Below are 286,135 nucleotides of genomic sequence, written 5' to 3'. Positions count from 1 at the left end.
CATGATCTCACGGTTAATGAGTTCAAGTCCCACGTTGGGCTCTGGGCTGACAGCTCAGAGCCTGGAGCCTACCTCGGATTCTGTGTCTTCCTCTCTCTGCCCCTCCCCCCACTTATGTGCTCTCTCAAAAATAAACATTTAAAAAGTTAAAAAAATTTTTTAATCTGACATTTTCTAGATTATCTTGACCACAGGATAATGGTTACTTTTGAAGGCAATTCATACCATTTTGTATCTCATGTAGTTATGAGAAATCGTTTCTTTAAACTATTAATAAGTACAAATTCTTTTTCTGTAATTCTCTCCCACAGTTAAAAAAAAAAATACAGGTCTTTCCAAGACTAACAACAGACTTCTACATGGGTGCTCATTGAAGCTAAGTATCATGATCCTAGAGAGCTAGCATCTTTCTGTGTAGAGAAAAACCCACACAAAATTTAGAATGAGGACCTTTCTGGAAAAAGCAATCTACCATTTAAGTAAGTGGTGAGTTGCCAATTCCATGTATTGCCATAGAAAAAGCACAGTCAGTGAAAATGTTTCGAAATCAAAGGATTTATTCTGAAATAACAAAGGCCACGTGACACTGAAACCTACAATAAAAAATATATGCATAGTTTTATTCTATTGTAGCAGTCTAAAGTACAAAATCAAATGTTAATAGTAAAATAAATTATCAAATGTGTCACAGCACTCTAGAAGGGTTTCGTTATTCAATAATGGGACAGTGAGTTGCATCTTTTATCGAATGCACATGCAAATTTTTCCAGTGGCTTTCTGAGAAGAGGAAGTCATTAGTATATGGTCATGATCACAATGCCTTCCTTTGCCTCTTTATTTTGCATTAAATTTTAAATGTAAAGCAATTCCTTCAGCTAGAATGTGTTTAACAAAATGGTTGCCATGGTTTTATCATTACCTCAATTATTTGGGAAGCATTTTTAACTATGTCCATTATGTCGAATAAAGGTTGGTTTGCTTTATTCACTTACATTAGGTTTTGCATCCCCCACCAAAAGAATGCTCTCCCAAGGAGGAGTTAAGGTGACGGAGCAGCATGGAGACCCTGAGCTTGTCTGGTCCCTGAAACACAGCTAGATCAGTGCCAATTTTGAACCCTAGGAAACTGATCTGAGGATTAACACAACAATCTGCATAACTTAAGCCATAGAATTTGGTAGGTACATGGTACAGAGAGGTGAACTGGGGGAGAGGAAAGCTGCAGAGGGAAGGGAGGTGTTTTTGGCGGAGAGAGGACAGAGCAAGGGGGAGAGTGTAGTGTATCGTGATGGTGCGACAAAAGCATTCCCCAAAGCTACCTGGAGAGAGACACAGAGAGAGAGTGAAAACACAGCCTGAGACTGAACAAGAAATCTGTTCCCAAAACCATTGATGGGGAGAAAGAAGAGGGTTTCAACACCACCAGGATTCTATAAACAGGGGAGTGCAGAGCCTGAAGTTCCGGACCTCAGTGCTGGGCAGTGCTCTGGTGAGGAAGCATGGTGGATGCCCAGGAGCAGGCAGAGCAACCTGAGGGGGTATGTGTGCCACACAGAAGCAGTTCCCCTACTTGGAGTGCATTTGGTAGAGGCCATACAGCCTCCCCATAGGCAAAGGTCCCAGTGAACTCTGAAGAGCAGCCATGTTTGCTGGTTTTGGGATAAAAACACCAGAGTACAGTGAAACCCAGCAACAGCTGTATGTTGTAATTTGCCATTATCTCAACCCCTGCCGTTGCACAATCACCCAAATGTTTCTGGGGCAAGCCGGCACCTGGCCATTGCTTAGCAAGACCCCCCACCAGAGAGTCGGTGTAGATGGGTCTAAGCCACAGGGGTCTCCGAAGTGTAGGGTTTTGAAACACAACTCCGTCTGAGATAAAACATTGGAAGAAGGTGCTGCCTGGCAAGCGGACAGCTTGGACAGGGACAGGGTAGAGGCGGGGAGTGGACAGAGGCCTGAGACAAAGGAGGGGTGCTTGATCACAGGTCGGTGAGGGCAAAGAGTTCCTGTGCCAGAGACTAGGGAGCTGGGTGGAGCCATTTCCACCTCTCTCGTGCTCGCACACGTGCATACCAGCATGCGCACCACACTGATCCACCCCAGTAAGCTAAGCGGTGCCACTTAGTTGAGAATGGAGCCATTACACCAAGCCCAGCTGCGCCCTCCAACCACATCCCCCAGAAGACCAGCACAAGATACTCCACCTGTTTAGTGTACAGACTATAGAGTGCTCCACAGTTTCAGTTGTAGGGGAAACTGGATATAACTTCATTTGGTTTCATTCTGTTTGCTGGCTCATTTATTTGTTTTCTTTGCTTCTGGTTTTGCTTAAATTGTTTTTTTTTTTTCTTTTCTTTCTCTTTCTTGGATACAGAAAGAGAAAATACTTTTTTTATTTTTTATTTTTTCTAAATTTTTATTCTATTTCATTTTCTTATTTTATAATTCTATTAGTTTTTTTAATTCTTAAATTATTTTCTCACTTTTTTCTTCCCTTTCCCTTTTTTCCTCTATTCTATCAAGCTACTTTCAAAAGCAGACCAAAACACACCTAGGATCTAGCTTCCTTTATTTGATTTTTGTTTTGTTTTTAATTTTTTAATTTTAATTTTATATTTTATTAATTTTTTTCTTCCTCCAAATGACAAAGCAAAGGAATTCACCCCAAAAGAAAGAACAGGAAGAAATGACAGCCAGGGGCTTAATCAACACAGATATAAACAAGATGTCTGAACCAGAATTTAGAACCACGATAATAAGAATACTCACTGGGGTTTAAAAAAGCATAGAAGACACCAGAGAATCCCTTTCTGTGGAGATAAAATAAATAAAATCTAGTCAGGCTAGAATTAAAAATGCTATAACTGAGATGCAATCTTGAATGGATGCCACAATGGTAAGTTTGGACAAAGCAGAGCAGCGAATTGGGGGTATATATGATAAAATTATGGAGAATAATGAAGCAGAGAAAAAAGAAGGAAACAAAGGCAAAAGATCATAATACAAGACTTAGAGAACTCAGTGACTTATTAAAAAGGAATAACATCTGAATCACAGGAGTCCCAGAAGATGAAGAGAGAAAACAAGGGGCAGAAGGTTTATGTGAGCAAATTATAGCAGAAAACTTTCCTAATCTGGGGAAGGACACAGACATCAAAATCCAAGAAGCACAGAGAACTCCCATTAGATTCAACAAAACCCGACCATCACCAAGGCATATCACAGTCAAGTTCACAAAATATACAGACAAGGACAGAATCATGAAAGCAGCCAGGGAATAAAAGTCCTTAACCTATAAGGGAAGAGAGATCAGGTTCACAGCAGACCTATCCACAGAAACTTGGCAGGCCAGAAAGGAGTGGTAGGAAATATTCAACATGCTGAATTAAAAAAATATGCAGCCAAGAGTTCTTTATCCAGCAAGACTGTCATTCAAAATAAAAGGAGAGATAGAGTTTCTCAGACAAAAACTAAAGGAGTTCATAACCACTAAACCAGCCCTGCAAGAAATGTTAAGGGGAACTCTTTGAGTGGAGAAAAGACAAAATAAAACAAAAAAGACCAAAAGCAATAAAGACTAGAAAGGACCAGAGAACATCACCAGAAACCCCAACTCTACAGGAAACACAGTGGCACTAAAATCATGTCTTTCAGGACTCACTCTAAATGTCAATGGACTAAATGCTCCAATCAATATACATAGGTATCAGAATGGATAAGAAAACAAGACCCATCTATATGCTGCTTATAAGAGACTCATTTTAGACCTAAAGACATCTGCAAATTGAAAATAAGGGGATGAAGAACCATCCATCATGTTAATGGTCATCAAAGAAAAGCTGGAGTAGCCATTCTGATATCAGACAAACTAGATTTTAAAATAAACATATAACGAGATGAAAAAGGGCATTCTATCATTAAGGGGACAATCCACCAAGAAGATCTAACAATTGTAAATATTTATGCCCCCAACATGGAACACCCAAATATATAAATCAATTAATCATAAGCCTAAAGAAACACATTGATACTAATACTATAATAAAAGGGGACTTAAACACCCCACTTACAACAATGGACAAATCATGTAAGCAGAAAATCAACAAGGAAACAATGGCACACGGGACCAGATGGACTTAACAAATATATCCAGAACATTTCATCCTAAAGCAGAATACACATTCTTCTCAAGTGCACATGGAACATTCTCCAGAATAGATCACATACTAGGTCACAAATCAGACCTCAACAAATACAAAAAGATCAAGATCAGACCTTGCATATTTTCAGACCACAATGCTATGAAAGTCAAAATCAACCACAAGAAAAAATTTGGAAAGAACATGAATACTTGGAGATTAAAGAACATCCTAATAAAGAATGAGTGGGTTATCCAAGAAATTAAAGAGGAAATTAAAAAGTACATGGAAGCCTATGAAAATGAGAATACAACAGTCCAAAACCTCTGGGATGCAGCAAAGACAGTCATAAGAGGGAAGTATATAGCAATCCAGGCCTTCCTAAAGAAGGAAGGAAGTTCTCAAATACAAACCTAACCTTACACCTAAAAGACCCAGAAAAAAAAACAGCAAATAAAGCCCAAAACCCGGAGAAGAAGGGAAATAATATCAGAGCAGAAACCCATGATACTAAAAAATGAATCAATGAAATTTAAAGAACAACAACAACAACAACAACAACAACAACAAAACCAGTAGAACAGATAATGAAACCAGGAGCTGGTTCTTTGAAAGAATTAACAAAATTGATAAATTCCTAGCCAGATGGATCAAAAAGAAAAAGGAAAGGACCCAAATAAATAAAATCACAAATGAAAGATGAGATATCATAACCAATACAGCAGAAATACAAACAATAATAAGAGAATATAATGTGAAGTTATAGTCCAACATATTTGTCAATCTGGAAGAAATGGACAAATTCCCAGAAACATATAAACTACCAAAACTGAAACAGGAAGAAATAGAAAATTTGAACAGACCCATAACCAGTAAAAAAAAATTGAATCAGTAATCAAACATCTCCCAACAAACAAGAGTCTAGGGCCGGATGGCTTTCCAGGGGAATTCTACCAAACATTTAAAGAAGAGTTAACACCTATTCTTTTGAAGCTGTTCCAAAAAAATAGAAATGGAAGGAAAACTTCCAAACTCATTCTACGAGGCCAGCATTACCTTGATTTCTAAACCGGACAAAGACCCCACTAAAAAGGAGAACTACTGGCACTTTCCCTAATGAATATGGATGCAAAAATTCTCAGCAAGATACTAGTAAACTGGATCCAACAATACATTAAAAGAATTATTCACCACAATCAAGCGGGATTTATTCCTGGGATGCAGGGCTGGTTCAATATTCACAAAATCAATGTGATAGGTCACATCAATAAAAGAAAGGATAAGAACCCCATGATCCTCCCAATAAGACGCAGTAAAAGCATTTGACAGAATACAGCATCCTCTCTTGATAAAAACCCTCAAGAAAGTAGGAGCGGAAGGGTCATACCTCAAGATCATAAAGACCCTATATGAAAGACCCAGCTGATATCATCCTCAATGGGGAACAATTAAGAGCTTTACCCCTAAGGTCAGGAACACAACATGGATGTCCATTCTCACCACTGTTATTCAGCATAGTGTTGGGAGTCATAGCCTCAGCAATCAGACAGCATAAAGAAATAAAAGGCATCCAAATCAGCAAGGAGGAAGTCAAACTTTCACTCTTCGCAGAGAACATGATGCTCTGTGGAAAACCCAAAAGACTCCACCAAAACACCGCTAATACTGATACATGAATTCAGCAAAGTCGCAAGGATATAAAATCAATGTATAGAAATTGATTGCAATTGTATACATCAATAATGAAACAACAGAAACAGAAATCAAGGAATAAATCCCATTTACAACTACAGCAAAACCATAAAATACCTAGGAATAAATTTGACCAAAGAGATAAAAAATCTATACACTGAAAACTGTAGAAAGCTTATGAAAGACATTGAAGATGACACCAAAAAAATGGAAAACATTCCATGCTCATGGGTTAGAAGAACAAATATTGTTAAAATGTCAATACTACCCAAAGCAATCTACATTTTCAGTGCAATCCCTATCAAAGTAATACCAGCATTCTTCACTGAGGTAGAACAAACAATTCTAAAATTTGTATGGAATCATAAAAGACCCCGAATAGAAAAGCAATCCTGAAAAAGAAAAGTAAACCTGGAGGCATCACAATTCCGGACTGCAAGCTGTATTACAAAGCTATAATCATCAAGACAATATGGTACTGACAACAAAAAGAGACACAGATTAATGGAACAGAATGGAGAGCTCAGAAATGGACACACAAACGTATGGCCAACTAATGTGACAAAGCTGGAAAGAATATCCAATGGAAAAAAGACAGTCCCTTCAGTAAATTGTGTTGGGAAAACCAGACAGCAAAATGCAGAAGAATGAACCTGGACCACTTTCTTACACCATACACAAAAATAAACTCAGAATGGATGAAAGACCTAAATGTAAGACAGGAAGCCAGCAAAATCCTAGAGGAGAAAACAGGCAACAACCTCTTTGACCTTGGCCACAGTAATTCCTTACTTGACATGTGTCTAGAGGCAAGGAAAACAAAAGCAAAATGAACTATTGGGACCTCATTAAGATAAAAGGCTTTTTGCACAGCAAAGGAAACAATCAGCAAAACTAAAAGGAATGAGAGAAGGTATTTGCAAATGACATATCTGATAAAGAGTTAGTATCCAAAATCTATAAAGAACTTATCAAACTTAATACCCAGAAAACAAATAATCCAGTGAAGAAACGGGCAAAAGACATGAATAGACACTTCTCCAAAGAAGACATCCAGATAGCTGAAAGACACATGAAAAAAATGCTCAACATCAGTTATCATCAGGGAAATACAAATCAAAACCACAGTGAGATACCACCTCACACCTGCCAAAATTGCTAAAATTAACAACTCAGGAAACAACAGATTTTGGTGAGGATATGAAGAAAGAGGAACACTTTTGCACTCCTGGTGGGAATGAAAACTGGTGCGGCCACTCTGGAATACAGTATGGAGGTTCCTCAAAAAATTAAAAATAGAACTACCCTATGTATGACCCAGCAATTGTACTACTAGGTATTTGTCCAAAAGACGTAGGAGTGCTGATTCGAAGGGCCATGTGTACCCCAATGTTTACAGCAGCTCTATTGACAATAGCCAACGTATGGAAAGAGCCCAAATGTCCATCAACAGATGAATTGATAAAGATGTGGTATATATATACAGTGGAATATTAGTCAGCAATGACTAAATGGAATCTTGTCATTTGCAACAGCACAGATGGAACTTGAATGTATTATGCTGAGTGAAATAAGTCAGAGAAAGACAAATATCACATGATTTCACTCTTATGTGGAATTTAAGAAACAAAACAGATGAACATAGGGGAAGGGAAGGACAAAGAAGATAAAAACAGAGAGAGAGACAATAAGAGACTCTTAAATACAGGGAACAAACTGAGGGTTGCTGGAGGGGTGGTTGCGTGGGGGGATAGGCTAAAAGGGTGAGGGCCATTAAGAAGGACACTTGTTGAGATGAGTACTGGGTGTTGTTATATGTAAGTGATGAATCACTAAATTCTATTCCTGAAATCATTATTATACTGTAAGTTAACTTGGAATTAAATTTTAAATCAATTTAAAAAAAAAGGAAGGCTCTCTCAAAGGAGGACCTTTTAAAATTATTTTTGCTAATTTTCTAAAAGCATGTACATTAGGAAGAAATTCTGTTTTCTATAGCTTGACAAAAAAAATAAGCAACAATTATTTAATGGGGTTTACTTAGCAGAATGTGAGATGAGAGTGTTGTCTATTATAAGTTTCTCAGAATTGGGAACAAATGCATTAGGTTTACGAGGAAATAAAATTTGTTAATACATTATCTTCAAAAGTAAACCTTTTTGCATTATCTATTATTACTTCATTATTTATCTTGTTTGATTTTTTTCTACCAATAATTTTTTAATTTAAACACGTAGCTAAGTTTCTCCATCCAAAATTGTCCTAGGGTCTAGTTAAATAACATCAGTGAAAAATAAAATGAGATAATACAACTATTCTAGCATTAATTAATTTGGACATTCAAAAAACCACTCAGATTATTATTGACTTTCCCCAACTGCTAAATTTTTAGGAAAGTACTTCGTTTGCATCTTAGTTTATTCAGCTCAGCTAATAGTTTCTGAAGTGACTTCCGGCGCCATGAGGCCATCTGCAAAAGCATAAACAGCCTTGTCAATAGCTCAACGTATTGCAAGCAAAGCTCTTCAGACCTTTCCCATGATATTAAAGGCAAAATAAAGTTATTTTTTATGGACTAGGGTATATTTGTGACACGGTAACATTAGGTGACAATTTTGAAAATAAGATATCTTTCCACTATCATTTTCATTAATAAGTGTCCTACTTACCTGCAGATGCCGTAGGAGTACCTCAGTATAGACTGCTATATACTTAGGATGTTATATAGGAACCTCATGGCAATCACAAACCCAAAACTTATGATACACACACACACACACACACACACACACACACACACACATGGGGTAGGGGGAGAGAGAGAGAGAGAGAGAAAGTCAAATGTAAAACTGCAAAAAGTCATCAATCACAAATAAAGAGAGCAAGAAAAGAAAAAAACAGAACTACAAAAAGCAGCCAGAAAACAATCAACAAAATGACAGTAAGTACATATCTATTAATAATTAAATTGTAAATGGCCTAAATGCTCCAATCAAAAGGCATTGGATTTTTAACGCCCATTCAGGGGCACCTAGCTGGCTTAGTCAGAACATGCGACTCTTCATCGTGGCATCGTGAGTTTGAGCCCCATGGTGAGCGTATAGATTAAAAAAATCTTTAGGGGTGCCTGGGTGGTCGGTCAGCTGGGTGTCCAACTTTGGTTCAGGTCATGATCTTGTAGTTTGTGGGTTTGAGCCCCACATCCAGCTCTGTGCTGACAGCTCAGACCTTGGAGCCTGCTTCAAATTCTGTGTCTCCCCCTCTCTCTGCACCCCCATGCTCCTGATTTCTCTCTCTCTCAATAATAAACATTAAAAAATTAATTTAAAAATCTTTAAATAAAAATTTAAAAAATTAAAATTAAAAAAATTAAAAAGATCCATACATATACTGCCTTCAAGAGACTCATTTCAGACCTAAACACCCATACAGACTGAAAGTAAAAGGATGAAAAAAGATGTTCCATGCCAATGGAAGTGGGGGTGGTGGTGGAAGGAAGCCAGGTAGCAAGAACTATATCAGACAAAATAGACTTTAAAACGAAAGACTGGGAGAGGAACACGGAAGATGGTGGCATAGGAGGACGCTGGGCTCACCTCGTCCTGCTGATTACTTAGATTCCACCCACATCTGCCTAAATAACCCAGAAAACTGCCAGAAGACTAGCAGAACAGACTTTCCGGAGCCAAGCATAGACAAGAGGCCCATGGGAGAGGGTAGGAAGGGCAGAGAGGTGGTGCACGCTACACGGACTGGCGGGAGGGAGCCGGGGCGGTAGAGGGGCAGCCTGCCCGGCAAGGCAGAGCCCCGGACACCGTGAGTTCTGACAGCCAGCAGGACTTAACATTTGGAATGTTATAAGTCAACAGGTCTGCTTGGAGAGCAGAAGGGTGAAAGGACACTGGGAGAGAGAGGTGTTGAGCCCTGGAAGACAGAGCTCAGCTCAGTGGGGAACAAAGGCGCTGGCAAGCTCCATATCCCTCTCCCATCCCCCAGCTGAAATCCTAAAGGGAACCAATTCCCATCACTGAACTTGCTTGCACTGCACAAACACCCAACGCTGTGCTTCTGTGGATCCATCCCTCCAATGGGTCAGCCTCCCTCCTAGTGCTGCAGGGCCCCTCCCGCAGGACACCACCTGTGGCAAAGCAAGCTAAGCCTGCGCCTTCTGCCCCTGTGCACCTTGCGGATCCACCCTGGCTAATATGCCAGATCCCATCAAAGCAGCACCACAAGCCTGGCAGTGTGCGAGTAGCTCAGACAGGGGCCACACCACTCCACCGTGAGTCCTGCCCCTGGGAGAGGGGAAGATAAGGTACACACCAGTCTGAGTGGGGCCCCAGTGGTGGGCTGGAGACAGACATTGGGTCTGAATGTGGCCCGCCCACCAACACAACTTACTCCAGACAGCACAGGGGAAGTGCCCTGCAGTTTGGAGTCACCCCAGGGACTACCCAAAATGATGAAACAGAAGAACTCTCCTCAAAAGAGACTCCAGGAAGTAGCAACAGCTAACGAATTGATCAAAAACGATTTAAGCAATATAAGGGAACAAGAACTTAGAATAATAGTCATAAAATTAATCCCTGGGCTTGAAAAAAAGCTACAGAGATCAAGGGACAAAGAAATAGTCATGAAGAGCTAAAAATGCTATAAATGAGGTGCAAAATAAAACGGAGGTGGCCATAGTGCAGATTGAAGAGGCAGAGGAGAGAATAGGTGAATTAGAAGATAAAATTATAGAAAAAGAGGAAACTGTGAAAAAGAGAGATAAAAAAATCCAGAAGTATGAGGGGAGAATTAGAGAACTAAGTGATGCAATCAAATGGAACAATATCCGTATAATAGGAATTCCAGAAGAGGAAGAGAGAGAGAAAGGGGCTGAAGGTGTACTTGAACAAATCATAGCTGAGAACTTCCCTGATCTGGGGAAGGAAAAAGGCATGGAAATCCAAGAGGCACAGAGAACTCCCTTCAGACATAACTTGAATCCATCTTCTGCACGACATATCATAGTGAAACTGGCAAAATACTAGGATAAAGAGAAAATTCTGAAAGCAACCAGAGCTAAACAGACTCTAACTTATAAAGGAAGACCCATAAGACTAGTGGCAGACCTATCTACTGAAACTTAGCAGGCCAGAAAGGAATGGCAGGAAATCTTCAATGTGATGAACAGAAAAATATGCAGCCAAGAATCCTTTATCCAGCAAGTCTGTCATTCAGAATAGAAGGAGAGATAAAGGTCTTCCCAAAAAAACAAAAACTGAAGGAATTCATCACCACTAAACCAGCCCTACAAGAGATCCTAAGGGGGATTCTGTGAATGAAATGTTGCAAGGACCACAAAGTACCAGAGACATCACTACAAACATGAAACCTACAGACATCACAATGACTCTAAACCCATATCTTTCTATAATAACACTGAATGTAAATGGACTAAATGCTCCAACCAAAAGACATAGGGTATCAAAATGGATAAAAAAAAAAAAAAAACAACAAGACCGGTCTATTTGCTGTCTATAAGACACTCATTTTAGACCTGAGGACACTGTCAGATTGAAAGTGAGGGGATGGAGATCTATCATTCTACTGGAAGTTAGAAGAAAGCTGGAGTAGCCATACTTATATCAGACAAACTAGACTTTAAATTAAAGGCTATAACAAGAGATGAAGAAGGGCATTATATAATAATTACAGGGTCTATCCATCAGGAAGAGCTAACAATTATAAATGTCTATGCGCCGATTACGGGAGCCCCCAAATATATAAAACAATTAATCACAAACATAAGCAACCTTATTGATAAGAATGTGGTAATTGCAGGAGACTTTAATACTCCACTTACAACAACGGATAGATCATCTAGACACAGGATCAATAAAGAAACAAGGGCCCTGAATGATACATTGGATCAGATGGACTTGACAGATATATTTAGAACTCTGCATCCCAAAGCAATAGAATATACTTTCTTCTCGAGTGCACATGGAACATTCTCCAAGACAGATTACATACTGGGTCACAAAACAGCCCTTCATAGGTATAAAAGAATTGAGATCATACCATGCACACTTTCAGACCACAATGCTATGAAACTTGAAATCAGCCACAGGAAAAAGTCCTGAAAACCTCCAAAAGCATGGAGGTTAAAGAACACTCTACTAAAGAATGAATGGGTCAACCATGCAATTGGAGAAGAAATTAAAAAATATATGGAAACAAATGAAAATGAAAATACAACAATCCAAATGCTTTGGGGTGCAGCGAAGGCAGTCCTGAGAGGAAAATACATTGCAATCCAGGCCTATCTCAAGAAACAAGAAAAATCCCAAATACAAAATCTAAGAGCACACCTAAAGGAAATAGAAGAAGAACAGCAAAGACACCCCAAACCCAGCAGAAGAAGAGAAATAATAAAGATCAGAGCAGAAATAAACAATATAGAATCTAAAAAAAACTGTAGAGCAGATCAGTGAAACCAAGAGTTGGTTTTTTGAAAAAATAAACAAAATTGATAAACCAGGCTTCTAGCCAAGCTTCTCAAAAAGAAACGGGAGATGACCCAAATAGATAAAATCATGAATGAAAGTGGAATTATTACAACCAATCCCTCCGAGATACAAACAATTATCAGGGAATACTATGAAAAATTATATGCCAACAAACTGGACAACCTGGAAGAAATGGACAAATTCCTAAACACCCACACTCTTCCAAAACTCAAACAGGAAGAAATAGAAAACTTGAACAGACCCATAACCAGCGAAGAAATTGAATCAGTTATCAAAAATCTCCCAACAAATAAGAGTCCAGGACCAGATGGCTTCCCTAGGGAATTCTACCAGACATTTAAAGCAGAGATAATACTTATCCTTCTCAAGCTTTTCCAAAAAGTTGAAAGGGAAGGAAAACTTCCATACTCATTCTATGAAGCCAGAATTACTTTGATTCCTAAACCAGACAGAGACCCAGCAAAAAAAGAGAACTACAGGCCGATAGCCATGATGAATATGGATGCAAAAATTCTCAATAAGATACTAGCAAATCGAATTCAACAGCATATAAAAAGAATTATTCACCATGATCAAGTGGGATTCATTCCTGGGATGCAGGGCTGGTTCAACATTCGCAAATCAATCAACGTGATCCATCACATTAATAAAAGAAAAGAAAAGAACCATATGATCCTGTCAATTGATGCAGAAAAAGCATTTAACAAAATTCAGCATCCTTTCTTAATAAAAACCCTCAAGAAAGTCGGGATAGAAGGAACATACTTAAACATCATAAAAGCCATTTATGAAAAGCCCACAGCTAACATCATCCTCAATGGGGAAAAACCGAGAGCTTTCCCCGAGATCAGGAACACAACAGGGATGTCCACTCTCACCGCTGTTGTTTAACATAGTGTTGGAAGTGCTAGCATCAGCAATCAGACAACAAAAGGAAATCAAAGGCATCAAAATTGGCAAAGATGAAGTCAAGTTTTCACTTTCTGCAGATGACATGATATTATACATGGAAAACCCGATAGACTCCACCAAAAGTCTGCTAGAACTGATATATGAATTCAGCAAAGTCGCAGGATACAAAATCAATGTACAGAAATCAGTTGCATTCTTATACACTAATAATGAAGCAACAGAAAGACAAATAAAGAAACTGATCCCATTCACAACTGCACCAAGAATCATAAAATAGCTAGGAATAAAACTAACCAAAGATGTAAAAGATCTGTATGCTGAAAACTATAGAAAACTTATGAAGGAAATTGAAGAAGATACAAAGAAATGGAAAAACATTCTGTGCTCATGGATTGGAAGAAGAAATATTGTTAAAATGTCAATATTACCCAAAGCTATCTACACATTCAATGCAATCCCAATCACAATTGCACCAGCATTCTTCTCAAAGCTAGAACAAGCAATCCTAAAATTTGTATGGAACAACAAAAGGCCCTGAATAGCCAAAGTAATTTTGAAGAAGACCAAAGCAGGACGCATCACAATCCCAGACTTTAGCCTCTACTACAAAGCTGCAACCATCAAGACAGCATGGTATTTGCACAAAAACAGACACATAGACCAATGGAATAGAATAGAAACCCCAGAACTAGACCCACAAACGTATGGCCAACTAATCTTTGACAAAGCAGGAAAGAACATCCAATGGAAAAAAGACAGTCTCTTTAACAAATGGTGCTGGGAGAACTGGACAGAAACATGCAGAAGGATGAAACTAGACCACTTTCTTACACCATTCACAAAAACAAACTCAAAATGGATGAAGGACCTGAAAGTGAGACAGGAAACCATTAAAACCCTAGAGGAGAAAGCAGGAAAAAACCTCTCTGACCTCAGCCGCAGCAATTTCTTACTTGACACATCCCCAAAGGCAAGGAAATTAAAAGCAAAAATGGCCTATTGAGACCTCATGAAGATAAAAAGCTTCTGCACTGCAAAGGAATCAATCAACAAAACTAAAAGGCAACCCATGGAATGGGAAAAGATATTTGCAAATGACATATCAGACAAAGGGCTAGTATCCAAAATCTATAAAGATCTCACCAAACTCCACACCTGAAAAACAAATAATCCTGTGAAGAAATGGGCAGAAGACATGAATAGACACTTCTCTAAAGAAGACATCGAGATAGCCGACATGCACATGAAAAGATGCTCAACGTCACTCCTCATCAGGGAAATACAAATCAAAACCACACTCAGATACCACCTCACGCTGGTCAGAGTGGCTAAAATGAACAAATCAGGAGACTATAGATGCTAGAGAGGATGTGGAGAAATGGGAACCTTCTTGCACTGTTGGCGGGAATGCAAACTGGTGCAGCCACTCTGGAAAACAGTATGGAGGTTCCTCAAAAAATTAAAAATAGGTCTACCTTACGACCCAGCAATAGCACTGCTAGGAATTTATCCAAGGGATACAGGAGTGCTGATGCATAGGGGCACTTGTACCCCAATGTTTATAGCAGCACTTTCAACAATAGCCAAATTATGGAAAGAGCCTAAATGTCCATCAACTGATGAATGGATAAAGAAATTGTGGTTTATATACACAATGGAATACTACTTGGCAATGAGAAGGAATGAAATATCGCCTTTTGTAGCAACGTGGATGGAACTGGAGAGTGTTATGCTAAGTGGAATAAGTCATACAGAGAAAGAAAGATACCATATGTTTTCACTCCTATGTGCATCCTGAGAAATTTAACAGAAGACCATGGGGGAGGGGAAGGAAAAAAAAAAAGGTTAGAGAGGGAGGGAGCCAAAGCATAAGAGACTCTTAAAAACTGAGAACAAACTGAGGGTTGATGGGGGGTGGGAGGGAGAGGAGGGTGGGTAATGGGTAGTGAGGAGGGCACCTGTTGGGATGAGCACTGCATAATGTATGGAAACCAATTTGACAATAAATTTAAAAATAAATAAATAAATAAATAAATAAATAAGACAAAAGACTGTAATGAGAGTACCTGGGTGGCTCAGTTGATTAAGCATCCAACTCTTAATTTTGGCACAGGTCCTGATCTCACAGTTCGTGAGTTCAAGTCCCTCAACAGGCTCCATGCTGACATTGCAGAGCCTGCTTGGGGTTCTCTCTCTCTCCCTCCCTCTCTATATGTCCCTCCCCTGCTCATGCTCATATGCATGCGCTGTCTCTCAGAAATAAAATAAACTTGAAAAAATAAATAAAACAAAGACTGTAAGAAGACAAGAAGGGCATCACATAATGGTAAAAGGATCAATCCAACAAGAGGATATAACAATTGTAAACATCTATGCACCCAACATTGAAGCATTATTATACAGTAATACCAGGGGACTTTAATACCCCACTTATACCAATGAATAGCTCATTCAGGAAAAAATTAATAAGGAAACAGTATCTTTGCACAACACAAAAGATCAGATGGACTTACCAAATATATACAGAACATTACATCCCAAAACAATAGACTACACATTTTTTTAAGATCATATTTTTTAAGTCACTTCTATACTCAACATGGAGCTTGAACTCACAACCGTAAGATCAAGAGTCACATGTTCTTCCAACTGAGCCAGCCAGGCACCCCTAGGATACACATTCTTTAAGTGCATACATGGAATACTCTCCAGGATAGATCATGTTACGCCACAAAACAAGTTTCAATAAATGTAAGAAGATTTAAATTATATCATGCATCTTTTCCAACCATGATGGTATGAAAGTAGAAATCAATCAAGAAGAAAATTGGAAAACACACAAATACATGGAGGCTATACAACATGCTACTACGGGGAAATGGGTCAATAAAGAAATAAAAAAATACATAGAGACAAATTAAAGTGAAAGCACAATGGTCCAAAATCTGTGGAACAAAGTAAAAGCAGTTCTACGAAGGAAATTTATAGCAATACAAGTCTACCTCAAGAAGAAAAATAAAAAATAACCTAAGCTTACATCTAAAGGAACTAAAAAAGGAAGAATAAACAAAGCCCCAGGTTAGGAGAAGGAAGGAAATAATAAATATCAGAGCAGATATAAATGGAGACTAAAAAAACAGTAAAGCTGAAACCAAAAGTTAGTTCTTTGAAATGATAAACAAAATTGATAAGCCTTTAGCCAGACTCATCAAGAATAAAAGTGAGAAGCCCAAATAAAATCAGAAATGAAGAGCAGTGCCTGGGTGGCTCAGTTGGTTGAAAATCTGACTTTGGCTCAGGTCATGATCTCACGGTTCGTGAGTTTGAGCCCCACGTTGGGCTCACTGCTGTTAGTGCAGAGCCTGCTTCAGATCTTCTGTCCCTCTCTCTCTCTCCTCCCTTTCCTCTGCACCTCCCCTGGTCATGCCTCTGTCTCAAAAATAAATAAACATTACAAAAACTTTTTTAAAGAAATGAAGAAGCAACAACCAACACCATAGAAATACAAAGGATTATAAAAGAATTGCAAAAAAAAATTTTATGTCAAAAATTGGACAACTTACAAGAAATAAATTCCTACAAACATATAATCTTCCCAAACTGAATCAAGAAGAAATAGAAAAATCTGAACAGACCAACTACTAGTAACAAAACTGAATCAGTAATCAAAAAACTCCCCACAAACTAATGTCCAGGATCAGATGGATTCACAGGTAAGTTTTACCAAACATTTAAAGAAAATTTGATGCCTCTTCTTCTGAAACTATACTAAAAAATAGATGATAAAAGCTTCCAAATACACTCTGCAAAGCCAGTATTACCATCACACCAAAACCAAAGATATTACAAAAATAAATAAATAAATAAAACTATAGGCCCATATCCCTGATGATCACAGACAAAAGAATCCTCAACAAAATAGAAGCCAACTGCATTCAACAATACATTAAAAGATCATTCACCACAATCAAGTGGGATTTATTCTGAGGATGCAAGGACAGTTCAGTATTTACAAATCAACCAATGTGATCCACCACATCAACAAAATGAAGGATAAAAATCATATGATCATCTGAATAGTTGCAGCAAAAGCATATGATAAATTTCAACATCCGTTTATGATAAAAACTCTTAAGGTGGACACAGAGGGAACATACCTGACCATAATAAAGGCTATATATGAAAAATCCATAGTTAACATCTCTCTCAATGGTGAAAAACTGACAGATTTTCCTCTAAGATCATGAACAAGCCACAGCCATCCACCCTCACCACTTTTATTCAGCATGGTACTGGAAGTCCTATCCACAGAAATCAGATAAGAAAAATAAATAAAAGGCATCCAAATTGGTAAGGAAGAAGTTCAACTGTCACTATTTGCAGAAGACATGATACTATACATAGAAAACCTTAAATACTAACAACAACGACAACAACAACAACAAAAAAACATTAGAAGTAGTAAATGAATTCAGTAAAGTTGCAGGAGACAAAATTAATTTACAGAAATTGGTTGTGTTTCTATACACTTACAATAAAGTAGTAGAAAGAGAAAGTAAGGAAACAATTGCATTTATAATTTATAATTGCATTTATAATTGCACCAAAAATAAAATACCTAGAAATAAACTTAACCAAGGAGGTGAAAGACCTATACTTTGAAAACTATGAAACATCAATAAAAGCAATTGAAAGTGACACAAACAAATGGAAAGATAGTCCTTGCTCATGCACTGGAAGAACAAATATTGTTAAAATGGACATACTACCCAAAGCAATCTACAGATTTAATGCAATTCCTATCAAAATACCAACAGTATTGTTCACAGAACTAGAAAACATACTACTAAAATCTGTATGGAACCACAAATGATCTGCAATATCCAAAGCAATCTTGAGGGGAAAAAACAAAGCTGGAGGTATCACAATCTCAGATTTCAAGATATACTACAAAGCTAGATAGCAGTCAGTAGAGCATGTGACTCTTGATCTTGGGGTTGTAAGTTTGAGCCCCACCTTGGGTGTAGAAATCACTTAAAATCTTAGGGCGACTGGGTGGCTCAGTTGGTTAAGCATCCAACTCTTAATTTTGGTTCAGGTCATGAGTCAGGTCATGGTTCACGAGTTCGAGCCTCCCTTTGGCTTCTGTGCTGACAGTGTGGAACCTGCTTGGGATTCTCTCTCTCCCTCTCTCTCTGCCCCTCCTGTTTGCTCACTCACACTCCCTCTCTCTCTCTCTCTCTCAACATAAATAAGTAAAAATAAACATTTTTGAAAAAGAAAATAAGATAAAATATTTTTTAAAACGTTATACTACAAAGCTACAGTACCATACTGTTTTTGTTACTGGCACAAAAATAGACACATCAATCAATGAAAAAGAATAGAGAGCCCAGAAATAAACCCACAACTACGTGGTCAGTTAATCTACAACAAAGGAGGTAAGAATATACAGTGGAGAAAAGACAGTTCCTTCAATAAATGGTGTCGGGAAAACCAGACAGCTCCATGCAAAAGAATGAAACTGGACCACTTTTCTACACCATACTCATAAGTAAACTCAAAATGTATTAAAGAACTAAATATGAGACCTGAAACCATAAACTCCTAGAAGAAGACACAGGCAGTAATTTCTCTGACACCAGCCTTAACATTTTTCTAGATATGTCTCTGTAGGCAAGGGAAACAAAAGCAAAAATTAACTATTGTGATGACACCAAAATAAAAAGCTTTTGCACAGCAAAGGAAACCAGAAACAAAACAAAAAGGCCTCCTGAACAGGAGAAGGTATTTTCATTTTGTTTTTGTTTTTGTTTTTTTTTTCAATATCTGAAGTTTATTGTCAAATTGGTTTCCATACAACACCCAGTGCTCATCCCAAAAGGTGCCCTCCTCAATACCCATCACCCACCCTCCTCTCCCTCCCACCCCCCATCAACCCTCAGTTTGTTCTCAGTTTTTAAGAGTCTCTTATGCTTTGGCTCGGGAGAAGGTATTCTCAAATGATATATGTGGTAAGGGAATAATATTCAAAATACATCAAGAACTTATGCAACTCGCACACGCAAAACAAATAATCCAATTAAAAATATGGGCAGAAGACCTGAATAGACATCTTTTTAAAAAGGACAGAAAAGATGTTCAGAATCACTAATCGGAAAAGTGCAAATCAAAACCACAATGAGATATTACCTTCACCTTTCAGGTTGGTGGTAGCAAAAAGACAAGAAACAAGTGTTGGCAAGGATGTGGAGGAAAAAAGAATACCCATGCTCTGTTGGTGAAAATGTCAATCGGTGCAGCCACTGTGGAAAACAGTATGCATTTCTTCAAAAAATTAAAAATATAATTGCTATATGATCCAGTAATTCCACTGGTCATATTTGCCCAAAGAAAATAAAAACACTAATTCGAACAGATACATGCACCCTTATGTTTACTTCAGCATTATTTACAATCGCCAAGATATGGAAGCAGCCCGAGTGTCCATTCAATAACAGATGGATGGATAAAGGAGTGGCATAAATATTTACTCAGCCATAAAAAAGAATGAGATCTTGCCATTTTGGAACAACCCAGATAAACCTAGAGGTATTGTGCCAAATTAAGTAAGTCAGAGAAAGAAAAAAAAGCCATATGATTTCACTTAAATGTGGAATCTAAAAAACATATGAACAAACAAGCAAAAAAAAACAAAACAAAAAAACACCAGACTCCTGGATACATAGAACATTCTGGTAGTTGCCAGGTGGGTGAAATAAAAAAAAGAAAAGAAAAGAAAGAAAATGTTCAGCAACACTAGATAAAATCGTGTTTTTACTAAAACTGCAATGAATTCTTTTTAGTAGCTCATCGCCAGTTTTTCTCATAATAACCTAATTTTTGAAACACCATGACCAAATTCCTGTCTCTTTATGTTACTTCTATGAGGCTATTTGCAATCTTAAATATTTGCTGATCTTTACAGCAAGAGTGGATTTAGGTGACTAGTTTTTGAAATAAGTGGCCAGCAATTTGGTCCTGCAAAATACCATTATGGACCAGTTTTTCTCATATTCAGCATGTGCTTCTAAGGTCCATTCTTTCATTTGAGTGAAATATAAATGCTCCTTTGGACAGAGGAAAGATGTTGATCTAGGACCACATACTCCTTCAAGACAAACCAAAATAGACCCAATTTAAGCAACTCATCTCAAAATATAGAACTTCTTCCTAAAACTTGGAAGAATAAATGTTGTATCTACCCAAATGGAAAGTTTATTAGAAAAATTATATTTAGAAGGAATGCCATAGTTAGGAACTTTAAAAAATAATTTTAAGTCCTTAAGATCTATCTAACTATAAATTAGATTATATTTATGTTCTACTTGTTGAGTAACAAGCAGAAGCCACTAAGAAATTCACTACAAAGCATTTCATGGGAACCCAATGAATATTTTTTTAATTGTTTTAATGTTTTTTTTTAATTTTTTAAATTTTTTTTAATGTTTATTCTATTTTTGAGACAGAGAGAGACAGAGCATGAACGGGGGAGGGTCAGAGAGAGGGAGACATAGAATCTGAAACAGGCTCCAGGCTCTGAGCCGTCAGCACAGAGCCCGACACGGGGCTCAAACTCACGGACCGTGAGATCATGACCTGAGCCGAAGTCAGACGCTTAACCGACTGAGCCACCCAGGCTCCCCTTTTTATTTATTTTTGAGACAGAGAGAGACAGAGCATGAGCAGGGGAGTGGCAGAGAGAGAGGGAGACACAGAATCCAAAGCAGGCTCTACGCTCTGAGCTGTCAGCACAGAGCCCGACGCGGGGCTCGAACTCATGAACCGTGAGATCATGACCTGAGCCGAAGTCAGACGCTTAACCGACTGAGCCACCCAGACGCCCCAAGGGAACCCAATGAATATTAAATAAGCATTAAAATCATGATTTAAGCTCTAATTATAATCATGTAAAAAGATGCATAGGATAAGATGCAATAAATATATTTTAATAAAACAAAAGCTTCCGTTTTCGCAATAATTTAACTTTTGTAAGTAGTTTTTTGGAATTTTGGAATTCTCATTTTGGATGTTTGCTCTTGTTGGGGAGAACTTCAGGATGGCAGATAGGGCTAATGTGGAATGCTACCCTATCTCTTCCCCATACATAAAAATAGATTATATAATATTTGAAATATTTCAACACATAGCTGAGCTATAAAGCAAGAAGAGTGCCATAAATAAAAACAATTCTCACAGCAGACAGCTGGATTCAGTTAGATGTCCTTTGGAGCTCACCTGAGCTCACTTATACAGCACAATTTTAATATACCTTACAGTCAGATGGGCAGAGGAGTCATGGCTGCAAGTGAAAGGCTGTTACTGGGCTCCCATCATTTTTTTTTTAATTTTTTTTTTACATTTATTTATTTTTGAGAGACAGAGAGAGCATAAGCAGGGAAGGGGCAGAGAGAGAGGGAGACACAGAATCTGAAACAAGCTCCAGGCTCCGAGCTGTCAGCACAGAGCCCGATGCGGGGCTCAAACTCACAAACTGCAAGATCATGACCTAAGCCGAAGTCGGATTCTTAACCAACTGAGCCACCCAGGAGCCTACTGGGTTCCCATTATAAAGCCAGAGCCAGGAAAGTGTGATCCCAGTAAAACTCCACTCACTGGCAGGGGAACTGACTGTGCATCTTTCCAGCAGTATCTCTACACTATATAGAGCACAATTTTCAGTGGAAGGTGGCCATCTCTGCAACAGTCCACCCCTTTGGCCACCAACCATTGGACACACTCCTCTTCCCACACCGAACGTCTCACTTCCTAAAAGAAGAAAACCCAAAGTCCCATCCAGTTATTGCATCCAGTACAAAGTCCATGGCTGATGGGGGAAATCCAAGCACAGACCTCCCTATCAGATAATAATGTAGCTTTTTGTGACCTAGCAATACTTGAACTAATGGACATGTTCTTTTCTGTCAAACCCCCAACACTTGCACTATTCCACTGCAAATCAAGGACGAAATAATTACAATAGAAACTTCTCACCAGAAAAAGGACTGGTGAAGGGCACACAGCAATCATTAGCCTATAGCAATTTTCAAATCTGATGGGAGAGGCATTCTGAGGGCTCCCTTTTCTGACATTTGGGGAACTTCCTTTTTAGACCTGATCCCACCCATTCGTGGAATTCTTCTATCCTTTGTGGCCCCTAGGTCACCTTTCTGGAGGTATCTTCCACCTTCATTATCCTCTTTGGCCACATCTTTGGTGGGTGTAGGAGATTATGTTCTCCTTGGGAGACTCAAGATTTCACAGCCTACCTCCTGCCTATATAAGTTTGGCAGCCAGGGACTGTTTCACCTCTTAAAGCCTTTTTAGTCTAGGCTCATGGATTCTTCTGCAATGTAACTTTCTCAAAATCTCAACTGACTTATGATCTATTTGCTTCAAGTCAGTCTCATGAGCCAGCGGACACACCCAACATTTGTTCCTAGACATCTTTCCAAACATCTCAATGTCTCTCTCCTGGGCCCCTTTGTCTCTCTAATGATTTCAACTGGCAAGTTGAAATCATCAGACTTAAGTGAGAAGACACATTTCTTTGTTGCTGGGTTCAGTCTTGACTGGCTTTTCACATTCCAACTTTTTTTTTTTCCTTTGGAGTTTAAGAGCAGGTGGCTTCTTCAACTGTGCCACTCTAGTCCCCTCACACCTGGATGAAAGGGGGTCCAGGCAGCAGCCCACACTTTCGAGATCCAATACTCAGTCCTAGCACAGCATGACCCATAACCTTAAAACCGCTGCTCTCATAACTTATACTATTCAGCCTCCAGAAACACACTTCTCTGCATCTCTTTCATATGTCATTAAAACAAAAGTAACTGTCATGAAGTTTTGTGGACTGTGTCACTGCTGGTGTCAGGGATGAACACTAGCTTGTAATTCAAGGGAGATTTGAGTATTAAAAGCATTTAGCTACGAAAAAGACATTAATTTGTCAAATCCTTTCTCTCCACATGAATGCAATAGATTCGTGTTGTGCAAAAGGTATTATTTCCCACTGATGTCAAATGCCCATTTTCTTGTTCCAATCTGTAGTATTGTCAGAAGATGTACATGGTGTCTGAGAAACATTTTGCAATGTTAATAATGTATGTTACTTTTAAATTTACAAATATCAGGTCCAGCTGCATGCATGAGGTGATACCATTTCCCTTTACATTGGCAACCAGTGAACATTCAACACCAGAATTGCAATAAAAAATATAAAATACCCATAAAACTTAACTAAAATTTCAATTTTGATTAATTTTGCTTAACTAATTTTGATTAATTTTGATTTATGTTTGATATTTACTAATTATGACTTTATTTGACCTTTCCAAAGATAATTTTACTCTTTGGGGAGAAAATAATGTTTTTTGAAAACAATTTTTAAATTTTATTTATTGAAAATAATTAAATAATATCAAATGCATTTACATATTTTCCATTTTGATAAAATTATATCTAAATTGGGTACACTTCGAATTACCTTCTTTAAAAAAGGTTTTTTTAATGTTTATTTATTTTTGAGACACAGAGCATGAGCAGGGGAGGGGCAGGGAGAGGGAGACACAGAATCTGAAGCAGGCTCCAGGCTCTGAGCTGTCAGCACAGAGCCCTATGTGGGGTTCAAACCCACAATCCATGAGATCATGACCTGAGCCGAAGTCGGATGGTTAACTGACTGAGGCCACCCAGGCACCGCTGAATTACTTTTCTTTTAACCCTACTGTCAAAAAGAATAGAAATTATATGAAAATCTTATAGCAACCTATTAGTGATTTTATTAAAATTAAGGCAAGAATAAATACAATAAATGTTATAGGGGTGCCTGAGTGGTTCAGTCGGTTAAGCATCCGACTTCGGCTTGGGTCATGATCTCCCGGCTGGTGAGTTCAAGCCCTGCAACTGGCTCTGTGCTGACAGCTCGGAGCCTGGAGCCTGCTTCAGATCCTGTCTCCCTCTCTCTCTGCCCCTCCCCCACTCACACTCTGTCTCTCTCAAAAATAAAATAAAAACGTTTAAAAAATAAATGTCATAAATTTTGTGTCTTAATTTTCTTACTCGTGTAATTATAATTGGCCCAAAGAACATGCAAGATATGTGCAATCATTATTATATTCAGAGATCTTTCATATTTTGCTGACTCTCAGTCATAAAAAGTAGCATTAGCTGCTTTTTTTCATTATGGAAATAGATTTATCAAGGTGGATGGACCAAGGAAGGTAGAAGAGCATATTTTATGATATGTAGTAGTCTGTGATCTTGGCTTGTAACCTGCAAATATCTAAACAACGGGTCTATATACTTCCTTTTGTACTTGGGTCTTAGACCTGGCCAATTCTTAGCATCTTGAACATCGCCTGTTGCTGTGCCAAAGTGGGAGGAAACAGGGAGAAAAATCTTGAGGGTCTCAAACCAGCAGTACTAATCAATCACAAACATCATTTCTATTCACAACCAACAACTAGTCTCATAGCTTGACCTAAATACAAGGGAACCAGTAGAGAACAGAAAAGATACGGCAACCCAGTTGCTATATTACTTTCCTAGTTTACAGATAAGCCAATAGAAGCTTAAGGAACCAAGTTCACATGGTTACACAAGCAACAGAGTCGGAATTAGAACACGAGCAGTTTGGCTCTTGAGCCCGCGCCCTTAACCACTATGCTACACAAATCCCCTGGGAATTTGAAGAGCTCTTGAAGCACTCTGGACACATACAGGATGGGACACCAAAGTTCAAGTTGATCTCGTACAGTTCTCAAAGACACAAGAAATTCCGGCTAACATCTAAGAGTAATCTTTACAGTGTTCTGACCCTAGAACCCCACGTCCAAATTACCTTTTATATGGTCGCACAAACGTTACTGAGGAGATAAACATCCTTCTCCTACCTTCCACTTTCCTTCTACTGTCTCTTCTTGGCAGAACTTATCACGAAGTCAGCTGAGAAACGTAGTTTGCAGAGTTTGAATCCCAGCATCGAAAACCAGAGTTTGAAAGGGTAGAGATGGGTCTGAGAGACAAGCGAGTCACTACCACAACTGCTCTTCCCAGGCTCCCTTGCTACCGGTGTGGCAGGTGATAAAGTTCCGGCCCGTTGAATGAATGGAAATCACGTGTGCAATTTCCTGAGTCACGCCCTTCCTCTTTTCCCTGTCCTCAGCTGCAGTGTCCACGTGGAGGTGAACTGTGGCCACCGGGTAGATGAGCTTAACATCTTACAGATGGTGAAGCAGTGGGATTATCAGAAGGGCCTGGGCCCGTGAAATCACAGAGTCATTACACATTGATGAAGAAACAGAGACTTAAATCAGCTTGTTGGAACGCTTAGGCAATTTCGATGGTGTGGGAAAAGGAAAAAACATTTATACAGGGGAAATCATGAAATTGGGTGAAAGGGGAGGAAAATAACAATAGAACATAATAAATACGTAGTCGGGTGAAAAACCAAACTTCCAATTCTATTATCTATACAAGAGATAAATACAAACAGAAAGAAAGGTTTAAAATAAAAAGATACAGGGGCGCCTGGGTGGCTCAGTCGGTTGAGCAGCCAACTTCGGCTCAGGTCATGATCTCGCGGTCCGTGAGTTCGAGCCCTGCGTCAGGCTCTGTGCTGACAGCTCAGAGCCTGGAGCCTGTTTCGGATTCTGTGTCTCCCTCTCTCTCTGACCCTCCCCCGTTCATGCTCTGTCTCTCTCTGTCTCAAAAATAAATAAAACGTTAAAAAAAAATTTTTTTTAAATAAATAAATAAATAAATAAAAAGATACAAAGGGATATGGCAGGGAAATGCAAACTAATAAAATGGGAGGTTGAGCGGCACCTGGGTGGCTCAGTTGGTTGAGCGTCCAACTTTGGCTCAGGTCGTGATCTCCCGGTTCATGAGTTCGAGCCCCACATCAGGCTCTCTGCTGTCAGCACGGAACCCACTTCAGATCCTCTGTCCCCCTCTCTCTCTGCACCTCTTCCACTCACGCGCTCTCTCTCTCAAAAATAAATTTCAAAACATGAAAAAAATCAAATTGGAGGTTGAGAAATATTAACATCAGGAAAACTAGCATTCGAAGTCTAAAGTACTACTCGAAATGAAAATATTCCATTAAAAATGGTAAAAAAGGGCTATCAAAAATGTTAACAAGCCCTCTCATTCTGAAGAACACGTCACCGAAATATGTAGTAACAAAGCAAAGCCTGGATAAGCTAGATCACAAGAATGTTTAGTTTTTGAAGAGAAACTGAAAATAAATTGGACTTAGCTTTACACAACTCAGTTTCAGTTTGGTGTTCTAAGCATACTCGTATACAGGAGACTAGCCCAGAATTTGAGAAATGCATTCGTAATCATTGGGTGATTATCCATTCCCATTTGAGTCTCTGAAGCGTTTGTGAGGAGACTGGGTTTTCCCTGAAAGGATGAATATCCCCCCCATCCGTCATCCCGGGAACAGCTCAGCCCGGGGCAGAGACAAGGCTTTGGGCTAGAGGGTGAAGTGTCCCAGGAAACCAGAGGCTGGGATCCGGGCGTGTAGTTGCCCGGGTGGGCTATTCCTGGCTCAGGTGAGCTGAGAGTGGGGAAGGGGACTCAGATCTGGGGCCCTGGGAAGGTCTGGGCCTGCGTAGAAGGAAGGTTTTTGCTGTTGCTGCAGGGTCGCTTTGTGCGTTTTGGGTTCTTCCGAATAGTGCTTTTTCTATTATCGCCGGACCTTCAAGAAAGTTTCCTTAAGTCTTTTAAAATGTTCCCGCCTGGTCTCAGCCTTCACTATGGGCGACTGGGGCAAAGCTAGTATAGGGGGAGGGCAGCAGCCAGAGAGCACAGCCCGGCATTAGCAGGCTGAGGTGGCCAGTGACCATCAGAGTCCTTGTGGCTTCTTAGCTTTCCTGTCATCTTGAGTCCTCTTTGGACTCTGTTACCAGATTCCATTGCCATAGGCGGTTGGCTGGGCCTGGTGCTCTGGGTCTGTGGTCACCTGCCATCACCCTGGGCCAAAGAGGCTCTGGGCCCAGGACCTCGTCACCAGCCCACGTCCTGCTCCAAGACGAAAAGGTCCCCAGGCAGAGTGCCCACAGCTCTGGGCCGGGGCTTCTCCTATAGCCAGATTGTGTTCTTTGCTCACTTGGGGAGGGGGCTGAAGAGGTATTTAATCATGGATTTAGAAGAGCTCTTTAAACAGTGTAAAAGTGGCGTTTGGGTACATAGGTGGGAAAGCCCCGAGTCCACCACGCTGGCATTTGGGGTAAAGTCCTGGGGTAAACGTATGGGTCTCAAAGCCCTTTGGTTTCTTGCCAACTGCTCCCAAACTGTGCACCCCTCCAGCGTCTGCTGTGGAATAGGATGGGCATCACTGTCAACGAGATGAGGTAAGAAGTTAGCATAAATGTGGAGTACGTTGTATGATTTCAGGACTTTGCTAAGCCTGTTTTCCCCAAGGGTAAAGAGATCAGATGATTTTGTTTCCTGGAATTCCAGACGGGACTGAGGAAAACAGACTGAGCTGTCATGGGTATTCCAATCTGAGAAAGAGTGGGAGCTGGGGAGCGAGTGAGTTGGATGACATGAGATGATAGATACCGGGGGCTCCTTGGGGGAGGGAAACAGGCTTTGGGAGGCAGTAAAGATGGCTGGAGTTGGTGGGAAGCTATGGCTTCCCCGCCCATGTCACCCCCACTCCTCAGCAAAGTCACAGAGCATCACAGGATGTGGAAGGTGTTGGCAGTTCTTAGGACGATGGAGAAGGGAGGGAGCCTCGCCTGTGGGTCTGATCCACACCTGAACCAAACGGAAGGGGGAACGCAAACAAGGTATCCTACGAAGCTCCTGTATGTAATGTAATTTTCGAGCAGAACTCAGTTAATCTAAAATTGATACTTAATATCTGCTATTTACCAAGCATTCTGCTACATACCAAAAACTTCACAATATTAAAAAAAAAAATCTGCCCACCATACTAATCCTGGGAGATAGATATTGGTATCACGGGCTGGAGAGCCTCGCTTTAGAGAGGAAGAGGCTTGTCCAAGGTCATGGAGCGGGTAAGTAGCAGAATTAGGGTTCCATCCCAGGTTGGACACAGAGGGAAAGGAAGTCTTTGGGTTGATACATAAAATCCTATTTTACCACTTCTAATGAGAGAAAAAGGCATGTATTTTACTTAAATAGTTATTCTAGCTGGCAGCACTTTCATAAGAGAGCCATAATTTCAGTTTCTAACAAAGTTGTTTTTAATGAAGTAATGAATTTGCAGAAGACTTAGCTAAGTATGTCTAGCACTAGGGGTGGTAGGCACTATTAAATAAGGGGATGGGGGCGCCTGGGTGGCTCAGTCGGTTAAGCGTCCGACTTCGGCTCAGGTCACAATCTCGCAGTCCGTGAGTTCGAGCTCCGCGTCGGGCTCTGGGCTGATGGCTCAGAGCCTGGAGCCTGCTTCCGATTCTGTGTCTCCCTCTCTCTCTGCCCCTCCCCCGTTCATGCTCTGTCTCTCTCTGTCTCAAAAATAAATAAACATTAAAAAAAAAATTAAAAAAAAAATAAGGGGATGAAAAAGCTAGTCAATATTTTTCATTTAAAAGGGACTTTGAGTTTTTAATACACAAGTTTTATTTTATTTTATTTTTAAGTTTATTTGAGAGAGAGAAAGTACCCGTGCGTGTGTATGCGCCAGCCGGGGAGAGGCAGAGAGAGAGAATCCCAAGTGGGCTCTGTACCCACCGATGAGGTGCTCGACCTCGCCAACCGTGAGATCGTGACCTGAGCCGAAACCCAGAGTACCCAGGCGCCCTACAAAACTTTTATTTTAAAAGAAAGCACAAGAACTATAAACACAAAGTGATCCCTCAGGCGCTATTCACATCGGGCTTCTCTTCCACACAGGGCTTGCCTCCTGCATCATCTCATTCCGGGGTCCTTTCAAGGGAATGGGATGAAATTTCCATTTCATCGAGAGACAAATACAACAGTGTGTGACACTTGAGGAAAGCACAGTTTGCATTTATACCACAGCTAGTCTAGAAAACTGGAGCTAGTTGGAAAGTAAATATTAGGACTGGAATCCAGCTGGTAGCATGTTTGCTTTTCAGTACACTTTCCTTCTGAAATAGGAATCCAATGAAAACTTTACTTTTCAACGAATTGAACAAAGCGCCACCTAGTGGTAAGTGAACAGATTTTGAAAGTGAAGAGAGCAGAAGTTTCTTGTAGAAAATTTGGAATCCATTCACTATCAGTTTATTTTACCAGGTAACCTTCGTTTAATATTAGAATATTAACGAGCTTATGGGGCGCCTGGGTGGCTGAGTGAGTTCAGTGTCTGACTTCAGCTCAGGTCATGATCTCACGGTTTGTGGGTTTGAGTCCTGCGTTGGGCTCCGTGCTGACAGTGTGGAGCCTGCTTGGGATTCTCTGTCCCCCCCCCCCGCCCCCGCCTCGCTGCACCTCCCCCACTCGCACTCTGTCTCCCTCTCAAAGATGCATAAACGTTTAAAAAACTAAAATATTCATTTGCAGCAACGTGGATGGAACCGGAGGGCATTATGCTAAGTGAAACAAGTCAGTCAGAGAAAGAAGATTTCATGTGTTTTCACTCATATGTGGAACTTGAGAAACTTAACAGGAGACCATGGGGGAAGGGAAGGGGGAAAAATAGCTACAAACAGAGAGGGAGGGAGGCAAACCACAAGAGACTCTTAAAAACAGAGAACAAACTGAGGGTTGATGAGGGGGGCAGGGGAGAGGGGAAAATGGGTGATGGGCATTGAGGAGGGCACTTGCTGGAATGAGCACTGAGTGTTGTATGTAAGTGATGAATCACAGGAATCTACACCCCAAACCAAGAGCACCCTGTATGCACTGTATGTTAGCCAACTTGAGAATAAATTATATTAAAAAAAAAAACCCTAAAATATTAAAGAGCTTACGTAGTTGGGGTTTGGGGAGGGGTTACAACCATAAAAAAACTGGGCAGATAAAAACCCGTCTCACTAAATATCATTCCTTCATGCACGTGTTCCAAAATAGTGTTTAGAGCCGATGGCATAAATATACCCTCTACTTTGAAGCCCTCCAAAAATATCCTTCCCACATCTCAATTTTTTCATTTTCAGAGCTCCGTGTGATGATACTTTGTGTTACTGGATAGATCAGTGAGCCCTGCGGTGTACCTTCTCTGTATGGTCCCCCAATGTCCCCTCCACCCTTCTCCAGCCCTTTATTCATCGCGCCCTCTCTCTGAATGAGATGGCTCTGCCTATGACTTCACAGAGAAAAGAGAAGCCAACAGCTAGGAACATACCCAACTTCCCGCCACTGACTCTGCACGCTGACAACTGGACCCAGCTAGTCTCCTTCCCTCTCCAGTTAGAGCTCGAACCTTCTTCTCCCATCAGAATCTGGGTATCTCTCCTCAGGCTGCCTCAGTATGGTCCTCTCTCTGCCCCCTCTAGCTCAGAATGGTCCTCTCTCTGCCCTCTCCAGATCCCTCCCCACTGGCTCATCCAGGGCACCGTTAGGATGGGATGTCTCTCCCATCCTAAAAGCAGACAAATCTCAGACTGACTCAGTGACCACCTCTCTTTAGCCCTATTTTCCTTCTTTATACGTTGTCAGCACTTTCTGTCCCCAATTCTTCATCTGCCTTCATTCCTTAGCCAGGTGGAATAGGAGCTCCTAAGGCCCCTCTCCAGCATTTACTCACTTGGCCACTCCTTCCTTACTGAAAGGATTTCGTGCCTTGACCTTTTTTTTTTTTTTAAGTTTATTTATTTTGAGAGAGAGCGTGTGTGTGTGTGCAAGCAGGGAAGGGGCAGTGAGAGAGGGAGAGGGAGAATCCCAAGCAAGCTCTGCACTGTCCGGGCAGAGCCCAATGCGGGGTTCAATCCCACGACCCTGGGATCATGACCTGAGCCAAAATCAAGAGTCGGATGCTTAACCCATTGAGCCATCCAGGCTCCCCTTGTGCCTTGCCTTCTATGATGTCACCCTCCCCTGCTTTCCCCCACCCCTCTCATCTGGAAGTTTACTGTTTGTCTGCTCACCCTTTGAACACTGCTGTGCCTTGGATAAGGGCTTCAACTCTTCCATACATGTCCCTGGGTGTTTAATCCACTCACGTGGCCTAATTTACTGGAGGGCTGAAGGAGTCTGCAACCTGTTAGTACCTGTCACATATATAACCACCTCATCGTTGTTCCAAATATCTAGTACATGCTTTTAATTGTTCATTTATATGCTGTAAAATATTGTCACAAAATAGAATTTAGGGGTAACTGTGTGTGCAAAAAGCAAGCACTCTGTACTGCATAGTACACTGGGAACTTTATTTTTTCTTCACTACACTGAGCACTTGAAATGAATTATTTAATTCTTGCAACAAACTCATGGATAAAGTTCTATTTATTTTCTCTATTTTACAAATCATCACTGGGGCTTTAGGCAGATAAATAGTTTTCCCAAGGTCACACAGTTAGAAAGTAAGAGAGCTAGGTTCTGTAATGGGGTAATGTTTAATGTTAAATTATATGCTTTTCATTTCTTTACCCTGACCCTCTTCCCCCAACCATCAAGCAAAATAGTTTTTGGGTTGTTTTTTTTTATTTGAGGGGGAGGAGGGGCAGAGAGAGAGAGAATCTTAAGCAGGCTCTGCACTGTCAGAGCTCGATCCCACGACCCTGAGATCATGACCTGAGCTGAAATCAAGAGTCGGACGCTCAGTCAACTGAGCCACCCAGGCGGCCCTTTTTTCTTTCTTCTTTTTCTTCAGAATGGTTTTCTTTTCTTTTCTTTTTAATGTTTATTTATTTTTGAGAGAGACAGAGACAGAATGCGAGTGGGTTAGGGGCAGAGAGAGAGGGAGACACAGAATCTGAAGCAGGCTCCAGGCTCTGAGCCATCAGCACAGAGCCCGACGCGGGGCTCGAACTCATGACCTGAGCCGAAGTCGGTCGCTTAACCGACTGAGCCACCCGCGCGCCCCTCAGAACAGTTTTCTAAGTGCATGACCTGCAGAGTAATGATGGAACCAGTTTAGAACAAAGAAATTACACTTCAATTTTGACTTTCAAAACAGATATTTTAAAGCCTAATGCAGAAAAAATAGTGATGAGAGGCCTGACTTTCTACTGGAAGAATGAAGCACCTGAATGAGACAGGATTCTCTCGATGCCTCCAAATGCCGAGAATTAAACTTAGAAGATTAATCATAGAGCTTATGAAGAGCCGTTGAGGACAGCAACTGCAGAATGGGACATACAGGTCATGTTTCTGGGTTGGGAAGGTTCTTGGAGAGATTTGAGGGAGGTGAGTACTCAACACATGTGAGGGTCTGTTCCTTGGTCCCCACTTTGGGGTGAACATTCTGATGTAAGGGAGTGATGATGACCGGCAAAGAAGTTCAGAGAAACTCAAAGCAGATGGGTTCGTTTCCTGCTTGCCAGGACATGGCAAAGTTGTAAGCCTCCTAGAGATGCCCGTGATTGGGATGGTGCCGGAACAACTCGATCGTAGGAAGTGGATTAGCAGTGGGTGAGAGGACTGTTTGCATGGATGTGCTGATGCCCCTCTACTTCCCCTGCCCCAGGGAAGCTTCACAGAGGCCCAGACCCTCCAGAACAGGACAAGGAATGCAGCTAGGGGGTCTGGGACTGCAAAGGAGGGACACAGAAGTGCTGAGAGGCTTGAAAGCCTAGAAAAGTGGTAGGGTCGGGACAATGGGAGGCAAGACTCACTAATGTCAGCAGCAGAAGTCCGTGTACAGTGGCCAAAGGCCAGGTGACCCCCACCCAAAAGAGAGACAAGACCTCAGGGGACAGCAACAAAGACAGGATGATAGCTTAGGGACCGGGCCATCCTTCATCATCATCACCATTATGAAATTTAAGGTTCCTCCTGAGCCAAAAAGTCACTTGGGAATAGCAAGATGGAGGAGGGAAAATCCCCTGCAAGTTGGAACACTCCAGCTTTTGGAACATGACAAGGAAAGCTAGAAACTTAGCAGAGACTGGTGCTCAGGAGAGAGGAATTTAGGCAAGAGTGAGATAAAAATTCTAGGCATGGACCTGTGGGATCAAGGAAAAGTCATATCACCTGTCCTCTGGAGCTGTCTTTGTTTTCCTGCTTTGTCCCTTGCAGTGACCATCACAGGAAGGCTGGTGGACACCTGACCTGGACATAGGCGGAGTGAGACTTTCACCACTGCGGTTCATATTAAATTTGGTTTTTACTCACTTTATGCTTTGTTTGGAAGATTGGGTGTCAAAACGCTTTTTGGGTATTACGAAATAAAGTTTAAAAGCTATTTTGAAACGTGGGTTGTGAAAGTTTGTTGACTATTTCTGGATGTAATCAAACAGCTCAGGTTAAAGTACAAGGAACTGGCTTCACCTCTCAGTGTCCATTGAGTTCTTCCCTAACACCCTGAGTCTCTCTTCTAGCTTATGTTCAGGAGTATCCTTACTCAAGGTTTCATCGGCGTAAAGAAGCTGTGTGTGTTTATTCCTCGAGACCCAAAGGTACATGGATGCTTAACACAATGCCAAAACCAGCATGCTGAGCAAGTCATAAGGCATAGACCCTCAGGTAACGCAGCGGACACCATGGCTGTCTACCCACTAGCCTTCCCACCCCTCTTCTTTGTCCATTGAGTCCTGACTTTGTTCAGGAATCAGGCATATGTGTGCTTCAGGGAACTCTGCCCCCTAGCCAGAGCAATCACTGTAATCCCAGGCCCTTGGGCAGTGGTTACTTCAGTGATGGCCTAACTTCTGTTCGATAATACATAAAGCAATGGCCGTTGGGGAGGTCCTGAGAGAGTTTGGGGGTGGCATCAGTATTCGCCTGGTAGGGCTGCTGTAGCAAATGACCACAAACTGGATGACTTAACCAACAAAATTTGTCGTCCCATCGTTCTGGAGGCTAACGGTCCAAAATCAAGATGTTGGGCAGGCCTAGTGCCTTCTGAAGGATATGAGGAAGGATCTGTTCCAGGCTTCTCTCCTTGGCCCATAGATGGCTATCTTCATGTTCATATGGCATTCTCCCCATGTCTTCACATTATCTTCCCTCTGTGTGTTTCTCCCTGTCCAATTTTTCCCCTTTCTATAAGGACACGAGTCATATTGAATTAGGTCCCATCCTCATGACCTCATTGTAATCCAGTTACTTCTGTTGAGACAAAACTTGCAAATAAGGTCATTTTCTGAGGTACTGGGAGTGACTTCAACATGTGAACTTGGGAGGGACACAATTCAACCCATAACGATATCTCTTCCAGTCTTTGGAAATTATTAAGTCTCTATACACCAAGCTGCCTTATCTTATTACTATGTTTCTTGGCAGGACATGAAGATTCTGTCTTTCTAACCCAAAAGTGTAGGCTGGTAACTGGGGGACTTACCTTCATCCTGAGATCTCAGCTTACCCTTCCATGGCTCCATTGTGGGCCATCCTCAACCCACATTGCCCCACTTTGGAACTCTTCTGCTCAAACACCCTTCTCTCTGGCCTTAACCTCCTATTCCCTCCGCACTTCACTTTAATTCCTCCAACCACACTTGGTCCCCTTACGTATTTCTGATCAGCCCCTCCTCCTGTTCCTACACCGTCTCTTCTAAGATGCTGTGCCTGTCATTTCAACCACACTCTTTCCAAGATTCTAAACTCATGTTCTTAAATTCCATTGCCCGGCCTGGCAGAACTCCAAGCCTGCATTCCAATGGCCGCCCATCTCCACATGCTGACATCCGGCCTAGGGAGCACGACCAGAAGCTCCACACACAGAGAAGGCTGGTTCCTGTGACTTCATGAACACAGCGTTAGCTGACCACCATTATTATTTAAATAATTCCACTTCTCTCTTTTTGTGAACAAAAGCCTTCTCTTAGTGTTCTGATCTACTATCACCCTGTTACTTCTCCCCTTCTTAATCAGACAATTTTAACGTGATCTGCTTTTACTATCTTCCATTGTTCTTCCTTTATATCCATGAGCCCGCTCCAGTCTGGCCTTTACTGATGCCCTTCCACTGATCCTATTATCGCCAAGATTTCCATCTGCTTTCATGTTGCCAAATCTAATGAATAGTTCCCACTCTTAATACACTTGGCATATTGGAAGTGTGCCATATCACTGGCCATCCCTTCTTTTTAAGATCATTTCTTCTGACTTCTAGATCACTGTATTCTCCTTGTTTTTCCTCTACCTCTCTCAGTATCCTCGATAGACTTTTCTCCTTATATTCCCAAAGTCTCTTTGTTTTTCTTCTGCTCTCAACGTTTCTCCTACTCTTCCTGGAGGATCATTTCCACTTCTAACGGGTCCAATTACTTCTATACACTGATGATTCCTATGTCTGTATCTGTATCTCAATCTCTCTCCTAAGCTCTAGACCCAGATTTGCAACCCCACTTGGGCATGACCCAGGCACCTTAAACTTACACGCTTATCAACTGAACCCACTGTCATCCTTCATAAAATCAGTTCTTCTCATTTCCCCTATCTCAATAAATGGCACCCATTTGTCACAATGGCTCTGAAAGCAGATTCATCAGGTTTGTAGCACCTCTCCACTACCTTCTGGCTGATAACCTCGGGCAAGTTACTTAACTTCTTTGTGTCTTGGTTCTCTAATCCCTAAAATGTGAATGATTATACTTCCTATATGTGAAGATTGTGGTGAGTTTAAATGGTAGAATACACATAAAACACCAGGAATAGTTCCTGGCACGTATTGCATTCTCAGGAAGTTTTAGCTATTGATATAATTGCCTGAGTAAGAGTCCTGGGACTCAATCTTGATTTGCACATCTAATGAATCATAAAATTACTTTGATTTTATCTCCTTAATACCTCTTGAATGTATTCATGAGAAGTGACAGGAAAGGAGTGAGTTATCAATAAAAGTAAAAATGAATGTATTTCCACCTCCCCTGCCTTCATTCAAGCAGGAATCACCAGGAAATCTAGCCCCTACACAACCGGGCTCGGCAACCCACCAGGGTTGCACTACTGGGTTACAGAGCCTGCAATGGCAACGCTATTTGGTGTCCATGGGATCTGGGGATTCCGAGCCCAAGTCTCACAGAAGCAGGGAGTGAACGGCAAACACTAAAGTGGCCCAAAGAGACCAAGGACAGAAACTAGCCTTGACTAGTTACCTGACAAGGTCACACGTCAGCACAATGCTCTGTTGTCCCAGTGAATAATTTCTCAGCGGTCCCTTCCTCTTCGCATTATTGCTCAAGAGTTAAAGTCGCCGGTGGCAGCATCTGATTGGCTGAGCTCAGGTCCCCAGCTGCCCAGGCTAAATCCCAGGGGATGGAGACAGGGGTGACCTGTCCACCTCAGGTTCTGTAGTGGGAGGGAAGCCTTTCCCCCCCCAACACTTAAGACAATGAATGAGTCACCCAACACAGAAGTAAAGTTTGGAAGCTGGGTGGCCAAAGGAACAAATGAGCATTCGCCACAGTGAAAGTAGTGCAAAGTATCAGAAACAAAACTGAAAAGGAGCTGGAAAGTGACCTGCCTAAGCTACCTGCTTCCCAGCCTGAAATGGTCTGGGAAATGGAAACTTCGTTGATTTAGATAGGAATGGCTTTAAATTTGTTTCTATTTCAACTGGGTAAGGCTGGACTAAATATATATATATATATATATATATATATATATATATATATATATCATAGATAGTACTTGAATGAAAAACGTCACATTTGACACCATTCAAGAGGCTCAGAGACAGATCAGGGATGTAGAAGCAACTGGGAGGACCCGGGCTAGCTGGGAGAGCCGCAGGTGCCCGCGCATGAGCACAACATAGTCTGGACTCTGGGTCCACCTGCTGGTGCAGTTTTCCTTCTGCTTTTCTTTTTAGTGAGCATTCGCTGCCGCCAGGCTCACTCGCATTTCCCAGCAGTGTGGGGATCAGCAGGAGTGGGTCCAGATGCAAAGTGTAGCAAGGATTCCCCAAATAAGAATGGAGGAAGGGTGGTTAATCAAGAAGGCAGTTCCTGATGGGTCAGGGAGACTGGAAGCTGTTTTTGTTTTTGTTTTTGTTTTTGTTTTTGTTTTTGTTTTTGCTTTTGTTTTTGTTTCCATTTCAGGACACAAAAGGAACCCAGGGCTGGGGCAGAGGATTTCTGTGGTTCTGAGACTCGGTGCAGAATTGACATCATGGCTCTCCAGGGTCCGTGCCTCACTTTTACAAGCAGAAAAGAGGACAGTCGCCTGCTAGAAGCTGTGGCCTTGCAGGACACTTCTTGGCCAGTGCTTCCCTCCGCCCCCTATCTCAGCTTCTTGAGGATTCTGCCAGCAGGAGAGGACTGAGGACTGTGCCTCAGCAGGTCTGTTCTTCTTGCTTATGTGACTCATGGCCATGGCTTCTCTGTTGCCCAAGACTTGTATGTACAGCCCCGATCAGCTGGGTTTTATCACTGCTTCCTGGATTCCTCTTATTTTTCTTGTGCTGCTTGAAGGACCAGTGCTTCCGCCTATCTGCTGCCAGGATCACATTAGGGCTTCCTGTGTCTGTGCCTCACGTCTTGTCTCGGGGACATACCTGCGATGATACTGAACAAGTTGAGGCCATCGCCTGGGGGCTAACTCACTGCTAAATGACGTCAATAAACCCCTTTGAGGTTGCTGCAGACAGGCCTCCTTGGCTGTCAGCACCAAGGAATGGCTCACCATGGCAAGTTAGAGAACAGTGCTACTCTAGCCAAGGTCCCTGGGTCTGATGACCTTCATTTACAGGGACAAGCCCAGCCCCAACCAGCTTTCTAGAAGTACAGTTTGACTGTGTTTTTTGTTTTTGTTTTTTTTTTTAAATCGAGGTTTGCTTAAATCAAGGAAAATTTATAGATCTTAAGTGTAGAGCTTGGGGAGTTTTTATGGAGTTATGTGCCTGTGTAACCACCACCCGGATCCAGATACACATGTGACTGGAGTTGAGTGTGTGAGTCAATTAGAGCAAATTCCTCATGATTTGGTGGGGAGGAAGGTACCTAAGGCAGTGGTTCTCAAACGTTATCTGTACGTCACAATCACCCGGAAGGTTTGTTAAAACACAGATTGCTGGGCTTCACCCCAGAGTTTCTGACTCGGTAGGTCTGGGGTGGGTTGAGAATTTGCACTTCTTTTTTTTTTTTTTTTTTTTTTAATTTTTTATTTATTTTTGAGAGAGAGAGAGAGAGAGAGAGAGCACAAGCATGAGTGGAAAAGGGGCAGAGAGAGAGAGAGGAGGAGACAGAATATGAAGCAGGCTCCAGGCTCTGAGCTATCAGCACAGAGCCCAACGCAGGGCTTGAACTCAGGAACAACGAGATCATGACCTAGGTTGAAGTCAGAAACTCAACCAACTGAGCCACCCAGGTGCCACGAAAATTTGCATTGCTTTTTTTTTTTAATAATTTTTTTAATGTTTATTTATTTTTGAGAGAGACAGAGACAGAATGCGAGTAGGTTGGGACAGAGAGAGGGAGGCACACAATCCGAAGCAGGCTCCAGGCTCCGAGCTGTCAGCACAGAGCCTGATGCGGGGCTGGAACTCACGAGCTGTGAGATCATGACCTGAGCCGAGAGCCACCCAGGCGTCCTGAGAATTTGCATTTCTAACAAGTTCTCAGGTAATGCTGATGCTGCCTTTCAGGGCCACACTTAGTGAACCCCTGGGGTCCGGAATTGCCAATAAATGTTAGTTAAGCTGTCTGGTATTTATCACCATACAAAGGAGGAAAGCCCATTAACAGAACAATTTTAATTAAAAGGTGTCAACGATGTATTTGGCTGATGGTCTTTAGATTCCGGCCTTGGTTGTCTGACCCAGAACTCTTTGATGATCCAGTCTGTTTCTAGCCAAGAGGCCAACAAAGTTATAAGCATAGATTAGATCAGAACAAACCCAAAGAGCTCAAAAGAATCAGTATGCTTTTAAAAGCTAGAAGACCCATTTAACCTTTTTATAGTCAGAGAAGTGGTATTTGTACATTGTTTTGAAATCCTCAGAAGACCAACCAGTCAGCACCTATTGTTGGGACATTTTAAACATTTTTATTTTTTTAAAGAAAGGTTTTTTAAAACATTTTATTTTTGAGAGAGACAGAGAGACAGAGAGCAAGCAGGGGAGGGGCAAAGAGAGAGGGAGGCACAGAATCTGAAACAGGCTCCAGGCTTTGAGCTGTCAGCACAGAGCCTGAGCTGGGACTCCAACTAAGAGACCGTGAGATTCCTCAGGGTCCTGAGCCGAAGTTGGACGCTGGACGCTTAACCGACTGAGCCTCCCAGGTACCCCTAAACATTTTTAAAAGAAGCACTGTGGGGCGCCTGGGTGGCGCAGTCGGTTAAGCGTCCGACTTCAGCCAGGTCACGATCTCGCGGTCCGTGAGTTCGAGCCCCGCGTCGGGCTCTGGGCTGACGGCTCGGAGCCTGGAGCCTGTTTCCGATTCTGTGTCTCCCTCTCTCTCTGCTCCTCCCCCGTTCATGCTCTGTCTCTCTCTGTCCCAAAAATAAATAAAAAATTTAAAAAAAAAAAAAATAAAAAAAAATAAAAAAATAAAAGAAGCACTGTGACTTAATTAAAAACATATATTTGGTTTTGTCTCCAGTTCCTGACACACAGCTCCTAAAACCATTGGAATCTCTGGAGTGTGCTCAGTGTCTTTTGTACGCTCATGAGATGACTGTTACCTAGGGTGGGGGGGCACCTCGATAGCTTCAGGATGGGTGCTGGGTTGGCCAAGACATAATTAGAGGGTTGGAATTTTTACCTCCACCAGTCCCACCCCCCACCTCTGACCTCTGAGAAGGGGGGAGTGGCTGGAGATTGAGTTCAATCACCAATGGCCAATGATTTCAACAATCATGCCTACATAATTAAACCTCCATAAAAACCCTAAAACCATGGGGTTCAGAGGGCCTCCAGGTTGGTGGACACATCAAGACACTGGGAGGGTGGCCCTCCCAGGGAGGGCATGGAAACCCCTTCCCACATATCTTTCCCTATGCATCTCTTCTCTTTAGCTACTCTTGAGTTGTATCCTTTATAATAAATCCTTAACAGTAAGTGAAGTGTTTTTCTGAGTTCTGTGAGCCACTCTATCAAATTATCGAACCTGAGGAAGGAATCATGGGACCCCCCAATTTGTAGCTGGTTGTTTGGTCAGAAGTACTGGTGACTATCTCAGACTTTTGACTGGGCAGTCCAATAAGTTCTGTGCTGACTCCTGGTAGTTAGCGTCAGAATTGAATTGTGGAACAAGCAAATGATGTCTAGAGAGTTGGAGGACCAATTGATGCGGAAAAAAAACCCAACACATTTGGTGTCAGAAGTGTTATGAGTAAAAACAGCTCAAGCACATCCAATAAATGTAAAACTAACAGCCTAAAGTGTGCATTTTTAACTTTTATATGTAATTTCTGAATCTAGAAAGGTTTTCATAACTTTTTTCCAAATATTCCAAAATGGTTTACAATCACTATATGTTACTTTAATCAGAAAAATCAGAAAAAAAGCAAGCGCCAAAACAAAAACAAAATTTCCAGAAAAAGCAACAATAGAGGTCCAATAAATTTAAATTGTTGCCTCTCTTTGGATACACAGCCGTACTTAATTAAGAATTTCTGTACTGTGGGGCCTCTGGGCAACTCTTGATCTCAGGGTTGTGAGTTCAAGCCCCACATTGGGCATGGAGCCTCCTTAAAAAAAAATTGTACAAAGTAAGAAATCTGAAAACGTTTAAGGTGCCTGAGTGGCCCAGTCGGTTGAGCGTCCGACTCTTTTTTTTTTTTTTTAATTTTTTTTAACATTTATTTATTTTTGAGACAGAGAGAGACAGAGCATGAACAGGGGAGGGGCAGAGAGAGAGGGAGACACAGAATCTGAAACAGGCTCCAGGCTCTGAGCTGTCAGCACAGAGCCCGACGCGGGGCTCGAACTCACGGACCGCGAGATCATGACCTGAGCCGAAGTTGGCCGCTTAACCAACTGAGCCACCCAGGCGCCCCGAACGTCCAACTCTTGATTTCAGCTCAGGTCATGATCCCAGGGTTATGAGATCGAGGCCCGTGTCGGGCTCTGCACAGAGCGTGGAGTCTGCTTAAGATTCTCTCTGTCTCTCTGTCTCTGTCTCTGTCTCTGTCTCTCTCTCTCTCTCTCTCTCTCTCCTCCACTGTCCCCTCCTCCGCTCAAGTACACACACTCTCTCTTCTCAAATAAATAAATAACAAAAACCTCAAAAAATAGACTCATGTCTATTTTTAGAGTGTGAAATGAAACAGACCAGTCCTGTATGATCCATCCCTCCCACAATGCTTTGCAAATGTGTCCCTAAACTCACGTTCACCCAGCTTGCATGCAACTTTGCAAGGCAGCCCTCTCCATCAGCAGACAGGCACTCCCGGGGAAAAGAGCACGTCCTCCCACTGAGCCGGAGTCTGTCCCCCGAGGCATTCCACCCTGGGCTTCTGGAGCATGTCAGATGAAGTCCTGCACAGGACACTTCAAGTATCCGAAGACTGTTATGTCCTCTTCTCAGAGTCTTCTGGTATTCAGAGCAAGCCGTTTGAGGGCTCTCAACTGTTCTTCAAATTACACGTTTGCCACCTCGCTCCTTTTCCTCTCCCTCTCTATCAGAGGCTCTCCAGCCTGACCAAGTGCTAAGTACGCACTCTTCATTGGATGAGAGCTGAGCGAAGGATCCAAGGGTTATAATCTTCTTTAATGGACACTGCTGCTAGGAACTCAGTCTAATCTCGGGGAGTTCATTTTATGATAGCCTTGCCATTCTCCTAGCTCCAAATGAACCTGTAGTCAGCTAACCCGTGCCACTCCCCAAATTCAAGGTCTTTATTACATGAACTGCTGCTAAACCACCTTACGGTCAGTTATTTGAGTCAGATTGTGGGTCTTTATATGTGCCTGGTTAAACAGTAAAAACGTGACTCTTAGGGAAAGTAGGCATTTCACCTAAGATCCCATCACTGGTAACTAATAGCACATCAAAGTCTTTTTCAATATTGACTCCTTCATCCAAAAGAGTATCAGCATCACAAAAAAAAAAAAAACAGACTTTAAAAAAAAAACCTTGTATGTATCAAGCATTATTTAAATGCTTTTTGTAAATCAACGAATTGAATCTTCATGACTTTATGAGGTAGGTCCTATTATCACCCACATCTCACGTTCAAGAAGCCGAGGCACAGAGAAATAATCAATTCCAAGGTCACAGAGTTGCTAAATGGCAGAGCTAGGATTCACTCCCAGGTAGTCTGGCTGCAGCGGTCTACTTAACCATTCAGCCTCTCAAAGCAACCTTTCCCGTTTCTTATTACAGCTTTATAAAAACGTCTCTGATTTTTAAATTTTTTTTTTTAACGTTTATTTATTTTTGAGACAGAGAGAGACAGAGCATGAACGGGGGAGGGGCAGAGAGAGAGGGAGACACAGAATCGGAAGCAGGCTCCAGACTCTGAGCCATCAGCCCAGAGCCCGACGCGGGGCTCGAACTCACGGACCGCGAGATCGTGACCTGAGCCGAAGTCAGACGCTTAACCGACTGAGCCACCCAGGCGCCCCAAACGTCTCTGATTTGTAAGAATGAGGTAGTTTACTGATTCGCTCAGCACTTGTTGACTTCCAGGCCTTATGCTTAGCTCCGCGTATACACGTACAGGACAGACAAGACGAAGGCTGGGCACGGGGTGATTTCCGTCAATTGTCAGTGACAGAAACCTGACTCAAACTAGATGAGGCTGAAAAGGGGAGATTTGTTGGCTCATAAATCCAGAAGTGTAAGAGGAATAGATCTTGGGTTAGAGGCAATAGGATCTAGAGGTGAAGATGCCAGGGGCGTCTGGGTGGCTCAGTCAGTTGGGCATCTGACTTCGGCTCAGGTCACGATCTCACGGTTTGTGAGTTCGAGCCCCGAGTCGGGCTCTGTGCTGACAGCTCAGAGCCTGGAACCTGTTTTGGATTCTCTGTCTCCCTCTCTCTCTCTGCCCCTCCCCCGCTCATGCACGCACATGTGCTCTCTCTCTCTCTCTCTCTCCCTCTCTCAAAAGTAAATAAACATTGGAGGTGAAGATGCTGTTGTTAGGGCATGGGTGGGGCTTGTTGTCAGAAAGTGGCGAGGGAAAGCCTGCCAGGGGGACGTAAACCAAAGCCACCGATGGCAGAGGGAGGTCTTTGGTTCCAAGCAACAGAGGCCTATTCTCGGACCTTGAAGATAAAAGAAATGTATTGGAAGGTATAGGGTGGCTTTTGGAATCATCAAATCAGCTGGAGAACCAGGATCAGCAGGAGCAATAACTGAGGCAGCTTGAGGGAATTCGAGGAGCATGGCATTAACCGACAGGCATCTTTCCTGAAATGCGTCAGCACCAGTCTTTTTTTCTCCCCCCTCGTGTCTCTTCGCTCAAGATTAGTAAGATACCTCTGCACACGTATGAGAATGGCTAAAATTAAAAAGACTGATCATGCCAAGCGTTGACGAGCATGTGGAGAAATGTGAGCTCTCGTACACGCTGGGTGGGAACTTGTGCAAAAGCACACAAATCCTGGCCAACACAGTCTCGTTATTTCTCAAAAAGTTAAACATGCATTTATCGTCTGACCCACCCATTCTACTTGTAGGTATTTACCAAAGAGAAATGGAAGCACGCGTGTGTACTAAGACGGGTACACGAATGTTCATGGCCCTTTGTTCACGATAGCCCCCAAGGGGAAACAACCCAACTATCCACCAAAAGGTGAACGGATAAGCAAACGGGTATCTGTCTGCCCAGCAATAAAAAGGAAGGAATTATTACTGCCCACCGCGACACGGATGAATCTAAAATAATTATGCTGAATGGCAGAAGCCAGTCAAAAAGGTTGCATAGCATTTGATTCAATGTATATACAATTCTTAAAAGATGAAACTGATTGCTGGATAGTGACAGAAAAGAGATCAGTAGTTTTCTAGGGAGAGCAGTTAGAAGAAGGAATTAGTAAGGAGAACAAGAAAACTTTTTGCGTTGATGGACATGTTTATTATCTTGACTGTGGTGATGGTTTCATGGGTATATACATATGTTTAATTGTATCAGGGCATATAAATATGTACAGTTTGTCATATGTCAATTATACTTCAAAAAAGCTGTTAAAAATGTTCTCTACAAAGTCTCCACTACAGATTTAAAGAAAGAGATGATAATTTTCCTTTCCCAATCACCACCATTGGAAAAAATCATTAAAAGCATACTAATTTCTTTTTTAAAAAACAGTGAATCTGATATTCAGTACCGTCATTTTTGTTTATTTATTTTGAGATAGAGCATGACTGGGGAAGGGGCAGAAAAAGAGGGAGAGAGAGAATCCCAAGCAGGCTCCATGCTGTCAGCACAGAGCCCGATGCGGGGCTTGAACTCACGAACCGTGAGATCATGACCTGAGCTGAAATCAAGAGTCAGATGTTTAACCAACTGAGTACCCAGACGCCCAAATGTATGCTGATTTTTTAATATGTCTTTGGTAAGTTGGTCTTTGGAGTGTTGGCACTAGTGAGTGTGAAATACCTTGGCGGAAGACATCATTTAGTTAATGGTTTCCTACGGCCCACACATTTCTACATAAGAAACTAGTAAATCAGTCAATTAGAATGTTTATGTTTGTAGAAACATTAGAAATCATCTAGTTCAACTGTGACATTTTGTAAGTGAAAAAAACTGAGAATCAAAGCAATAATTCGCCTACATTTATTTGGCTAGTGAAAAAATCATGGTATAATTACTTAATTAAAAAATTACCTTACTGGGCAAATGGCAAGCCCCTTCGAAATAATTGCTAACAACAGCCTTGACAGATTTCTATCTTGACAGATTTTTGGTGTTGTTGTTTGCCTGATTTCTGCCTCTTCAACGATCTCTGGTATATATCCCGTCTAGAGACACTCCTTTCCCACAGGAGGAATGGCTGGGAAGGACCCGGCAGTCACTCGACTGATAATGCCTTTCTGAATTCAGCTGTTTTTCCATGAAGGTGTGGTCAAGGATTCCTCAAACATGGTGGCCTAATGGTAGCTCCCATCTTCCTTGTGCCAATGAACCGTTAGGTAGAGTAATCATGTTTGTCTAATTCTATCCTTTGGCCTTAAAAAAATTTTTTTTTAATAAGATTATAGTTGGTACACAATGTTACATTAGTTTCAGGTGTGCAACACAGCGATTCAACTTCTCTGTATGTTATCCTATGCTCCCTAAAAGTGTAGCTACTCTCTGTCACCGTACAATGCTATTACAATATCATCGGCTATAATCCCTATGCTCTCCCTTTTACTCCCATGATGTATTTATTCCCGAACTAGAAGCCTGTATCTCCCACCGCCCTTCACTCATTTTGCCCATCCCCCGCCCCTTTCCCTTTGGCAATCATGAACTTGTTCTCTGTATTTCCAGGTCAGGTTCTGCTTTTTGTTTGCTTATTCGTCTGTCCTTTAGATTCCACATTTAGGTGGAATCATATGGTGTTTGTCTTTCTCAGTCTGGCTTACGTCACTGAGCACAATACCCTCTAGGTCCATCCAGATTGTCACAAATGGCAAGATCCCACCCTTTTTATGGCTGAGTAGTATTCCATTGTGTGTATGAATATATACATATATATCGCACATCTTCTTTATCTGTTCATCTGTTGATGGACACTAGTTTGCTTCCACATCTGGACCTTTGTAAATAACGCTGCAATAAACACAAGGATGCGTGTATCTTTTCAAAATAGTGTTTTCGTTTTCTTTGCTGCCTAGGAGTTTACATTTTCTTTGATAACCTAGGGGTTTGATAACTCCTAGGAGTAAACACCTACAAGTAAAATTACTGGGTCATATGATAACTCTATTTTTAATTTTCTTAAGAACCTCCATACCATTTTCCATAGTAGCTGCACCAGTTTGCATTCCCACCAATAGTGCACAAGAGTTCCTTTTTCTCCACCTCCTTGCCAACACCTAGTTCTTATCTTTTTTTAATTTTAGCCATTCTGATGGGTGGAAGGTAATATCTCAAGGTGCTTTTGATTTGCATTTCCCTAACGATCAGTGATAGTGAACATCTTTTCCTATGTCTGTTTGCCATCTGCGTGTCTTCTTTAGAAAAATGTCTACCTTGGGGCGCCTGGGTGGCGCAGTCGGTTAAGCGTCCGACTTCAGCCAGGTCACGATCTCGCGGTCCGTGAGTTTGAGCCCCGAGTCAGGCTCTGGGCTGATGGCTCGGAGCCTGGAGCCTGTTTCCGATTCTGTGTCTCCCTCTCTCTCTGCCCCTCCCCCGTTCATGCTCTGTCTCTCTCTGTCCCAAAAAAAAAAAAAAAAAAAAAAAAAAAAAAGTTGAAAAAAAGAAAAATGTCTACCCATTTAAAAAAAATTTTTTTTCATGTTTATTTATATTTGAGAGAGAGAGAGAGAGAGAGAGCATGTGCACATGAGCAGGGGAGGGGCAGAGAGACAGAGAGGGAGACACGGAATCCGAAGCAGACTCCAGGCTCTGAGCTGTCAGCACAGAACCTGGCTTGGGGCTCAAACCCACCAAGCATGAGATCATGACCTGAGTGTGAGCTTATGACCTGAGCAGAAGTCAGAGGCTTAACCGACTGAGCGACCCAGGCGCCCCCCTGCCCATTTTTAAATCAGGTTGTGTGTTTTTTTCATATGCTTTTAGCATGCTTTTTAATTGGTAAAGAACAACAATAACAACAAAACATATAACCAAGAGTTTGCAACGATTAGATAAACATTATTTAAATAGCAATAGTCATCAAAATACTTTAAGCATTATAAGACATCTGGTTCATTTCAATAGCAAATTTTTTTCTATTCAACTTTTTTTCTATTAAATTTTGGGGATACACTCATCCCCAAAATTTAATAGAAAAAAATTAACCCTTTGCAAAATAAAATAAAAAGGATTCTTCTTTAAAAAAAAATTTTTTTTAATGTTTGTTTATTTTTGAGACAGAGAGAGACAGAGCATGAACGGGGGAGGGTCAGAGAGAGAGGGAGACAGAATCCAAAGCAGGCTCCAGGCTCTGATCTGTCAGCACAGAGCCCAACATGGGGCTCGAACTCACGGACCTTGAGATCATGACCTGAGCCGAAGTCGGATGCTCAACTGACTGAGCCACCCAGGCACCCCAATAAAAGGATTCTTCTAAAGCATATCTTATACAAAAATTGATTTCAGAAGTAAGGAAAATTTAAAGCCATAAAGATAGTAGAATAAAATATAGATGAATATTGGTTACACCTCTTTTATGGTATATGCACAACGCACGTTCCCTATTCCCTTTGAGAACTGCCCTTTCTCCACATGATGCCCCTCAAGACGAGCTCTTTATAGTTTGTGACTCCAACACTCACTGGACATAGCTTGTATTTTTGGGTTGGAAAGAGGGAAGCAAAATGGGTCAATCTACTGGGTAGACTGTATGAATTAGCTTCTCTTTCCCATGAGTTAAAATTGAGGCACAGAGATGCTAGTGCATTCTTCCGTGGTGCCAAAACTAGGGTGGCCACAGTATGGATGAACAGCGTATCAGAGAAGAAGAGGGAAGAAGAAAGCAGCTGCTCACAGAGAAGCAGAGAAGTGAAGTGAGTGGAACGGGTAGCTCAGAAAAATGCAAAAGATGTTTTGGTTCCAGGTAAGGTGTTAATTCCTAGCTCCTGACTCTCATGTGGCCTGCTTAAATCTCCTACCCCCAGATTCCATTTTAGATCCCAAGTATTAAAATGAATTTCCCTTTAATTAAACCAGCTTCTATTGCTTGCAAATAAAAACAGACTAAACTAAAGCAATACTCTTGTCAACATTCCTTCTAAGTAAGACACCATAATCAGAATCCCTAACAGAAACCTCCTCTTAAAACATTTTCCCCTGTGGGGCGCCTGGGTGGCTGAGTCTGTGGAGCGTCCGACTTCGGCTCAGGTCATGATCTCACGGCTGGTGGGTTCGAGCCCCATGTCGGGCTCTGTGCTGACAGCTCAGAGCCTGGAGCCTGCTTCGGATTGTGTGTCTCCCTTTCTCTCTGCCCCTCCCCTGCTCATGCTCTGTCTCTCTCTCTCTGTCTCTCAAAAATAAATAAACATGCAAAAAAATTTTTTTTTTTAATTTTCCCTTGTGGGGTGCCTGGGTGGCTCAGTCGGCTGAGCGTCTGACTTTGGTTCAGGTCATGATCTTGCAGTTCGTGGTTTCCAGCCCCCAGTCGGGCTCTGTGCTGATGGCTTGGAGCCTAGAGCCTGCTTCGAATTCTGTGTCTCCCTCTCTCTCTCTGCCACTCCCCTGCTTGCACTCTGCCTCTCTCTCTCTCACTCTCTCTTGCTCTCTCTCAAAAATAAATAAGCATAAAAAATGTTTTCTAATTTGCCCTCGTGAAAATGAAAAACTTTTTGTATCAAAAAAAAATCAGAAACATGATTAAATTAGGAGAAAGCTGGGGTCAGAGAACTACATATATGACAGACTAAGAGTTACATTCTTAACATCGTTAGAAATCCGTAACAGAAGGCTAATATGTTAATAGCAACATCAGCAAAGATCTCAAAATAGGTCCATATTTCCTATAGAAGAAATACAAACTATCGACTTATATAAAAAATGTTCAAGTGCAAAAATCTACAGCAACAATGACACTATTTTTTCGTCCAGCAGGCCTCCCGCTTCCAATTTCCTCACTGTAGTTTTTCTAAACACGGCAGCCAGAGGGCGCCTCTTGAATCATGAGTCAGAACAAGTCACACTTCTATTCCAATCCCACGTCTGGTTCCTGTCTTTGTAAAATTATTATTCTAAAGTTTATTTCTTTCTTTTGAGAGGGGAGGGCAGACAGAGAGGGAGAACGAGAGTCCCAAGCAAGCTCCGCGCTGACGCGGGGCTCCATCCCACCAACTGTGGGATCGTGACCTTGAGCCCAGTCACATGCTCAACCAACTGAGCCACCCAGGCTCCCCTCGTTCCCCTTTTGTCTAGAGAAATCCATACCCCCCACGACCATGTAGCATCTCCCATTACCTCACTGACACATCTCCCACTCTCGCCCTCGCTCCCTCCACATCAGCCTCCTGCCAGGTTGTTGTTTGAACACATGAGGTGTGATTCAGCCTCTAGAACCTGCTGTCCCCTCTGCCCAAAATGCTCTTCCCCCAGACATCCTCATGCCATGAAAAGTCTCTGGCTCTGTGAGGGCTCCCTTGACCCCCATACTTACAGTGGACCCCCTTCACCCCTTGTAGCCCCTGCCTCCCTCCCGTGTTTCACATGTCCCTGTAACACCACCTTCTGGTACACAAGATTTTCATTAATTTCAATTAATTTCAATTAACTTCATTAATTTCAATTAATTTCATTAATTTCAATTAACTTCATTAATTTCAATTAATTTCATTAATTTCAATTAACTTCATTAATTTCAATTAATTTCATTAATTTCAATTAACTTCATTAATTTCAATTAATTTCATTAATTGCCTTTCTCTTCACACCTAGGCTACAAGCTCCAGGACGGCAGGGATTTACCCCTAGCCGTTAGCACACAGCCATGCACGTAGCAAGCACTCAATCCATATTTGCTGAATGAATCAACCAATTAAAAAAAAGGATAATATCAGTGTTGTGCCAAGTCTGGGAAGTGGTTACTTTCACACCCTATCGATGAGAATGTAAATTGGTGCAATGTTTCTAAGGATGGTGTGGCAACAGGGGTCAAAAGCCTTACAGATGTGTATCTCTTGTATAACATTAATTTTACTTCTAGAAATTTATCATAAGGAAATAACGTATTAGTTAGAACCTTTTTGGCGACAAAACACGAGAAGCCCTCAGGCTAGCTTGAGTAATAACGGTAGAGTGATTTATTACAAAAGTACATTATACGCCATGTTACAAAGGAAGAAAGGGAGAATGCATGATGTGGGGCATTTAGACATCTCTGTCACACCCACTGTCTTAAGTCAAGGCTCTCCAGGAAACCGTTGGAGGCAGAGCTTTTCACGCAGAAAGTTAATGGGCAGTGCTCTTTGTATCAATACCTGTGACAGCGTGAGGAAACGAGGACTGGGCAGAGGGCAAAGTTGAACTGTGATACAGTTGCGATCGATGCCACAGTCAATGGCATGGGGAGCTCTGGAGTTGTCCCAGATTGAGGCAAGGAACCCAGGCTTTTATACCCACAAACAATCATTGGATGGAGGCTGCCCCTATGGCGGAGGGGGGGTGTGACCTTCATCCAAGCAACCGCTTCAGTCCAAGGGCAAGGCCTGAGAAGTGACTCAGCTGTGAGCCATCAGCAACAGACATTCCTGGCATCTGGGAGAACCGATACCTCAGTCCTGGTAGGAGGATCTGGACAGTACACCACAGCATGGACTCTACCTATAGAACTTCAAGTTCGCATTTCTTCTTCCAAGCCTTAGAATAACTGGAACCAGACCCTGGGGTACCGTCCGGGCTCTCTCTCTCTCATCTTTACTCTTTTCAGTGCAGCTCTTCCACTCTGGGCTGTTTTCCGTTTCTTACTCTACATGGTCAAAGATTGTTTCCAGCAGCCCCTAATTTAAACTTCACAGCTTCATCCTCAGAAAGAGGGTAACTCAGAATAGCGCAGGTTGGGTCAGTGTCCATCCGCCGACCTGCCAAACGACGATGGTAGAGGGGAAAAGCACGTGGCATAAAAATGTCGTAATGGGGGGGCGCCTGCGTGGCTCAGCCGGTTGAGCGTCCAACTTCGGCTCAGGTCATGATCTCACGGTCCGTGAGCTCGAGCCCCGCGTTGGGCTCTGTGCTGCCAGCTCAGAGCCTGGAGCCTGCTTCTGATTCTGTGTCTCCCTCTCTCTCTGACCCTCCCCCACTCATGCTCTGTCTCTCTCTGCCTCAGAAATAAATAAACATTAAAAAAATTTAAAAAAAGAATGTCGTAACCGTACGGGTTCGAGGAGGCAGGAAAAGGGACCAATCCATGCCGGCATGTGTCACATCCATAAAGCCAGACAAAAATCTTAAAGAATATAAACTAAGATGTTAACCGGGGCTTCTTAATCCTCTAATGTGCGACCACACCATAAGCACACACTGTAACAAAACTTTCTATTTGCTTTTGCAAAAATATAGGCTGGAGCAGGGCAACGTGAACCTTTGATGGGAATATTATCAATATCCTGCATGCTGCCCCCTAGGAGGTCCAGCACCCAGAAAGCCTATTTGGAATCCCTATATCAGCTTTTATATTTAGTTAATGTATTCACCATCAGGTGAGTTTGCTATCTATGTGCTGCAAAAGATAAAGAAAAACACAACAGAACCTTACTCTTAATGAGCTAAGGACCCAGTAGGTAGAAAGGTAGAATGCATGCATGTGTATGTATCATTCATAAATATATATTGACAAATATGTGTTATATATTTGGGTGTATATATGTATTCAAATAATTAGTACAAAAATATAAAATGTATTTAGACCCATACCTGGACTTGAAACACAGTTCTCTGGGAATTAGAAGGATTGGTTACTTCTGGGTGGGTGGCTTCACGGAGAATTTCAATTTAAATGATTGTTTTGGGATCTCAGCTGAACAATATCATTATATATTTGTTTGTTTGGATGGTTTTGTTTGTTTTTTTTTTTAATTTTTTTTTTTTAACATTTATTTATTTTTGAGACAGAGAGAGACAGAGCATGAACGGGGGAGGGGCAGAGAGAGAGGGAGACACAGAATCCGAAAGGTTTTGTTTGTTTTAACCAAGCATCCGTACTAGCATATCACTATACCGCCACGGTCTCTGCACAGGCTTGGAAACTAAAAGGAGAGCCCTAAAGAAGAAGTGACATTAAATATTTTCAGTTGAATAAAACCCTAACGCCAGCTTTGGGGGAGGGAAAAGTAGGGTGGAGTTTTAAGGCCCCGTGGGTCTGGGAGAGTGGACAGGACTGTAGAATGTGGACGCTCTCCAGCTTGACTTTCTGACTCTGAGAGATGCCTGGATCTATCTGACCCTGATTACTGTAAGACAAGCAAACACCAGTTCTTCCCTGAAGGAGATCTTACTGGTAAAAAAAAAAAAAAAAAAGAAAAAAAAAAAAAGAAAAAGCTGGAGAAATGAATTAGCTGTTTCATTCCATTAAGTAATGGGATAAAAATGCATGTTGAATGGTAGAAAGCTTAATGTTTCCCATCATAGTTGGGGAAGGGGGGCGGGGGGAGGCTTTTAGGATTAAAGGGAGACTTTGCTTCAATTTGCAGGGACAAACTAAATGTGCTAATGCCTGAGGATGAAAGGGGTGGAGAGCACAGAGCTGATGAAGAGCAGAGAGGAGAGCTGTTTTGCATTCTGGATGTTTTCTTCTTTTTGTTGGGACCGGTGCTTTATTTCACCCTGTCTCTAGAGGTTATCTTTCTGCAGTGTGCATTGTTCTTCACAAGAAACACAGGAAACACAGGAAGACATACCCTAAGACGGCTGGTTTCCCTTCCCAGCTCCAGAGGCAACAGGCACTTACATTTTTAAAGCCTGGGAATCAGACTAACCCAGAAAATGAGGAGCAATTAATGAAGCCACTCATGAATGCAATAAACGCTCGACAGGAGATTGTTCGTTCCACCTCGGATTAAAATTGTAAAATCTTACTTGTGAGCGAAATAAATTTCATCCTGACCCTCATCTGCTAAAGAATCTTAACTTTCCTTTTAAAAACTGTTACGTTTTGGAGCGCCTGAGTGGCTCAGTCGGTTAAGCGTCCGACTTCGGCTCAGGTCACGATCTCTCGGTCCGCGAGTTCGAGCCCGGCGTCGGGCTCTGGGCTGATGGCTCAGAGCCTGGAGCCTGCTTCTGATTCTGTGTTTCCCTCTCTCTCTGCCCCTCCCCCGTTCATGCTGTGTCTCTCTCTGTCTCAAAAATAAATAAACGTTAAAAAAAAAAATTTTTTTTAAAAACAACAAAAAAAAACTGTTACGTTTTTAAGTTTTTAAAAGTGACCCTTGTAACCGGGCGAGCAATGTCTGGGTGTTCTAGTGGCACTGATAGTCCAACGCCAGGCAGGTTTTTTTTAATGTTTATTTATTTATTTTGAGAGAGAGAGAGAGAGGGAGAGAGAGTATCCCAAGCAGACTCTGTGCCGTGAGCACAGAGTGCGATTCGGGGCTCAAACTCGCGAACCAGGAGAGACCTGAGCGGGAAGCCAGAATTGGGTTTTTACAAGAGTCGGTTGCTTAACCGACTGAGCCACCCAGGCGCCCCACCAGGCAGGTTGTAAGGACCCCTTTTCCTTCTACCTCTTCTTTCTACTGCTTAGCCAGCTGCCCCCTACAGGTCACCATCCCCCAGAAAGATTTCAGGGCAGGCTAACCCTCTCCCGGCATTTAAAAAATGTAGCTCCCCTTCAATTATATAATGTCTCTTTCATTTGATCTGCCCAAAACATATAAAACTTCCTGTCAAAGCATCTTGCAAAATATTGAGTTCATAATAGGTGTTTGGGATATACACGTTGCTTGCTTTATTAATTGGACTCTGTCTCCTTGTGTATCTGAGCTCCTGGTACATTATCATCATGACTAAGTGTTTTGCCAAATGAAAACATATTTAAATTCTAAACTGGATTAAAATTGGAGCACCAATTCTAAACTCAATTTTTTAAAGAGCAAAATATTTGTTTAGGGTATCAGGCTAACTTTTATCATAAAGGGTCCTCAACATGCAAACTAAGCAAGTGTATGTGAGTATGCTAATGATAAAAATCTGTAGCTAGACCCTTCTATAGAGAATGGTGGTGTGCTTTAGTTAACCAAGCGTTGGAGCCCCGAGGAGGAATCCCGGACTCAAAGTTCCATCTTACCCCACAAGGTTGCTGGGGGTTTCAAATGAGAAAATGTTCACGAAGCAGTTCACACAGTTGCCTGCCATTGTAAGCCAGGGCAAAATTTATCAGAATTTTGTCTTGGCCAGTCTCACTTTGTAATGAGAAGTCTGGATTTCTCAACCTTTTTGTGTGTGGTTTAGAATCAAGGTTAGTGGCTAGAGAAAGACTAGAATTGAGAGGCAGGAGGACAGGGAGGGAGATTCTTGCTTGCTGGGCCAGTTCCTGGGTCTTCTGAATAGTGAAGAATTTAGATACCAGGTGAAGGTTAAGGAGAGTAAACAGAAACAGACCAGTCTGCTCAGTGGGAAATAGCGACGGAGGCAAGTGCAGGAAGCCCACATAGTAAGGGGTGGGAGAGAATTTCGGAGGTTCAAGAGTGCTCTGCTCCAAAGCGGTTGTGGGAGATGACAAAAAAAGGGGAAAAGGGATTTCAAGAAGTGTTCCTGGGAGGGATGTGGTGGCTACCCTATAAGATTTTTCATGAAATGCAAGTAAAGACTATCGTTCCTTTTTAATCACTTTGGCCAGACGGACTCTTGCTCAGAATGCCAGTCTATGCAGAGACTAGGTCATTGGGATCCTGGAAGAGATGCATCCTATGATTAGCCCTGCCATTTTAAGCCACTTATTAACATAAATGAATACTTACCCACCCCTGAATAGTGTTTATATAAATGTAAAGCCTACTGGTTCACCGCATAGGACCAGACTTGGAATCGCATTTGAGGCTCAGCTGGAGATCCTAAAACATCCAGAAAAGACTTTCCCTAATGTTGAATCAATTGTATATTTTGCAAGAGATTTAAATTATTTTGAAAGTGGAAACTATGATGACAAAACAAGGGTCCGATTTAATGAGAAAAAAAATCCGATAGTTTTGTTGGCCTTGCATAATAGACAAGCACATTTTGCACAATAATCAACTACAATTTTAGCTCCCTGCAGGTCGTGTCAGTGATGTAAATCATCTGGGAAGCAAATATATAGGAGGTTAAAGCGTTGGACATTGTTTTTATATGTGGGAAAAGATGGCTTAGTGAGGAGAGGACTTGTTAGCGCAAGACTTGGGTGCTTACTTTCAAAGAAAATTGGACTTTTACTGAATATTGAGTAATTCAATATTGGAGGATTGAGGATCCTCCTCAATATGGAGGATTGAGGAAGATAATCCACAGAGAGAGCAAGAAAAGCCATTATTTGTTACATGTCCAACCTGTGCTTTATTTAATCCCCAAAGTGACCCTAAAAGGCAGACATGTGTGAGTTGCTTGCCCAGCCCCTTCTCTGTCCTCCAAGCTATGTAGTGGGTTTTCTTTAAGGAATTCATCTCAGCCATGAAATTTGGAAGGGTTAATCCACTCCAGTAAGGGGTAACCTGTGATTGGCCTATACTCACCCCCTTCTCCCTGGCCACAGCAATGATTCATGGATGGGCACATATCCCAACTCACGCCAACGAGAGTGAGATGTTCCAGGACTCTCTCTTCCCTTAGATGGAGAGGTGGGACTATGTGATGTCTAGAACCTCGGAAGCCATTTTGCTACCACAAGGGGAGAGTCAGGGAGATACTGTGAAAGGGGAAGGATTCTGTGTTAAAGACAGCGACTGGAGAAAAGAGAAATGAGGTCCTTGGGGACATTTTTTGCACTGCTCGATCAGCCTTCCCAGAAACTCACCCTGACTCTGGGTTTGTCCATGAGTAAATTTCCTCTGGTCAAGCCAGGTTGAATTCCGTTTTCTGTCAATTGCAACCAAAAGGTTGCAAACCAAGTGATACAGACAGTACCTCAATTTTGCAGAAGAGGAAACTGAAATCCTACAAGATTTAAATCTGCCTCAAGTCACATAGATAGTGAGAGGTGAAGCCAACATTTGAAGCCACATCTTTCTCACCAGTGTTTTTCAGGACGTAGTGTGGCACTGGTGAAGGACTATGGGGCAGATAACAACTCCCCACTCTCAACCTCAGAGTCGTCGACATTCAGTGTTTTAGAAGCTGTTTTATAGGCTATGCTTCCACTCAGTATTAAGAGGACACAGAACATTCAGAGAACTTCTTTCATCATGCTTGGTTTCTAAGTTGTAGAATGGTCCACTCTGGTACGAGCCCTATCTTCTCTCTATGGCGAGTAGTTTTTATTCCTCACTCTCTAAACGTCAGCCTCATTTTCCAAGGATAGCAGAGGTGCTGGGTGACGTCCCCTGGAGCTCCTTAAAGGCTAGGCTCTCTCAAAGTTCACACCAGAATTCTTAGAACTCGAGAACAATTGCAGTAATAGGTAGGTAGGGCTTGAAGCAGGAGCCCCGTAATTCAGTTCCTCTCCCTTCAACCTATTCTACGCACAGATAACAGGTTCATCTTGCTGAGAGTCAGCCCTGACCACACCACTTCACAAATATTTGCCCTGGTTTCCTAATGTCCATACCAGCAACCTCCAAAGTAGAGTGTGCATACCCCAAGATTTCCATTGTCTTATGGAAAGAAAAAGAAGAACTTCCATGTATAGTTATTAGCTATTGTCACAAGGGAGGAGAAAATTCAGCTTTATTAGTATTTTATATATAGGTCAACACAGACTCCCTTACTCAATTTGTATGTTGGAAAGTCCCACATCATGTGCATGTTACTCTGGGGGCTGAGAGGGTGGCGCAGACAGCACAGGTGACCCATCTTTTCCCATTTGGCTCATTGCCAACTCACTGTCATTTACATGGCCAAGTTAATTGTTGGGGTTTTCTTTATTTACTTATTTTTGAGAAAGAGAGAGACAGAGACAGAGCGTGAGTGAGGGAGGGGGAGAGAGAGAGGGAGACACGGAATCCAAAGCAGCCTCCAGGCTCCGGGCTGTCAGCACAGAGCCTGACGTGGGGCTCGAATTCACGAACCGTGAGATCATGACCTGAGCCGAAGTCGGACGCTTAACCGACTGAGCCACCCAGGCGCCCCTCAAATTAATTGGTTTTATGGGTTATATTATAGGCTTCTGAACAAAACTAAAACCTACCAAATGAACAGATGTCTTTAAAAGGTCCTTTCAAAGAAATCAGGCATTGACAGGCATACTAATAATATAAACACAAGTAAATGTAAGAGAAATGACAGAACTGACATGCCTCCTACCCTTGCCTACTTGGTGCAGGCTCTTCATTAGCCAGGTTGTGAAGCAAAATAATGATCATATAAGAACAGGCTAGGAGTTGACTAAAAATTTAGAAATTATCAGGGAGACTTTAAAACATGGATTTATATCATTAATGACAGATGTCACCTTAAGGGTATATTGTACCTTGAGTTATTAGCTTATAACAATAGCACATTTGTGTGTGTGTGCGTACGGATCATTCATGTATTGGTGGTCAGTCAAAAACTTGTTACTGGAAAATAGGGCATAAAAAACTTTGAGACCAGACATTCACATAATGAATACAAATTCCCAGTTGCCTCAAGAATGTGTAGAAAGCCCACAGGGTTCAGATAATGTAGTAAGTATCAAGGCACCAGGTTAGCCTTCTACATACGTCCCTGACCTACATGTCTAGCCTCTCCTCCCACAAGTCCTTGTTACAGCCAAGTTGTCCTGCCTGCAATTCTCCTCTCATGATTTCCCACCTCTTTCCCCAAGATGTTCGCCATGTTCTTTTCTCTTACCTAAACCCTGCTTTTCCCTTTTCTCTGTTCCCTTTGCTCAATTTCGGTCCATACCTCGAAGCACAGCTTCATTCTTTATGAAGGCTTCATTCATTTTATCAGCTGGAAGTAATTTTTCTCTGCTCTGAACGTCCACAATATTTAATCGGTACCCCTCTTATGGCTCTTGTCATTGTCCATTTATAAGGATTATCCCAAAGGACTGCACATTTTTAAAGATCTGAATACACGTTTGGTTCATCTTTGACTCCTTTGCTAGGATCTAGCACAATGCCTGATACAGCACAGGTCCTCAGTAAATATTTGTAGACTGAATGAAGGATGATTGGATGAATTCCAATTGGTGCTTTGTCCTAAATGTCTGATATATGTTCTATTTTACAACAGTACACAAAGGAGCTTTATGAAAAATCCCTCACAGGAGTAGACACGATTTGAGCTCAAATTGTGATTTTAATCATGGAAATACACTTCTTTTTTAGCTCTGTTATTTAATTAGAGATTGTGTAATTCTCACCCAGAGTTCATAGCTATTTAGCTGATTTATAACTCACAATGTAATCAACTTGAATAAGTCATCTTATTTCGGACACCCACATTAACCAGAAGAACCATGGCCATATTAGGGAGATTTGATTTGCAGCCAAATCTCCTTCTACCCTCTTGAAAACAAAATCTGGCAGAACTCCAACTGCTCAAGTCAAATAGACATTTAGCTTACACTGTGCATTAGATATGCCCGGTGACCTCAGAAAAATACACACAAATGGAAATGCTGGCTTAAAGTACTATAATATGATTATAGTTCAGACAAAAACTTTTACTTGAGGGCAGCCATAATCGCTGTACTTCTAGCTAATGTGCGCTTGAAAATGTATTTGCTTTTAAGCCTATAAAAAATTCCAAAAGATCTGCTACAGTATTTACCAGGAAATAAGTATTCTCTTAAACAGGTATTAAAAACAGACCTCTTTTTACCCTTTCTTTTTCCTTGGCCACTCCAAACCAGTGGTCATTTTGACATTTCAAAATAAATTCTATAACAAAGTTAAAAAAAAAAAAAGGACCTGTGGCATTTAGAAGATTCTAACCCTGTAATACCTGTAGTCCTATCACCTACTAAACTAAAATTTCTTTAAAAAAATTATTTTTAAATGTTTGTATTTATTTTTGAGACAGAGAGAGACAGAGCATAAGTAGGGGAGGGGCAGAGAGAGAGGGAGACATAGAATTTGAAGCAGGCTCCAGGCTCTGAGCTGTCAGCACAGAGCCCGACACGGGGCTCGAACTCACGGACCGCGAAATCATGACCTGAGCTGAAGTCAGACGCCCAACCGACTGAGCCACCCAGGTGCCCCTAAACTAAAATTTCTTCTTCAGACTCAGCAATTAACAAGAAATCCATTATCTTGGGTCAGGGATAGAAGAACTTTTGAATTCCAATTTCCCTTCCCTTCTTACATGTGTGCACGCGCGCACACACACGCACACACACATACACCCACCCACACACACACACACACCTTCTACAAACACTTTCATCTCACTTTGGAAGCGATAAAATAAGGACTCAACAAACACTGCTCAGTAATATGCAATTTCAAATCTGTGCCTAACCTGTCACAAGGCACCTCCCCTTTTAGCATAATTTTGGTGGGATTATTTTCTGCGACTTCATAAGAAACGCTATGTAGGGGAGCTGAGAAAGTTTTCAATTCTTAAGGATTCTTATGTATTTTTCAAATTTTACTTCATTTCTAAGATCCAAGATTGCTCCTATGGATATAATTCAGGCACCCTCTGGTGGTCAGTAAAACACAACTAACTCTCCAAAACATTAATTTGAATTATTTAAGCTTAACGGCCAAATTTACAGTTTATGCAAATAAGCCTGCATACCTTTTTTTCATCAACAGTCTAAATCTGTCTAAATTTTTGCACTCAAAGCAAATACTGCTTCCATTACTTGTATGAATATGCCTTTGCCATATGAAAGTCATTTATAAGTCACGAAATTCCATGTAAATAGCAGGTATGATATTAATTCAGAAAGATAAAGATTAATTTATCTTCAGAAATATAAAAGCAGGGGACCCATCTGGATTAGGGGAAACATTACTAAAACATTAAAAACCTTAAGGAAAACATTACTAGGAAAACATTAAAAGCAGACCCAACCCACTCTAAACAAATTCACTGTGGAAACAAATACTCTAACTGGCAACATAAATACTGGATGGAGAGAATGTCACACATGGCGATTATTTTAAATAAATAATTTAAACCCTAATTAGTATAACTGAGGCATAAAAAATGTTTCTATCACATTAGCAGAAATATGCTATGTAAGTTTTTCTTCAACAGCAAACTTCTGCACTATTTTGGGAACAGTGCTAACAGCACTGGTATTCCTAGTGTTTAAAGCTGTGTTGACATGATAAAGTGCTATAATTTCAACTTGTTATCGCGAGGCAGAAACCGCCTCATTAATTTCTGCTTCATTCAAAACTAAGGAACAAATCAATGTTTTCCAGCGGGAACAAAGCTAAATGAGCAACAAAAAGAAAACCCCAAACACTTGCAATATGTCATTAGTTTAAAATGTAGAAAAAAATTTTAGACCGTTTCCTAAACTCTGTCTAATCCACAAAATCTACATAAAAATGAGAAACTCTTTGGGGCGCCCGGGTGGCTCAGTCAGTTGAGCATCCAGCTTTGGCTCAGGTCATGAACTGATGGTTTGTGAGTTTGAGCCCGGCATGGGCTCACTGCTGTCAGTGCGGAGCCTGCTTGAGATCTCCTGCCCCACCCCCCTGCCCTTCCCCTGCTTGCACTCTCTCTCTCAAAAATAAATATTAAAAAAAACCGAGAAACTGTTTTAGTAAATTTGGCCTGGATTGTTCAGTGCGTACTTTTAATTTTAATCCTATTAAACCTGAAAAGGGGTTTGCTCTGTGTACAATAAATACAATATTGGAGTACCATACTGAGGATGACATCACAGTATTGATATTTTAATAAAATATGACTTCTTTACTGTACTAGGTCTTTATGAAAATGTAACATATGACTCAGACTTACCAGATATATCAGGACTTTAAATGTATTGAATGCATAAATAAGTGACATACTGAATATTCAAATAAAAATACCTTCTGTTTTATCCATAATCCAGTTAATTTAAATATTTTAAAATATCACAGGATGACAGCTAACTAAAAAGGACATTAGAGATAATTTAGCCCCAGCCCTTCATTTTACAAATGAGGAAGAACCAGAAAGAATAAAACATGTGTTTGAAAATCTAACAACTAAGTAACAGCAAACAAATCTGGCCATTCTAGGTGCTTATGTGTTCAGCACAAAATTAAATCTTTCAATGAAAACATAAATGTTTTAAAAGTCATCTCATTCTTCACCCTTTTAAATAAACAATCCAAGGTACCACCCATAATAATCACCCCCAAGGGGTTAACGCCCTTCCTTACATTGAATCTGTGGCCAAAAGGCTATTGCTTTATTTCTCACCAAAAGGTGAGAAAAGCAACACTCCATTCCTCATTAGATAATACAATATTATAAAAATTAATATTATTTTTCAAGACCTGGCACTTTGATCAAATATAGGAAACATTTTGTTATTAGGAAGTCAATCAAAAGGAATCACTTGTGAAAAACTAGAAACATTAGTGACATTTAGCTGTATTCTTTCAAATAGTATCCTAAAAACCTCTCTTGGGAGGGTGTGTGTGTGTGTGTGTGTGTGTGTGTGTGTGTGTTTTGGATATGGGCCCAGACTTGTATAGACAGAGGAAGGGGAGGGTACAATGTCCCCACCTGAGCCTGAGCTCAGTCTATCACTAAGATTCAGCTGTGTTCAGCCACAACTTGTGGGTGCAAAGCTGATCCAGCAGCTCAAGCTTGGCTGTATATTGGGAGTGTGAGTCTGAACACAGGATTGCTAATTTCCCTGGGATGCATCCCCCCCAGGATAAACCCCCAGGGGACAGAGGGACTTACCAGAGAACACTGATGCTCTGGTACCTCCCTAAGAGAGTTTAACAAATAGAAAAGCACTTTTCCTCTCAACCTGATTGGACACATAGTTCTGAGTTGAAAAGCATGTGAATAAAGGCCCTTTGAGACAAAATTCAACTTCCCAAACTGTAAGAGACCCAACAATCAAAATGAGGACAAAATACCCCCTTGCCACTCTGCTTCTAATACTAAACAGATTTTTCTTTTTAAATTCAAACCATGTACCGTCTAAATTGGTGGGGGATGGAGAGTGGGGGAGGTGGTCAGGGAGAACACCAGATGCCTCATATTTTCCTATTAGTTCTGCCCCTAAAAGGTATATACACACTTGGGAAAATCTTTTGACCAGTGGGCCCTCAAGTTGCCCTCTCTCTAAACCAGGGGAGTTGGGTATCTTTGTTTAAAATTCCATGCTTCTATGTGAGAAGTAAAACATTTTAGTTACAACGTATAACTTTCTGAGATTACAAAGGGTATCTGGGGGTTAACCTAGAGTCCCGGAATAGGCCACAATCCCCCTGAAATTGTGTGAAACAATTTTGGTGAGTCTGTGTGCATACATAAGCATTTTCCAGGAAGAGGGATGTATTTTCATCAGAGCCTTAAAGGGAAATTAAGTCCCCCAGAAGGTTGAAGATCACTGGTTGAGGCAGCAAATGGTGTCTTTAGTTTCTGATTTATCTGATTGCAGAGCAGATCAGCAATCTTTACATGGTTATAAAATCTGTCCCACAAAGCCTTCTTGAGTAGCTCATTTATCTTCATGAGCTGCGTTTGTAATTTTTCATGAGCAGGAAGGCTGCTCAAAATCAAGTCCTTTTCATTAAAGATTTAAAATTGTGGGGATTTCAAGATTTATTTTGATATTCGTGGCTAGAGGAGAACGATTTTACTACCTCAGAAAATTTCAAGCATACAGCATCTTACACATTTGCCTCTTCATGTTGAATTATTTTACTATTTCTTTTTTCTTGAGTTAACTGACATGAAACAAAGGCTTGGCTCCTCCTCAACCGGCTTTTCTTTTTCTCCTGATGCTAGAATCTGCTGTGAAATGATGATGAATTAACTGTGGTTCTATTTGTAGTAGCAATTTTCATTTTTGTAAAGCTTTGATCCTCAAGATACATTAAATAGAAGGTATTTATATAATGTTCTTAAAAGAATTAGTTGAGATTTGAGAGAAGCAGAAAATGACATTAGGGAATCTGAGGAACCGAAAGAGGAAAGATGCACGTAGCAAGAAATGAGAGCCAAAGAGAAAATCTACATGATTAGATACTGAAACAGTATCAGATCCGTAACAGAAACAAGGAAAGGAGAGGCATTTTTCTACACAGGGAACAAACATAGCAACTAGAGAACGCTGAATTTTTGAATACATTAAATGAAAACGGCACCAAAACACCACTACCGAGCTTTTCAAGAACATCTTCTGGCTGATAATCTCAAGGCGTTACACGGCTTTTTGTTAATTAAGGCAAAGACAGAGGCGAGCAGAGAACATCACAGAAAGATGTTGCCAGTGATTATCAGATAAATGCAAAAAGCTCAGGGGAACACTCTTTTGTGGTAAAGAAGAGGTGCCAATCGGTGACAAATGTTGATTTTTCCCGAGGCAATATCAAAGAGGTGTAAAGTAAAAGGAAGAAAATTAGGTTTAAGCATTGGCCTTGTAACATTATTTTAGGCAATTCCAGATGCTTTTTAAACGACCCCTGTTTCCTCAGTTACGACAACCTGAGCAGTTGCCCCAGTGGCTCTAAATCCAAGGGGAAAGGAAGGCAACAGCCAGGGTCTCCACTGGACTCCAGGCTCCCTTCCCGAATCCTATAGCTTCAGGTCACGGGCTCCAGACTCTCCGTTAACCCCGAGGGCGCCGGGCGGGAGATTTATCCTCAAACGAACCCGATCCCCGGATGACCCTGGCTGGGGACGTGTATTCAGGGAGCATCCTCCTGCCACTCTTCCTCTTTCGAGTAACAGCTCAGGGTTTCTCCCCTCCGCGCCTCCGCAAATCCCATTCAAGAAAAATGCCTGGGATTTCGCCTAAAACGCCCCCGCCCCCGCCGGGCTCCGGGAGGCCGCCTCCCGCGCGACCCGGGCGGCTCCTCCGGGCCCGGGCCAGGAGGGGCGCGCGCCCCCGGCCCCCGCGCGCGCCCGTTGCCATGGGAACGCAGCGGGTTCGGCCGCCCGAGGGGCAGACACGAGGAGGCGCAGGGGCAGATCCGGTGGGAGACGCTATCGCAAGATGGCGTCTGCGAGGCCGCGGGATGCGGAGTGAGCGCGCCCCGCCGGGGGCCCCGCGAGGCTGCTCGTCTCCCCGCCGCCGCCGCCGCCGCCGCCGCCGCCGCCACTGCGGCGCCGCCTCTCCGCCTGCCATTGCGCCGCGGCCGAGCCTCCCGCCTCGCAGGTATCGCCGTCCGCGCGCGCGCTCCGCGCAGTGCACAGATGGCAGCGACAAGTGCCGGCTCGCCTGGGGCTGGCGGGTCTGCCCCTGTGCGGGTGCGCCTGACAATAACGCGTAAATAACTTTTTCTTGCAGCGGCCCCCAGCGCCCCGGCCTGCAGCCTCCCCGCGCGCCCGCGCCCCACCACGCCCCTCCGACTCCCCGCTCCCTCCGAGGTGTGAGCGCTTCGGGCCGATGCGGTGATCTCCGGCCGGCCTGGGCGGAGCGCGTGGACTGGCGGGCGGCGGCGAGCACTTGGCGAGCGCCTTTACAATGGCCCTGACCCTGTTTGGTAAGTGCAGCCCTCGGACCGCGCCCCTGCAGGTGGGCCGCGCCCGGGGTGGGGGGGCGGGGGCCCGGGGCGCCCGGGGAGGGGATGCCGCGCGCGGAGTCGGGCGCGGGCCGGGGCGGCGGAGTTGGGGCGCCTGGGGCGCCGGGCTTGCTCCCTCGCGCCTCTCCCATTGTTTCCTCTCCAGGCAGGGCCGATGGGCGTGTGCTCCCCTGGCCAATTCTGGGCTGGGAGTCTCTGAGGTCCTGGGTGTTTTGTCAACGGAGGATTCTTTAAGATGCCAACTTGGGAGAGAAGTTAGCTGGTTGTTTCCAAACCTACGTTTATCAAGTCAGTAAATAAAGATCCTGCAAAGTTTATTTATTTTGAACAAGATGTCTGTGCATCCCAACCTCCCCGGAATTGCCAAATGCACGTATTGAGTCTTATTGGATTTGGGGGGTGATTTTTGGAGTCGGCATATTTCGTTGGAAAGAAGAATAAGTGATGAACTGAATAGTTATTAAAATGGAAAATGTTTGTTCTAACAAATACGGGAGCAGACAGAAGAAAGTTGGTTTCTGGAAGATAAATGATCTCGGGAGAATAACTTTGAGTATTTTAGGAAAGATGTTATTTCTATGATGTAATTACTGCAACACTGTTGTTTCAGTGGTTAAGATTTCAAGGTTTTTTGTTGTTTTTATTTTGTTTTTGATTTTTGTTTTTTACCCTGGAGTGTGTAATGACAATGGGCTGGGAAGAAGGGCTGAAAAGATACATTGTTTCCTATTACAGAAACAGTCTATGGTACACATGTACCTCCCTTTAAGAAAACTCAATATGTGAAAATTTAGATATTCAAAGTAGTATGATATGTACTGATATATATTACTATGAAGCTGATAGCTACAAGGATGGTCTTAGTAAGTTACTCATAATATCAGGTTTCCAGTTACGTTTTAATTGCGTCATTTGATCAAGCACATTGTAGGCATAATATACCACAAATGCTTTTTCCTGTAGATAGACTGAACTAATCTGCTGGAATCAGAAAGTTACATTTATTTAATCATCTTATTTTATAAATTAAATTAGATGCAGGGAGATTATTTTCCAAGGTCACATGGCCCTTTTTTGGGGCAAAACTGAGCCCAGAACACAGTTTGCCAGTCTACACTATGTTTACTTTGCCAAAATACCCACAGTACTAGAAATGACTTTTCTTATTTGGTGTTAGTTCTCTTTAGATGCTTTAAAAAATGTTTCTTCTTTTTCTGAAGGAAAAATCTCACTATTGTTTTCCAGTACCTTGCGTCTAATCTGCATCGTTTAGAAGAAGCATTTTTTCTTAAGTATGGACTTTTTTTGTACAAAATTTAAAAATGGTGGAAGGCTTAAGTCATAATTGATATTATCTGTCGAAGAAGCATTTCTCTTACACTGTTGTAGCTAATACATAGCAGTAATATTTCCAGAAGTAAATATCCCCTTAAACTGTGTTTTGTTTTTTTTTTTTTTACTAAATTCATTTTCCTTCCTAAAGAGAGAGTCTGCATTTTCATGGTTTTCAAAGGTAAGGTTTACAAATCAACCACTTTTTGAATGCTTGACATTCTCAGTGAATAAAACTGATAAATTGGGGATAAGCACAGTGAGTGATAAGGTTCTTTTAAAAGGCTTCCTAAGTTATTAAATCTTTACTGAAGTAGAGATGAGGTAAAGAAGGGCACGGATTTGAGTTCTAGAAGCGGATAAACCATTCTCACCCCTCAGAATCAATAAAGTGTCTTTAAAATTTTAAAGTCAACTTGTGCAAAAATAGAACTTAATTTACAAAATCTAATTTGGTGACAATTTTTAAGAATATTTTCCTGTTACAAAGCAAAGTACACCTGTGTGCAGAGGCTGTTTTCCTGTAATGATAGAGCGGTAGATGTTCTCAAAGGTTCATTGCACACCACTCCTCAGTCATCTCCTCTCTGTTAAAAATGTAGATTCCTTTGGCCACAGAGCCACAGAATCTGCATTTCTAGAAGGGGATTTTAAAAGGATTCCCCTGCGGGGCACCTGGGTGACTCAGTTGGTTGAGCATCCGACTTTGGCTCAGGTCATGATCTCATGGCTGGTGGGCTGGTGAGTTCGAGCCCCGCGTCGGGCTCTGTGCTGACATCTCAGAGCCTGGAGCCTGCTTTGGATTCTGTGTCTCCCTCTCTCTCTGCCCCTCCCCCGCTCATGCTCTGTCTCTCTCTCTCTCTCTCTCTCTCTCTGTCAAAAATAAATGTTAAAAAAAAAAGGGATTCCCTTTTCTGCCGGTCTCAAGTTTGAGAGCTATTGTATTAAAGATAAATACGAGATTTTCTCAAATTTGCCCAATTCAAAATAGCCTTGGTATAAAGAGCAGTCCCCAACAGTTAGAAGAAATGGATTTTTATTAAAAAAAATTTTTTTTTTAAATTTTTAATGTTCATTTATTTTTGGGTGAGAGAGAGAGCGAGAGAGAGCATGAGAGGCGGAGGGGCAGAGAGAGAAGGAGACACAGAATCCAAAGCAGGCTTCAGGCTCCGAGCTGTCAGCACAGAGCCTGATGCAGGGCTCGAACCCACAGAGTGCAAAATCGTGACCTGAGCCGATGTCAGAGGCCCAACTGACTGAACCACCCAGGCGCCCCTAAAAAAATTTTTTTAATGTTTATTTATTTTTGAGAGAGAGAGAGAGAGAGAGTGCAAGCCAGGGAGGGGCAGAGAGAGAGGGAGACACAGAATCTGAAACTGGCTCCAGGCTTTGAGCTGTCAGCATGGAGCTGACACGCGTCTCAAACCCACAAACCTCGAGATCATGACCTGAGCCAAAGCTGGACACTTAACCAATTGAGCCACCCAGGTGCCCCAAAATGGATTTTATTTCGGAAGTTACAGTTGACCCTTGAACAACATGACCCTTGAACAACATTAGGGGTGCTGATTCCCCACATAGTCCAAGATCCACGTGTTAACCTTTCATTCCCCCAAAATGCAACTACTAATAGTCTGTTGTTGAACAGAAGCCTTACTGATAACAGAAGCAGTTGATTAACATGTATTTTCTATGTTATGTGTATTATATACACTATAGTCTTACAATAAAGTAAGCAAACGTTATTAAGAAAGTCACAAGGAAGAGAAAATACATTTATAAGTACGGTACTAGTTTTATTGAGAAAAATCCTTATATAAGTGAACCCATACAGTTCATATCTATTGTTCAAGAGTCACCTGTCCTACTTTTTAGCTAGTTTAGTCAGAAGTGCCTCCTGTCCCTTTGTATTTACTCTTAATAACCAACTTATAGCAGAGGAGCAATGAGGTATTAAAGTTCTGTGAGACAATAGTGAGGAGAAGATAGGAACAAGAGACTGGACGAACGTAACTAAACAGTCATCAAAGTCAGAGCTCAGTAGGTTTCTACGAAAGCCCTAACCACTGCCAGGATCCCATCTTGTGCATCTTGGGTGTGTTAGTTGGTAAGGTGAATGTCTTATGTCAGCTTGGGCTCCTGGAGAGAAATGTCATAAACTGTGTGGCTTACACCCCAGACATTTATTTCCTGAAGTTTTAGAGGCTGGGAATTCTAAGACCAGCATGTCTGTAGGAAAGGTCTCTGGTCTTTTCTGCGGGCACTAAACTCCTCTGGAGAACTGCATCCTCGTAGCATCATCTAACGTAATAACTCCCCAGAGGCCTCGTTTCCACAAATACTGTCACCTCAGGGGTTAGGGCTTCAACGTAGGAATTTATTGGAAGACACAGTTCAGTGCTTAGCAGCCAGCAATAGAGTCTAGTTTTTTTTTCTGTTTTGCTTTATGTTTTACATTTCCATTCAGGTTTTTTTTTTTAATCATTGTAAAGAATATTCTTTTTATGGGACATTAGTTAGCTTCATTTTAAAAAATGAGAGCCACTAAAATGACCCAATACAGTTTTCCATTTATATACGTTTAGCATATAGTATGTTGTAGCAACTCAGAATACCTGTCAAATTAAGCTGAAGTGTAAAAACTGTCGTATCTCTTATAGTCACTATTAATCACCTTTGCTGTTTGAAAGGATATTTTTGTGCAAATTTCTGTTTTATCTGTGACAAAAGAACCAGACCCCAATCCTTCCTGATTTTGTGGCTCATTTGGGAGTTGAAAATGTGCATTTTTGGGAGTTCAGGAATTTGTTAGCATTTTTCTCCCCTTGTAGATGACTAGACCTCTCAATCATCAGCATCAATACAAATAAGTTTTAAATCCTCAAATCCTAAAAATAATCCAAATATAATTCATGCTTTGCTCACTCACCTTGCTCATTTGTCCAACATACCTCTATAGCACGTTCAAGAGACATGACCCTGTCTCATTAGAGCTTATGTTCCAGAACTGTAGTGTAAGCTCCGGACTACTTATCTCCAGTAGGATTCGTTAGAACTTCCCTGACTGGGAAGCACATGTTCTCCAATTATTGCTGGGCCAAGAGGAAATTCTCAGATCATCTAATTTAGGACTTTCTAGCTGGTCTACCTCACAGAACTCCCTGACTGGCCACACCAGTAAAACCCTATTTGACAGAGCTGGGTGAAAAAGCATCCTGCCAGGTTATCCTTTGGCGGGAATGTCTGTCATTTATAGCTAAACGGGGCTGTGGTTTACAGCTCAAATGCTAGGAACTCAGTGACAGTCCAGCTGGGCTGGCTAAACCCTGAATAACTCTCTTCCCTGTCTGTGTAGAATTAGCTTTGGCATTGCTCCCCTCCCCTTTCTTTTTTCTTTCTTCTTTCATTACCTGTCACTGTCATCACTGCCGTAGATCACTCCTAATACTTAGGATTTCACTGTAATTTCTGACCTTTCCACAGACTTTTATACCATCATAGAAACCTTTTTATTATGCTGCCGGGCACACCTGCCTTTGGGCCTCTTTGTAGAGATCCTTTGAGCAGTTAAATGGTAATGGTGTATTCTTTGTGATGCGGTTAGGAAAATTTTGATTTTCTGTGACTGCCCTGACGTTAAAATTGGTTTTTAAAAAGACAAATCCACTCTGCATCTTCAGTATGATTTATTTGACCAAAAGCCAATTTTGTAGGCATCTCCACTTGAATACACTCTCTGCTAACATTTTTATTTTTCGGACATTGCTCATCAAAGAATATGAGAGGGAGTTACCTAAGCAGCAGTGGTGAGATCAGGTCATGATCTCACGGTCATGAGATCGAGACCCCTCTGGAGCTCCGTGCTGACCATGGAGACTGCTTAAGATTCTTTTTCTCTCACTCTCTCACTCCCATTCTCATTCTCCTTCCTCTTCTCCCTCTCCCTCTTCCTCTGCCACTCTCCCTGCTCATGCTCTCTCTCTCTCTCTAAAGAAAAACCACCATCCTTATTTAAATGCTTGTGCATGTTCTCTTGGTGGTATCAAAAACTTAATATTTCGCCTTTAAAGTTTTTCTCTTGATGTGTGGTGACTTGGTATAATGCGAGAGAGATAAAAGAATTATAGTTGCTGTAACTCTGATAGTTACCATCTGTGTACAATGTGAAAGGATTGTTAGTGATGCTGTCTTTTGAGTGACATTTGTCCCTTCAAGTAACAGTCCTATAAGCAGCCTGATCTTTGAAGATAGAGTGATACGTATAATTGTAAAACTTTGACGTATTTGTCAAGAAGAGCTGCAGTTTCTTTTAGATCAGTATTTGTCCACTTTTTTAAAAAAACATCACCCTTCACAAGAAGTTTTAGGCATTTTTTTCTTAATTGTTTTCTTCGTGAAACTTTAAAAGCAGAGGTACACTGTTTCTTTACACAGTGTATGTATATCTGCCTTACGCACAAAGAGTAAGGTTTTTGATCCCCCAAAGCTAATTTTTTCTCCCTTGAAAACAAAGGTTACCTTCAATGAGAATACATGTTTTAGACTAATCTAAAGCAATCATAAGAGAAATAAGCAGAAAAATACTGTTTGGTCATGCTTTGTGTGGCATATAATAATAGTTCTGAAGGGGGGCGCCTGGGAGGCTCAGTTGGTTAAGCGTCCGACTTCGGCTCAGGTCATGATCTCACGATCTGTGAGTTCGAGCCCCACGTCGGGCTCTGTGCTGACAGCTCAGAGCCTGGAGCCTGCTTCACATTCTGTGTCTCCCTCTCTCTCTGCCCCTCCCCTGTTCATACTTTGTCTCTCTCTGTCTCAAAAATAAATAAACGTTAAAAAAATTAAAAAATATATATAATAGTTCTGAAGGAATGATGTTAGTAAAAGAAGTTATACATTTTTCATTGGATTGGGTTCACCCTAAGAATTAAGTAAACTTAATTTACTATCATCTTAAGAGCAGCCATAAAAAAGGTTTAGGGAAATCTTTATTAGGGAAACCCCAGGCTGGGTTTTGTATAGCTTTTGTCCAAGTCTCTCTAGTAATAATATCCTTTGATAGAGATATTTGATGTTTTCTCAGTCTTATATAAAATATCAGTAACAGCACCTTTAAAAAACTTCATTTTTTGTCCACCATATATAAATGAAGTCACTGAACTTTCTTTGCAAACCCAACTCAAGACAGGTCCCTGAGCCTGGCCTTATGACCGAATTACCAGCCATAAATCATTCTTACATAGAAAATGATTCTTAAAAGCTTTGATTTTTATTTATTAATATAGTCTTACTATCCTTAAAAAAACAAAATAGGGAGAAATTCAGAAACAATGGTGTGACTGTGTTTTACACTGAAAAGTCATATAGAATTAAAAAAAACCTGTCTAATAAAATAGAGTTATAAATATACTTTCTTAATTTGGCTCCTTATTTCTAAAAACCATAATGAATGCTTTGTGAATATACTAAAAACCACTGCCTTGTGTATGTTAAAGGGTGAATTTTATGGTATGTGAATTCTATCTCAGTGAAGCTGTTATTAATTTAAAAATTACCTGCAGTAAGGAGGCCAGATTGAATAGAAGAAAGGTTTATTTAAACTAAAAAACAGAAATTACTATTTTTAAAATAATGGTTTTATATCCAGGAATGTTTTAGAAGTGTTCATGTTTTTAGAAAGTTTTTTTTTCTTTCATTCTCCAAGAATCAAAAAACAAATAAAAAATTGATAGCTTAAAAATGCCCTGCCTGTTTTGAATAGTTGTTTTAAATTTAGAAAAGTAAGCACTTCTTGGAAAGGATGCCAGCAGTTGGGGGATCTGGGAGAAGGGAAGGTCAGTCAGGCCCCTGTGTGGCTGGCTGCCCTGGCAGGGGGCCACCTCTTTGTGTTTCCTCTGGCCACACTAAAGGTTATCCTCTCCACTCTGATTTTTACCTTTGAATTTCTTTGGACCGTGTATATTTCATGGTGTAAAACAAGTAGAAGAGAAGATGTAGTCCAAGAAACATCTCCCTGCACGAATAGATTTTCATGACCACAAACATTTCAAAAACTGAGCAACCGTTCCTCTTCTTTAAACTGCTAATCACATCTAATTTCCCATTTGTGCCATTAGCACTTGTCTTCAGCCCTTACGGTATATTCTTTCTTTTAAATAGATCTATGTATGTATATATGTATTTACGTATGTACGTGAGTATGTATGTAGGCAGATTCCATGCCCGATGTGAGGCTTGAACTCACGACCCTGAGATTAAGAGTTGTATGTTCTACCGACTGAGCCAGCCAGGTGCCCCTCTATCTTTACCTTTTATATAGAACTTTGTTATCATTTTTTAGCTCCTTAATGCCGTGAAATGACTTCGTGAGAAGTGATTTCAGGATTTGAAGTAGCTTGTGCTAGGTAGGACAGACAGTGGGTAAGTGGTGTAGGCGTTCATTTAAGGGGTATGTAAATATCTGCCTGACTGAAATGTTTCCTCTGCAGTCCTTCCTTGATGAATGAATTTTACACCATTTGACTTCAGTTAAAGCATGGATTCTTAGCCTGTTAATTATGAGGAAGAACATGCTGGATATAGATACGTGTCTTCATATAGCATGAAAGAATGATTTTAATTTATGAACTAAAGATCTTAAAGTACTCAGGGCAAGCATTTTGACTGAGGGAGCTGTGCTGTCAGAGAAAAGAAAGTGGTGGCCTTTATGTAGAGGGTGAGGCATGACTAAGAAGGGGGGAGTGTAATAAACAGAACAGTGTAAAAGCCTAGGGCATTTGGGATTAGGGGCAAGAAAGGATAGGACCGTAGAGTGAGAGAAGGGAGTAGGAACAAGAGCTGTACTATTTCAGAATTTTTCTGAGGGTAGCTCTGAGGCTTGGGATGTGTTTTCTTATTTTGTGATTTGTTTACTCATCTGTTCAGTGAATTGAGGGCCTAAATGTGCCAGGTATGTATTCAGTTCCTAGTCTCAGGAAGCTTTGGCTCGCAGTGGAGGCGGACGGACAATAAAAAAATGGATGGTGTGCCCGGTGCCTAGTGCTGTGGAGAAGTACAGAGCCGAGTGAGGAGATGGGGCTGGCTGTCCAGCAACATGTCCGGGAAAGCCTCACGACCAAGGTGGATTTTGAGCAGAGATTCGAGGACCGCAAGGGGATGAGTCATGTGAAGTGGGGGCATCACCTCGTGAAACAGGCTTTGAGGCAGGGGTGTGCTCGCTTGACGATTTTGAGGAACAGAACGAAGGGCAATGTGGCTGGAGCGGAGTAAGCTAAGGGAAAGCAGTGGGAGATGAGACAGAGCTGTCCCTGGGGAGTGGAGGAGCGTTGGGCTCTCAGATTATGCAGGGCCTTACAAGCCGTGATAAAGATCAGGTTTTACTCTTGTGAGATGGGTACTTCCGTAGTGCGTGGAGTAGAGGAAAGTGCTCAGATTTGGGTGTAAAAGAGTTGTGGTTAATACAGTGTCAGCTGTACGTTCTGGTCTCATTTTCCTTATATATAAACAGGCGAGTAATTCCCTCCTTCTGTTTGTGCAGAAATAAATGAGATCGTGTGTGTGAGGTTCTTCACACGGTGGTGAAGATAGACAGTAGCTGATGTCAGTATCACTGTTATTGTTGATGTTAACAAAGATCCACAAGAGAAAGATCCACTTGAGAAAGTGGCTCTACAATATTTCCGTTTATGGGTGTTGCTAAATGTGCCATTTTGTACTTTGAGGATGCTCTGGTGGAGACCCAGTTCAGGGATATACGTTGAACAACCAGATGGACTTGTAATAGTGCTGGACGCTTGATACTTCCTATTGTACTCTGAAACTGTGAAAAGTACACTGACCAGTGCTGCTGCTTCGGGGAGTAATCCAGACTATAGTCAGATCTAGCCCCTGCCCTTTTAGCACTTAAAACATATCAGGGATTGTAAGCTCAATGTCTGCTATGTCATAGGTACTCAGTCCAGGTTTACTGAGTGAATAAATGAACGAATGAAGAATTCCTAGCGGGCCGTCACTCTCTATACTTATCCTGTGAGCAACCTTGAATCAGTTTAAACGTTTGCTTTCAGTTATCTTTTTTTCTAACTTTATTATTTTGGGTTATTCTTGTGTTAGAGTCCAGAATTGGAAATTTAAACCTGTCTCTTAGAATTTGGTTAGTCTAGGGGCGCCTGGGTGGCTTTCGCTGGTCAAGTGTCTGACTTCGGCTCAGGTCATGATCTCACAGTTCATGAGTTCGAGCCCCATATTGGGCTCTGCGCTGTCAGCTTGGATGCCTCTGTCTCCCCCTCTCTTTGCCCCTCCCTTGCTCATGTGCCTGCGCGCTCTCACTCTCTCAAAAATAAGTAAACATTAAACAAATTAAAAGGATTTGGTTAGTCTAACAATTTACTTCCCTACTTCTGCAGTGGGTCCCCATCACCGTTAAGATTAAGCCCAAATTCCCTAGTTTGCATATTGGGCTGTTAGGATAGGACCCTGGCTTACCTGTCTGGTCTCATCTCTTACTGTCTCCTCTGTAAGAGGATGTGCTTCAGCCATCTTGAACTTCTTGAAGTTTCCAGAAAGGATTATACTCGGTGTGCCTTTGGCACAGTCATTTCCCAGGCCCTTCTTTGCACTCACATATCTCTACACATCTTGCAAAACTCAGTTGGAATAGGCTTCTCTTCTAAGTAGTCTGCTGCTGTGAGTTAGTACACCTTTTCTGCATCCATTGTACCCTGTGCACATCTCTGTCCTACCACTTATTATGTGGTGACATAGTGGTTGGTAGACATATTCTCTTGTCTTTCCTTTTAGATGAAGTTCCATAATGGGAAAGTTGTAGCTTTCTTCTTTGTATCCTCAACAGCCGCCACAGTGTCTGATGCATCCCAGCTACTCAATAAATACTCGAATGAATGTTGGATATTACAGTAGGCTACTGTGTTTCTTAAATTTGGGAATTAAGTTCAGGGCCCAAATCAATATGATGCACACCCTCTCTTTATTTTTTTGTTCATTTGTTAATTTTTTTAATACAGCAAAGGTGCTATTATGTCATCTCTTGGTTCCATAGTCTAATATGGATTTCCCAACTGGAAGCTTACAAGGGCTTGAATAAAATGGAAATCTCCCTGGGAGCAGATTCTTTGAGGTTTAACTATAGTATTACTAACCATCAGCAGATGTTTCTAAATTATTTGGCATAATTAGATAACAGATTCCACTTCATTAAACTATTGTTCCTTTTCATTTCAGTGGTACAAAGGAATTGCACATAAATTAGCTTGGTTTGTTCACGTTTTACCCTCACGGAAGGGAACATAATCAAATTGAATAGGAATTCAGTATGAAAATGGCTAACTTAACCTTTTAGAGGTCTGAAAATAAAAACAATATAGTCTTTCTCCCATAATAGTAAATCTGTGTCCTACATGAGCTACAGATTTAAATGTGCTACAGATTTAAACATTCATATTTCTGAATGCATAAAAGAAAATTTCATTTGTTACTTATTAATACCTCTCATTGTTCCAGAAAGAAATGAGGTGATTTACAAATATATATATGTATGTATATATATAAAATGCGAGAGGGCTGAAAATAATCAGCATGGGAATTTGTTTTTCTCCGTCTTGTCTCATTAGTTTCCTCCTCTCCCCTGGCTCGTTCCCCTTACATTAGAGCCATGCTTTCCTGGTCAGGGTGAGAAAGCCTTTCCTCAGCTTTGGAACCCTGTTAGGTACCAGCCTGAGTTACTAGTGTTCCATTTCTTGGCAGAAGTTTATTGAAAGAGCATTCTGTATGTCCCACCTCCTCTTCTTGGGTGGCTGTTTACTCATTAACCCTGTCTACACCATCTCTTCCTAGACAGTGTTTGATTGTACTTAGGTGTTTGGGAATGTCATCCAGCCCTAGGGAAAAGGGCAAGACTGAAGAAAAAAAAATTCTGACACCTGTTTGGGGCGCCTGGGTGCAGTCGATTAAGGATCTGACTCTTGATTTCGTCTCAGGTCGTCATCTCACAGTTGTGAGATCGATCCCCATGTTGGGATCCATGCTGGGTGGCGGAGCCTGACAGAGATTCTGTCCCTCTCTCTCTGCCCTTCCTACCCCTCTCAAAAAAACCAAACAAATGAGGAAGACTTAATCAAGACTATTATGGTAGGAACACAGTAGGAAAGAGGGAATATGAGAACTTAACTCCGAATATGGGAACGAGAGAGGATTTATAGCCAAGGAGCAGGTTGCAGGGTATGTCAGGGGATGAAAAGTACTAAGAGGAGACAAGGTAGGGGGAACTCTTGCTAACCTGACCTAACAGGATTCTTGATGAGGGCAGGTTAGGGTGATCAGATATCAAGGGTGAGGGTGAGGAATTCGATCAGATGTCAAAGGTGGGAGGGTTCTTTCCAAACTGACATAGGAGAATTCATTCTCAAATGTTGTTGCAGGCCTGGTAAGACCTGGGGACAAGGCTGACGCTAGTCAAGAAGAGGGCCTGGCAGAGCCTGACTCAGGTTTGGTCAAGGGGAGCTTCCTGTCACGGCCACCACCTCATATTCGGCTTCTGTTGGGCCGGAAGTGCCTTATCACTTAGTAGCCAGTAATCAGTGGCTTCCCCTCAGTCCTCATATTTGATCGTTCTACACTCTTTGCTATTTTTGACTGCCTCTTTCTGGAATCTTCTTTCTCTTGTCTCTCAGGGCATTGTGTTCTCCCGCTACTCCTTCTCTTCCCTTTCACTGTTCTTCAGTCTCCTCTGTTTGCTGCCCAAAATGTCTGCTTTTCAAGACCAGGCCTCCCTTTCTCCGTTGGGAGTATGTCGGCTTCAATACTGCACACTCCGTGGGTGATTCCCGAGTCTCTGACACCAGCCCCGCCCTGGTCCCCCTTCTAAATCTCTGTCAGGATTTCCTGCGGACTCCAGACAGCACACGGTCCCAGCGCCAGATCCTTAACTTTCCTTCTTCAAGCAGCCTCCCTCCCCTTGCCTCTGCACCCAGTCAACTGCCAGCTCCTGCCAGTTCTTCCATATCTGTCCCCTGCTCTGTATTTCCTGCTCTTACTCTGCCCTTCTTTCCAGTACTTCATTCAGTCCATACCCCCGCCGCCTGCACCCGTTCAAAAGGAATCCCTTGTCTTCTGAATTCGTTATCATTTTATGTGCACATCTCCTGTGACATTGGCCAGTGTGTTCCTCTTACAGTAGTTATTTATCCTTATAATTTTCTAGGCTGATGGTGTCTGAAGGTAAGATTCATTCTCTTATTTTGTACTCACAGTGCTTAGCACAGTGCTTCGCTTGTCGTAGGTGCTCAAAAAATAATTAAGTGAATAAAATAGTTCTTAAACCATGATACTTCTGTAGTTTATTTTTTTTTAAAAGATTTTATATGTAAGTAATCTCTACACTCAGTGTGGGGCTCCAGATTACAACCCAGAGATCAGGAGTTGCACGCTCCACCAACTGAGCAAGCCAGGAGCCCCAGTGCTTCTGTAGTTTAGCAGTTTCCAGGGTAGAAACATAAAGCACTCATTAATTTTTCCTACAACTTTATAATGTGTTAATCAAGTTAGCAGTAGTAAACATATCTCATAATCTCTCATATTGTTTTTATTGTCTAATTATCTTGAGTCTTTAAAGGATGAAATATATATATTCCTGCAGTATTGTTGCATGTCAAGGGCAGACATACAATTTACTTAGAGATTGGTCACTTTTGTCGGCTTAACTTTTTTGAAAAGTTTCTGGTGAAATTCTGGTTGGCTTTATACCGCTTTATAGTGTGTGGAAAAAAAAAAAAAAAAGCCTTGTCATCTTTCTTCCAACTTTGCAGAAGGACAAGGAACACTAAACAGGCTCTGCAAACACAGGGCTTGTGAATCCAGGTTCATTTGTTGGCCCTTTTAATGTTGCTGGGTGTCCAGTATTTAACTGGAGACAGAAACCATCTTCTGGACAGACAGCACTAAATGTAAGGGGAATGATGGGTACTTCTGGTTTGATATCTGTTCTCTGTTTTTTTAGACCTTTTCAGGCTATTAGCAAGCAAGTGTGAAGGAATGCCTTTCCTCGTTTGAGCCTCCCTTTTAGACCTTGGTGGGTTAGCCAAGTTCACAGGACTTTTGTATATTAGTCTTCCATTAAAAAAATGACTCATTGGGGCACCTGGTTGGCTCAGTTGGTTAAGTGCCCTACTCTTGGTTTCAGCTCTGGTCACGATCTCACAGTTTCATGGAGTCAAGCCCCCGTGTTGGGCTCTGAACTGACAGTGCGGAGCCTGCTTGGGATTCTCTTGTCTGCCTCTCTCTGCGCCCCTCCCCCACTCACGCTATTTCTGTCTCTCTCAAAATAAATAATTTGAGAAATTAAAAAAAAATGGCTCATTACGTGTCTTTAAAGTTGCTGAATAGAAGGCACAAAGCAGTGGACCAAAAAGCTCATGTTAGTGATTGTTTTTCAGAATGTGCTGAACCCCCCCCCCAAAAGATGAAATCATTGGTTTATGGGACATTTCACAGATTGCTAATAGTATTTTATTTAACTGTGAAAAAATTTTTGATGAGATTGCTTTCTATATCTACTACTATAAGTTGTTTTGGGTGATAGTGCCTGTTTAAGTCTTCGGATGGCATTTGTTGATATTCTCAGGTTTGAATGTTTTAAAGATGTTCATTATATATGTGTGCAAAATATATAGTTACACATAAGAGGCACAAAAGCACAATTCATGTTTTTTTTAATCCATCATAATATTTAGAAGTTGACTGAACACTTTCAGTTATTTTCCTTGAATGAGAAAAGATTTTCAACTTGTCTGTTCACTCTCTTAGTTGAAATTAAAAAGATAAGTTATTTTGAAATAAGAAAAAGGAACAAGAAGGATTAATACAGTAATTAAAAAAAGGAAACAGACATTACTATACAGAAGGGAGACTTGGAGAATACTTAAGAGGCCTGTCATCCTGAATTTTTCAAACAGATGGCTCTGCAGTTTTCTGGAGAGACGGGAGCCTCTTTGTCGTGCTGCCCCCTCCCTTGCTGTTCTTGGTGTCTCCAGACAGAGGAGCTCTTGCTCTCTTTTAGTGTCCCTCAATCCGCCTCCCACCCCCACTCCTCCTCCTCCTCCTCCTCCTTCTCCTCCTTCGTCTTCTCCTCTCTCTCTCTCTCTCTCCTCTCTCTCTCTCTCTCTCTCTCTCTCTCTCTCTCTCTCTTTCTCTCTCTCAGGTACTAGAGGGAGGGAGCAGTGACTGCACACGGGTCTCAGGATGTAACTCCTTTGGGGTGAGACCTCATTCAGCTCAAGGTGCCTTCTGATTTCACTCTCCTAATCAAAACTTTTTCCTTTTATCTTGTTTTTGAAGTATAGTAATTGCCCTTAGGAAAACAGAGGCATTTGAAAATTTAGAAACAATTTTTGGAAATGATTTTCACTTAATCAAAAGCTGATGGAAAAAATAATTAGCAACATTAGCAAAATGATGTGTTCTGGGCTAATTTTATTAAAACAGATGTGGGAGGCTATAGAAATTAAGATGCTATCAAATCTTAAATCAGCCTAGCCTCTACTGAAGTGATGTTCTCCCCTCTTTCCCCCAAGTAATTGGACTTCTTCCCCCTCCCACAAAGAAAATGTCAAACCATAACACAAATCTCCACAGTCCTTCACACCAGCAGTAGGCTTGGGTTTCCCTTTGTGAAGCAGAAAGCTCTCTCAAACTTTTGCATCTCGGAACGGAACGTAGTTTAAAACAGATGAATATTCTGTAAACCTCCAGGCATTGCTGCTTCAGGAGCCATTAGCGGGACTGAGACGAAGCCCCTTCCGCGTAGAAAATTGGGGAAGAACCCTCAAGCAGACATAGCCCGAGCTTGAATGTCATTATGCACTCCCCCACCAAAAAGTGCCAGGAAAAAGAACCCTGAAGGAAAAGTTAAGTTAGAAAGACAAAAATGTAAGCCAGGGCCCACAGCTCAGAAGCCTTCAGTGGGCAGATGGGTAACAGACAATAGGGAATGCTGAGGAAGTTCCTGATTTTAAATGTTGGTGTTTAATTTGGGCCTTTAGAAAAAGCACTGTGTGGGGCAAAGAACACATATCCTTGGGCTGGTGGCAAGGCAACTCCAGGCCACTTGTAAATTTAGAATATTAATTAATGTCTTCCTTAATATGTAAACTGAGAGAATCACACTATTTCTAAAGTCTAAAGAGAATCATATAAACGTGACTTTGGGGGCATTTTCTTTCCTATTCTTTCATTTTTTTGTTTCTGTGTTTTTTCATCTTCATATACTATGTACCTTAACTCCTAACACAATTTGTAAACTTACTTACAGGACATAAGACACAAATACACACGCACACGTGCATGCACACACACACACACACACAGTGGATTTATTCCACTAAATTTTAGAATTCTTGATAACTTTCTCGATTTAGTTTTTATAAACAACAAAAGGCTTCTATTTTGTGAGGCACTGTTGTATGACTGCCACACTACAAAATTATAAGACTCAGAAGTTCTCCACTGCCTAGATGCTTTTTTAATTCCTTTGGTATGCAGATTCTCAAGCTTCATTATTGTGTAACATATCTCTCTCTCCAGCCTTAACTCCTGAGGATGTTGTAAAGATAAAATGTGATGGTTTGGCTATAAATATATCATCATCAAGTGCTTTAAAAGGAAGATCTTATCCCAAATCTACAAATGCCACTTTATTATAGTTGTTGGTATTTGGACCCTGGAAAATTAACCATTAGGGAATACTTTGATTTAAATTCAAGTAACATTTTGAATGTTAAAAATATTGTATTGAATAATTACAATAATTTGCTTCTAGAACTGTACTGATGATTAGAGTGAAAATATTTCCTAAGAAGCCCACAAGATGGCGCTTTCCAACCTGCTTCCTCAGTTTTTCCTTAGCATAAGGAAGGAAATTCAGCAACAAAATAAGAAGGAACATGTAAATAATTTATTCTCAAAGTTTAGGTTTCCAGAAGGCTTGACTCCTTAAAATTGATGAGTTTCAATTGAACATTTTGAAAAGTGTTCATTTCTATTATAGGAATTAAGAGTATTTGTTGAAGATTTTAAGGTTATTTTGAAAATGCTAGCAATCTGAGTAATACAAAGAGCTGCCTCCATTCCATTTGCCTTTAAACACTTATTTTAAAGAATATATATGACTTATGAGAGGTAGTTTACATTCATGGTTTCTAAACATTTAAAATATTGGCATTTATGAGGACCTGGCCATTAGTAATTGTTCTAAAATAATTGTTCTGTTGTCAGTTTAAAATCAGGAAGGTACACTTGGAATATAATTTCTAATTTCTAATTAAGAATGAAATTTAATAAGTGGAACAGTAATGAAGGGTAACAGGAATCCATCCTAACATGGTTTGCATTAGGCTCCTTTTTACCCCTGTATATTTAGCATTTAATTAGCACTATTTTACATGTTTACTGGTCACATTAACATCGTTGTCAGGGAAGGGAATTATACTGAAGTTGTGTTGAGGTTGCTAAGAGAAGTTTTATTTATTTTTGCCGAAGGAAGTTATATATTTTTTTTATTGTTTCCTGAAATCCTGATCATAGTTTCAACGAAAAGAGCTATATTCATAAAAGACTAAGACAGGAAAGTATGCCCAGTAGAATTTAGAGCAAGTTAGGTTTAGGTCTGTAGCATTCCATTGGTCTGATTTTTCTCAGCCTCATCAGACAAGTGGTCAAGCAATAGAATCAAAGGCATATTATGGAATAAGAACAATAAAAGGAACTTTCTGTTGAAAAGGAAGTCAGACTTGAAAAATTAAATTAAGGCTTAAACCAAATACTCTAGATGGTTGTGAAAGTAGTCATTTCTTTCACCATTCTTGTGAGGGTTTGGGAAGAAGGAATCAATTATATGTGAAGAAAGAATCACTAAAGGGTTCTTTTTTAAAACAATTATTGTATGTGCTGGCTGCTAAGCTTGCATAATAAATATGTTCTGTGGGTAGGCTGCACAGTGAACCCATTCCTTTGTTAGCTTGCCCTTTTCTGTATCAAGGGTTTAGTGTCGAGTTTCATGTTGCCGCCATTTACATCATACTGTTTTGCGCAAGATGTGCTTTGCATGGGCTTATAAAACACAGTCTCTTTAAAGTCAATAATTTTCGCTGAATTTATGTAAACATTGAATTTAAGCTAACTTAGTTTCTGAGCTAAGGAACTTCTTGAGAAACATCGGTCAGAGAAATGGAATAGGGGAGCAGATGGAGCGGATGTACACATAGCACACAGTGCTGATTCATCCACTGGCATCTTTGAATACTGAGATCCTAAGATTTTATTTTTAAAGTGCTTTGATTTTCCATTGATAAAATGAAGATTGCACTTTCAAATGTGCCTGTTTCCAGTGTTAAAAACACAAAATTCAACTGAGTAAATCTGAAGATCTAATTGGCTTTATTCAAAGATTCATGAATCAGGCAGCATACCATTTAGCAAATACAAAGGCTCCAGAGGGCTGCAGAAGAGGAAAGGTTTTTAAAGGCAGAAAGGGGTAGGGCCAGGAAGTCACAGATGGGTTAAAAGAAAGGATTATTTCCGGCAGGGTCACCTTTTTGGGAGGCGGGGCGGGGGAAATAGGGGCTATCAGATGGTTTATCTAACCAGTGCTGACTAGGAAAATTCCAGACCGATGGGTTAAGTTTTCATTCTTGGGGAAGGTTGAAACGGCAGTTAGTTTAGGTGTTAAGTCTGGGTTTGGTCACGTGGACTTAGCACATGTGACTCCATTTTAGGCCTGTTGGTTTTTTTAAACAACAGTTACTTTGTTTTTCTAGAATTAAATTCTAAAATATTTCTGAAAATGGAAAAAAAAAAAGGACTAGAATTCTTTCCTTCTGTCTTTAGGTTCATAGTACACATTTGAAAACAAGGGAAAATTAAATAGCTTAAACAGAAATGTGTTCGTGTTCTTTTTCATCCCATGTTTTGAAATTGTAGGTATGTATGTAATAGTCAAGGCAAGGATTTGCCTTTAAAGTTAGTTGACTGATTGACTTGTTTTTTCTGAATGCGGGAGTTTGGAAGCTTGATTCTAGGCTTAGATACATTTTTCTTATTTCTTCTTCTATTCTGTAACTGTGGAATGCTAAATTTACGTGTGGAGCCTCCCTGAGATTTTTTGGCCTGTGACGAGCACTATTCGAGGTAATTATGGCACCCTCCTCAGACTCGGTCAGTAGAACTACTGATGTTATACTAAGAACAATGGAACTGTAAGGAGCCATATTTATTTACTCCTCAAGGATTTTTTTTTCTTCATTTTTAAAGTGTATGTTACATGATACATTTTTAAAGTGTATGATACATTAAAAATACATGATACATGAGCATATTTAAATAAGATGCACAAATAAGTAAACAAGTAAAATACAGAAGTCAGAAGCTTGATGCTTTATTACAAAATGAACACACCTATGTAACTTGTACTCTGGTCAAGAAATGAATGTTACCAGCCTCATAGACAGACCCCCTTGGAATTCCTTCCCGGCTATCCCAGCATGTCTCCCCAAAGTTTGTCACCATCCTAACATCTAACAGTAGAGACTAGCTTTGCCCATTTCTTTAGACAGCTTTTTTTCTCTTTTTGGTGATGTTGAAATGCTTTTTTTTATACTGGAGTCTTTAGTAGAATGCAGTTCAACCAAGTAAAATACTTGTGAATATCATGGGAGGGGATATGTACATGTAAGAGAACATTGTGTTTTAAAATTTTTTAATGACAAATGAACATAGAATTTCTTGGTATATAACTATTTTAAACTACTGAAAGAGATTGGTACCAGGTGAAGGGATGTGCTGTTGCCTATGGGAAAAGTAACTTATAGCAAGCAACATAACCCTTATATTTGTTTTCACACTTGGCCACCAGAGGTAGAGGAGAATGAATGCATGGAGTTAGCGATTGCTGAGGGACATTTCTGTGTCATAAAATGATGTAACTATAAGCATGATATTTCTTTGAACTAAATGTTATCTTAAAAGTTGGAGAATTAGGGGGCGTCTGGGTGGCTCAGTCGGTTAAGCTTCCAACTCTTGATCTTGGCTCAGGTCACGATCTCAGCTCAGCTCATGATCTCATGGTTCATGGGATGGAGCCCTGTATCAGATTCTGCGCTGACAGCATGGAACCTGCTTGGGATTCTTTCTTCCTTTCTCTCTGCTCCTCTCCTGCTTGTAGCGGTGCGTGTGCATTCTCCCTCTCTCGAAATAAACATTTAAAAACATTAGGGAATTTTGATATTCTCCATAATTGTCTATTTTTAATATAATGTTCTTCCCTGTTGGAAAAAAAGTATTTACTATTGCTTTCCTTAGTTAATGGACAAAATGCTGATGAATTGTCACTTTTGGAAAACTGCATTGAATTAGAGTGTTCAGATTCATATACATCTGTTCAAATGGGATGAATTGTTTTATTGTTTTGTGAGATGTGTTCAGGCGGCCATCAGGAAGGATGCTGAGTAGCTTGGGTAGTGTTTTTGTGCTTCAATTAAGAGTTTCAATACTTGCGTTATCTGCTGAGAAGGTAAACTGCTTTGTTGTATGGAAAACTGAAAGTCACTTATGCGTAAGTTAACATTCTTTATTGTCTCAAAAATATTTGTTAAAGGAATACTCAGTGACTAAAGATGATGGTTCTGTGAACGATAAAGTGGTTTCTGGGGTGCTCAATGGCCCTGATGCTGACAACTTTTCCACAATTTAGCCTGTCTTCTTTTTAGCCCAATTTCTGGATATATGCCCATGAATTTTTTAGTAGGTCTCAAAATTCGTGCTCTGTCATCAAGCACTTCACAAAATGACATATCCGTGTAGATATTATTATAAGAAGATGAACAAATACCGGATTATTAAAATTCTTATCCAACGTGAAGTTGAAGAGCCAGGTTAGCTTCCTCAACCAGCTGCTTAAATAGATCTTTGAGCACATTGAAGGATGTCATTTGATGATGGCACCTTGCTCTAACTTGGTTTCCTCCTTTTGCCAAATGTGGATTCAACTATACACAAAGCACAGAGTTTGGCCAAATTTTACGTTTCACAATGATTCTTAAACTGACCTTTATGGCAGTTTTTAGTGGTTTAGTTGGAAAATATCTTTGAGGTTTTTCCTGCCAAATTTACGTGATTATAAACTCATTACAAGAGTGATATTTTTAAAAACATTTTTAGGGGCTCCTGGGTGGCTCAGTTGGTTAAGTGGCCGACTTCGGCTCAGGTCACGATCTCGCAGTCTGTGAGTTCAAGCCCCGCATCAGGCTCTGTGCTGACTGCTCAGAGCCTGGAGCCTGTTTCAGATTCTGTGTCTCCCTCTCTCTCTGACCCACCCCCGTTCATGCTCTGTCTCTCTCTGTCTCAAAAATAAACGTTAAAAAAAAAAAAACATTTTTAATGTTTTATTGATTAAAAAAAATTTTTTTAATGTTTAGTTTTGAGAGACAGGCAGCGAACGGGGGAGGGGCGGGGAGAGAGGGAGACACAGAATCCAAAGTAGGCTCCAGGCTCGGAGCTGTCAGCACAGAGCCTGATACAGGGCTCAAACTCACAAACCATGAGATCATGACCTGAGCCGAAGTTGAACGCTTAACCAACTGAGCCACCCAGGTGCTCCAAGAGTGATAGTTTCATTTGCAGGTATTTCTTATCCAGATATTCCTCCACTTAAATAGGATTTTGTTCCCAATAAACCCATTGTAAGTTGAAAATGCATTTAATTCACCTACCCTACTTAACGTCATAGCTTTGCCTCACCTACTTTAAAAGTGCTCGGAACACTTACATTAGCTTACAGTTGGGTGGAAATCTTTAACACACAACCTATTTTGTAAGAAAGCACTGAGTATCTCATGTATGTTATTGAGTACTGTACTGAAAGTGGAAAACAGAATGGCCGTAAGCTTACCGGTTGTTTGCCTTTGGTGCTCGCTGGCCAACTGGGAGCTGCGGCTGCCACTGCCCAGCATCACGAGAGAGGATCCTCCTGTACATGGCTGGCCCAGGAAAGATCCAAATTCAAAACTCAAAGTATGGTTCTACTGAATGCATGTTGCTTTCCCACCATCGTAAAGTTGAAAAATTGTAAGATGAACCATCTTAAGGAGGGTGTGCATATAGCAAATATAAGTAAATTATTCAGGTTCATTTGTTCACAACGATTTGTCCATTTTAAAGTAATTTTTTAAGTACATCTTATGCCTTTTGAGATGATGACTACAAATTATGACTGATTCATTAGTTGTGGTGATGAAAAACATAGCATCCTAATCACCATTAGAAAACCAGGTGTAGGGGCTCCTGGGTGACTCAGTCCATTAAGCATTTGACTTCAGTTCAGGTCATGATCTCACAGTTTGTGAGTTTGATCCCCGTGTCCAGCTCTGTGTGGACGGCTCAGAGCCTGGAGCCTGCTTTGGATTCTGTGTCTCTGTCTCTCTCTCTGCCCCTCCCCTGCTCTCTCTCTCTCTCTCTCTCTCTCTCTCTCTCTCTTGCTCTCTGTCTCTCTCTCAAAAACAAACACTAAAAAAAAAAAAAAAAGAAAACCAGCTATTTTCTGAATTTCTTTCTCTCTTTTTAAAAAATGTTTATTTATTTATTTATTAAAAAAAATTTTTTTTAACGTTTATTTATTTTTGAGACAGAGACAGAGCATGAACGGGGGAGGGTCAGAGAGAGAGAGGGAGACACAGAATCTGAAGCAGGTTCCAGGCTCCCAGCTGTCAGCACAGAGCCCCACGCAGGGCTCGAACTCATGGACCACGAGATCATGACCTGAGCTGAAGTCGCACACTCAACCAAGCTCACCCAGGAGCCCCAAAAATGTTTATTTATTTTTGAGAAAGACAGAGTGTGAGCCGAGGAGGGGCAGAGACAGAGAGAGGGAGACATAGAATCCGAAGCAGGCTCCAGGCTTTGAGCTGTCGGCACAGAGCCCAATGTGGGTCTTGAACTCACGAACTGTGAGATCATGACCTGAGCTGAAGTTGGATGCTTAACTGACTGAGCCACCCAGGCGCCCCTGAATTTTTTTTTTTTTTTTTTTTTGGTAATCATTTGTACTTCCACATGTGCTGTAAGCTTAATTTTGCACCCTTTTCCTTTTTAACCATGCTCTCGTTTGAAAACTGTTTTAAAATCATAATACTGTAAATTTTCACATGCAAAAACAGGACATCAGCTATTTTTATATCACAGGAACTCACAGTGTCAGAGAAGGAGTGTTTATAAACCTGACGAAATGTAGTTGCAGCAGGAAATTGAACTGATGTGTGGGACTTTGTGAGGGTTTTTGTTTCAAGTAAACAAGCAAACAAACAAAACATGGGTTCCTAGGGGAAAACTTTTTTTTCCCCCTTCTAAATCTTGCTGTTGGGTCCTTCTACTTTCTTGGTGAACTGAAGATAGCAGAGGTGATGTCGGTTAGTGTTACTAGCCTGTCTTTTTCCCAGAGCATTAGCTTTTATTGTTCACTTAGACTTGACAGCAAGAATAATACCCTAATAACATAAAAGTGCCAACGGTTCCAGTTATGTTTTTTGTTAGGAAGCATTTCTATTCTTAGGGCTTTTGTAACCTCCCCTTGCCCTAAGGAAGAGCAAGAGTCAGCTGGGAATACAAAAATTTAAGAATTATAAATCTTAGTGTCAAATTGCTTTAGAAAGATGTGCCATGTTAATCCTACGTACGGTCCAAATACTGCCTCGTACCCGCGGGTTACGGGTGGCCAGAACCTGCCTATCTGGGTTGACTGTAGAGAAAGAAGAACAGAGAGGACAGAGATTTTAGCTTGGGTGACATTATTAAGTTGATCTTGCTTTCTTTAAAAACCCATACCTAGCGTATCATCTGGGAAACCACCTATGACTCATGAGTATGTTATCAAATGAAATAATCACTTTGTGTATCAAGAACAAGTTATTATGCTTGATAATGATAATACCTGTCATTTTTCTATATCACTTAATAATTTTGTTTCCAGAGCTCTTCCTTTTTTATTGTGACTCCACTGAACCCTATGCCAAATGTGCTGGGTGTTCGTAAAATTTAGTAAATGGCCGAGTCTGGGCTTGAAATTGGCTCTCCTGGTATTAGTAACTCTATTGTAGCATTCCTCACACTGCATTGTGAATATTTCATGTCTTTTGTCAGCCCTAAACTATGGAACTCTCCAGGATGGGACTGTGTTCTACTCATATTCCTTTCTGTATAACTTAGTCCAAGATCTCATCCATAGTTGGCACTTGGTATGTGTTTGATGGGTGAGATTTTATCTGATTGACGATGATGCACATTTTCTTTTCTTGAGTCACTAAAAGTTTGGCTATCATTTTTATTTCCAGGATATTTTGAAAACATTTTATTTTATGTTATGAATTTATTCCAGTCAGCATGGAAGGGTAAGGATAGTATGCTGGGAGCAATTTAAAATTACTGTGTATCATTAACTACATCTCACATTAGCTACAGTTTATTAAGATGTTTTTTTTTTTAATTTTTTTGTAATGTTTTTTTATTTATTTTTGAGACAGAGAGAGACAGAGCATGAACAGGGGAGGGGCAGAGAGAGAGAGAGGGAGACACAGAATCTGAAACAGGCTCCAGGCTCTGAGCTGTCAGCACAGGGCCCGACGCGGGGCTCGAACTCACGGACCGTGAGATCATGACCTGAGCCGAAGTCGGACGCTTAACCGACTGAGCCACCCAGGCGCCCCTATTAAGATGTATTTTAAATCTAGAGTCTTTATTGCATTTTGACAAATGCTAGTTAAAAAAATGAACCAGAAGTCCTGATAAACTAGAACTGATTAGAGATGTATTTGAAGTCTGGAATTAATATTTACAAAATGGCTATGTCTCCTATGTGATACAGTGGGGAGTCTAAATCATCATCTGTGTGGTAGGCTTGCAGAAATGCTTATTCCGAATCCTGACTGGCTTGGTGGGTGTGTGGAGGTGAGCAGTCACACACGGCTCCACACTCCGAAGAACCTTGCTTTGGGTTTAATGCTGTGCCGTTGCCATCTTGCAATTCTTAATAATTTTTAAACAAGGGACTGGAAAAGTATGTAACAGGTCCTGATCTGAATCATGAGGAAGTAATCACAGAAATACAGAATGTGGACATCTACAAGACAAGTTACAGGTTTCTTACAAATGTCACTGTCATGAAAGATTTTTTAAAAAGGTAGAGAGCAAGATTGTTCTTGTTTAAAGAACACTAAGAAGACATAGCAACCAAATGTGATGCATGAACTTTGGATCCTGGATCAAAAAACAAAAGGACATTTTCACGTAGTTGGGTATATTTGATGATGTGTTTGAATCTTGACATGCCGTCAGGGTCCTTTTTATTCAGTATTAATTATTGAGTTTCTTTTGGGGGAAGTTCTAGCTATTTGTTAGGGATCTTCTAAAGAACAAAGGAAATTTTACCTTTTAAAAAATAGAACAATATTTTGCCATTACCATATGGGTTTCTTTATAAATCTAAGATACATTAAGGGATTTTTATGATCTTATTTTTCCTGTATCTTGAAACATTTTGCCACTTTCTCATCCTAGGATTATTTCATCATTACTTACCAGGTTTATTTTCAATTATGCTAAAAAATGCTAAAATTAACAAGAAAACAGAGGAACACTGTGGTTGTGGAATACATGCTTGCTGTTTTGTCATTGTCCAGTTTTCTCACTGTGCTGCCCAAAGTATTGCATCATCTTTTAAGAAGGTATAAGAGAAGCTTGGAGTCACTATCTTTGTAGTTGTGTTTTAAAATTTCACTGCACACACTTCACTGAACACAATTAGAAATTTAGAGTTTTTTATTTCCTGCGCATAATGGCAAAGGAAAGTATTTTGACAGAGGAAGACATTTCACAACTCTTAGATAAATGAGAAGATGAACATATCATAGTCCTCTAGACTTTATTGATGATCGTTAAATTTATCATACAGAAGAAATCCAAGAACGTAAATTATCAAGTGATGATATCCAAGGTCCAGGGTCAGAAAGCCAGCTTACCGCCTGTTTCCTAAAGTAAGATTTTACTGGGAAAAGCCATGCGTATTTGTTTAATGTTGTCTGTGGCTACTTTCCAACTGTACAGGCAGAGTTACGTAGTCGAGACAGGGGTGGTTTGGTTTGCAAAGCTGAAGATATTTGGCTCCTTATCTGGCCGCTTATAGGAAAAAAAAAAGTGCCAACTAATTGTTAGGCGAATTTTCTCAAACTCAAGAATTGACAATGAACAGTATGTGTCTAAGGAAAAAAGGAAATCAGGTATTAATATCCGGTTAGTCATTCAACAGGAAACATTTCATTGCATCATATTTTGCATCAAGAATCGGGACCATCCCATTTTGCTATTAGGACAGAGGGTGTTAGTGTTTTCATCTTTCCCGATGCCTGTGCACTTGAATACACCTGATACAGTTCTTAACTGGACAGGTGCTTAAGATGGGTGTGTGTACAGAAGTGACAGGAAGGAAAGAGATGGTGTGGAAATGACAAACTTATTGGATTGGTCATTTTAATTAGTTTTTACAAATCTAAAAAGTTTTGCAATTATGGAGCAAAGAAGATGACTCTCCTCTCTCCGACAAAACTGTGAGCCATCTGAGTTTTCAGAAGTGTTATGTTTTGAAGATGTAAGTGTAAGAGGAAGAACCAGAAATAGTTATAAGCTAGAACATTAAGAAGATATTTTTAAAATGTGAAATATTGCATTTTGACAATGTAAGTGCAAGAAAAAGAGCCAGCTCAATGAGAAGCTACATTCTATTACAGATGTAGTTGAGACCTGGAGTCAGTACTTACAAAATGAATATGTAGGTTCACGTAGGACTGTTGGTGAGCAACTAGTTGTATTCAAAAAATAATGTCAAGACATATTATTTTCAAAGCAGAAAAATATGGAATCAGATTTGGGCTTGCCATGTTTAAATATTTATTAAATTTATAATAGGTTGTTTTTCACTCTCCTTTTAGTCTTGAACTGGTAGGCTATTCAAAAATGACTTAAATACACAAAAAGTAAAATAAAAGTTTCATGGACCCAGATAGTAAATAGCGATGACTGTTTTTCCTGGCTTACAAGGGGGTTAAATTTCTTGGGTGTGAGAATGGTATTGTGTGCATATGGGAGAATTTTTGTTTTCAGGATATACATGCTAAACTATGTATGAGTGAAGTTTTGTGATGCCTGCAACTTACTCTGAAATTGTTTTGGGGGGTTAGAGGAGGGAGGAGGTAACAAATGGGGCAGATGTTAGCAATTAGTGAATTTAGATGAAAGATGCACTAAACAATGTACTTTTTCATTTTTTTTTTTTGTAGGCTTGGATATTCTCAAAATAAAAAAAAATGGAGAAAAAAATTCACAGAAATAGGAATTCCCAAATATATGAAAAACAAACCATTCCCCCTGCTTCCCCACACTTTTCTTTTAGAGGCAAGACTTGTATTTATACAATAAACACAAATATATACCTTTTAATTATTAGTCTAGCTTGCTTCTGATTGTATCGGCCTTTTACTGCTGAGTAGTAGGGGGAATAAAATGGTGAGGTTAATAACATGCATTTGTTTGACACCAGGAGTTTTCTTATTCAGGGGCACCTGGGTGGTTCAGCCGGTTAAGCATCTGACTTTAGCTCAGGTCGTGATCTCGCGGTCTGTGAGTTCAAGCCCCGCATAGGGCTCTGTGCTGTCAGCTCATAGCCTGGAGGCTGCTTTGGATTCTGTGTCTCCCTCTCTCTCTGTCCCTCCTCCACTCATGCTCTGTCTCTATCTCAAAAATAAACAAACATTAAAAAAATTATCAAAAAATAACTTCCTGTGCTTTCAGAAGATACTACATGTACTAGTAAAATGCAGAAATTACCTTCCTTGTCTGTTAGACAACTTTGTTAGGACAGTTAATGCCCAGTGGCCAGTGTAGCTTCTGTCAGTATGTCACCTGTTATTTTTATCATTTTTTATGGCCTATTTACATAGAAAATCAAGAGGTTTTTTGTTCTTGTTTTTGTTTTTTTGTTTTTCATTACAGGCAGAGGGGTTGCCTGGGTGGCTCATGAATTAAATGTCGGACTCTTGATTTCGGCTCAGGTTATGATCTCACAGTTGGTGAGATCAGGGTCCACATCTGGCTCTATGTTGACAGCATGAAAGCATGGAGCCTGCTTGGGATTCTCTTTCTCTGTCGCTGCCCCGCTCGCACGAGTGCACACACACACACTCTGTCTTTCTCTCTCTCTCGAAATAAATACACATTTAAAAAAATTGCAGGCACATATTTTATACTGAGGAGTCAAATTTTCTGAAATTGTTTATTTCATATACACATATAGTATGTGTGAAATAATCTGGTCTCATGTATGGGTATATATTAATGATATAAATGAAATTACTTTACCTTTAAATTTGAGCATTTATTGCTGTTGGGAAAACATTTACTACCAGCATATTTGCATTGACTTTCAAAGGTACACCAAATATTTTTAAATTTATGAGAAAACAATGTGATCTAATTGTCACTTGTGAACAATTAAATGAATTCATTTATTTTTGTTATGATATATTACAAGAATTGTAAGTCTTATTAGAGATAAATAACTCTCCTTTACAGACTGATGATAAAGGCACATGAAATGTTTTTCTATTGTTGTCATTTCTCTGTGCTTGATGTTGGTTTGAATCAGATAAGTCTTTTTTCATTTTCCTGTGACAATGACCTTTTGTTTTCCAATCCGTAGTATTCAGCATCCTTGAGGGCATTCTAACAATGTTAGTGCAGTAAAGCATGCACAGTATTTCCAACAAAATGCTTGTTCACAGCTGCATGACATAAATCATTCAGTCTGCTTTTTGAGTAACAAATAATATTGCTTATTAGAAAGCTGTATCAAGTCTGGAGTTAAAAGAAGACTCTATTTAGATATTTAAAAATAAACTGATCATCTTGCTTTTCATTTTGGTAAAACTATTGGACTGTAACATTTCACGTGTGAAGTGTGTGGGGGCATTGACACAGTATTCTTTCTGATCCTGAAGTAGAAGTGAGGGAAAAAAGAAGTGACATTTTTTACATAAGGGCATTGAAAGTGTGGTATCTTGAGAGACTTCCAGGTTCTCTGTTTACGTGGTAGTAGTCCTCACTTCCCATCAGAGCTGGTAGGAATTCACGGAGTCCTCGGTGTGTTTGTATAAGGGATCCCTTCCACTGGTTTAACTCAAACATTTCTACATATAGTTTTAATCAGAACCTGTTTTTTACTGTGCCCATGCTTGATATATATATATATAAATAAATACACACACATATACACATATATGTATATATATATAGTTTGTAATATATATAACTATATATTTATGATATGTAATATTGGCATATATGTCATAGGTTGTCATATATATAATTGTCATGTTCATGGGGGGGTGAAGTCTTAACAGATAAATGGTGGCTGGAATTGAATTAAACATCTTTGACTCCAAATCAGATGATCACTTTCTGTTAAACTCTTTGCCACTTATGCTACAGAAGATGTTCAGTAGCTTAGGAAATGCTTGTGGCGGAACGACAAAAAGGAATATTGTTAGGTAATGGCTTAGGTTATGGCATCTTACATGTTCTGAAGACTGTCTATGAAAATCTTCCTAGTGACATCTACATTTCTTTCCCTGCGAATTTCCTTAATGTCTGTTACCTCAGGAATCAAGTTATTTTTTTTTTTCTAATAACAGCTAGTATTCATTTGCCCAGGGTGAGACACAATTAGTAAGCACTAGTCCAACAGACAGAGTCCATACTTGTAACCAGTTCTGACAAAGCTAGTATAGGGCAGGCCCTCTTGTCCTTTCTGAAACTTAACACTGGCCTGGCAGACAATGTATCATTCCTCTTCCCCCTGAGTACTCTTGGGTGAAGCACCCACCCATCCTGGTTCTTTTGAGTGTTTGATCTATTCATAGAAAAAAATCCTGCAACTTTGTTTCAGTCATTAGTTTCCCAGACACTAGTGGATATAATGTTAGCTTCTGTTCCTGGTTTCTGCCCTTCCTAAGAAAATTGTGTTTTGGGAATGGGCTTTGAGCAGTCTAAGTTGGTCCATTGCTGTGGTGCAAAAAGACCACAGTATTCTGTGGAGTCTTAAATACTAATAATTGTGTTTCATTTACATGTTTTCTGTCTTATGATCCAGCAAAATGTTGAATTGCTGCAGTCCTGTATATCATATGTTGAAGCATAGGCAGTGATGGAAGGAGGCATGATCATTGGACACCAGCCCACTCAACTCTGGAAAATACCAGCGAGCATCGTCACTGTTATCCAGCATTCGTTCTGATCTTAGACTTTTACTTTGATGGTCCCATGTAGAAGAATTGGTGTTTGAGGAACTGACGGTTTCCAGTGTTAGGGTAATCCTAGATCACTGGTGAAGCTATGAAAGCCCTCTTCATTTTCTTTTTATAGTCACTAAACTAAAATGAAGATAGAAGACCAGAGAAAGAACATTAGTTATTATTCTTACCTCCTTATATCCTAGGAGCTTTTTAGGATCTCCCCAAATTTTGAGAATATGCGTATAAATTCATTGTTTTTCATTGTTGCAGATATTGTACATAGTAAGAGGTTATACTTTTCTATTTCAGGTCTTCCCTATGTATAGTTGAGTCAAACTTTTTCAAACCTCCTGATTAGGGCTGTCAAGCTTAACTCGTCACAGTCTCAACATTTAACGTATTAACACAGCAGTGAACACTGTAACTGACTTTTGACCTCTGTCCCAATAGAGTGGGGAAAACAGTTCCAGGACTTGACTTTGCTTTTTTCCCCCTGACTTCCACTGTGGATCTGAATGCTACATTGCTACATCATGGCTACTGATCTGCCACCCACTTCATCTTCTGTTTTTCTTTCCCAAACCTAGCTCACTCCTTTTTGAATCATCCTTAGCAAGAGTGATTCATGGTTTAAATATTACAGGAAGTAGAAATTTCAAGACTGTGGAAAAGTGTATCTGCATATTCTAGCAGCAATTTTTAGCTTAGGAAAATTTGAAGCTGGGAAGAAATTACTGTTCTTGGCCTTACAGGACTTTTTCATAAAATGCAGACATTAAATGCCCTTCATGTCACTAATCCAATCAAGATGACAAAACTTTAGAGGCGACTGGGTGGCTCAGTTGGTTGAGCGTCTGACTTCAACCCAGGTCATGATCTCACAGTCTGTGGGTTCGAGCCCTGCGTTGGGCTCTGTGCTGACAGCTCAGAGCTTGGAGCCTGCTTCAGATTCTGTCTCCCTCTCTCTCTGCCCCTCCCCTGCTCATGCTCTGTCTCAAAAATAAATAAAAACATTAAAAAAGTTTTTTAAAAGATGTCAAAACTTCAGGATATCACTTTACTGTAGGCTTGAGAGGAGGCACTTCTTGGAGTTAATAGATTTAGTCTCTTTATAGGGGGCAACCCAAATTGATAAGTGGAAACTCTGTTTGGATGTGGCAACCAAAGAGCATGCTGAACATTTCATTGAAGGTTATACTCAAGCTTGAGCTACAGGGAAACCAATAGCAGTAAGATGACTTTAATAGTGTCAGGAGTGAATCTGACCAGAAGGGATTTATTATCCTTGGAAGCCAGTCTGGAAACCAAGTAGACATCTTAGGGTTTTTATTGTCCGTTCTTCAGCCTGTGATAGTTGTTGTGCCGTGTGGTCTGTGCTTGAAGTACTTCCTGAAACATTTGCATTCTGCCTCCAAGAAGTTGGCCTGGCCTTTCTTCTGCTCACATGAACCTCCTTAGATGTTCTCCTCCTAATGCATTTCACTTTTTATGTTGACTCCTTCTTAGTGCCTTCATATTTTTAAGTTTAGTCACTTGGCTTCGCACCGTTGGTCTTGTTTCTGACATAGCACGCCTTTATCATAGTAGCGGTAGTGGCCAGGAGCATGCGATCCAGAGTCATATGACCTCAGCTCAAGTGCTGGCGCCACTGCTTGCGACTTTAAGCTAATGCCTTCGTCTCTCTCAAGTACTGGTTTTCTTATCTAGAAAATGGTGATGGTAACAGTACCTTATAAAGTTGTTCTTGAGGTATAAACGAAGTAAGTGTGAAAGCATTTAGTAAGAGCCAAGCACAACGTAAGTGTTCAGTGCAACAAAATTTATTGCTACCTACTAGGTATTGTCTTAGGCCAGTGGCTCTCAAACTCTTTCATCGCAGGACCCATTTAATGCTCTTAAACATTACCGCGGAACCTAAGGAGCATTTGTTTATGTGGGTCACATGTATTGCTGTTTGCTGTATTTGAAAATAGAATTGAGAAACTAAAAAAAAAAAAATTATCGGTTGATTTTAAAATAATAATAAACCCATTACATGTTAACACAAAATTTTATGAAAATAACTATATGTTTAAAGTAGTGAGAAGAGTGTCATTCTTTTACAGTTTTACAAACCCTTTGAATGTCTAGCTTAAAAGAAATAAAGCTCATATCTGTAGTCATTTGTTGTGATGTGTTGTTTTGATTGGAGTGTATGAAGAAAATCTGGCCTTATACAAGTATGTAGTTGGAAAAGAGGGAAGTATTTAATAATCTTTATTTTATTAAATTTTTTTAATGTTTGTTTATTTTTGAGAGAGAGAGAGAGAGAGAGAGACAGAGCACGAGCAGGGGAGGGGCAGAGAGAGAGAGGGAGACACAGAATCCGAAGCAGATTACAGGCTCCCAGCTGTCAGCACAGAGCCTGATGTGGGGCTTAAATTCATGGACTACGAGATCATGACCTGAGCCGAAGTCAGATGCTTAACTGACTGAGCCACCCAGGAGCCCCAATAATCTTTTAAAATAGTGATTATTCTTTGATACTACACTAAAACTTGACAAGTGGTAGTTTCTTCAAGGTCAGTTGAAATGTAGACTCTGAAACCATATCAGTGAACATTTCATGGTGTTACATTAAAATCCATTGGTCTAGGGGTGCTTGGCTGGCTCAGTTGGAGCGTGAGCTGTTGGTCTCAGGGTTGTGAGTTTGAGCCCCGCGTTGAGTGGAGAGATTACTTAATAAAATAAAAAATCTTTAAAAAAAAATCCGTTGGTCTATCTTGTCTGACTAGATCTTTCACCCATGCATGGTTTTGTACTATAATGTATTTTGTCATTTCAGAAACATTAGTTCATTGAGTTACACAGATTTTACAAATGTTAGCACATTTCACTATACAGTGTATTAACAAATCACATTCTTTAATATCACTATCAATCTTATGAGATAAGTCTTTAAATATTAACAAACTGTCAGGCTCATAATGGTGGATACAGTTTGCTCCAAATTCTAATGTTCATTTGAAAGCTTGGATTTTATGCCTGGCAATAAATACGGTCAGTTATTGTCATTGACGTGAGAAAGTAACTTTGTTCATTTTCAGGAAGATATCTACCAGATATAGCCAGGTCTGAATAGACACAGTTCGTCAGTCCTTCTTTCCAGTGAAATGGCGTTGAAGAAAATTGCAGCTAGTCCACCTCACAGCTTGAATGATCTCACATATGCTTTTCCCCAAGATAATATCCTGCTGTAGGGATGCCTTGTGCACACCTCTCTTCTTCTCACACAGAATATTAAAAAGATACATACTCAGTGGTCAAGATTTAATAAAATTAATGCTTTTTAAACTCCTTCATCAAGAATATTAAGTGAAATTGAATTAGAAAAAAATTTTAATGTTTGTTTATTTTTGAGAGAGAGAGAGACAGAGCATGAATGTGGAGGTGCGGGGGAGCAGAGAGAGAGGCAGACACAGAATCCAAAGCAGGCTCTAGGCTCTGAGCTGTCAGCACAGAGCCCCACCCGGGGCTCCAAGCCACGGGCTGAGCCGACCTGAGCCGAAGCTGGGACGCTTAACAGACTGAGCCACCCAGGCGCCCCTTGAATTTTTTTAAAGCCTGATTGCATGTGGTGGTGAAGGGTACAGTGACAACTGATAGTTTGGTGCTACTGCATTGCTTTGCACTGAAGCCCAGCAGTTTTACCCACCACAGCTTTTGCACGGAGTGTGAGAAAAGCAAATAACCTCTTAGTATAATTACGAAAATTGATCTTGTGCATCCCCTTGAAAGAGTCTCAGTGATCCACGAGGTCCACAGACCACACTGAAAATTGCTGTTCCAGGCACTGTGAAAAACAGATTCTTTGCCCTCATGAAACTTACATTCTACTGGGAAGAGACAAAAAACAGAATTTGGTAAAGTGTTGGTACTTTAGATAGTTACAGGTACTAAAGAGAAAAAATATGACAACTAATGAAATAGAAGAATATGAATTGTCAGGGGGTTTTGAGCATTTTAGATAGGGTGACAGAGAAGGCCTCATTTAGAGGAAAGAACTGAAGCAGGTGAGGGAGCAAGTCAGGAGAGATACCTGCAGGGAGGACATTCCAGTTCTAGGAAACAGCTACCTGGAAGTGTTTCTTGTTATGTTTCATAAATGGCAAGGAAACCAGAGACTGGGGAGGAGTAGGTGAGAGGAAAGAAGAGGTGAACCTAGCAAGGTACGAAGAACCCTCCAGAGTCTTGTGGGTCAGCACTTCCAAAAAATCACATGCATGCACATCAGCTGGGGGTCTTGTGAAAATGCTGTTTCTGACTCATAGATGGGAATTGGTCCTGCAATTCCGCATTTCCAACAAATTACCAGGTGAGGTCAATGTTGTGGTTCTCTTTGAGTAGCAATCTTGTAGGCATTTGTAAAGAGTTTGGCTTTTATTCTGCGTGACGTAGGAAGCCATTGGAGAGAATCTAGCAGAACAGTGGCCTATTCTCACATGTGTCTTAACATGGTCAGCTATAAATAATAGTAACAGTAGTGGATCTGTAATCACTTATCAAGAGATGTGTGTTAGAATTTTTCAGATTTTAGAATGGTAATACATTTCATATATATGTATTTTATGACACTCCAGCAATGTTTGAGAAAACACTCTGTAGTCATACATTGATATTTCTGCAGTGAAATGAACAGTCACACTCAACAGAATAAATAAAGACTGTAAATATTCTTTTTTTTTTTTTAAAGTTTATTTATTTTGAGAAAGAGAGAGAGCATGTGGGGGAGAGGCAGAGAGAGATGGAAAGGGAGAATCCCAAGCAGGCTCCACACTATCAGTGTGGAGCCTGACGTGGGGCTTGAACCCACGAACCATAAGATCGTGACCTGAGCCAAAATCAAGAGTTGGACACTCAACTGAGCCACCCAGGTGCCCTAAGACTGTAAATATTCTTGTATCCATTCAGGTGAGGTTTTTGCCACCAAATGAATTATAAAGAATTATGAAAATACTTTTAGGTTTAGGACAGACCAGTGTTTGCTGCCAGATGAGTTATAAAAATACTTTTACTTTTCAAAGCACTTGGATTTTAGAGTTGAGAAAAGATGGACCTTTGTTTCTATTATCCTTTCAGGTAGTTGCTCTTCCTGTCCCTGCACTGCAGGAACTTTTAAGACAAATAAGTCTATTACATGTTCATTTCAGGCCTTGTTGGATGCAGCTGTGGACAAGAGAGCGCTTTCATGCCCCAGGTCCTGCTCTCAAAGGAAGAAAAATAGGTACCTATCAATTTGGAACACAAGTTCTCATTTCCAAAGAGTTTTTTCATCTTGGCAGCCTGGACTGTCATGTGTGTAGTCAAAGCACATTTAATTAAAACATGCTGAGCATTTTATTATACCTTGGGACAGTTAGCATGTGCTTAGAATTATCCAGCTCTGCTCATTTGTGGTTAACACAATATTACTTCCATATCAGACTCTGCTTTCTTTCCTACAGCTCTGAGCTGCCTTCTTCCACATTTGGCCCCACGTCTTGTAATCTAAAGCAAACTTCTCTGTGTTCTTCACAATCCGCTTTTTTTTTTTTTTCTTTAGGTGACTGGTTTTCCCAGAGAAGTCCAGTTTAAAAGAAATGCAGTAGGAAATTATCATGATAAAATATGTTGCTATCTTTTCCCATCTCCATTATCTGTGATGTCAAATTATTACTAATAGGAGCATTATCTCTCTTTTCCCAGTAGAGTTTCACTTAAGGGTTATTATATCCCTGCTCTGAGTACCTGTCTTCTTGATAAAGCTTGAAAACACTGATATAAGGCAAGATTTTGAAAGGTTGCTGTTTTAATGCTTGCTGGCAAAATGATATGTTGACTCTCATCATTAAGGAATCCTAACTATTATATGAATCTGTGTCCAAAAAAATGCACATTCTAATAAACACATTTTAGTGCAACTGCTAAGCCCGAGAAAATGGCGATAGACTCCTTTTGCTACAAAACTATGTTGGTTTATGGGAAATGCGTGGGTTGGGAATAATTGTCTGAAGGATGAATAACAACTAAGAGAAAAACATTGCAGCTTTTCCTGTAAGAAAAGAACAAGGAAGATACACAGTGGACCCTTGGTGGTTGCAGGGATAGGGGTGCTGACCCACCCACCTCCACACAGTTGAAAATACAAGTGTAACTTTTGATTCCCCCAAAACTTAACTACTAAGCCTTACTAATAATAAATATTTTGTAGGTTGTATGTATTATATACGTATCCTTAGAATGAAGTAAGCTAGAGGAAGTAAAATGTTATTAAGAAAATCATAAAGAAGAGAAAGTACATTTACAGTACTGTACTGTAGTTATCAAAAAAAAAAAAAAATCCATGTATAAGCGGACCTGCACAGTTCACACCTGTGTTGTTCAAGGATCAACTTTGTACTGTTTCTACTGAAGGAAATGAGAGCATTTGAGACAACAGGGTTATGGTTCTTAGATAACTATCTGGGAAGATCTCCAGTAAAAGTATAGTTTTACTTGGTTGTTTTCCAGAACTTGTATTTATAAATAGTGAAAATTCTGCCAGGAGTTTTCATGTGATTACATTTTTATTGTCTGTAACTTCAAGTGCTGTGGATGGTTAAAAGTCTAAGTTATTGGATTTGGAAGAAGTGTTAATCAGGTATATTTTTGTGTGTGTGGTGAAATGTCTATGCCATATGGTATATTCCTTTAAGGATGAATTACAAGGACTTCATAAAAAGTTAATTCATTGCCGTCTGATTTTAGGTGTGTGAGCTATAGAGAAATCAAGTAGAAGGGTATACTTTTTTTTTTTTTTTTTTGCTATTATTGAGTTTCGTGTCATCTATTTTTTGTGGAAGAGGGTTTTAGGAAATATGTCCTGTTATTAAAGGTGAGTTTTTTTACTTCACGAAATCCAAACGAGAGCCATTTGAGAATGTTGAGAAGTTACCGGGAGGCTTGGTGGCAGTTTAGTCTCCTCTTGAAGTTCTCCGTTAGAAACCTGGTGTTAAGTAGGCCTATCTGAGGACTTTCTGTTAATGTGCCAACAAGTTGGATAAACAGTATCAGAAATTATCATATTCTTTAAAGAGAAAACCTCAGAGAGATATGACTTGCTGTCTAGAAGAAGAAACAGTAGGTTGGAAAATGACAACCCTTACCTTTGAATTGAGCTGAATGACCCAGTTCCCGTGTATAGCTTTTTGTTTCCAAGCCTATAGTGAAAACTTTGAGTAAGCAGAAAGACTTTGTTTGTGTAGTCTGCTTGCGAGGTCTGCCAAGTTGGTTAGAGGAAACATTGCTTAGGTCTTCATTAAAAGCCAAACTTGAGTTTTAAAAAGGAGAGGTTTCCAAGTTTGGTTCACATCTCATTTAGGAGGCTTTGTTGGCCCCATGCTGTGTGTGCATGGTGAAGAGATGAACACTGCATTTGCAAAATATTTGGTTTTAGAGATCTTTGATGAAACAGAATGTGAGCACTGTAGTTACAGTCAGAAATTTTCTTCCATGTATTAGCAGTTCTGGGTCATTATTCTCTGAAGAATTAAAAACAATTATCTTTGGGTTTAAAAATAGTTTATTTCTGTCAGAATTGTATCATGACACATCAGTTCTCAACTTGGAACAGTTTTAAATGACTTTGTGTTTTCTAAGGGTGAATTTAACTGACCTGATTTGGCCATCACTTTCCAGAGTGAATTTTAATTATCTTAGTTGAAATGCTTCCTTCCCACGTTTTGAAGCATTTTCTAGGAAAGAAGTTTAGTCAAGGTAGGAGATACCTAGAAACCTAGTGAAGCAATTTTTTATTTGTTCCTTGTTGAAATTGTTTATGTTATTATGAACCTTTTTTTCCTCTGAATTTTCATATTCTAAGAAATACATTTCTTTTAGAGTAAGAAGTTTGGTTGTTTTCTTTGTGACTCAAATATTAGCAGTAGTAATTATTTGGTATTTATTGTAGATTTTATGCCCTTGTTCTTTTAAAAAGATCACTTTATAGTAAAATAGACTTTTGTGATCACAAGCATCTCATTATTTTAGTATGCCAGAATTTGGTACAGAAACAGAATAGCAACATGTCATTAATGCCTTTCATTTTCTGATTAAAGCAGGACAGGGAATCTCTTGCCAGTTGGTTGAAAGGTGGGTCTTCATTTGAAGGGGAGAAAAACTCTTTTTCTTGTCAATAAATGTCATTCTTTTTACAGAAATCAAAATTGCTAATTTTCAAACCAAAGACAATCTGAAACAAATGTTCTTTAAAACATTAATCACAGTTTTTGAGTGTTCATGCCTCCTTAGTCTAAACCTCATTTAAAATGCAACATAGTCCTTTTTGAGAAAAATCCATCATATTGTTAAAAACTTTTGGTTTGAGCCTAAAACAAACAGCTTAAATTTAACATTTGAGTCTGTTCTATGGTGAACTATTTATCTTTTAAATAAAAAGTTAAGCAGATTTAAACTTAACAGAAAAATATTGTTCTAAGCCAAAGAATTCATTTAACATAACTATATAATGATACACAAACTATTCATATAACAGTGAAAAAATTTTGTTTTGTTTTCTAAAGTCAGTCATTTTGAACAATATGCATAGACATACTGGATATAAATAGGATCCAGTTGGAGAGAGCACAAAGATTTACTCAATCATACAATGTTTAAAAATTTCTTTTTTATGTTTATTTTTGAGAGAGAGAGAGTGCAAGCAAGGGAGAGACAGAGAGAAAAGGAGACAGAGAATCTGAAGCAGGCTCAGGCTCTGGGCTGTCAGCACAGAGCCCGATGCAGGGTTCAAACCCATGAACCAAGAGCCAAAGTCGGACCTGAGCCAAAAGTCGGACGTTTAACCGACTGAGCCACCCAGGCGCCCCAGTCATACAATGTTTTATATTTATTCTAAAAATTCAGCATATTAAGATATTTTATAAATATATTTAATCATGTCAATAAATGAACATTTTGAGTACCTCCCCAATAGCCCTAATATTGTAAATTATATCCTATCAAAGATATTATCCTAGATATATTTTCTTAAGATTTTTTAATCATTGCTTAAAGAGACAGATGAGCATTTTGAAATTTTTAATATTAAAGGAAAATTGAATGTCCTGAAAATATTAATACTTAGAGAGAAAAGCACAGAAGAAAATTAGAGCAAAGATAAGTTTAACATTAGGACTTGCTTAAAATCTGTATCTTCAAGTTTTGAAAAGCAAGAAAAAATTGGAATAATTTTTTATAGACATGACAAAATATGTAAAAGTAAGATTTCCTTGACTCACAATTCTAGCAGTTAACCAAAAAGAAAAGAAAATTTAATTACGCAACTTCTCTTTTTCTTAATGAAAGCTTCCCATTCAGCAGATTCGATTAGAACAGAGAGAAGAGGGAAATGAGGACCTGCAACGAGATTCTGAGGGGAATTCAAAGACCGTAGAGGAAGATGATGCCTCAAAATGTGTACATTTGCCACAAAGCTTATATTTGATTCCCAGGCCTCTGAGACTGGGAGTATGATTTCTAGGGTAGTGTGTTCATTTCAAGAGCCCACTCAAAAAATTAGTCTTGTGGAGTTTGTTAAATGGGACTTTTTTTTTTAATTTTTTTTTTTTTAACATTTATTCATTTTTTGCAAGACAGAGAGAGACCGAGCATGAATGGGGGAGAGGCAGAGAGAGAGGGAGACACAGAATCTGAAGCAGGCTCCAGGCTCCAAGCTGTCAGCACAGAGCCCGATGCGGGGCTCAAGCTCACGGACCGCAAGATCATGACCCGAGCCGAAGTCAGCCGCCCAACCGACTGAGCCACCCAGGCGCCCCGAATGGGACTTTTCTTTATCTGAATCAGTTTCCACGGTTTTCTCTTCTTACAGATAGTTAACTTACACTTTTAGTTTTTAACAGTTTTTTTTTTCCTCCTTAGCACAAATGTAATATATTCCTTGAATACTTTTTTTTTTTTTTTTTTTAAAAACCACATAGTCTTATAAGACAAGTAAAAAACACCATCTAGAGAAACTTCATTCTTCCTGGTTCTGGGAAAAAATAATGCCACAAGAGCCTAGGGCATCCATTGTATGTAATAAGTTAACTTCTCTCCTGTGCTTCTAGGGAGACACTGGTTATCTATCATACGTGGGGGAACTGAGAAAATAGTCACTCAGAACGTTTCCTGTGCTAGGTAGGTCAGATGAGGAACCTGAATGAGAAAGGCTGATGTAGAGCTCATGAATGTGACTTAAATGATGGTATGTTATTCTAGGTCTTTCATATTCTGTCTCGTTGGCTCTCTGCCCCCATATGTATGTACACACACACATCTTTTCTTTCATTTCTAAAAGTGCGATCAGACGGTACATACTAATCAACTTGGTCTTCATTTTCCATACAGTTTACTGATCTCTCTTTTTTTCTTTTGGCTTTCTGCATTTATTTGTTTAGATTTTGCTTACAGTCACATAGGAGAATGTCTCGAACAGAACCTTTCTACTTTTCCACTTGCTTAGACGCACCTGTGACTTCTGAGCCCATTATTCCCCACCTCTGCATCTTTGCTCCGTCAGTATTACTGGCAAGTATTATTTCTTTCTTTCTTTTCTTTTCTTTCTCTTTTTTTTTTTTACTGGCTATTTCTTCTACCTCATGAGAATTGAGAATTGGTCTGGGCTTGACGGTAGCACCCCTCTCTCGGCAGACATCTGAGTATTTAGTGGGAAGTAAGTACCAAGCAGAAGAAAACACATTTCATTACTTGTGGATGCTTCCTGGACAACTCAGCCCAGGATCCCTCCAGTGCCTGCATCTCAAGCTTTCCTCAACATGTCTTTTATTTCAACCAGTCTGCATTATTCGTGGTTCCTCAAACACTTCTGAACTCTCTTGTTTCTGTGTCCTTATCACTGCATTCCCTCTGTTCAGAATGGTGTTCTTCCTCTTACCTCCAGTCTCCTTTCCTTAGCTCCTTAACTTTAAAAATCATCGGTCTTTGAAAACTCTCATCAGAGGATACCATCTCTGTTTTTCTTTCTTGGCGCTCTGGCTAAAAGTGACTCCTCCTTTCCTTCTTTTCTTTCGTCAGTTCAGCAGATACTTACTGGGGATCTGTTCTTGCCAGGAATTTTGACAAAATCATGGTTTTACTTCTATTATCTTGTTTGTGTAATAATGTCCACCTTATTTTCCTAAATAAATTACATCTGGACCCACCTTGTAACTGACATTCTTACCCAAAGGTGTTTAATACATATTTACTGAGTGAACGAAACTTTCTGATTATTTTAACATTGTCTGTGGCAGCATAACTTTTTTTTTCTTATAAAATTTTCTTTTGTGTAGATAGAAAAGTATTACTGACACTTAAATGTGATGGAGAAAATCTTCTAATGGATTTTGTAGGTATGTACTTAATTTAAAGACTCGTCCATACCATACTAAGGTTATTTTAAGCAGCTGTCCCTGAGTTTTTAAGATGGTTTTAAGGTGAGCTGTCCCTGAATCATATGTTGTCTGGCTGTCATTCTCAGTCATGCTCTAGTGATGGAAGTCTGTCACGTTTATAAGCTTGGCGTGGGTGGTTTCCCTGACAGAATCAAAAAGGGGGGAGGGGAACCCTAGAGACTGCCAGCTGAAGGCAGATCACAGACATTTGGGACTTACTGGCCTGTAACTTCCTTTCAACAGGCTGAAAGGACTTTAAAGTGCTAAAAGACCACACGATTTCCTCTCTTTTCTTCGTTACCTTTTGTATTTCTTTTCTTAGATGAAATGTACCTTAGCCCACCATACCCCATATCCTAGATATGCCAAAAAGATCACGATTTAAAACAGTTCTTCCCAAAGTATGGTTTGGGGACCTCTGGGGTTCCTCAAGTTTTTTTCAGTTTCCACAAAGTTAAATTAGAATAATAAGACAACATTATTTGCCTTTTTCACTCCTCTTCTCTCACAAGTGTCTGCTTGAATCTTCCAGAAGGTACATGGCAAGTGATACTACAATAGGTTAAATATAGAGGCAGGTATGAGAATCTGTCTTCAATTAGACCAGACACGAAAAAAATTTGCAAAATGTAAAACAAATACTTGGTTTTGAAAAAATAGCTCTTTTTCATAAAAGTGTTAAAATATAATGCCCTTATTATTTAACAAATTAGCAACTAAAAATTTTATTAAAACGAAAACAAATTAAAATTTGTCAGTTTTATAATGTGGTTCGTATCAGTAGATATTAAAAGCTCTTTAGAATCTGGATTTTTGAAACCAAAAGTTTGAGAACCACTGGTTTAAGAGATGTAAAATATTTAAAGAAGAACAGACTTTTTTTTTTTTTTTTGGTGGATGTTTTTATTTATTTTTGAGACAGAAAGCAAGGGCCGGGGAGGGGCAGAGAGAGAGAGTTGGGGAGATAGGAACCTAAGCGGGCTCTGCCCTGACAGCAGAGAGCCCAATGCAGAGCTCAAGCTCATGAGCTACGACATCATGACCTGAGTCAAAGTCGGACACTTAGCCAACTAAGCCACCCAAGCAACCCCAGACTTTCTTTTTTATGTCTGTTTTATTTTTGAGAGAGAGGTAAAGGAGGGGGGGAAGGGGCAGGGACAGGGAGAGAGGGGGAGAGGATCCGAAGCAGGCTCTGTGCTGATGGCGGAGGGACCATTGCAGACTTGAACTCAGGAACTGTGAGATCATGACCTGAGCTGAAGTCAGTCACTTAACCAACTGAACCACCTAGGGCCCCAAGAAAACAGACTTTTAACAGATTACAAGATAAAGTCCTTTTGATGTAGTCAAGGTGTCTTCAAGCTGGAATATACAGTAATTGAACATACTGGTTTCTAGTTGCTGGGCATTTAGGTTGAGTCCAGTTTTTCAGTCTTAAAGGAATATTGCAGTGATATTCTTCTATATTGCTATTTTCCAGACATCCTTAATTGTTTTACAGTAAATTCCTAGAACGAGAACAGAACTGCTGGGTCAGAAGGTATGCAGAAGGAACTGACATGACCTGTTATATAACTTCAGGGGCCAAGTATGCCCCCCTGTTTGTTGTTGGTGTTGGTAATCAGTGCCCCAGTTATCAGGAAGTCCAGGGTCTTTCTCTTTAGGTAGCCTCTTCCTGTAGGTTTGAGCCCCTGAAGTCTTAGTCCCACAGTGGTCCCATCCTCTTCCAAATGCAGAAGGAGAGGTGCAGTGTAACAGTACACTCTCTGTCTTCCTTATTTTTATCAGTTTCTGTCAGTGTTGAAGACTAGCCCCATATTGTTTGTGATAATTGCTTATCTAATGCCGCTGGGATCCTGTTTCTGGTCAGACTTGGCCCAGGTCATGTGGTAGGGTCCCCTCCCTAAGGAAAGGAAAAAAACCCCTCAAGGCAACCTTGCTATTCTCGTACTTGACAACATCCTTCACGACCTCGTAACATGAGACCACTTAATCAGACTACATGTTTGTGTGTTACCATATATGGGAGACAAAGAAGTAAACAATATATTTAAAAAACTACACCCGTGGCGTTCGGGGCTGAGTTCTTTGGGTACGAACCCGACTGAGCGATGCCGGCAGGAATAAAGTTGCTTCCTGGGAAGAAGAGCCTCTGTGTCACCACTCTCTGTGCGAGAATCCTGCTACGATCACAGTAGTGACCCCACTTGGAGGTCCGGATTGCAGTTTGCTAGTTCATGCTCTTATACTCAATGATTTCAGTGTACCAGGGAGGATGAGGATGCTTCATGCATCAGTCTCATGCTGGGTCAGAATCTGTCCTCCCCAATAAACCCATAAGCACTTTTGTGTGGCCCCAGATCACCGGTTCAGTTAATCCATTTTCAAGGTCATTTTACTTCAGGAGTGTCTCTGCCTTTTCCTGCCAGTGGAACTTGGTTTGGATTATGAGTTTCTTCTGGAGCAGAATTCCTTAACTTTGAATCTGAGGAATCAAAGATTGGAGTGATGTTTCTTCCCTTCCAGAAGGACTTAGCGTCCTAGAAAAATCCGTCTCCCCAAATCTAGCAACTAACTCTGCCCACTAAGAGGTTGGGGCTTGTTTCTCTAAGTCATCTAGCCATGCCCCCTCCATGGGCTGCTTTCCCCTGATTCTGAGGACAGTGGTGCCTGCCCGTTGCCTAACTTGGTCAACAAAAAGACCAAGGTGACCTAAGGCTCCCTGAGCATTAGAAAGATTGTCATAATTTTTAAGGGTTTTCCTTCAAAGAGCATCTTATTTGAGCTCTGTCATAACAGGTGCCTGTTAAACACTTTGAAAGGCTTAGGATAAGTATTGCTAATTGCTCTCCAGAGAGGTTGTGCCAGTCGACACTCCCATCAGCAGAAAAATACATGGCTAGGAAAAGACTTTTAAAACCCAAACTTCACTCAAGGGGTGCCTGGGTGGTTCAGTCGGTTAAGCGTCTGACTTTGGCTCAGGTCATGATCTCAACCCGTTCACGAGTTCAAGTCCCGCATTGGGCTCTGTGCTGACAGCTCAGAACCTGCAGCCTGCTTCAGATTCTGTGACTCCCTTTCTCTCTGCCCCTCCCCCGCTGGCGCTTTGTCTCGCTCTCTCAAAAATGAATAGACCTTAAAAAAATTCAAACAACCCCAAACTTCACTGTTAAAAGCCACTAAATCATTAGAATTGTTTTAATATTAAAGGAAACTCAAACTTTTCTCCCACTATTTCTTGGTTATTTGCTAAATGCTCATTTTATTTGGCCACATAATTGTGATCTGTAGCATCTTGAATAATAATGCCTTCTGTAATATAGTAGGTATACAGGGAAGAACAAAATAATAAGAAGAGAACGCACAGCTGAAATCATTGGCAGTGGCCTGAGGCTAATATGGTAACATCATTATGTTTTTAAATTCACTTTTGGTGAGGGCAGAAGAGGGTACTCATTTACTAAAGCTCTCCTAAGCGTAGGGTGCTTTATGTATGACACCTAATTTGATCCTCACAAGAAACCTGTATTGTCACTATTCCCATTTCAGATGATGATATTATTCCATTTTATAGATAAAGAATAAGATACAGAGAGGTAGTGAATTTCCTAAAGCCACACAGCTTTAGGTAAAAGTTGATGTTTCCCTAAGAAAGTCTTATCTAGGACTGGATACACAATTCTCCAGAGGCAGGATTTTGAGAATTAGCCTCTTTCTCACCTTCTCCAAAGTCAAAGCAACCTGCAGAAGGCTATCTATCACTGCTTGGGTACAGGCTTTGTACAGCGTTTGTGAGGAATTAGGGCTAACTACAAAGTTAGAGGGCACAGTCCCAAAGGCTTCCTTAATTCTGACACCCCCTCAGGTTTGATAATTCACTAGAAGGACTCCTAGAACTCACTCACAGTCAGGATTTATTACAGGGAAAGGTACAAATTGTAATCAGCCAAGGGAAGAAGCATGTACAGCCAGGACCAGGAGAAGGACAAAATGTGGAGCTCCCCTTGTCCTCTCTGTTTAAAGCCCCCACACATAGTGATGAAGTGCTTTCTGAGGTTCCGAAGCTCAAGAAGGCTGTGATGCCTCTTACGGAGAAGATACATGTGTTGGATAAGTTTCACTGAGGCATGAGTTACAGTATACAGCTGTTGGCTGTGAGTTCAGTGCTAATGAATCACAATATTTATTAAATAAGGTGTCTTTAAACAGAAACAAATAAACAAGGTTATGTATTCATAGGTTGATGAGAATGTTGTGACCAGAGGCATATAGGAACCTAACTTTGTGTTTTCCCCAAGGAACAGTGGTTCAGTATTCACTAATTGAGTGTTCAAGGTGACTCTGTAGAATAGAACTTGAAATAACGAGAAGCAACTGTATTTGCTGCTTTACTTCGTTACTCATTTATTCATGTCATCTTTTATTTGTTCATTAAAAAATATATTTGAACACTCCTGGGTGCCAAGCAATTTCTACATGACTTAGAATTTCCTTTGTGTGTTCTTATGCCTATCGTTAATAGTCTTGCTGTAGCCCTCTGACTCCAAATATTTGTGTGGTTTACGATAACATAAGTGAAGTGTTGCCATTTTAAAGGTTGAGGGGAATGTTTTGAGTCTATGATCATTTTTACTTGACCTACATATGCTAGATTCAGCCTTCTCCATAAACTTTTCGTAAATTTACTTACCTCCGTGGAGACCAGGATTTTTTGGACCAGATTCCTTAATGGGTTCGTGTTGGGTGGTAGCAGAACCAGGTGAGGTAGCTGGCCACGTATTCCCACGCCGAGACGCTGTGTCAGCCGATTTAGCTACATGGTATTGCAGGCAGAGCTTTTGACCAGCAAAATTATTACTGAGCTGTGCTTTACTGATGAGATGCCAGACCACACTGGTACCTCTCCTTTTTCTAACTCTCCCCATCTCCCGCAAGTGTTTTTATTTCCATCTCTTTCCACATCCTCTTTTACACTGTCGCCTAAACCCTCATTCAAGCAGAGTGAGGGGAAATGGACTTGAGAAGCAGATGTTCACCTCATGGTCTTTGTGGCTCCCTGGATACTCTCCTCCACTGAAGTGTTTCTCCTTTCCTGGTTTTGATTGTTCATGATATATGAAGACACTAAGTACCTTGCTGCTCTTCTCTCCTGAAGTTAGTAAAACCAGTTACACTGGAATCCTCCAGATACGATGGGGAGATACACTTATGAGGATTAAAACTGTTATCTGGTGAATTTGACTGAAAAAGAAAAAATTCCAATAATTTCAGGGATCTGAGAATCCCTTAATTGTAGAATTAAGCCCAAAGATACAAAGACTTTATTGACTATCAATGACTGTGAGAAATGAGTGCATGCTGTAAAAATTAACCTTGGTGTTTTTATGTGCTAAACAGTTGAATAAATACAGTCACTTTCTTTGAACATCTTTGTGAAACTGTACTCCCAAGAAAATAAAGATCAAGACTAAAAAGCCTCTGAATGTCCTTTAGAGTCTTAACACGATGCCTAGAACACAAAGACATCAACAAACATATATTAAGTATATATTAATATAACTTAATTTAATGTATATTAACCATATGTGATTAAGATATAAATATTCAGTAATGTTAACTTGGTGTTTATTCTTCCAGATACAGATGAATATAGACCTCCTGTTTGGAAATCTTACTGTAAGTATGCAAATAATTTTAAATTGGGTGGGTTATAGTGCTTTATAAGTGATATAGAAATATTAAAATCATTAGGTATGAAGATTCATTTTGTACACATTATTGAAAAATTAATTTATAGCAGGGTTTGGGAACAGCGTAGAGGTAGTAATTGTGGGAAAACAGGAGTGTTTCCATAAGGTCTGTCTATGGTTTGCATGTCTGGAATGCATCTCATCTCTCTGAGCTTGCATGAAATTCCATATTGAACTTGAGGCCACTTGTTGACATTGGCTGATAAAAACTAATGAAAAGAGAAGCTAACTGAGAATTCAAGCAATCTAATTATTCTCAGATCCTAATTCTTTATATGGAAAAGAACTATGGGCTATATAAATGATAAGTCAGGAGGCTGTCTTCATAGAATGAATGGATGAAAACAGGCAAAAGTGGTTTTGTTTTGTTTTTGTTTTGTTTTGTTTTGTTTTGTTTTGTTTTGTTTTAGGAATTGCTTTCCTGCATATGAGAGACCTTTGAATTCTATTTTGCTCTTTAAACTTTGCATTAGAATAAAAATCTTTTCAAAAGAGTCTAGGCTCTTTGCCCTTTATTACCCCTTCCTTGTCTTTGAGAATATTGTTTCTTCAAGTAAAAGATATTTCAGATTTTTTAAAAGTGGAAATGGGATTAATACAATCAAAGTAGCCTTAAAAAGAAATCCATGAATACACTACTGCTGACGCCATTACTGTAAGTTTTTGTTTATGTATGGAGTTGCATAAGCAACCTGAGAAACCTGTACTTTAGACATACATTATCAACACCTTTGTAAGTGTTGAGTTATCCTAAGTTTTGATATTTGTAAGTTGCCGAAATTTGCCGCCTGCAGGATCAGCTATTCAGATTCTTGGTTTTGTGTTCCCAGAACAACAGATAGTTTTATTTCAGCAGGTTGCTACTTTGGGCTACTTATAGTAAGCAAAATATGAATAATCTCTAGAAATATTGCCATAGAGACTTTTTCCCCACCCCTGCCTGTGCCTTTTTTGTTTATGGGAAGTATAGTTCAAAGAATGTATAAAAATGACTAATGTTCTTCTTAAAAATTTGTCTCGCAATATCATTGGCTAAAAACCTATTTAAAATTCTTGTCTGCTTTTTCTGGTTTTCAGTTTACCTTTGTTCTCTTTGTTCTGACTTGTACCTTGCACATTTTTTATGTAAGAGCATCTATGAAGCCTCACACTGTTATGGAATCATGGTGATGATTTTTTTTCCTCTGAAGAATATTGATCACTAAATGTAGTATAGGCAGTTTGTATTTCTGTATCTCTAAATGTCTCCTAGTAGCCATCATTTTAAAAAAATGGCATATTTCTTTTTTTATTTTTATTTTTGGAGACAATTCTGCTACTGAGTTTCAGTTTTTTGTTTTTTGTTTTTTTTTTTTAGTAACCTCAATGCCTGAGCTCCCCGCAGGATAATTCTAAAACTTTACAAATATGAACCAATAGGAAAATAGAACTAGCAAGAAGTCTAAGTTGAGGATTTTTATTATTTATTACAAAAAATTTTTTAATGTTTATTTATTTTTGAGAGAGAAACAAAGAGTGTAAGTGGGGGAGGGGCAGAGAGAGAGGGAGGCAAAGAATCCGAAGCAGACTCCAGGCTCTGAGCGGTCAGCACAGAACCTGACACGAGGCTCGAACTCAAAAGCTGTGAGATCATGACCGGAGCCCAAGTCAGACATGACCTGAGCCAAAGTCAGAGGCTTAACCAACTGAGCCACCCAAGCACGCTTAAATTCAATAATATGCGATTATATATGTAGAAAGAGAAGAAAAATTCCCTCCCAGAGATAAACTTAGATATACATAAACATACTTTCTCTGATGACCACCGTGTTCTATTCTCATTCTTTCTTCATTATAAATCAACCGGAAGTGAGGCTAGAATGTCGTGGTATTGGTGTAATTTTCACTGATTCATTTTCAGATACTCTGAAAATTATTCTTTCCTTGGCAAATTATTTCAGTATCTGAATTCCTTCTTTTGCTGCATTTACTCTATTTGAAGAAGTGGTGGTAACTTTGGCTCAGAAATTTTGTTTTTAGGGGAGATTATCTTTGAAGATAGATGTTTGCAATATAAATAGGGGAGAAAAACACATCTGTTACTTCTACCATAATCCTAATTTTAGTTTCAAGTTTGACATGTAATAATGTGCTTCAAAAATCGATAATCATTGGGGCGCCTGGGTGGCTCAGTCAGTTAAGCGTCCAGCTTCGGCTCAGGTCATGATCTCTTGGTCTGTGAGTTTGAGCCCCTCGTCGGGCTCTGTGCTGACAGCTCAGAGCCTGGAGCCTGCTTCGGATTCTGTGTCTCCTTTCTCTGCCCCTCCTCTGCTCATGCTCTGTCTCTCTCTGTCTCAAAAATAAACAAACATTAAAAAATTAAAAAATATACACATATATAACCATTATTTGCTTCTATTAGAGACGTGCCTTATGTAATACAACCACCAAGAATTCAGGAAAATAAAGGGCCAGATTTTGGAGAACACAGCCAAATACCCAGTACTAATTTGTTACAAGGTAAAAAGACATTTGTGTGGATTATGATTTTTCTATTTATGCTTGCCTTTGGGCTTTCACTAAGTTTAGTTTGTTTTATTTTCTTCGTGTTGCTCTTAACAGATTTTAATTTAATAACAAATAGAACTGTACCATAGTTTTCTGTAAAAAGCAGCCAGTTTGTGATTCCTAATATATTTATGCTTTCTACATAAGGGCAATTTAGAATTGTTTGTAATAGCAGAATATTAGAAAAAATCTAAGTGTCTGCCATAGGAGAGACATAGGTTAACTGAACAACCTATAACACCAAAAAGAACGAGGAAGATATCTGTGAGCTGATGTGGAATGATTTACTTTCTGTCTTTACAGTATATCAGCTGCAGCAGGAAGCCCCTCATCCTCGAAGAATTACCTGTACTAATGAGGTGGGTGTGATGCGACTGTTATAAGAACGTGTCTCTCAAGTGATGAATCACTGTCTTCTACTCCTGAAACCAATATTCCACTCTATATTAACTAACTAGAATTTAAATTAAAATCTGAAAAAAACACAACCACCACAAACCAACAAAAAACCAAAATGTCTCTCGGTCATCTGTTTACCAAACTTTCACCTTCCTCCCGTGGCATGGTTATTTGTGGGATTGGCCAGTTATGTTAGTTAGCTTCATAAAGTTGTACTTGAATGCATCTTTCTTAACGTTCTCCTCAGTTGCACTGTCACTTTTTAATGGACTATTTGGAGTATAGAATGTGACAGTGTAGTTTCAAGTGATGTTAGTATTCTTCTCGGTTAAGTCACACATTCTTCAATAAAGTTTGAAGGCATTATTGAAGTAACTTTTCCATTAAAAGAAAGATTTATATTGTGGTTTTGAAAATGAGCAGAGGACATGAACGGTACTTATCACCGTATTTTCAGTACTGAAAAGACGTTCAACTTCACAAACAATAAGAGAAATGCAAATTAAAATACACAGAGAGACCATTTCCACCTTTTTAGATTGGCAAAAGTTCAAAAGATTAGACTATGCTTAGTTGGTAAGTCTGTGAAGAAACAAACACTCTCATATATTGCTGATGGGAATGTGAAGTGTTACATTTTATGAGAATTTTGTGGTATCTGACAAATCGATACCTGCATTTACCTACCATTCCCAATTTCTAGTGATTTACCCTGATGAATTACCTGTACAAATATGGAATTATATACACCCAAAGTTTTTTATTAGAGGATTATTTGTAATAGCAGAATATTAGGAAAAAAACCTAAATATCAGTCCATAGGAGACTGTGAATAAACTGTGATATTAAAAGGAATAAGGAAGTTTCTGTGAGCCGATACAGAATGATTTCCAGATAGAAAGTGTATACGCAGACATACCTTGGAGATATTGTAGATTTGGCTAGACCCACTGCAATAAAGCCAATATTGCAATAAAGAGAGTCAAATGAATTTTTTTGTTTTTTTGTACATATAAAAGTTATGTTTACACTATACTATAGTCTTTTAAGCATGCAATAGCATCATGTCTAAAAACAATTTACACACATGAATTTAAAAATACTTCATTGCTAAAAATGCCGTCATGTAAGCTTTCAGTGAGTTGTAATCTTTTTGCTGGTGGAGGTTCATGCCTCAATACTGATGGCTGCAGTTGATCAGTTGTGGCTGGTGAAGGCTGGGGTGGCTGTGACAGTTTCTTAAAATAAGACAACAATGAAATTTGCCACATTGATGAACTCTTCCTTTCACGTACGGTTTGTAGCATGTAATGCTGTTGAGGAGCATTTGAAAGAAGCAGAACTTCTTTGAAAATCAAGAGTCAATCCTCTCAAACCCTGCTGCCACTTTGTCAACTAAGTTTAGGTCATATTCTAAATCCTTGTCGTTTCAACAGTGTTCATGCCATTTTTATCGGGAGTAGATTCCATCGCAGGAAACCGCTTTCTTTCCTCATGTACAAGAAGCAACTCCCCTGTCTTATCATGAGATTTCAGCAATTCGGTCATATCTTTAGGCTCTACTTCTAATTCTGGTTCTTCAGCTGTGTCCACCACATCTGTGGTTGCTTTCTCCACTGAAGTCTTGAACCCCTCAAAGTCACCCATGAAAGTTGGAATCAACTTCTTCCAAATTCCTGTTAATGTTGGTATTTTGACCTCCTCCCATGAATCGTGAGTGTTCTTTGTGACGTGTGGAATGGTGAATCCTTTCCTGACGGTTTTCAGTTTCCTTTGCCCAGATCTATAGAGGAATCACTATCTATGGTAGCTATAGCCTTATGAAATGTATTTCTTAAGTAATAAGGCTTGAAAATCAAAATTACTCCTTGACCCATGGGTTACAGAATGGATATTGTGTTAGCAGGCCTGAAAACATCATCATTCTTATTGTACATCTCCATCACAGCTCTTGGGTGACCAAGTACATGATCACTGAGCAGTAATATTTTGAAAGGAATCTTTTTTTTCTGGGCAGTAGGTCTCAACAGTGGGCTTAAAATAATCAGTAAATCAGACATGCTGTCATCCAGACTTTATTGTTCCATTTATAGAGCGTAGGCAGAGTAGAATGAGCAGAATTCTTAAGGGCCCTAGGATTTTCAGAATGGTCAGTGAGCATGGGCTTCAACGTAAAGTCTCCAGCTGCATTAGCCCCTAACAAGAGTCAGCTTGATTTTTGAATCTTTGAAACCAGGCAATGACTTCTCCTCTCTCACAGTTCTAGATGACGTCTTCTTCTAATATGAGGCTGTTTCATCTTTACTGAAAATCTGTTGTTTAGTGTAGCCACCTTCATTCATTAGCTCTATCTTCTGGATAACTTGCTACAGCTTCCACGTCAGCACTCACTGCTTCACCTTGTACTTTTATCTTACAGAGACGGCTTCTTTCCTTAAAGCTCATGAACCCACTTCTGCCAGCTTCCAACTTTTTTCCCGCAGCTTCCGCACCTCTCTCAGCCTTTATAGAATTGAAGAAAGTTAGGGCTTTGCTCTGAATTAGGCTTTGACTTAAGAGAATGTGGTAGCTCGTTTGATCTTCTATCCAGACCAGAACTTTCTCCATTATTGCTTTCTTATCATTCATGTGTTCACTGGAGTAGGTCTTTTAATTTCCTTCAAGAACTTTTCTTTTACATTCACAGCTTGGCTAACTGGGATAAGAGGCCTAGCTTTTGGCCTCTCTCAGCTTTTGACGTGCCTTTCTCACTAAGCCTAATTGTTTCTAGCTTTTGATTTAAAGTGAGAGATGTGTGACTCTTTCCCTTGGACATTTAGAGGCCACCGTAGGGTTATTCATTGGCCTACTTTCTATCCTGTTGTGTCTCAGGGAATAGACCCAAGGAGTAGGAAAGAGATGGGGAATGCCCAGTTGGTGGAGAAGTCAGAACACACACAACATGTAGGGATGAAGTTTGCTGTCTTACGTGGGTGAGGTTTGTGGTGTCCCAAAACAATGATGATGCTAACATCAGAGATCCTTGATTACAGATCACCATGACAAACATAATAATAGTGAAAAAGTTGGAAATATTGTGAGAGTTACCAAATTGTGACACAGAGACACAAAGTGAGAAAATGCTGTTGGAAAAATGGCATGAACAGCCTTGTTGGATGCAGGGTTCCCACAAACCTTCAACTTGTGAAATCCCCAGTGTCTGTCAAGTGCACAATAAAATGAGGTGTGCCTGTATGGTAATTATGGTCCCTTTTTAGTAGTAAAAAAGGGAAAAATAGGAAGAAAGTTAAGCGTTTTGTGCAAAAGAGAAACACGGGAAGGATTAACCCAGAGACCGGTGAAATAGTTATCTGTAAGGAGTGGGGCAGGGGTGGGGCTGCGGGGGGGCAGAGTGGGGAGGATAAGGATGGAAGTCAGACCTCTCTGATGATGTTTTTATATAGTTGCAACTTTTGAACTATGCAAATATTTCACATATCCAAACAACAGAATTAAGTAAAAAATGATTTAAAAAGCAAACCCTAAAATTGAATACAAATAGAAACAAATGAACCTAACAAATTCATAGCATCCTCACCCCAAAATTAATTTACATAGCTTATAAACATTATTCTGACCATACAAACTTAGAGGGAAATGTACTAAGAATCATAACCTGCAAAGAGATCTTTATACTTAGCAATTTGTTGTTGTCAGTAGCACTTTGTGTGGTAATTCTGAAATTATTTTGTGTGTGATACAGGATAGAACAAATGAGTAACTATATTAGATTTTGGGGAGCCAGTGTTCGTGGGAGATATAAATATGGAGCTTTGAATTCGAGTTGGAGGCATAAATGTGAATTCACAGATTTTTAAAAGTATATTTTCTATCGCAGTCCGTGGAAAGGGCTTAGAAGCAGTGATGCCCTCGTAAGAGTAAACATACTTGGTGCCCAAATTTGGTTTCCAAGTACTATCTCCTACTGAAAGGAGCCAGTGTTCCTTACAAGAATTCCTGATTCCAGAACATGGGGCAATGACTTCTTAGAACCTTTTATATCGGAAAGCAAGAAGAACTCAAACGGATGGGGACATGTCAAAAGACCCTAGGAGCCCACTTGAAGGGTTATCGCAGATAACACAGAAAAGATAATCTGTTGGTGCATAATGATGCTTACCAAAAAAACTACCCCAATACAAAGAAAAAACAACAACAGAGGGACGGAGTATAAAGTCCTTTACAGCAGAAACATAGCTAAACATGTAGAAGGAGTGATAATGATTGTGCTGATAATTGAGTCAAGCAAGGATCATCACTGGACATTAAAACCATTGAGTAAAAAGACTGTAGGTGAAGAGAATGTTTACATGGTTTTAAGGCATCACCCTACTAATTATTTATGCATTGCAAGGAGAAAGATATATTTTTATAGTGGAGGGATCTGGCACGCTCACCCTTATCTACATGATCAACTTTAGCATTACCTGTATTGGGACAAACTGACGTGTCTCTGGATGTGATGTAATGAGGCAAACACAATACCATCTAGATAGTACTTACGCCAAAAATGCTTCACTTAAATCTGTTTGTGAAGTATGAATCAGATCCAAAGTGTGTGCATTCTATAAGACATCGGTCCTGCAAATGTCCTTTTCATAAAAGAAATAACAGTGGTGGGAACATTCTAAAATGAAGGAGACTAAAGAGATATGACCACGTATGCAGTATGTCTACCTTGAGAGGGTCGTAGAGACAGAGAACTCTCTCTCTATTTAAGGCTGCACGTTTTGGGAATAATTAGAGAAATTTGAATATGAACTATATATTAGGCAAGAGGGAATCCTAACAACTTTCTCAGATGATATACTATTAAAAAGAATGGCTTCTCCATTGTTTAAAAACATGTGAAATGGATTCTGTTATTGTGAAAACTGGCTAAACATTGAACAGCCCTGAAAGCATATAGTCATAAAATTAATTTATCAAATTAGTCAGGGATTTCATGGGATTATCTTTTAAGTGTCCTGCTGCAATTTAAGTATTTGTAGGCATCCAGTCTGCACGTCTGTGTGTAGGGGGTAGTGCTTGATGATTGCATTTTATTGCTACTGTGCCATGATCAAGCATGATGAAATAATTTTATATGTAGTGAACATTTTTTTTTAATTTTTTAACGTTTATTTTTGAGACAGAGAGAGAGCATGAATGGGGGAGGGTCAGAGAGAGAGGGAGACACAGAATCCGAAACAGGCTCCAGGCTCTGAGCTGTCAGCACAGACCCCGACGCGGGGCTCGAACCCACGGACCGCAAAATCATGACCTGAGCCGAAGTCGGCCGCTTAACTGACTGAGCCACCCAGGCGCCCCAGTAGTGGACATTTTTTATAAATGCTATCTAGTAAAATGTTTCATTTTGTTATACTCTGGCAAGACACAACTTTTTAAACTTTTAAGAGAAAGTAAGATATTGGCAGTAGTTCTGTGAAAAGTCTGGAAGTGTTATTAACGCAGTTATCTTTATTGAGAAATATCTGTACTTTGCCTTTCTCAGAATTTGAGGCCACCTAAATGAAGACATAAGAAAAGGAATTCAGAAAGAAAAGTTGAGGAAAATAAAAAACACATATATGCCGGTTGATTGCAGTGCTGATTAAGGATCAATAAAATTGTGTGAAAAGGGAATCACAGTAATAAAGTACGCAATTCTTAAGGATCAGAAAGGCTACTAAGATCCAGTTTTTACCTGAACTAAATTCTTTTAAAAAATTATGTAGCTTACTAAATGAAATACATTTATTGATGTTACTTACATTGAGCAGCTACGGTCTTACAGCAAAAGTAGGTGTATGATCGTTTCTTATAGCAGCTGGCATAACATTAAGGAGCAACAAATTACTGAAGCTAATTGTTAAAGGGCTAAACTGTAGCCTTCTGATGATCCACCTTGATACAAAGAGACGACATAGAATGCTAGGAGATTGGATGGCTCTTAGAGTCTCTGAAAATAATTTCCCTCGATTTAGTTTTGTGACGTAGTTGACAAAATCCTGCCATGCCCTGAAAAACAAGAGAGTCATATTCTATACTGTTGGTTAAAGGAAGGCATATAAGTACCGGAAAACAAGGGATACAATTGAGATTTTCTTACTTAAATTTTCCCGTTTTCTTTTAAAGATGAATTTCTTTCTTTTTTTTTTTTTAAATGTTTTATTTATTTATTTTGAGAGAGAGTGTGTGTGTGAGCAGGGGAGGGGCAGAGAGAGAGGGAGAAAGAGAATCCCGAGCAGGCTCCACACTGTTAGCCCACACAGAGCCTGATGTCGGGCCTGAACTCACGAACTGTGAGATCATGACCCGAGCTGAAATCAAGCGTCAGACGCTTAACCAACTGAGCCAGTCAGGTGCCCCTAAATTTTCTTATTTAAATTGTTTTCAGTCTGCTTAGGTTTCTTTCACGGAAGTTAGTAATCATGTTCTAAGGGCAAATTGGTGAGCAAGGGGAGCATCTGGGTCGCTCAGTTGGTCCGGTGTCCTACTTCGGCTCAGGTCATGATCTCAACACTTTGTGAGTTTGAGCCCCACTTTGGGCTCTGTGCTGACAGCTCGGAGCCTAGAGCCTGCTTCTGATCCTTTGTCTCCCTCTCTCTCTGACCCTCTCCCGCTCATGCTCTGTCTCTTTCGAAAACAAATACACTTTAAAAAATTTTTTAAAAATTGGTGGGCAAGGAATGCTGCTTTGTGGGCAGAAGGATTTACTGTGGACTGGCCCTTCTATCAGACTGTAACCACCGTCACACATTGTTCAAAACTGATAACCTATTAGCTACTCAACTTTGCTTAATAAAGGGTAGTTATGCATGCATAAAATATGCATATTTAATTAGCAAGTCAGTAGTGATATTTCTGTATGTGACCAATTTCTGTAATAACAACATCTTTCTGTTTTCACCAGGTGATAACTAACGGACAATTAATAAATAGTGAGAAATGGTCTCATTTGAAAGACATGACATTCCCACTCAATATTGCTGTAATGTTAGATTTATAAATATAGATATCAAGAGTATGTCACTAACGCTAATAACCTACTTTGAGCAATATTCAATCTCATTAAATTCCTGTAAAACAATCAAATAACTTAGATATCTATTTGAAATGAAAGTAAAGCGTTAATCAGTGAGATGGAGCTAATGTAAAATACCTCTCGGATAAAGAAAGTTTCAGTCTTAGTCTTGATTAAATGATAAATAGTGTGGGAGAATTAAAGGTCCTTGGGAGTGATGAGCACTAAAGATAAAAATGTACTGAGTAACCAGTTGATGTTCAACCTCAAATATTTAACTGGGGAATTGGATTTGGGACATTAAGCACTAAGAGGCCACTGTGTTTTTAAGGGGGAAAAGGAAACAGGATTTAATTACCACTGAAATGTGGAGAGAAAAAGAGAAAAGTTAATGCGGTAGATAAACTGATGGTTCTTTTAAATAAAGGTTATTAAATTCGATGGGCACTAATTATAACTATAAAAATGGTCCAATGACATTGTCTTTAAGGAAATGTCTGCAGTCATAAGAGAGGGAGAACTGACCCTGTTCATGTGTACGTGAACATTTCCCTTCCCTTTTCTTCTAACCGTAGCATTGTATTGCAGATTATCAATTCAGAGACTGGGGAATTAGGCACACCCAGAGGGAGTACGCATTTAGTTGCCAGCCATGTTTTGTCACCTTCTCTTGTGGTCTAAGCCCTTACCTGGTGATGAGCTCCATATTCTGTACTTTCTCAGCTGAATTGCTATTAGCATTCATCAGATCAAGACACATAACACTGTATTTTAAAACCTGAATTCTACTGTTCAAACAAATCATAAATTATTGAAGACAGAACTCGTAAAACACAGTATATCTGGTAGTAAGAAATAACATAATTTAACAGAAAATAAAATTGTAATGCTTTTTTCTCTAATTTCAGAAGATCTTTCCAATTGCCGTTATGAGTGTTAAAATATAGAACATTTTAAAAAATATTTTTGAGAGAGAGAGAGAGAGAGAGAGAGAGAGAGAGGACATAAGTAGGAAGAGGCAGAGAGGGAGAGAGAATCCCTAGCCGTCTCCTTGCTGTCAGCACCGAGCCCGATGCAGTGCTCGAACTCACGAACATTGATATCATGACCTGAGCTGAAATCAAGAGTCAGGCTCTTGACCGACTGAGTCACCCCAGTGCCCTGAAATATAGAACGTTTTTTATTAAAGGCTATTTGTTAGGAGAAAAATGTTGAAATTTAAATATAAATAGTTTTTTTTGAAGGAAAGATGTCCAGGTCCACAACTAAGTATTTTAGGCATGCTTTAGAGACTAAGCAAATACTTAAAAGCCTGAAAATGATTCTTAATAATATTGTTAGAGTGCAGTTTTATCTTACAGTGGAGTGAATTCAGAATTTAGCACGTGAAGTGAAAGTCTTACATAATCAGAATTTCCCCTAGAAATCGCTTATCACCTGTAAAGTGTATATGTTTGTGTATGCAGTTCTGGATCAATGTAGAAATGTATAAATATATAATGCAATGAAATATAGCTTATAATAAATATATCACATATATACTTATGAGATTTTCAGTTATGTAAAGTGATTTTGTTATTTTTTAAAAAATGTTTATTTTTGAGGGGGAGAGAGAGAGAGAGAGAGTGAGCGAGCGAGCAGGGGAGGGGCAGAAAGAGAGGGAGAGAGAGGATCTGAAGTAGGTGCTGAAGTCAGACACTTAACTGACCGAGTCACCCAGACACCCTGATTTTGTTATTTTATGTCAAGCACCTGGTTGAATTCAAGTAAATGTAGGGGGGGCGGTGGGGAGAGAGAGAGAGAGACAGATACAGGTATAAATTATACAGGTACACAATATGTATATTTGAGTAGAGATATCAAAGAACTTCCGTATCTTTAGTTGATTTGTACTAATATGATGTAAATCAAACTAGTTTGGCATTTGAGCATCCTTAAACACAAAGTCTTAAAATGGATACACTTTTTATTTTTTTCTGGCAGCCAAAGAGTGGGAATGTAGTTAACGACTTTTAAGTGCGCAAAACCAAATCTCTGCTCTTTGTGACACATTTTGGAGCTGGTGTTGCAGGGAGCTGGACAGCATTTCTGAGGACGCTGCTTCTTATAACAACCAGTTGTGTTTTCCAGGGTAATGGGTAAGGCAGGCTAAGGCTGGACAGAATGCATCAAACTCAAGTTCAGTGCTGTTAGTGTAATGAGAAATACAGAGAAAGTTACACATTTCGCGTTGTATTCTAATTGTAGTCACAGCACCGGTTAGATGTATGTTTGATACACATTTTGCCAGCACATGTTTTAAAAAGTCTCTCTTCAAATCTGGTTATAGAAGTATGAAATTGACGGTAATCATTTCTCTACTTACTGTCTCACCCCGGCAGATTATATTCAGCACCTGGCTATGATGACTTCTGCGTAATAAAGGCTCATAAATGTTTGCTGGATGAATGAATATTGTTGCGTACTTTATTTTGCAACATAATGCTCTTGTTACATGGTTTGCAAAAATACGTATATTAATGCCTATAGCTCTTAGAGAGGCTCCAGCTCTTTTTGTGGCCTGTGTGTATTTACTCATTGAATCAGTATTCTCTGAGGGGCTTCTGTCTGCTAAGTCTTCGAGATTCAAGGCAAATAAAGCAAGTCCCCTCTCCTCAAGGAGCTTCCTGTCTAGCTAGAGGATGGAGCAATGAATCCAGCATTACGGCAGATCTGGTGGCAGTTGCCTGGTTACGCGTGTGCAGTTCCTGAGGGCAAGTGCAGAGTTCTTGTGGGAGTGTGGCAGATGCGACCGCAGAGCTAAGCAAGCATCGCTGATAAAAACTTCCGTGTTCCAAGCATAGACCTTGGGAGTTTATCCTGATAGCTGTGGAGAGTTGAAAGTGTGTTCATGCGATTGGACTTAGACATAGAAAGCACATTCTGTCTGCAGTGTGGAAGATGGACTGGAAAGGAAGATGGACATTTTAGAGACAAAAGCCTGTTTTAGGAGGGGTTACAATAATCCTAGGGGAAAGCGATGAAGGCACATAATACGACACTGTTCCTGAAAATAACCAAGAGGGGCGGGAATGGGAATAGGTGAAGCGGTAGAATTCACAGGACTCTGGTGAGTAGAGAGTCACGGAGCTGAATGAGAGAGAAGTCTAGGTAGATGATGGCGAGCCAGTCTGCTTCCCTCTCGCGATCTTCTCTAATGTCATACTTGCTTGGCAAAACCACAACCCTGTTTAAAATCTACTTCTGCCTACTCCTCATGTACTTCCAAGAAACCGTATATGGCTGGAGGAAAACAAAGTGCTGAATAGGCTTCACAAGAAATTTATGAACCTCAAGTTGATACTTCCTGCTCACTGGTAATCATACCATGCTTTCCCCTCAAACCTTCAATACCTTCTTCGTCCCCTAATTCCCAGCTCACAATTTTATATCCTACTTTATTCCTGATGGAAGTAATCAGAGGAGGATTTCCACAAACTTTCAGTGCCACATCTACCCAGCCGTCAGGGTTTGGGTCCACGTGTTCTGCATTCTTGCCTGTTGTCCTAAATCATGGTAAGCTGTCCGCTACACTCGATTCCATTTCCTCCCATCTCCTTGAGGACTCAATCCTAGCAATCTCCCCTCTCTTATCATCAGCAGTGTTTTGCTTTTTACATCAGCCCACAAACATCCTGTTATTTCTCCCATCTTAAAGAATTGTCTTGACCCCCTACTTTTTCCATCTGCCCTGCCCAATTTCTTTGTTCCCCTTTGTAGAAAACACTTGAAACTGTTACCTATACTTGCTGCTTCCAATCCTGCTCCTCCTATTTTCTCTTAAACCCACTTCAGTCAGGCTGTTAACCCACTACCGCTCCAGTAGAACTGCATGAGGCAAGGTCACCAATGAGTTCCAATTTGCTCGATCTAATGGCCAGTCCTGCTTGTCCAGTCAGCAGCACGTGGTACAGATGATGACTCTCGATACCCTCTCCTCACTTCATTTCCAGGACAACAGCCTTTTGGTTTTTCTCCTGCCCTCACAGTCACCTTTGCTGGTTTGTCTTCTCCCTGGCTTCAGTGTTCAGGTGTTCTAGGGCTCAATCCTTGATCTTCATTTCTTCTCTGCCTCTATTTATTCCCTGGTGAGGTTGCTGTTTCAGGTTTTAATAAAACTTACATTTCCCAGTCCAGTCTTCTTTCCCCAAATTCCAGACCACGTAATCAATTGCTTCTTCTATATCCTACCTTGATGTCATCTCAAATATAACACATCCAAAACAGAACTGAACTTTACCCTCCTCCCCAAACCTGCTTTACCAAACAAAGCTTTCCACGTGTCAGTTAATGGCTGTTCCTTCCAGTTGCTTAGATCAAAAACCATGCATCATCCTTGAGGTTTTTTTCTTCTTCTTTCTTTCTTTCTTTTTTTTTTTTTTTTTCCTCTCACCAACCCATGATTAATCAGGAAACCATACTGGGTCTGTTTTCAGAATATGTGCACAATACGTCAAGAATCCTACCACTTACTTCCATGGCTGCCATTTGGGTATGAACTGTGAGAACTGCTAGATACCCACCTAAATTCATTCTTCCTTTCTTTAGAAACCTGGTTGGACTAAATCTCTCCATCTTCATCTATATGACAGTTCTCTTGTGGAATAGAAGTGAACTTGAATGCCAGATCCGTTAAACCTTCCCATCTAAGTTCCTCTGTGTTATGTTCCTTTCTGCTTGGATTCAGATAAAAACAGGGGATCTCAAAAAGATGGTGGCAAAGCTAAAAGATGGAAGCTGCTTGGATGTTGGTGTTCCTCACCTGAATACTAATCCACTAGAGATGTTACACAAGCAAGAAATAAACTTCTGTTGTGTCTAGTTGGTATATATTTAAGCCAATTTGTCATCATAAATTATTCTGCCCCAACATACAGTAATCTCTCAGTTGTGTAACTGAAATAGTCCTTAACTGATCTTTCCCCTCGTAGTCTGCTCTCATCACAGAAGTTTCCTTTTAGAACTTCAGTCAGATCTCGTCACTTTTCTACTCAGAGCCGTGCAGTGGCTCCCCATTTCACCCAGAGTAAAAGCCAAGTCCTTACAAGGGCTTCTGAAGCCCTGTATAATCTCCCCATCCACTTTATTTTTTTTTGTGCGTACCTCCTACTGTTTCCCTGTCTCTTCTTCTCTAGCCCATCCTGCTTCAACCAGACCAGCCTTCTTGTTTTTCTCTCTGTTATCCTTTTTTAGTTCAGTCTATTAATAAAAGAAGAAACTAATATCAGGAAGCTGAATAACTGGTGTTTAGCAAGTCACTGAGTAGTAATTACAGAGCTTTAAAAAAACCCCTGTAAGTACGTTTTCTTCATTGAATTTGTGAAATCTGACAGTAAATAGAGAAATAACCTATTTGGCATGCTGAAGGTTAGTGGTTTTCTTGGCTAAGTCTAAAGTACAATGAAAAGGAAGCTGCATTCTTAGCACTTTTCACTTTGATCTAAATATCATCAAGAATGCTACAGAATTGAGGAGGGCAGCAGGTACCTAGAAGTTTATCTTACTGTTAATGGAGGATAAAAAATTAAACAGTCTTTGTAAGTTCTATAACATTTCTGATCTCTTTTTTCTCACTTCTTCCCTAGAAGTCATTTCCAGCCATGTAGTTATTTGATGTGTACTTACTCCTCCACTATGCTGGCACTGTTTTTTTTTTTTTTTTAAGTTGTTGTAAGTTTAAATTATTATGGCTTGTTGAAGCTTAACTATTACCCATGTTGATATTTTCTGTGGTATAAAGTGCAGTCCAAAAAACCTAGTAATTTAGAAAATGTAGTGAAAAAAAATTGTACTTCAGTGGAAAACTGTGCGTTGTTTACATGTAGCACATCCTTCCGGGTTATCCAGTTCCAGTCTTGTATGTATGTATGTATGTATGTATGTGTGTATATTTTTGTTTATTTATTTGGGGGGGGGGAGAGAGAGAGAATAAGTGGGGGAGGGGCAGAGAAAGAAGGAGAAACAGAATCTGAAGCAGGCTCCAGGCTCTGAGCCATCAGCACAGAGCCTGATGTGGGACTCGAACCCATGAACTGCGAGATCATGACCTGAGACAAAGTTGGATGCTTAACTCACCGAGCCACCCAGGCGCCCCTCCATTTCTAGTCTTTGATTGTCCTTGAGCGGTTGTAAAATTCCTCCTCCTGTTCTTCCTCTCACTTCCTTCTCCCTTTCCTCCTGCCTGACTAATACAGGAAACTAAAATAGATCCAAAGTTAGAGTACTGAGTGACTTACTAATTCGGAATCTACCATTGTAGGAAACAAATACCAAATGTGTATTTTTCTCCCTTTTCCCCTCTTCTATGTCTCTAAACAACTGAGCCACTTTGAAAAACAATGCAAAACAAAATCTTGACACTTGTAAACATTTGTACTTTGTGTGTAGACTTTACATATATACTCTAGACTGCTGCCTGAAAAAAATAGTAAATATTTGGCCAGGGTTCTGTTATTTCTTACAATTTCATATATGTATACCCTAACTTTTACAAGCATCATATAGACTTCCAGACTAGGTTTAAAGTACCTGCCTCCAAGTACTATTTTTACAGTGGGAACAAGAAAGAGATAATGATTTTCTGTAACTTCTAACCAGGTCAATACCACTGTTAGAAAAGAGCAGGATTAAACATTTTGGAAATTTTCTGAATTTTCTGCTTCACTGTTCTCGTGACATTGCCTTCAGAATTACATGTTCTTTAAATTTGAATTTAAATTAGAAAAATTTGTGGGTGGGGGAACAACTGTTCTGATTTATAGTCATGGGATAAAGTTGCCTTAGTGAAAAAAACTAATCTGAAAGGTCAGTCTATAACGTTGTAGGGGAGGAGGGGGGGGGGAATTAACATTTATAATGCTTTTAGTGTTTATTTCTACAGTTTCCAGATTTCCTTTGGAGAGCAAGAAACATATATTAAACAAGCTCTTCTTATTTTTGTGGAAAATAAGATAAGAAATAAGACTTCTTTAATTTGAAAGAGTGTGATTGGTGAATTTGATTAAAATGTTTTACATATGAAGAAAATAGTTCTTGGTGGCTGAGTGGCTCAGTCAGTTGAGCATCCAAATCTTGATTTCAACTCAGGTCATGATCTCAGGGTCATGGGATCAAGCCCTCCATGTGGCTCCGCACTGTGTGTGGAGCCTGCTTAAGATTTTCTCTCCCTCCCTCTCTCTCTCTCTCTCTCTCTCTCTCTCTCTCTCTCTCAAATTATATGTATATATACGTATACATATATATCTATATGTATATATCTGTATATATATATATACGTATATATATGTATACGTATATATATGTATATATATGTAAAGAAAATATATAACACTGTATATTTTTTTTTTAATTTTTTTTCAACGTTTTTTATTTATTTTTGGGACAGAGAGAGACAGAGCATGAACGGGGGAGGGGCAGAGAGAGAGGGAGACACAGAATCGGAAACAGGCTCCAGGCTCCGAGCCATCAGCCCAGAGCCTGACGCGGGGCTCGAACTCACGGACCGCGAGATCGTGACCTGGCTGAAGTCGGACGCTTAACCGACTGCGCCACCCAGGCGCCCCATATAACACTGTATATTAAAAAATAATCATTAAAAAAAGAAAAAATAGTTCATTAGTTACAAAACTACAGTAAATGTTAATGTAACAAATTCCATTGATGTTTCAAATATTGTAAAATGGCATCTACTATTTATTGAATTCTTGTACTTTGCACTTTATGTCATATTTAATAATGGTAGATTAATCTAAAACTTTCTGTCTCTGAGGTATGACAGCCAAGCTACAAAGCATTTTATGAACATCTTTTATTTTTAGTTGGAATCTTTTTTGTTCCCCTTGTTTGCCATTTTTCCTACCCATGATATGGTATCATGAAAAAAATGTTAACTAAACAGAAAATTAGAGAAAGCAAAGCAAATAATTCAACATAAGTACTAATTTAAAATCAGGTCTTACTTAGTCATATTGATGTCAGACTGTAAAAAGTCCCTCAACTACTATTATGAACCTTATTTTTTTTAATTATTTTTTTAGAAACTTAGAAGCTTATGCTTATACAAATGTTTGTATAAGCATATAAATACATTTCTATTATTGCATATGACATTTAGATTCCCAGTTTGATGTATTTGAAAGTAAATCAGTTGGGATCATTAATAATCATTACTTATATTACTAACCCTTTTTTATTTGATTATGTATCAGAGTAATGCTATCCTATGAGTTTGAAGAGACAATTCCAGCTCACCACCTAAGTATTGACATCTTAGACATCAGCAAAAATCTAAATGCTGTTGTAGGGAATGAAAAACTTCTCCTTTATCCTCTTAGGTTCAATGCCTGGGGGCAACAAATCGAACTGATGAAAGAGAGATTAACAGTAGAAAAGTTCTGGGGAGGCTGGGTGGCTCAGTTAGTTAAACGTCCAGCTCTTGATTTTGGCTCAGTCAGGTCAGGATCTCAGAGTTCGTGGGATGGAGTTCTGCTTTGGGGTCTGTGCTGACAGCCTAGAGCCTGCTTGGGATTCTCTCTCTCTCTCCGTCTCTCTCTGCCCCTCCCCTGCTCGCTCTCTCAAAATAAATAAACTTAAAAAAAAAAAAAGCAAAACAATACAACAGGTCTATTTCATATGCACACAGGAGGAGGGGCTCACAGCAGGTAATTGAAAACCCCAAAGAGGCAGTTTCACCCAGTGGCTTCTATACCACTTGAACAAAGGATGATAAAGTGTGCTGAAGAGACCAGACAGAAGTGTTTTGGGCTTTAGAGGGGTTAGGGTGAGTTGTGGGAAGGGGACTGGGAAATGTTTAGTAAATAAGGGTTGTTTGGTAAGGTTTATTATGCAGACTCAAGTCATCTCAGATGATAAGAGTTGTTCCCCGAGTCATTGTGTTCTTCTCTCCCTGTTATCTCTTCCTTGTTGTAAAGCTATCCCCTCCCTTTACAAAGGGAAATTTATGCCCTGCCTTGAGTTGGAAAGGGGGCAGGCTAATTGTTTCTTCCATGCTGTTTCTTAATTGCCTTCAGTGCAAAATAATCCTTACCCTAAAATGGCATGTTCTGAACCCCTTCACTATCTAGATAAGAGCGAAAAAGAATTAGTTTAAACTTGTTTTATTTGATATTTCCATTATAGAAATGCAGACAAGGTGCAATGGGTTTGTCAGTTTTATTTTGGGCTTGTTGTATATTTTAACAGTAATATTAATCATCCTAAGGAAGTTACCTAATTTCCTTTAATTCAAAAAATCTTTGAGTAAAGCAAAATAATTATTCAGCAATGTAAAACCTAATCACTTGTGTTACAAAGATGACTATTTAGGCAATCAGTGGAAGCTTATTGTGCATTTAATGTAGGACATAATCACTGTTTGTCTTGGGTTGTAACACCATTGGATTGGTACACCATTTATGGCCACCAGTTCCTCAGCCACGCCACTTTGTACTTGTTGAGAATGTTCATCCATGAGTAGGGTGCATTCAAGAACTTTCCTTTCATTTTACTTCATTCCCATAGGCTTGATAAAGCGCTTTTACCTTCAGCCAAAGATCTTACGATTTGAGGGACTCCATTGAGGGAATAGATCCTGATGTGTCCAAGACTCTAATATTAAATTACACAAAAGTTAATCTTGATTTCTGTTTTTTAAAGGTGATATCGGCTATATCAGCAATGCATGAATGCATTCTTCGTTTAAAAATTATATTACAGGGGTGCTAGGGTGGCTTAGTCGGTTGAAGATCTGACTCTTAGTTTTGGGTCAGGTTTTGATCTCAGGGTCATGGGATCGAGCCTCATGTTGGGCTGTATGCGGAGCATGGAGCCTGGGTTAAGATTCTCTCTCTCTCTCCGCCTCTGCCCTTCTCCCCCACTTGTGCTCACTCTCTCTCCAATAGAAAAAATTTTAATATATAAAAAAGAAAAACAAAATTATATTACAGATAATACTAAAACCTCTCTTTTGCCTTTCTAATGGGCCTATCAGTTCATTTCCTCCCCAACTGTCCTGGAAGGAAACCACTGGAACTTGGTATATATTTTTCCACAACTCTATATATCTATGAACACATATTAAAGCATTACATGTAAATGTGCTTTTCCTAAATGGTGTCATACTGTATAATTATTTCCTAACTTATGTTTGTATTTAATGGTTTGTCTTGGTGACTTCTTCATGTTAGTCCCTGTAGAGCTAGCTACACATTCCTCCAAGCTGTGCATTTACTATAAATCAGCTTACTTATTCCTCTATTGGTGTATATTGGCATAAATATATTTATTTTCATTTTTAATTTTTTAGTAAAAATTTTAAAACGTTTGTAATTTAATTTTTTAATTTTTTCTTTTGAGACAGAGAGAGAGGGCACAAGTGACCAAGGGGCAGAGAGAGAGAGAGAGAGAGAGGGATAGAATGAGAGAATCCCACAAGGGGCAGAGAGAGAAGGATGGAGAGAGAGGGATTGAAGCGGGGCTCACCTGGGGCTCGTGCTCACCCGACATGGGGCTGGAGCTCATCCAAAGCACGGTACGAGTTCACCCGACGTGGGACTCAAACTCATGAACTGTGAGATCACAACCTGAGCCAAAGTCAGTTGCTTAACAACTGAGCTACCCAGGCTCCCTATTTTTTATTTTTTTATTTTTTTAAATTATTGAAGTGTAATTGACATAGAATGTCATTAGTTTCAGGTATACAACATATTGATTCAGCAAATCTGTAGGTTACTCGGTGCTCAACACAATAAGTGTAGTCACCATCTGTCACCATACAACCTTACTACAATATTATTGACTACATTCCCTGTTATCTCCATGACTTATTTTATAACCGGAAGTTTGCACCTCTTTATCCCCTTTATCTATTTCACCCATCCCCTCCCTTTTGTTCCCCTCTGGCAACCATGAATTTGATCTCTGTGTTTAAGAGTCTGTTCACTTTGTTTTTTAGATTCTGTTTATAAGTGAAATCATATGGTATTTGTCTTTGACTTATTTCACTTTGCATAATATCTCCATATTATTACAAATGGCAAGATCCCATCCTTTTTTATGGCTGAGTAATTATATATATGTGTGTGTAACTATATATATATATATATATATGAATATGCTTTAATTATATTTATATATATAAGTATTATACTATATAATTATTATACATAATTATATATATATATATATATATATATATATGCTTTAATTATATATATATATGCTTTAATTTGCCACAAATACAAAATGCAAAATTTTGAGTTAGGTTGTGGACATTTTCATTTTCACAAATATCTTTTTTTTTTCTTCCCAAATAGGTTGAAAACAGACCAAAGTATTATGGAAGAGAGTGAGTATGGATTATGAGAAAAAATTTTATAGATTGGAATATGTAAGAGAGGCAGGTAAATGGATGCTTTTAGTAAAAATAAAAGCAAGATGAAGGAGGTATTCAAGTTTGAGTGAGTTAAATTGTTTTTTTCATTAGAAATAGAATTCTTCTAATTAGTGAAAATATGGAAAATAAAGATAAGTGTAGAGAAGAAAATAGCATGGAAAAATGTATATATGGAATGATGTTAAAATACAGATGCAATTCATATAGATAAGTAATACTAGATGTGTATGAGGAAAATGGATATATTTGTGTGTGTATGTATATATTAAGTGTATCAATACATATTCACATATGTATGTACAGTGGGATGGGTGGCTTTTTGTAACACTTTTCTTTATTGTCCAAATTTTCTAAAAGTGAATTTATGCTGTGCAGAAATAACTAATGTTCACAATTTGAAATATTACCTTCTGAGGCTCTGTCTTCCTAATGGTTTTACAACAATTAGGTATTACAATTTTACAGCCTGATTTTTCCACTTAATATTAATGAGCATTTTTCTATTTTATGAAAAATGTAATAATTTTTAAAGTCCTGCTAATTTTTCTGAGTATATATATAAAAAAGAGAAATATAGGCCTTTGGAAAGAAAAATAAAAATCACCTAAAAATGAAGAATCCCATCATTCTTCAAATAAAATCATTTGTTTTTCAAGACTTATGATCGTATCAGATAAACAGTGATGTATATAGCAAATATTTTAAATGTTTTCAAAATTCTAAGTTTTCAAGACTTTTGTGACTAGAACACAGACACATAAGTTGGGGAGAGCCACTGCTGGTTTTTATAGTTGTACCATGATTTCGTCACTTTGCTGCTTCTGGCATTTAGTTTGCTTTTAAACTATATTATTAAAAATAACACCATCAGAAACATCTTAGCGCATAAAGCTTTTTCTGGGGTTGAAATTTTGGTTCAACTGATATGAACAGTTTTACAGTTCTTTAAATACCCTTGTTGTCAAGTTCTTTTCCAAAACTTGTGTCCTTTAATGAGATTTTCTTTTAAATTAATTGAGTTTTTAAAAACAAATAAATACTAAATTTTACTAATTTGATTAATTAATGTCATTTAAACGTAAAACAAAATGCCAGTATGCTAATCTAATGGAATGTGCAACTACCAGGGATTGGTTACCATCTTCTTGCCTCCAGCAGAGTCTGATGGACCTGGTTCTGAACGACTGAGGAATATATGGAAATAAGAAATTCCTGGAGTCTCCTTTCAGACCTAGCTGCCCTGATTGTTATGACTTGAACATTTGTATCATGAACTGTTTTAAGACTTGAATTGAGAAAGACAGAACTGTTCCCCCGAGAACGACTCCGGAAGCTCAGCACTTACCCGCTAGTATAGTTCCTAAATTATTAAGGTGCCGTTTCAGGGCCTTTTAAATGTATCATTCCATAATCAGATGACGTTTGTTTCTTTCATACCAGTAAAAACCGCGGTTTCACTCGAGCAGTCTCTCAGTTCACTTATCCTTGAATTACTGAAAGGATGTAATGTCCGTGTAAGTTCTCTGTAAATTGTAAGTCACCATACAGATACAAGGTGGTTTTTAGTTTTTAGTATTAATCAGCAGTCACCGCTAACATTTTCTTTCTTTGTCAGTGTTTCCTGTCCGAATGCTATAAATGAATCCACTGCCTTTGGGTAAAGAATGTGTTATTTATGTTTTTTTTCTTCGTGCTTTTTTTCCACGTTAATCAAAAATAGGGTTTTAGCAGGGAGCGAAAGCAAGTATTCCTGTTGTTTGCTTTTGGCTTGAGTATCCAGTGATGCAGATTATGCACATTATTGGGCAATCATGCCAATTAAGGGCAACCCAGGGTCCTGGCAGCTTGCCAACATAGACTGTGAGCCAAAATTCTGGAGCAGTGCCACTAGCGTGAAGGAAGGAAATGGGACACATTTCTGTATATTTTTTAGTACGTCCATATGGTCAGCTGGCTACATAAGAAGGAGATTGTCCTCTTGAGAGAGGTGGTTTGATCTTCCCTTAGATGGATGTGAATTTTGATTTCACAATTGTTAAATGGATTGGAGAACTACCTTGGTGCGGTTCTCATTACCGCAGAGAAGCTGGCCAGGAGCCAGGCCCAGAGAAACACAAGCAGAGTTAAACCCAACTGCTCCCCTTCAATTATATGGCAGTACTTTGTCTAGGTGGAGGGTTTTGTTTTATCTTGCTTTATTGAGAAAGGTGGAAAGCATTCAGTTTCTGAAATGACTTTTTTCTTAGATTTCACGGCATGATCTCCCGAGAAGAAGCAGACCAGCTCTTGAGTGTGGCTGAGGGGAGTTACCTCATTCGCGAGAGCCAGCGTCAGCCAGGAACCTACACTTTGGCTTTAAGGTTGGTCATGGACCTGTAATTATAACTGTGCTTCATTTAAAACCCTCTTAATAGAGGGCTTTAAATTTTAAAAGCATCCAGCATGTAATTGAATTGGTTCTTGTTTTCTTGGGACCTAATTACCATTTTAATAGCTTTGAGACCCTTAAAAAATTCCTCATGAATGGTAGCACTCAGTAATTAAGAATTGAAAAACTTTTAAAGCATTTTATTGTAGCTGCTTTCTTCTATTTCATCTTACCCATTCTCCCCCGTCTGCCCTGCTGTGTCAGCTCCCATCTATTTCTTGAATAAGGAAAGGAGCTAAGAAAAGATCTTTGTAACTCATAAAATTAAAGCCAATATCATTTCTCTTTGGATGGCTTTTGGCTGAAGCAGCTTTTCTTGAGAGCTCTTGGCTCTTTCCTGTCAACTAAACTTTGCCTAGTATTTTGGCTGTTCTTAGCTTATAGTACAGTGCCCAGAAACAAATATTTCCATTGACCCTGCAATAAAAACAGAACAGTAATACAGTAGCATGCTTATCCATTGGGCTTACCTTACGTCACGCCTCGACCCTCATTTAATCTTCTCAGCAACTCTAGGATATATGTACTGTCAGTATCGCCACGTTGCAGATGAGGAAACTGAGGACCTAGTGATTGAATAACTTGGCCAAGGTCATACATTTAATAATTTGTGTAGCTGATATGTGAACCCAAATAATCTGGCTTCAGAGTCTGTGTTCTTACTCACTCTACATTGCTGCCTCTCCAAAGGCCTGGAATATTTACCTGTTGTCTTTGTTCATTCATTCATCTATTCTTTCGAAAAGACTTAAAAGTAGAAACTTCCTGAGAAAAATGTCAAAGACATGACAATTTCCTTTGGTAGCCACTAGGAGAGAACAGAAAGATGATGTTATTGCTGTAATATGAGCGTGTTGAATGCTTTCTCCAATCACTTATGCCTGTTTGAGCGAGCAGGGACTGCTCTTAATTTCATCCACAAGACTTAATCTTTCTGACAAGGAGAACAATATGATTCAGTACTTTTTTGTACTGAATTCTGGATTAATTGTGTACTTGCAGAATAAAGCTCATTGCATGCGTGGAAATCGGCTTTTTATGGCAAATTATAAAGTGTAAATCCCCCTTCAATTATTTAATTATATTGTTCTTCAGGTTTACATTGTGGCATACAGGGGAAAAAAATCTGGGCTGGGAATTCAGATAGTTATTTTATTACCACTAAATGAACTAAAGACTGATTCGGCATAAATCATACAGAACTTCCTAAAGTCAGTTTTTTCTTCTTTCCACTCATAACATTTTGTAATTCTAGGATTCTGCAACACCTCATTTCCAAATAGTCTGGTCATCTGTGTGTCTAGGGTAAACAAGTGTACATGTAAAGATTTATAGACCAGAATAACAAAGAAGGAAGGGTGGGGGTGAGGGGGAGACAGGTGTCTGCACAACACTCTTCTTCCTTTCCCCTTTATTGCCATCTGCCCTAAATCCCTTTGAGATCACGTAGTAAGTTACAGAACTGAATTTGAGCTCAGTCTTGCCTGATTGCCAGGTTTAGGTACTTTCCATTATGCCATTTTGCCACTCATCTTCTAGCATGGCTGTCACTCAGTTTTCACTGAAGGACATCAGTAAACACCCTAGGGTCAAGGGTTCGCTGTAGAGAAAAGTAGCACCCAAGGCCCTCAAGCTCTACCTCTTTGCCACCCTCTCACCCTCTCTCATGCTACCCCTAACTGTCATTTTTGAATCACTTTCCCTCCACTCCAGCCCAGGAAATCCTAGAATAGAGAATAGAGGAGATTAGATTGTTGGGAATGTTTTTAACTCATATGTCTTGGGGAACCCTACAGCCTTCCTTTTGTTATTGAAAATGACCATAAAATTGTCACATGGAAAAGAAATAGTAATGAGTAAAAGCGGTGGTAGTGGGAGTAGGGAATTTGTGAGTACACATTGTGAGTAATTTATATGCTAAAATATGATCTTCCTTGCTTTGAGCTAGATGTACAGCAGGGAAGTGTTAAGGAGAATATGAAAATAAGTCGTATTGATGTATCTGATAGTCCCCGTTTCAACTGGTGCTTCTCCCAATTCACAGCAGTTTGTTTTGTTTTTAACGTAATGCACTATTTCTTCGGGAACCAGTTTTATAATTTACAGGCATCAGCGTTCATTATGCTTTTACTGTGCTAACCGTGGGCCCTTAGGTTTGGAACACGTCCTTGAACGCAAGTTGCCCCATTGGCACCTCAACCTCATTGTGTCTAAAACTGAACTCACCAGTTTTACTCCCAAATATGCTGTAACATCTATATTCCCTTTGTTAGCTGATGACACTATGATTTCGTCAGTCCATAAGACTGAAACCAAGACATCACTTTTCTTTTTTCTCTTAGCTCTATTTTAAGATGTTTGTAGGCCCCGGCACTACTCCCTTTAGAGGCCCTCCCCTCATATCACACAGCAAACGCTATATCCCATATCAGATATATATTTTTTGGTGTTAAGATTGTTTAGGTTTTTTTAAAAATTAATGCTTTTAAAATTAACTTTAATTTCGAGTTTACCTTTTGTATTTGGGAGCGCACCTTTTTTTTTTTCCTTCGTATTGCATAGCTTTTCATAGACCGGAAAGCCCAAGGTACCGTGCCTGTATTATCTCATGGTTAAGAGGACTTTTCCTTCTTGCTCATCTCACACGGCCAAACCCAACAGTCTTTTATTTTTTCAGGTGTCTCAAATTTTACCCTTCTTTTTGACTTCAAGATTAGTGCCATAACTGCTTGGAAATCTCCCTCCATCCAGCTTTGTTTCCTTGAATGTGTCTTACACAGTATCATTCATGACCAGTCTTAAAACCTGCTGCAGTAGTCAGCAAAGTTGTGGTGTCGAGTGGGGCACAAGCTTTCAAAGAACATACCTCCCTCCATCGCTGGCATCTCCCCACTATCGTGGAGCCTAATCCTTCACTGATGATCTTTGTGTAGAATGTGAGGTATTACATAGGGGGACTATGTATTGTGTGTGTGCTGTCACAATACCAGTTTTCCCGTAATCAGAAAAGAGATTCCCAGTACACAGCGTGGGAGGTCTTCCGTAGTTAACATCTAACTTTCCTCTTGAGCAGCATCTTCTCCCATACCCTGTCCCAGCCTGAATTTCAGGCCAGATTTGTCTGGCTTTTTGGCCTTTGCTCATGTTGACCCCTTGGTTCCATGAAAATGATTGTTGCTCAGTGAAAGTTTTTTATACACTGAAGGCATACAGACAGGCATCCACGTGAAGGTAGAATGCTGGCCCAAGCACTAGATTATGTATCATGAAGCATGAAGTATTTCAAAGTGACTTTGGAGTTTTCTGTGTATTGATGTTGACGATGTTTAGATTAGTTACAGTTTTTTATTTTTTTTTTAATTAATTTTTTTTTTTAACGTTTATTTATTTTTGAGACAGAGAGAGACAGAGCATGAATGGGGGAGGGTCAGAGAGAGAGGGAGACACAGAATCCAAAACAGGCTCTAGGCTCTGAGCGGTCAGCACAGAGCCCGACGCGGGGCTCGAACTCACGGACCGCGAGATCGTGACCTGAGCTGAAGTCAGACGCTTAACCGACTGAGCCACCCAGGCGCCCCAGATTAGTTACAGTTTTAATGACATATGGCAAGTACCACTTATTAAAAAAAAATCCAAGATAATTTAAGGAGTTTGATTTGGAAAACATTTGTACAATTTTCATAGTTTTAGAACCAATTCTTTTTTTTTTTTTTTTAATATTTATTTATTTTTGAGACAGGAAGAGGCAGCATGAACGGGGGAGGGTCAGAGAGAGAGGGAGACACAGAATCCGAAACAGGCTCCAGGCTCTGAGCTGTCAGCACAGAGCCCGACACGGGGCTCAAACTCACGGACCGCGAGATCATGACCTGAGCTGAAGTCGGACGCTTAACCGACTGAGCCACCCAGGCGCCCCAGAACTAATTCTTTAAAAACATACGTCATTATATAATGTTTTTTACTAGAAGAAAAAAATTAGGTTCAGTGTTGTACATACAGAGTGATAAATGAAAAGGGATAGGACTAGCGCATGTTTTATATTGTCCTTTTTATTAAATGTAAACATATACAAATGAATACTTACAAGAAATATAAAAGTTATTAAATAACACGTTACTATAACTGTTACATGCTCAGCCTGTATTTTAAGAAAAGTCATTGCCTTTGGAGTCTCCTTTGTACTGTATATGCCTCCCCTATTCCTTCCTTTTGCCTCCTGTCCATCACACTAGCTAACTTACCCTGATTATCATTCCCTACCTTTCTTTTAAAAAAAAATTATTTTTAATGTTTATTTTGAGAAAGAATGTGAGCGGGAGAGAGGCGGGGGGAGTGAGGGGGGGAGGGGAGACACAGAATTAAAAGCATCTCCCAGCTCCGAGCTGACTGACACAGGGCTCCAACTCATGAACCATGAGATCAGGACCTGAGCTGAAGTCGGACATTTAATTGACTGAGCCACCCAGGCGCCTCCCGCCCCCTGCTTTTCTCTAAAGGCTTATAATTTATGTTTGTATCCTTACATAATACATTGTTTACATTTGTTCATTTTTGAACTTCAAGTAAATAGAAAACGTAGTATGTATTCTTCAGTTTTTTTTCACTCCACATTGTATTCCCGGTATTTCTTCTTACTGTAGAATATGGCTATAATTCATTTATTTTCACTGCTATATAGCCACTAAATAAATACAGTATAATTTGTTTATCCATCCTGTTATCAATGGACAGGTGGGTGGTTTCTAGTTTGGTGCTGTTAAAAACAGTCCTGCCGTGTGTAATAATCTTGTAAATGTCTCCTGGTATACATGAAGATTTTCTCTAGAATATTTACTTAGATGTAAAATTGCTACTTTTGCTTTATTAAATAATGACAGTTTTTTCCAAAGTAGTTATGCTGATGTTTATTCCACAACACTGTATGAGAATTCCTGTTGTTTTCCTTTTTGTTTTCACTTAATACCGTCAGACGTTATGTGAGTCTGATGGTATCTGCTGGTTAATTTGAATGTCTCCGATTCCAAATGAGATTGAGAATCTTTTCATGTTTATTTACTATTCACATTTTCTTTTCTGTGAAATGTGCACTCAAACCCCCTGCCCTTTCTTCTTTTGGGTTGCATGGCATTTTCCTGTTGACTCATGAAAGTCCATTTGTTCTGGATACTAATCATTGCGTTCTATATGAATTGAATTTGTCTCCTTCAAATTTGTGACTTGTCCCTTATTTCTATTTATGGTGTTTTTAAGTTTTAATTTTAGATAAAGTATATTATCCATTTACATTTAACGTAATTACTGATATATTTTGGTTTAAATATTTATTTTCTATTTATTTTCTATTTAACTTGTTTCATGTTTCTTTTGTTGATTTATTAGATAAGTCCATTTTTTATTCCATTTTTTTTCTCCCTGTTAACTTGAGCTATACATTATTTTACTGTTATTTTAATGGTTAAAAGATTAATGATTAAGATTAATGGTTAAACATGTGCCCTTGACTCGTTTATATTTAATATAAATGATGGCTTCTATCACTTTCCCGATACTGCCAGAAAATTAAGTCCCTCTAAATTCCATTTCCCTCCCTCCTACCTTTTGTCTTGTTACTTTTAGATATTTTATTTCTACATGTATCTTAAACCCTACCGTACCTTATTATTGTTTCAACAGAAAACATTTAGTCAGTATTTTTCCATATTTACTCATATTTACCCCCTCATTGTTTTTCATTCTTTCCTGTAATTTTGTGTTTTCTTAGAATTACCTTCCTTTTGCTTGAAAAACTCTTTTAGTATTTCTCTGACTGTATGTTTATTCAGGATAAATTATTTTCTGACTTTTCTAAAATTATTTTGCTTTCTGAACGAAATTTCTGACTTTTATTTCTCTGAACTTTAGTTTGGACATTTTCTATTGACCTTTCAGTTTACTAGTCCTGTATTCTGCTGTTTTTATCAGCTATTAAATCCATCCATTGAGTTCCTTGTTTCATATACTGTGTTACTTAGATGCAGAATTTTCTTTCTTTCATTCTTCTTTTTTTAAGGTTCTAATTCTCAGGTGAAATTTCCCATATTTTCCAGGATATTCTTGAGTAATGACTTATCAAAACAGTTGTTCGCTGCAAATAATGTAGAATTACATGAGTACTGCACCATGAATTATTGGAAATAGTGAAATAAGAAGGTGAAAGACTAGTGCAGACTAATATAAGTGATCATATGAAATGATCTTTTAAATATTTGGTATCTGTTTTCTCATTGCCACTGCTGTACCTGCTGATAAGGGTGCAAACAATTTCTGTATGTAGGTCTAATCCCAACACATTCAAAACTAGTTTTTTCAACAGGTTTATCTGAAAATTACATTTTTTTTAAAAATTTTAACGTTTATTTATTTTTGAGACAGAGAGAAAGCATGAACAGGGGAGGGGCAGAGAGAGAGGGAGACACAGAATCCGAAACAGGATCCAGGCTCCGAGCGGTCAGCACAGAGCCCGACGCGGGGCTCGAACTCATGGACCGTGAGATCATGACCTGACCCGAAGTCGGACGCTTAACTGACCGAGCCACCCAGGCGCCCCTGAAAATTACATATTTTTTATGGCATTGATGTGAATGCAAAAAGGTCTTTACTGTCTCAACAAATTTATAAATAATATTGTGATCCCCAGTAGCTGTTTATCTTGTCTGCATTAAGTGTACAAGAGGTGAGCCGTTGCTCAACTCTAGGACCTTACTATTATTCTTCCTAAGCTATTCATTTAATGTGGGGCACACTCGCTTGGATTCCATCCAAGAATTTTCTTAGAAATATGAAAACACGTCTTTATATCAATGTTGTGCATTTAATATGGTGTTGGGATTAAAGTTATACATTACATTGATTTATTGTGCTCTCTGATAACATTGGTTCCCTTTGATATGAACTATCCCTTTTTCTCAGTGGCCTGATGTACTAAATTTGTTCATTTTTACTGACAAGAAATATATAATCTTATGTTTGTATTTTACTAAAACTAGAAAATAACGCTGGAAGAAGAAACATTTAAAATGCTAATTATAGGGGTGGTGGGATGGCCTCAGTTGGTTAAGTGGCTGACTTCCGCTCAGGTCACACTCAGGTCATCTCTTGGTTTGTGAGTTTGAGCCCTGGATTGGGCTCTGCACTCACAGTGAGGAGCCTGCTTGGGATTCCCTCTCTCTTTCTTTCTCCGCCCCCCCCCCCCCCCCCCCCCGCCTTTCTCTCTGCCCTTCTCCCACTTGTGCTTTCTCTCTCAAAATAAATAAACAAACTTAAAAAAATAAATAAAACACTAATGATCTAATCAGGAAACTTTTCAGTTAAAGTATAGGTTGAAAGAGAAGACGGTTAGAGGGAATAAGGAATTGAGATTTTAAAACATCTGTCACAAAATATGATTGCAATTCCCTATTCTCACTGTTGGAATTTTGGAAATAGCTGTAGTAGCTTAGAGCTTGACAAACATGAGTTCCAGTTGCCTGACCTTATTATATATATTTAACCTCTCTGAGCTTTAGGTTCCTATTTGTGAAGTGGGAATTATAATCCCGCACTGGGGTCTGTACTGACAGCTCAGAGTGTAGAGTTTACTTTGGATTCTGTGTCTCATTCTCTCTCTGTCCATCCCCCACTTGTGCTGTGTCTCTGTCTCTCAAAAATAAGTAAATGTGGGGTGCCTGGGTGGCTCAGTCAGTTGAGTGTCCGACTTCGGCTCAGGTCATGATCTTGCAGTCTGTGAGTTCGAGCCCCTTATCGGGCTCTGTGCTGATGGCTCAGAGCCTGGAGCCTGCTTTGGATTCTGTGTCTCCCTCTTTCTCTGCCGCTCCCCTGCTCATGCTCTGTCTCTCTCTGTCTCAAAAAAATAAATAAATAAATAAAATAAAAACATTAAAAAAAATAAGTAAATGTAAAAAAAAATTCAAAATAGGTAAACTCTACTGGCTCAAACAATAAATTACTTAAGGAAATACCTCATATAATGAGAAATTTAGAAATGCAATAACATGGATGATCAGTATCCCAGTGATGTTATCAAGGACTTATCTTTTTGTTTTTATTCATGGCCACTCACAACATCAGCTCCAATCTCAGGCTGGCTTTCCTTGTGGTCAAAAGGTGGTTGTCAGGGCATTTAGAGTTGTATGCCTCCTTATTTATGCCTGGCAGGGGAGGACAGGGGAACTTCATTTTTCTCAGGTAGTGTGCCTTCCTTTAAGGTTGACCAGGCCTCTCCAGGTCTCCCTTTTCCATCCCTGAGCCAATAATAATATGCAGGGAAATGCTGTACCAATTGCTTGTCTAACCACATGGTTCTAGAGCTGGGAGATAGGGTCAGTCTCTTCTTCAAGATAAGGCTGGAGAGGAAGTCTGGATGACCAAACAAAATCTGGTTTTCTTTTCTTGTTTTATTTTATTTTATTAAAAAAATTTTTTTTTAATGTTTATTCATTTTTGAGAGAGTGACTGAGCATGAGTGGGGGAAGGGCAGAGAGAGAAAGGGAGGCACAGGATCTGAAGCAGGCTCCAGGCTCTGAGCTGTCAGCAGAGAACCCAACGCGGGGCTTGAACTCACAAACTGTGAGATCACAACTTGAGCCAAAGTTGGATGCCCAATGGACTGAGCCACCCAGGTGCCCCTCTTTTCTTGTATTAAAAGAAGGAAGAAGGTGGAGTGGGGAGAGAAAATGGATACCAGTTACATAATAGGACATAATAGGTAGTCATTAAAGTAGTTTCCTTGTTAGAAAGTGAAGGTCATTCTGTGATATAATTCTTCAAATCTTTCCATCCTGATCAGTCTCTTATTAAAGTAGTATATCCAATTTTAGCTTTGGTAAATAGTAAGAAAATATGGTATTAGCTCCAAAGAAAGTTTTATATGAGGCCAGGCACCAGAGTTTTGTAAATTCTGTTTTAATGATGTTCTATTGGCTATACTATTTTCAAAATTAAAAAAAAAAAAAATATTTTCCAAACTGATTTTAAAGTCAGTATTTTAAAGGTGATTGGAAAACCTAATTATGTTAATATATAATTTTAGCACAGTGAAATCCATCATACTTTGACTAATATATACCTTAAAATATTTATCCCTGGTGTGTCACAGATGTACCAAGGCCTTTTGTTAGGGACTTGGTCTTCATTGTTAAATGGGGGAATTAAAATAATCCTTCAGATAACTGGATATTCAAAAACAGTAGCGTTTTTTGAGTTTCTGTATTCTGCCAGTGCTATTTACATGGGTCAAGAAGGAAGACATTTAAGTTGGCTCTTAAAGGTAGACAAGAAGTTTGCCAGGTAGAAGAATAGGATGTGACGAAAAAACAAGCATTTGGGGAAGATCAGCCAAGGAAGTAATATATAGAACAGCGTGGAACATTTGGTGTATGGCAGGTTGCTAGGGCTTGGGGGTGCAGGAAGTTTGAGCAAGAAGTGTGCCAGGGAAGCCTGGTATTTCATGCTTAAGAATTTGGACTTTATCTGAAGGAAATGGGAGTCGCTGAAGACTTTTAATAGAAGAGGGTGATGATTATATTTGTAATTTGGAAGGATCATTGTGAGAGCAATAAGAATAATGAGTGGAAAGTGTGGTGGGTCCTAAGTTTTCCCAGAATCATTTCGGTAATTAATTTAGTAAGCATTTTTCCTTTGGCTACTGAAAACTGACCTTTGAAAGGGTTTCTAGAGGGGCGCCTGGCGGGCTCAGTCAGTGGAGTGTGCATCTTGTGATCTCAGGGTTGTGAGTTCAAGCCCCACGTTGGGTGTGGAGCCTACTTAAAATAAAAACAAAAAACCAAAATAAAAGGGTTTCTAGATATCTTATAGATTTTTGAAAGGCTTGTTTTGAGGAGAAATGTTAACTACAGATTTGGCATCTCCAAAGACATTTCTTTTGAGTCTGACTCATTTTAGCTTCTCTAAATTGGGAGAAGAGCGAGATGACGTATGTGCAGGAGTCTTGATAATCCCCAAATTCTGTATGTGGATATTCCAGAGAATGCTTTATACCCACCGTTCTTGCACTTCCCTGTTAGTTCTGTGCTGACCACTAAGATAAGAATTATTTAGAAAAACTTTTGATAATGGGGAACAAATGAGAATTTAAAAACTGAGAAAGCCATTATAACTATGTTTGAACATACGTATTATATTTTCTTTTAAAAACATTTTATCTGATAAATATTGAAATATGGATTCATCTATGTTAATCTGAAAAATGAAATTCATTTTTGTATATGTATGATATTACACTGCTTAAGTAAAATTGCGTATCTGTTAGGCATAAATGTAAGCAGAGAGATGTGTGAACCTTTCTGGGGTGCCTGGGCGGCTCAGTCAGTTAAGCATCCGACTCTTGATTTCGGCTCAGGTCATGATCCATCCCAGAGTCTTTGGTCAAGCCTCTGTGTTGAGCATGGAGCCTGCTTAAGATTCTCTCTCTTTCTCTCTCCCTCTCTCTCTCTCTCTCAAATTAAGTAAATAAATATAAAAAAATAAAACAACCTTTTTGAGTTGCCTGATTTTGTTTTTACAATGCATGCATATCCCTTTTACAGTCACACACACAAAATTCAGTAGTGTTACTTTCATTTTGGGAAAAATCGGAGATACTAGCTGCAGCCTTGGGTCAAAATGGAAGGTAATGAGTCCCAAATCTCTGAAGGTTTCATTCTCAATGGAATGTATCAGCTTATTTAAATAATCGGTCAGGAGAGGAATTGGTCAGCTTTGGGGGTAATAGGGAAATTCTAGAAGATGGTGTTCTAGAGTTCAGGGTCTGTGGAACAGGGGAATCTTGGCCAACATTGACAGCACTCTCTCTACTATGGCGATCGCTTTGAGGAACCATGTGAGTGTCTTGCCATTAAACATAATCAACTGGATTTGTTTCTTACAGTGCTTCTCAGAGCCTGTGAGTATTGCTTAAGAACTAAATTACATTTCCCAAATTCATTTGGTTATGAGACCCTCTTCATGAAATCTCTCTGTGGAGCACACTTTGAGAAATATTCCAGTAAATATTTGATTTACTCAGTTTCTCTTGTTTTGGACTCCACGCTCACCGAGCACTCTGGTTAAATGGCTTTTCAAGTGATCTGTCTACAGGGAGAGAAAACTTTAGATACATAGTTTCAGTATTAAGAGCCTTTGATATATTTCTCATTTTCAGTTAACAAATTACAATTAAAAGCTGAGAGTAGAGGAGGTAAAAAGAAGGGGAAAAAAATCTACCAGGTTTCTTCTGTTTGGTGAGTTCAGATTGACACCCACCCCATTTTTTTCTCTTTTTCATACCCCTTTTGGATAAATGAACCTAAATGACTTCTTGCTAAAGTATTAAGCTGATAGAGAAAAAAAGTTCAGGGCTAATTGACTCACTGATTTGTTTTCTTCCTGTTTTCTGGTTCTTGTTGTCGTTGTTGTTGTTGTTTTCCTGGACCGAGAAAGATTTACCTCCTGTCCAAAGAGTGTTCTGAAACTTATACCTATAGCAACCAAGGAGTTTCTATGTATTACAGATTGCAACTCCCCCCCCCCCCAATTTTATTTACAGACTTGGCCTTTGCATGTTCTTACATCTTACTCTTTTTTTAAAACCATTTAAAAATTATATTAACACACCAGTTCACCCATTTAGGGTGTACGATTCAGTGTGTTTTGATGCATTCGCAAAGTTATGCAATGTAGTCAGTTTTAGAACCTTTAATCACCCTAAAAAGAAACTCCATACCCATTTGTAGTCACTTCTCCCTTATTCTGAACCTTTCTAGCCTCAGGGAACCATTGGCCTACTTTTGTCTCTATAGATATATACATCCCGGGTATTTCATAAATAATACTTTTTTTGTGTGAATGACTTCTTCCCTTAGCATGTTTTCAAGGTTATCTGTGTTGTCACATGTGTCACCACTTTATTCCTTTTTATTAACCTAATATTGGAAGAATATTCCAATGCATGGATATATACCACATTTTGTTTCTCTACTTAACAGTTGATGGACATTGGAGTTGTTTCCACTCTTGGGCTATTAAGAATAACATTGTTGGGGCACCTGGGTGGCTCAGCCAGTTAAGTGTCTGACTTCGGCTCGGGTCATGATCTCACGGTTCGTGAGTTTCAGCCCCGCGTGGGGCTCTGTGCTGACAGCTCGGAGCCTGGAGCCTACTTTGGATTCTGTCCGTCTGTCTGTCTCTCTCAAAAATAAGTAAAACATTTAAAAAAAAAAAAAAAAGAATAACATTGTTGTAAATAATGACAGTATGAATAATGCTGGGTATAGGTTTTTGTGTAGATACATATATTTTCATTTCTCTTGGGTACATACCTAGGAGTGAAATTGTGAAATTGCTAGATCATATTGTGGCCCTGTGTTTAACATTTTAAGAACCTGCCAAATTTTTTCCCAAAGTAGTTTTACTGTTTTACAATCCCACCAGTGGTGTATGAGGGTTCCAGTGTTCCACTCCTTGCCAACGCTGGTTATTATGTCTTTGATTTAAACAGGAGGTATGACATCCTAATGGGTGTAAAGGGGTACCACGTTGTGGTTTTGATTTGTACCTTACTCTTGAATGGTACTTCATTTCTCATATTTTTCTGCTCGGTATGGTTTTTATTCACTAGTACACGGCCTATTCAAGCTTTAGTTCCCATCTCAAAAATACGCATACATTGCAGTGGATTTAAAACCGAAGGTAGAGAAATCAAAAAAGCTGATTTCAAGATATTTTTGGGTTTTGTATTCTTCAGGCACAACATAAGGCAAATTCCACTGAGCATTTCATTTAGGGTGGAGTTGAATTTCAAGTACAGTTTGGGACTTATTGACAGGAACTTTGATATGAGAGAGAGAACTCTGACTCTGATTACTTGCTTTGTAAAAGGAAACTGGAATCTGATTTATGTATCTGCTTTAAGGTGCGCTAGAAAACCTACCAGGTTCTCTTAATTTAAGATCTGTTCCTTGGTAACCAGATACAGTCCCAGAATGTGTTGATAATGCGCCTCCTTTCCTGTGAATGATTTGGCATATATAAATATCTTTTTAATGGATTAACAGTGTTACAAATATATTAAGAGTTAACATTTACTAAGTATTTCCTGTGTCAGGCAGGCATTATGGTAAATGCTTTATGTGCATTATCTTTTAATATTTTCTATTACTCTTTCGTATTTTTTATGTTTATTTATTTTTGAGAGAGAGAGAGAGAGAGAGAGAGAGAGAATGTGAGTGGGGGAGGGGCAGAGAGAGAGGGAGACACAGAATCTGAAGCAGGCTCCGGGCTCCGAGCTGTCAGCACAGAGCCCGATGCTGGGCTTGAGTCCACGAACCAGGAGATCATGACCTCAGCCGAGACACTTAACCGACTGAGCCACCCAGGCACTCCTAATACTTTTTCATACTGTGGCACCCGATGAAAATTATGGTGTCCCATGGTACACTAAAGTAAATGTACCATATTTACCTTACTGTGGCCAGATGTGACCAACCCAAGGGCCTCGGCCGCATCATACCTTTCTGGCCTCTGAAAAGGCTGGACTTTTTTTTTTTTTTTTTTTTAATGTTTGTTTGTTTTTGAGACAGAGAGGGACAGAGCGCAAGTGGGGAGGGGGCAGAGAGAGAGGGAGACAGAATCTGAAGCAGGCTGCAGGCTCCCAGCTGTCCTCAGAGAGCCCGACTTGGGGTTTGAACTCACAAACCACGAGATCTTGACCTGAGCTGAAGTTGAAGTTAGACACTTAACCAACTGAGCCATCCAGGCGCCCCAGGGCTGGACATTTTTGATATCTTATAACCTGTAACCTCTATTCATGGCATACAGGTTGAAAAACTCCGTTTTATCTATGAAATAAGCCCATGTGGTAGATACTATATTTTCTGAATTTTACAGATAAAGAAACCAAGGCTTCTCTTGCTAAAGAACAAAAAGCTAAGAAATAGAGGATATAACTTGTTAAAAACAGCATCCAAAATAACAATAAACCATGCAGCACTTTCTCTAAGTTGACAAAGGGTGTGGCATAAAACTAAACTCTTAGCTTTTGAATTAATGAATTTTTAATAAAGATTTTTTTAAGGACATTTCTTTTTTTTAATGTTTATTATTTTGAGAGAGAGAGAGAGCAGGGGAGGGGCCAGAGAGAGAGGGAGACACAGAATCTGAAACAGGCTCCAGGCTCTGAGCCACCAGCACAGAACCAACCCAGTGTGGGGCTTGAACTCACAAATCTCGAGATCATGACCTGAGCCAAAGTCGGATGCTTAACTGACTGAGCCATCCAGGTGCCTCTTTAATAAAGACTTTTAAGTGAACACATTTCCTTTTTTTATAAAGCCTATCAACCTTGTTTAAAGCTTTTTAGGATAAGACTTATTCTAATCCTCAAGGGTTAACTTTTCACCACGACACCCCCCTCAAAAAAAGAAAAAAGAAAAACCAAATTAAGTATATATAAAGTTTAATTACTTAGGCTAAAATTTTAATATAAAATCATTTGGTCATCATTTGTGCTTATAAAAATAATTTTGTAATGAGCTTGGGTAAAGAAAAATGGCAAGTTATCTATTAAAATAATACCTATTTGCATTTATGTAATTTGTTACATCTATTTTGATTATGAACCAATACATGGATGTGGTTAAAAAAATTTTTTTAAGTAAGAGAAATTTATACCGTGGTAAATTACATTATTTTCCCAGCACATTCTTCTGGTTCCACTCCTTAGAGATTATGTCATTCACAATTAGTTGTCTATCCTTCCAGAAATTCGTCATGCATAAAATATACATGTTTTTCTGATAGGTATACATTATATTTTATGATATTTTACATATGCATATATTTTTATGTAAAAAAAATACTGTATTTTATTTTAAGTGATCATTATTAGAGAGTGGCTAACCATAGCCGTAAAGATCATATCGAGTCTTTGCAGAGGCCTGCCCTCTTGTCTGTCTAGTTAAAAAGTTGTGGAATAAACAGTTAATGTCTCACAAAAGCCATCACTACCTTGTGTATTTAGTTTTAGCTGATGGTTGGTAATTTAAGAACATGTTGGGCTAGAATTCGTGAATTTAGCTTCAGTTCCTATGATGAGGGTTGATGATTGGTGATAAAATGGACCAGATGACAAAATGGGGCTCTTCTTTATCATGTGCGATTGTGATTTATTTTGGCTTTGGGTTTGGAATGCTGCTAAGATTCTGTTGAGGAAGAAATTCCTGTGAGAATGTGTTTTTATCTTTACAAAGATGAAGATTTAGTATGAAGAAACTATTACTACTGTGTTAGAAAATGATAAAATTCGTTGAAGTAAAAAATGTAATTTGCTGGTGATTGAAAAAACCAGTAACTCTTAATTGAATCTCAGAGCATTAGGTTGACTCTTAAAAGTGAACTCAGCCAGAGTTTCTGATTAAAGTCAGAGAATTACAGTAGATACTGGTAAAGGGGCTTTCACATTTTTTAAATATGAAAATTGGTTGAAAGCTTTTTTTCATGTATAGGAAGAAAGATCAAAAGGAACCGGGGAAAGATTATGCTGCTGGTAGGCGTTGACGTGTAATGTACTATGTGTTCTTTTGATCTGATAGCTCATGATAGGTTTAGTTGGTTACCATGGTTTCATTTCATTTCCCGCAAACCTTGTGCTATTTGGAATAAGTGGAAAATAATGTTCTGCAGAATAATTTTTCAAAAATGTTTTCCTGCTTCTCTTAGTTAAGATTATGATCACTTTTTGGAAATTTTCTGGATATAAGAGTAGGTGATAAATCACATGACAACAATAGAATTTAGAAGTCTTACAAGATCAGAAAATTGATACTGATAAAGAGGATAGGATAATTTACTTAAACATGTAATACCATGTTATCAGGGCCATGAGCTTTTAAAAAAATATTTCAGTTTATATGAAGTAATTTCAGGTCAAATATGCTTTAATAAAACAAACTATAGAAAATAATTGATATGACCCAGTAAGGAGTGGTTAGTTGAAAGCATTCCTTACTTGAAAAAAGTAGATGGGGTGCCTGGGTGGCTCTTGGTTTTGGTTCAGGTCATGGTCTCAGGGTTCATGAGATTCTTGGGATTCTCTCTCTGTCCCCCACCCCTCAACTCATGCATGCACTCACTTGCACACATACTCTCCCTCTCAAATAAATAAACTTAAAGAAAAAGGTAGATGTGTTCCTAAAAATGGGCTGCAAATTGAACTATATTGTAAATGCACAAGAGAACTAGCTGTTTAGACATTTTTTTCCTAACACGTATACAATACAGAAAACATTAAAAATGTAGAAAAGCAAAAAATAACCTTTTAATTTCACTACCCAAAGATAATCACTGTTAAAAGTTGTGGTGTATGAAATTCTGGTACTTTCCAGGGTTTCATAAATCATAAAATAATCATATAATGGTTATATTGTTTATATAATGACTGAATGGTTTCATGTCAAGTACACTATTTTATGGTATATTTCTTCAGTTAGCGGTACATCAGGAACATTTTCCATGTCAATAAATATAAGATAAGTTTGCTATTTGAATTAATTTTTCATAAGGTAAAGTTTCACCCCCTGGTTTTTTATTTTCACTTAGTATATTTACTTATTTAAATTTGGGTCCACCATAAACTTTTTTTTATTAATGTGCACTATAGAAAATACGTAAAATGCATAAAAGTAGGAAAAGAAAAATACTACCTTTATAGTCTCACTGCCCCCCAAATAAATAGTATTTTTATCCTTTTTCAGAAGTATTTTTTGTTGTTGCTTTGTTTTCGAAAAGTTGTTCTGATACTCTTCTAGGTGGTGGGGATACAAGGATGAACACAACAAATAAGATCCCTGGCCTTGGGGAGCTTATCAGGTAGTGAGAGGATTCAGTTTAACGCAGTTGGCTCACAAATGTATAGTTAAAACCGGAGGTGAGTGCTGTGGAGGGCAAGTGCAGGGTGCTGTGACTGTATGAAGAATCTGATCCAAGTCCGTGGAATTGCAGTCATGGCAGGCCCTTCTGAGAAGGCAAGCCTGATGTGAGAGCTGAAGGCTATGTTCAAATGAACTAAGGTAAAAGAGCAGGAGGGTGGGGAGAGAAAGACGGGGCAGAAGGAGTCTCCTGTGGCTCTGTGGCAAGGAGGGCAGAGAGGGAGCTTCGAGAGTGAAGGCATGAGGCTGCCTGATCTGCTTCCTCTCCGCCATATGAAGGAGTTTGCTCTTTATCCCGCGAGTCGTGGGGAACTGGACCAAGTTTTAAGCTGGGCTGTCATATGGCCCAAGTTTGAATTTCTTTTTGGATTCAGTAGGAAAAACAGTCAAAGGGGATCACTAGTTCAGGCAACACAAGCAAGTTACTTGTTATATTTTCTCTTTGTGACCTGTTCATTGCCCTATTAATTCTTTAATATATTATGCATGCAAACATTTATCATATTTATTGTGTGTGCTTTCTCTATTTTTCTTGCTTTGTAAACATTTTTTAAAGTTTATTTATTTTGAGAGAGAGAGAGAGAGAAAGGGTCAAAGAGACAGGGAGAGAGAGAATCCCAAGCAAACTCCACACTATCAGCGTATAGCCTGACACGGGGCTCAGTTGCACGAACCGTCAGATTATGACCTGAACTGAAATCAAGAGTGAGATGCCTAACCGACCGAGCCACCCAGGCTCCCCTTTCTTGGTTCTGACATGAAATTATTTTAATTGTACATGGTCATAGTTGCAGTGAATCTTTTTCTTAATGACTTACTCCACTTTTTTTTTAGTGGAAAGTACTAACTCTATAAGATATTTGATAGTTAAACTGGTTCTCTTGTGGATTTTATGGTGTATTTTATACATTTAACTTTTTAATTGCCCACTAACTTATTTTGATATCAATGAAGTACATGTTTCCCAAACTGTATTCTAGCTAATACTTTCTTTAAGATACGAATAAGTCAGAGAAGGAAGGTAAAATAAATTCAGAAATTGGTGTATACTATATCCCTGCCTAGAAGATTTTAAGGTTCTGAGAAGTCTTAGAGTAAGGCAAAATGAACATATGCATACAAAACAATAGTTTATTCAACTTTTTGTATTTTCCTAATTTTTGACCACAAATAGCACTTATTGACGTCTCAGAATACCATAGATAATTCTAAGTAAATTTATTTGCTAATTGTGGTTCAAATTCTGAGTAGTACTTTCTTTCGTGGTTGTTGGGGATTATTCTGAACATCATACTGACTATGGTACTATGGAGGTTCACAAGCTTCTCAAAATTGAATTTATTTTAATATCCTTTTTTTTAAATGTTTATTTTATTTTTGAGAAAGAGAGAGACAGAGCATGAGCAGGAGAGGGGCAGAGAGAGAGGAAAACACAGAATCTGAAGCAGGCTCCAGGCTCTGAGCTCTCAGCACAGAGCTCAACACGGGGCTCCAACTCGTGAATCTCTCGAGATCATGACCTGAGTTAAAGCCAGAAATATAACTGACCGAGCCACCCAGGTGCCCCTGAATTTATTTTAACTATCCTTAAACCTTAGTCAGAAAGACATGGTTAGTCATGTAAATCAGGTACTGGTTTTTTTCTGTAAAGGATCCAATAGTAAATATTAAAGTCTTTACAGGCCAATTGAGAGTATTTTGTTATGTAGATACTTATTTAGCCATTTAAAAATGTAACCATTTAAAAATATAAAAATATAAAATCCATTTTTAGCTTATTAGCCACGCAAAAACACGTAAGAGCCTGGATTTAGCCAGTGAGCTATATTGCTGGCCCCTGATGTAGACTGCTTGCTCTCTGTATTATCGTCACTACATTCGGCCAATTTTTGGCCTCCTTGTGCATTCTAGAGTTGACACATACTGGGTCAGGGCCACAAGGAGAAGATACTTACAGGATGTTAATGTTTTTACTTTCACTTTGCTTTTGTTGTTCAAATGTAGTTTCTATTATTTTTATCAGTGATTTTAACACGTTAAGTTTTTATCAGTGATTTTAAAACCAATTAACAGTAATTTGAAAACTCATCCAAACCATGACTCTAATTTGTAGTATACCATGTGTGTTCTCTCCTGTGGCCCTACCTTTTCAACTGCCAAAATTTTTCCGCTGCTAGGCCTCCTGTAACACTTTTTCATGCAAAAAGATCCTACTGGCTTAAATGCACATTTGGAAAGAAATGAGAAAAATAGCAACAAATGTGGGAGCCTAAGAGGCAAAGGACCCTGTCCCACTGACAAGCCAAGAAGTTTAAAGTTCTGACTCCCTGGAAATTTCTTGAGAATTTGATTCCAGCAAAATAAATTATGATTTTTACCATATTATTATAACAGACAAAACGAAAGCATATTTTGGGTTGGTAATATTCAGATAGTGAAAAATATTTTAGGGACTTCCTGTTTATATGTTACTTTGGCTCTTACTTTGTTACTGTTGTAGAATTCTTAGACAAGGCTCAGTAGTGGCAGCTGCTGGAAGAAAGTTTTTCATAGTATTACTTTTTAAAAATTTTATATTATACTCAGGAAAACATAACCTCCTATAAGAGAATCCCCCAAATACCAGAAACAAAAGTAGACTATCTGTGCAGCGAGGACTGACAATTGGGCTTAGGTTTGACTGTAAGTTACTGAATAAGAAGTGTATTATACAGAATAGATGGTTATTTTTCTCCCACATTCCAGAAATCTGGAGGTATTTCAAGGCTGGTGTGGCCCTTTTTAACAAGGTAAGGGATACAGACTAGTTCCATCCCGTTGCTTTCCCGTGTGTGGCTTCCAAGTTTATCTCACGTGACACCAGACTTCATATCCACATTCCCACTGAGAAGGCAGAAGGGGTGAAAATTCATACCACTTTCGCTTCTCATTGGTTGCTCCTGAAAGCAAGGCGAGGGAAGCTGAGAGATGTGGTCTGCAGTGTAGGGAGCCAGGTTCACACCTGAAGAGTGAGTGTCTGTTATGGAGGAAGATAATGGAAGATCGTCAGTAGCCTTTGATGCAGAAGCAAAAGATGAGTTTTTGTCAGATTTTGTCTTAAAGGCACATTGTTCATTTTGGGAAATATGAAAAGCTGGGTTTTCTTTCCTTCCTCCTCCCCTACCCTTTTCACCACACACATCTCCTTTTGTTGATAGTCCTAGAAGAGAATACTTTGTGATCAGTTCAGAGAAGCCTGGTCTCTAGCTTGCCAGAGCTATCTCATCTAGTAAGCTTTCAGTTCTACTGTGATTATTTTTGTATTTTTATCAGGTTATGGGTTTTTTTCTTTCCAAAATAGAAGTACGTAACACTTCTAGATAGCCACTAGATAGGTCGATGAAACTTTTCATTGCTTTATGAACTACTGTGGGAGATGAAGCTGAGCTTTGGAGTGTTTGAATTTTTTTTTAATTCTTGTGCCAATAGCACTAACATATTTTAGAAATGTCTGGGGAAAAAATTCACATAGGTATATGTATATCATACGCACACACACACACACACACACACGTGCGCGCACACACACACACTTACCGCCCCACATATACCCAGATTTCTTTCTCTAAAGATAATTTTGCCATGATCCTTAGACAAATATCAATCTTTCTTCACTTATCCTGCCAATTGTCCAAGGCTAGGCTTCTCCTCTGCCAATATACAAAAGAATGAATGCGTGTTCTCTCAGATTATAATGTATAAAGTAATAAAAATGCAGTAAGTGTACAAAGTGATTAAAATATTTTTTTCAGGAAAAACTGTCTATTCTCTAAATTTCAGTGGATTTCAGAAACTGGAACATCCATTTGGAATAAGAAAGATTCTTTGAATAAGTACAAAGTTCCAAATAATTCTCCAACTTTCTGTAGTCAGATTTTGCCAGAACACAGATTTCAGAATTTCATAACACACCAATTTTAGAATTTGCCAGAATATATTGATAGAAAATGGGAAAGGAAAATATCTTCTCTGCTTCCTTCTTCACTCCCCTATTCTTTCATATTTATTTATAAGCCATTTTACTAAAGTATATATGTGATTTGAATATTGACATGGTGCAGATTAAGTATCATTTATACCATTATGTGATACATGTATGTATGTGTGTGTATACATGTATATATATATATGGTGGTGATATACTTTAAAATTTAACTAGTTGAGTGCTTGCTTCAGCAGCACATACACTAAAATTTGACTAGTTGAGCCTGACATTTGATCAACAAATAATGAGTTTTGACGATTTACTGATGAGCAGAATTAAGTACAGTGATGTTAGAAGCAGGTACATATTAAATTCCTGCACCGATCTAATTAAACTGCCCTCCTTGCCCCAGCCAAATGTCACCTTCCAACAAAGGTTAGGAAGAGATGACAAGTAGGTGACATTATGTCTTGAAAACAGAAAGAAATCAAATTTGTACTTATGATTGGGAAGAAGGAAGAGAACATGGATGAAGATGTGAAGAAACGAGGTTTGTGGTTTTTTCTCTTACAAATTTAATCTTTGTTATATTCAATAGAGAAGTTAAGGAGTTATGTAGCAGATCCAGTTCTATCTCAGGAATATAAACTAGGTTCTTTATACTCCATTGGGGTGAAATCTATCTATCTATCTATCTATCTATCTATCTATCTATCTATCTATCTCATATATCCTACATAAAGGAGCATGGTGTTTTTTTTTTAATTTTAGATTTGGCTTTAATGACTTCTTAATTTTTAAATTTTCCAACTTCTATGAGTAAAAAAATATTGCAGCCAAAAATAGTTGAGGACTTCATAAACGTCCTTCATAAAGCATTTGTGGATGTAGCTTTAGAGTTGATTTAATTAATTGGTGAAGCCTTTTGTTTTCGCCTTGTATCGGAAATGTTCCAGTGTCTAGATTTTGGTCACATTCATTTCTGTCTTCTACTGACTGAAGATAAAATACATATTCAGCCTTCCACAGTCAGTAAAAATAAACAATTTCCATGAATTGCTTTGAGGGGAAAATGGAAACTCTGCATGTATACTCAATAATTATAGTAGAATCTTTCAGATTTCAGAAACTTTGTATTTTTCAAATAGCCACATGTACATTATATCGGTTAAGAATAATAACTTCTAGGGGCGCCTGGGTGCTCAGTTGGTTAAGCGACCGACTTCGGCTCAGGTCATGATCTCACAGTTCGTGAGTTTGAGCCCCGCGTCGGGCTCTGTGCTGACAGCTCAGAGCCTGGAGCCTGCTTCGGATTCTGTGTCTTCCCCCATCCCATGCTCGTGCTCTGTCTCTTTCTGTCTCTCAATAATAAATAAACGTTAAAAAAAATTTTTTTAAGAATAATAACTTCTGTTGTATGAAGAAATATTTTGGGATTTACTTAAGAAAGAGAGTTATTTGTCTCAGTGGATTATCTTTTTAGCAATCATAATTTACACCCTCATTTTCCTGAACTACATGTATAGACACATACATGTGTTTTTAAACTCTCTTAATTTTCGGGGCGCCTGGGTGGCGCAGTCGGTTGAGCGTCCGACTTCAGCCAGGTCACGATCTCGCGGTCCGTGAGTTCGAGCCCCGCGTCAGGCTCTGGGCTGATGGCTCGGAGCCTGGAGCCTGTTTCCGATTCTGTGTCTCCCTCTCTCTCTGCCCCTCCCCCGTTCATGCTCTGTCTCTCTCTGTCCCAAAAATAAATAAAAACCGTTGAAAAAAAATTATAAAAAAAAAAAATAAACTCTCAATTTTCAAATGTAGAGTACATTATTGCTTACTTTGTGCACATTGTTGTACATCGGTTCTCTAGAACTCTTTCATCTTGCATAACTAAAACTCTGTACCCACCTAATGATGACTCTCCCTTTCTTCCTTCCCCCAGATGCTGGCAACCGCCAATCTTCTTTCTGTTTTTATCGGTTTGATTACTTTAGATTCTTGATGTAAGTAGAATTATGTAGTATTTGCTTTTTTTTTTTCTGTATTTGCCTCATTTCTTTTGTATCCATTCATCTTTGATGGGTATTGAGTTTGCTTTTGCATCTTGCTTACTGTGAATAATGCTGTAGTGTTCACAGATATGCAAATATCTCTTGGAAGTCTGTTGTCAGTTCTTTTGGACATATACTCGAAAATAAGGTTGCTGGGTCATGTGGTAGTTCTCTTTTTAATTTCCTGGGCAACCTCCATACTGTTTTTCCATAGCGGCTGCCCCATTACAATCCTGCCAACAGTGACACAAGGGTTCCACTTTGTCCACATCCTCACCAACCCTTGCCATTTTGTTTTATTGATAGCGGCCATCCTAACAGGTATAAGGTGGTTAATCAGAACCATCATTGTGGTTCTGATTTGTGTTTCTCTGATGTTTAGTGAAGTTGAGAATCTTTTCATATGCTTGTTGTCTATGTCTTCTTTGGAGAACTGTTTATTCAAGTCCTTTGCCCACTGTTTAATCATGCTATTATCTCTTAAATCGCACTGTATGGGTTCTTTTTATATTCTGGATGTTAACCCCTTATGTGATATGCAGCTTGTGTGTATTTTCTCTCCTTCCCTAGGTTACCTTTCACTCTGTTGATTGCTTCCTTTGCCGTGTAGAAGTTTTTAAGTTTGATGTAATCCCCTTTGTCTATTTTTGTTTTAGTTACTTGTGCTTTTGGTGTTCCAGCCAAGAAACCATTGCCTGTTCCACTGTCCTGAAGCATTTTCTTTGTGTTTTCTTACAGGAGTTTTCTATTTTCAGGTATTACGTTTAGGTCTGTAATCCATTTTGAGTTAATTTGTGTAGATGGTATAAGATGAGGGCCCATCTTCATTCTTTTGCATGTGGATCCAGTTTTACCAGCACTGTTTGTTGAAAAACTATTCTTGCCTCATTGTATAGCCTTGGCACCCTTGTCAAAGATCATTTTACATACATGCCAATTTCTTTCTGGGTTCTTCATTCTGTTCCATTTGTCTCGATGTCTGTCTTTAGTGTGGCTAAGTGCTTGTCAATTTTGATGGCATTTTCAAAAAAACCAGCTGTTTGTTTCATTGATTGTTTTTCAGTTGTTTTTTTTTAATGTTTATTTTATTTCTTTTGAGGGTGGGAGGGGCAAAGAGAGAGATCAAGAGAGAATCCCATGCAGTGTCCAGCTGTCAGTGTAGAGCCCTATGTGGGGCTCCGTCCCACAAACCACGAGATTGTGACCTGAACCAAAATCAAGAGTAGGATGCTCAACTCTTTTTACAGGTTTGAATTTTTCTACATATAAGTTATCTCCTGTAACATTTGTCTTTCCCTGATGTATCTTGTTTACTGCAGTGTGCTCAAGGTTTATTCATGTTGTCACAAATGGCAAGAAATCCTCCTTTCTCGTGGCTGAATAATATTCCGTTGTGTATATATACCACATCTTTTTTTTTTTTATCCATTTATCCATTTGATGAACATTTGAGTTGTTTCCATATATTTGCTATTGTGAAAAATGCTGTGATCAACATGAAAGTGCATACATCTCGTTAAGATCCTGTTTTCATTTCTTTTGGGTGTATATCGAGAATCAGAATTGCTAGATTGTATGGCAGATTTCTAATTTTCTTAAGGAACCTCCGTATTGTTTTCTGTAGTGGTTGGACCAATTTACATGCTCATCAGTAGTGCATGAGAATTCCCTTTTTACCACATTCTCGCCAGCACCTGTTGTCTCTTGTCTTCTTGACGGCTACCATTCCAAAAGGTGTGAAGTGACATCTCCTCGTGGTGTTTTGCATTTCCCTGATGGTAGCGATATTGAACATCTGTTCATCTGCCTGTTGGCCATTTTGATGTCCTCTTTGGAAAAATGTCTTTTTGGCTCTCCTGGCCATTTTTTAATTGGATTCTTTGGGTTTTTTAAAGTTTTATGAGTTCTTTATATATTTTGGATATTGACCCCTTATTTGGCGTATGGTTTGCAAAAATTTCCTCCTATTCTGTAGGTGTCTTTTTATTTTGTTAATTGTTTCTTTTACTGTACAGAAGCTTTTGGATTTAATGTAATCCCACTTGTTAATTTTGCTCTTGTTGTTTGTACATTTGGTGTCATGTCCAAAAGAATCATTGCCAAGGCCAGTATCATTGAGCTTCTTCCTTGTGTTTCTTTCTAGGAGGTTTTGGTGTCAGTTCTTATGTTTAAGTCTCTGATCCGTTTTGAGCTAATTTTTGTGAGTCGTGTGAGATAGAGGCCCAATTTCATTGGTCTGCATGTGTTTCTCCAGTTTTCCCAGCATCATTTGTTAAAGAGACTGCGCTTTCCCATTGGGTATTCTTAGATCCTTTGTTGAAGATTCGTTGACCAAACTTTTCTAATTATTCTTTAGCTCCAAAATTTCTGTGTGGTTCTTTGTAAGGGTTTCTAGCTCACTGTTGATACTCTCTTTTTTTTTCACGTATCATTTTCCTGATTTTGTTTCATTTAGTTTTATTTAAAAAAAATTTTTTTTAAATGTTTACTTATTTTTGGGAGAGAGAGTGTGAGCAGGGGAGGGGCAGAGAGAGAGGGAGACACAGAGTCCAAAGCAGGCTCCAGACTCTGAGCTGCCAGCACAGAGCCGAGGTGGGGCTCGAACCCACGAACTGTGAGATCATGACCTGAGCCAAAGTTGGACGCTGAACCGACGGAGCCACCCAGGTGCCCCGTATTTCGTTTAGTTTTGTGTCTGTGCTCTCTTTAGATCATTCAGCTTCTTTAAGAAAATTACTTTTAATTCGTTGTTATATACTTAATAGATCTCTGTTTCCTTGGGGTTGGTTTCTAGGAATTTCTTTCGTTCTGTTGATTGGGACATGTTCTCCTGGTTCTTCATGTAGTTTGTATTTGTTTGTTTGTTTTCTGAATTTTATGAGCATTTGTAAATATAACCACTTCTCCTAGTCTTTACAGACTGGCCTCATACAGAGGAAGACCTTCTCCAATCAGCCCAGGTAGAGATTTGGAGGGCCTCTGACACTTTTTGGAGGGTATAACTTCTCAAGGCTATGTGCATTTCTCAATTAAAGAGGCGGGGCGCCTGTGTGGCTCAGCTGGTTAAGCATCCGACTTCAGCTTCTCAGTTTGTGAGTCTGAGCCCCGTGTCGGGCTCTGTGCTGACAGCTCAGAGCGTGGAGCCTGCTTTGGATTCTGTGTCTCCCTCTCTCTCTGCCCCCTCCACCTCACGCTCTGTCTCTCTCTCTCTCTCTCTCTCTCTCTCTCAAAAGAAGTAAGCATCAAAAAAAATTTAAAAAGAGGCTTGCCAGTTTCTTTTTCAGGACCTTGTAATCTTTTGTACCATCTGGTATCTGTCTTTGGTACTGCAGGTTCTTGGGTGCTCTAGGAGCAAGCTGCTTGTCTCTCCTTATTCTCACCAGCCTCCAAGCATCTAAAGTATACCAGCTCCCTGGAAGTTTCCCAAATCAGGCAAGACAGGTACCATTCCCTTGGGCAACTCTCAGAAAAGCCAGAGCACTGGATACATGCCCCACTCTTCTCCCTTCTCCTGAGGGAGAAGTAACAAATTGGACACTCTCCCTTGTTTTCAGAACCTCCCCGCCTCCGCGGGCATCTAACCTGTGCCAGTTATCTTAGTGCTCTGAATCAGGTGAGATAGTAACCAGTCCCTCAGGCAGCCCTCCAAAAGCCAGGATATTGGAAACATGTTCCACTCTTTTTCCTCCACACCCACCCTTAGGGGAGAAGCCATAAGCCAAGCTCAACGGTGCTATCTTGGGGAAGGGGCACTCATAGATAAGATGAAGTAGCCCTTCTTACCTGTTTCAGTGAGGCTTTCATGGTTTTGCACTTGCCTGGGGTACTGCAATTTCTTAAATGGGTTCTGGAGTTGTCATAAGAGAATCTTAGTCCATATGTTGTTAATTCAGTGGTTCTGTGGAGTGCGGTCTGGGACTTCCTCTCCCTCCATCTTGCTCTTACATATCTTTTATATACATTATCCTTATCTTATTAAATATACTGCATGTTTCTTTTGGTTTGTCTTCCCACCCCTGCCCCTTGAAGTGTCCTGTGTTCCTGGAGTCTAGTAGAACAGATCTCCTATGAGTATCTTATGATGTCCTTAGGCTAAAATAGCTGCCCTCTGGCTCTTGTCATTGTTCTGTGTGAATGTTTCTCCCTCCTGTTCCTCATCTGCTCATTTCAGACAATTGTGTTAGCTTTTGGCCCTGCTTCTGTTCTCAATTGTGGCCATTCTCCAAGCTACAAATTGGCTCATCCTGCTAAGTCTTTCAAAATTTTTCTTAAGGGTTCCATTGATGTTTGCTGTCAGATTTTGAGGCTCACTTAGAAATCTATTCATGACTGAGGTGTTTTTATTTTTAGGGATAGTACCTAATGTTCAAGATTATATTTGAGTCTCTACTGAATATATTTATGCCAGGTACTGTTGATCACATGGTTATTAACTTATTTTCAGAAAAGATCTTCACATGTTCCCAGAGTATACCTAAGAACAAGTTCCCACCTACAGTAATAATCTATTTACATGTGTGTCTTTACAAATGAATTGTAAATTGCTTCAGGGCAGGAACTAAGTCTTATTTGTTTGGTTTCCTTGAACCTCATGCACTGCTTGGTGCATACTGGGTTTATTTAATAAAATTGCATTAGAGAACTGTCAGACCTAGAATGCCTCCCTGTGATAACGCTTCCTTATATAAGTAGGAACTAAAGAAAGATATTTTTCATTCTATTTATTGCTCTTAACTAAGGATATCTTAAGTGGACAGATTCATGTTTCTTTTGCTGTTTTGCTCTAAAAGATACATAACCCAATCATTGGGCTTTATTTCTGGCCCTGTGGTTTTATTTTTTATTTTATTATTTTTTTTTATTTTTAGAGAGAAAGAGCAAGCGTTCATGCAAGTGGAGGAGAGGGGCAGAGGGGGAGAGAGACAGAGAATCTTTTTTTTTTTTTTTTTAAGTTATTTGAGAGAGTGCACACGAATGGGGGAGGGGCAGATAGAGAGAGAATCCCAAGCAGGCTAATGGCGGGACTCGAACCCATGAACCGTGAGATCATAACCTGAGCTGAAATCAAGAGTTGGATTCTTAACCAACTGAGCCACCCAGGCACCCCAAGAGAGAGAGGCTCCATGCTCAGTGCCGAGCCCAACGTGGGGCTTGATCCCACAACCCTGGGATCATGACCTGAGCTGAAAATCAAGAATTGGACACTCAACCAACTGAGCCACCCAGGCACCCCAGCCCTGTGGTTTTAAGTCGGTAGATATGGGGGGCACCTGGGTGGCTCAGTTGGTTGAACACCCAACTTCAGCTCAGGTCATGATCTCATAGTTCATGGGTTCGAGCCCCAGGTTGGGCTCTGTGCTGATAGCTCGGAGCCTAGAGCCTGCTTTGGATTCTGTGTCTCCCTCTCTCTCTGCCCTTCACCCTGCTCATGCTTTCTCTCTCTCTCTCTCTCTCTCTCTCTCTCTCAAAGATAAATAAACATAAAAAAATTTTTTTTTAATCAGTAGATATGGTCAGTGGTTCAGAATGTGGCTTTGCAGTCAGACAGTCCTAGATTAATAGTCTGGTTCCAGTATTTTCTGCATAACTTTGGGCAAATTACTTACTTCCCTTAAGTCTGTTTCCTTATCAATAAAAAGAGGATGTAATAATAATAACTCATACTAGTTGAAGGATTATTTGGGATACGGCATGCATAGTACCTAGCACAGAACACTCAAAAATAGCAAATAGTACTATAAAAATGAACACACACAGATACCTTGTGTATTACATTTTAAACCTTTTGCTTAATTAGCATTAAAAGTCAATGAGTGGCAACCAGGGCTATGTTGATAATTCTTTGTTTCCAACTAACAGGTTGATTATATCTGATGCTTACATCTTAATTAGACATGAGAGGCTATTTCAGAACAACCCCAGAAACAAAAAAAGCAATTACAAATTTCATTTATTGCTTTGCCACAGCCTGAAATCCTAGTCTAGTTGCATTCAAAATCTGACAAGAACAGTATCCATCAGTTTAAAAGTGATGCTTTATAAAAACTGAGACATCCAAACACAAAAGAATATATGCTGCATAATTCCATTTCCATGAAATAGAAAATTATAGTGACAGAAAGCAGATACATGGTTGAATAGAATAAGGGACAAAGAAATAGGCCACAAGAGGACATGAGGGTACTTTGGGGATGTTGGGAAATGTTCTGAATCTTGACTGTGATAGTATCTGTCAAAACTCATTGAATTGTGCACTTCAGATGAAGGTAGTTTGTTGTGTATGAATTATACATTAAGAAATTGATTTTTTAAGGTGAGGCATTTTTATGCTACACTTTATGTAGTAATTTGCTGATTGTTAATAACCACTAGGTGATAAACTTAAAGGTATATATTTAATCAAATTTAGGCCTGTTTCTGCTCGTCTACAACAACATCCTACTTGTCTGGAAGTCAGATCGTTGGCAGCCTCAGGTCTCTAAAATACAGCCAGGAGGCTGGGAATGAGGGGAAAGGCCTTTGAGTGGCTAAAGAGCGGCTACGGAGCCCATGTGTTGATGGCCAAGGAATGGTCAGTAATCCCCATTAGAGACTACTTAATACAGCTTTCTGTCAGATATTGGTAAAATTCCCTTTTTGTTTTTCAAGCTTACAGCAGATAAAAAGTAACAAAAGGTGAACACATGCGATAACATGCAAGGCGATTTAAAAATACAAACTAGGGGCACCTGGTTGACTCAGTCGGTGGAGCATCTGACTCTTGATTTGAGCTCAGGTCATGATCCCAGGTTGTCAGATCAAGCCCTACATTGGGCTCTGTGCTGAGCGGAGCCTGTTTCAGATTTTCTTTCTCTCCCTCTGCCCCTCTCCCCAACTCACACTGGTGCTCTCTCTTTCAAAATAAAAATAAATGAATAAATAAATAAAATAGTTTTTAAAATATATATAAAACTTGATTCAAGAACTGAAAGTTCAGTAATGGGCAATGTAGGGCCACCTAGGTGGCTCAGTCGATTAAGCATCCTTCTTCAGCTCAGGTCTTGATCTTGCAGTTTGTGAGTTCAAGCCCCGCATCGGGCTCTGTGCTGACAGCTCAGAGCCTGGAGCCTGCTTCTGCTTCTGTGTCTGCCTCTCTTTCTGCCCCTAACCCACTCACATTCTGTCTCTGTCTCTCTCAAAAATAAATACACATTTTAAAAAATTAAAAAAAATTAAAAAAATAAAATAAAATAATAAAAAATAAAAAATTATAGGAGTGCCTGAGCCTTGGTGGGTCAGTTGGTTAAGCATCCGACTCTTGATTTCGGCTCAGGTCATGATTTCACTGTTCATGAGATTGAGCCCTGTGTTGGACTCTGCAGTGACAGCGTGGAACCTGCTTGGGATTCTCTTTCTTCCTCTCTTTCTGCCGCTCCCCCTCTCATGCTCTCTCTCTCTCAAAGTAAAGAAAGAAAGAAACTTAAAAAAATATTAAGTTAGGGGAGCTTGAGTGGCTTAGTCGGTTGAGCGTCTCACTTTGGCTCAGGTCATGATCTTGTGATTCATGAGTTTGAGCCCTACATTGGGCTGTCAGCACAGAGCCCGCTTTAGATCCTCTGTCCCCCTCTCTCTGCCCCTCCCCCACTTGTGCACATGCATGTGCGTGCTCTGTCTCTCAAAAATAAACATTTAAAAAATATTAAATTATAGTCCCTGTGTGATACCTAGAATTGTATATACAAAAAATGGTTAAAGAAAACATTTTGTTGTTTAAGAGGATTAAGTAGTAGGAATCTGCAAAACACATAAATGAGTGTGTAAACACACACTTATGTATATGTATAGAATTCTGCAAGCATTCACATACATAACTCCATGCTCTTATAAACTTCTGTTGTAATGTGATTTTTTTTTTTTATATCCTGAAGTAGTGGACTCATGGAAACAAGGTTTTATAAGCTTTTAGTGGCACTAAGTACCAGCTCTTGAATAAGCCAAATCTGTTGTTAATTATATGAATACACTCATCATTCCTGGACCCACCCTGTTTTAAAAAGATTAAAATGTGTGTATAATATGTTCTGTAAGTGCACATGCATTTATTTACTTATTGGCTGGATAGAATACTTAATATTGTGTCTTTGATAGTAAAATGAAAATAGTGTAGTAGAAATTATTTTAATTGGTTCACTGTATTAGAAAAGTTGTTTTTCATTTATTTGCTCCCAGTTGTCAATATGGAAAACATTACAGTTCTGTAAGTGACAAACACTATGCCTGGTAATTACCACATCTTTCTTAGTTATGTCCGACAAAATTAATAACCTTCTCACATTTTGGCAATTCTGTGTTTACTCACATGTATTTTTTAGAATCTTTTTTATTGTTACATTCAGTTGGCCATCTTAGGGGTAAATTATGAAAAGCATTAATCAAGCCCTTATTAATTCTATTCTAATAATTCTATTCAGCAGCTGATTAGTTAGGGTCTAATATGTGCAACACACTATGTCAGTCTCTAGTGCTTTCGAAATAAAACTAATAACTGATTCTCAAGGGTTCAGGATTTGCTAAAGTGTTTGGACTTTTTCTTATGGCAATAGTGAACGGTTAACAATTTTCAAAAGGGACAAAAGGGAAAATAGTATGATAGGATCTCTCTTGGAACAAACTCTCGTGGCTGTAGGCAGAATGGGCAGAGTTTGCGTGGACTCAGATCAATCAATAAAAGTTTAAATGTAGAGGGAGATTGAAGAATCTCAGATAATTACGAAAGTTTAGGCAGGAGTTGACTGTGTGGGTGGTGGTTCTCTTAAGGGGTGTTGGAGAAGGAACAGTTTTCTGAAGGGAGAAGAGATGAGAGGATGAATTTGGTTGAGGACCTTTTTGGTCTGACAGTGCTTAGCAATAGTGGGGAGCACAGTACGTGTGGACTCATGTTGAGCCAGGAGGCTTTCCAGAAAAAAGCTATAAAGCAGCCAGTACTAATGCAGATAAAGAACCATTTGACTTTAAACAGTGGGTTGGATTTTTTTGACTATAATTTTGTTTTGTTTGGGACTTTGGGGTTTTTATTAGCCTCTCTATTTCACTGTGGAGGAACTTGAACATCTTCCTTGCTACATCGATAATGTGAGGGGATTGGATTAGACGGGTGTTTCCCAGACTTTAAGCCATATAGGGATTACCTCGGGATCTTGTTAACAATGCAGATTCTGAATCTGATGGTATGGAGTCTGGGGGCCTGATTTACAACAAAGAATTCGACAATCACAAAGATCTCTTCTGTCTTTTGAGTCTTCCCTTTTAGACCCAAGAGTTTTGTAAAATAAGAGAAGACAGAATCCTTACACTTTAACTCATTCATGATTGGTAGATAAGCCAGCAGCTGTAGGTAAAGTTTAACAAAGCACATAATTAATAGCTCTACCAGGTATTATGGTTCCAGAAAATCAAGTCATCCTCTCTCCTTCCACGTATGTTTGATTGGGCCATAAGCATTTTATTATCCTAACATGTTCTCATTTTAAAAATCTTTTTATTATAACTTAGTTAGCTGTCAGATTGAATAGTACACTGAAATATGAGGTGTGTTTTTGAGATGGCACAAAACCTCTCTTTTGGAATGACATTGACATACTTGCTCAAAAATAAATGATCTTTCCTAACCTTACTGAATCACTAGTCAGATAAAACCGTATCAGTGACTGTGTTACAAGTACCGTATAGCAGTGAGTTTTTATTTGTTCATGTATTTGGCGGTGACATCCATTAACTTATCCTTGACATTCTGTTTCTGTATAATGATTGTGGTTTAAGAGATTATGATAGCAATGAAGAAGGCTGCAAGTTGGGGGTTGGCAAGACTGAGTAGGTATGGGAGGAAGACATGACTAGGAGATGTTTTATAAATTTAAAGATGCAAGGTAGTCTCACCAAATTCTTTACTCAACAGAGGTGTTAGCAGTGAATAAGCTTCTCCCTGAATTTAAGGCACTTACAAGGCTTGATCCTCTGGATCCCTATGAAGACCATGCAGTGTAAAATGGAATAGGTCATCAAGACTGGTTCCACTCACAAGGCTTTCACTTGAATTGGGTTTCATTACAACAGTTCTGTTCATTGTATCCTAAAGACACAGTGAGCTCATTCACCAGTGCATGATGAAGAAAGAGTCACTGCATTTCATGGAAGTGAAATTCTAGTAACTATAGTTCTGTTGTAAAGAATGGTCATTTATTAACTTAAGTAAAATTCTAAACATTTCTTAAAGCCATCAGTATGCTAAAATGTTAAATTGCTGCTGCTAAGTGCAGTACTATAAAGGAAAAAAAAGGCATTTCAAAAGACTAACATTCTCTTCAATGACTTCTAAAGACTTAGAGAAGGTATAACTTTATAACAAGAATGTCCCTTTGTTGCCTTTATCTTATTTTATTTTTTAAATTTTATTTATTTATTTTGAGAGAGAGCGTGCACAAGCAGGGAAGAGGCAGAGAGAGAGAGGGAGAGAGAAATCCCAAGCAGGCTCCACACTGTCAGTGCAGAGCCCAACAGGGAGCCTGAACTCACGAACTGTGCGTTCATGACCTGAGCGAAAATCAAGAGCCGGATGCTTAACTGACTGAGCCACCCAGGAACCCCTGTTATCTTTAATTTAAACAACAGCTTGTTTGGACAGAATATCCTCAGTGTATTTTTTCCTATCCTTAGTACTTAATGGTAATCCATTGTTTCTTGACATTTATTGTTAATGTAAAGAAGTCTGAAAACAATCTTGCTTCCAACCCCTTATATGAAAGTGACACTGGTTCCTGCCTGGTTGTCTAAAAAATTCTTTGTTTACTCTTCAAATTTAGTAATTTAAACCAGGATTTGTTCTCTTTTTTAAATGTTTATTTATTTTTAAGAGAGAGAGAGAGAGAGAGAGAGAGAGAGCACGTGCGTGCACACGTGGGGCAGAGAGAGAGGGGGACAGAGGATCCAAAGCAGGCTCCATGCTGACAGTGGAGAGCCCAGTGTGGGCTCGAACTCACAAACTGTGAGATCAGGCCTGAGCTGAAGTTGGGCATTCAACCAACTGAGCCACCCAAGCACCCAACCAGGATTTGTTTTAATGTTGATAGTTTTTTTATAAGCTCATCCATGAAACAGTGTGTTCTTTCAGTCTTGAGATTCAGTTCCTTCTTCCTTGCCTGGAATATGTCCCCAGATTCTATTTCTGAATAGTATTTCTGTTCCATTTGTTGGCATCTGAACTTGAGGTACAGTTTTTTTGGTGGATTGTCTTAGTCTTCAGTGTTTATCCTATATGCCTTAATTGATTTACTCTTGTACTTTTCCTTAGCCATCCAGTTGACTATTTAAGCCTTATCTCTATACCATTGATTTGCTTTTCAGTCCTATCGATCCTGTTTCCTGTCATTTCTAGTTATTTATTAGATCTGTAGTAATTGTATTGGTATTTAATTTGTTTTTCTTAGCTCTATACTCTCACTTTATTCTCTTTAAAAACTCACCATTGAATTCTCTTATAAAATTTATATCCTTAAAGTCTATAGCGTAAACCACCTAGAGGGAATCTGTTTCTGATTGCTTTTTCTTCCAGATTTAGGTCTTTGTCATTTGAATGCTACAATTTTATTTTTATTTTTAATTTTCTTTTTTATGTTTACTTATTTTTGAGAGAGAGAGAGAGAGAGAGAAAGAGTCTGAGTGGGGGAGAGGCAGAGAGAGAGGGAGATGCAGAAAATGGGAAGCAGACTCCACTCTGAGCTGTCAGCACAGAGCCCGATGTGGGGCTCAAACTCACGAACCATGAGATCGTGACCTGAGCCGAAGTCAGACACTTAACCGACTGAGCCACCCAGGTGCCCCTTGAATGCTATAATTAAAAATATACATATTGTGAAATAACACATACAGGAAAGTATGTAAAACTGATATACCCAATTTAAAAATTGATTACATGTAAATATATGTAAATCTATGTAATCCCTACCACATCAATATACATTAATGGTAGTTCAGAAATTCCCCATATTTCTCTTACTTGTCATTATCCCCCACTTCCACACAATAGTTAACTACTGTGCTCGGTTTATAGTTATCTTTTTCATGCTTTTCTTTATAGTCTTACCACCTGTATATATATTCCTGTATAATATATTTAGATTTTGCCTGCCTTTGGACTTTATATAATCAGACCACATTGTATGTATTCTTTTGTGACTTGTTCTTTTTGCCCACATTATACTTGTAAAAATCCATCCATGTTTTTGCATGTATATGTTTGCTTTCCTTGCTATATAGTATTTCATTATATTTTTTTAATTTTTTAATGTTTATTTTTGAGAGAGAGAGAGAGATAGAGAGATAGTGGGGGAGGGGCAGAGAGAGAGGGAGACACGGAATCCAAAGCAGACTCCAGCTCTGAGCTGTCAGCACAGAGCCTGATGTGGGGCTCAAACTCATGAACTGTGAGATCATGACCTGAGCTGAAGTCAGACACTTAACCGACTGAGCCACTCAGGCACCCCTAGTATTTCATTATATTAATCAAGGTTCTCCAAAGAAGCAAAACGAATAGGGTGTGTGTGTGTGTATGTGTGTGTGTGTGAAGGGGGGGGGGCATTTATTATAAGCAATTGGCTCATGTGATTATGGGAGCTGGCAAGTCTAAATCTGCAGTGTGGGCTGGTAGGCTTGAGACTTAGGAGGGCCAATGTTGCAGGTACATCCAAAGGCAGTCTGCTGGAAAACCGCCTCTTGCTCAGTGAGGCCAGTCTTTTTGTTCTGTTCGGGCCTTGAACTGATTGGATGAGGCCCACCCAATTATGGGAGAGCAATCTGCTTTACCCACAGTGCACTGACTTAAATGCTAATCTTCTCTGAAAACACCCTCCAAAGTGACATAAAGTTAACTATCATATATGTGTACTACAGTTTTTCTATTTTACTGGAAATGTGTGGTTTTTAGGTTTAGGCATTAATGAGCATTACTATTAGAGAGAGAGAGAGACAGTGTGTGTGTGTGTCTCCTAGTGCATATAATCAATTGTATTGTCTAGAATATTACCTAGGAATAGGATTGCTAATCCTAGGGAATGCATACATCCAACTTTACTAGAAAATACAAAACCCTTTTGTTAAATGGTATGCGGGGTACTGGGTATGTTAGGTGCTCTGTATCCTTGCCGGTGCTTGGTATTGTCAGACTTGTTAGATTTTACCAACCTAAAGATCTAATTTGCATTTACTGGATTACTCACTGAACACCTTTTCATGTTTAACTTCTTGACGTGGGCTTATTTTTGTCCATTGTATAAGTTTGTATCCTTCAACTTTGATGAATTTTCTTGAATTGTCTTTTTTGATTTCTTCCCCTTCCAGTTTCTCTGTTCTCTGTTTTTAGAACTCTTTTAGATATTAGACTTCCTGAATTGATTCTCTATCTTACTTTTTCTCTCCTATTTTCTATCTTACTGATCTTGAAAATTTTTTCAACTTTATCTTCCATTTCTTCCTTTAAATATGCTATATTTTTTCTGCATACTCTATATTCATCCCTTTCTTACAGCATCCTAGTGTTTATCCTTCAGCTCTCTTTGATTCTCTTTGTTTATCCATCTTTGTCCTTCATCAGAGAGTCTTTCCTCAGATGTCAGGTGGTCCTTGGCTAACTGTTCATATTTATTTGGCACTAAAAAGCTGACTGGTAGTTCTGAAAGCTTGAAAGAAACCAGCCAAGTAGACGGTGATGTTTCTATTCTTAAGTCTTCAATTGGGTGGATCAGATTTCTAAGAGCAGAATTCTCCAGTCTCCTACCATGAAAAGGTACAACCCTTTTGAGAATCAGGTGACAAAGAAAGATGGAGGTTTCAATCTTCAGTATTAACAACTTTTCGCTTAATTTTCAGGATAGCACCTCTGCCTTCAACTCTGTCTGGTGTCCCTCTGTTCACTATCTCCTTGTTTTACCCTATCCAGAAAACCAGACTTCAGTCTTCCACCAGAGCCAGGAAGGGGTGGGACTGGAGACAGGATTGGAGAGGGTGGGGGGAATGTCTCACTGCTTCTTAAACAGACCTTCAACTAATTCATCTGTATTCATCCCACCTTCCAGAGCGTGCCAGGTTTAGTTAGGCACATTGACTTGCTTCTTTCACTGAAGGCAATTTACTGTGCCAAGGGAATGTCATCATGAGTTCACGTATTTTAATACTTTTGCCCCATTTCACCATCCAGAATTCAATGACCAGATAGACAAAAGTAGTACCCTAACAAAGGTTTCAGATGGAAAAAAAATATTTTTAAATTGTATATAGCTATGTTTTCTCTTCCTCAGCCTTTCATTTTTTAGTATTTAACTGAATGCCTCGTCATATTCTTGTTTCTGTTTTAGCTTTTCAGGGGTGTGTTTACGATTAGATAAATTTATGAGATGCTCGTATTTCATCATTAGATTACCATCTTTGATTTGGGTAAACAATACACAAATATATATTTATGACAAATAAAATTGTTCTTGTATGTTGGTTTCTGGAAATAGTTCTAACATCTTATTGTTAACTTAGACAAGTGTGTTGTATATGTTTCTTTGTTTGTTTAACAGAAAACATCTGTTAACTTGGAACTTTCCTTTGAAGAGCTGTTTCCCAATACTTTGACCTCAAATCAGAAGTAATCTTGGTTTTAGAAAAAGTAAAGTAAAATCCCAAAGGCTATTCTTTGCACATATTTTCATCACTTTGTACCTCTAGACTGAATGTTTTGAGTACGATTTACTTTTAAAAAATAGAAAGGATGGTATTAAAGGTTTTGTTCATTTTTGAAAGCTAGATGTTAGAATTATATATTTTGAAATTCATCTGAATGCAATTGGGCACAGCATTAAACAGCTTTTTTAAACATGAAAACCAAAACCTGAAATCACAGGAGAAAAAGACACTTCTCGAAAGTGGTAATTATGTACAATAGTAGCAGTTCAAAGCAGATGATCCCAGTCTCTCTCTTTTCTATTCGTGAGCTACAGTACCACTTTGGAGAAAATGAATTTTGTTGAACTCTAACTAAGAGAGAGTTGGTCCTGTACAGCTTCAGACATGTTCACCAAAGAATGAACAGCTATTAAAAAGCGAGGGCAGATGCAGGTAATAAACACAAGAAAAGATGAAAAGAAGATTTTCCTGTAAAAATGGAGGAAAATGGTTTAGCTTCGACAGTTTTGACATATCAGTGCTCTCTAGTGTAGAGTTCAGCAGTTGTCCCCAGATCCATGGAACACGTCCTGCCGTCAGTATGGTTACATTGACTGACCTTTTGCCTTTGAATTCAGAGACCTGACTCACAAGTCACAGTGGAAAGACTCATTGCTTTTCCCTCCTCCACTAGCCCCCACTCTGCATTCTGCTATAGTTCCTGTCTGTCCACCCAGGCAGTATAAACTTTTCAGGGACATCTGAAGACAATTCACAAAGAGCTCCTCCTTGCCTTGTGTCGACTGTGAAATCAGCCAGGGCAGAGATATTCCGGTACAAGTTATTTGTGTTACCGGTTGTTTGTGGAGCCCCCTTCAGTGCATGTTTATTGATTCTCTTTTCTGTTCTACTTTATTGTTTCATGACATGTTCTGTCATTCTCTGCAGAGGCCTAACTAACAGAGAAGGAGAAAGAGAACTACCGTTCATTGAACCTAGTATGTACTTAGCTTTGACTTAAATACGCTTACGTAATCCTCCCAGCCATGTGGAGAAAGATAATGTTATTCCTGTTCTCTAGATGCAGAATCTGAAGAATGATTTTCTCAAATCAGCCAGCTAAAAAGTGGCAGATCCAGGATTTAAACCTATTCTTATACCAAAGTCTGAGGTTTTCTGTTAAACACTCAGGACCCACACTTGCCTTTCCTGGTCAAACCCTGTTTCAAGACTGCAAAGATGCTTTTGCACCGGACATAAGCAGTAGCTCTGAGACCTTAGTAAGCAGTGAGTTCCTTGGTTTTCATAGTGTGAGGGGAGTTGTTGGGTTCGCTTGGTTTCATGAATCACTGCACAGAAATGTAATGTTTCTATATAAGGTTATGTACCTTTTTATAATGATGTTTTAGAAATCAAACTAGGGGTTCCTGGGTGGTGCAGTTGAGAATCCAACTCTTGGTTTTGGTTCGGGTCACGATCTCACAGTTCATGAGTTTGAGCCCTGTGTCTGGCTCCACACTGCTGGTGTGGAGCCTGTTTGGGATTCTCTCTCTCCCTTGCTCTCCCTCCGCCCTTCCCCCACCCGCATGTGCTTGCACATTCTCTGTCTCTCAAAATAAATAAACTTAAAAAAAAACTTAAAAAACAAAAAAGATTTAAAAAACAAACTAAAGATGAATTCTTAGGGACCCCTGAGTGACTCAGTCAGTTAAGCGTCTGACTTCAGCTCAGGTCATGATCTCATCGTTCGTGAGTTTGAACCCCACATGGGGCTGTGTGCTGACAGCTTGGAGCCTGGAGCCTGTTTCGGATTCTGTATCTCCTTCTCTCTCTCTCTGTGCCCCTTCCTGGCTCTCACTGTCTCTCTCTCAAAAATAAATAAACATTAAAATTTTTTTTTCAAATAAATAAATAAATAAATAAAGATGAATTCTTTAAATTCCAGGGTGCTTGATAGAGCATGCAACTCTCTCTCTCTCTCTCTCTCTCTCTATATATATATATATATATGTGTATATATAATGTTATAATGTTATAATGTTATATATATGTTATGTTATATATATGTTATATATATATGTTATATGTATGTTATGTTATATAATGTTATAATGTTATATATGTGTTATGTTTTATATATAATATATATATATATATATATATATATATATATATATATATATATATCTTATCTTTGTGTTTGTCTGTATCCTGTAGAGGTAATCAAGGGAACAGGAACTTTATTATGAACCACCTAATATTTAACAGAATTCCTGGGTGTGTGGTTGAATGATAGTTTGTAAGTGGTAAACTTTTCCAAGAAAGGATCCTTTCTTTGCCTTTAGATTCAGCATCTCTGCTTTTCTGGCTCTTTTGTAGAATAGACACATCCATTCCCCACCTTGCTCAAAGATTTTCTATCATGCCTTTCAAATCACAGAAGGGAAGGAGACTCCGTTGATGTAAACTGTGATGCTATTCTTTATGTAACTTCCCAAGGGAAAGAGAGGGCTGTACAGGCTAGGCAATGAGAGGGTATGGCTCCTTTAGTAAAAATAATGCAGCTTTCCTAAAAAGTCAATCATAATTCCAAAATGGAAATTCATTTTCTTGTCCTCTGAGGTAACATTTTAATCAGCCCATATTATGAGTTACTTTAGTTATTGGATCAGGTTCCTTAAGACTGGAAGTTTGAGGGGCGCCTGGGTGGCTCAGTCGGTTGAGCGTCCGACTTCAACTCAGGTCATGATCTCATGGTTCGTGAGTTCGAGCCCCGCGTCGGGCTCTGGGCTGATGGCTCAGAGGCTGGAGCCTGCTTCCGATTCTGTGTCTCCCTCTCTCTCTGCCCATCCCCCATTCATGCTCTGTCTCTCTCTGTCTCAAAAATAAACAAACATTTAAAAAAAAGTTTTTAAAAAAAAAAAAAGACTGGAAGTTCGACTGGACCGGAAGTCCAGAGCTGACGTGCAGGTTGAGGAGGAATTGGGAGTTGCGCGCTGGGTCTCTTCAGGTTGCTGTGATAAACAGAAAAGCACAAACTTAACTTAGTCTTTTTTGCCCGATGCCTAGAGGTAGCCAGGAAATCCTCTCCTTAGCTGGGGTAGCAATAGGCCCATTGTGAAGCGTCCTAGACCAGCTCTTTCAGTCTCCCCACACTCACCCAGGTGAGGCCAAGAACGCCATCATCCCTTCTGCCCTACACTCCCATACTGTTCAGATTTTAGAATAAATGTGAGTGACAAGTGCCTACCACCATTGCTTGGATAGTCTTTAGTTTAAGTGCCACACGCACTGTGAAATCATAAACCCCTGAAGGAGTAAAATGGTCTAATCCCTCATTGAAATGTCTCTGAACACACCTGAGCTATAAAAGGACTTAATGTTTAACAGTGCTGAGTGATTATTGTTTTAAGACTCTTACAAAAATTATAAAGTGGCCTTCCATGTTTATTACTCAAAAAACAGATAATATGTCTTAACAGAAAGGAAATAATAAAAACAGTATATTAAACTGAAAGAAACTTTTATATTTAACTTTGGTGTAGAAATTTTACCTTCTACTTTTTTAGACTTACATTATAATGAAAATTTACTTAGGAGAAATATGTCTATAACATTACAGGAAAATGACCAGTGGGAAATTGGAATTATATGGATCATTCACTTGAGTATAAATCAAAATATAATTGCTTTTAAAGGACCAAAGGTGGATAAATTTTATTATAGTAGAAGGACCATCATGGATAGAATGCCAGGTTCTAGATTCAATAATTACTAAAGTTCAATTTGAACTACAGAAACAGAGATACCTCAGGCCATTATAAAAAATTATTTTGTTTCCTTTTTTAAGGATAAATTAAAAGTAGAATCTTAAGTTGGTAAGTCCTGTCTTTCTGGAATATAATCAATACCAGAATAATATTGTTGTGAAAGTTTGGAGTCCTAATTAAACATTTTACTTTGGTATTAAACACGGTATTATTTTGGTATTTAAGTTCACCTCTGTTCTGTGTATTTGGGGGTCTTTCTTGTTGTTGTTCTGTGTATTTTTAACAGTGAAATTAAATACATCCTCTCTGACTTGTTTTGTTTTTAATTAGGCTCACTTGGGATTGCCTTTGGGAGACCATGATACTGGCTCTTGGTGCCTTTTGGCATCCCCTTTCATAAAATCAGGAGGCAAAATACTGAAATTATCAGAAGAGTAAACCATTATTCTCCGGTTTTTAAAGTATGTCACCAAAACATGACCCAAAAGTGAGAACAGATCTAGAGTCCATTCGTTTATGACTTCTGTGCCCTATATATATTGCTGACGTTTCTTGCCTCGACTCAACATGCAGACACAGAAAAATGACTATATAAAAGGAAAGAGCAAGTCATTGACTCATGGCTACAAATCGCAAAAGTATGTTTCTGTTGCCATCCTGCCTTACTGTGTGGTTCAGGTTCTGGACTCAGCTGTGCTTTAAATGATTGCTGGCATTGTACTTACGTGAGCCCATTAAATGGGGCTTTCTCATTAAAAGACGTGAATGCTGGGGTCTAAAGCATGTTGAATATTTTTATTGATCGACTTGAAGAGAACATGTTAATAAAGAAATTTCATCTATTATGGAGTTGACTAATTGAATATAGAATGTGCTCTAATAGGATATAAGCTTTATTTTCCTTCACTTTTCCTACAGGTTAATGAAGTGGTTTAAAAAGATAAACAAGAACATTGTTTCCCTTCTAGAGTAGGCATGCTTTTAGCTAGTTATCCCTAGTTGTTGCAAGTTTATTCTTTGTGTTCACAAGTTTTATTTTCTGTATTCCAGACAATTCATAGAGATTAGCCACAGTTTATTTAACAAAGAAGACACACACAAAGCAATAGTTTTTTTTTTGCTCTTTCTCTTTTTTTTTTTTCAGAAAGAATTCACTTGCTTACTTTTCTTAAAAACATCTTTCCCATTTCATTGAGGCAGATTTGGAAGTCAAACCAGAAACTTCAGGCTCTACTACGATGGAAAGCACTTCGTTGGGGAGAAGCGCTTTGAGTCCATCCACGATCTGGTGACTGATGGATTGATTACTCTCTATATTGAAACCAAGGCAGCAGAATACATTGCCAAGATGACGATAAACCCAATTTATGAGCACATAGGATACACAACCTTAAACAGAGAGCCAGCATACCAAAAACATATGCCAGTCCTGAAAGAGACACATGATGAGAGAGATTCTACAGGCCAGGATGGGGTGTCAGAGAAAAGGGTAAGCTACCATGAAACCACACTTTATCTTCTTCTGTTTGGGGTCCGTATAAAAAAGCCATTATTGCCAGAAGAGATTGACTTCTCCACAGAGCTTTGAAAAAGATGTGCGTTTCCCTAATGTCACTGGTTTCTGTGGTGCTGAACTTTGCATATATCTAATTCTTGTTCAGTTATGTCAGGTATATATTTGTGCTCTGTATTATTTCCTATTTTATCAGTTTCATGGTTTTTAAAACTATGTTGAAAAAAAAATGTCCCCTGATTAAAAAAAAAAAAAAAAGCTCAGGGCTTTGGGTCAGAAGCATGACTATGGTCAAGAAAAGAGAGCTGTATTACATGAGAAATTGAGGGGGTCGCATAATCTATCAAAACTACTTTTTTATTCCCGTTATAAATAGTACCGTTCTTTAGCAAAATGATATACAGCCATGCTTTAAAGTACATAGGATTAAATTCAGTCTATCGATAACTTGTACTATTTTGGGAATCAGTCAGTCTTGAGTAACAGGAGTGTTTATCTCCTTCGGGACCCTTAAGAATTAATTGAATCAGAAAGATTTATTTTAATTACAAGAGACAATTTAAGTTTTTCCTTTGTCACATTTTAGTTGTAATATGTTTAAAGTTAACATCAGAAGTTTCAATTCCTTGGCATTACTATTTGCTTTGGAAAATGACCCCTAGCTGCCTCTTTATCCCTCAGAAAAAGAGTGAGAGAATTTCTTGATGTTTTACATTGTATGGGATTTAGTTGGGAGAATTTTATGTATTCTAATTGGAATTGTGTTATTCACTCTAATATTCTTGAGGCTCTCCCGCGGCCATATTAAAGAAATGCAGTATTATATAGTGATTTGAGCTTGGATTGTGTCACCAAATAGATTTGTGCACAAATTCTACCATTTTACCAGTTGTGTGAACTTACTTCGTGTCACTGAATTTCTCTGTGCTTTGATGTTCTCATTTGTAAAATTATAATCAAACTGTTGTGAGGATTGATTGAAGGAGATAGTATGTGCAAAATAGTCAAACAGCGACAGGCACACAGTAAGCACTCATGAGTTTGGTGGTGACGTTACTGTGACAGCTATATTACCTCAAGGCGGTATCCTAAAATACTTGCAGTTATCTTGAAGTATTTAGGCACAGAATGGAAATTTAAAATGTTCATTGTCTAGCCTAAATTTTAGTTTCTGGCAAATCTAACTCAAAGTAGCATTTTGCGGCTACAGCGAACCCAACATTTTAAATTACAGACTGTAGAAAATATGTAGAAAAAGGTTTTTCATGTATTCGTGTTTGTTAGGAACCCTAATCTTTTTTGGAAGTAACCAGAATGTAGAATCCTAATTGCTTGCCGTATTTAATATTGTTCTTTTCACTCTCTAGTTCCCATTTTCTCACTTTTGGTTATTTTCTATTCATGGTATTTTTCAGTCATGCTCGTATTTAAGTATCTCTAATACTGACAATGCATTTTATGCAGATGTGATAGAATATTCTAAGTCAGCATTTGTGAATGTGTTTAAAATGTGTCCATGTGAGGTTTTTAGAGTTGATCGGCCAAATGATGACCTTTGCTAATGTGTTCTGGATATACTTTTCAAAATCAAGAGACTCGAACTAAAGACACAGCTGTTTCCCACTGGGCTAGTCATTTCACCTCCTAGAGTCTTGGTTGTCCCTCCTACAAAGTGAAAGTAGCATTCACAGAGGAAAGAGACTGAGGTAGACGATGTCTGGAGGACCCTTTTAGCTCTAGGATCCGTGATTCCCCATGTATTCTGGCAGCAGCACCTGTGATGGTACATGGTCTGGATTGCCTGCTGCTGATGGCCACTGATGGCCACATAGAGTGAGGTAGCTAGCACCGGAAAGTATTTCTCTCCAGCGGTACATAGTTAAGGATCATGGAAAAAAAATTTTTTTTTCTCTTTGCTTTAAACTGCATGCATCTTAAATCTAGTTGGCTTAAAATCTACTCACTCAAAAATAGATTTATTTTATTTATAGGTGTCATCCAACAGGACAGGGATGATGTCCTGTTCAGGAGCTTGAAACATTGATTCCCTGTCACAGTTGATGACATTTGTAAGTAAAGACAATCGTGTTTCATTGATTTCAAATATCGCTTGACACAAGTATGATTTAATAAGTATTTTACTGGATCCTGAATAGCTAAAGTCCCTCTTGTCCGGGAGGGGCTTACCTTTTCCTCAGAGGCAAAAGTGGTGATTTCGCGGGAGTTAGGATGCTGGTGTGGAAAGGTTGCTGGTATTGGAGTTCAGAGCTAGGTTCCAGTTCTGCTACAGGAATTGATTTCATGTGTCACTTTGGACAGACTGCTTCACTTCTCTGAGACTGTGTTTCCCCGCCTTTAATAAGAGGGCTTTGGGCCAGATGATCTCCAAGATGTGGTTCTTGTTATAGTCTGTGATCCTTCAAGGAGTGTAGGTATTGTAAGAGGCAGAGAACATAGGACAGAAATAGCACCGAAGTCTGGTCTTGAAAGGTGAGATCTATTTTTAGCTTATCTACCAACTAATTGTGTGACTTTGGGACAATCCCCTAGCCTGTCTGGACTTCAGATTCTTCACAGATAAGCGTTTTTCTCTAAAACAGTAATTTTACAATTGTTACAATTTTGCTTACTGCAAAAAGGGCTCTGTGCTCAAATAGGCTTGCTGAAAAAAAAATTTTTTTAACTTACCTATTTCTTTTCTGTAGTCTTCTCAGTTTCGCTAATGACCTAATAATATGTGTTATGACTCTCCAAGAGTGTTCCCAGACTTCCCTGAAGCGCCTCGCCACTCTTCAGAAAATTATTCAGGAAAATAATATTTCACGAAATCCACTTGGGGAAATTCTGAATCAGATATCTCTTAAGGTCTTTCCTCCTTCTAAAATTAAAGGAGGAGAATGCCATGCATGTTTTATTTTTCAGTCCTTAAGTGTAAGTTGAGCATCTGAGCTTTGTGGAAGGTTATCAGGATGGTTCGATGGCCTTAAAGTTTTTTGCCACAGGAAGTGAATCCTGAAGGTCCCTAGCTGTCCCTAGGAAAGCTCGTGGCATATTCTGAGGGCGGAGATTTTTTTTCCAAGTGACATCTGTGTCATTTTTTCATTAACTCTCCAATTCCTTCTCCAGCTTGAAATATCAATCAGAAACTTGAATTTCTTTTCAAAAAGTATTAAGAGAAATTTAGTCATGAAGTGGTAGCCTGTTGAAAAGCCAGAGTTCCTTCTCTTCTAAAATGGCTTAACTGTAGTATCCACACTGGCCATGAACCCAGCTTTTATTAGTTACTTTTTCAAAATTTATCTTGGAACTGTATTTGAATAGTTTCTTTCTCCAAGTAGTAAATGTCATATGTTTGCTTCAACAGATATTGGACCAATGGTTGAATGCAACAATTTTTATGATAATTTTATACTTATTAATAATGTAATTTCAAATTCTCCAAAGCCCTGCTTTAGAACATGTCTCATAGCTGTTAATAATATAAACTGCCAAATAAAATATATTAATTTGCATTTCAGAAACTGTGCTAGGAGTCAGAACTCAGAATCTAGCCAGGACCTCATTTCTTTAGAATCTAGTCTTCTAAGCCCCAAACCTGCCTCACATGTAAGAGTGACCTGTGATGGCAAGGGGGTGCAAAATCCATTTGTTGGTTTTATGGAACTTCACCAAGCCAAATAACCTATATGTGTCTGTGTGTGTATATATGTGTTTTTTTCTTCCCCTGGAAGTTTGGAATGATTGCAATGCTTGGCATACTGTCATATTATTTTATTCTTCAGGAATTTCTTTTACATTTAAATTCCACTTTTTAAAGACTTCTTTGGGAATCACCAGACTGCATATGTACTGAAAAACCTTGTGAAGTTTGAAGTTTAAATGTAATCAGGGCCCTGCCAAAAAACTGCTATAACTACTGGACTTCTTTTGGCATCTCCATAAAATGATAGGAGTCTTTGTCCCTGGGAATGGCAAAAGGGGCCCAGGCAGTCTGGTCTGCTAATTGTCTTATTCTCCCACGAAACAGCTCTCCTAAATGTTTTTACTTTGCTTAAAAAATATGTAGCTAGCACATTATTTGTATCCCTATAATCTCAGTGTAGAAATCAGTGGGGAAAGCCATACTTAATCATTGCGAAAGTAACCATATCAGAGGAGGGAGTACCATGAAGCAATCTACAGAAAACTGTTCTTTGACTTTATACCTTACCACTTTTTAAAGCCTATCTTTTCCGGGGCACCTGGGTGGCGCAGTTGGTTGAGAGACCGACTTCGGCTCAGGTCATGATCTCACAGTTCGTGGGTTTGAGCCCCGCATCAGGCTCTGGGCCGACAGCTCAGAGCCTGGATCCTGCTTCCAATTCTGTATTTCCCTTTCTCTCTCTCTTCCACTCTCCTGCTCGTTCTCTCTCTCTCTCCGTCTCTCTCTCTCTCAAAAATAAGTAAACATTAAAAAAAATAAAGCCTGTCTTTTGCTTCTTCGTCCTTATTCTTCCCCAACTTGTGCTCCTGTTGTTCATCTGCTTCCTAACCCTGCCTTTATCCATATCCATTCCTCTCTCCCCTGGTCAGATTTACATGCTCACACTTCCATTGTGGCTGAAGGTTAGGATGAGTTGTTCCAGGGGAGAACAGGCACTCAGAGAACTGCCAGATTTGCCCAGGATCACCTATTTGTATAAAGAAGCCAATTTAGTCATTTGTGAGAAAGACTATAGTTGCCCTACAGAACGTCTAATAGTGGGTTTGTCTTCTCTAAGTATCCTTCTTAAGAATCAAGTAGAGTTAAAAATCCTACATAGTCAGTATATAAGTATATATTTGTGTGGTTTTGAGCAAGCCCTAAGTCTCCCTGGGTCTCAATTTGCCTCGGTCTCTAAAATGAGGATTATGGATTCCGTTATACTGGTGGTTATGAACATTCATGAAATTTTATGAAGTGGCCTTCCTCGTATGTAATGCATTATTGACTTTGGGATCAGAGCCATCACCAACCAGATGCCCATTTGTGGGTCTGAGTACTGTTCCCCCAGCCTTTGCTGGAAACAGCATGTTCAGGTTTCTCTTCAGGATCCATCTTTTCATTGCTTGAAGTGCCCTCCTTGTTCACAACATAACATCAAACAGCTCCAAATTGCTTCATCCAACAGTGGAGTTTCTCTTTTAGTAATACTAGGATGCCTCTAATTGTGTCTAAACAGGAAGCATGTCTTTGCCCAATAATATGCTAAGGATTTTTAAGGCTAGAATATGTTATTTTTTATGGTATTTGCATTTTAGTATTGACCAGTATTTTAACTCTACTTTCCCTGAATGTAAGACAATTAAAGTCTTCTGCTTCTCTGCCTGTCAGTGAACTTTTATTGAAGGTGCATCCCATGTTGAGTCCATTAGCAAGCATCTCTCAAATTTCCCCGAACTTCTGATTATTCTAACTCCAGCTAGGCAAACCCTCTCCTTCCTTGGCCTTAACATCTTCACGTTTCACTTTCTAGATAGTCTTCTATGAGCTATCTATCTAAATAGATTTGTGGTTTTACTCAAGAGTAATCTTGGAACATAAATAAGTAAAGAGCATTGCAAAAATATCATCCCCATGTCTTCTTCAGTATCCATGAACACTGACTCATCTCCTATGAAAATTAATTGCATTTAATTCAACATCTATTGCATGCCTCCTGTTTGTAAGGAAACAGGCTAGACTCTGGAAGGGATAAAAGATGTACAAGATAGAAGCCCTGCCTCAAAGAAACCCTGCCTTATATGTTAATGTTTTCATTGTTTCCACCCTAATTAACTAGCAATTAGGCATCTTGATAGCAAGAGGCTACCTGCCTATATCATCTGAAGAGTACTGCAGTTCAGTAAGTATTAAGTTGGACTTGCTCTGATGTGAGTTTGCTTCTCTAATAGCCCAGCAGATCACAGAAAACACTTTTGTAGACAAGAACACTACTTTTTCAGAATCATAGATCAGAAATTAATAGGACATTCTGGCATTCCACTCCAGTTTCAAGGCTTTAAACCCCCCGTGTTGTTACACTTCTCGTTCAGCACTTTGGATTTTATATTAATGGTTGTTGACTGACTACATGAACAAATGAGTGTATTTTATGAATTCAGCCAAATCCGAGAAAGAAAAATATAGTCACTCAAGTTGATTTGATACTTTATATTATTTTTCCTTTAAGAACTCAGAATCCTTAGGATGTCTCTGTGAGGTAGGGATGGCCATTCCTTATTCCATAGCTAGAGCATCTGAGGAACAGAAAAATTGTGATATGAAATAGTTTGTGAAATGTGGTGGCTAGATGCACGTCTTCGGGGATATGTGCCAAGAAGCCAAGATGGTTAGAGAAGTGGCATCTCCCCAAACTCATGGTTATATCAGTCATGTGTTGGGACAGTGTGGACCCCACCAGAGAATCTCATACTTATAATGATTAAAGAAAACTCAAAGGGGGCCCCAGACATTTGTTGCATGAATCTCCTCTGTTCCTCCATCTTATCACCCACAGAAAGGATTAGTAATTAAAAGCCATTAGGGAAAACCAGATGGAAAGATGAAAACGGAAGTAAACATCAAATCCTCAGCTCCAAAAACCAGGCCAACGGAAGACCAAATTGTAATTTACCAAGCCAGCTGCAGTTTTGGAAGATCTCTGTATATGAGCCAATTTAACAAATAAAATAAGTCTTAAATTACTGGCTTGAGGGTTGGAAAAGGAAGCTGTTAGAGATTGTTTCACAATTGCTATTTCAGAGTCTCCAGCATTTTCGTGAGGAAAGAATCATTGGTGGCCTCTCCATTTAACTCTGAAACAGAAATCAGCTCTGGTGGCTTTAGGAGTGATAGCATTTGGGTACAAAGTGAGTGAGACTATCAAGCAATCATCTGGCTTTTGCATGTTGCCCACAAACCAATTCTCTGGGCAATTCTAAAATAAAACTTTCCAGTTTCAATAAATGCTTTTTTTTTTTTTAATTTTTAATGTTTATTTGTTTTTGAGAGAGACAGAGAGACAGAGAGAGCATAAGCGGGAAAGGTTCAGAAAGCGAGGGAGGCACAGGATCCAAAGCAGGCTCCAGTCTCCGAACTGTCAGCACAGATCCTGACAGGGGCTCAAACTCACAAACCGTGAATTCATCACCTGAGCTGAAGTCCGACACTCAACCGACTGAGCCACCCAGGTGCCCCTCATTTCAATAAATCCTTACATTAGATCTCATCCTAAATGATTTGGATCTGTAATTTTTTCTTGGGCCTTTTGCTCCATCCTATTTCCCTTTATCCTTGGCGTACTTTCTCTTTCCCTAATATTTAGACCTCTCAGAGACTCACAGATCATGCCCTGAGCCTTTCCTTACCCGAGTTGTGAGACCTTAATTGTTTTAAATGGCGTCATAAGTTAGTCCTTAACTCTTCTTGGGTCTCCTTTGAGTTACTGCACCCGGTCAAAAATGCTCAAACCTGAGCATTATATTGCAAAAATAGATTCTTTCAGTAAGACATTCTAGACCTCTATAATCAACTGATCGTGCCCTTGTTTATGTGATTCCTTTTAAGTGTGCTGCTACGTTATTTCATTGTTTTGCTCAGTAACTTGAATGAATCAGCTCTATTATCCTCTATTTCCTCAGGTTCTAAAGACATCCAGTGAAAATTCACTAAATGCTGTAGGTTTGCTGATGAACTAAAATTTTACAACTTAAACATTATTTTTGGTAATTTCTTTCTTTTCCTGTTTTAGGAAGCTCTTTTATTTTTGGTTTTATTTTTCAAATTTTAATTCCAGTATAGTTACATACAGTGTTATGTTAGTTTCAGGTGTACAATATAGTGATTCAGTAATTCTATACATCACTCAGTGCTCATCATGATAAGTGTACTCTTAATCCCCATCACCTGTTTCACCCGTTTCCCCCCCTCACCGCCCCCCCGTAAACATCTGTTTGTTGTATACAGTTAAAAGATAGTTTCTCTATAGGTTTTTGGTTTGTTTTTTTTTTCTTCATTTGTTTTTTTAAATTCCACATATCAGTGAAATCATATGGTATTTATCTTTCTCTAATTTCACTTAGCATTATGCCCTCTAGCTTCATCCACATCACTGCAATTAGCAAGATTTCATTCTTTTTTATGGCTGAATCATATTCCAGTGTGTGTGTGTGTGTGTGTGTGTGTGTGTGTGTGTGTGTGTGTGTACACACTACATCTTCTTTATGCATTCATCTATCAATGGACACTTGGGCTGCTTCCATAATTTGGCTATTGTAAATAACGCTGCAGTGAACATAGGGGTGCGTATATCTTTTCGAATTAGTGTTTTTGTATTCTTTGGGTAAATATCCGGTAGTGTGATTACTGGGTCATAGAGTAGTTCTATGTTTAACTGTTTGAGGCACCTCCACACCATTTTCCACAGTGGCTGTAGCAGTGTGCATTCCCACCAACAGTGCATGAGGGTCATCTTTGATAATTTCTAAATTAGTCCAGTTTGTACTTATTGACCAACATTGTTTGATTAAAAACAAACAAACCACCTTTAGTATAAAATTCCTCTCCAAAAGCAGAAGCTTTTATATGAATTGCAGATTATGTAGCACCATCTAAGAGATTTACACCTTTCTTTCTTTCACCCACTCAGCAGAAGGAGATCCTCGTCATGGGTATAGTTTGCTTAATAACTTTAGAATGACTTGGGGTTGCTGCTCAAGTTCATAGTCAGGAAAAAAAAAAAACTATATAGTTCCCCTATCCCTGGAGAAAGTTCTGTTTTTCCTCGCAATGGGGAAACTGCAAATGAACAAGCCCATATCTCTTTATAGGCTTATTTTCTAAGAATTTTTTGTAAGTCAACTTTATTGCAGTATAATTTATATGCAATAAAATGCACACAGTTATGTGTCTAGTTTGATGAGCTTTGACAAATACACATACCTATGTAACCACCACTGCAATCAAATATAGAACATGCCATTACTCCATGAAGTTCCCCTAGTGTCTCTTTGTAGAAAATCGCACCTCCACCCCCGGTCCCAGTGCAACCACTGATTAGATCTCTATCAGGACAAGAACTTATTTTTCTAAGTATTGATATGAAGGTGGCATTCTTTTTAATGTTTTAGTTTTCCACATGTATAGCACTTTTTACCTTCATTTTCTATTTATTATAAGCACATCATCTTACTTACCTTTTTTTTAAGTTTATATATTTATTTATTTTTTTGGAGAGAGAGAAAGAATCCCAAGCAGGCTCTGCCCTCTCAGTGTGGAGCTCACTGTGGGGCTCGATCCCATGAACCGCGTGATCATGACCTGAGCCGAAATCAGGAGTTGGACACTTAACTGACTAAGCCACCCAGGTGCCTGCAAATACCTACCTTCTTATCTTGATTTTAGATGTAAAATTTCTCAAGTCATATTATTTTAGAGAAATATGGGCAACAAAAGAATGATGGATGTTTAGTACCGATTGCAAGGCACTGTGACTTGTTGATGGTTTCACTCCTATCATTATGGGCTTTTCACTTTTTCATCTATGATAAGAACTTCAAAAATGTGGGAACACAATGAGAGAGAGGATTCTTAGGGAGGAAGGTCTTCTCTGCTCTGTTGGGATCTTGGACCTGAGCCAGAAGCACTCAGCCAGCTCTCCTTTAATCACTGCCATCTCTTGGCCCTTCCTCTCGGGAATAGGTCCCATGGCAGATGCTAGTCACAGTCACAGTTGATAGGAAGTACGGCGTCCCCGACTCTCTGAGTGGGAAGCGTACCACATGGTACCAAGTATCACAATGAGAAAAACTACCGTTTCTGCTTCCTCTTTGCAGTTTGCTCAGATGGGAAAAGGCGTTCTTTGTGGCAGTGGTATGATTTCAGAATTCCCTATGGAATACCGCTGAAACTTTTTTTCCCCAGCTTTATTGAGACCACTAGAGCATTTAGACATGTCTCCCTATGATCCTTGAAAGCTTGCAGGTACAACCCACTCAAGAATCCTGAAGACTGGAGTTCTGCTCTTCTCGTTCCCAGGTGAAGAGTGATAATCTCTTGTCTGACAAACTCCTATGTGTGGACTGTGGGTTGTATAAAATCCTGGAGAAATGATTTTAAGTTTTCTCCTGGCACCCTCAGACAAAACTATTGGAATATGAGTGAATGGGGGGAATGTTAATAGATGCAGAACCTTGACTCCACCCTAATTCCTTAAAAGTAGATTTAAGAATTTACATAGGAATTTTAGTAATCTCTTACAATGCAGTTTGACTAGAGTAGGCTCTCCAGTGAACCAGAACTGTTCTCGAAGCCTCAGGAACTCAAAAACCTTCTGACCCTCTTTTAGAATTCGGCATGGTTTGTTGGCCACCTTCTTGAGGTCTGCTGCTTCCTAAGGCTGGGAGGACTGGGTATAGTGGTGGAGGGGGAAGAGCACTAGAGTTCTGCTTCTGCTTCTACTTCTGAATAGAAGCAGAGTAGAGAAGAATTGTAGAAATGTGTTATGTACACTGACTAGTATACCATGTTATGCCTGTATATGTATATGTGGTATTTGTGAACCAGTCCACTCATGTGACCTAAAACTGTCCTTAAATTTCAAAAAAAGGAATCATGTGTTGATGTATCTAATTAATGAATTTAAGAGCGTTTACTCCCCTACTCTTAAGGAAATACACGTTCTTTATAAAAAATCTGAAAAATAGGAACTAAAAAGAAAAGAGGATTTTTCATAGCCTCACCATCCACAGTGTATGTCAACATTTTGATAGATTTCCTTCAAGCCTTCCTGTGCACAGATTATTTTAAATTTTTATATTTTTATTGTACAAGTAATCCTTGTTCATTTCCTACAAAAATTAAAAACAAAACATTTAAAAACTAGCATTAAATTCACACCAAATCCCATTATTGATGGATAACATAGCCAACAATATTCTGTTTATTCTTCTAGAGTGTGTGTGTGTGTCTGTATGAGAGAGAGGAAAGGAGAGAGGAGAGAGAGAAAACATGTTTCTTCTATATAAACTCCTTTGTAATTTGCTTTACTATTAGGTTATGAAAAATCTTTCCATGCGAATAATGCTCAATTGTTTTAAATGTCTACATAACATTCCTTTATTTTAATGTTTATTTTTTTAGAGAGAAAGAGGTAGAGAGCCAGTGGGGGAGGGGCAAAAAAAGAGGGAGACAGAATCCCAAGTAGGCTCCACGCTGCCAGAGCAGAGTCTGATGTGGGACTTAAACTCACGAAGCACGAGATCGTGACCTGAGCCAAAATCAAGAGTCGGACGCTTGACTGACTGAGCCACCCAGGCGCCCCTGTGTAACATTACATTGTGTTTATATGCAGTAGTTATTCAACCAATCTCTTAATATATTTTTCATTCACTCATTTTATGAATATTTATTGAATACAGCTCATTTGGGCTACCGTGCCCAATACCAATCAAGACAACTTTGGATCTCCTCATGAAGCTAATTTTCTGTCTTATACACCGAGAATATTAAAAAGAAACTTGAAGATTATCCTCATGTTTTAAATGATGATATGTTGGTTCAGAGAGGAAAATTCTTCTGGCCAGGAAATTTTGTTGTTAAGTGATTGGTAACCAGTGTTTTTTTTCCTGCATGCTATGTTTTTATAATAATGAATCTTCCTTAAGTATTTTTTAAAAATATTAAATAAAAATGGTTCCTTTGCTTATTCAGATTAGCATAATTTAGATTATACTAGTCATTTTAATAGATTTTCCAATTTAGATTTTTGTTTATTCTTGTAAATGGCTTTTCCCCTTCAAATATGAGATTTTTTTTCCAGAATATTTAATGCTCTAAAAATCAGTATTTCTTCAGGAATAATGATAACTAACCAAAAAATTTAAATTTATAAGTTATTTGGGGGGTAACTTAAAAAAACATACACAGTTGGAATAGTCTTTATCTTTAAAATGGAGAAGACCTGAAATCATTGTTTCACTATATGCTAATTTGGATGTAAATTAAAAAAAAATTAAAAATAAAATTTAAAAAAATCTACGTGCAAAAAATAAGTAAATAAATAAAATGGAGAAGACTTTCATGTGAAAAGCATATTTCTCCACTTGTTGAATATGGAGAGTTGCATCTTAGCTTCGTATGTAATCACAGCCACACTTGTCTGCTCTTTGAAGTTCCTTGGTTCTAAATTAATGAAGCAATTTGAGGGGAAAGGATTTCCATAACTTATATCTACAGTGTGCACCGGAGGATGGGGAGGTGAGATTTGCTAAAACTATTATTTAAGTCAGAAAGAACTATTTTGATATCTTGTGGACGTAACATTCTAATTACCGTATATTTCAAATGTGGATAGTGAATTCCCTTCATCTTTGAGTAATCCAATCCAATTACTCATCTTTGGGGGACAAAGCCCCCCAAAATGCCCCTGCCTACTTAGTGAATGTGACAAATACTTTTATTTGGAAACTGTTTATTGTTCCTAAGGAGGGGGTAAGTTTTTCATATATATTTTTAATTCATAGTGATATTAGATTATAAACAAGTGTTTGGAATATTTCACTTTTGGTTTCATACAAAAAATATTCTAAGCTTTTAAAAAAAATTTTTTTTTTAACGTTTATTTATTTTTGAGACAGAGACAGAGCACGAACGGGGGAGGGTCAGAGAGAGAGGGAGACATAGAATCTGAAACAGACTTCAGGCTCCAAGCTGTCAGCACAGAGCCCGACGCAGGGCTCGAACTCACGGACCACGAGATCATGACCTGAGCCGAAGTCAGACACTTAACCGACTGAGCCACCCAGGCGCCCCTAAACTTTTAAGCTAAATTTATTTATTTTTTCAAGACAGAACTTAAATGGTAATGGATCTTTAGCATCTGATCTGATGTTAAGACTCATCAAAGAATTTCTGTAGCCATGTATGCTAGTGTTTGATCATAGCTTTGGAGAAGTCCACAGCATCTGGTTCAAATGTTCTCTTTATTTAGAATCTGTTCTATTTCTTTCTTTAATTTCTTATTTTTTGAGATTTGTTTTCCAGGAAGATGTACCTTTGCTCCTCAAACAAAAGCATTTCAAAGGGAGCTTTAATTATCATATTATCTTCTACTTATCCAGACATTCTGACACACTCAAAACAATTTTTTTATTAGACATCCCCTTGGGACAGGATATCTGTTCATCTTATGACTTTAATGATGTCACTTTAAGCACATCATTAACCTCTTCAGGACTGAGTTGAAGAACTCAGCTTCCGCTTCATTAGATGCCATTCAGGTCCTTTCTAGCAGTCATGATTCACAACTAATAAGTTCTCTTTGTAACCCTCAAGAGATTTTTCAGACTTAAGATTCTGTACTTCTGAGAACTTACTATGTTAAGAAGACAGGCTGAAAACATGCACATTTCAATACAGGCTTGACTCATACTAACTAGGATTGTAAGTTGTCGAGCCAGTGACATAATTTCCTTTGGCCTCAGGAAATTGAAGGTCTTTTGTAGCTCCCCAATAAACATGTCTAAGGGTTGTAAGACTACAAATAATAATAAACATAACTAACATTTATTGAGCCTTTCTACGTCAGAAAGTGTGCTGGGTGTTTCACCAGAGGATCTGCTCTGATTTTCACAGCAATCCTTTTGAAGGTAGGGATTATAATAACATGGGTATCTTTAGGGATGATAGGTTTATGGGGAGTTATCAAAGGGATTCTGGGGGGCATGTTTTAATAGTGCATGCTTTATTTTTAAGAATGAAATCACAAAGGACAACCAGATCCACCAAATGTCCTTTGGTGTCATCATAGTGATGGAACCATAGACTGTGTTCGTATTTAAAGTAAGTAAATCACTTTATTGTGAGTAATTGGATTACTCAAAAAGGAAGAAATTACGGGCGCCTGGGTGGCTCGGTAGATTAAGCGTCCCACGACTCCGGCTCAGGTCACGGTATCACACGCTGTTCGTGAGTTCGAGTCCCACGTCAGGGTCTGTGCTGACGCTCGGAGCCTAGAGCCTGCTTCAGATTCTGTATCTCCCTCTCTCTCCCTGCCCCTCCCCTGCTTACTCTCTCTCTCTCTCAAAAAGAAATAAAAACATTAAAAAAATGTTTTTTAAAATGAAGAAATTAAAACACCTTGGAACCTGCCCAGAGATAGTTGAAGCTCGGTCTAGATGGGCCCTTCACCCACTGAGGCATGTTATGCTAGAACTATAGTGCTTAGGTTTAGGTTTTGTTTTGTTTGTTTGTTTGTTTGTTCTGTTTTTAAAGAAACTCTTATCAATGTTAAAAGACTAAAAAGCTTCCAATTTACAGAATGAGAAACCTGTAACTATTGAGTTTTTAAGTATAAAAAACATGAAACAAAATAGTCTTCCCTGTATCGTAGCTTACTTCTCTGAGGGCTGCTTGTGTCAAATGCTACCTCCTTTCTTTACATCACAAAAAATGTACAAATCCAAATAGGCTTGTTCCTTCCATAGAAACAACAACAAAAATAAGTAAGAAAGGATTTTATACTTAGGTGATAGTATAAATTATACATAAATGTGCAAAGCTGTCAACAATTCAACATGTGAATTTTAAATCACAGTGTACTTAATAGAATGAGCTCTGCATAAATTTCTTTAAAGTTTTTATTATCGAACTATATTAAATGATTAACATAGCTTATTTGTATATTAATGAAATATACTTGCAACTAAGATTTATGAAAAGCATTTGTATTTATTATATTTAAGAAAAGTCTGTACACTTTTCCATTTTCAACAGTTGACTAAGACTCACGTTGACATCTTGAGGTTTCCATCATTTCAGTGTTCAAAGTGCTTATTAGCATTTCCTTGTCAAAGTTGAAGCTTACTTAGCTCTTTGTAACTGACAAAAGACCTTTGAGTTGACAGTCACCTCCTAAATAAATAAGATTGTGAAGGCAGTTGAAGTGTTTTTCAAATCAATACTCTAGAGACCATATGTAAAACTTACTATAGAGAGTTTATTATAATTTAGAAGCAAAAAAAGAAAAACAAACAAAAACCAAAACCCTCTCGTCTTCTTAACACAGTTTGACAATTTGTCATTTTCTGTCTTATCTCTCAGAAGCAGGGAAATCAGTAACAATGAATAAGGTTTAGCATTCGTGACTATAAAAGATAAAAAGATATTATTGCTAATGATCATACTTCTGAGAAAGTAATAAAGAAAGTGAAAAAATCTTTAATATAAAATAGACTTTGGGGAAAAAAAGAGGTTAGAGTGGAAGAGAGCCAAAGCATAAGAGACTCTTAAAAACTGAGAACAAACTGAGGGTTGATGGGGGGTGGGAGGGAGGGAAGGGTGGGTGATGGGTATTGAGGAGGGCACCTTTTGGGATGAGCACTGGGTGTTGTATGGAAACCAATTTGACAATAAACTTCATATATTGAAAAAATAAAATAAAACTTTGGGGGAAGTTCTAAAATACGCAGTCATAAGTAGTTTTGTTTTTAAGTATTTATTTGAGAGAGAGGACAAGCTGGGGAGGGACAGAGAGAGAGAAGGGAACAGAGGATCTAAAGCAGGCTCTGTGCTGACAGCAGAGAGCCCGATATGGGGCTCAAACCCACAAACTGTGAGATCATGACCTGAGCAAAGTCGGACGCTCAACTGACCAGGCCACCCAGGCGCCCCAAAGTCATAAAGAGTTTTTGATTAAAAAGTCAAATTCGCCACGGGAATTTACCCCAGAAACCAAGAGCACGCTTTACACGCTGTATGTTAGCCAATTTGACAATAAATTATATTAAAAAATAATAATAAGTTAAATAGTCAAATTAGATCAAAGTTCTCATCAGTGACACTTTATATGCAATAGAGATGGCTACAGAAATTTTGATTTAGTAGATTCAGCGTGGGGCCCAGACACCCATTAATATATGAGAGGGAGCAAGTGAGAAAGAGAGAAGCTGCGTGCATGGAGCGCACAGATCCTTTTGCACAGTAAAGATTACAGCGAATGGATTCGATTAGTGGTTCTCAAACATTTTGGACTGAGGAGCTCTTTACACTTTGAACATTGTTGAAGCGCTAAAGAGTTTTTATTTATATGAATCATAGCTATTGATATTTACTATACTGGAAATTAAAACAGATTTTTTCAATGCTGCTAATTCATTTAAAAAACAGTAAGCCCAATACATATTAATGTAATAGCATTATTAAGATCATGTTTTGTTGAACAACTTTAGTTAGAAGAGTGGCATTTTTTGCATTTCTCTTATTCTCCTTAATGTCTTACTTAATATTGGAGTGCCTGGGTGGCTCAGTCAGTTAAGTGTCTGACTTTGGCTCAGGTCACGATCTCCCAGTTCATGAGTTCAAGCCACACGTTGGGCTGTGTGCTGACAGCTCAGAGCCTGGAGCTTGCTTTGGATTCTGTGTCTCCCTCTCTCTCTGCCCCTCCCCCACTCATGCTCTGGCTGTCTCTCTCAAATACAAATGAACACTAAAAAAAATTTTTTTTAATGTCTTAATGTTTAGGAAACAGCCGGATTCCCATAAATGTTTCTGTGTTCAATCTGTGGTGATATGTTATTTTAGTTGAAGCATATGAAGAGAACCTGACCTCATAGAAATAATATGCATTTGGAAAAGAAAGGAGTATTTGGATAGCCTTTTTAGATAGTTGTGGATATTTGTCTTTGGTACCTCACCAAAACTAGATAAATGGTAATTTTTTTTTAATTGAAGTATAGTTAGCATATAATAATATTCATTTCAAGTATACAACATAGTGATTCAACATTTATATACATTACAAAATGATCACCATGAGAAGTCTAGTCACCATCTGTCACTATACAAAGTTAATGCAATATTATTGACTATATTCCCTATGTTTACTTTGACTTATTTATTTTATAACTGGAAGTTTATACCACTTAATTCCCCTCACCCGTTTTGTCCATCTCTCCACCCCCTCCCCTGTGACAACCACCAGTTCTCTGTATTTATGAATCTGTTTCTCTTTTGTTTGCTCATTTATTTTCTTTTTTTAGATTCCAGATATAACTGAAATCATGGTATTTGTCTCTCTGACTTCTTTCACTTAGCATAATACCCTCTAGGTCCATCCATGTTGTCGCAAATGGCAGGATTTCATTCTTTTCTTATGACTAATATTCCATATATATATTATATATATATAATATATATATTAAAGTGCTTGTGTATGTGTGTATACAGATGTGTGTGTGTGTGTGTGTGTGTGTATACGTGTGTGTGTCCACCTAGATAAGTAGTAGTTTCTTAACGGTTAACGTGCAGTGGTATTATCTGAAACCTTCACAATAAGCATTTATATTCTGTTACACTAAAATCCCTTGATCTGTTTTGAACTCCAAATGGATCTTGCAACTGTGCCTAATTCTATAGTATCATGCGTTGGCCATTTGGAAAATACTGGTTCACAGAGTTATACAGGTTTTCTAAACATTGACACATTTCTTTATACGATATCAAAAAATCACATTTGTTAATATCATCATTGACCTATCAGAAGAGTCATTTAAGTGGTGGGAAGCTGGTAATATGTTCAGGATGGCAGATATAAAATTTCCAAAATTCTTATTTTCACTTGACAGTTTGAATTTTATCATTGACAGTCAGTTGTTTTCCTTGAGGTGGCTGGCTCATTTTTTTCATTTTTGAGAAAATGCCAAGTCTGAATAACTAATATTTATGTTAATCATTCTTCCAAGTGAAAAATGCTATTCTGTGGAAAAAGCAGCTAGCTCAGCTTGCAACTCCAACAATACTTTTCCTCAAGAAAACCATCCCTAAAAGGGACCCACATATCTTTTACATCGTTTTGTGTGAAGCAGACTCTCTTTTGGAGAGTTTTTTAAAAATACTGAGGTGTAAAACTCTAAATGTAATCTACCACAGAAACAACAGAAGAGACAGAGTTGGCAAGGGGGGGGGGGAGAAAAAATCTAAATGTATGACCCACAATAACTAATTTAACACGCTATTGTTCATTAAAACCAGTACCTTTGGTATAAAAGACTGCATTAAATGCTGTACTTAGTATCTCAGAGAGTTGGTTCTTTTAAAAATGGAAACAAGGAAACATTATTCAACTGATGACATGGTTTGATATTTCTAACAGTGAAAAATGTAACAAAGGCATCCAAAGGCAAAAAATCTACAGCTGATCCCGCAGGAGGAGATATTTTTAGGCAAGTTATTTTTTTTTTAACATCATACTTCTTATTTTAATGTCTTCCTTATTAAGACATGCATTTGAAAATAGTTTCATCTTACAGTTTTATGGCAAATTGTGGGTTTGAGTTCTTGGGAAGAAAATAATCAAACTTTAAACCAGGTTTACTAGTGGTAGCTGCTGTCCAAATTCCCTTTTCTTTCTAACATCATTACGGAAGGGTTTTATTAATCCAGAAATATTCACTGCACTTTGTTCCTCAATACTAATTGTTTTGTTCCTGCATATCATTTAGACCACAGCGCTTCAGCCATCTTGAGAGTTGAAAACTGCAGTCCATGAATCCCGAGCATCCTGTTTCAGCTGGCACCTCTTCTCCTCACACAACCTGTGGTTTTCATGCAGTCTCATCCTTTAGTCAGCTATGGTTGCTAAGATACCTGTGTTGTCACAAATTTCCCAACATGTTTTCAGTTCACATTTGCATACAGTTTGGCTGTCACATGAGGAAACAGCATTTAAACTGCCCTTCTTTGCACCCCTGGCCGACGGTTCCTTTTTTAAAACACACGATATAAGATATTTTAAGGAATGGTCATTAGAAGAAAACAGTTGTTTTTTGGTTTTTTTTGTTTGTTTGTTTTTGTGTCAAATATATTCTGACAGTATCATAAGGACAGGAGGCTAGAATCCTTCAGACAGGCATTCATTTAGGAGTCTGAAGAATTCACTGAGGCTTGCAAATACGCCATGAACTTTGTGTGCGCCTTCTTTCAACATTTATCTCCTTATTTACGGTCATGCTTTCAACATTTAGCACCTGCTGGGTTCCAAACACTGTTAGGTGATAAGACTGATGGCCAATGATAGTAGATATCGGTATAACCACCGACACCTAGTCTCGGGGAGCTCTCTGCATGCTAGGTGCTGAGAATGCGTGCTGTGTCCTCATTCCATGCATTCTGCTACGTGATCTCACCTCACCTTGTCCTCCCAACAATGCTAAGATACTGTCATCATTTCAATTTTACACTGAAGAAACTGACATTTCCCCTGAGGTCCCATAACGATAGCAGGTGGACCTGAGGTCTTTTACAGATAGTCTTTATTCAAGAGCCAAGCTTTTAGCTATTCAACTGTAGATAACACTGGATTTCAGTTAAAATTTGTTTTGCTAGCTCTTTATTTTTTTAATGTTTATTTTTTTATTATTTATTTTGAAGAGGGGGGCTAGCAGGGGAGGGGCAGAGAGAGAGGGAGAAACAGAGAATCCCAAGCAGGCTCCACACTGTCAGCAAGGAGCCCGATGTGGGGCTCAAACTCATCAAACTATGAGTTCATGACCTGAGGCGAAACCAAGAGTCAGATGCTTAACCAACTGAGCCACCCAGGAATCCCTGTTTAACTCTTTTAGGCAGATTGAGGAGGAAGGTTTATAAGCAGCAGCTCCCTGCCTGTTATTGACAATCAGAGGACTGTTACGAGGTGGTCAGCAAACTGCCTTGTGGTTTGGTTGTTAGAAGCTGCTGAAGGTACCTCCAGGTTGGGAGAAGAAAGAGATCTGGGATGGAAAGACATGTAGAAGTCACCCTCTCATAAAAGGAGGAAGAAGCTTGGAAGGAGGACATGGACGTAGATTTCATGAGTAAACACAACTTTTGTTAGAAAATACGATTTTTGGGATTCACACAGGATGGAATAAAGCCATTACCCATCCAGTACTTACCCCAGTTATAATTGGTTCATTAAATATATATTTATTTGTTTAATATCAGGTCCTTATGAAAATAGCTAGGGCTCTATTCTCTGGTACTCACCAGTTTCACTAATGCCTAGAACATAGTAGATAGTCAATAAAATACTTCTTTACTTATTCATTTATTTCTATTTATTTGTATATATATTTTTAAGGAGGCTTCATGCCCAGCATGGAGCCCAACACAGAGGTTGAACTCATGACCCTGAGATCGAGACCTGAGCTGAGATCAAAAGTCGGATGCTTAACCGACTGAGCCACCCAGGCGTCCGTCAATAAAATATCTTTTGAATGAAGACTATTTAGAACTGCGTATTGTACATATATACTTTGACCATTTCTGTATTTTCTTTTAATGAATTAGTGGGCTGTATGAAGTATTTATACACTCTTGGGCCACATGTCAAAAACTCCAAATTCTTAGTTATTTATACTATATTCTTTTAAAGATAAAATGCATCTAATTATGAAACTCCTGCATTAGCCTGTTTGTGGAATCTCTGTTATAAATATAAGACTTAGTTAATTATTTACCCATGAGATTGGAATGGCTTGCCACCTTATAAATTATGTATGTTTGGTGAATTTTAATGGAAAGTTTAATTACCTCTTTCTAAAGACAGCTTAATTAGTTGCTCAGGAGACTGACTACTCTCTCAATCCATTGGTTTGGAGGGTGCTTTTGTTGATTTGTTTTTATTTAAGGAACACGAAAAGCCAATGCCAAAACAAAAATAAAAATAAAAAGGCAAGCTGCTCCGTAACTCTCATTGCAGGCTTGGTAGACATTGGACAGAGGTTCTGCATACACCTAATTAAAAGCAACACATCACTGCACTCACCGCCATCAAAATAATCAAGAAAGCTTTTAAATTGCCAGAAATTAATCACCAAAGCTGACCTTCTCGGTAAACCATTTGTCAGGTTTAGAACTGAACTGGGGGTGGCCATGTTCACCTGTCCACATTTCTGCTTGCTGTTGGTTCTGGGTCTTCATAACCCTGGGCTTTCCTAAGGTCAGAGTCAGTCTCATCACATGTTAAGCGATCCTATGCCTGGTCCCAGGGAAGCAGAGCGGAGTAGAGAGAAATGGAGTGTGAAGTTAGGAGTCTTGGGTCTCCATCTTGGCTCCTTTGCTTACCGATTATCTGCAAATACTTGAACATCACAGAATTTTCTTTCCGAAAAACAGGATTGTCGGGATGCCATGCAGTAGTGTGTGTGACAGAACGCTTTGTAGAATCCAAAGCTCTGTGTAAGTGCTAAAGTGCATAAGAGCCAGACTTGGATTTTTTTTTAACCAAAATATGCAGAAGAATACGGTAATGAAAGTTCTTGTAAAGTAAGGCTAGAATAGGATCATTAAGCCAGTTACCTCACAGATTACTTTGTGCTGTGTCACACGGCTATAGAACCAGTCCTGCTGCTGGAAGGGATCTCCCTCGGTCACCCAGGCCTGCTTTCCTGAAACAAGACAGGAATAGGCTAAACATCTTCCTAGAACATCACCTTTACCCAGTAGTAATGACTGAAAACATTTTTATATCAAACATGTTTATGTGGGTGCATTATGGGGGAGCTTAGCCACCCCTGGGTGGCTTCCACCCCTGCTTACTGTTGGTTGCTCTTGGGGACATTTTAGTGGAAAAGGTAGTAAAGCTCTAGCCTAAGCTCACTGGAGAGCCTTAAATAACATTTGACCTTACCAACTGAAGATCTTCACTTAAATTATCCCCCATTATCCTATCCTTTGAAGAAGAGGAAAGCGGCAGGGTGGATCCTTCCCAGTATATTAAAATGTCACTGAAAGATAGATGTTAAGTTATCCTTTTTAATCTTTTCTTCTTCCTGCTCACAGGAAGTTGATTGTAGTCTGACTTTCTGTGTCTTACTGACTAATGTACTGATAAGTTCTGGGCCTCGTCCAGATGCTTCAAATTACTCTTAAGATGTCAAACTTCATATATATATACATGTATGTGTGTATATATATACACACACGTATATGTATATATATCTACACATATGTATATATACGTGTATACACACACACACACACACATATATATACATATATATATATATATATATATATATATATATATATATATCTTTTATAAGTTAGGGGTTGTTAAAGTTCTCTCTTAATTTCCTTAGGATCTTGTGAACTAACAGGAATTTCAGAAAATGAAATACTATGGACATGATATAAAAAGTTGATTTTAGAAAGTGCCCAGATATAGGCTATTTTTACTTTTTTAACATCATTGTCTTGATGTAAAACATGCCACATGGCAGTGTCGTTACAAGAAAACACAAGTTAGTGTCTAACAGTGAGGTTATAAATTATGCTCATGTTTATACTTCTTCTCAAGGTAATTGCTATGAAAGTTAAATTTTTTGCCTTCAGGCCACTATTACCATTTTCAAATAATAAAAACAGGTTTTCAAAATAGGTATGCTTGAACTTCACAAGTATACTTTATACCATGAATCAACATTTATCTTTGTTGAGGCTTAAAAAGACATTTTTCTTTTTATTTTAGAGAGACCACACAAGTTGGAAAGAGGGACAGAGGAGAGAGAGAGAGAGAGAGAGGGGGGGGGGGGGGAGAGAGAAAGTTAAGCAGGTTCCATGCTCGTCACCAAGCCCAATGTGGGGCTCGATCCCACAACCTTGGGATCATGACCTGAGCCAATATCAAGAGTTGGGTGCTCAACCAACTGAGCCATCCAGGTGCCCCGAGGCTTAAAAACAGTATTAAAATAAATCACAATTTGAATATTTTCATCCAATTACACATATAGGAAATAAGCGTTTATAACTTAAATTTAAGTAAGTTGGTAACAGGCCCTTGTTAAAAGAACCAAAACACACAGACTTCATCCCAGCCTAATCCATAGAAGTCACTGGAAGAATGAGGAAGCTAAAAATATCATGCTTAGCTTTTATTGTGATACACTGGCTTGCCTCTGTTAAATTGGTGATTGCAAAATGTTCGCTGGACTGTAATAGCTTGAAATAACCTCACATGGCAGTTTAAAATCTGAAAATACTATTAATATCATTGTGAGTTGGCATTTTAGTTGTATTTTCCAAATATACATTCTAACTAAAAGCTTTCTGAAAAAGTGAAATGTCTGTGATTCCAGAGTTTTGCAGTAGATTTAAAAATCCCTAATTGTTCACAAGGTGTTAGAGTTCCTCTAATTTCATCTCCTCTGTTACAGAACAATAATAGTATTTCTTTAAGTCTTGCAGGTAATAAGTGCCAAAAATATGGGTTAAAAAAATCAAAATGCCAATGATACATTTCCTATTAGCCCCTCAGGTTTATTGAGGGAGAACATTTTGAGAATTTCCCATGGGGGCCGATACAGCTTTTGATTAGGAAGAATCAAGAAAGACGGTTGTTACAATCATTACCATCTAACCAATCATTGCCAATGGCTGAATATTGGAGAGTGTCAGACTAGAATGCTTTATTGTGTAATTTTATGTATATTACATGTATATATTACTTTGTAGTTCCATAACTCAGGACAGGAAACATCTTCCCATTTATTTTATCTTCCCAAAGCACCTATTATATAAATTGTTATCAGTATACTGGGGCTGTAATCTAGTATCCTTTAAGAACTTGTAAATGAAAACATAAGACTGTGTCTTAGGAAGTGACTTTAAAATCACCATTTATATCTGAACAGAAATATGCAAAACCTTCAAAAAGAGACACCTGGCTCAGTTGGCTGAGCATCTGACTCTTGATTTCACCTCAGGTCATGATCCCAGGGTTGTGAGATTGAGTCCTGCGTCTCGCTCAGCACTGAGCATAGAGCCTGCTTAAGATTCTCTCTGTCTCGGGGCGCCTGGGTGGCTCAGTCGGTTGGGCGGCTGACTCCGGCTCAGGTCATGATCTCGTGGTCCGTGAGTTCAAGCCCCGCGTCAGGCTCTGTGCTGACAGCTCAGAGCCTGGAGCCTGTTTCAGATTCTGTGTCTCCCTCTCTCTCTGACCCTCCCCCGTTCATGCTCTGTCTCTCTCTGTCTCAAAAATAAATAAACGTAAAAAAAAATTAAAAAAAAAAAAAGATTCTCTCTGTCTCTCCCTCTGCTCACTAGCTCACTCACTTTTCTTCCCTCTGACAGAGAAACAGACAGACAGACACCTGGAAAAAGACTCAAAGAGGTGGAAGTTGCTCAGGTCCATCTAAGCACTGGTTTGAAATGAGGGGGGCCCCCACTAACTAGACATTTAATGTTCTTGTCAATTAGCAGGGCCATCTTAATTGTAGAGGATTCAACAAATGGCTTAACTCTGCATTCAGTACTCCGTTCACCTAACCCGCTCCACTTGTTCCGGTTTCTTTCTCATCAGCATCCTAATTATGTTTCGTTTCCAGTATAGGTATGTTACCAGAAAAGAGAATGTTGATCACCTACTCTATGATCATTATATCTCATACTTACTATAGACTGTTGTCAGTCTGCTTTTATCCATCAGTTTTATGAACTTGGTATTATAATGTCACTCTTGAGAAATATATATGATCACCTTGAGTTTCTGAGCCTACAAGACTAGGTACCAGACAAAAGCCTGTACCAAATTAGCCAGGGCTGCCTTGTGGGGACTCACTGGAGATGGCCAACCTGGTCTTTCCCAATCGACACAACCAAGTCTTCATATCCCTGTGTTCTGAAGGAGTACGAACCTTCATCTTTCCTTGGCTTTCCATTACAAATCTAGAGAACGCCATGGAGTTCGTTTAGTCGAAGGCTTAGAAAAGTTCAGTGAGTTGGCTGGTATCAGTCAGAGCCAGGCTTGGAAACCAGGCTGTGCAGCACTCCACCCCCTCTCAGGGCCTGGTGCTCTTCGTGCAGAGTGCAAAACACTCCCTCAGAACTGGTGCCTGGAAAATTTGATCATTTCTGTTGTTTCTAAGGAATGCAAGGCTGTCCTTTTTTTGTTTGCATTATGTTTCCAAATGCCTTACGTTTAAAATTACTGCATACGAGTCAGTCAGGGAACCTGTTAGAGAGTGTACAGAGTTTGGTGGTGTCGGTGTTAGTATAGTGTGATTTAAATTTGTTAGACACGGAGATGAATGCATTGATGTGCTTCATTATCTGTTTAGCTGGATATTATGTTAACGCTAGAAAAGCTATGTAATGAAGACCGAGTTAGGAATTATGACGTGACTGATGCATAAAAATGTACAGCCTTAGAAGAATGTAAGAGTTTCCCGTTGCAACATAAAACGTTATTTATCCCAATGTAACTTAAGGAATTTATATAATTCTGTATAGATGTCGTTACTACCTGACCTAAAATGCATTTGAAAATTTTGATTAAGTGATGAATATGGTAGCTACTATAAATTCAAATATAAGCAGTACTAAAATGGCTCGTGATCTGAAGGATAGTAGAATTTAAATGATGTAGAAATTTATTCCAATGATAGCCTTTCAGAATTGCATGTTAACAATAGATGATATGGGAAGCAAGACATTCTAGAGGAAAGACACAGAATTTGAAGTCATATAGACCTGGTTCAAATCCTGTTGCCGCCACATTTTGAGTGACCTTGGGCAAGGTACTTAACCTCTCAAAGCTTTTGTTCCATCATCTGCAAAGTAAGAATTATAATATATAGCTTGTTGATTGTTTTTTTAATGTTTGTTTATTTTGGGAGAGAGAGCATGTGTGTGCAGGGGAGGGGCAGAGAGAGATGAAGAGAGAGAGAATCTTTTTTTTTTTTTAATTGTTTTTTTTAATGTTTATTTATTTTTGAGACAGAGAGAGACAGAGCATGAATGGGGGAGGGTCAGAGAGAGGGAGACACAGAATCTGAAACAGGCTCCAGGCTCTGAGCTGTCAGCACAGAGCCCGACACGGGGCTCGAACCCACGGACCGTGAGATCATGACCTGAGCTGAAGTCGGCCGCTTAACCGACTGAGCCACCCAGGCGCCCCAAGAGAGAGAGAATCTTAAAAAGGTTCCACACCCAGCGTGGAGCCTGACATGGGGCTCTATCTCATGACTCCGAGATCATGACCTGAGCAGAAATCAAGAGTCAGACGCTCTACTGACTGAGCCACCCAGGTGCCCCTACCTTATTGAATGTTTTAACAACTACATCATCCATGTAAACCATTTCCTACTGTAGAGCCATGCAGTTGTCAGTTAGTAAATGTAAGGTGACATATTATTGCCAAGCACCTCGGAATATATTCCATTCTTGTCTCTAATGGAGAGAAATTAGATTATAAATTATAATTCAGGGGAAAGGTATGAATAATCTGTTTATCTAGAGCGAGCTTTGCTTGGATCCACAAATCTTCTTCCAATATAACTTGATATTGGAAGTTTTAGGAAAGCTGCTTTTGTTCTGCTTTTTACTGAAGTATAGTTACAGTGTGACAGTAGCTTCAGGTATACAGCATAGTGATTCTACAGCGCTATACGTCATGCTGTACTCGACACAAGTGTAGCTACCGTCTGTCACCATACAACTGTATTACAACACCATTGACATGCTGTCCTGTGACTTAGTCATTCCATAACTGGATGCCTGTATCTCCCGCTCCCCTTCACACACTTTGCCCATCCCCTCCCTTTCTAGCGTCTATCAGTTCTCTGTATTTATGGTCTGTTTCTGCTTTTGTTTGTTTTGTTTTGTTTTGTTTTTTAGATTCTACATGTCATCGAAATCATTTTACCTGACTCATTTTACCTAATACCTTGTAGGTCCATCCATGTTGTTGCAAATGGCAAGGTCTCATTCTTTTTTATGGCTGAGTAGTACTTCAGTGTGTGTGTGTGTGTGTGTGTGTGTGTGTGTGTGTGTGTGTGAGAGAGAGAGAGAGAGAGAGAGAGAGAGAGAGAGAGACATCTTCTTGTCCATTCATCTATGTATGACATTTGGGTTGCTTCCACAGCTTGGGTATTGTAAATAATGCTACAGTAAACATAGGGGTGCATGTATCTTTTCAAATTAGATGTTTTCATCTTTGGGGATAAATACCCAGTAGTGGAATTTCTGGATCATATGGTATTTATATTTTTAATTTTTTGAGGAACTTCCATACTATTTTTCAGGGTAGCTGCACCAATTTACATTCCCACCAAGAGAGCATGAAGATTCCTTTTCCTCCACATTCTCACCAACATTTGTTATTTCTTGTCTTTTTGATTCTAGTCATTCTGACAGGTGCAAGGTAATATTGTGGTTTTGATTTGCATTTCCCTAATGATTTAGTGATATTGAACATCTTTTCATGTGTCTGTTGGCCATCTGTTATCTTCTTTGGAAAAATGTCTATTTAGGTCCTCTGCCCATTTTTAATCAGATTATTTGGCTTTTGGCTGTTGAGTTGTATCCATTCTTTATATATTTTAGATACTAACCCATCAGAAATGTCAACTGCAAATATCTTATCCCATTCAGTAGGTTGCCTTTTTATTTTGTTAATGGTTTCCTTTGCTGTGCAAAAGCTTTTTATTTTGGTATAGTCCCAGTAGTTTGTTTTTGCTTTTGTTTACCTTGTCGTGGAGACATTTCTAGAAAAATGTTGCTAAGGCGGATGTCACAGAGATTATTGCCTATGTTTTCTTTTAGGAGTTTTGTGGTTTCAGACTTCACATTTAAATGTTTATGTATTTATTTTGAGAGAGAGCATGCGTGTGCACGCATGTGAACTGGGAGGAGGAGGAGGAGGAGGAGGAGGAGGAGGAGAGAGAGAGAGAGAGAGAGAGAGAGAGAGAGAGAGAGAGAGAATCCCAAGCAAGCTCCATGCTGCCAGTGTAGCATTGGACATGGGGCTCAAACCCATGAACCATGAGATCATGACCGGAGCCAAAAGCAAGAGTCAGGCACTTAACTGACTGAGCCACTGAGGTGCCCCCCAGATCTCATATTTAGATCTTTAATCCATTTTGAGTTTATTTTTGTGTGTGATGTGAGAAAGGGGTCCAGTTTCATTCTTTTACATGTAGCTGTCCGGTTTTCCCAGCACCATTTGTTGAAGAGACTGTCTTTGCCCCAGTGTATATTCTTGTCTCCTTTGTCATAGATTAATGGACAATTTAAGCATGGGTTTATTTCTGGGTTCTCCATTCTGTTCCATTGATTTGTGTGTCTGTTTTTGTGTCGGTCCTGTACTCTTTTGATTACTACAGATTTGTAGTATACCTTGAAATCTAGGACTGTGATACCTCCAGTGTTGTTCCTTCACAAGATTGCTTTGGCTATTTGGGGTCATTTATGGTTCCATACAAATTTTAGGATTATTTGTTCTAGTCCTATGAAAAATGCTGTTGTTATTTTGATAGGGATTGAAGTGAATCTGTAGATTGTTTTGGGAATATGGATATTTTAACAATCCTAATTCTTCCAATTCATGAGCATGGAATATTGTTCCATTTGTTTGTATCGTCTTCAGTTTCTTTCATCAGCGTTTTATAGTTTTCAGAGTGTAGATCTTTCACCTCCTTGGTTAAGTTTATTCCTAATTATTTTTTTTTTGGTATGACTTTAAGTGGAATTGTTTTCTTAATTTCTCTTTCTGATATTTTGTTGTTAGTATGTGAAAACACAACTGATTTCTGTATATTGATTTTGTATCATGTGACTTTACTGAATTCGTTTATTACTTCTGATAGCTTTCCGGTGGAGTCTTTAGGGTTTTCTATGTGTAGTATTATGTCATCTGCAAATAGTGACAGTTTAACTTCGTCCTTATCAACTTAGATGCCTTTTATTTCTTTTCTTTGTCTGCTGTGGCTAGGACGTCCACTACAGTGTTGAATAAAAGGGGTGAGAGTGGATATCCTTGTCTTGTTCTTGGTCTTAGGAGACCTCAGTTTTTCACCACTGAGTATAATGTTAGCTGTGAGTTTTTTATATCCTTCATTGTGTTTAGAGGTATGTTCCTTCTAAACCGATTTTGTTCAGGGTTTTTATCATGAATAGATATTACACTCTGTCAAATGCTTTTTCTGCATCTGTTGAGATGATCATATTTTTATCCTTCATTTTGTTAACATGGCGTATTATGCTGATTGATTTGTGAATATATAACCATCCTTGCATCCCTAGAATAAATCCCAATTGATTGTGATGACTGATCCTTTTAATGTATTGAATAATGTGGTTTGCTAATACTTTGTTGAGGACTTTTGCTTTCATGTTCAGGGATGTTTTATGTCGGGGATATTGGCCGATAATTTGTGTGTGTATGTGTGTGGTGCTTTTGTCTGGCTTTGAAATCAGAGTAATGCTGACCTCATAGAACATATTTGGAAACTTTCTCCTCTATTTTTTGGAATAGTTTATGGAGAATAGATATTAATTCTTCTTTAAATGTTTGGTAGAATTTACCTGTGAATCCATCTGATCCTGGACTTTTGTTTGTTGGGAGTTTTTTAACTACCAATTCTCTTTCATTACTAGTAATTGGTATGTTCAGATTTTCTATTTCTTCATGATCACTTTTGTTTGTATGTTTCTAGGAATTTATCCATTTCTTCTATGTTGTCCAATTGGTTGGCATATAATTTTTCATAGTATCCTCTTAGAATCCTTTGTATTTCTGTGATGTTCCTTGTTACTTTTCCTCTTTGATTTCTGATTTTACTTATTTGGGTCTTCTCCTTCTTATTCTTGATGCCTAAAGGTTCATCATTTTTGTTTCTTTTCAAAGAACTAGCTCTTTATTTTTTTGATCTTTTCTATTGCATTTTGGGCTCTATTTATTTCTGCTCTGATCCTCATTATTGCCTTCCTTCTACTAACTGTGGACTTTGTTGTTTCTTTTTCTACTTCCTTTAGGTATAAGATTAGATTTTTTTTATTGGAGCTTTTTCTTGTTTCTTAAGGTAGGCCTGTAATAGTATAAATTTCCCTCTTTGAACTGCTTTCCCTGTGTCCCAAAGATTTTGGACCATTGTGTTTTATTTTCATTTGTTTCCATGTATTTTGTATTTCTTCATTGACCTGTTGGTCTTTGAGTAACATGTTGTTTAGCTTCTACATGTTTGTGAGTATTTTCTAGTTTTTTTACTTGTGATTTCTAGTTTCACAGCTTTATAGTCAGAAAAGATGCATGGTATGACTTCAGTCTTCTTAAATTTATTGAGACTTGTTTTTCAGCCTGACATATGATCTATCTTGGAGAATGTTCCATGTGCACTTGAAAAGAATGTTATTCTATTGTTTGGGGATGGAATGGTCTTTCTATATCTGTTAAGTCTATCTGGTCTAATGTGTTATTCAAAGATGCTGTTTCCTTATTGATTTTATGCCTGGATGATCTATCCATTGAGGTACCTGGGATGTTAAAGTCCTGTACTACTATTGTACTACTCTCAATTTCTCCCTTTATGTCTGTTACTATTTGCATTATGTATTTAGGTGCTTCAATGTTGGGTGCATAGATGTTTACAATTGTTATATCCTCTTGTTGGACTGACCTCTTTATCATTCTTTCATGCCCTTCTTTGTCTTGTTACAGTCTTTATTTTATAAAGTCTCCTTTGTCTGAGTTTTGCTACCTCAGCTTTATTTTTTCACTTTCATTTGCACGATATATCTTTTTCCTTCCTTTCACTTTTCAGTCTGTATGTGTGTTTGGGACTGAAGTGAGTCTCTTATAGACAGCCTATAGATGAGTCTTGTTTTTTATCCATTTCGCCACCCTGTGTCCTTTTTTTTAAATTTTTTAAATGTTCATTTTTGAGAGAGACAGAGTGTAAGTGAGGAGGAGCAGAGAGCGAGGGAGACACAGAATCTGAAGCAGGTTCTAGGCTCTGAGCTGTCAGCACAGAATCCAACACGGGGCTTGAATTCACGAACCGCAAGATCATGACCTGAGCTGAAGTCAGACGTTTAACTGGCTGAGCCACCCAGGCATCCCCTCCCTATGTCTTTTAATTGCAACATTTAGACCATTTACATTTAAAGTAATTATTAATAGCTAAATATATATTGCCCTCTTATTCATTGCTTTCTGGTTGTTTTTGTAGCTCTTCTTGCTCCTTTCTTCTTGCTCTCTTTCCTTTTGATTGATGCCTGTCTTTACTGTTATTCTTACCTTTCTTTCTATTTTTTGTGTAGCTATTATAGGTTTTGGGTTTGTGGTTACCGTAAGGTTCGTAGTTAACATCCTCAGTATATATTAGTTTATATTAAGTTGATAGTCACTTTAAGTTTCAACTAAACACATAAAAACTTCTATTATATTCTCTCTGCCACATTTTATGTATATATATATCCCTATTTTACATCTTCTCATTTATAAGTTTTTTCTAATTATTTCCTTTTCTTTTCCACTTTAAGAAGTTCCCTGAACATTTCTTACAAGGCCAGTTTAGTGGTGATGAACTCCTTTAACTTCTGTTTGTGTTGGGAAACTCAGTCTGTCTCCTTCTGTTGTGAATGATAACCTTGCTGGGTAGAATATTCTTGGTTGTAGGCTTTTTCTTTCGGTTCTTTGTATGTATCATGCCACTCCCTTCTGGCCTGCACAGTTTCTCCTGGAAAACCATCTGATAGCTTTATGGGGTTCTCCTATATGTAACTGTTTCCTTCTCCCTTACTGCTTTTAAAATTCTCTCTTTATCTTTAATCTTTAACATTTAAGTTATTATTTGTCATGGTGTGGACATCCTTGGGTTCATCTTGTTTGGAATTCTCTTTGTTTCTTGAACCTGGCTGTCTGTTTCCTTCCCCAGGTTAGGGAAGTTTCCAGTTATCATTTCTTCAGGTAAGTTTTCTCCTCCTTTCTCCCTCTCTTTTCCTTCTGGGACCTCTGTAATGTGAATGTTTGTTCAGTTGATGTTGTCTAAGAGATCCCCTTAACGTATCCTCGTTTTTTTTAATTCTTTTTTTCTTTCTACTATTCAGCTTGCGTGCTTTCCATTATCCAGTATTCCACATTGCTGATCTGTTCTTCATCTGCTAACCTACCGGTGATTCCCTCTAGTGTATTTTTCATTTTAGTTGTTGTATTCTTCAACTCTGATTGGCTCTTTTTAATATTTTCTTTCTCTTGTTGAAGTTCTCACTGAGTTCTTCTACCCTTCTCTCTGATCCATGGGCATCTTTATGGTCATTACTTAAACTTTTTATCAGGCATATTTGCTTATCTCTGTTTCATTTAGTTCTTTTTCTAATATTTTATCTTGTTCTTTCATTCCGAGCATCTTCCTCTGTCTTCTCATGTTGCTGGACTTCTTTTGTTTCCATGAATTAGGCAGCACAACTATTTCTAAACTCACAGGAATGGTCTTGTGTGTGGTCACCCCCTGTGTATACTGTGTGTGCCTGGTGACTGGCTGGCTGGCTAGATCTGTGATTGCCATGGGTTGGAGGTCCTGGGATACTTCATGCTGGGGCTTCCCCGGTGGGATGGCTGGAACCGAAGAGGGAGTGGGCTGCGGCAGCCCCAGAGCTGTCAGCACAGAGGGCTCCCGATAGGACAGCTGAAGCTGAGGTAGGTGTAAGCCAGGAGGTCCTGGGGCTCTCTGCACAGAGGATGCCGTGGCAAGACACCTAATGCCGAAGTGAGCGTAGACCAGGACTGTCCTGGGGCTCACTGTGCGAAGGGCAGCCTGACAGGACAGCTAAGCTGAAGTAGGTGCAGCCTGGGGTGTCCTGGGGTGCCCAGTACAGAGGGCACCCTGGCAGGGCAGTTGAAGCCAATGGAGGCGGGAGCCAGGAGGTGCCCGAGCACTCTCCACTGGCGTTGCTCTAACAGGTCATCTGGAGCTGAAGTGGTGCAGGCCTGGTGTGCTCCAGGGTGCTCTCTGCTTGTGTCACCTTGGTAAGACAGCTACAGCTGTAGTGAACGCTGACCAGGGGTGGCCTGGGGTACACCCTGCTGGACCTTGATGGCACAGCTTGGGCTGGTGTGAGACGGGCCCGGTCCCATCGCTGAGATGGCAGGTCAGCTACGCTCCTGTCTGTGCTACGAGGTGGAGGGGGAATGTAAACTGTGGACGCTCTCACCAGCCCCTTCCACTCAGAGGGTTCTGTCTGCTCCCCGGCCATTTAGTTGAGTCCTGGGGCTATTTTAGTTGTGTGTTTTTAAACCCCAGCCTGCTCACAGTCCCTGGTGCTGTCCCTTCCCACTGCAGTACACAGTTTCAGAGGTAGCAGTTTCCGTCGTCACTGTCTGTCTGTCTTTCTTGCTATTCTCCATGTGGTCTTTTGTTGTGCTGAAGCTGTTCGGTCAGTCCGCAGTCCTTCAGGAGGAATTACTCTATAAATAAGTGTAGATGTGGCGTGTCCATGGATGAGGTGCATTCAGGGTCTTCCTAGGTTACCATTCTGGACCCCAAAATCCAAAGCTGTGCTTTTAGTATCTGAATGTTACCATTGTATAGAACTTGCAGAATCTTGCTAAACCTGAACCAGGATTACCAAATAGTCCAGTTCCTCCTCACCTTTCCAAGCTTCTGGGCCATGCCAGCTAGAACATTTCTTTATGGTGCTTTTCTGATGAAATGCTGACTTAGTTAACTAGAACGTTGTGTTCATGGGTCTGTGGTATCATAGTGATGTTACAGAGGAGGTGGCTGTGTGAGGTCCTACCAGTTTGCTAGAGAACACTCTTAGTGAGTTCTGACGTTCAGTAATTACAGATTTATTCCTTTGGCATAAGTGTGGGTCCCATATTAAAAACCAGGTATTTGTGGAAAAAGAAGTATAATCTGTCATTTGTACTTTAGTGTGAATAAGTTGATAAGTCTCTTCCCTGTAAGCAGGTTTTGAGGTGGGAAGGCGGAGAGAACAGGGATTACTCAGAGTTTGAGCCCGGGGGTTGAGATTGCCAAGACAGGATAAGGAGTAAGGATTGCAGAATGGTGATGCCTATGATGTGTCCTTAAAGCCTGAAGTTCACATTGCTTAGGCCAGTGGCCTTGGCCCTTTTGTGTGTCTCAGAGTCCCAGTAGACTAACCCTGATCTTGGAGATAAAAGTCCCTAGATACAAAGAAAGGAGGGAAACTTCTATTTATCGATCGCTGTCTGTGCCAGGAATAATGCAAAATGCTTCCCATATATTATTTCACATAATTCCGGAAGTATTTTTAGTCAGTTTTACACATAAGGAAACAAAGACTGAAAGAAATCAGTAATGTGACCAAGATAGGCCACAGCCAGTAAATGACAGGGTTAAGATCAGCACATTTGTCTGGCTCTGATCCCCTGATCCTGTTGTACTACACTTGGTGGAAATGAGAGACTAGTTTAGCATAAATTCAGTATTACTACTAGACAAACAACAGTGTGATGGGTGAGTGGTGGAAATTTCTCTGAAAAACAGCAAATGTGTTCCCTTCCAAGGTCACCTGTTTCCCACTTCTGTTTCTTATTCCTCACACAACTGTCTCCCACTCCACACACGCCATTTTTGTAGTCCACTTCTCCATATTACAGACGGTATGGACAGAGGTAGAAACAGAGAGGGTTGTGGAATCTGCCTGTTGCCGGTTTCTTTTTCCAGGTTAGTCTCCCTCATTCGGGTGAATGTACAAAAGTGGTATCAGTATCAAGGATGGCCAGAGTTAGGTCTAAGGCAGGCCAAAGAGTCGCAGTCAAAATGAAAAGCTTAGTACTGCTGATGTTTCCAGCAAGAATGACCTTGTGGGAGATATGCCCTGCCAGTTTAGATCCCCACCCAGCTAAGCCACTTTACCGAACCAGAATGTGAGGGGGCTGTATCCCTAACACCTAGGATTTATCTCCCACTCTCATTATAAGCTAGCAGAAAGAGCTTCTAGACTTTGGAGACCGAACATAGGGATTCACATAACAAAGTTTTGACTTCTTGACTATGACCGTGAGCATTTCCTTATCAATAAAATATTCATTATACAACATACTCCTGGGATTGTTGCGAATAAATAGGACAATATGAAATATGAAACAGTGCTCCTCACTTCTTAACCAAATGCTCAATCTTTTACACTTTCCACCCTGCTTCCCCCCATTCCTGCTCCCTCAGCTAATATCCATGTTATCAGATCCCTTTTAAAAGATAGGATTGGGGGTGCCTGGGTGGCTCAGCTGGTTAAGTGTCCAACTCTTGATTTCAGCCATTATCCCAGGGCCATGGGATTGAGCCCTGCGTCAGGCTTCATGCTAGGGGTAGAGCCTGCTTGAGATTCTCTCATATTCTCTCTCTCTCTCTCTCTCTCTTTCAAAAAAAAAAAAAAAAAAGGATTAGGACTAGAATTTGGGAGATTTGGTAAAGACCATAATCCATAGGGAAGGTCAGGAGTTTCCAAGCATGTCTATATGGTATAAACCAAAAGCAGATTAATCTACCAACTCCTCGAGGATGAGAACCTATGTCTTATACTCCACAGCATAACCTGCAGCTCATATTTGGCCCGGCACCCCTGTAATACCGTCACTTAGTGAGTTCTAACTATCTGCAGTCTTTTCCTCTTTTATGTCATCTCTTGTAAACTGCCCAGTGTATGTATGTAAATGAGGTAACCAAGGCACTAAGCAAATCTCCCAAGGTCAGGATTTAAACTATAGTGTTTCTGATTTCAAATCCTATCTTTTTTTCCCCCTAATGTACCGGCTGCCAATAAGAATGGCTCCCTTCATCTGGTTTTGCTTTTTTAACCAAGTATTTAACGGACCTTTATTTGTGCACGCTACTATGCTAAATTCAGGGTTTATACAAAGATGTAGAAGACCCAATCTATGTGAGTAGCTTCACAGGAACTGTGATAGGAGGTAGAATGTGGTACATCTCATAATTAACGAACAAGTGAAGGCCCCTGAGGCGCACAGAGGGGTAAAATCACATCTAATTGGTGATCATCACAGGTTCAATGAAGGAGGGTGTGTGTGGACGGAGCCTTGCAGGTTGCGTTGCCTGTTGTATGCACTGCGCACTGAACTTGAGATCTAGGGATCTTAGCTACTTTTACTTTTTCTTACCATCCGTTGTTACTCGTTGCTTACTCTGTCTTACCATCTATTGCCACTCTTTAAAGTCGAAAGGAGAAAATAACTGGAGGAACCACCTTGAAGAGAATCTGCGAGGAAAACAACTACCCAGACTTTAAAATTTCCTCTCATTTTCTCATTTGGGTGGATGGATATACATACTGCTTAAGAGCCCGACTCTTTTCTACCAACTGCTGGAGGCCTCAGTTCTTTCAGCTGTAAAGTGAGGATAATATGTGCCTCATGGGAATCTTTCGGTGGATTTAATGGGCTTCTGTATGTAAAGTGCTTAGCTTAGATAGGTGCCTGGAACATGGATACTTAATAAAAGGCAACCATAATTAACAGATGCTCTAGTATCTAAATGTGACCAGATAAATATAAGTGACTGGTGTATATTTGGGACATCAGAGCATTGATATTAGTTCTAAATTTTAGAATTAGCAGTTCTTAATGACTTGAGAGCTCGTTCAGCAAAATTAATGCAGAAATTGCATTATGGCAAGTAGTGACCAAACCCCTAGCCCTTTGAGGGTAGCTAAGAACTTCTTCCTGAGCTGTTGTTTTCTATCTCCTTATTGCCCCAGGTAGCTGCACAAATTGCAGTTAACCCAGTGTGTCCCAATGAGCCACAAAAATTATTCGGGAAGAACAGTGTGACTGTGCAAAGTCAAATGTTCACTCAGTGAACAATGACAAATGTCCACTCTTGCCCAGCCAAGAATTTTCTCTACCATTAGTCTCTTTATGCTTTGATTGAACTCTGGTTACCACAGCTGAAGGACTGGGGATGGTCTACAATAAAGAACCTTGATCAGAAATACTCAGGAAAATTTAAAAAAAAAAAACTACTTTGGGTACATGGGTGATTGTTTGCTTTAACTTAGTAATGTAAACATGAAGTGTTAAACACTGTAGAGAAAAAAAAATTAGTGTTCAATTTGCCCTTGAAATCTGTTTTTCTGGGGTCTACTGAGAATCAGATAAACTTCACCTTGCATTGTACATGATTAAAGAGTTGGCTGGCGTTTATATTTTTAGTCATCACATGACAAACTAGGTCTAAGCTGAAAAGTAATTTAGGTTAGGCAAGGAAAGTTCTTTACATTGTATTTTCTCTTGGAATGGCATTTTTTTTTGTCTTCTATTAATCACATAAAGATATAAATTTATGGAAATGAAACATCTATAGGTGTAAATATTAACTTCTGCCTTTTATTCACTTAGAAAAAATTTTTTTAACTTTTTTTTTTTCTTAAGTATATATTTTTTTAGTAATCTCTGCACCTAACATGGGGCTCAAATTCACAACCCGGAGAACGAGAATCGCATGCTCTTCCAACTGAGCCGGGCAGATGCCCTAGAAATTTTTTTTTTTTAAGATTAAGACATTTTAAAAATATGTATGTATGTATGTATGTATGTATGTATTTAAGAACACAAGCAAGGGAGAGGCAGAGAGAGAGAGGGAGAGAGAGAGAATCCCAAGCAGGCTCCGTGCTGTTAGCACATGGAGACTGTCGTGGGGCTCAATCTCACAAACTGTGTGATCATAACCTGAGCCAAAATCAAGAGTCGGATGTTTGACTGACCCACCCAGGTGCCCCAAGAGTTAAGACATTTTTAAAGAAGGCACTGTAGACTCAAGTAAATAAAAAAATAATTGGGGATGTTCAGAAAATCATTCAGTATTTCTAATCTTCAGCATGGTTTAAGGACAACTTCGTGCCCCAATTAAACTAGAATCCACATTGGGCATCTACCCTCTATCGCTTATGAAATCTGAGATAAACAGTCTGTGCTAAGCAAACGGACTGAATTCATTTAAATATGGGTTTTGATTCTTTAAATGCAGTGTAACAATTAGAATCATAATGGGTTCAACTTAATTACTGTAACCTGAGGAAACAGATGGGAGATGTTTAGGGAACCAATATGGGAAAATGTGAGCTTCTTATATCAGTTTTGCAAAAAAAAAGTATAGGTACTTCTCTTAAATGGAGCTGGGTTTGAGTCTCTTACCCAGCACCCCTCCCACCTTTTTATATCAGCAAACAAGTATCCATGGGTCCTATAAGCACAGTTACATCTGGGACCTGTGTACATGAGAAATTATTCCCAGCTGTCTCCCACGATGATCTGGCCTCAAGCTCTTTGAAGTAAGAACGTTGAGACTAATAATTAACGATTGGATCCATTTAAGTACAGATTCACAACAAAACTCCTCCTTGCAGGGAGACTAAACTGACCACTCCAGGGTGTGTTAGCAGTGTTATATGCACGCTCCTTGTTCTGCATGAAAATAATATGCTACCTAGTTAAACTCCTTTTCTTTTTCATCAAAATACCAGCTTTTGCTCATCTTAAATAAAATTGGGTTTTTGTTAACTAACTTCAGTCCATAAGCACAAAGGAGGATATAGATTAGCCTCTCAAAATTTACCAGGCAGTGATGGTAAATTCTTCTGGTGCTGTATGTTAATCATCCTTTGCTTTTAATAGGTAAACGAAATATTCCATATTTTAATAATGCATGACTCATTCATTGCTCATTGTCTTCCCACTGATTTTTTTTTTTTTTCCTGCCTTGAGCCAGCAAGAAATCTTACATGAGAGGAGGGAGGAAAAGAGACAGAGTTGAGGAATACAACACTTAAATACTGTTGCTTGATTTTCATTGGTTATCTCCTTTCTTACGGTGACCAGTCTAATCCAGCCTTCCTTGTCAAATCCCTTCCCTCCCCACCCTCCCTGCTAAGGGCTTCACAGGGTGTCTGTTGCTAGAAGCTGACTACAGGCAGTATGTAGGCATCTTTCATTCAGAATGGACAGTAATATAGTGAATAGAGAAGAAAGCTTTTAGAAATGTATCATTTGTCAAAATTGCATGGCTTTTAAAAAGGGACAGAGAGATGCTGAATGCTTTGTATGTTAGCATCGACTCTTTATTTCTGTTCAGACTCTTAAGTTTTCAGAAGCTTAAATATAGAGCCCTTTAAAAAAAAAAAAGGAAGAAAGAAGAATTTTTCTGGTTAGTCGACCTCTTTTTAAGAAGTGCTTCATCATCCTCCTCCACCTCTCCGCGATGTTTCTCTGCAGCTCTCTGTAGATTAGGGTTCTGTGCTGGCTGGCAGAATGCTCATTTGTTAGCTGAATAGAGTTCATCGACAGACATAGATCAATATAGGTTTTATTTCTTTCCTGCGAATTCCAAAATGCCATCCAAAGAGTCTTGGTCGGGTAGGAAAACTAATAGAGCTGCAGTTCACAAATCAAAACAAGAGGGCCGTCAGCAAGATTTATTGATAGCAGCCTTGGGAATGAAACTGGGTTCTCAAAAGTCGTCTGTGACAATCTGGCAACCTCTGAAACTCTTTGCTTATTCGCAGTTGACATCACTTGTTAGAAGAGCAACTCTGAAAGAAAACGAGCAAATTCCAAAATATGAAAAGGTTCACAATTTCAAGGTAAGAATAATATTTGTTTTTAACCTTTTCTTAGAAGAAAGGAAATGCACATTACTTGAATATTAAAGGAATATCTTTTGATGTCTTTTTCAAACTAGGATGACTGGACTGAAATATTCTTACTATTTAAGGAATGAAGATGTTTTAAGCATGATTTTATTTAAGGAATAGCTGACTAAAGCTAATAGAATCCAACTCCATTTTCTCTAATGCTGATTTAGTATTCTGTTAATGGTAAAGTCTTGACTGACATTTAAAAGGTCTCATTCAGTAATGATTTTGGCACTATTTTTATGATGCAAATCTGTCTAACTACCTTTGTCGGATATTTCATGAGAGGATTAGATCTGATCTCCGTCCGGTTCTGGTGAAAAGCTTTGGCTGTAAGAGGCGTGTGTTTTTGCATCTGGATGGAGCAGATGGTCTGCATTTCCCACGGTTTCTGTCTTTTCTCCTCTGTTAATGCACTGACCACGAGCAGAGGAGGGTGGCCACCATCGGGCTGTCACTGCTCGTACAAGCAGCTTCTCTTTACTGTTTGAGTACTGCTTTCCCTTGTATGTGTTTTCAATTATTGTGTTAATGTGTTTTACTAACTATAGTCATCTTTAGTCAAGCCGGTATGTGTGTTGATTCAAGTTGCCTGCGTGTGTAGCATGATGGAAGGCCTTGAACTTCAGTCGTTTGCAGCCTGGCTGGGAAAACCTAGTGTGAGGCTGTGCACGAGAACAGCCAGCGACACTCCATGGGTGGACGCACCAGCAATGCTAGAGTAACTTCACAGTAGTTACACAACTTTATGATGAAGTTTTCTGTTTTCAGTGTAGACAGAATGTCACTCGTTTTAATACAAGAGGGTATACGGTTTCGAAAGGTGATAGGCTGAGAAACCCTGATCTTCCATTTACTCATTTATTCAGCAGATGTATTCATTCGGAAGGTACCAGGCTCTGTAGTAGAAAATTTCATTTCAGATTTGCGATTCATCCTGATTTTTAACGCTAGCATTTATTTTACTCAGATGCTACATACCAAGCCCCCAGTATGCTCTACTTTTTTAGTGAGGAATAGATTCTTTTGATCTTCCGATCATTTGAGGATAAAGGGTAAATTCTAAAATGTTTGGGTTGTATAAAGACTGCTACTATTTCAGGGTAAACCAAATAGCATTTTCTTCTCCCTCTTTAAACAGATTCTTAGGGAACTTACCTTTCAACTAGTATCTTTGATTTTAAATGAAATTGAGACCATTCAGTGTGTGTATCTAGTCTCAACCATATCTTCCATTTATGAACCTAAACTACATGCAAGTTAGTAGGCCTCGGCTGCTTCTTGCACGACAGACAAACTGGTCTTACAGGGTTTTTATGAAGAGCATGACCCCAAGTAAATTCTTTTGCAGATATCAAGTTGTGTGCATGTTAGGTAAAAATAGCCACTGAAGTTCCTAAGCAAGAAACTATGCATACTGTTCAGAAATGGCTGAGATTTTAAAATGTATCTCTAAAGATGCCCCCTCTGGTGTGTTCAGCAGGAACAGATTGACCTATTAAGCCATTTTAGTGCTAAGTCAAGTTCATTGATTAAAAGCAAATAGTAAGTCTGTTCAGGGATTTGCATAAACAAGCACATTCTCTCTCTGTTTGGTTTTTATCTTCCAGTAATTTCTCAATTTTAATTTAATACATGGCTTTAATGAGCAAATTTTGAGCAGCCAGAAAGTGCTGGCTCTGGGACCAGTTGTGACCCTTAGCTTGTTACCCAAACTGTGTGGGGGCGGGGAGGAGAAGGCACATTAAAAAGAAGTCTGCTTCCTTCACCGGAGCTGAAAAATTAAAATCGAGTGGGCTTTTTTTTTTTTTTTTTAAGTTATGCTCAGGAAAGAGTTCACACTGGTGAAGTTGTGTTACATATTTTTTATAGTTGCTAATAAGGTCAGAAGTCTCACAATTTGATTCTTTCCATTGAAATTACTCTTTGTTCTTTAAAAAATGTTTCTGTGGGGTGGCATTATAAAAAAGAGAAAAGAAAGGTGGGAGGGGTAGTCATACTTGACTTCCGAGAACATCCCCGAAAGAATTCAGACTCTGTGGCAGGAGCACTTCTCTCCCACACAAATGTTCACTTAGAAGGTCACCGCTTGTGATATGTAAGTCTGTGCAGTTCAGACACTTATAATGGGAAGAACTCTGAGCATTTATATGGCGATAGTCGTTCACACGGCCTTGCCATTGACTATTTTCTGTGTTGGTAAAAGTGGATTCTGCTGACCACAAGCCCACTCTCCAAAGCCTCATTTCAATGTGCTTTTCTTTTTTGCTTCTTGAACTGCCTGGTTATATAACATTGCTCTGTGGCATTGACCAGCTGCCAAATCTCATTTCAGAAGGTAAAGCCAAGAATGCCTTATACCTTTGGTGAAACTCACCGAGGTGAGATATAAAAAAAAAAAAAAAAAAAAAAAAAAAAAAAAAATCAACCGGGCCCAACTCCAGACAGGTGTTTTGTTTTTTTGAGTTTGTTTTTTTAATAGAAAAAAGTGAAACAAAGCAGGAAGACTTCCCATTTACTGTTATGTAACATGGCCTTTTAAATTTTTTCTATTGTTATTTATAAGGATTTGCTGAAGAATCAATCACAGGTAACATAGTTGTCTCTCTTAGAGAGGTCATCATTTAAAAAATAAATGTACCACATCCTTTAAAACGGATTACTTTATAATTTGTCAACATAGGACGAAAATAATTTTAACCCTTTCCTGGATAAACCTCTCATTTTAAGAACTGCCCCTATCCTCACACGAGGAAGAGAGACAGAGAGATGAAACAAACAAGTGTTAATTTCTTGAGCAAACTTAAAACTAAAAACTAAACAAAACATTCTCTGACATTAAAAGTAAAACACAGGCACTCCACCAGCAGTGACTACATCCTTACATCCTCCATCCGAGGCTCTCTGGACACAATGATAACTGAGACCCAGCCCTGACCCTCTGGAGCTGATCATTTGTATGACCTTGGGCACACCGCTTTCTCTTGGAACCACCGCTGCTTCTACTTCGGAAAAATTGAATTTCTGGTATGCGTGAGGTACACGGTAGCTCCTGTCTTTGTTACAACTGACCCCCTGAGTGGGCATTTTTTCTGAAGCCATACCAGGACTTTTTCTTGCCCACGTACCGAGGTCATGATACAATTGAGAACCCTAGCATGACTGTGGGGCTAAAGAAAGCTCTTGCTTCTCTCTTCGCTCCCAGGCAGAGTTAGATGTTACATAAGAGCAGTTGCATGTTCATGCACCACCGACTACAGTGAAATCCTCTGTATGCCTCTTCCTCCCTCCAAATTTAACTATTTGGTGTTTCGTTTGGTATAATCCAAATAGCTCTCTAAAATAAAGCTTCCATAGGATGCGAACAACCACAGACACCTGGCTACTTAGGCAAATGAAATAATGAAAAGAAAAGAACATTAAGAATTATAGTGAGAGGACACTTTAAAATAGGAGTTTAGTCCTTTTTTTCAAGGTAGTCTTGACGTGGCGACTGGTTCACTTTAGAGTCTCAGATAACTTGCATTCTGCATATAAATGAAAGATGTGACATACCAATGGATTGAATGTTGCCGGGATAGTATGCAGGCAATGAATCCCGAAATGTGAACTGATACTATAATTAAATAAGACTATAGCATGCACCTTATAATATTTAATAAAATTACTGATTGAAGACCTCCAGTCCTGGCACACAGACCAGACATTCTGCTGTTTGACAAACTGAAGGATCGAAATGGCCAGCTGTCCTGCTGGAAGTGGTCTCTCCTTCCCTCTGAAGGACACAGGTCCAAGCCCTGTGGTCTTCATTTGATACCCGTTGAGAATAGATGCAAAATGAACCAGCAAATAAAAATAGAGTTAGTGTGAAACATGGGGTTAAACTACATGATCTAGAAGGTCTTTTACAGCTCTGAAGTTCTCTTTGGGCACCTGGCTGGCTCAGTCGGTGGAGCGTGTGACCCTTGATCTCGGAGTTGTGAGTTCGAGCCCCATGGTGGATATAGAAATTACTTAAAAATAAAAGCAAAAATCTTTAAAATTCTCTTGATTAAATATATCGAGATCATTAGATTTATTAATATAATTACTTTGTTTTCCACTGTTAAAGCTTTACTAAGGCCCATAATTAAGGCCCATATGAGGACAGAATTTTAATATGTTGATTTCTAAAAAGAATTAAAATAACCTATATATGAAGGAATCTATTTTTTAAATGTTTATTTATTTGAGAGGGAGAGAGAGAATCCCAAGCAGACCCCACGCTGTCAGGGCAGAGCCTGTCGTGGGGCTCGACCCCTGGAACTGCGAGATCGCAACCTGAACTGAGATCAAGAGTCGGATGCTCCACCAGAGCCACCCTGGCACCCATGGAGGGATAGTTTTTTAAACCGGTTATATTAACAGTCCGCTGTACAGTCAAGGACTGTGGCCACCGTTGTATTATCCCCACCAGCAGTCGCACCACCGCCAGCCCCATTTCTTTAGCAGAAACATCTGCTGAAGGACTAAATGGGCACACAGTATGACAGGAGGGACTGTTGTGGTGGGTGGTGGTGGTGATTGCTGTTATTTTGAAATCACTTCTTAGGCAGCAGGACATTTCAACGTAAAAATGCGTCTTATACGATTTTAAGACCTGTATTGGTACAATCTTTCAGTCAGATTCATGTGAGTTGTTTAAATGCAGGAAAACTCCTGATATCATCATGCGGTCTTATATTTGGAGAATCTGTGTTCATGTTTTAAGTGGTCAAAAATTTGAATATCATTTTGAGTCATAAAAGCCTTATAAAAGAAATTAAATGCAGTGTGACTGATGTAAAAGGCAGCCTGGAATGTCTCCTTGTTAAACATCATTGCTCCTCCTGTAGGTATGACATGGAGTGTCTAACAGACATTTTAAAGGAATAAGTGTTTTCCTCCAAATAGAATACTGAATTGAATTTCATATACATATATACACACCTATATATATATATATACATATTTCTAGGTTATACAAATACATGTATCTGTAAATCCACACAGACAAATTCCCAGTTCTTAATGTGGGTCACTTGCAAGAGAAGATAAAAATAACAAAGCTCAGTGCAGAGCAAGGGCTCTCTCTCCTTAGGGCAGTCGTGGAGGGAAAGTGGGAGGTTGGACAAGACCATCGATAAGATCCCTGTAGGCACTGTTTCAGTTGTTATTTGGTAGAGTACTTATCAGATGCTACAGAAGCCAAAAATAACACATACTACTCTGCTTTTTATTTCTGTCCCTAACGGTGGTGAGGAGGGCCGCAAAGACTCATGCATTTCCAGGCTTCTACGTTGCCCCCAGCATTGTAACCTCTTCAGCCTCGGCCCCATGGATCTTTCTTACAGTTTGTAATGCTGGCTGAGGAGCTGGTTATGACACCTCAAGTACAAGGCCAGAGCAAAAGGTCATGGGGAAGGTTACTTACTACCACGAAATAATCCAAAAAGAAACGTTTCACAAGTTTTGCACATCGTTGCTTATACTTCTCCATAGCCATTTTATGAGGCTAGGGAATTTAAAATGTTAATCTTTTATATACTGGAAGAATTAATATTGCTAAAATGTCCACACTACCCAAAGTGATCTTTAGAGCCAATGCAATTCCTGTCATAATCCCAATGGCATTCTTTCCAGAAATAGAAAAAATCCTAAGATTCGCATGGAACCACAAAAGACCAAAGCAATCTTGAGCAAGAAGAAAGCTTGAGGCATCAGTATTTTCTGATTTCAAAGTATATTACAAAGCTACAGTAATCAAAACAGTATGGTACTGGCATAAAAACAGACATACAGACCAATGAAATAGAGCAGAAAGCCCAGAAATAAAGCCATGTGTCTTCAGGCAACTTATCTTCAACAAGGGTGCCAAGCACACTAAATAAGGATAGGATAGTCTCTTCAATAAATGATGCTGGAAAAACTGGATGTCTATATGCAAAAATAAATAATTGGTCCCTTATTTCACACCATATACAACAGTCAACTCAAAATGGATTAAAGACTTAAATATAAGACCTGAAACCATAAAACTACTACTAGTAGTAGAAAATGTAGGAAAGAAGCTTCTTGACATTGGTGTGGGCAGTGATTTTTCAGATAGGACACTGAAAGCACAGGCAACAAAAATAAAAATAGACAAGTGGGATTGTATTAAACTAAAAAGCTTCTGCAGTAGTACATCCAGGACTCTGGAAGTTCATCCTCCTGCCCTGGCCACTTCTTCTCCCTCCCCTCAAAAGTACCCCTTCTAATACCATGTATCAGTTTTGCCTGTTTTTGACCTTTGTGTAAACAGAATCATACAATGTGTACGTCCTTGTGTCTGTTGTTGGACATTATGAGATTTCACCCATATTGTTGCGTCAATTGTTTATTCATGTTCATTGCTAAATAGTATGTCACTGAATGAATAAAACACAATTTGTCTACCCAAAAAATAAAAAAACATACAAAGCTTCTGCACAGCAAAGGAAATAATTAATGTGGTGAAAATGCACATATGGAATGGGAGAAAATATTTGCAAACCATACACCTGATAAGAGGTTAGTATCCAAAATATATAAGGAACTCCTACAACTCAATAGCAAAGAGCAGCCCTAGTTAAAAACAGGCAAAGGACCTGAATAGTTATTTCTCAAAAGGTACACAGATGGCCAACAGGTATGTGGAAGGATGCTCAACATCATGAACCATCAGGGAAATGCAAATCAAAACCACAGTGAGATGTCAGCTCACACCTGTTAGAGTGGCTATTATCAAAAAGACAAAACATGGCCAGTGTTGGTGAGGCTGTGGAGAAAGAACCCTTGTACATGGTTTATGAATGTAAATTGGTGTAGCCATTATGAAAAACAGTATGGAGGTTCCCCCCAAAATAAAAATAAAACCACCTTATGATCCAGCAATAGGTTGCCTTTTCACTTTGTTGATTGTTTCCTTTGCAGTGCATTAGATTTATCATTAGATGTGGTCCCAGTTGTCTGTTTTTGATTATGCTGCTTTAAAATTTGGAGAGAGATTTGAAGTTTATCTTTCTCACAAGGAGACTGTTGGTGGAACTAAGTGCACTGGTTTTTTTTAATGTAATTAAAAAGCAATTAAAAAAAAAGGAACTTCAAGCCAGCCTTGAAATTAAAATGTAGGGTTGTCACTTTTAAACGTCTTAAGAGAGAGCCTGGCTGCCTCCCAAAACCAGTTCTGATTCATATTCCCAACTAATATCCTAATGTGAGATCCTCCAACAAACTACATCTGACATTGTACTATTTCTAGTGTTTTTGTCCATCCTACTGATTTAATGTTTTAGAAATTTGCTACCTCTATGCAAATCAGAACCACAGTGAGATGAGGTATCACCTCACACCTGTCAGAATGGCTAGAATCAGTAAGAAAAAGTAACAAGTGTTGGCGAGCATGTGGAGAAAAACGAACCCTCATGCACTGTTGGTGGCAATGTAAATTGTTGCGACCACTTTGGGGAAAAAGTAAGGGGTTTCCTCAAAAGATTAAAAACGGAACTACCTTCCGATAAAGTATTTCTGCTTCTAGGTGTTTATCCAAAGAAAATTAAAACACGCATTCAGAAAGACATATTCCCCCCTAAGTTCATTGCAGCATTATTTACAATAGCAAAGATATAGAGGCAGCCTAACTGTGTTATGTGTTATCAGTAGACGAATGGCTAAAGAAGATGTGGGGTGGAGTGTGTGTGTGTGTGTGTGTGTGTGTGTGTGTGTGTGTGTAAAATAAAACATTAGCCATAAAAAAATGAAATCTTGCCATTGGCAACAACATGGATAGATCTAGAGGTTAATTAATGAATTAATTATTATGCTACATCAGTCACAGAAAGGAAGTCCGTCAAGGCAGAGAAACACATACTATATGATTTCGTTATATGTGGAAGCTCAAATCAAAATAGCTCTTTTTCATGGCACTTCGGCAGCAGTAGCCTGCTTTAGGGTGAAGCTGAACAGCTCTTTCCCAGTTACGGGCTGCCAGAAACTCATTGAAGTAGACAATGAACGCAAACTTCAAACATTTTATGAGAAGCGAACAGCCACGGAAGTTGCTTCTGATGCTCTGAGTGAACAATGGAAGGGTTACATGGTCCAGATCAGTGGTGGCAAAGAGAAGGCTTCCCCATGAAGCAGGGTGTCTTGATCCATGGCCATGTCTGCCTATTGCTGGGTAAGGGACGTGCCTGCTACAAACCAAGGAGGTCTGAGGAAAGAAGGTGCCGATCTGTTGGGGGTTGCCTTGTGGATGCCAACCTCAGTGTTTTCAACTTGATCATTGTTAAAAAAAAAAAAGAGAGAGAGAAAGATACTCCTGGATTCACGGATACTACTGTGCCTCATTGCCTGGGGCCCAAAAGAGCTAGCAGAATCGACAGACTTGTCAGTCTCCCTAAAAAAGATGATGTCCGCCAGTATGTTGTGAGAAATCCCCTAAACAAAGAAGGTAAGAAACCTAGGACCAAAGCACCCAAGATTCGGCGCTTTGTTACTCCATGTGTCCTCCAATGCAAAAGTCAACATATTGCTCTGAAGTCTAAAGAAACAGCACACTAAAAAAAATAAGGAAGGGGCTGCAGAATATGCTAAACCTTTGGTCAAGAGAATGAAGGAAGCCAGAAAGAAAAATGCCAGGAACAGATTTCCCAGAGATGGGGGCTGTCCTCAGAGCTTCTTCCTCTGAGACCCATCAAAAATGAGATTTTCTAAAAGTAACACATAAGATCAGACATCAAAAAAATAAGTCAAAACAAATGAACAAACAGAACTGAAACTCATAGATACAGAGAATAAACTGATGACTGCTACAGGGTAGAGGGGTGGGGAGATGAACAAAATAAAGGTAGTTAAGAGGTATGGCTTTCCAGTTATAAAATAAGACAAGGAAACGAAGGGTGCAGCATAAGAAATCTAGAAAGTAATATCGTCACAATTTTATATAGTGGCAGACGGCACCTAGACATATTGTGGTGGCCATTTTGTAATATATACACATACTGGATCACTAGGTTGTATACCTAAAACTAAACACTGTATGTCAGTTATTTTTCAATTAAAAAAAAATTGGCATCTCTAAAATTTATCTCAAAGCAGAGAATCAGCCCAGCACGTGACTCTCATTGCAATAACAATGAAAGGATATAAACCCATAGGAAGAACACACAATAATAATAATGATGATAATGATGACGTCACCTCTGCCAAAATTCTGTTCTTAATGCTTTTTGTGTCCACATAATAATCTTACTTTCAAGGATCAGTTTTTCCCACGTCTGAGTCACATTGGTATGTTAAAGGCAACTTTTTGCAGTAACTTGTATCATACTTCCCTTCTCCCCTTCGATTTAATTGAGGATTGAGTCTTACTTGTATTTTGCTTATTTTATTTTTAAATTTTTTAATGTTTATTTATATCTTAAAGAGAGAGACAGAGCGTGAGTGGGTAGGGGCAGAAAGAGAGGGAGACACAGAATCCAAAGCAGGCTCCAGGCTGTCAGCACAGAGGGGCTCAAACTCTTAAACCACGAGATCATGACCTGAGCCAAAGTCGGACACCCAACCAACTGAGCCACCCCGGCGCCCCTATTCTGTTTATTTTATAATCCAGTAGGACACAGATGTAATATTTTATGTCTCTAATTTTGTTTAATTTGCTTGTTTAATTAGCAAATTACACAGTCGTACTTCATCTTCTTTGCTACCCCCTATGTCAACATTCCTCAGAGGAACGTCTTCCTTGGGAGTGAAGGCTACCATGGCTTTAATAAGATGGTCAAAGCAGATGTCTGAAGAATATGCACAGGTCATAACATCTTACTCAGTAACTAGCTGTACTGTCGAGTTCCCTATATCTCAGCACACTTACTGTCATGATTAGGCAGCATTCAGTATTCTTATGTAATAGTACATAACACAAAAATATCATTGCCTTCATCAAAGAGACCAAAGGACAGAGAGAAGAGATACATGCATAAGTGGAAGAGAAGTCTAGGAAAGATTATTTTAAGTGAATACATGAAAATATTGATTTTTCTTTCATAAATATTTTATTAGTACTACTGGTATCTGAGAAACCACTACAAATTATTTTTCCAACAAACATCATGCTGGTAGTGTTTTGTTTTGTTTTTTAGGCTTCTTAACCCCTCTTCTTAAATTATCTTAAGATTCTTCTGGGTGCAAAATAGGAAAGCTAGAAAGGAAAGGAAAAATAGCCCAGTGGTATTACACTGAAACATCATCAAGTGCTCATTTAAAAAATATTTTTATGTTGGGGGATGAACATAAAGGGGTGAAAAATAGAGTTGGTGAATTTTTTTAAGTGTTATGCAGACATAAAAATTAACACCAAAAAATGTATTTATTTTAAGGTCATGGGTGTCCAGGGATTCTTGTCATATTAGGTGATATCCTACAGTCTGTTGTATTAGAAATGACCTGTTTTGGCTAGCTGTGCAAATGGATTTGCCCAAATCAGGCCTAAAATGTTAAGTTCACTCCTTTCTCTTATAGAACTCCCTCTGTTTAGAGCCCCAGCCCTTATATGTGCCACACCCAGACCACTGCTTGTGACTCTGCCTGACATGCTTGCATAGTGCCCTTGTTCCTAAAAAAAAAAAGGTCCATCTCTAGGAAGCATGAGATTTTGTTTTGATGGTTGCCAGTATAGCTCATTACTCCACAATTAGTGTCTTTTTAAAAACCTATTTGGAACCCATGACTGATATTTACCATTTGATGGGACAGTTGGAGACTTTCTGTGGCAAGTGTCAGAAAGCCCAACTCTTATGCTTGTTAAGGCCCAATGAAAGGGGATTAATTGGCTTTATTTCCTTTATAGTAGGAAAAGTCTGGTGGTGGTTGGTATCCTTTGACTTAGGGGCTTAAAATGGCACCAGAACCCTGCCTCCCAGCTCTGTATTCATTTGCAGTCTCCCACTTGTGACACGATGGCCTGCGGAAGCTCCAGCTCTAAATATTCTCAGACTCTAGTCAGCTCACAATGAGACAGAACAAAAAAGTCCGGGCCTGGCAGACATTGGCCCAATTATCTTATATGCTTATCTCTGAACCAGTAACTCTGGGCAGAGCAGAATGTGTTGATTGGCTTAGATCCAGGTCACATACTCTCTCCTGGAACTGGGGTCAGTTCCAAACTATTCATATGGGTTGAGAACTGGTATCCAAAGAGAAGACATTTATTCTGTGTAGCTAAAAAAATAAGAAATGCCAACATCAACATTAAATTACAGAATGAGGTCACTAATTCCACAATCCTAGTACACAACCTACTGAATACGACGGTGTCCGTGTAACACGTTGCTGGGAGAGACCTATTCTTAGAGCATGATGACAAAAGAATCCTGAAGAAGTTGAGCTTCTATAAAGGACATTGAGAATTACTGATAAAGTTAATTTTGCACGTGCAGAAACTGAAGCCCAGAGAAGTCCCAGGTTCAAGCTCACATGAAAGATCAGTTTTAGAAATAAGTATATAATCTGAACTTCCACTTTTGGCCACCATGGAGAAATTAGATTTGCCTTCCCATCTTAAACAACTAACAAACCAGAAAAAAACATCTAAGACAACAGTCAGATATTGAACAGGTAGTACAGTACTGTGATACCTGAAAAAAGGAACTCAGCAAGAGGGCTCATAAGGTTGTTTTCATTTATTGTTTGGAGGCAGTTTCTTGGCCAAACACCTGGGGAGAGAATCTGAAGAGAGCCTAGCTAAGTGGAAGACACAGAGATTGGAGTTTGGTGAGGCAAAAAAGCAGCTGAAATTTGGGGGCACTGTACCTGGAATTACAGAGCTATACATAAGGGCTCTAGGGATCTGCATTGGGATCTTCTCGACTCTTAGGGCAAGTACTTATCTACATATGTGTGAAAGGAGGAGAATATTTAAAAACAAAACCAGAAAGCAATAGGCTGAACAATTTCTGAAATGCACTCAGGGCTGAGAAGAGTTTTGTCCTGCAGGAGTAGAAAAACATGATAATGCATGAGACATTGTTTAAAAGTCCTGAAAGCATTATCATCTTAGTAGCATGACTGAATTAGCAATAGACTAGAGGCAGCAGTGAGGAAAGAAATTGAAGCTAGAGATTAAAAATGTATCTGAAATGGGAGCACCTGGCTGGTTCAGTCCATGAAGCATGCTACTCTTGATCTCGGGGTTGTGAGTTCAAGCCCCACATTGGGTGTAGAAATTACTTAAAAAAAAAAAAAAAAAAAAAATATATATATATATATACACACACACACATTTATACGTACATATATATACACACATATATATATATATATACATACATATATATGTATATATATATATATATAATGTCTGAAATGAAAAACATATTGGATGGTATTAATGCATATTAGGCATCAAAGAAGAAAAAAATAGTGAACCAAAAGAAAATACCCACAATGAAGGGCAGAAAGAATATTTTTATATAAGGAAGAATACTTTCTTAAAAAATTTTTTAATGTTTATTTATTTTTGAGAGAAAAAGAGAGTGCGAGCTGGGGAGGGGCAGAGAGAGAGGGAGTCACAGAATCTGCAGCAGGCTCCAGGTTCTGAGCTGTCAGCACAGAGCCCAATACGGGGCTTGAACCCATGAATTGTGAGATGACTTGAGCCGAAGTCGGATGCTTAACCGACTGAGCCACTTAGGTGCCCCAGGAAGAATACTTTCTTTTTAACTTTATTTTGAGTGAGAGAGAGAGAGAGAGAGAGAGAGAGAGAGAGAGTGTGTGTGTGTAAGTGGGGGAGGGGCAGAGAGAGAGAAAGAGAGAATCCCAAGCAGGCTCTGCACTGTCAGTGCAAAGTCCCATGCAGGGACTCGAACTCACGAACCACAAGACTGTGACCTGAGCAGAAGTTGGACGCTTAACCACTGAGCCACCTAGGTGCTCCCAGAAAGAACTAAAAAAAATAATAATAAAATAAAATAACATAGCATCAGTGACAATATCAAGCCTTCTAACTTCAAAGTGTAATTAGAATCAGAAGGAACAGTGGTGAGGGCCCAGGGGACAGTACAATTATTTGAAGATATAATAATTTTGAAGATATAGTAATTTTGATGAAAACCCAAGGACTACAAGTGAACTACAAATAGAAAAAAATCTATGAAGAAAACACCATGGCGCATCATAATCAAATTGCTGAAAACCAATGCTAAAGAGAAAATCGTAAGAGCAGCAGAGAGGAGAAAACACAGGCTATGGGAAAGAAAAGTTTTATTCCTAAAGTGACACTCTACCTCAGCCTGTTCATCCCTCCCATATGATATCAAAATGTGTAGGGGAAGGAAGTCTCTGGGGTTTAGAAATTAAACATGTATTCAGTTTCTCTTGAATTTTATTTTCACATTCCAGCTTCATAATGTGTTTATAATTTTATGGCTTTATAGGATCTTACATGTGGACACTCATACACAGAAATCCAGTGTACATTTTTTTAAAAAAGAAGAGAAATGATTTTTACACTGCTGTTTATTAACATCTTTAAAGGTCATTTCAATGTAAGGAAATATGTCAACAGAAGAAACAAATTATTTTCCTTTGTCACTGGTACTCTTACGTATTTTACAAAGTTTTATAAAAGGCAGGAGGGGAGATGGGGAGGAAAATACATTTTACATATAGGTGACAAAATAGTGACAACAGAGTTCTCATCAGAAACTATGCAAAACAATAGAGTGACATCCTCAATGTCCTCAACAACTAAAAATATACAGATCTCTATATCCAACACAAAATACCTTTTAAAAATGAAGACAAAATAAAAATATTTGTTTTTTAAACAAAGAAAAGCTGAGTAAATTTATCACCAGAAAACCTGTACTGCAGTAATATTAAAGGAAGTTTTTCAGGGACGCCTGTGTGGCTCAGTCGGTTGAGCTTCCGACTTCGGCTCAGGTCATGATCTCATGGTCTGTGAATTCGAGCCCTGCGTCGGGCTCTGTGCTGACAGCTCGGAGCCTGGAGCCTATTTCAGATTCTGTGTCTCCCTCTCTCTCTGACCCTCCCCTGTTCATGCTCTGTCTCTATCTCAAAAATAAATAAACATTAAAAATTAAAAAAAAAAAAGTTCTTCAGGACAAAAGGAAAATAATACCAGGTGGAAAATTAGATCAATACAAAAGAATGCCAGAAGTGGTAAACATGTGGGTAAATGTAAAAGATGTTTTTTTTCCTTTCAGTGTCTTTAAGATAAAGACACTGTAATAATTATGTAATAATAATATATAATTATATTATATATTATTATATAATAATATAATTATATATAATAATAAATAATTATATATAATTATTATATAACAATATATATTATATAATATATAACAGATATATAACTGAGATATATATAACAATATATATATTATATAATAATATAATTATATAATAATAATATAATATAATTATATATAATTATTATATATCAATAATATATAATAATTATATATAATTATATATATATAATAATATGTAGTTTATACAAATAAATGACGACAGTAGCATAACATACATATAGGGTGAGGAAAGTGGAATTAATGTTGTAAGATTCTTACGCTATACATGAAGTGGTTTAATATTGTTTGAAGGTAGACTGAGAAGTTAAAGATGTATTATAGACCTTAGAGCAAACTCTAAAAAATAAAATTATAAGCTAATAGTGGAGATAAAAGGGATTCATAAAAATATACAATTTATTCAAAAGTATGGAAGAAGAGAGAAAAAGGAACAAAAGAACAAATGGAATATATAGAAAACACAAGCAAGATGGCAGATTTTAAACCAGATCATATTGACAGTTCCCTTAAATGGAAATAGCCCAAACACTCCACTAAAAGGCAGAGGTTGTCAGATTGGATAAAAAGGCAAAATCCAACTATATGCTATCCACAGAAACCCACTTTAAGTATAAAGACCCAGAAGGGTCAAAAGAAAAAGAGATACCGTGTAGACAGTAATTCAAGGAAAATTAGAGTGGCTATATTTATATTAAATAAATATAGTTGTTTTCAGAACAAGGAATATTGGGAGTAGAGAGGGTAAAATTCATCAAGAAGACATAATTTAAAATTTATATTCACCTAATAACAGAAGTTCAAAATACATAAAGCAACAACTAAAAAGTGAGATAGACAAATCCGCAATTGTAGACTGTGGATTTCTCAATGGTAGAAACTTCTTTCTTAATGATAGAATATAGAATAGAAAATTAATGAGATAGAAGGCTTGAACAACAGTATCAGTTTGGCCTAATTGATATTTACAGACATATTCTATCTACTCAGCAACAGAATGCATATACTATTCAAGTGAACGTGAAAGATTCGCCAAGATAGACAATATTCTGGCCCATAAAACAGGTGTCAGCAAATGTAAATAGATTGAAATCATACAAAGTATATCCTTTTGCCACAACAGAATTAAATTCAAACTAACAGATACCTGAAAAATTTCCCACATGTTTAGAAATTAAACAGTTTATTGCTAAATAACTCATGAATTAAATCAGAAGAGACGTTAGAAAAATACAGCAAATCAAAATTTGTGGAATATAGCTAAAATAGTGCTTACAGTGAAATCTGTACCACTAAATGCTTATTTTAGGAAAGAAAGGCCTTAAATCAATGAATTAATAAGCTTTTGCCTAAAACTAGAAAAAGACCCAATTAAACCAAGTAATAGAAGGAAAGAAATATTAAAGAGCAGTAACCCATGAAATAGAAGAAAAACAATGAAGAACATTTGACTCTCTTTCACTAGAGTTTTAAAAAAGGTTTTAACTACAGTTTAATAATTTCTTGTGCATTTTATTCTAACCTTTTTCCTGATATATGATAGGAATACCTCCATTCATAATATAATGTATGTTAACAGTAAACTTCAGATGACATTCTTAACAACTAAGCCAAGGAGAAGTTGAAACCTGGTTATATGCGGGACAGTCTTGGCTTCAAGGAATTGTGGGTCATAAGATAATGTGGATTGGGCTGAGGCTACTTTGTCTCTTGGTGTTCAGTTTACCTATCTAAAATGTGTGTGTAGAGATTATCTGTCACTCGGCTCTGGATTGTAAGTGATTTTTATTGCACAACCAATGTATTTATTTTCCTATCAAACCTTCATCATATAACTTTAGGAGACTGATGTTTTGAAGTACTGATTCACAGTGTTGATTTTTTACTACTGATATTTGAATGCAAACTTATTCATCCAAGGAATGAAACTCAGCTTCAAAAGTGAAGTGTTTTAGGTTATGACATTTGACAGTTTTAAACTTTAACCATGATTCAGTTTAGAGGTAGAGTTCTCATTAAAGCTTCTATGGAAAGAGGGAAAAAAAAGAAATTAAAAAGAGATTGGCTCTAAAACTTAAAAAAAAAGTCTACGTTAAAATCATGGGTTTTCTAATATCTTAAACACTCATATTTTGAAACAAAGTGTTTTAAAATTTCTGGTTGTATTTATCTTTATGTTATTGATTACATACTCTGTACCTTGTAACCTACTAAAAGTAAATAAATAAATGGAATGCCTTGACAGCTTTGATAATTTCTACTGCCTGATTCCTAGGTTTCAAATTGTTGGCTCTGTGTTAAGTGGCCTCTCTGGCAGCTGAGAACAGAACACGGACACAAGACACTGTGTGTATGTTCGAGCATTAATATGGTTGTGTGTGATTCTAAGTAAGTTCACTTGTCTACACCACAATTAACTCAGCTATAGTTTTAGAGATATTTCTCCCTCACTGAGATAGTGTCGATTTGGGAGGTGGGGTGAGGACTGGTGGATCATTAAGGAAGCCATAAGGAAATCTAAACCCTCGGAAGAAGGCCTGCGTAGAATTGGGGGGAAATGGATTATATAAGTGGAATTGATAAGAATTTGTTCTTGTTCTGTATACTTAAGGTGCCATTTTAGACACCAGTCAATAAAAACCATTTTTATTGTATAATATTTTGTATGATGAGGAACCCATTATATTATTATCACATTATCATATTGCCCTCCTAGTAAAGTAAGACTAGGTTACTGTAGTCTGACAGTATAGTACTGTTTTTCCTACTCTTATTTCTCATGTTCAAGGGGACATCACTTACTTGTGGTCTGGCCAGCGTAGGTCTAGCAGACTTTGTATCTCCCTCAATTTTGAACAGTGTCTTTTCACTCTTGAAACATTAGGTCACTGATGTTCTGTCATGGGTCATCTGCTCCAAAATGATGCTTCGGACTGTGTTAAGTCTTGTGAGATTATGCGTGTGCCGCTCAGTCAGCGAGTTACAGAAGCCGTTAGCATGTGAGCCCCTTCACAGGTCATCCAGCACCTCCGCGCATCTGCCTGCCGTGGCCAGTGGGTGCCCAAACCTTACTGCTCCAGACTTTTCCGAAAGAATATGAGGCCACTAGTAGTTCTGACTAGATTTGAGATGATAAGAAGGTGTTGCCTTGATACTAAAGATACTCCTGTTTTGAGTACCCACTCCCCACTGTTTTTTGTTCCGTTTTGTTTTGTTTTGCAGGGAGCCCCTACACAGTTTTATAGATTTGTTGCTAATGCTCATGGCCAATGCTACACACGCTCTGCTCATGACTTAATGGTGTAAATCACAATACTTTAACTGAAGTGGCAAAATGAGGACCAAAATTCTAAGTTTCAAATATTAGGATCAAAATTAAGGCATCTTGGTGAGGCTAAAAGTGGTTACTTCAAAGACTATGTTCTGGTTGCCCTAAAGATAAAAATGGGGAGGGGGGGTGGAGAAAAAGCCTTTCCTGCTCAGCTGCCTATCTACCTACATTGCTTTTTGTTTTGATTTTGATCATCTGTTCTCTCCCTTCATCACCCAGTACAGGCTGCACAGCTGACTCACCAGAGCCTCCCCAAATGTCAGTCCCCTTCCCCCAAAGCAAAATTTCATTTCCCCAAATGTTTTTATCGCCTCCAACATAGTTTACATTTGCAGCAGGCTTTGCAGGCATACTCGGTGACTGTTTGCATTCAGGCTTATTTCTAGAGGGAGTGTTATGACTTGGAAGGGGTGATGAAGATAGGCTGAAATTTTCTGTCTCTTCCCATAGCATAGACTTCTTTTCCTCTCTTTCTATTACTGACATTCAAATTGGATGCAAATGTCGGAAACCTGAGGAGAACATGCGCTGGGTTTCTTACAGAAGCCGGGGTGTGGGCAGTATAACAGTAGGCCCAATTGAGAAGAACTTCAGTTTTTACCTAGGCCCGTATCCAGGAGGCACGCGACCCTTAGCCTATGCCACGTGGGCCCCTCAGTAACCCACCTCCCTCCCTTTCTGTCTGCCCTTCTCAGCCTGGTCCTGCTCATGCCTTCTCTGTGACAGACTTTTGGGATCCACTAATTAACTCGGTCCTTCATCTCTGTTTCTAAATGATGTCAGTGGTGTTAACATGAAGGGAGTTGTTCACAGGTGAAAAGCAATCTCAAATGTCATGGCCATAAAGTTGCATTTTTTTCCAGTTGCAGAAGAGAAAAGAACCTTAAAACTAGTTGCAGTGGCCTTTGTTCATGAAGATATGATTCATGCCATGTACTGTGTCACAAGGTTGCTTTTCTCCGGACCATCCTTGACCTCCCTGATCATGTTACACACCGATGCTGACTGCTCTCTTGGATTATTTTACCAAAACACTCTCCCCAAAGGAATCCTTTTTTCTTTTTGGAAAATAATAAGTGATTTGTTCAAATAACTCTAAGAAAGAAATAGTCTGGTCAGTTTCCCATCTTATAAAGCCAGTGTTTGTCATTAAGGTCACAGGGTAAACAGCAGAAACAGTAACTAAAGATTAGTGGATGTCATAGAATAAAGTAAGACGCTATTAATACCTCATTCATCTCAAGACCACTGTCCATCAACCTACAAGAAACACAGACAAGAAACCAGAAGTTTGTGTTTTTCTTTTAAAAGGCTTCAGGGATGCCTGGGCGACTCAGTCACTCAAGCGTCCGACTCTTGAGTTCAGCTCAGGTCATGTTCTCACAGTTTGTGAGATTGAGCCCCACGTCAGGGCTTGGGTGTCTCCCTCTTTGTCTCTCTCTCTCTCTCTCTCTCTCTCTCTCTCTCTCTCTCTCTCTCTCTCGCACTCTCTCTCAAAAGAAATAAGCTTAAAAAAATAAAAGGCCTTCAAAAGGAATATAGATGACATATGTTCTCGATTTACATCCAGTGCTAGCAAAGTTCTCATCAGGTTACCCCATTCGCAGCTAAGAATCAGCGAATAGGAAAAGGGATGAGGGGGGCAAGGAGGAGGAGAAAGAGCTGACACAACAGCCTTGGAGAATGAGAAGAAACTCAAACTCATTTCTCATTCGGAAATATAAGAATCTGGAGCCATTTAGAATAAAAATCCTATGAAAACGTCACTTAATCATCGTCTACTAGTGGTTTCTGCTGTAAAGACATCAATAATTCTGATTCCCCAAATGCCGACCAGCTGCTGATCCCTAAGCGGTATCTTCTATATTATAGGGCATTCCAGACAAAAGTTGCCATCTGGTATAATGTGGGCCTTCAGGCCGAGCCCCTGGACCCCTTGAGAACTGGTCCAGCCCTCCCTTCTCCCAGATTCTGTCCCACTTCTTTCTTAGTGTCCTCCTAAGCAGAAAAAATCCCCAAGGTGCAACTTTTGACCTTTTAATAAAAGATTGTATTTTGAATACATTCTGATTCAGTCATGTTAAGGCAGGTAATCATAACACAACCGTATCTATTGAACACAGTCATCTGCAGGTGTCAGAACCCTAGGGCCTTGTCTGCAGGAACAGCCCACTTCCATTGTGCTGGATGGAATAGCTCTTCGTCATACCGCTCTAAGTTGCATAACTTGTGCAATTAGTTTTTTTAAGGTATCTTTTTCTTAAGGATTGGTAAAAAATTAGGATATAAATTAAACGTCACTGATTATGTGAAACTTCATGTAAAAGCAAAACCTGTAGAGCACATTCACCCTTGCAAAAATATTTCTCACTTTTTCTTCAATGTGCTTGACATTTACTCCGGGACTTTAGTGTCATCCGGGAAAGGAACTTGCTTCTCGGAACTTCTGGCTAATTCCAGTTCCTGTCCCCCCTTCCACCAAACTCCTCATTTGCTCAGGAACTAAACTTCTGTTTTAATGCAGAGACTATAGGCTGTGAACTCCCTTAGCCTTCTGGCTTTCAGGCCCCATCACTCCTGCACAGCCCTCCACTGCCCTCCTTCCCTTTTCCCAACTCAGCGGATGGGAAAAATAATTTTCCTCTTATTCAAAGCTAATCCCTCTGCCCTGGATCCTACGTCCGTTTGATACCTTCGGGATCCTTACTCTGTCAGCTGCCTCCTCTTTTCCAGAAGTCTTCAATCTGCCATTGCCCTCCCCCCTCATCTCCAAACCTGTTCTGCTTTTGTTTCCCTCTGTTAATGCCCTCTTCCCCTCTCCTGTGCCTCTGACTCAGTTGGTTACCAAGGCCTGTTGATTCTGCCTCCCACATAAGTCCTTCACCCCTTTCTCTTACCGCTGCCTGAGTTCCAGCCCACACCATCTGTCACCTGGACTACTGCCACATGCAGCCTCGTACCTGATTTCTGCCAGCCTTGCCCATCTCACTGTGTCACTCACCTTCGAAATCTTCAGTGGCCCTGCATGGCTCACTGGGCAAAGTATGAATCTGTAGGCATGGAAAAGGCCCTGACTGCCTCTCTCGACCCTGCCATGCAGTCATCCCCACCTGTGCCCATGCTGAACTTCCTTTTAATTCTCTAAACATCCCATTGTTTGGTTCAAGCCGGGTGGCGTTGATTTCCTTGGAACACCTTTTTTTTTTTTTTTTTTTTTTTTTTTAATGTCTATTTTTGAGAGAGATAGCACAAGCGAGGGAGGACAGAGAGAGAGGAAGACATAGAATCTGAAGCAGGCTCCAAGCGGTCAGCTCAGAGCCCGATGTGGGGCTTGAACCCATGAACCATGAGATCATGACCTGAGCCGAAGTCAGACATTTAACCAACTGAGCCACCCAGGTGCCCCCGGAATACATTTCCTAATGCAATCCCTCCAACACGAACACCCCAGTCCTGCCCCACAGGTCACCCAACACGTTAAGCCTGAGCAGTGCCCCTCCCCCAGCTTCCCTCGCACTTTCTCTGGAGCATTTTCACACTGTATTTAATGGGAGAAACCTATGGTGAATTCCTTGAGCCAGTACCCTTTTTATCTTTGTATATGTCATCACTTTAAAAATGTTCATGAATGAATAAAAATGACCGTTTTGATGACCTCTAAGGGGAATGAAAAAGACAAAAAGGATGTAATATTTCAATTTTTACAGATACAGTCCCTTGTCGTGGAGTCCTAGAGGTCATAAAACAAAATTTAAGATGTACGAACTTTAGATATAAATATTCAAAAGGAAGTCCAGTTCAACCCTGTTACACAAATAGAAGTTTAGTTAGCTTCTGGTGCTTCCATGCTCTTTCTAGAACCTGGAGAGCTGTATAAGCTACCTTCCAAGTGGTTTAAACAACAAGAAAACAACACCAGCCCCACGCGGCTCAGGATGCCTTTGTAAAACACCATCCAAGAAGGAAATGTGTAAATAATAATTTCCTAAAGATTGCTTTCTGAGATATAAGTGTGGTCCTTTAGTTAGAGAGCCAGCCTGCTCAGACATTTTGAACCTTTCCTTCATTATATATAGTGAAGAATATATATCCTTCAATATATAATGTGAAGAAATGTCCCAAGATTTTCCAGATGCCACTTTCACTGCTGCTTTTGTGACGGCGAGGAAGAGAATTGGTTGTGCCATAACCTGTCATTATTCCGTGCTGTTTGCCATGAGCCCGATTTTAAGTTATTTCCTACAATCTACTCTGTTTTTGCTCTCCCAAATGTCACTTCGAGATCCTGTATCATGAGATAACTGGCAGTACAGGACTGGAACTTACTTCCTCTACACTTCTAGTCCATGTTTATTAACCTCACCAAGTCAAGTGATACTGGAGTATCCGAGATCCAGGAACATTTAAGCCAGTTGGTATCCCAAAGACTTTCCCCAAAACCAGCATCGTGATTCTGTAGCTATTTCATGATTATGCAACTTTTTAAATACAAATCAGTGCTGTTTCACTCCTTCCCCTCAAAGCAAAGCAAGATTGCATCCTTTATCCGGTTTTATTCACTCGGAGGAACACAGACGAACACAAAGACCTCACAGACTATCTGAATGTTGATCTTGGGCTCTGCTTCAGAAACCCTAGGAAATGCTTTCAGTTTACAGGCACTGAGCATCATTAGCAATCCAGAAGCAACCGTGTCTGCATTCCTGATGCTTTTCCTTAAAAGACATAGGCGAGATTATGGCCTGCTTTTCAAAATCAACATGTTCTGTGCTCAAGCTCATGTGGCGGTGACCAGACTCACAGGCACATACCTACTTGGAAGGAACCAAAACCAAGTTTCCATGACAGCTTTATGGCTATTTTGGCCCGTATTATTGAATTCTGATATACCTTTTCTCTCCGATTCTGATATATGCTTTTTTTTTCCCCCATTTTAACATCTCTGGAATTGGGACTTATCTTCTAATCAATGGTTTGTCATAATTTACTTGGCTTGGTTTTTCTAAATGGAATATATGTGTCTTATGTTCATTATAAGTCTTGTATTCAATAGCATCTTAAATTTGAAGAAATGTTCTATATATTATCTTAAAAATCATTTACCTGGTTTCTAAGACCTATCTGATACATTAATAGAACAGTAGCAAAAATGACAATCTTAGTGGTGAATTTTGTTATTTGCAATAGGTATTTATGTTGGAGCCAAATCATCACCCTTAGTGATTTTCACCCTCTTACATTCCTGTCTTCTGCAGGAGGAACTCATACATGCAAGACATGATCTCAAGTCAGTGTACTTTGAAATACAGATCAGTGACTTGCTTGTTCCCTCTCCCTCTTTTTTATTTCTTGGGAGCATTTTCAGCCAATATGTGCTCGGAAATCTGAGTGTTCTTGATAATATTCCAGATTTGTTTTCTCTTATTCTGGGGTTTGGAGTCCTTGTTTCTCTTTTCTACCAGTACATTTTCATCTGAGTTAAGCTAGAATGGCTTCTCTTATACGTAAAAGTCTAGAAGTATCTTAGCATTTAAACCCTTCCTTTGGAGATTCCTTTCTTAAGGATAAAGGAATCAAATGCAGCAAAACATTTTTGCGGCTGGAATGACATGTGCCTAATTACTATACTCAGGGTTTCTGATTAACTGTAGCTTCTGCAATTTCTAAAATACGTTTTTTCCCTTAACACAGTAAATATCAAATCATTTTGAACAGAAATTGGCCCTTTTTGATGATTCAGTATCACCTTCACCATCTGTGGCCCTAACTGTGGTCACAGATAACGGAAGGCGGGTCACCTGACAAAATCCTTACGGGACCCAAACACACTCTACGTTGTTCCTTATCCTCCTTCATGCATTAGCACTTGGAAAGCGCCAGGATTTGTAGAACACGTAGATGAGGCAGCTTACAGCTGAAGGGGACCATTTGGAAAACCGCAGTAGAAATGGTTTTCCAAAGTAAATCACAGAATATTGGTCTGATTTGTCACCATTTCTTAAACAAAGAGGAAATCAAGCTCTGAAAGAAATCTTAACTGTTTGTAGGTTCCACTCAAGGGTTTTCTAAATGTAACCGTAATGTGCCTCTCCAGTGCTAACCATGGCTTGTATTTGAGTGCTTTGACAGAAAACAATCTCCTCGTCCATGTGTTTCCCCTCTGGCCACTTTGTCACACACTACTCTTTTTCAGGTCCATACATTCAGAGGGCCACACTGGTGTGAATACTGTGCCAATTTCATGTGGGGTCTTATCGCTCAGGGAGTGAAATGTGCAGGTAAGAGCTCTTTCCTTTTTGCTTTATTGCATAAGTTACAAAGTTAGAAGGAATAAGTTGTAAGGAGATTTGCTGTTACGCGGGCTGGATCCTGGTTTGCTTTTAACACACATGCGGTAGGCTAGATTCTCAGGCAGCCGCTTCGGAAATTGGAAGTTTGTCTGCCTTTAACCTTCTTGTGCTTAATGGACAGCAGACTAGGGATCCGGTATTAGTCCATTAAAAAAAAAAAAAAGTTGGCCTGTTCAAAAGGTCTGATAAAAGGAGATAAAAGTAAGGCAGTTATATTTAACTCTTGCCTTTGATGATACAGTAACTAAATTTATAAAATGATTTTTTTTTTAAGCAGTGTACAGGGACCTATGATTGTTGCCTTGGGAACTGAATTTTAAGGATAACTTGTTAAGCTGGATTGTCCTTACTGCATTTTTGCAAAATCAAATTGAAGCTTTAAAAATCTGTGAATTTATCTTCAAAGATGGTTTCCAAATTCTGAAAAACCACTTAGTCAGTAATATTTTGTTTGTGACATTTTGAAATTGTGAATATGCCAAATCCTTTTTATAAAATATGACCATAGTATTTTTAGATATAAATTTAGAAACTTTGAAGATTGACACATGAAGAACCAACTCTGGAATTTATTGAAATGCTTTATGAAAGTAAGTTATTCACATCATGTGAAATTCATTTGTATAGAACTATACCAAGAATTGGCCATTTATTCAGACTACTTTAAATTCTGACATAGACTTAAACATTTAAAAGACATTTCTGCCATTTAAATTGTAAAACTAAAAACTACATTCTTAACATGTCTTTTAGCATGAAGCTTAACACTTAAAAATGTATACTGAGAGTAATGTATTTCAAAATGGTAACTGTAGTAATTCTGTCAAGTTTATCACTGTAAAAACCCACATTTCTTTTGTGGCATGATTTTTAAAAATTGTAATTCCGGGATAATTAACATACACGTGTTATATTAATTTCAGGTGTGCAATACAGTGATTCAGCAATTCTGTACATTACTTAATGCTCATCACAATAAGTATACTAGGATCCTCCTACTCTGACATCTTCCCCAGAAGTCCCCTGCGGCGTGATGTTTCGTGGAATATTTTTGTTGCCCCCATTATGTGCACAAATTTCTAGGGTCTGATTTTTCTTCTAAATTGCATTTTTTAATAGCAAGGTACAATATGCATTGCACATTAATGTTCCAAGCCCTTCTCCTGTCAGTTACTGTTCTGTCGGCATTACTAAGGCACGATCAGGTTTCAGGCATACATCACTAGCCAGATCCGTCCAAGGACCTCCCTGCCACGCAGGGGTATAAGAATTCCCCATGTGTTGACTCTGAACTGTGCACAGGTGTCCATCAAGGAGAGTCTCAGCTCAGATCCAGTCTGACTCCCATTATCCTAGAGGGATGACAACCCCGTTTGCAAGTCTCTGCCCAGAGAATGAATGAGGACAACCCTGTCATCCTTCCAATTGGTGGTTATGGAGTCAGGATGAAAAACCATCATTAGGAAGGCTGTGGCTAAGTCTCTGAACTGGAGGGGAGCACCTAAGGTGTTGACAAAGTAGTGTCGTTAAGACCATCTACACTGTGAGTTTTCAAAGGTAAATGGAGGAGTTTCCAGAGCATAAATCCCCGGCTCAAGGAATGTTGGTCTCAGTAATAGCACGTTTTGCCTTTATGACCCAGATGGACCAGCCGAGACTGTGCAGCAGTTTCATAAAACACTTTGTGACTGTCCCTGACTTAAAAGCTTTTCTTTTACTTAGAGAAGTGATGTGTATCATTTATGTTCTGAAATAGTGAAGCCCATCTACATAAGAATTCTGAGTTTGCTATATAAGCAGAAAATCGGTACACATATGGAGATAATCTTTGATGATACGCTACAGTCCTAAATCATGTCTGAAAGAAATGTTTTGGAACCTTTATGACAGTAATAATACGAAGGAAAAGGAAAGAGAAAATCATTTGTCCCCTCCCCTACCTACCCGCATTAGTAGCCTCCACATCTTGTTGTACATAAAGGGCAGGAATTGAAAGAAAAGCCTTGAGGAGATTTTTCATTTTTATGTTATGTCTTGTCCTTAAAAGCATTATATTCTGTGTGATTTGAGCCATATGAACGTTTAATAAGAACTCATTTTTTTTTTAAATGTGGAGGTTAGCATTTGAATTAGTTCTGTTTTCTGTGACAATTCTTAGATCCAAAGTGGCTCATCCTGACCTTTGAGCCATCCACTTTAAAACAGAATACAAAGAATTAAGAATTTAAAGAGAGAGAGAATGAACTCTAATAGGTTAAATAAAGAAGTCCTTCCTGATTCCTGGAACCTGTGACTATGTCATTTTTTAATGGCAAAAGGGACTGTGATTAAAGTTAAGGGTTTCGAGATGGGGAGATAACCCTGGATTGTTGGGGTGGACCTAGTTTAGTCACAGTCATAAAGGTCCTTATAAGAGGGAGGCAGAGTCAGAAAAAGGGACAGAGCAGTGGTCAGAAAAGAGAGAAGATGCTATGCCACTCGCTTCGTAGATAGAAGGTGGCAGCCACAAGCCAAGGAATGCAGACAGTCTCTAGAAGCTGGAAAAGGCAAGGAAAGAAAACATTCTCCTCTGGAGCCTCCAGAAGGAGTACAGACGTGCTAACACCTTGGTATCAGCCTAGTGAAACTGATTTTGGACTTCTGACCCCCAGAACTATAACGTAAACTCCTAGTGTTGTAAGCCACTGAGTTAATTTGTTACAGCAGCAATTGGACACAAAAACGCCAGCCACTAAACATTTAAGATAGGACTCCCAAAGAAAGAGGGCAGGCGAACTGCCCATCCGAAAAGAGATTTACTTATCTGCTTTTGATTCTTGCAAGAGCTCATTTTGTCCTGGTTTCTTTTTACAAAATCCACCAAGTCAGAAGAGCCTGTCAGGAATTTTTAAGGGAGCGTTTGCCAAAAGCATCAGTTTTGTATCCCGCACCGCCCCCTCAACGCTTTTTTGAAACATCATGCAAAGCGTTGGGTGGTGTTCCAGTCACCAGGCTGGCAAAGTTAGTGTAGCAATCGGACTGTATCCGGCTAATAACGGGCAAGTTGGCCCTTCAGAACTGAAAGCTCTGGGCTTCACTGCTAAGCACGCTGCAGCCAAAGAGGACAAGCAAGGGCCAGTCAGGGCGGACATGGTCTTTCTAAAAGCTGGCACCGAGACTCAGTGGCAGGCATTAAATGTCCTCTTCGTCTGCAATGTCTCCCTCCCTCCAACATTCTTTATAGAGAGTAAAGTAATATTGCAGGGGAGTATGGAACTGCAGCTTGGGAGTGGTGCTCCTTTCACTAAAATATTTATGAACACACTGGTTTTTAAAAGCAAAGTTCAGGGGTGCCTGGGTGGCGCAGTCGGTTAAGCGTCCGACTTCAGCCAGGTCACGATCTCGCGGTCCGTGAGTTCGAGCCCCGCGTCAGGCTCTGGGCTGATGGCTCGGAGCCTGGAGCCTGTTTCCGATTCTGTGTCTCCCTCTCTCTCTGCCCCTCCCCCACTCATGCTCTGTCTCTCTCTGTCCCAAAAATAAATAAATAAAAAACGTTGAAAAAAAAATTTAAAAGCAAAGTTCAAAGGACTGTCATTCAGACAATAGTTTCCCTAAGCCATTTTTCCTTTCTTTATGAAATGTAAGCTTTACAGGTTAAAATAATCTCTTGTTATATAATCACAGATTGCCAAACACCCCTCCCACCAAAAAGATCACGATTATTCCACCAGCATTCCTGAATTGTTTTCACTTTAGCCTTGCCAGAATATTCTAAGAATTAAGCCAGATAATAATCATTGTAAATCACACATCAACTTAGTATTGGTTCTTTATTCAAGAGACTCTGTTTTTCCAGTGTGTCATAGCCATTGCTGTCACCCCCAACAGAGAACGGCAATTGCTCTTTCCTAGTAATAAAGTGTATCCGTTGCTTAAAGTATATAAGCCCTTAGCTTTTAGGTTGAAGAAGAGCAGTGGAAGTAATTTATTTTAATTACTCCTATGATTGGCTGCACCTAAAAAGTTCTGTCCTTACAAGCTAGTGAGAAATTGATTAGACTTGCCTAGAAGTTTCACGTAGCGATATTTTCACAATATCCCAAAGAGCAAAGTATTCCTTAATTTTGCTTATGAAAATAATGACTTCTGTTAGTCAGAGAAAGACAAATATCATATGACTTCACTCAAATGAGAAATTTAAGATACAAAACAGATGAACATAAGGGAAGGGAAGCAAAAATAATATAGAAACAGGGAGGGGGACAAAACATAAGAGACTCTTAAATATAGAGAACAGGTTGCTGATGGGGCTATGGGAAGGGGGATGGGCTAAATGGGTAAGGGGCATTAAGGAATCTACTCCTGAAATCACTGTTGCACTATATGCTAACTTGGATGTAAATTAAAAATTAATTATAAAAAAAATTTTAAAAATAATGACTTCTGATACATATTAGACTATTCCCACTTTTCCTAGATGGGGAGTCAGGGAGGGGGGACATCTAAGAGATAGGGTTTAGAATAAAACTTTTATTTGCAATTATTAAAAATATGAACACTCAGTCAGTAGAACATATGACTCCTGATCTTGGGGTCGTGAGTTTGAGCCCCATGTTGGGTGTAGAAATTACTTAAAAAAAGATTTTTAAAATAAATAATATACAAACACTCGAAGAATGAGAAGTTATCTTTCCTTTCAAAACACACATTAACATTTCCCCTTAATCCTATCAATATAAATAATATCAGCTATTTATTTCAAAAGATAGATTTTTGTGCCTTCTAGATATAAATCATGTTATATCTTTTGGAGAAATCAAGCCCCAGGAAATCTGAAATCTGAGAGTAGCTTAAAGTTAGTAGTCTAAGTAATTTATAGAGCATTTATAAAGGACGGAATAAAATGTGATTTGAATCTTTTTTTCCTTCATATGGTTTAGTGTATGCTTATTAACTGGAAGGACTGGGAGGGGGAAATGTGGTTTAATTGTAACATAAAAATTACCTATTCAACCAAGAGATGCGACAAATGAAACGATCTTTTATGGACTTTTGTTGTTGTTGTTTATAGTGTAGAGCTTCCTTGGGAGAAATGGAACTATATAGGAGTTATATGACTTTAATAAATAAGTATGATAACCAAATAAAGTCTTAATGGCAAACTGAAATACTGACATACTGCCAGTGCCTGCAGCAGGGATTTTCAGAGCAAGCTCAGAGCTGGTATATTGCACCACGACTTAAGGGTATAAAGAGGCTTTATTTGCATGACTTTGCCCTGTCCTTCGGTCATCTGACGGACTTCATAACCAATCCTGCCAAAAATGTGGCCTTTGAAATTTATTTCTAAAATTGGGCAGAATATGTTGTCCCATAGTTTAATCTTATTCAAATGGAAGAAAGAATATCAATTTACAAAACATTTCCCTCTTCCTGAATTCCTAAATCTGAGCTCAATCATCACTTGATGCACTTTCTAATGAGTCACAAATCATCTTAGGAACCTGATGTTTAAAAGTGGTAGATAGCTCCAGATATTCAAAGGAAAAAAGTTGGTGTTAATATCGGACCACTAGTTCCATTCATGTTTTGATATTGTATAGCTGCATCAGAATTTTACTGTTTTGCTTTCTAATGGTTTTCCATGTAGAGTGTATACATAGGAAGAGAATATGACAAAAACAAAGTATAGTGGGTAGGTTTTATCTCTGCTTTCAAAAAAAATTTTTTTAATGTTTTATTTATTTTTAAGACAGAGAGAGAGCATGAATGGGGATGGGGTAGAGAGAGAGGGAGACACAGAATCTGAAGCAGGCTCCAGGCTCTGAATCCCTATACAGTATACCTGAAACTATGTCACCTTGTATGTTAAGTAACTAGAATTTAAATAAAAACTTAAATAAAAGTACACTGATATTTAAAAAGTCCTTGCCATATATGTACATATATATACATATATAACAGTAAAATACAACATCTTTTAAAAAGTATATACGACAAATAATGGATAAAATAAACATTATTGAATAAGAGATTGAAAATAGCAAATTCATCTTCAGTGCTGAAACCGTCTCTCAGAATGCATGATATACTGCTGGTGAAAAGTGGCACCCATCAGTCAGTGGGAGCAGCGCGGGCTGGGAATCGGGAAGCCAAGGTTGCATCTCAGTTCTACCACTTTCTGGCTGAGTAATCTGAACAAGTCATTTAGCCTCTTGGACCTTTGTTGCCTTTGTCTGGCCAGTAAAGACACTGGGATAGGTTGTTACCAACAGCCCTTTCCAACTGGATCTGTCACTTCTTTGTACACTTAGAGTACGAGGCACATTGACATGAATATTAAATTATGAAGCTTTGCTGACTTTTATACATTTAAAATACTATGTAGGAGTTCTTCCGGAACTTGCTTCTGGACAAGATGAACAAATATGTTTTGTTTTATTCCTCGCAATAATTACAAAAGACCCTGTACACAATACATACACTTCAACTATCAGAAGACTCTGGAAGTGGAGAAAAGCAGGCAGGCCAACTCAAGGAACCCAGCAGCAAGTTTCCTGGTGGTCTTTGTTTTTCTTTAACCTCCCATGTATCTAGAGAAGCTCACAACCCATAAATGCCAACAAGCACAGACACAAAATAATCCCAAGTAAAGCCTGCTTTTCCTAGCCAAAGCCCTGGGAAAAGGGTAGGCCAGCCAAGGCAGACATCTTTTAGCCATTCCTGCCCTTCTCGAGGTGAACGTCATGAAAAAGCCACAGTGCTGCTGCTGCAGCCGTTGCCTATGGGCAGAACCCTGTTTTCACCCCCACCCCCACAATAACAGGGGTACTGGCAGTCTGTGAGTGGAGCCCTATGTTTCAGCACCACCTTGCAGGAAGAGAAGGTACCCCTCCTGGCTCAGCCTGTGAGTAGGACCTGGACTTTCATCCCCACCCTGTAGTAAGAGCAGCACCCTGTCAGCCCAAGCCTGTGGGTAGAGCCCTGTCTTCATCCTGACCTACAGTAATGAGGCAGCTGAGACCATGATCAGAGCTCTTGTCTCCCATGCCTACGGCATTCCTTCTCAACCAGGTTTCTGGGCACACCCTGGCTTCCGTCTCCACCCCGCAGTAACTAGGAGGTTGCCCTCTCCCTCCCCAGAATGTGGGGTAAAGTCCTGCCATTAGGGTGACGTACAAGTAGGGTAGGCAGAATAGCATTGCAGTCGCATCACAGAGGCTTTGTGAACTAGTTTGATATTTGAACCCTGGCCTACAAAAATGAGCCAGGACATGCATTCTAAATCTAAAGAGGTTAACTATCAGCTAAAATGGAAGGAACCAGAGTCCTGGAGGACTCGAAATATCCAGGATTCAGTTCAGAATTACACTTAATACCAAGAACCAGGCAAATCGCAACTCGGATGAGAAAAGACAGCAGATGTACCAATATTGAGATGACATAGATGTTGGAATTATTAGACAAGGAAATTAGCTATCATAATAATGCTCCAACAAGCAATTATAAACACTCTTGAAACAAGTGATAAATAGGAAATAGAAAATAAAGATAAAAAAGTAACTACTGTAAATGGAAATTTTAGAACTGAAAACTTTATTACCAGTAAACTCACCAGATGGGCTCAATACCAGAGATAGAGGAAGGAATTGGTGAGCCTGAAGACAGATCAATAGAAATTATGCAACGCAAACAAGAGAAAGAAAATAGACTTTAAAAAGTGAACTGAACCCCAGAGACCTGTAGCCAAATAGCAAAAGATTTAACATTTGTGTTGTTGAAGTCCCAGAAGAGGGTAAAGAGAGACTGAAAAAATACTGGAAAAATTAGTGGCTGAAAACTCCTCAAATTTGGTAAAAGCAGAGAAAAATTCAGTACTTCTTTGGAGACATTTTTATGTAATGAAATGTATCCGAACAGTATAGATGAGGAAGCAGCTATAACTCCAGTCACCCAGGTCCTTTTCAGGACCTGGCATTCACATGTGACAAACAGAACCGGCCCAGAATTCAACTTTGCTTCTGACCTTAAGCTGATCGTAACAATACCGTGTAGCAAACCCTGGGGCGCTATGTAGAAAGGGCCTCTCAAAAACTTCCATTCTTCTAAATAATGACAACGACAACACAGTCCTGGTAAACACTTCTAATCTACTCCGTGTCAGAAAGTACATATACTAATATGAGAGCCTTACGTGAACCTAATAATGGATAATAGAGCTAATAATAAATATTATTCCTGTTTTACATAACTGACACACAGGAAAGGTAACTCACTTGAAATCACATACCTAGTAGATCATAGATCTAATTCTAAGTTTTAGAGGTTATATAAAACATTACAGCGTTCAGGGGAAAGAAGGTCTTTTCAGTGGCCATTTTGCCATTGATTTGCCTTATGATTGAGTCAGAAATCTTATCTGGGGCTAACAGATATAAAGAGGAATTGGGGTTTGGGGTCGTGCAGTCATTTGGGCATTGTCTAACTATTGGAGAATGTTGTTCAGTCATTTCCTCAGATAATACAGATCAAACTCTTTGCTCTGGAAGCCTTTCTGTATTCAGAGAAGCAGCTGTTATTCTCTAGTGATGATCATGTTCACGCACCTGTTGGCACTGGCCATGCCGTCTCTAGTTCTGCCCCCTTACACACAGTTGTGCAGAAACTTAGTTTCCTTCTACACCTAGCCTGATGTTGCACATAAGAGGTGGAGATGCACTCCCTTAGTGACTCAGCGTCACCACCGGCCTCGAGTTCTCATTGCACTTTGGCAGTGTCTGCATAGTTAACGAAAGAACGATTCCGGGCATGACTTTTCAGCTAACGTTCCTTACCTCTCTTTTTATTGTTCCTGCCATTACCTAACAAGGTTGCGGCTTTACCAAGTCATTATGATGATGATAGTCACCAACGTTTGTCTCGTGGTTTATACCGTGCAGAGCATCTTGAATGCATTGGCCCATTAACAGTTTTGCGAGGTAAATGCAGTGCTCCCCTCTCTGTCAAGAGAGCAAGCAAAACTAAGCTCGCCCGGTGACCGCAGGCAGCAGTCACGTCACTGTAAGATTTTCAAATTGGATATAGACCAATTGGATAAAGACCTGGATATAATTGCATCAGATTTATAAGAGGTCAGCATCAAGTTCTTATGAAAACCACCAATGAGTTATGTTTTTAAAAACTTAAAGATGGCATCTCTTTTAGTTAATTACTCAGCTGTGATTTACCCCTCTTCGTTCTAATTTGGCAAGATATTTGTATTCCTCTGTCCCTTCTCAAATTCCACTGCGCTCTTCTTGTTGACAATCAAAGGTCTCAAAATATTCACTAGAAGATGTTTGAGTTCTGGCATCTTCGACGCGATAACCCAGTAAAATTACAAAGCAGAGGACAAACTTCAATAGAGGCAACGTGGTATGGGTGCTAAACCCGTGGACCCTGAATCCTTCGTAGGCTTAAATCTCAGCTCCGCTGCATGCCAAATGCACGGCCGTAGGTAAATTGCATAACACCTCTGTGCTTGGTTTCATCAGGTTTATACAATGAGAAGAATGACGATCCCTGTTTCGTAGAGTTTTGTGAGCTTGATGGAAACAATGTAAAGCACTTGGAATAGTGCTTGGCATCAGTGAACTGGTGCTAATATTAAGACAATAACTGTGGCTATTTCTAGCCACTAAATTTATTATTTACAGGGTTATGAACAGATACGAATATGAGTAGCACAATTTTAAGAGGGCCCTGGGATGCTCTTACTTTTGGAGGTCTGATTTCTCTTCATACCAAATACATTAAAATGGAATTCTGTATCCCACATCAAATATAATTTTGTGTAAGTTTAAAGAAACGGATAACTTTTAGTCGCCTGCATTTTGTAGATATCTAAACACTTACTAATTTCACTTTGTCTGAATTGGTTCTCTCCTGGGATCACACAGCAAATAAATGATGAAGCACGAGCTAGAATTCTCATCTTCTGACTTAAAACCAAAATTTTCCAAGAGAAAAGATGGGAAGAGTGTTTTTCCACTCTTCAGAAACTGTTGGGAGCTAGCCCCCTTCAAAGCCTAACTCAAGCTGGATGGTGGGAGTGTCTTTTGCTAAACTAAACACTCCAGAATGCTCAAAAGTCTGAAAACATTGATGAATTTTTCCTTTCTATATTCTTCATTTAGACTGTGGTTTGAATGTTCATAAGCAGTGTTCCAAGATGGTCCCAAATGACTGTAAGCCAGACTTGAAACATGTCAAGAAGGTATACAGTTGTGACCTTACCACTCTCGTGAAAGCCCGTGTCACCAAGCGGCCAATGGTGGTGGACATGTGCATCAGGGAAATTGAATCCAGAGGTGAGGCGTCGCCGGTGTGGTTCAACACTCATAATTCACCATGAATGCAAGTTCTGATGCCCTTCTGGGTACCTCATGGCATAACCCAGTTTTCTTCAGTAAGTTTAGAGGGAGAGGATTTCAGACGTCAAATGATCTGAAAGTCTGAAATGAATTAAGTTAACAAATAATTCGCCAGCGTGATTTTAAGGTACATTGAGCGAGTTCTAGGAAATATGCTTAAATATTTTTTTATGAATGATGATGCTTCTTGTCTATAAAAGTTGACATGTAGATACCAATTCATTTTTCACTTTTTACATTTTTCTTAGGTCCAAGAAGCAAAGGTGTAAATGCTCTATTAAGACCGTCCCAAACCAAAAAACAGAACTGCACCCTAATTATTCTTTCCCATTTGGGAAAGACTGGTACAGGCCTATTAATATGGTTTATCTTAGTCTTCTGTTATGTAAAAGAATTTATGGTATAATTGAGGTGATGAATGATTTCCCTGAAGACTCAACGTATTTGATCTAATTAGACACAGTGATGAGCCAGATTACAGATATTCAGGCAACAGTAAGCCAGAGTTTAAAGTCTGTGAGTGAAATGGTTTTATTTTAGGAGAAAATGCGAAGAGGTTTCTAGACGAGTACATTTAATCGTTCTTTCTGACACATTACTTGCCTGGCCTGAAGTATGGGAAGAAGTTAAAACTTGAAGAAGGAAAGACATAATTTCCAAAGAAACTAATTAGCTCTCTTGCTCTGTTTTTACAGGTCTTAATTCTGAAGGTCTGTATCGAGTATCAGGATTCAGTGACTTAATTGAAGATGTCAAGATGGCTTTTGACAGAGGTATGTTCTTTAGCATGTCCGTTAACTTAGGACAACAATGCTCTCTGCCAAGGAGGCACAGTTTCTTATGTTATTCTGTTCATTATTTGTCTAAGTCATCGGTTATTATACCAAATAAAAAGCGTGTAATTTTACTTTATTACTATATTAAACTGTTACACTTCAAGGTGAGAAAGAAACATAAAATTTAACTATATTACCAGTATCTGAGCATCCAGGGCTGGTCCATGTTCCTCAAAATATATACAGAGCAATTAAATTTACCAGATACCATGGAGAAAATAGGGCAGGGTGGTTGGGGGAATCTAAGTGATTGCAGATCTCAGATTTCCCAGTTTGGAGTTGGCCCACCTAACTGCCTGTCGTCCATGCATTCCATCACCATATTTGATGGAGTGGAGACCCAGTGTAATGACTTAGATTCCCCCACCACAGAATCATTATTGATTTTATTTTAATAAATGCCATAAAGGAAAGTATTAGTAACTATGGAACTTAACCTGGTCTGTGGGGTTGGGGGATGCTGGAGATCAGAAGAGGCTTTCCAGAGAAGTACAGAAGTTGGCCATATAATGGTTGAATAGCAAAGAAACAGGATATGTAAAGACCCTGGCAACAAATGAGTCCGTGCAGAGGTCCTGAGGCCTGTCCTTGTCGAGTCCCTGAAAAGTGCTAGGACTTAGAGAGCAGGAACTGAAAGGAGAGTGGACTAATATACAACGGATACACTATCTTACTATAGAAAAAATTAGCTGAATGGTAGAAGGTTCTCAGATCAACCTCCAAATTCAGTTTAACACATCATGTAGCTGAACTATAAGATTGGTGACTTTATTTTCCAAACCCCAAATTAGACATGTACCCTATAATGAGACAGGACATCTGAAATTTGGATTTTCATAAAAAAAAAAAATAGATAGTGGAAATAGGAACCATGTGGCAGGAGAGAATACCAGCATTCTTTCTTTTTTCCTGAGTAAAAGTTTTGATAGAGATGATAACTTGTCTTTATAATTCTTCTGCCTTCATGTTCTCCTCTCCCTTTCCCCAGGTCTTTAGGCACCTGTACACTTCCCCAAGATCCCCCAGTGGAGTGATCTAATTGCTTTTTCCTCCCAGAATGCACTCTACCCCAATTTGCACTGCCATTGTATGTGATTTCAACACAAGTCTGAAAAACAGATACTGGTGATCTAATTCACACTGGAGTGTGAATGTCTGATAGGCCATGGTATTTCACATTTAAAAGAGGCTTCTTTAAAGAAAAATACACTTTGCTAAAGTAGTTTTAGGGTTCCAGTTTTAGGTTAACATTAGTTCTAGGTTAACAAAATTTCACAGAAAGTGCAGAGATTTCCCATATAACTTCTCCTCTCGTTCCTCTCCCCCCCCCCATAGTTTCCCCTATTAACATCTTGCATTAATATAGTACATTTGTTACAATTGATGAACCAACACTGATACATTAACTAAAGTCAGTAGTTTAAAGTTCAGTCTTCATGTTGTACAGTTCTGTGGGTTTTGGCAAATGCATAATGTCATATAGCCACCCTTATGGTGTCACACTATAAGGTATCACTTTCACTACCCTAAGAATCGTCTGTGCTTTACCTGTTCTCCCTTTCTCCCGCTGAAACCCTGACAACCGCTGTTCTTTTTACAGACTCCATAGTTTTGCCTTTTCCAGAATGTCAGAGTTGGAATCATAAGATATGTAGCCTTTTTTGGCTGATTTCCTTTACTTAGCAATGTGCATCGAAAGTTCTCCCATGCCTTTTCCTGGCTTGATCGCTCATTTCTTGTTGTTGCTCAATAATATTCCTTTGTCTGGGCATATCACAGTTTATTCACCTATTGAAGGACATCTTGATTACTTCCAAGTTTTTAGCAATCGTGAATGAAAGTGGCTTAAATATTTGTGTGCACGTATTTGTGTGGACGCAAGTAGTTTCCATCTCCTCTGGATAAATACCTAGGAGTGTGATGGCTGGATTACATGTAAGACACTGCCTTTCCTCCCAGGTGGCCGTCCCATTTGCATTCCCACCAGCAACAACGTCGAGTTCCTGTGGCCCCTGCATCGTCTCCAGCATTTGTCATCAGTTGTCATTTTAGCCATTCTAATATCTGTGTAGGGGCGAGGCTGCTTTTTAATGGATAGCGCTCGTTCATAAGCCAAATGGAATAAAAGAAGCCTAGTATAAGATGTAGCTCAGAGTCGGCACTAATTAAATCTTCAGTAGATGAACGTTCAGATATTTTAACCAGTTACTAAATGCAGGAGAGTAAAAGAAGTCTTAAGGCCCAGCAACCCTAAAATACTCCTCTGTGTTATAACTTCTTCTCTTGTTATTTCAAGACTCTCAAGTTTTGTTTCGTTTTACTCTCATACTTCTCACTGTGTGCCTACACGTAGGGCTCAGACAACATCCAGACGTCATGTGTCAGGAGCCTGGGGTGAGTCAAAGGTGGCCTTTTGTACATTAGGAGTGCCTCTGTTGTTATTTTTCACATTCTCTAGGTTTATTTAAAAAGAAAGAGAAAGCAATCCCACATTACTCCCCTAGGAGCTCTCAAGTACTCGTGTTATTTACGAATACTGCTGTTGATCTCAGCCCTCTCCTACCCCCCTCCCCCCCTTCAAATTAGACCTGGAAAGCTAAGTAACTTCAGAAAAGAAAATTCAGAAAAACAGATTTGGCTTTTCACAGAAAATTGATCACTTGTATATATCGGCACACTGAATTTGATATTAAAAAAACCGACGCATTGATGATCTCGAAACACCGTAACACAAAATGTGTTACTAAAACAGTGCTGTGCGTCCAGATAGTTACTCGTATTTTTCTTCTTAACATCCTTCAAAGATGGCGAGAAAGCGGATATTTCTGTGAACATGTATGAAGATATCAACATTATCACTGGTGCGCTGAAACTGTACTTCAGGGATCTACCAATTCCGCTCATCACATACGACGCCTACCCTAAGTTTATAGAGTCCGCGAGTAAGTATGAAGGCACGCATTCCAATAACCTGACAGACTCCCTCCTCACGGTAATCACTTCTCCTGCTTTTCCTGCTGAGTTTCTTGAATGCATATTACGTATTTCCCCCTCGCCTCTCCCCTCGGTTAATATACTCACAGAAATTTCGAACTCCTCTCCAGTGTAGGTTATTTATGACTTCTGCCATCAGAAGCTTCTTTGTAATGTGCTAACCCTCATTTACCAAAGTAAGGCTTATGCCAGTGCCCCTTAGATATGCACCAATGCTTCTGCAGAATAAAAATGAGTAACTAGGAAAATAAAATTGAAGAACAGGACCAAACTATTTTGTTATTAGATTCAGCTCAGCATAAAAGTTACTCTGTCAGATCTCATAAAAGTTTCCAAATTCTTACTTTCAATTTCTATACATATCCTGTGACAGACCATTAACAAACAGTTTGTAAACTGGCACCGGTCCGTAGATCATACTTGAAGGAGCACTGTTTTAGATCAAGAAGTGATTTTTTAAGTTCTAGTTGAGATGCAAATGAGAAAAAGCAAAGGCTCATTTGCCAAATTTATGGTGCAAAAATCATACCTGTAATTCACACTTCCTTTTTTTAAAGAAAGGAATTTTTAACAGATTTTAAGTGTTGGCATTGCCATTTTTTAAGAAAAGATAGGCTATTTCTGTCCTTTTTCTTCTCTCTTAAAAACCATATGTTGTCTTGATCTTTAAATAATAACATCACTTTCTTAGAACGCTGATTTACTTTTTGACTTTGAAATTTCGTGAAGTACAGACTTGCTTTGTTCTAATTTTTACTTTCCCCTTCAGTGCTTTTGTTGAGAATTTTTGTGGTTGGCTCCATGGAGACCTGATTTCTTGCGGGGAACAGCCATGAGAGTTACACTGATTTTTACAAATTTCCATGTTAGGAGCCTGAAAGACTAGATCCTCTCCGTGGGAATTTAGCTCTTCTCATTTGGGGATGTATTCAGTGCTGATCACGAAAACCGTCTGAGGGAGCTTATGGGTTCTTGTTTCGTGGGGCAGACGCTTCCTCCCGAGAGAGAGAAGTCTGATTGCCACTCCTGTCGAAAGCACTTGACACACACTTGCATCACCGAGGGCTGCTCGGTCCCCAGTTTGCTCTGATCCTCAGGACAGTGGGGGCTCAAGCGGACAGACTTCCTGTCCCCGTGTCGCTTTGGAGTAAAATTAAAACTTGGTTTCTGTGCCCAAGCCCAAGGCACCCCAATAGCAGAGGACAAAGCGGTAATTCAGACCCGCATTCTGAACTCTACACAGCCGCTTTATCTACTTAGAAGAAACATCCAAGCCTTCCTTACGTGGTTTTGAGGCCTTTTGCCCTCCAGACTCCCAAATTATTTCACCTTCTTTCCCCACACCCATGTCAGTTGCCTCTATTATTCTTCCAAAACATTTGTTAGCATTCTGAGGTTTGTGTCTGAAACAGCCCCCGTCGGACATCAGCAAACCCCCTGTTCTACTTTAGAGAGCTCTTCAAAGCGCAAGATAGAAACTTTCCTAAATCAAGGTAGAAATTCCTTCTTACAGTGTCACCTATTTTGATGCGTGACTTCCATGACACCAAAACCGTGGCATAATACTCATACACGATATAAATGTTTATTGTGCGTGTTTGCTGTTGATCTGTTTATGGAATATTGTGCCCTCGTCCATGTCTCTTCCAGCAGTAGAGTCTGTTCCATTCTTTAGACACAGAGATACAGCCATTCTCTTATCTTTATAGGTAGATAAGGGAGATGAGAGAAACTAAGATTTATAGAACATATACTGGGTGCCAGGAATCACATTGCACACTTTATAGCCACGATATTTTAATTTTTATCTCTACACCCAGTGGGGTTCCAATTCATTCGTGACCCTAAGATCAAGAGTCGCATGCTCTTCACAGAGCCAGCCAGGTGCCCCACCACGATGTCATTTTAGAAAGGAGATGTCGTGGGGCACCTGGGTGGCTCCGTCGGTTAAGCATCCGGCCCTTGATTGTGGCTCAGGTCACGATCTCCCTGTTCACGAGTTCAAGCCCTGTATAGGGCTCCTCGCCGATAGCATAGAGCCTGCTTGGGATTCTCTCTTCTCTGCCCATCCCCCACTCACATGTGCGGTCTCTCTTGCTCTCTCTCAAAATAGATAAACTTCAAAAAAAAAAAAACAAAAACAGAAAGGAGATGTTATAGGGTATAAGTGAATTGTCCAAGGTCTCGTCACTAGCGGAGGTGGCACTGGCATTCAAAGCTACATCTGTCTGACGCCACAGCCCTTGCTCTCTGCATGCAGCCCACTGCCTGCCTCCACTGGTGGAACAGGAGAAGACCTGCCCAGAGAGGGAAGGCAGGAGGGCAGGAACCCCTCCCAAATGATGCATGGTGTTAGCTGACCCTTCCCGGTGCACCTGCTCTTGAGCCTTTTTATCACTGGGTCCCTTAGAAAACCTGGGGCCTGTTCTTTAGGTCTCAGGATTCCCCGGCACTTATTAGCATCTCTTGCCAACAGAAACTCAGAGTGCATATTAAAGCTTTCTCCTGCAAAAGCTGTCTGAGCTCCACTCTTGCAGCCTCCCTCACACAACCTGCACCCCGGAAGCTGGAGGTGCGTGGCTACAGGGAATGAACAAAGGACACAATGGTGGTAGAGGCTGGGGCCTCTCATTTAAGGCTTAAAGATCTTCATAATATCCTGGAAACTACCCCTTGAACTACCTGGAAGTCTGGGACCGCCTAGCCCTTTTTCCTCCCTGCCTCTTCCCACCAGTGAAGGGATCGCTGCCCTACAGACAGTACAAGGTGTATGTAGAAGGTGCCTCTCCCAGGCCGCACGGTAACCCAGCATATGCATGGACACTTCCTGACCCCGAGGAAAACAGCACTGCCAGGACCCAACTCCTGGTTGGACTCGGTGTGGAAATCTTTCTCTGGCCGAGAACTCTCTGAGCTCTGTTCCCAGAAGATCTCAGAAAAGAGGACTCAGTCAGCATGTAGTCTTGAGTGAGTCAGATGAACTCGGCCATAAAACCCAGGGCTCTTTGTCCCAAGCAACTTCAAGTGTCCTGAAGGGAGGTCTGGGATGAGAACTCGCCGAGTGTTCCCCTCCGCTCTGCCTCTGATTCACCCCTTACGCTTGGCTGAGTCTTCTTCTTCTTGTACTTGAACGTCTCTACAAGGAACTGGCAGTACATACTTAAAAGAGCTTTTAACTAAATGTCGACACAGGTTCAGATGCTTATTAGTTCCTGCCCTCACAACGTCCACATTTCCAAACGCTCCTCAGAGGCCATTTCTTCTCTTCTCGGTTCCGCTCAGCCCCCAGGCCAATTTTCTCTTCTGTGTTCCCGTCACACTTCGCCTGGCCCTTTGGCACAGACTCTTTCCGTCATGATGGAAGGCTGTATTCATGTCTTGTCCGCCCCATTAGATTAACCCCATTACAAGGGACAGTTCTGTCGCTTTATTTTCCTGTAGCACCTGTGACAGTCCTTTCATTTACATCACAGGTGCTCAACAAAGTCTTGTTAAATGAGTAAACATAATTTTATATTGAGAACCATAGAATCTTAGACTTTTTAGATATTCTAAAGGGTCACGTTAACTAGATTTCCTTCTACAACACACTCTTTTTTTGAAATACCCAGTAACTGCAAGATCACTGCCTCTCTCGGTAGGCAGCCGCCAGTGGACAGATAGAACCGTCGTAAAGGCCTCCTTGTGCACAACAGAAATCAGCCTGCCCTCGACTCCCGCTGCCGATGGTCCTGATGTGACCCTCTTCCACATGCAAGCCTTTCACATATTTGAAACAGCTGATGCTGTTCGTCTCTAAATACGTTCCATTTTGTCTGTCTTTCTCTTAAATTATGCTGTGGTCTTCGTAGGGCAGAAGATTTGTGTTCTCTGAAAAAATTATGAGTAATACTCCTTTAAGTAGAAAAAAAAAGAAACGAACTCCAGGGAAGAGCCTGTGTTGATTTGATGTCAGTATATTCAAATGCAGTTTGTCATATGTCCCCAGATTTATATCTCCAGTGTGGACCTCTCCCTGAGCACCGGATTAATCCACAGTCAGGATGATCATTTAGATGTCTGAAAGACACCTCAGGTAGAGCCCTTGACCTTTCCCACAAAACCCCTCCCATCCATAATCTTAATGGAGGCTCCATCTTCCCAGTTGCCTAAGCCCAAAGCTTAGCTCATTCTTGATTCTTTTCCTTTTCACACCTCCCTCATCAGGAAATCCTATGGACTCTACCGTTAAAATAGACCCAGATTCCAGCAACTTCTCGTTACCTTCACTGCCACCACTGGTCTAAGCTAGAGTCATTCGTCACCTGGGTTTTTGTAATAGTTACCAGAATGGTCTGTTTTTACTCTTGCCTTTCCATCGTCTGTTTCCCACATGGCAGACAGAGGAGAGCTACTGTGAGCCCTGTCTGTCAGGTCACGTCTCTGCCTCATTCAGAACCTTCCCGTTTCTGCCAGTAAATGCCGAGTCCCTGGAATAGCCTGCAGCCCCTGACACAATGCAGTGCCCCGTTACCTCTCTGCCCTCACTCCCTTCCATCCCCCTCTGGCTCACTCCACTACAGCCACAGTTGGCTTCTCGCTTTACTCAGACATCGCAAGCATTCTGGCCCCTGGGGACCCTTGCACGGCTGCATCTCTGCCTGGCACCCCTTCCCCTAGGTCTCCGTGTGGTCATTCCCCCACGCCCTGAGAGTCTTCCCTCAAGACCATCTTTCTCATGAGGTCTGTCATGACCACCCCATTTAAAATCACATCCCCCAGCACCTGCAGTGCTCCTTACTCGATTTTTTTTCCCCACAGCACTGGCTTTGTTCTAATCTAGTATAAACCAGAAGATACATGTTCCTTGTTTACTGTCAGCCACGCCCCGAGAGAGAAAGTAAGGTCTCCACGAATGGGGAGTCTTGTTTGTTGCTAGCCCACCAACACAGTCCTTAATTTCATGCCATCTCAAGATTCTCCCTACAAGGACTAACTATGAAAACTAAAAGGAAACTATGTTAGTCTTTTTTCAACTTCCAGAACAGTATAGTTTCAAATTAATTAGTCCTATGATAAAAAGAAAAAAAAAACTGTAAGTAAATACTAATAGTTTGATAGTAAATGGAATTTTAATTCTAGAAATTAAATGATTGAATTTCAGTATCTGATACAGTATTGCTGTTATCAGTTGACACTCTTTAAAGATCCAAAGTTTCAAAGACCGTGCATCAATTATCCTGGCAAATAATACATTGTTTATTACTGAGAAAAGAATCAGGAACCCTGGATAAGCTTGGGGCAGAAATTCTAAAATGGCCGAAGTTTCTTTGAGTTAAAAAGCTTCAGTCACTCTTCATGTTCTGAAGCTTATCGATCTGTGCTACCAGTGCTAGGAACTTTTCACATTCATTTTATATCACTCTTTTTAATGTTTATTTACTTTTGAGAGAGAGAGAGAGAGAGAGAAAGAGAGAGAGAGAAAGAGAGAGAGAGAGAGAGAAAGAGAGAGAGAGAGAGAGAGAGAGAGAGAGAGAGAGAGAGAGAGAGAGAGAGAGAGAGAGAAAGAGAGAGAGAGAGAGAAAGAGAGAGAGAGAGAGCGCGCATGCGTGAGTAGGTGAGGGGCAGAGAGGGACAATCCCAAGCAGGCTCCACACCAGGAGTGTGGAGCCCACCGCAGGGCTCAAACCCACGAACCGTGAGATCACGACCTGAGCCAAAGTCGGACACTCAACCAAGTGCACCGCCCAGGTGCCCCATACAAGTGTTAACCTGACTCCAGTGCATTGCCATCGAGTTGGATTTGTCTTTTGAGTTAGAAAACTAGAAATCCCGGTTTTGTGTCTTGAATGATACTGGTGGTCAGATGCGGCCTTCCAGAATTTCAAGGCTGCTATCCTGATTAAGACGCAACAGTTTGGGGTCCCCTTCCGGTTGCCCTGCAACCCAGCATTTAAGGGCACCCTGTCTTCCTGACATTTGAGAAGCAGGAATGTGCTAGGGTGCTCTTTTTGAGAGCTCAGAATTACAAACATGTCTGTTGTTTCTGATTATGGAAATGATGAACTCCACGCCATCTGCGACCTCAAAAGGAGTGTGCTGGGTTTTTGGCCAACACAGCGGAACTAAAATGCCCAAATGAAGATTGTTCCCTTTAAAGTTTACACCTTTGGAAGAGCCACATTTACTTCAGGGACCCTGTTGTCACTCCAAACATTTGGAATTGCCTTCAGATTCTGCATTTCATTCTCCTGAATGTCCGAAGTAGAATATATTTGTGCTCTGAGGGTAGATTTGACTTTTTTATAGAAAAGTAAATTAAAACCAAGGAAATAAATACTGGATGATACATTCCTCATTTAAAAAGAAAACAATATCAATTAAGACTTTGGCAAAGGCTGCAAGGGGCAATGGGGTGGCATGGCTTATGTACTGTTGCTGAACAGGGTTTTTCAAAATATTTTGAGTAAATTAGCATCCCTTAAAATGTCTGTAATGCTGTAAGATGACTTCATTTGAATGTCTAAGTTCTTTTTTTTTTTTAAACATTTATTCATTTTTGAGAGACGGAGACAGTGCGCAAGCAGGGGAGGGGCAGAGAGAGAGGGAGACACAGAATCCAAAGCAGGCTCCAGGCTCCGAGCTGTCAGCGCAGAGCCCGGCGCGGGGCTCAAACTCACGAACCGCAAGATCACGCCCTGAGCCAGAGTCAGACGCTCCACCGACTGAGCCACCTGGGCGCCCCAAAATGTCTGAGTTTTTAATCTGTTGCTGTGTCTGAGTTCCTTATAGTCACATCCTATCTATCCAGTGTCCAAATTCCACGGTTACCAGACTCTTAAGACAATCGAGTGGGTGCTGCCCCCAAAAGTCCCAGTAAATGGTGTTGCCACAATGGTACTAAGCCTTTTGGAAATCCAAGACTTGAACCTTAAAAATATTTTCCAAAGCTGTGGGCAAGGATCTGTGAGAAAGCTTTTCTTACCAGTTTTAGAAGATCACCACAAGAATAGAATTCAGTGAACCATTTATACCAGTTGTCCGTTAAAGTTCTTCTCCTTGGTATTCAACTTGCTATTTTAGAAATTATGGATCCCGATGAGCAATTAGAAACCCTTCACGAGGCACTGAAGCTCCTGCCGCCCGCTCACTGCGAAACCCTGCGGTACCTCATGGCGCATCTAAAGAGGCAAGTTACAGACTTTGAAGCTTCTACTTGCACTGTATCCAAATGTTAAGAATCAAGTGAAACCAAAGGTGAAAGAAAGGACAAATTGTTGCATGAATAAAGAAATGCACAGGTTGGGAAGGAATGCTAAAAATGTTCTGCGCTACAGCGCTGAATGCAGACTCGATTCTGACATAAACAGATTTGCAGTTCCCGTGTAGGTTTGCAAATAGGTTAGAACTACTAGTGTTCTGCCAAGGACATGCAGCGATTTTTGTGTGGAAAGAGAAAAGGTTGTAGCTGTAAGGACATTATCATTAGCATAATAAAGAGCAAAGCAACTCGCCAGAAGGCTCACTTTCCGTCTTGCTCTAAAATAGGCACTTCGCTCTTGGTGACAGGATTTTAGACTATTGCATCGAGGTCTCCAACCCTGAAAACTGCTATAAAAAAAATGATGGAGTACAATAAGGGGTAAAGGGAGGAATAGAAAATAAAATATTTTGGTTACGTCTGGTTTAATGTTGTAAATACATTGATGGTGATAGAACTTCATTTCCCTGCTCTGTCGCTCTCCATCTCTATCAGTTGAAGCAAACGGTTTTAAATTATATGACCAAGTTTTAGTGGTTTTGGAGTTTCAAAATATAAAACTAATTAGAAACAAAAAAGACAGAACTTGACGTCTATTTTGTATGCCTCTCAGCATGAGTTACTCAGAAATGAATATGTAACTGATGGTGCTTTTAACATTTACATGTTTTCCCTCTTTGAAAGCACCATGAGCTAAAACTTTTAATATGCTTACAACTTCACTTGCAAATTCAAGTTTGCTTCATATATGGATGCAATTAAGGCCTTCACGCTAAGGCAAAGGAATAGCTCCCAAATTATAGTCTGTGCCTTTGCTGTAGCAGTAAAGAGAAGGCGAATGCTAATTCTCGCCGACCAGATAATCTTTATACTATGCCCTCGGCCATCTCTTCATACCGTGGCCACCACTCTCCCCAGATACTCAATAAACTGTTCAACTTACACAAATTCAGCAGTCTAGGCAGCCAGTGTGGAAGGAGGGCTGATATAATCAAGACAACCCAGCCCCTTCTCCACTACTCGCCAACACAGCCCTTGCAGCCGGCCGTTGCAATAGAATCCGCAGATAGAACTGACCCCACACAGCCTGACACACGAACTCAGACTTGAGCTTCGGTCATCACCGGAAGTTTAACTTATTAATACAATCGGCTTTGAGGAAAGTCCGTGCTTGGAGGTTGAGGAGTACAGAGAGAGGAGCTAGCGGACGAGTTGATAAGTGGACCTGGGTTTTGTCGTAGTGCTCGAGCACAGCGCAGAACGCCGTGGCTTACGTGAAGGCACGCGCCTTTGCTTGTATTTTTCAGAGTGACCCTCCACGAAAAGGAGAATCTTATGAATGCAGAGAACCTCGGCATTGTTTTCGGCCCGACCCTTATGAGATCTCCAGAACTAGACGCAATGGCCGCGTTGAACGATATACGATACCAGAGACTGGTGGTGGAGCTGCTTATCAAAAACGAAGACATTTTATTTTAAATTTTAGTTTGCGGGGGGGGGGGGGGGGGGGGAAGAAATGTTTTACAGATGAAGGAATGTTTTATAGTAATTTAATTGGCTCTTATAGCTGACTTATTTCTCGGTTAGACGTTACGGCAGATAGCCAGCTTAAAATGAAGGAACTTTCCGTTGCTTTAGTAGCACTGCTCAGCTGTCCTTGTAAAACAGTGAACACACGCTCTCCAGTTCTAGTAATCCCGGGTGTTTATCATGTTAAGAGAAACTCAAGCTATTGCATGATTAGCCCCCTCTTTGGCAAGGGAACCCCATACAAAGGAGACAACAAGCCTGCACCCGCCTCTTCGTCCCGGGTAGTCTGTGGTTGTAATTCAGCATGTTTCGCAGAGTAAATCTGTCGTGACTTCACTTTTGGGTTCTATGTCATTGGTTTACTGACGCTTCTATAAACACGCACACAAATGGATGAAACAGCACCTCTGACTGCTACATTGCCATAGACTATAACATAAGCCTCCTTTCCTCCGATGCTTTATTTGTGGTTTCTCTCTGTTCTTCTCTGACATAGTCCTTTCTTTCCAGCAAAAGCAAAATGTGTTTTCAGATTTGTTACTTTAGTAAATTATCCACCAATAAAAAAAAAAAAAGTACAATGCAGAGCATTTTCTGTTATTATTGGGTTTCAGTTGCAATTTTGTGTTACCTGGCATGCACTTATTAATGTATTAAGTTTGGCTTTTAGAAATAAAAAACTAGTGATAGCTTGCTTTTTCCCCATGGTTGAGAATATTTGGGAAAATGTATTTGGCCATTTATTTAATACTGAGTAAGGTTTTGTGTTGAGTTCCTAAAATAATAACTTAAAACTGCTTAGAATTAGGGAGTGCCTTGGTGACTCAGTCGATTAACTGTCCGACTCTTAACTTCAGCTCAGGTCATGATCTCACGGTTCGTAAGTTCCAGCCCCGGGTCAGGCTTTGCACTGACAGCGCAGAGCCTGCTTGGGATTCTGTCTCCTCCCCTCTCTCTGTCCCTCCCCCACTTGCTCTCTATCTCTCTCTCAAAATAAATAAAAATAAACTTAAAAACTGCTTAGAATTAAAATACCCATTCATTGGATTTTTTCTTCTCGCATACTTCGCCAGAAAGCTAGAATGTTTTCTCACCTGTTTGTGGGGACGGGGGGAGGGCAGGCAGCCGTTCCTTCCAGAGCCATCAGAAGCAGGAAAGAAGACTGAAAAGAGTGACTTCCTAAACGTTTGGTTTGTCAGAAATGCCATTAGCACGCAGTTGAGGTGACCAGGCTTCCTGAGAGGAGTCAGCAACCAGACGCCTGGCGAAGGGTGGTCTGTGTACATCTAGATGCCAGGAAACCTGGATGGGGTCTGATACTGTGCCTAGCCACCCACCTGCCTTTGAACTAATGACCCTCCCTCCAGGCTGTTTCCTTGTCTGTTCTGTCCTGCTTTAAAATGTGTAGGAAAAAAAAAAAAGGTGGGAGTTGAGGGGGGAGTGCCATTTTTTAGGCAAAAAAAAAAAAAAAAAAAAAGGCAGGCTCAATTGGTTGAGCATCTGACTCTTAATTTCAGCTCAGGTCATGATCTCACAGTTCGTGAGTTCAAGCCCCACATAGGCTCTGCAGTGGCCGTGCAGATCCTGCTTGGGCCCTCTCTCTCTGCCCCTCTTTCCTCTCTCTCTCTCTCTCTCTCAAAATAGATTTAAAAATTATAATAAAAAGTAGTAAAAAATGTAAGATACATTTTTGGTTTTGCCACTTCAATCCTTGATACTTTTAAGACTATCTCAAAGAAAATGGTAACTGACAGGAGTTTTTCCATATTTGTGCCCCTGGACTATAGTAGGAAGTTGGTAGTTTGCTTTAACGTATATGTTCAGAAAAGTGTGGTTGTTCAAGAGTTAGTCCCTCACGGGGGCGCCTGGGTGGCTCCGTCGGTTGAGCGACCGACTTCGGCTCAGCTCATGATCCCATGGTCTGTGAGTTCGAGCCCCACGTCGGGCTCTGTGCTGACAGCCTGGAGCCTGGAGCCTGCTTCGGATTCTGGGTCTCCCTCTCTCTCTGCCCCTCCCCCACTCATGCTCTGTTTCAGAAATCAACAAACATTAAAAAAAATTTTTTTTAAATAGAGTTAGCCCCTCACAGCTGCCTTCTCAACCACAGGGAAAATATCACACTGAACATCAGATACATACGATAGTACAGAGATTTGTGTAACATAGAAGCTTTCTTAAAATGGAGGCCCCTAAAAGGCACTATACACTTAAGTTGGTGCCCTTGACTCACGAAGTACATTTGTCAGAGAAATCTGATCACGAAAATCTGTCCCTGGATTGGGTAAGGCTACTGAACGGCTATGTGTCCGTGGCTCATGTTCTCTTTGGACAAAGCCCTCTTAAATAAGGAACCATTCAGCTGTAAAGAAATATGCTCTATCGGGATATATAGTCACCCTGTGCTTTTCCTCAAAGGAACAGATATGGTTGACTTTCAAGTAAGCGCTTTGTTTTCTTTCTGTGAGAAAATTTGTTTATTCTGATTAAAACAAAATATTCCGCCGGGTTACCCAGGGAGAGCCAGGTAACAGAAATACTTAACACTGTGCATGCCTTCAAGAGGTCTCAAACGAGTGTTAGAAGGCCACAGAAGGATCTATATATATTATGCTATGTAACTCACCTCCACCCTTTGTAAGTGTAGAAGTGAGCTCTGAGGTGCCGCGGTCACCCTGCAGCCTTCTCCCAACATGACTGCGTGGGCGTTCAGGGTTAAGTGTGAATAGCACTGTGAGGTTCTAAGGCACCCGATGAATCAATCCCATTTCAATTTTAGACCAAAAGCAGCATATTCTCCATGCGGCTGAAGGGCAGACCTTCAGTGTGTGTGTGCAGGGAACGGGCACGCGCCAGGGTAACTGACAGGCACGTGTTAGAATCCGAGGTCTACCGGGAGCACAAGCGATGCCCGATGAGAGCAAATACTAAGCAGGTGTTTAGATAAACCACCGAGTCTTTGGACAAGATCATCGTTTACCAGCTCTGTGAACAAGCACAGTAGGTTTCTGAGGGCACGAATGTGTGGTTCATCCCCTCGGGACACGCAGATTCAAACGGCAGCTACATCATCTGTGAGCATTCCTGGACTGCTGGGTGACACTCCTTGAAATAAAGAGACATTTCCTCACTGGTTTAGGAGGAGCTCAGGCTCCATGATTACCAGAATCTGTTACACACATCTCTCTGTGACTAATGGGAGATTTCTTACATCATGACATTTTATGATGCAAAGTTACTATTTATTTCCACCCCTGGAGTGAAGGAGGAACCAATAAACCTCTCTGATCACCCACAGATTTGGCAGCTCCGTACTCTGCCCTGTAAGATCCATTTCTTCTCAATTTTCTATATATAGTTTTAAAGAAATTATTGAGAAATCAATTTCCCTTCTCTACATTTTCTGTTAGTTTTTAATGCCAGTTAGTTATACCAGCTGGCCAGAGGAAGTCATTCTTCACGGAACTGATATTTAAAATGTTTCTAAGTGGAAGAACGGATGTTCATCAAAATGTTTCTGGTTACTCGGTGAGCTCAAATAGAACACCTCTGAATAAATTAGGTTCAGGGTCCCAACACTGTTCGTTTTCAACAAAATATTTTAGAGTTTACAGCCCCACAGCTGATGAGGTATTATTGGTAACTCTATTTAAAGCACAGAAAGAGGGTGCCTGGGTGGCTCAGTTGGTTGAACATCTCACTCTTAATTTCAGCTCAGGTCATGATCCCAGGGTGGTCTGATCGAGCCCCGCGTCGGGCTCTGTGCTAAGTGTGGAGCCTGCTTGAGGTTCTCTCTCTACCCATCTGTCCCTCTCCCCTGTTCACATTCTAAAATTAAAAAAAAAAAGGGGGGGTGGGGGCACCTGGCTGGCTCAGTGGGTTAAGCTTCTGACTCTTGGTTTTGGCTCAGGTCGTGATCTCACAGTTCATGGGTTTGAGCCCCACATCAGGCTCCGTGCTGACAGCACAGAGTCGGCTTAGGATTCTCTCTCCCCCTCTCTCCACCCCTCCCCTGCTCACTTTCTCGGTCTCTCTCAAAATAAATTAATTTGATTTAAAAAGCAAAAAGCTTTTATTTTTTAATGCACATTGGAAAAGCAGGACACCCAAAACTCTTCTCCCAACTGTGTGTTTGACCCATTGGACTAACTTCTTGTAAAACTCTTTCAACATCTTTATAACTTGATTTACCTACACCTGTGTGGCATTCCCATTTGTGTGTGTTAAGTAGATGGCGTTTCCTGTCATGAGCTGAAGTAACAGTAATCTTAGTTATCACACATCACAATCCCGCTGAACCACTGAGCAGTTCTGGCCCTCGATTGGCATGCCCTGTGTTGGAATGCAGGAGAAGGCTAAGACGACAGCATTGTCAGGGATCCATCAGCTTCTCTAATTTTTAGAGATCTGATTTTTACTTGCACGCTCTCTCCAAGTGCAGCCCAGCCCTGCGTCTGCAACTCCTCATCCCATCCCATCTCCTGCCTGCTCCGGGGATGGGCACTGTGCTAGGCCTGGGAACAAGATCAGTGCCCGTTCTCGAGGAACCATCAAGGAACTTAATGGGTCTGTTGGGCCTAGTCAAACTTGGATTGTGTCCTTTTTCTGAGTATCTTATTCCTATGGGCCTCAGCACTAGCTGTCAGCAGAAAGCTAAAACAAGACAGCATGGATGTATTTGCCTTGGCGGGGCGTGAGTTCACAAGCCACACTCTTACAATCCCATGGATACTTTCATGTTGACTGTAAACATTCATTTGACAAATAGGAAAAGGAAACATGAAAATGACCTCACACATAACCAGTCTGAGTTTTTTGGAAGCATCAAGAGCATAAGGTCTCAGCTGCCTCCCTGTGGGCAGGTGCATGATGTGGAACAGGACGACAGAGCACGAAGGAGCCCATCATGTCCTCTGCTGTGGTCCCTAGCCCCTCACTCCCTGCATCACTTGCTTCTAGGCGGTGGTATGAGCAGTCCTTTGCAGCCAGGTGCATGTATTTTGGCCAGTTTTGTGCACAGTTCGTGGTCAGACTGGAACAAGAGATGGTCTCAACCTGACGGCCCAGTCTCACCATTTATCTAAGACAGACAGGAGTGCCTGGGTGGCTCAGTCGGTTAACTGTCTGACTTTGGCTCAGGTCATGATCTCGTGGTTTGTGGGTTCAAGCCCCACGTCGGGCTCTGTGCTGATGGCTCAGAGCCTGGAGCCTGTTTTGGAGTCTGTGTCTCCCTCTCTCTCTGCCCCTCCCCTGCTCATGCTCTATCTCTCTCAAAATTAAGTAACCATTAAAAAATTTTAAAAAAACCCATTTTTTAAATTTTTATTTAATTTTGAGAGAGATAGAGACAGAGTATGAGTGGGAGAGGGGCAGAGAGAGAGGGAGACACAGAATCCGAAGCAGGCTCCAGGCTCTGAGCCGTCAGCACAGAGCCCAATGTGGGGCTCGAACTCACGAACGGTGAGATCATGACCTGAGCCAGAGTCAGACGCTTAACTGACTGAGCCACCCAGGCACTCCCCCTCCAAAAAAAAAAAAAAAAACATTTAAAACAACCGACAATCTTCATATTTACTAAATAATAATGAAGGAAAAAACACTGAAATTGTTGTTTTTCCTTGGTTTGTACAGTCAAGGAATTAGGTTATAACACAACAAATCCTATTTGAGACCAACTAGCAATTTTATGAATAAAGATTATATTAATACTTTTATTATGGTTTCATTTGTTTCAACATTCTCCTACCTTATTGAAGTCATTAGAGCCTCTCAGCAAATGCTTAAAATTTTTTGAAGTAAAATTATTTCACTAGTCCCATATCTCACACAAGGATCTCACATCAACTGATATTTCACATAATCAGGGGCGCCTGCCTGGCTTAGTTGGTAAAGTATGTGACTCTCAGTCTCAGGGTCACGAGTTCAAACCTCATGTTGGGTGTAGAACCGACTAAAAAAAAAAATGTTTGAAATCAAGGAAAAGCTAAGCTAAAAGTTATGATTCATTCATTACGATATAGTGTAAGGAAACCCTGACTTATGAGTCACATTGTTTCTCCACTGAAGGGAGATTTTAATAATCTTTTCAGTTGTGATATATTTCACAATAGAACTGTTTTCCTTTTTTTTTTTTGTTTATTCCACCCAACAGCACAAAACAACACAAGAAATATGAAGTGCCATGTTGCTGACCTAGTTTGTGGTGCTCTCATGAACACGGGGAAGTGTTGGGGGTTTTACTGTTGTCCAGATACAGTCACAATTATTATTGGAGAAGGTAACAGCAAGTAAAGCTACAAATCCTGAAACTGTTTTCTAGTTCTGAAACAACTACTTGGCTGCCCATGTCACTGTGGTAACACAAAAAGCAGAGGAGGTCATGTTTAGCGACGAAAATAACTCACTGAAGGAAATTGGCAAAAAGGTCCTTCCAGTGGGGTGCCTGGGTGACGCGGCCAAGTCTTGATTTCAGCTTAGGTCATGATCTCATGGTTCATGTGTTCGAGTCCTGCATGGGGCTTTGTGCTGACAGGGCGGAGCCTGCCGGGGTTCTCCCTCTCCCTCTCTCTCTCTGCCCCTCCCCCCACTCAGGCTCCCTCGCTCTCGCAAAATAAATAAAAACAGTAAAAATAAATAAATACATAAAGACCTTCTAGAGGTAAAATGTTGTAAACTGGGAATGTTTTAAATACATAAAAATCTTTTGGTTTTCATTGTGTCCATCTTAGACCAGTGAGTTTCCTTTGATATGTTTACAGGCACAACTTGGGCACAAGCCAAACCTTGCCCATGCCAAAAATAAAAAAATAAAAATCAAGGCCTGAGCTGATCATTTGGATGCCTTTTCCTAGGAGTGGACATTTTCCTGACAGTTTTTATTTTTTTACCAAGGAAAATTCATAATATTGAAGAATTTATTGTTTTTTTTTTTTAAAAACTGTACGCAAACTATGTGAGAAAGGAGGTGATTTGGGCATACGAAGGTTAAGTTCAAGCGCATCAGCTCTCTGTCCCCAGATTCTAGGAACACTGTTTTTGATGTCCCAAAGTGTGGAGGAAGGGGGAGTAAAAATGTAGAGCTCTGGAATGCATTCAAACTTAAGCAGTTATCATCTTAAAATAAGCTGTTATAAATATAAGTTGTTTTATGTAAGCCTCCGGGTAACCACAAAGCAAAAACCTATCGTAGATACACAAAAGATAAAGATTAAGGAATCAAAGCATGCTACGAAGAAAGTCATCAAATCATAAAGAGAGCAAAAGAAAGGAAGGCAGAAATTACAAAACAGTCAGAAAACAATTAACAGAATGGCAATAAGTACATACTTATCAGTAATTACTTTAGGGGCACCTGGGTGACTCGGTTAAATGACTGATCCTTGATTTCGGCTCAGGCTCAGGTCATGATCTCAGGTTCTTGAGTTTGAGCCCACTGACAGTGTGGAACTCGGAACTTGGGATTCATTCTCTCTCGCTCTCTCTGCCCCTCCCCTGCTTGTACACAAGGGCATGTGTGCTCTCTAAATTAATAAATTTTAAAAATAACAACAATAATAATTACTTTAAGTGGACTAAATGCTCCAATCGAAACAGAGTGGCTAAATGGATAAAAAAGCCAAGACCCATCTATATGCTGCTTCTAAGAGGCTCCCCTCAGATGTAAGGACACACACAGACTGAAAATGAAGGGATGGAAAAAGATATTCTATGCAGATGGAAGCACAAAGAAAGCTGGAGTAGCTATACTTACATCAAACAAAATAGACTTTAAAGCAGACTGTGATAAGAGGCAAAGAAGGACATTACGTAATGATAAAGGGGTTAATCCGACACAAGAATATAATATTTGTAAATATTTACGCACCAACACAGAAACACCTAAATGTATAAAGCAAGTAATAACAAAGCTAAAGGGAGAGATAACAATACAATAATAGAAGGGGACTTAATACCCCACTTTCACCAATGGATACATCATCCAGACCAAAAATCAATAAGGAAATATTGGTCCTAAACGACTCGTAACCAGAGGGACTTAACAGATACATAAAACATTCCACCCAAAAGCAACAGAATACACATTCTTCTCAAGCACATATGGAACCTTCTCCAGGCAAGATTATATATATTAGGCCACAAAACAACTCTTAATAAACTTAAGAAGACTTAAGTCATACCAAGCATCTTTTCTGACCACAACGGTATGAAACTAGGAATCAATAAGAAAACTAGAAAATCCACAAATACGTAGAGATTAAATAACATGCTACTGAACAACCAACAGGTCAACGAAGAAATCAAAAGAAAGATCAAGAAACACCTCAAGACAAATGAAAATGGAGAAACAACGTACTAAAATCTACGGGACACAGCAAGATTCTAGGGACAGACACTATCGATGAGTTCCAGGAGCTGGCATTCAATGTAGCTTTAAACAGAGGGTCCGGGCCCTCAGCCCATTGCTGGCCAGCTTCTCCAACCCTACCTCACTTTATCCAGTGCAACGGTTTTCAAACTTTAGTATCTTTCGGAATCACCTGGAGAACTTGATACAGGCCCCACCTACAGTTTCTGAGTTAAGAGGGCTGGGGTAGAGCCCCCAAATTTGCATTTCCAACAAGCTCCCAGGGGATGCCGTTGCTGCTGGTCCCGGGATCACACTTTGGGAACCACTGGCTCAGTGTTTCTCTGCGGTGGCCGTCCAGTAGATTCACCTGAGGCCCTACTGCAAACCAATTAAATCAAATGCTCTGTGGGCGAGGCCAGAGAAGGCAGCTCCCGACGTGATTCTAATGCGTCCCTGTTGTGCTAAATGAATTCAGCTTCATTTTCTGTGTGTTAAAATGTACCCAGGACTTGTTTTTAACCACGTATGGTAAGACACACGGACGTGGAAATGATTGTCAGGAAGGAGAAAGGTAACGCTCCTAGACCTCTAGAAACAGGAGGCATCACGCCATGCAGGGCCACGTGGGGACAGACCAGGGCCAGGCAGAAAGGGAGACGTCAGAGCATGGCCCAGAAATTTTACTGGGGTTCTCTCTGGAACTTTCTCTGGGTCAGTTTAGAATTGGGCAGTTTGAATAATTTCGGCAGGCTCCGGACTACAGGGATGGTCCCTGGTTGTCTAGTACCAGACCCCGGGCCGACACAAGCAGAGGAATTTCGGCTTGGCGTGTGAGAGTTTGATAAAGGAGACTGTTGGGAATGGGTTGGTGTATCACGCGTGCTTGTGCAGGGGCGTCCTTTGCTTTATGAACTAGCTACCCCGAGAGGAGCAGCATCAGGGCTCTAAAACCAGAACATCGAGAGTACAGAAAACAAGAAAGTACACTCCATAGTTGGCTACCTCTGCTTCCCTTCAGAGTCTCACCTCCTACTTTATGATCTAAGTCTGACTGTGTCCTCAATCCTTCCTTCTTCTGCTCAAATTTTATTCTAGATTGCATAGCTTAACCTAAATTACACGTTAAGTCAGAAAAACGAGATGGGTTCGAGCATGAACCATGTTGAATCACTTCAAGGATTTTGACTTCTCGGACCGCACTTAATGAGACGAGCATCACACAAAATGTAAGAAATATAAATTGTCCTGCGAACTCGGACAACCCACATCAGCCTCACCCAGCAGAAGACCTGTCAACGTGGCTCAGCTGTCTGTTCCAGGAGACCTTTGCCCCTGGAAGCCGAGACTGCTCGCTTCAGAAGTTCCTGCGCATAAGTTTACCCGAGACACAGATTGCTCACCTGGGCAGACAGCTTGCTTATCAAACAACAGTTTACCCATCAAGAGCCCCGATGAGGTCTTTGCTGTGTTCACCAGTCTTAATGCTGCCATATCCCTGCATCATGAAAGATAGGGTTTTTTAAGTTTATTCATTTATTTTGTGTGTGTGTGTGTGTGTGTGTGTGTGTGTGTGTGTGTGTGAGTGTGTGTGTGTGTGTGTGTGTGTGTGTGTGTGTGTGTGTGAGAGAGAGAGAGAGAGAGAGAGAGAGAGAGAGAGAAAGTGCACGCACAAGCGGGGGCGGGGTAAGAGAGAGGGAGATACAAACTCCCAAGCAGCCTCCACACTGTCAACGCAGAGCCTGATAAACTCCCAAGCAGCCTCCACACTGTCAACGCAGAGCCTGATGCAGGGCTCAAACTCAGGAACTCTGAGATCATGACCTGAGCGGAGATCAAGAGTTGGATGCTCAACCGACTGAGCTACCCAGGCACCCCGAAAGACACGTCTTTTGTTTTGTTGTTAAGTTTATTTCTTTTTGAGGTGGGGAGGGCCAGAGACAGAAGGAGAGAGAATCCCAAGCAGGCTCTGTGCTGTCAGCGCCGAGCCCGATATGGGGCTCAAACCCACGAACCGTGAGATCACGACCTGAGCCAAAGCCAACAGTCAGATGCTTAACCGACTGAGCCACCCAGGCGCCCCAAAAGACACGTCTTAACCATTGAGCCCAGACCACCTCAAACCCTACAAAATCCTGCTCTGACTCCCCAGTATGAGCGCCTGCTACTGCCTTGAGTTCCAATTAACTTTAGTTTTTGCTTTAGTTGCAGGCAGTCAGACAATATTTTGGGAAGCTCAACAGTTACTTCAAGAGCCAAGGGCTCTTGGGGCGCCTGGGTGGCTCAGTCAGTTGAGCGCCCAACTTCGGCTTGGGTCATGACCTCACGGTTTGTGAGTTTGAGCCCCGTGTCGGGCTCTGTGCTGACAGCTCGGAGCCTGGAGCCTGTTTCAGATTCTGTGTCCCCCTCTCTCTCTGCCCCACCCCTGCTTGTGCTCTAGCCTCTCTCTCTCGCTCTCAAAAATAAATAAACATTAAAAAAATTTTTTAAAAAAAGAGCCAAGGGCTCTTGTTGGGGAAATACTATATACTAATATACTATATACTAATTCCACCTTTATGGCAATTGCAATCATGTGAGCATAATAAAGTTTCTGAAAATTCTACATTAAAAAATAAAACTTTACAGGGCACCTGGGGGGCTCAGTCGTTAAGTGCCTGGCTTCGGCTCAGGTCATGATCTCTTGGTTCATGAGTTCGAGCCCCACATCAGGTTTTCTGCTTTTGGCACAGAGCCTGCTTTAGATCCTCTGTCCCCCTCTCTCTCTGCCCCTACCCTGCTTATGCTCGCTCTCAAAATAAATGAACTTTTAAAAAATAAAAAATAAAACTTCAGGATATTAAGCAAACTAGCATCTTAGGCACAGGAGGCCTACTAACTCCTCTAAGAACATTCCCCCCCACCCCCTAATCATAGGTTTTAAAGCATTGATTTAGGCATGAGTGATCTGAGATAAACTAAGGAGTACCAAGCATGTAAAGCATGAACCTGACATCCCGAAGCTAACGGTGAGCGAGAGGGCACCCAGGCTTCCCCCTGCTGGAAGTGTCCTCACACATCAGAGCCTCTGTGCTGGGCCAGCTGTCCTGTGGAGAGGAGTTTCCACATTATGTGTGGTTTCTACACGATCAACGAAGGAGGGTTTCTTGGAATCCACCAGTGTGTGCAGAGGGCTCTCCACTGAGGCACCTCCAAACGAGGCCTCCATTCACTCTGTCGGGGCAGGGGGAGGCAGGACACTCTCTTGTCTTGGAGCCCCAAAGCCACTCGAGCAGGTGCACACTGCCTAGCATGAGCCTCAGTGAATTCTTGCCAGATAACAATTCCTGCTCCTGGTGGTGCCACGGAGAGATCAGAGGAAATCCCCATCTGGTCACTTCACAGCCTTCTCAGAGGTGGGAGGAGACATCAGTCGGGGAGCCTAACTTCCTTGCCGTTTCCTCTCTGGAAACACCCTGCGGCTTTTTCCCAGCTCTGGGAGAAGAAACTAATAAATTATCAGAGAATTCCAGGATCCAATGCTTTGTCTGTGAAACAGGTGGCCAAACAAAGAGGGTGCTTGGCCTCACGAAATCAAGGTTATTCAAATTACCAGTGAGCATTTTGCCAGCGTGCTCTTTGACATGTCCTCATTAAAAATTAATCACCATTAATACTAATTATAGTGATTAAGAGGAAACATCTGAAGACACGTTTGAATCCTTATGGCTCTAGCTGGTTGGAGCAAGAGGACACAGAGCTGCTAAAGGGAAGAAGCTCCATCGTCTTAAAGAAAGGGGGCACCTGGACGGTGCAGTCAGTTAAGCGTCCGACTCAGCTCAGGTCGTGATCTCACGGTTAGTGAGTTCGAGCCCTGCATTGCACTTTGCACTGGTCGTGTGGAGCCTGGAGCCTGGAGCCTGGAGCCTGGAGCCTGCTTGGGATTCTCTCTCTCTCTCTACCCCTCTCCCACTTGTGCATGTGCTCTCTCTCACTCTCTCAAAATAAATAAACGTAAAGAAAGAAAGGGAAAAATAAGGCAGACATTCCCTAAAAATGCTTGGGCTAGGGTCTGGGCTCTGGGGGACACTGCTCCCCACCCCTCACCCACGTTACGTTCTCTGTATCACGGGTAGCTTCTCCAATCATATAGCGGTCTTATCTGCGGAGGGAAGTCAGAGGTTTTCATCCCACTCCAGATCTCCTGACGTGAATTTGGATTATGCCAAAGTTTTTCTTTCTTGCCTACACCCCCACAAGCCACTATTCTTTCTTCTTTTTCCAGTTTTAGGATGGGGAGGGACAAAGGGTTCAGTGGAAGGTCATTCTGAGGGGCAGCTGGGGGTTTCTCACAAGAAATGAATGCCAAATGGCCCTGCATCGCTTGATGGTTGGGTGTTGAGAAGCCTGAGGGACTGCCCAGCAGAGGACTGGCCCAGGCCAGCGTTAGAGAAACTCAGTCAGTTAGGAAACATGGCCTTCTTCCTGTACATTGGAAACCGGCTCAAAGGCAAGGCAAAGTGGTGAAGGGAAAAAAGCCCATGAGATCCACTAACAACACGGATAGTTGTCTGTTTTCCCTGTACCAAAAGCCTGGCCCAATCAAATATAATCCAAAGCACAAACATACTAAATCAGTTTTTGCAGTGCCCACAGCTTTCTACCATGTTGGGGGAGGGGGGGTGGAAAGAGACTTCAGGTCTGGAATTTAAAAACAAAACCTGCTGATTATAAAAACTGTATTACAGGAGAGAGAAGGGAATGTGGTCAGCTGGGGGCTGAGGGCCCTGAAACATCAAAATTGCAGGCTTTCTTCTCTACCCAAACCCTCTGCAAGGCTTCCCTTGTGGGTGGAGGGGAGGGTGACTGCAGGCAAGAGAGAGCTCCAGCCTCTCCTGGAGGGAAGCGGAACGTGGCTTTATCACCGGTCCGCCATTCCAAAAATGCTACATGGAAACGGCACTGAGAATACGCATTGAAAGAAGTACTTGTTCTCATCAAGCAAAGGGAAGATGGGGCAAATGGTCAAGGGAATAAAGCGTTAAGGATCTAGCTGTTATCTCAGGACCTGCAGTTCCTGTGATTACCAAAGGGCCGATTTTCCAGTCGGCAGCACCTGTTTGGAATTCGGTCCGCTGGGCCCAGCCCTCTGAACCCCTGAGGAGGCCACAGGGTGACGGCAGACCCCCGAGTCCCCTGCTGCCCCAGGTTAGATGGGTCTCTGGGAATGTCCCTTACAGATGAGGACAGAGCCCTCAGCCAGCAGTCCCAGAGCCGAGCAAACTACCGCCGTGGGTCGTATCATCTGGGCCCCATGTGTTTCCTGGAGCGACTGAGGAGCTGAGGCTTACAAATGGGTGGGTGACCTGGCAGAGATGCGTGGTCACGGTGGAATCTAGTTGCCATGGGGATGTGAGGTTTTCTGCTCAAGCTGTTTGAGAGCAAATTTTCCACTGCGTGTATGTAAACATATTGCAGCATCTTTAGTTTTTAAATTCGTTTTCTTTTTCAGATAGCATCCAGAGTGGGCTCGTACATTCCAGGAAGAATCAGGAAAGGGAATTTTCCAGGGGACAGGTCCTTGGAGGGTATCAGGGGCTCAGCCTTTGTTTAGGCCTGAGTGTAGGAAGGAGAGCGTGGGGCTCCTTTTCAGGAAGCAGCAAGGTCTGCCCAGTTATTTGGGCCCAAGAGTGGGAGGAGCTCTAGAGACCAGCCAAGGACAGCATTTTCGTCTCTTGCCATCTTCGCTGAGGAAGTTTTACCTCGTTTTCTACCTTCCCTGCTGTTCAGTAAATGACTCCATAGCCCTCCCTCCCTCTCTCCTCTAGCTCAACATGCAGGAACACTGTTTTGAGCCAGTCTTGGCCAATTTGGACTCCTAAAACAAAGTGCCACACACTGGGTGGCTTACACGACAATTTCTCACCCTCCTGGAGGCTGGGAGTCCAGGATCAAGGTGCCGGTAGATCTGGTGAGGGCCTACTTCCTGGTTTACAGACGACTGTCTTCTTATGTCCTCACGTGGAAGAGAGAAGCAGCGAGCTCTCTGGTCTCATCTTATTAGAGAACTAATCCCATTCAGAAAGGCTTCATTCTCATGACCTAATGATCTCCCACAGGCCCTACCTCCTAAAACCACCACCGAGGGGGTTCAGATTTCAACATATGAATCTGGGGACATAGCGGCCCCTGTGAACTTCTCTCTGGTAAAATACACATAAACACCCAAAACGTATCATTCTAACCACTTTCGCTGTGTAGTCCAGTGGTCCTAAGTACCTTCCCAAGATTGTGCAACCGTTGCCACCACGTGTTCGTCATGCTGCACGAAAGCTGTTCCCGTTGAACGACGCCTCCCCCCATCCCAGGCAACCATCGTTCTATTTTCTATCTCTAGGAATTTGCTGGTGCCAGGCACTCCAGAGAAGTGGAATCATGCAGTACTTGTCATTCTGTGACTGGCTGATCTCATTTAGTGTAATACCCTCGAGGTTCAGGCATGCGATGGCATGAACCAATACCTCATTCCTTTCTATGACTGGGTAATATTCCTTTTATGGAGGGGCCATGTTTTATTTATCCACTCGTCTGCCGACGGACACTTGGGCTGTTTCCGAACAATGCTGCTGGGAAGATGGCTATACAGGTATCTGTTTGGGTCCCTATTTTCAGTTGTTTAGGTATATACCCAGCAGTGGAATTGTGGGACCATGTGGCAACTCTCTATTGAACTTTTTGCTGTTTTCACAGCGAGACTTTGCGGGCTTACAATCAGTGGGTTTCCCGGGGCAGGTGGAGATTATTTCCCAAGGAAGTTTGGCAAGGAGCATCACGGTCTTTGTCTTTTAATTCTCTCACATTCACTCGCCTATTTTTCTCCCAGGGTCATGGTGTCTGTAGGTCTTCTTAGTTCATTTCTCTTCTATTGACTGCCTAGACTTTAATGTGTCTGATGGCAGCAGATTGATGTTGATTGACGACAGACTGGCAACTTTGGGTGGGGGTGCGGAGACTCATCTCCCTGGTCTTCCAAACTCTCTTGAGCCACCCTGTCAATCCCACAATACTTGGCTTCTACTGTTCACCCATGAGGACCTGGGCATCTGGCCCGGCAGGCAGGCCTTTACTGTCTCCTTGACACCCCATCATCTCCTGCCACCTTTCACAACATCCTTTCCTTCATCTCAACACCCTCTCTGACTCCCCATGCCTCCTCTGTCTCCACTCACCTTCACACAGTTCCTTTTTCTAAGGACTTCCCCAGCCCCGGAGGTCTCTAGAGCCCGGTCTAGTGTTTTCACTATTGTTTCTAATGACTTGTCCTCTCAGGGGACAGCGCATTTCCCACCCTGACGCTCACCAATAACTGGCACAAGACTGAGCTCATAGAACTTGGCAAATAAGAGCATATTGATTTATGACCCTGGTCAGAGACTTGGACAAAGATGCTGCTTCGGGTCCCCCAAATCAAGGAAGCCTGTGGGTAACAGAAGAGGCCATTTCTGGACCTGGAGGCTAGAATATCTCTTTGCTACATTTTGCTTTTTGTCTTTTTAACACTCCTGTTGTGAAATAGAACATACTCAAAGAAGCACATGAAATGTAAGTGAATAGTTTAATAAATAATTATAAAGCCAACATCCTGGTCACCACCACCCAAGAAGAACACTGAATGCCCCCAAGAACCCCTCGTAACCTGGAACCCAGGCCAGTTCTGACCTGTCCCTTCCCCCTGGGGCAACCCCATCCAGAATTTTATAAAAATTGTTTTTTGGATTTTTCTTCACATTTTTACCACTTGTATACACATCCCTAAAAAGCATGATTTTTCCCGTTTTTAATTTTGCGTGAGTGAAATAATGCCACACATACTCTTTCAGGGTTTGCTTCGCTTGGCTTCGTGTTTGTGAGCCATACCCAGGTCCTTGCACCAAGCTGGAGTCTGTTATCTGGACAGACTGTAACGTTCCGCTGTACAGCACAGCTCAATTTATTTAGACCATGTGCACCATAAATGTTGATGGACAGTGTGTTCTCTCCAGCTTGGGGCTATCAGGAAGAACGCTCCTATGCATTTGCCTAGGAGCAGGACTGCTGGGGTCATGGTGTCCGTATGCCTTCACCTCTACTAGACAACGAATGCCAACCCGTTTTCCTAAGTCTCACTTTTACCCCACGTGAGACAGTGTCTCTGCATCCCAGCTCTCCAACAACTCAAAAAATGCTCTGTAAATTTACACGCAAGGAGGGCCCCCCCCCAGTCCTATCCTACTGGAGCTAAAACCGTTCAACCGACAGCCTTGACCTTAGCCACCTCCGAACCCCGGAGACTATTGGAGAAGCTCCGACCCCAGTTTGGGGGTGTCAGGGGTACGAGAGACATGGCGCAAGAATAAGAATCTCAGGGGCGGGGGAGAGAGGGGGGTGCGGACGCAGGGGCTTGTTGCTGTCACCCTGGAGCTGTGAACCACAGAGCCCCAGCCAGCTACAAACCCAGCCAGCCGGTCATAAAACATACATCAAAGCCTCAGGATGCCACTGCCTGCGGGCTTAAACAGAGCCCAGGTGTGACCTGTAGGCTCCCTTTTTGCTCCCTGCTGAGCTGTGCACCTGCCCCGACCAGGGCTTCAACAGGCAGTCTCCAAGTGACCAGGGGAGCTGGGGCGTAAGGTCAGAATTGCGCTCAGCCTCACCAGCTGGGAGGGTTCACCTGAGCTCTGCGCCTGGGGTTCACCCCAGGATTAGAGCAGAGATGCCGCACTACTCTTTGCAAACAGCACCTCGTTATTACAAGTTTCAAGCAATAGAGTCAGGTACAAAAGAGAATGAAACAAAGGCATTTGAAATCTCCCCACCCAGAAAGAAGTATCACAAACATTTTGGTCAACATCACTCTAGATATCTTTCTGTACAAATACACAGAGGGGTGGGAGGGTAGATGGACGGGTAGATGGATACATAAGTGATACATATAATTCTAGAAAAAAATCCTACTCTACATGTTATGTGAAAACAGAAACTAGTTCCTTCTCTTTACAAACTAATATTTTCAGCCTTCTTCTTCCAACTAGAAGATATTCTCAATGCAGAAGCCTAGAAATCATAGATCATAAAGAAAATCATCTGCGTTCCACCACCAGATTTCTATGAGCATGATTGCAGAGGTGTATATATACAATGTAATAACAGTCACTTCTTTGTAAAGTCTTTATCAAAATAGCATAGCAAAAAAACCAAAACAAGACAAAAGAACATAGCAATACATTGCTTTCACACACACACACACACACACACACACACACACACACACACACACACCCCATCCCGGCCCCGTCCCTAGCTCCTTTTTAGGCTTTCATACTGCCCAGCGGCCTGGGCTTCCCTGGCAATGCTGGCCTCTGGGTCCTGGGCTGGGCTTCCTGAAAAGGACCCTCCTATCCACTCAGGGCTCAATAATAACCAAATCTCACACTTCCCAATAAGGAGCCAAGAGGACTAATGGACCAGCCCTCCTTCATCAGATGGCTGGTGGCTGCATTTTGGTTTCGCTGCTCAGCCACAAACAGAAGTATGCATATGAAGCAAAACAAAGCTACGGCCGACCTCTTTTTATAGTGATAAGCAGTACAGCTCAATCCACAGAAAAGACCAATGGCAACAATCCTTTAACCATAACTAACACGGTAATTAGAATTTTACCATCAGGGCAATAAACTGCATTAATGCTCTCAGAGTACAGACGTGGCAGCTCAAAGGGACAGTCTCCAAAGCAAGCCTGGGTGACTGTCCACCCAGGCCAGATGTGACAGCCCCTCGCATAAAGGACAGGACAAAAGTCGAGACAGAGTATGTCGTTTCCATAGCTACAAGGCCTTGAACCAACTTCTCCAACAAAGCATTGAGGAAATGGAACCGATACAACTCTACTTAGCTGTCGCGTCCCTGGAGCCAGACTACGAAGGGAGCTGTGCCCACTTGAAGCCTCTGGGCCCCACCAGCTTCATCTCCCTGGCCAGCACAAAGTCTGTCCTCCAGACCCAGGCTCTAGTGAGAGGCTTTAACAGGGCTTTGGAAAACCGGATTCACTTCTTCCCGGTGCTACAGACAGGTGGGGTCAGGAGGCCTGACCAGTTACCCCAGTGCCCTGTCCAGCACTCCTCACTCATTCCAATCTTCCAGTGCCCCTTGTTACCCAAGAGCCTCCTGTGACCCCTACACACGCAGCACCCACCCCTGCATGCCCTCCGCATACCCCCTCATCAGCGTCCGTCTCTCCAGCTCCCGTCCTTAGAACTGCCCGGCAGACCATCCCCCAGCCCTCCAGCCCTGTGGAGGGGATTGAGCTGTTTATACATTACTGTGCTCAGGCAACACGACTGCATTTCACCTGGGCCCTCCCGAAAGCAAAACTGTCCTCCAAAAATGTGGCCCCCGCCAGAGGCTGCATGCCCTGAGCCGGGTGGATGGGGCTCTGCTGGGGGCACACTGGCTGTGGGGACCCTCGGATCACACCGCGTAGGGGGCTACCTATTCCCGCCATGCCTGAGCCCATCCCAATTTCCAAGGAGTTTGGGGACAAGGATAAGAGAGAGGGCCCCTCTCTGTGGGGGCACGGAGTAAGCTCGCTGTGCTCATTCCAGCCGCAGCACCAGCTGGTGAGCGTGCCAGATCTTTCTCTATCCCCCATGCCACCTCCTCCTCTCACCTAAAATGGGAGGAGAGAGGGGGAGGAAATGCTTTCTTTTCCTCCTGTACTGAATTTATCCTAACTGCAGACCGGCTGCAGAGCTGGGGAGAAGATAAACAGAGAAGTCGAGTTAGAATCTTTCAAAATCTCCCCGTGTCCTCCAGCCCACTCCATTTTCCTTCCTACCTTGTCGGAGGAGGAGCTCTGCCCGGCCTCCACCGCTCCATGCCGCATCTGAAAGACGGTCTCTCTGGCCGTGGTTCCCTTGTTCTTCATGGGCGCTTCAGACCCCAGCTGAAGCTGTTTCACAGGCTGGGCCTGAGAATTCTGACAGGTGCTTGGCATTTTCTAACCAAGTCTCACCTGGGCCTTGGCCACTTGGTTGACCGCTAGTTCCACCCTGCCCCCCTCGAAGCTATCTCCAGAGCAATGGCACATTTGATTTGCCTCATACCCCCTCACTCCCCATGCAGGGTCTAAGGAGAAATATAAAAATGGCAACAGCCTAAGAGAGAAAGAAAAGGGAAGAGCCTGGGTGTCCACTGAGTAGAATATCAAGCTTGGACCAAAGCCAGCTGGGGAGAGGAGAAGGGAGGCAAACCTCCCAGGGTCAGGACGTTGTCTCCTTTCATCCTCATTACAGCCCATGGACGATAAAAAAGCGGGCTCTGTAGTTTCCCTTCTGGAACCTGGAGGAATTTGCATCAGAACTCAGGCGTGTGGCTGTTTATCACCTTGCAGTAGGGCACCCCTGAGCTTGAGTAAGGATCCAGGGCTGTGATGAGGCAGGACCCTGAAGAGGCACTGTGGGGGAGTCCTGTGTCTGCATGGGCCCCAAGGCACATGGCCAGGTCCAGTCCCAGTGGTACCTGGAGGGGCTGCAATGTCCCCAGCAGGGGTTGCCCAGTCCCTGTGGGATTAGGGTTCTGGTGTGATTTTGCCTGTGGGCCTGGCTGAGACAGAACCCTCATGCCTGTCTTCCTAGGCTTGCTCTCCAGCCTTCTCCGTAATTCTGAGCCATCCCATCACCATTCGACACACCCTTTTCTGTTTAAATCAGCCAGATTTGGTTTCTGCTGTTTACAGGTGAGAGCTCCCGCTGATTCCCCAGGCCTCTGGGCTCTGATTCCAGAGACTTCCAAGCTACTTCTTTCTAAACGCTTTCTGCTTGCCCCAGGCCAGAGTAGACCCACTCCACTACACAAACCGAGCACCCCACTTATCAAATGAGAGGAGAAAAGCCTCTAAATCAAGCACTAGTCCCTCCCTCCAAACAACCGTGATAGCCAGGCTTCCTCTACCCATGGGGCTTTTCCCCAAAACCAGCTGAATACCAGGAGTAACATGTCTTACAGGCAGCTGAGGACCCCTGAAACAATGCACAGTGTGACCTCCTAAGAAGCCCCCATACCAGCCTCCGGCTTGGCTTCTGACTGGTTGATTCAAGCTCGGTTGCTTAAGTCCCAAGTTATTTCTAAATGGGATTTTCATCATTAAAAGCAAGGTGCCCAGAGCTGAGAGTTACAATCCAGTATTACAATCTCCATTGCCATGATTAGTAATCACCATAATCCCATTTATGGTAACAGTAAGAAAACTAGGCAAGCATTTCTTTTTGTACTTCTTTCGCATTGGTATTTTTCTCCCTGCCCAAGCTTTTAACACCTGCCGGGCAATGTTAATTATTGACACTGAGGCAGGGGTGGCCCAGAACATCCCTCTGGTGCCTTGAAATGATTTGTTTGCTTTTCCTCAGTAGATTCAGCATGTATGATTCCTTAGCCCTCGGGAGAAGTTTCAAATAACCAGAAACAAAGGATTTCTTAAGTCCATCCAGAGATGTGGAAGAGGTCACGGGCTGTACTTGAACTAAGACCTGGGTGACTTCTTTTGGATTATCTCCAGCCTCAGAATAAAACTGTGGTACTCCTATACTCAGAGACCTTGAGCAGACAGAAGCGCGTCTCTGATGGTTAATCCCTGAAGGCTGTGTCATTCATCCAGAAGGCAAGGCTGTGGAATCAGTGGAACATGTGGACTCTGCAAGAGTCCAGCCCCCTGCGGTCCCCACGATCCCACCTTCCCGGCAACATCCAGATGTGCCAGCATTCCAGGGGGCTGATTAGCTGTAGAACGTGCTATTTCCTTGTTCCCAGGATTCATCTGAGTTAACTCTGCTGCTAATTGGGTTTGTATCTGGCAGTGGTGACATCGAAAAAAAGGTTTTGTAGTCAATTATGTTCTCCTGGAACACACAGGAAGGGGCTGTCCTGTCAACGCGGAGGTGGTCTCTACCTTAATGAGCTGCCCCAGA

The 286,135-nt window shown here is 40.0% G+C and overlaps 1 protein-coding gene and 1 long non-coding RNA gene across 4 annotated transcripts; one reads left to right on the top strand and one right to left on the bottom strand.

Moving 5' to 3' along the window:
• Positions 1-64,405: 64,405 nt before the first annotated feature.
• CHN1 (chimerin 1) lies at positions 64,406-264,784 on the top strand. Of its 3 annotated transcripts, XM_042994728.1 has the most exons (14): positions 64,406-64,587; positions 111,434-111,472; positions 114,397-114,452; positions 132,889-132,920; positions 134,584-134,625; positions 135,215-135,328; positions 178,013-178,301; positions 217,642-217,719; positions 241,667-241,751; positions 251,978-252,151; positions 252,910-252,987; positions 255,855-255,992; positions 263,107-263,212; positions 264,592-264,784. In XM_042994728.1, exons 1-14 carry the CDS (start codon positions 64,569-64,571, stop codon positions 264,761-264,763), a joined length of 1,422 nt encoding a protein of 473 aa, XP_042850662.1. In that variant the 5' UTR covers positions 64,406-64,568; the 3' UTR covers positions 264,764-264,784. The 3 variants fall into 3 exon arrangements, with proteins under 3 accessions (XP_042850662.1, XP_042850663.1, XP_007074617.2); XM_042994729.1 differs by lacking the exon at positions 134,584-134,625 and having other exon boundaries at positions 64,407-64,587; XM_007074555.3 differs by lacking the exons at positions 64,406-64,587; positions 111,434-111,472; positions 114,397-114,452; ... (2 more) ...; positions 135,215-135,328; positions 178,013-178,301 and adding an exon at positions 180,316-180,394.
• On the bottom strand, positions 217,188-266,162 carry LOC122240955. The gene is made up of 3 exons (XR_006220788.1): positions 265,909-266,162; positions 252,078-252,295; positions 217,188-217,668 (listed from the first exon to the last, which is right to left on the bottom strand). It is a non-coding gene; the product is annotated as an uncharacterized LOC122240955 (long non-coding RNA).
• Positions 266,163-286,135: the final 19,973 nt, after the last annotated feature.

This window comes from Panthera tigris, chromosome C1 (genome assembly GCF_018350195.1).
Source record: "Panthera tigris isolate Pti1 chromosome C1, P.tigris_Pti1_mat1.1, whole genome shotgun sequence".
Lineage (NCBI taxonomy): Eukaryota > Metazoa > Chordata > Mammalia > Carnivora > Felidae > Panthera > Panthera tigris.
Note: the sequence above shows the minus strand (reverse complement) of the source record. Positions and strands in the feature narration are given on the sequence as shown.

Excerpts from the sequence above, each read along its gene's own strand:
- CHN1 (XM_042994728.1), top strand. Across the intron at positions 111,473-114,396 it reads TCCTGTTTGGAAATCTTACT|TATATCAGCTGCAGCAGGAA; the intron begins GTAAGTATGCAA and ends CTGTCTTTACAG. Across the intron at positions 263,213-264,591 it reads CTCATGGCGCATCTAAAGAG|AGTGACCCTCCACGAAAAGG; the intron begins GCAAGTTACAGA and ends TGTATTTTTCAG.